Source organism: Erithacus rubecula (assembly GCF_903797595.1).
Source record: "Erithacus rubecula genome assembly, chromosome: 3".
Classification (NCBI taxonomy): Eukaryota; Metazoa; Chordata; class Aves; order Passeriformes; family Muscicapidae; genus Erithacus; species Erithacus rubecula.
In genome coordinates, this window is record NC_136689.1 from 42,181,981 (window position 1) to 42,451,879 (window position 269,899).

A 269,899-nucleotide genomic window follows, 5' to 3' on the forward strand; every position below is an offset into this window, starting at 1 on the left:
GTTTGATGGAGTTATTTTGTGAAAAGAAGGAGGGTTGAGTAGTTTGCCATAAGGAAGGCTGCTCTTACAGCCCACAACAGCAATTTCCTCAGGACTTGTCAAATATTCTGTCACAGTCAGGAAGGACACTATCTCTGAAAAGAAAAGAAATAACTTAGAAAAGAAAACTAGTTCAATTGTAGAACCAAATAAAGCAGATTTCAAAATATTATTGACGTGGATTTTTCAATATGGATGCAGTAGGAAATTTTAAAAATGTCATCCTAGTAGTAGTCTTCCATCCAAATACTGCAAGAAAATGTGGTTCTTCACTGTCTCCTCCCTCACAGTTTGTCTCATACCAGTCATTTATATTTCCTTCACTGTAACACAATTGTTAAGTGGCATCTCCATGTAAGAAATTAAAAACCTCTAATCAAATAACCACTGTTACATATTATACTACAAATACATACTTCTGCTGTCCTCTTCAAGTTTGCCCTAAAGGTACTTCTAGTTCATGCTGGCAAATTCAAAGGAAGATTTTCTCCTAAGGTAACCCTCATCATTTACATGCAGCACTTATTATGGACAAAACTGAAATCCTAATATTTTCCTCTAAAAATCATGAAGAGAAAATGACTGGATCAAAGAGTAGCACATGATATAATTTATCCAAATTACTTTAATCACTGAGGTCCACATATAATCTTTTATAAATTAATACAGAGTATTTAATGCAATTTAAACACTGACAGGAAATGTATATTTGCTTGCTCTTCATTATTTGAATGTTAATCCTGGAAAATAATTCTAAAAACATGAACAGTTTGTTGACTTTGCAGTATTTTTTAATGCAGCAAAGAGGAGACAACTACATGTAATTTAATGATGTAGAGCATAAAAGACCAAAAGGGTAAAAGCAGATGAACCAGACTAGATCTTTTTGTTAATGGGTTGCATTTATTTGCTCCTTAGGGCAGGAAATACACCTGTTATCATAATTGTATGCGTTCAGTGAAGATATTCTAGGCCTAAATATACCTTGAAGGCAGTACAGCAGAATATGCATGTTTTTCAGAACTTGAAAATTAATTCACTGAATTATGTATGCATTGGCTAATTAACTTGTGATTATTAAAAAAGACATAATAATAGAATAGAAAATTTTGTATTGCACATGGTAATCATCAAAAAGAGAGAAGATCCATGTTTGATATTGCACAGCCCCACTTTCACTGAAACAACACAAAGAACAAAACAAATTTGACCTGTCTTGTTTGCCCAGAAAGAGAACATTACAGGCAGTCTGATTTTTGCTGAGTGAGAAACCCAGCAGAAAGAAACATGTTTTACTGATCAGAGATGTCACAATCTGAAGCAAGATTAGATGTTTCTGTACAACACAGCAAAACTATTTACAATTTCTTGCAAAGCAGGTCACTGAAATTTTGGAGACAATGGTTCATGTGAGTATGTGTGTGTGGGCATGCACAGCACATATATATATAGACATTACAGCTGGGTCACAGATGGAATTAGAAATATACACTGAGAAAGAGACACAGTACAACAAATGGACTGTTTGCTGCAACAACAAATGCACTGTTTGCTGCAACAAGAATTTTTCTTGCCCAATTCCATGTTGTATTAGTTATCCGAAGAAGGTCCTTGGGTTTTGTAGGGAAGATTCCTGTCACAAACAGCAAAGTAGCCAAAACCAGTGTTTTTTGGGGTCAGTTTAATTTTACTACCAACTGCAAGTAGAAACACTTTTGGACTAGTTTTGTCAGATGCATCTAACTTTACTTCGGAATCAGTGAAAGGATTAGTAACAGAGATCAGACAAACTGTGAGATAGAACACTTGATTTATGAGTTACTCTCTAATCTAGCTTTAGTTAACAATTCCTTGATTAATATAAAGAGGAAGATCTCAAGCACTGCACAAACTCCCTATATGCAGCAACTTCAGAGCACACAAATCTCACCTGCTCTATCTCAGTATCCAAGACAAGTTTATAGCTGTCTTCACAGATAAATTAATACTTTTAGAAATTTATACTTCAAGGGCTCTGATTTTTATTTTTTTCATTTAGCTGGAGTTTTCCTATGAAAATGGAGTTACAGGAACTCAGTATTTTGTTAAACAGTTGCTATGATTTCCATTTAGTTGAGCCAGTCAAACCAAAATACACTCTTAGCCATTCATCTGACCAGAGCATTATGAAGACTAAGTGCTTAAAATGATCTTTCCTTAAGTCCCTGACTATTAAAATAGCCATTTATCTAATCATGTTTCTCTCCTTAGTAGATGGTACAGTTTTCCCAACAGCTTCACAGTTGGAGATATCACAGTTTCCAATGTACTTTCACACTGTTGATGTGACTGACATTCCTTCATGCAGCAGGACTATGTTCACATGGAGGAAATATTTTGGTCCTCAGAAATCAATATATTTATTAGCAACAAGACATCCCAGGTCTATACTTCATCTTTTAATCAATAGCAACGAACATAAAGGGTGTGTTTGTCCAAATATTTGACTATGTGAAGAAACAAACCAGCAAAGCTCCTAGCAGAAAGAGTACTGAGAAACAGCTGTGTATCTGTTCTTTTTCCCTCAGCAAAGTGTGTGATCCTAAGCTATTGTCCCTTCCCTCTGAAATATTCTCAGACCTCTCAGGTCTCTGAGATATGCATCTTCTGGCTCTCTGCCATAGGAAAATCTCAGTCTGTGGCTCACAGGGACTGGGAAGTTGCCCTGCTATCTCTTTTCTTACCTTACCTCTAGGAAAGCAGCAACAATCTCTGCCCACAGCTGACCAAAAAGGAAGTGGAAATTCAGTTATCCAATGCACAAAACAGCCAAGTCAAAATGCTTTGAAAGTACATTGCAATACTTGCATCACACTTCTGCGGTCTTCAACTGATTCCATAGTAGTGTAATTTTCTTTACAGAATACATCTGGAGCCATTATAGAACACAGGTATATCCCAGAACATTGTGATCATCTCATGGGTTTAGAGATGGATGGTAAATTAATTAGAAATGCATAATGATGTCTGCTGATGGTATCTCTCCTTATCCCATTTTTAAAAGGGAAATAATAAATATAATTTCCCAAACTGCATTTACTTGCAGTTTACCCAAAATTTCTAATATTGTCTTTGTCATTATCAAAACCTGATGCATGTAATACAGTGACTTCAATAAAATAAAGATTTTCTTGAACAGTTTAGAGATAAATCAAAGCCATATCAAGACTTACAATATGAGTTCCAAATGTTGTTTCCAGGAAAATAAAATTTAAACAGCAGGAGGGAGATTTAGATATTTGTAGCTTCACAAGGTGATAATGAAGGGGGAAAAGTAAAGAAACATCTTGGAAGTAATTTTCTTAGAGCATTATTGACAGGAGGTGGTGAAAGTGAAATCTGCCAGAAACTACAAACCTACCAATCAATGAATGTTGGTAATTTGAAAAAGAGTAAGGATCAGAGCTATGTATAGAAACACAAAAACAAGAAAATAGAATGTAGTAGTGTATGAGAAAAAAAATTCCATTGCAGCCATGATTTTTCAACAACAAAATTTAACGTGAAACCAAACCAGCTCCTTAAAGTGGTTTAGTCAAAATAGCAAGCACAAGAAAGGCTGCTATAGAGTTAACGATGCTTCTTCATTCCTCTTTCTCAGGTGAAAAGAAACCACCTGTATTAGCAGTCCAATAGTTAATGTATGCATACATAGTTAGGAAATGAATAAAAGCCTATATTTACTTTTACCTTTCCAAGGTGAGCAGATAACGAAATGTACAATAAACTTCTCCCTTTTCCTTTCCTTTGCCTACCTGACAATTTTTGGCAAATGGTTCCACGCAAATACATTAGTCTGAATGATTGAAAACTATTTCCTCCCATTAGCTGAAAAAACTATTTTAACAGAGAAGGCAGTGTTGCTGGATATAGTGGAGCTTTCTTTATAGGTTTCCAGATGAAAATGCTTTTTTAAAAAACATTGTACAGATAGGAAATTACAGCTTCAATCACTGAGGTACAGAGAAGTTTTATACAACTATAAAGCAGGATGCCATAGAGGTAAAAGTTCTTTTTAAAAGGAAGTGTTTCCAGCCAGCTAATAAAGTTCTAATCTTCAGCTCACTATCTGAAAGTCATTGCTATGAATCAAACGAGTTCAAATTAAAAATAAAACATGGAAAAAGATGTGAAAGTTTTGTCATCTTTGAATACCACCAATGATAAAACACACAGAATTTCTCTTTCACATTAAGTAAAACCAGGAACTAAGGAGCATAGAGGAGAAAAAAACTCCATCAAACTATGTGAAAAGAAGAAGAGAAGAAACTACATTACCCCAGCTTAATCCTTGTGACCACTCAAATTCTCTCATTTTGTAAAATTAATCCAAAAGCCTCTCTCTCTTGCCAAACACCTATAACAACACAGAAGAAAATACAGAAGGAGAAAATTATTTAAGAGTTAATAACACAAGTATATAAAAATCACTGCATTGTTTTTTCACTTCTCACAGTGTTGACAGAAGAACCAGACACTGGTTAGACTTAAACAAACTCTTAGCTTCTGGTAGGTACATTTATATTGCCAGTGACCCTGAACATGGGAGTAAAAAATGATTGAAATTAATTTTTATTTAAATTAGAAATGTGGCCTTGTATTCTTGATGCCTGATTGCAGTAATGCTGTTCCGCATTTCTCAGCACATTATGGGATTTTCAATGATTCTCAGAAAAGTGTCCATCAGGAGCCTACTGCACCTACAGTGGCCCAGGGTACAATGAATAGAAGAGTTTAACACTAGATGGCAATATGCTTTTGCAAAATATTTGTCTGAGGTGCCTGTAGATAAAGGCAAATATTCTTCAAGCTATTCTACTATTTCTTGGTTCTCATATATGTTTAGACATACAGTTTTTCTTTGGCTTGCACTAAAATCATCTCTCATTTCATGCTATTTTTTTTTCTCATTGTTTGCTTTAAGTTTAGACAATACTCTGACCCAGGCAGAAGAGATTCACAGTTTAACAGGAAATATGTTATGAATTATAATCTATTTAGTGTGTGTGGAAAACGAGTGAAAAATCACATGTGGAGTGTTGACCAAATTCCTCCTGCTTGTCAAACTGTAAATCAAAAGGAAGCTTGTTTTGTGGCCTACCATCTTCCTTCACTGATGTAAATCAGAACATGAACCTAACCTGTATCTTTTAAACTCAGGATTCCTTTGGGTAGCATTTTTCCCATTACCTGAATAATTCAATTTGCTTATCCACTTTTTGTTCTCACCTATCAAATAGCTTCCACTAAAGCCAAAGTCTGTTATGCCATTGGAATAACCTGAACTGTTCTACAGTTATCCAATGAACTTTGGGTTAAAAAAACAAAGTATCCTGTACTTTGTGTAGGGCTTTTCCCAATTCATTGGAAAGCTAAACATGTTATAAATCAAACCAATAAACCTACACTTTGTAAAACTAAACCTACATTATAATTATCAACTAAGTTGTTAAATAATGGGAAGCTTGGTTGTTTCCAAGAATTATCAATTATTATTGAAGGTAACATTAATCTGTCTCAGCAGTGGCAGCAGCTCAGAAAGGCCTTGATCAATTCCCTGTATGATTTTAGGTGCAAAAGTTTAAAATTTTTTATTACCCTGATATGCAATATTTATTTTAGTTTGATTCAAAGTGAGGGAAACTGGACATATGACCTAAAGGAAAAAAATACAGTTTGTTTCTAACAGTCATATTGACAGTCAATGCAAATTTCCTTGGAAATGCCAAGGTGAGCTTTGAAACACACCAGCACCAAGCAGTCTAGTCAGTATTAATAAACACAGTGCAGTGACATAAAAGTACATTCATCCATTTTAACAGTTCTGACAGTTTCATTCAGAAAACTTTTTGGCAATATTTAAATAAATAACCAGCCTCTCAAGAAAACATTTAATGAAAAAAATTTGAAATGTGCCATGAAAACATGCCTATGTCCTACCATGAAATGCTTTACTGATTTAAATTGAGAGGAGCAAATAGAACCAAAACCTCCAAGAATCCAAAGACTCTGAAAGATGATTAACAGTATAGGAACAGAACAGAAAGGAGTAGGGGGAGGAATTAGCTCTGAAGGAACAGCTAATTTATTAATTCTTCACTACTAATTCAGGATTTAAGTATCTAAAAGTAAATCACTCACAGAGGTCAGTGACACTGATTACCTGAAAGATACAATATTTATGAGAAATTGTTGGTTTATATTTTGCCACAACTGGTATTTTTATAAAGGACTTTTTGTTTTTTATTCCAATAGAACTGAAAAAGTTATTGAGAGAACATTTCTTCCCTCCCACATATTTGCATTTCAAATCTTGCAGCATTGTGCTAGGGCATGATCAGAAATCATTCCAGCTGAGCAGAACAATTGCTTTAATCATAGTTATCGTAGCCTATCTCAAAGTTAAATATAGTTATTAAAATTTAAAGAAAGCAGCAACCCAAACCCCTCAGGTATTCTAAGGTGCACAAGGACAATAGCTTGTTGCTTGATTACACACAGGGAGCTTGTTTGGACTGATGTCAGCACCTGCCTGAAACACTTCTGCTTTATGCCCAAGCCAGACAGCTGTGGAGATAGCTGGCTGGAAGAAAATGTTCTTTCGGTACAAGTAATATTTCATATCTCATTGTCAAAACAAGATGATCCTGTTGGTCCATACAACTCATCAGCAAGTCTAAACAACTAGGCTGTGTCAGTGGTGTAAAGGCCTCCATCTCCTAGCCATTGCTACTTCTTGCCTTACTTCTTTGCCTTACTTCTTTCCTGAAGTGGCCGTCTGGTTATGGGATACAGCCATCCATCACACTCAAGTAAGGGTACTTGAATTTGTCCACAGAATTTGATAAAATAAGCAATAATGGAATTTTGCATTGCACAAAATTCAGGTTTGTGACTCACTGATGGCTCAAGACCAAAACAAGTACCACCACTCTGTGGAGTACTGACAGCTAAAACCCTTTGTTCTGATAGTATAGAAATAATCTGTTAAAACACAACTACCAAACTGCATCTTAACTGGCAACTCCTCCATGTCAGTGTATTTTATGACCACAAAGTTGATGAGTCATACAGAACTGGAGAGAAAGTGTTCACGTTTGAGCGGAGGGAGTTTTACAGTCCAGCAAAACTCCAGGTTAAGGTGCTGTGCAAACCTAAAGGAAAATATATCCGCAATAAATTAATCAGCTTCTAAACAGTTACTCTGTATTTGCATCAGCATAATGGAGAAGAAGCTGGCCACTGTGCAAAAAACCACAACACTGAATGGCCTGAGAAGAACCACAACTTGTACTCCTTACAAGTCCTGCTGTCTCCTCTTTTCTGCAATTTAAGGAAGGATCAGAGAATATGGGGCAATAAGTGATGTATTCTGTCAGCAAGGACATCAAGCAGCTCTTAAGAGCCCCAGCTACCAGTGAAGATCACTTTATTTGCAGGACAAAGGTACTTCATTTGTTCATATTCATTACAAGCCTTAACCCAACTCCTCAAAGCAGCTGGACATGCTTCTAACTCAGCCTGAAAATGTGCAGAAAAGAGTTTTATTGAATGAGTATTCTTGCATGCCAGCACTGAAATCGTTAACAGAAAATATATATCTGATTGGGGCAAACTCATGTTGAGGCAGGGACAGTATGCCCCTGAGGCAAGGCATGGTGACAAGACATGCCTTTGTTTTCCTAGGCAAGGGACCAAAGAAGCCTATGTTAAGCATTAGCCAAAAAAAGGCAGCTGATTCCTATCTATTTACCTATTAAGCCAGTGGCTTGGAGTTGGATTTTTGTTGTTGTTGTTGTTCTGACTGTTAGTTTATTGCAGCTGAAGAAATGATACTATCACTTTTCTTCATCATTTAACCAAAGTATGTAAGCAGAAGACAAAGACATATACTGTAAACCAGAGCAAACCTTGAACTCTCTTAACACATATGGCCTTGATCTGACTGGAGCTGAGAAAAGAAGATGAGGAAAACTAATGGAAGCAGATGTGGGCATGAAAAGTGTGCAGAAGCCACAGAATCATGACTTCAACACCAGAGGCTGGAATAACAGTCCCACTAAGGAGTTGTTTCAGGCAAGGGTGAATGAGAAGGGGAAGCAGGGTGGACACGTTGAAATCCTCCTCCACCTGCCTCCTTTTCCCCACACTAATTCTACACTGGAGTCTTCTTCTAACACGCTTATAACTGTATCTTCAACCAGTTCTGAGCTTCCCCATTGTCAATGAAGAAGTAGCATCTAAAGCTGCATGTTTAATCCTACCCTGTGTCTACATACCAAGCAGATTTAAACCTACCTTAAAAGTGGAGGGAGGGGGTAAGTGCCACAGCATGGAAAGGATTCTTCATATTGTAATTTGGGGTTAGAGGGTCAGGTTTTTTCTTTGGATTAATAACCTTTCAAACACTATGCTAGCACTCAAACCATTAAACGATTTTAACACACTGGAGCATTGTTAATGAAAATTTGCATTCCCTCAACAATGTCAAAGATCCAGCAGCATCTCTTAACATAGGCTTCAGATACAACAGTACAGAACATAGCACAAAGCTGTACTTTTACTTGCTTACTAATATTACGTTTATCATGATCCCATAAATATTTCATCAAGTTTATTGGGAAGATAAAGGCATATGATCTACACCTCATATATTGCCCTTTGTACTCCCAAGGAAGTTAGAGAGGTACAGTTATTACCTTTATCATTATCTTCTCCTCTTCCATCTTTAGTTGTTGCTTTAACACAGGCTGCAAGCATATTAAAGAAGCAGTTACCTTGACTTTGAAATAGCTATAGTTTACATACCTCTCACCATGGCACAGCACTCTGTTTCATTCTCCCTCTGTGACCTTCAACAGGAACAGAATTAATCAGCATGGTCTACTTGAAAACAATTCCAACCCTTTACATGTCTCACAGAATTAGAAGCATCAAGATCAGATCAAAGGAAGGATCAGCTTTAGCACTAATTTTTTTCACATTTTGTCAATATTTTTACACCAATATTTACATTAATATTTTGACATCCTCAAAGTAATTCTTCCTAGTTACAGAAGTCTCAGATAAAGTGCAATACAATGGATGCTTGAAAATATGAAAGTTAAATCTTCCTGCTCTTGTTGTAATCTGCAGTCCCTCCTAGACATATCTACAGTATATGAAGAACCTGAATGGAGTCTTGCAATTCTGAGATCTTGCCTATTTTTTATGTGCTGGTCTATTTAAAAATCTTGTCTTGCAGAGCAGTGTATTTTAGGAATAGTGTCTAATACCATGTTCGCTAGAAACAGCAAAACACAGACTCCTCAGAGAAGTTTTTGAGGTATGACATGTACAGGGTGTGAATAGCTTTAATCAGGTGACCCATATTTGCCTCCAGGTGCTTCCAAATAAAAGAAAAAAAAATAAAAAGGCATTTTCTTTCTCAATAAATGTGAGTATCTCCCCATACTTTTCTATTTCTGAATCTATTAAAATTTTCAAAGATAAAAGCATAAATGAAAGTGTGACCTCAGGATGTTTCACAGAGGAATCTCTAGCTCTGACAGATGTGAAAGATATATCAATACCTCAGGAAGGAGAATTGATCTCCTTAGACAAGTCTATATCTAATAATCACATGAAAAGTTTTGTTTGTGTCTTAAATTAGCTTGAGATTATATAACCTTTTTGGGTAGCAACATGATAAATTTTTTTCAACTATTTCTTTTACATTCTTACAGATGAGCTTTTGATTAAGATATCACCCCCAACTTTAGCATATTAACAGGACTTTAATTAACACATGAATGGGACTAAACATAGATCAATTACTTGCAAGATCCATTCTGTCTCTCACAATGATGTCTCTGAGTTAGATTTTTTTCTTATTTAAAATGCACTGGAGAAATAACAAAAACAACTCCTGATATATATGCATGCTATAACAATGAGAGTGCAGCAAGAGAAATTTGAAAATTAAAAATTTAACTAACTGTATGAAATTCTGGGGGGAAATTATAGAAAACAGTGTCACATGCTTTTCCACTAGAGACAGAGTCAATCTACTGAAGATATTAAAAGTTCATTCATATATCTTTGTATTTTTTGCAATGAATGTAGGCTTATTCCTCTTGCTTTGCAAAAAAAACCTTCTGTTGCTTATTCCTCCTACAAATCACAGCCAAATCCAGGGAAAATCCAGAGATAGTTTAGAAAAGGACATTTGTTAGCACTGCTCCTTCTAGCCTTCTAGTACAAAGTGTTCAGAGAAGACTGTGAGCACTAGGAATGCAGATGATTTAGTAGGTTTTTGCATATAGTAGGATACCCCCAGTATTTTCATATTTGGGAAGGCTGACTGACCCATAATAAATCCTACTCAAATAATAGAAGGCAACCTCTAGCTCTTTACATTCACCTGCCTTGCCAGGGGGAGGAATTGGAGGGCTCAAAGATTTCACTCCATGCTATATATGGGACACAGAAATTGAGTACCAATGCAAAATACACTTTTCATTTCATGAGTTCCCTGAAAAGCAGGAAACATAGAAGGGCAAAGAGGCAGGAGGAGACAACTTCACAGCCCATTCCCAGATTTCACTAAGCACAAATGACTCCACCCCTCCTAGCCACATATCTACCACAACCAGCCAGGGACCTTGGTGTGCAAAACAGCTGAAAGCTACCCTCAGGATGAGAGCAAGACAGCTGGTCTGTGGAATTTGGAGCCTGTGTTTCATGTTCTGTCTTTTCTGCATCTTTCTTCACCAAACAACAGCTAAAAGAAAACTGAAGTTTGTGTCATTAGTAAGTATGGGCAAATGAAATTTCTTCAGAACCTGTTACTTAATACTTTTCTTGTACTCTAGGGTAGGGAGGAGGGGGCACCTTTTCAAATACCTAAATATTTCCTCTCTATTCAAAATTCAGTATTGCATTGTCCAAAAAAAAAAAAAAAAAAAAAAAAAATCTCAGTTTTAAATAAGATTTTTAAATTTTGTCTCCTTTGCAAAATCCTAGATGAAGTTACTTTCTGGAAGGATATAGAATGCTTATTTTATAGCACTGAGAGAAAAATAACACAGGATTCTGTTTTAAAATGTAAAAGAGGATTTCATAACTAAAGATCAGCTGTGCAAAAATTCTCTTTACTATGGAAGAGTTTCCACTTTTCCAGCGGTTTCAATGGATTAACATGCAAAGTAAATTTCAGTATGAGAAACTCAAACAAGTGTACAATGACATTGAACAAGCAACACAGAAACCAGCACTGTGAAACTAATACTATTTGCAGTGATTATGATGTACCATTTGTTTGCAGGAAGCCTGAATTTTATTCTGAACATCAAACACACATATAAATTATTTTGGTTTTGATTTATTTTCTCCCTGCTTGGATTAAGAAATTTTAAAAAAATTCTGGTGTTACAATTTTAGAGTCATATGGCACATATCTACAGGAATTATGCTGCAAAGCATACAAAGAAAAAAATTGAATAAATTGAATACAAAAATTCAATGTATCTGTATAAATACATCTTTTATCTGAAGTGAAATTGCAAAACAGGTTTAATTTTTCAGAGCAACAGTTTAGCCTGTATTTACATATTAAACAACATTTTTATGGCCTCTTGTCATGAAAAAGCCAACATATGACTTTTTAAGACTGATTTCTGCCATGTAAGAGAACTTCACAGTCAGCCACAGAACTGTTATCTCAAGTAATAGTTTGGGTTTTTCCCTTCTGAATTCCAACTTAGTCATACCAAAATACTAATATTCAAATATTTCTGCAAAATTATTTATATGCATCTGTTCATTTTCTGTTTATTGAATATTATGGTCTATACCTCCTAAAACACATAAAATATCTTTAAAATATAATAGGGTATCCTGTAGTTTTTATAACTTGCAAAAATTTATTTGAGCTAATTTATTCTCAAATGTCAAGAAAAAACCAGTTGTGTTTGTCTAAATAAATTAAACAACAAGAAATGTAGCTATCTATACTTAAGGCAGGCACTATTAATATACTTAGCATCTGTCAGATAGAGTATTCACTGTCATTGCATATTCCTTGTGACTACAATAAATAGTTATAATCACCACAAAAGAAGACCAGTAACACAAAAGCAATTTCATCTGTTTTATCAGGTATTTCGCCATGGTGATCATACTCCACAGGAGATTTTTCCAACTGATAAGCACAAAGAAATTGCAAGACAACAGGGATATGGCCAGCTTACAAAGGTGAGATTTTTTACCTGGGCCAAGAACTGAACTATTGGAAGATTGTGTGTTGATATTTGGTGGTTGGAACATTGCTTCCACAGCCCTTATTAAGTTGCCATTTAAGATCAGCCAAAGAACTTACTAGAAAAATATAGCAACAACACTGACTAATTTTAAATGAAACTGAGTCAGCCTGTTCTGGTCCAGTGTCAGCATATGTTGGGCTTATTGCTTGCAGACTAGGGTCTTCTGGGAGGAGCCAGGCACTGGTGACCATCTCAGCTTACCTGAGACCATGCAGGAAGCTTTAACCATCAGTAGCATAAGGTGATAGTAGTGCTTACAGACACAACCCTCCCTCAACTACTGCTTCCTAACTCATGAACTGTTAAGATCAGTCCTAGCAGTAACTTCTCTCATGCTATGCCCAAGAAAGTTGATTTATAACTGAGCTACTTTAGTGCAGTTGTTTGTGGAATCAGCTGTTGGTAGTAACCAGAAGCAGCTGAAGCTACCACAGGTACTGTGTCTGACAGGTGCTGTGCCTGCCTGGATGTCACTTCTATTAGCTGCCACCTCTTTCAGATGGAGCCAAGGGTGAACTGCACTATCAGACTGTAAGGCAGTACTTGGGCACTGAGTGGTTTTCACCCCACTTCTGCTCCCCTCCCACCAGAAGGACCCACTGTGTCTGCAGAAGCACTTCATTCCTTTTTCCCCAAGATATGTTATTTGGGTGGAAAAAGCTGCTAGTTATCTGCCCAGCACTCAGAACCAGGCAGTCTTCCTGAAGCAGTTTAGAAGTGGCAGAAGTCTGGTTCTCCCAGATAAATGGCTACACACCTCACAGTCTGTCTCCATGTACACCTTATGTCCAGTGGGTCTCTCTCTTAGGGGAAGTTGCCAGGTCTCCACCAAAATCAGAGTAGAACAAACTGCCTGAGGGGTTCCTCTTCCCCCCTGCTCTTAGGAGGCAAAACTGATCTCCAAAGCAAAATCAGGCCCGTTTCTGCTCATGTCAACTCTCTTGAAGAAGCAGGAGTAACAGACCAGATCCACAATCCAGCTGTGACTCAATCATTCCATGTAAACCCTATGCAAGTTCAGCAATCCATGCCAGCTTGCTCCAGGGCATAGAAGACTTCAAGACCCAGGAGTCAGGACTTAACTTGCATATTAGGCAAGTTGGGGCAGAAGCCTAAACCACACATATATCCCAGGAAACTGGATGCACAGCAAGAGAAAGAGGTGATCACATGCACACACAATGAATGTGTTCTGAGTAACTTGGTCTGACCTCATAGCTGACTTGGCTTTGAGCAGGAGGCTGGACTAGAGACTTCCTGAGGCCCCTTTCAGCCTGAATTATCCTCTGGTCCCACAACTTAGAAAATTGCTTTAGGAAGCAATGAGTAATTACTGTACGTAAGATCCCAGTGTACGTAATGATTACATGAGCTAAGTGGAATATATTTAAATTTAGGCCAGGAAACACCAGGTACAAGTAAAAAGATGGCAGTATAGAGACTATTACAGGGACACAGTAATAATGTGATTGTGGTGGAGTCACCATCCCTAGGAGTGTTTAAGGAAAGACTGGAAATGCAACTTATTGCCATGGTCTAGTTGACATGGTGGCATTAGGTAATAGGTTGGACTCAATGATCTCAAAGGTTATTTTCAGCCTAATTCCATGATTCTGTGATTCATATGTCACATGTTCACAAAATTATTTAGGTAAGTGTTCAGCTAAGAGCTACTAAAATGTTGGGACCAGAAAAGCTATTTTCTTATGAGGGTAGAGAATAGTCATCAGTTTAATTTAACACAGAGATAAAGTGACTTGATTCCATTTTATGGATCATTGTTTAACTATGAATAAGATCTGTGATGGTGAATGTTATATTCAAAAGTGTAACGAGATTCAGAGACAAAGTTGGGAACATAGACAAGAATCAAACTTCAAGAATCAAATTTCAGACTGTTGATACTAATTCACTATTGTAGCAAAATGCCTGAAGGCTTGGAGGACTTTTATGTCAAGTCTTCTACTCTGAAAAACTAGATCTTGCCCAGGCTAAAACTGTAGCCCTCACAAGGAATCACTGGTTATACTCTATGGGATTCATATCCTGGACATGCCTTCATGGACAGGTGGCTGCTCTGTCTGCAATCCCAGTTAATCAGCTCTGAGACAGCAATAGAGTAGAAATTAGACAGATGGTGTTGGAACATCTCTATGCCTGCTTTAAGTCTCACTAGCTCAGATAAACATACACATAGCTTTCAATAGAGCAAAATATAAAACTGCCTCCACCAGGACTCATATCTAACATTATCAAATACCACACATGCAGCAACTTTACCACTTTTTTTTCTCATGTTTTCCTTCCTACTTCATATTGAAAAGGAAAAAGGTCTTTATTAAAATAATATCAAATATTACTGCATTTTTTGGTTGTAGGAATGGATGTATAGCACATTTCTTTAGCCTCTTATGCTCTTGTGTTACTTTTACAGCTTGGCATACAACAACAGTATGAGCTTGGCCAGTACATGCGGAGGAGATACTCTCATTTCCTGAGCCTTGTATACAAGCAGTGTGAGGTAAGTACTGGATCTGGGCAGGAAGATGTTTTTCATGGTTGTTAATGGGACTTCCTGGATGCATTAGAGTCTAAACCTGGTGCAGTTGGAGAAAATTTAATACCAATTTAAGTCAATTCCAAAGTATCCCTGAAACTGTGATTCAGCTTTTATTCTGATGGTTAACTGAAAACCGCATGAAAGGTTTTTAGGCTGCACATCAGGTTCAGTTCCCTCACTGCTGTATGGGAGAGCATCTATGTCAAATGCCTCCAATGCTACACTTCCATGTGGAATGCAGGTACAACTCAGTTTTCATTTATGTTCCAGCTTTTCAGTGCACATATGATGTCCCAAAGCCTAGAGGGTCAAATAGAGTCAATCTCATGCTGTCTACTAGGATTCCTAAGATGTTCCTAAATGTTATCATGCTGCAGCTCAGTTGTCCAGAAAAATTTTCTTCCAGCTGCAGTCTTTCTCTCTCCCCCTTCTTTTTTGTAGCCCTCCTTCATGCCACTCTATTTTAATGACAACTTCCCCAGTACCAGCCCCCTTTTTTTCTACCAAGAATATAGTAAACCTAATGGAAGAAATTACCTTCCAAAATGTTTCTTCTTTTATTTTTCTTCCTTCAGATTTATGTTCAAAGCACTGATTGTGATCACACACTTATGAGCGCTCAGGCATGTCTTGCTGGACTTTATCCACCAACACAGGGTCAGATTTGGAACCCCAGAATTCTTTGGCAGCCAATTCCAGTTCATACAGTGCCACTGTCACAAGACAATGTGAGTATAACCTAGGGGCATCTGCTTTCCCTTAATCATCAGTGAAGTAAATAGAATATGAAATGAAGGTGCAGCTAACAGTGCATGGTAAATGCAATGAAGAGTACATCAGTACCAGCATTGTGCAGAAAGGCATAATAAGCTGAATAGAAGTATTGGCAAGAATTCTCACAGAAATGAACTTATATGTCAGAGACACAATCTTAACAAAAGAGGAAGATAAATGGGAGTACTGGGCATAGAGAAAAAGAGTTAATTTATAAGGTGAGTAAATTGCTATAGAAGCAGATTGATCCTAATTTTAACACAAACATTACTTTCTTTGTGTCATACTTAATCATATTAATCTCTCTAGTGCTTCAGTATCACTTAGTCCACAGCCAACAAGAAAAGACAAAAGAAGCATTCTAGGACTTATATTTTGGAGAGAATTGAGTTACAGGATTGTTTTTCATGCACTTCACAGGTCAGTGCATGCACTCAGAGGATTGGTGAAAAAAGCAAAAGGGAAAAGGAAGGAGGACTCAGAGCTTTAAGCATGAGTTCATAGGGCAGTGTATTTATTCATCTCCCTTCCTCAGCTTCTCGCTTTGGAGCTTTAAGGAATCCTGTGGATAGCAGCTCTGTAGCCTGCATATACTTGTCTGAGAAGGAAAAGTGATGCAGCTGACTGGAACTGGAATCTTCTGTGTGTAGAAAATCTATTATAAAAAGTTAAGAAGAAAGGGAGCGTGCAGTATGAGTCCCGGTTTGCATGAGCAAATTTGCACATGTGATGTAAGATAAACTGTGTGGGCTTTACGAGTCTATTCAACACAGTCTGTGGTGCTAAGGGAATCAGGTCTGATAGGTCATGGAGCAATGGTTCTCACCGTGGGGTGATGAGAGCATGAAGAGGGAAGGTATGGATACATGTCTTCCTCTTCACACACACAGCCAGGCACAGAGTCAGGAGCTGCTTCTGACACTGACACAGGTGGGGATATCCCAGCAGACAGTCAGGAATACCTGGCTAGTATCAACAGAGATGGCAAACTCAGCAAGCAGGTGCTGCACCTCACTCACATTTGTTATTCAAACAAATCATAAAGTCATGAACACATGCATAATTTTCATACTTTTTCAACTATTTGTGCTTTAACTTATACATCCTTACTACATATACAGGCTAAACTTGAGACCACATGATCCTACAACACAACTGTCCATCATTTATTGATGAAGTCATGCCTGTTCAGCTATAATTCACAAAACCTTCCTGTCTTGTGAAATACATAGATTGTATTTTTTGAAAGATTGAGGAACTGCTGTGAAGCATTCCAAGCTAATTGTTCCTTCAAAACTCTCAAGTTCTTTTCTAAGTTCTTTTAAAATTGGGACTATATAGATGGGGCTACATTACTGGGAAAAGGACAAAACAACACACTAGAGAAAAACACTAAAAATGTCTCCGTGTCAAATTTTAACTTCTGTTTAAAACTAACACAGAAAACAAGAATAAACTCAATTTAGCTTACATTTATAAATATATATAAATGAAATAAAAAGTTCTTAAGTTATTCCAGTCATATGTAACCTTAAACCTTCATATATCTTAGATTAATTAAAGACAAAACCGAGTTACAGAAAGTTCACAGATTTCTGCAATTTAGCTGAACTGTGCTACAATTTAGCTGAATTGTTTCTAAAATTTAAATGAAGCTGTATTAAATAGACTCAATACAGCTGAGTTTGCACAAAGACTCCTATTGCAGTCCAGCTGCTGCTTGGTAATTTGTTGTAAGAATGTGATGGTGTGTTTAAAGAAAGACTGAACAAAATGAATGAAATCATTCCTGGAGAAGCTAAGAACAAAGGAGTTCATGAGGGCTGGTCTTAGTCTTTTGTCAAAGGACAAATTTCATCTTGTATAAATGAATCCTTTAACTTTGAACTACTGCAACTATTACTCCTCTGAACATTTAAAGATTATTTTGTATGTAGTCATCAGTATGACTCCCAGAGTCCTGAAGATGAATATCCTTGAAACTACATTCCCAAATTATTTTTCAGCTTGTCCTAGCTAGTGCAGCCAATCAGAACAGCAGTCCTGCAAGGATATATTGAATTGCAGAACAAGATGCACCTTGCCTAACTAGGATTTTGCAATTTTCTTTCCAGTTGCTATACCTACCTTTCTCACACTGCCCAAAACACAAGGAGCTTCTGAGAGAAACCTTTGCAACAAGGGATTTCCAAAGGCAATTCAAGCATTATAAGGTGAAGTATTTTAAGTTCTGGAAATCTAGTTAAAGTGTATCGCTTCTTTAATATCATCTAACACATAGGTTTAAAAAATAGCAGTTAATATGCTCCTTTCAGATCTCTAATCTTCATAGTGGGCGTAGACAACATACCCAAAAAACAATTACAACATTACAGATCCAGCTGCACTGGGCTATTCTCAACAATTGAAAATGTCAAGTCATAGATAAGATAAATTATTGACCTATTTGCAAAAATTTAGTTTCTAGTAGACTAGACCAAAAAAAAAAACCAACAACCTGAGATAAAATCTGTGTCAATACCTCTCTCTGTTTACTCCCATGTAAAGCAACTCCTCTGACATCTCTGCCTATATATCTTTGTGAGTTCAGATTAATTTTCTCAGCTCAATTTCCCAGAATTTCTTTAGCAGTCTCAGTGTTTTCCTCAAGTACATATTCATGTTTCCCACCCAAAACCTTAATTTAGGTGTTCTCTTATGTTTTGTGCTTGTCTTCATATGGTATCCTTTACTTTCTTTCTTCACCATCAAAACCTTGTTTGACTATATAATCACGTTTGTTCTGCTGCAACCTTCTCCTTCACACATGTATTCAAAAGGACACTATGAACCTCACCTGTTATTCTATTATCTTTCACCACTGACCTCAATCATCCACCTGTGGATCTGCATCTGGGTATTATGTGCAAGTAAATCACAATTCCCATTTAATCAAATTTAAATCATACCTCTTCTTCCCCTGAGTACCAACATCAGAATAATTCTGTTTATCACAATTCTTTTAAGCCCTTTTTGGATTTCTGCCAGACTTCATCATATATCTGTGTTCCCTCTACTTCCTTCTAAACACTTCTACCAAGCATAAACTTCAAATCTGAACTAACATGACCAACCTTGTCTAAATGAATAGGCCAAATTCTCTTACATCTAGGCAATGGTTCATTGGTTAAGTGTGAAATGCAAAGACTGTCTTCTTTCTAAAAACTCCTATGTACTAGTATGGCAATGTGTAGAAATCACGTAAAAGAGCCGTCGCTACTACAAGTTTGGGGTTTTTTTGTATTCCAGCAATTCCTCAAGTTTTTAGCCACTCATACAGGATACCCATTGAAGAAGTTGACTTCTGAAAGGATATGGAAGCTCTCTGACACTTTACAATATGAGGTAAATAGAATCATGGAATCATTGAGGTTGGAAAAGATCTTTGAGTCCAATAGAAATTCTAACACTTCTTTCAACCTGGGATTTTTATTTGGTTTGTTTATTTATTTTAAGTCATAAAAAAAATTGTAGATCTGTGTTTCAGAATTTTTTTAAACACTGACTATTTTAAGTTTCTTTCCCAGAAACCCTCATTTAACATCAATTTACAGCTAAAAATCCTGTAAACACTCTGTGTGAGGTTGCTGTGGGTCATCCAGAACTATATGGAACACAAACTAATGGACTTTCATATTCATATTTCATATTCAAGATCCAGTCAGTGACTGCATATGGAGAATTAGGCAAAAGCATACATTTGGATAAAATTTTCTTGTAACTCCTCCAGCCCCCACTAGGAGATACACAGGGATAAAAATATGTTGCTGGCAAAGAAACATAAGCATCCTTCCATGATGATTTTATGCAAATTGTATAAGTAAGTCATTATTTGTACATGGCCAGTAGTGGACAGAGTATTTTCAGGAATTAAGCAGCCATTGGAATGACACAAATTGCTATTTGTGCAAGTCTGGGAGCTTGTACTAAGCAAAGGTACCAGATATATCACAAAAAAAACATGGTTTTTATAACAAAAGGGATATTGTGGTGCCAAATGGGCATGGTTGTCTGGGTTCCACAGTCTGGAAATGTCATGATTTGAAAAAATCCTGACTGCCTTTAATTTAGCAGGAAGTCCCACTTCAAAGTCTAGACTTACCTCATCTGACACAACTGAAAATTGCAGTCTTGTGTTAAAAAGTTATTTTTGAAGGCAGCTTTTGCTACACTTTCATGCATAACTATTTATAAATTTAAATATGAATGTTAAATTGGTCATCAGTACTGGGATATTAGGAAGGGAGTTTTAAGGTGGATTTCAGAAGCAACATGTAATATTTTTTTTTAGCGTATGATGCTAATGAGCTCACCTTCATTCCTGAAGTTTCTGCAAAAATCCAACTTTGATCAAAGCAGACTTGAATAGAATGTTAGCCAGGGCCTTAAGTCAAATGAAATGTTAACATGTTGGGACATCTCACTGTAATTTCAGTGAGGTCACCCTTCCATGTTTTCTAAATGCAGGATCACAACTTTCTATTTCAATAGTTTCTAATTCAGAGAACCTGTGTCACAAGACAAATATGCAAAACCCACTGCTCCCATCAAAAATCTAGCTAAACACTGGAATTTAAAAAAAAAAAAAAAAAAAAAAAAAAGTGTTTTTCCTTTTAGTGTCAAATTTTATGAGCCTTGGTCTCTGATACTACTGACTAAGGACTCTGAGGGTATCAATTAAGACATCTGCCATAAAACCCTCTCTCATTTTTTCAAGCATACAGGGAGAGTGTTCTTATATAGCTTTTTTTAATACAATTCATGAAACTACAGCAGCACACGTCTCTGTATTTTGTTACTTACAGCTAAGTTTTATCTGACTTTCAGATAACTTGGAGACTGAGGTGTTTGCTTGCCTACAGACTGTCTTAAATAGCATGCAACCAGCCAATTCTTTCCTCAAGACTTCTATCACATTTATCAAACAAGAAATGGAAAACATTGTGATCTGAGCTGGTTTAACCCAGCATGTTCTATTGTTTTCTTGTTTAAACAAAACCTTAAAGTAGTTGACATTTTCCTTTGAGCTCACTTGTTACAAGAACACTCCTTCTGGTGAGCTCAGTCCAAAGGTTACATTGCTCTAAAGGAAATTTACTGACCTTACTTAAACAGAAATTCAGAGTAGAGCATATCAGGAGTGTTGTGCATATCTTCCCTTCTCACAGTTGTGATCACTAATCTACCTTGGAGTGCATCCCTAAGGAAAGATTGATCCATTCCACTTTAGCTTCAGGTCTGTGATAGTATCTAACAGACCATAATAGGTACAAATTTCATTTATATCTCACCCTTATCTATCTACCCCATACTTGGGTACATCCATACTACAGCTACACATATTCCTATCTGATCCCTGTATTACTCTTACACCTGAGAGCTACCAAAATAAATAAATATTGATGTTTATATAGGATTTGTTTCAATAAAACTACATCCCAGCACATGACTGAAAAAGTCATATAGTGATTTTGTTTCTCACCTGACAACATTAAAAAATGGAATTTGATTTTTGCATAATTTTTAGTATTATATTTCCTCTTCTTGTTGAACACTGCCCTTCAAATTTCTTTTAAGCACTATGATGCTATAAATAGGAATGCTACAGCAATCTAAATGCAAAATACAGTCATCATTTTATTACAATGAGAAAATGTTACTGGAGTGAAATATTCAGAATTTGTTCTGAGAAGTATTTTGTGCCAGAATAAATAACAGCGAGAAGTAGGAATCAGTAAGAAAATCACTATTTTTTCTTTCTTTACTATAGGATACCAACAATTACACTTTACCTGTTTGGGCTACTCATGGTGTCAGGACCAAGCTGATAAAACTGTCAGAATTGTTATTGCAGGCGGAATTTGGGTTCCACAAACAAATGCAAAAATCACGTTTGCAGGGAGGTAAGATGAATTCTTACTCCATTTAAAAGCAGAAGTAGGATGGGGAAGAAGAAAGGGTATATGGCAAACATTGCTGCTGATTCCACAGTAGAATGGTGAAATATCCATTGTGGGGATATTGATGGGAAGCACTGAAAGATTTTGATCAATGGGGAGGGAGATGGTGAGCATATGAATCATGACTATCCTAATTAGCATTATCATCGAGGTATCATTTAGAGTACACTCTATAAGAAATTCAATATAACATACAAATTCTTATCAAATTGAATCAAGTCTGAACTTAGTGTAAGCATCCATGTGTAACTTACTTTAAAAATATATTATTTGTATTAATGTCTAGAATGGAGACTTTGCTGCCTAACAGTCTTCATATTCCACTACTGAGAGTCCTAAAATGAGATTATTAAATTGCTTCTAAACCTTACTCTGCTCAGAAAACAGTGGTTGAAATTTGAAAACATTTTGTACCTTTTTAATCACTCATTCTCCTCCATTCATCCACTGTCATCTTTTGAGCCTCCTTTTTGTTTTATATGGGTCAGGCAGGATCTGTGAGCTGGAAGACAAGTAAACATATAAGCATGAATCAATTTGTTGCATTTTTCAAAGCTCCAACTAGCAAAACTTGGCACAAAGTTCAAATCTCTGCTATTGCTTTACTAACAACTGCTATTAAAAATGTGCCAGAAGCTAAAGACTAATTCTGTCTAATTTGCTAGCTGGTACAATTCTACTTTTAGGATTTTAATTTGTCGACATGCCAACCTTATATTAACATACTAGCATAGCCATTGATTTAAATCATGTAGTTTGTCTTACAATTTTTAAGTAGTTAACATTAACGAAATACAGAGAACCACACAATTTATAAAGCCCCAGAGGCCAGAGGATATGCTCTTTCTTTTTTCTCTGGAAAGCAGGAAATCAATCAAGCTGCACACACAATGGGGATAGTATTCATTACTGTGCTCTTCTTGCACTGTTCTGCTGGCACAAAGTGACTGTGAGTGCTCTGTTTGAAGCTGTTGAGGCTATTATGGATCCCCAAAACATTTTACCCAGAAGTAAAATAGGCCCACTGTTCATTTGAAAGATACTGTCACTATTAATCAAGGTGCTCTGCACAAATTGCCAATTAAGTCAATTGAATAAATCTGGTGCATTTAGTGACGGATTGCTAAAATGGCAACAACAGATACAGATGTTAACACAAGCATCTCTTTCATTGTCCCTGCTTCCCCATCTTTTTCAGGTACTCTTTTAAAAACTATTCTAAAGCATATCTTAGATGCTAGAAAGCCTTCATACCATCAAAAAATGGTTATGTATTCCACGGTGAGTGCTTTCTGTTTCTCTTGTGTTTCCTTTCTACTGTTATTAAATGCAGTGAAAGCCATAAAAATATATTTCCCTCATAAAATACAGCTACAAGCTTTTTTTTTGTTTGGTTAACCTTAAATATATTCAGGGTTTAAAATTTTTTTAATGAACAGATACTACTTTAAAACCTGAAGCATTCAATTTTCCACTTCACATCGTGGTTTTTTCATTGTAATAATGTTTTGATTGAGCAGGGAACTGGAAACACCATGCCTCATGTTTTAGTAGACCTGGACCACAAAGTTAATTTAAAGTAAAATCTCCTTTTTCCTCTATCTTTTCAAGTGCAAATTGGAAAAATAAAATAATAAAAAAAAAAGTTACAGCTATTTTAGAAGGCCTTATGAAGACAGTTACTCAATTGTGATCTTATAGTTTTGTTTATAATGTGCAAATGTTGTCATTGGAGGAAGAAATTTTTGGATTGCTCTCACTAAAAAGTTTCTGCTTCTAAACTGCAGCTATATAATGACCTATTGGGTATATATCAGCTAAAGAGCTTACTGATCTGATCTCAAATACTGATTACTTAACAGGCAAAACTACTAGTTTTATTAAAAGTTTTAACAGCTCCTATTCATTTTGTAAGAGCTGCAAGTTACTAAGACTTCTTAAATATTTACATATATATATACTTTATACATGCAGCACTTCAGTTTATATAGCCATAAAGGGACAATATTTGCTCAGCAGTACAGAGGGCAAGTATTAATGAGGCCACACAAGTAATGTTACTGCTGAGTGGACAGATAATGTGCAGGAAATATTATTAAATAATAGGTTCATGCAATCTTTTTCAGTAGACCTTTAATTAAAGGTTTCCTCTGTTCACAGCATGCAGCAACCATTGCTGCCTTACAGATGGCACTCAATGTCTTCAATGGAAAATTGCCTCCCCATAGTGCCTGTCATTTTTTTGAACTTTACCAGGAAAAAAATGGGCAAGTATCTGCAAGCTATACTGCTAATATGTACTTTTCCTGAAAAGAAATTTTCTGATACCCAGGACTAATTAAACTGGATATATAAGGAAAACATTGCACATTGATTTAAATCACTATAATTGCATTCAGTTTAGTAGTCAGTAGCACAATAAGCTTGAAAAAACATTTATTTATTTGTTTGTTTGTTTATTTATTTATTTGTTACAGTTATGAGAGGTTGTACTCCGTCTTTTTATCTATATAACTCCTTAGCAAAGACAGCAAACTACATGCAAATTGTTGTTGACCCCTCATTGCTCAAAAAGTTCTCTTCAGAGTACTAATTATATTAGTAAATCATAAAGATATTAACATTAAACAACCTGGCTAAAAGTTTGTCCCAAGTACAATAACTGCAGCATGGGAAGGCTGTGTGGTTTTGCACACCTAACTTTGTTTTGACCCTTCTGTATTTTGAAACAGGCAATACACCATAGAGATGTACTACAGGAATAATTCTATGAGGGAGCCTCACCCCCTCACTCTCCCTGGCTGCAAATTTCGCTGTCCCCTGGAGAGATTTACTCATCTGGTCTCTCCCATCCTTGTACCCTATTGGACAAGAGAATGTAGAATGTAGGACATCAAAGGAGGTAAGCTAAGTGCTTTGGGCACATGTACCCAGAAGTAAAGTCAGGATTACATCTTAAGCCAGCAGCTCATTTGAAGTGACAATCATTTTCATAAGGGTCTGCTCTGAAATGAAAAATACGCAGATCCAGGAAAAGAGAATTGTACCCATGGCTGTCATTTCTACTTCATCAAAATATTAATCTGTTCCAGACCAACTTTCTGGTGAAAGGAAATCAATGGTGATCTGGCCTTACAATGCTGCTTTTCATGTGGGGTTTTTTGTCTTGATTTCATTTAGTACAGCAAAAAACACTTTCAGTTACTGAAGAAGTACATGTAAATGCACTGACCTACAGCAGACACCTTTTCTTCTCTAACTGCAGAGTATTTGCCCCAGCTGATTAACAACAGCCAACAATTATGCATTTTCTTAAGTTTAGAAGACATTCAGAGATCAAAACAGGTGAATGTTGAATTGTACCCTATATTGGTACTCATCAGAATGTCAAACATATACAGACACGCATGGTTAAACAAACTCATTCTCTCATAGGTTGTCTGTATTACCATATTGGGATGTTTAAATTTCCATTTTGACCACTTATGATATTCAGTTTTGCAGAATGAGGGAACAGGAAGGCAGAAAATGACATTGTTGGTTTTTTATCTTTCTCTATATTACTTAAGGGAAATGAAAAGCTAAGAAACCTCCCTTTTCTAATGTTCAAATACTGTACCCAACATTAAAAAATCCCATATGGCTTTCTGAATCACTGATCTCAAGAAGAAGTTGAATCGTCAGAGATTTTAAGAATACAGAGCAGCCAACTCATCTGGTTGAAAATAATTTCCTGTTAAATATCTTGAATCCATTAAAAGAGTGGAGATAGTCTGGCCAGAATAAATGAAAAATTAGCAAGTAATGATTCACTAAACAAAATTTCTTCACTGTAGTCATTGCTTACAAATTCTCAGGAAATATTTCAGGAAATTACCACATTTAATTGCAAAAGGTAATTTGGTAGAGGAAGGGGAGGTTGTTTGTGATGAGTTTTTTTTCAAGCCACACTACTAATACAGTCATGGAAGATATTAATAAATACTTCATGTTTATGCTGTGGTGCTTAATAACCTAAGATTTGTGGAAATTAATCCCCCTTCTTTACAAAGTAAACTGTGCAACTGATCAGATAAATAAATGAAAAAATCTATCATATGTCACAATTTTACAAAAATAAAGACACAAATTAAGCCTTTAAGTTTAACACAAAGGCTATACTTTGTTTCAATCCTCAAATTTAGCTGAAGTAGATGATGTTTTATACCAAATCCAGTGTCACTGCTTTCATTAGCAATCCTGAGTGCTGAAAACGCATATGGACCACAAAAGAGGTTACAAACAAACCTGATACTCCAATAAAAATATTTTCCATATTGTCATATCAAAATGTGACACTTTCTACTATTTTATCCTGGTTCAGAATGGATCTGTTGGGGTCATATCCTAATTTTTTTGACTATAGCAGGAAACATTAATTTCATTTTTCCTGCAGGCAGTTTTAAACTCTCTGTTTACATGAGTGGAACCTGGGAAAAGGCCAAGGCACACTGATCCACAGGCTGCACAGTGCAGCACGCTGACCTGTGCTAAACCACTGTGCACTACCAATTCTCAGAGAATGCAGACAGCCTGGAACAGCTGACTTTTAACACCAGGAAGCTAAATTAAGGAGAAGAGTGATGCAAAGGTCACAATTACACTTGACACAACTGCAAAATCCCTGATTTCAGCTGTTTCCAACCCTGTCAGAAATCATCTTAACTACTTTTCTTTGCTAATGCAAAGTAGTTATGTCATTAACTTGATTAAACATGTATGAGGGCATTTTATGAAGCTCACTCATAAATGTGATTTTTTTTTAAATCCAGGAGTGTGACTGAGCTCAAAAGTGTAATTTGTGTAGATAGCTATTCTACAGGGATACTCCAGTTTGCAAACACATAAATGTTTCTATAAAAATCTTAATTGAAGTTTTATAGAGAGGATTTATGTTCCCACTACAAGGAAATAAAGGGGTTAGGCAAGTATTGTTATTATAGGTCACACAATACAATAGCAGTGTTTCAAGGTGATTTAAATCAGAGTTGAGCTCCTCCATACCTCAATGACCATAGGCTAAAACACAGGAAATTAATAAAGCTCAGTACATTTGGGAAGGAGGTAAAACTATGAGCTGTCCCTGCGTCCTTTTTGCTGCTCAAGAAGATTTCATCATGGATTGACTCAACATTTCAACAGATTTTTCTAAGTCCCATCAAAACAGGAGCAAATGTGTTAACTCCTCTCCACTTAGTCTGAATTGCTTACTTGTTGAGGTACTTACTAACAAGTTTACCATGTTTTTGGAGAATGTCACATGCTAAGACTGCATCTCTCTTTTTGTCTTACCTTTAGGTGTTCCCTCCACTATCTTCAGCGTGGTTCATTTTACAAAAAAAACTCTTCCCCCACTGTGATATGACTGTGGTCCAATATTTCTCTTTAAATTCCATCAGCATGACCAACTGAATCTCCTGATCTCTATCAAAAGAAAACATTCCTTAATACTATAAATAAAAACCATAGAAAGCAGGGACTTATTCTTCATAAATATTTGCTTTACTTTATCACCTGGTAAAACCCAAGTGCAATATGAAACCAGTGGAATTTTTCAACACCTATTCTTTCCAGAGGGACTTTATCAGAACTAATTCAACTATGCAATTATAGTTAGAGTATTTTGAAGGGCTAGAGCCTTGCTTTACAGCAAAAATGGGAAACACCTCTGAAGCAGTATTGCCTTCTTTTGAAGAATGAAACAAGAACTTCCAGAACTGGTGATGGAAGCAGTGTTTCAAATGGATACCCCAAAAGAAGGAGTCATTCCACTGTCCTAAGACTTGGGTTTTTTTTAAGAAGTAATGAATCATTTTACACAAACAAATATCAGAAGCTACAAGAATTAGGATAATACCTGCTTACTTACCTAAAAGATGTCTTTCTTTTTTTTTTCTCTGCCTTTTACATGCACAAATATCCCATCTCTACAAAGAAGGAAGATGAGACTTAGGGAAAACTTGGACTGTGAATCTAGACATAAAAGGGGCCTAAAACCAGCCAGACTAGCTACCACGAAGACCTACCAACAACTGGTTGACCCAACAAGGCTTTCAGATATTTTGTCAAAAAAGGCAGCAAGACCAAGAAAAGAAGAAAAATAATTTTTCATTCCAAGCAGTTTTTTTTAACACTTTCCTTTTGTTATGTTACCTTGATTGTGTGTTCTGATCTGATCATATAAAATCTGTTCTCCTAGGAAATCTGTAACAGCATCTCTATTCTCGACATGAACAACAAAATGGCAATACAAAATAAAAAAATTCAGAGCTGCATGCTCATTAAAACATGCAAAACATTGGGTAATCCTTCACTAGTTACATTTTCTAATATCACTATTGCAAGAACAGCTTTTGGTATTACTACAAAAGCTACAAAAGCAAACAATCAGATGCAACTAAATTCTGAAAACGTGGACACGTCTTTGCTTGAAGAACTAGGATTTCTTTTTTTTTTTTTTTTGTTTTCTCACAGTGGATAGGAACTTTTGTCAACAGCCTTATGGCCCACAGGTAATTTCATAGAGAGCTGATGCAAAAAATTTCAACATTCTGGCTTCCTTTCCTCAGATCAGGCTTTTAAAATGGATGCTAAACCTATGAAAAGTATATTCCTTACAGCATAAACAGGTAACTGCCACTCTACTGTGGGAGTCCAGGGTTTTTCCCTGGCTCCTTTGAGGGTGCAAAAACCCCCCTGGCAGACCCCTCAGAGACCCCCGAGTGCTGCCCAGGAGCTGCAGGGGCTGGATTTGGCTCCTTGGGAGAATCTGCCCACATTGAGAGAAGAGACACAGAAAATAATGATGAGTAGAGTGTAAATTAGAATGTTAGAACGTAGATAAATAGGTTTTCTTGAATGTTTATGATAAGGGACACGTGGCCAAGATGGATAATTTGGGGGGTGGACACCTTTTCCTCCTTCTTCTCCATGTCATCCATGTTGGGTGACACGTTGGCACTCTTGGATTGGTTGGGGTCAGGGCTGGACCATTTAATAAAATTGTATTGTATTGTATTGGTAAAATTTTGTAAACATGTAATACGTAGTACTGACTATATAAGATAAGCCCTGCCTTCACCAGGCAGATTCCACCATGGATGCCAGGCTGAGCAGACCACTGCTGGCCAGGCAAAAGGTCCCAGAGATAAGAAATAATAAACAGTCCTTGGGAAAAGAGAAAACCGTCTCCTGCAGTTTCTCTTCAGCAGCTTCGGGGAAAACCAGGGTTTGAACCACCTTCGTGTCCCTCTGGGGTGATCTTGGGGCAGAGGAGGAAACCCAGACTGGGACACTCCACAAGCTAAAAATGAATAAAAATAATAAAAAGATCCCTTTTCCTTCCAAGAAGAATCTAAGTTTCAGAATTCTCACTGTAAATGTCTATTTTCAGCAGGTCCTAGTTTCTGTTCTTCTTAAGCCACCATAGGAAATACAGCTCGCCAGGAAAGCTGTAGTTAGATTTCCAGTCAAAACAAGAAACCTCTTTTACCATAGCATCCAAATAATGGCAAAAATGTTTTCTGACAACATGAGACAAACAATTCTACCTGTTTCTTAATGCAAAGAAGAGCAAGCATATTTATTCTGTATTACTTTAATGTCCTATAATGGGCACCAGAAGAAAGTCTGCCCAGGTCTGGCAGCCTTCACAGGAAAGCTTGTGCAAGCTCTTTAAATTATTCATCTCAAAACTGTGCTGATCATCACACCTCCCTTCTTAAGAAATAATTTTTAAAAAACCTGCTAGACGAAAGCAAATAGAAAGGAAAAGCCAAAACTCCATCTTTATTGCTGTTAGGCTTCTAACAGATTGCAGCCTTGGCTGTCAAAACCAAATTTCTAGGCACTTCCTCTTCTCAACCTCTTCCTGTTTCTTCTGTTTTTGAACTTGTGCCAAATTATGGTGCTTGAGTTGCTTTCAATGTTTCATTTGCCAGATGTTTAGAAGTGAAAGTTCAAGAGCTGTAAAGGGTAAGTTTCATGCTTCTCCCATCAAAGGTAAGGGTAAATTTTCTGTTGGGCTCCTGAATTGGACAATGCTCAGTTAGAAAATGTGGTAGAGACCTGAGACACTCTTCATTATTCTCTTTAGTCTCCAGGTCCCAGTTCCTCCCCTCCTTCCTAACCCAAACCCATATCTCAAAACTTCCAAAACCACATGAAAACTCTTAGTCTGGTATGGGGGATCATGGACCTGGATACACCCTGGCCTCAGCACTGCAGTTCAGTTATGGAAGTGCATCCTATGTGAGGTCACTTCTTACAGTACAGCAATATAATGTCCCCCTTTCCCATCATATGTTCAGACAATGTCTTCTTTCATGCTACATGCTCCAATGCATATATCTTGAATAATCTAATTTCTGATGAGAAAAATAAATTTCAAATTTAATTTAAAATGAAGACACTTCTAAATTATTTTATTCCCCATGTTCCTATTGAACAGAAACCCGGTCACACACATTCTTTGCAATATTTTTTGTTCTTAAGACTATCACTGTAGAAACACAGAAAGGAAGATTTCTTTATTCCTCGCTGACTCAAGAGGGAAAATAAGCATCAGTGTTTATAAAGGCTGGAACATAAAAAACAGAACTATGTTAGGAATATAAATTGGGATGTCAGTGAATGAATAACAAACTGCCCTAAATTATGTTTTCCTACAACTTCATCAGCTGACTTAATTTGAAAAATCTGTCTTACAGTCCTTTGCAGGCATGAAGTCATAAACAGGTTCATTTCAGTTCTTCTTAAAGAAGGAGGGAGTCAAAATGAGTTAAAAACCCATACAGTTTGGCTTTTGAATTATTTAGATTGTTTATTGTAAAAATATGTTGCAAAAGCAGGATCACCTGTATATGCAGCTCCCTTCACAAACAATGCCTAAACAGACCAGTCATACTTTAAAGAAGACTTGCTTCCATAACCTGAGTAGTCATAGATGCTGTAATATAGCTGGATATAACTTATGATCATTATTTTCCTTTCATATGCTGAAGCAGTGTCAGCAAAATGGAGAATAAACAACAGAAAAGCAACAGTAATTTTGTGCTGCCTGGATGCCTGGACTATCATTTTTGTTAATTTCATCACCTCCATTTCTCTTTGGGTTATTTACTGAGCTGGTTGACTATGAAAAATGAATGAAAAAACCCCAAACAACCCAAACTCTGATCAAATTAATTAACTAATTTAGATTTGTTTCATGGTAGTACTAGAAGGGGGTTTCCTTCTTTTTATTTAATGTTCATAGTACATACCTAAGATGTGGCAGGCACAAGTTCAAATCCCTCCTTTAACACCTCTTCCAGAAAATAAAATCGCTGCCAAACTGCAGAGCTTCAGAGGGGAAAGATAAGAGGAATAGTGTTTCCTGTCTCTTTCTTATTTGCTGTTCACTAATTTGCAAATACCTGCAAATTAGGTTTCCCTCATCTCAGGCAAACATCTTAAACTCATAAGATCAAGAAGAAATTATCTGAGTGTCCTGTAAACCGGTGCATATTACAAACTTGGGACAATGGAGACATTATTAGAAGACAGTGAATAGACAGTGAGTAGACACCTTCTTTCACCCCTCCCCCCCACCTCGACCTGCCTTAAATTAGTGACTTTGGGTTTATGTCATTTTTTCTGTAGTGTAAGATACAAGTTCATGTTCTGTGAGCAGTACAAATAAGTGAATTATTTCTGTCACAAATTAACTCCCTTGTTCCTTCCCATTCCCCACAATTTGGTGAAAACACCCCCACACAGGACTGTGAGACAGTCTTGTTTTCCTCATGTTTCAGAATGGTGCTTGGAAAATGTGTCACTTTGTTTACTGAAACAAAATCTTTTATTTTCTTTCAGTTTTTCAGCTTAAAAGAATAGCTTGGGAAAAAAAAAAAAAAAATATTGAAGATAAATCCAAACCATGCTAAATGCTGATCTGCGCATGCAGCCAGTAGCAGGATCTGAGCTGTTTCCCTGTGTGAGCAGCCTGGTACACCAGTGCTGTTTCATACCTGGTGCTTTGACTGCAGTGACTTCCACCCTTTCAGGTGTGAGGTTGTGCTCCACCAGCAGTGGTTACCTCAGGTAACCCTTGTGTACAATAAAGCACAGGTTCTTTTGCAACCAGCCACTTCAAAGCAAATCAAGGCTTCAGCAAGCCTTTAAGATAGGTACATGCACTTAAAATTTATAATTGTGTTTAATTCTACTTAATGCCATCGTGTCATAATTAGAACTTATCACAATAAGCCAAATTAACATAATCATGATTTAAATTGTTTAGGTTCACTTGCATTATAATGCTTCAACAACCATAAATAGATTAAGAAGGACCTTTTAAAATTATTATTTTGAAGCAACTTTTCCTGAAAAGTGCCAGGATTTAGTTGCTGCAGAATATGAGGAGTTTATACCTCCCAAATGCCCAGTAGAAAGGCAAAGAATTTTTTTTTAAAAGAAATGTGCTACCAACATACTTACAGTCTGCATACAGGATTCCTACATGACTCTGTCTTAGCCAGTATGGCACATAAATGGGGCACTTTTTTTTTTTTGGAATGTGCAGACATTTACTTAAGTTGTTGTGGTACCTATTCTTTTGAGCACAAAATATTCTCCCTAACAAAGTATACATGCCAAGAGAAGAGTGAAACAAAAAAAAATCACTACAACTTACCATATGCTTGGTCTTGTGTTGAAGTATCATTTTTAAGAGACATTAGCAGAGATTTTCTATAAAATGTCATTATCATATATTTTTAAACATTCTTGAATGACCCCATCCAGAATCACCCCCTCACCCCACCTCACCCCTCAAAAATTGAGATCAGGTCCTAAAGTGAAGTTATTAGAACGGTTTCACATTAGGGAGACTTCAGTGGTCACAGTCACTCATTAGTGAAACACAATGATCTTATAAAAACTAGTCAGTTATGAATTTCATGGTAAGGTCATAAGAAGGATAAGAAAAGGTTCCAACAGCCAACAGTGGTCCTTGATCAAAGAGCTCAATAACCACCCATTACATAGATTAAAAAATTAGGACATACATTCTTGAGTTTTCAGACATAGTAGTGTCTTCTAAGAGTCTATTTTATGACCTACACTCTTAAATAATGGAGGAAGATGATCAGCTGATGTTTGTTTTCAGAATGACAACATATTACATATTTATGAAGGATAGATTGCTCTCATACCCCTTCTGCATAGGCAAAAACCATTCCAGGAGAGATCAAAAGGAAGGGTGGGGACATAACAGTGCAGGAAGAAAGAAGTCCAACTGCTGAAAACTGGAAATGGACTGAGAAGACAGGCAGGAAAGTTTGGGATCTGCCATACTCCTCCCATCCACTCCCATCCATCAGGAAAAGTGGATACATAAGGAAATTCACAAAACTCAGAGGAGAGAATACCTGATGCTTAGTGAGCTTTAGGGCCCTAAAGATGGAATTTCTGGTAAGTAGTAAGACACCTACTGTAGAAAATACTGCTGCAGAGAGCTCAGCAGAAGACTCTGAGACAGGTTTGGATATGATAGGAATGGAATGACAATGCAAGAAGGACCTAAAGTTTAAGCATTTAAAGAACTCTACTTATAAATTTTTGCAAACTAATTCATTACTCAAAAATGGTTATGAAATCAAGTCTACAGGTATTGTTCTTATTTTATAGAGAGGAAGTCAGCAGAGAAAAGCTGAGCAACCTCCTCAAAGCCACTGAGCTAGCGTCAGAAAGAGTGCTTTTAATCAGTAACAATAAAAATGTGAGATCCGGGGCTTGTTCACAATAAATTTCTTAAAGATTTGAGGCCAAAAAAGATGTCAACAAGGAGTTCCAAAGGGGAAGTGTAGGAATACTCCAAGGGAAAAGAAAAATAACATAGACAAATTGAAGAGAAAATAACTGCCCAGCAAGGATCTTAAAGAACATACTTGTTACAAGATTTTTTCAAGTATTTTATCAGAGGGACTGGCAATTTTAACCTACATGAAATGTTTTAAATAAGGATTCTGGTTTCACAAGGATCATGTGGAAGAGGGGAAAAAAAGGGAGGGTGAGGAAGCTGAAAAGTGGACTACCTGAGCAGCAAAGAGAAACAGTATTGCCTGGCTCTTGGTTCTGAGCTCATCCTTGTGGCCATGTTATAGTTTGGAAAAATTCCAAGCACCGAGAAGTCGAAAGAGAGCAGGTAGGTAGAAACATTAGGAATACTTAGCAATTCCTTTGTATTTTAACTTCATCTTCACATTCTAAAAGAGAAAAGTATTACAGGAAAAAAAGGATCTGAATTATGATTTGATTAAAAAGAATGTAAACAGCAATTTGAAAACAAAGGGCGATGCAATTTGTTGCGTAGTCACACAACATTCCTCTTGGATTTGAAATGCACCAGAGGCAGTTCCACCCCTTCTGAAAGTGCAGCCTGACGTCTCGCAGTTCAGCCTGAGAAGCTGCTGGAGCTGCAAAGTCTTCTTTCATCTTCTGTCAGGATGGGTGTGATACAGCTTCCCAACTTGTCTAGGATCCTGTGTTTTTCTTTTCACATTATTCTCATTCTGCTTCAACAGACTGCTGCAGCACGAGAACTGAAGTTTGTGGTTGTAGTAAGTAGATTTGTTCTCTGTTTTGTTGTGGGGAGTACAGGGACAGAATTATGTGTATGTTGAATCAGACAAGGTGTACAGTTTCTTCGCCTGTCTTCAAAGTTAGAATTAAGTACTGCTGCTCTTTTGCTTACTGAGTTTAAGGATGTTACCTAAAGAAAGATGAAAATGTCTCTAGTTATTAGAATTTTCCTCTCCTAATCTCCAGATATTATTTCAAGATAAATGACTTTGTGGTAGATGCATAGTGCAGAGGAGTTAAGAGATGAAAAGTCCACATTTACCTATTCTTCCTCAGTTTAGCTGTCACTCCAATGCATAGTGTGAGAGCTGGTGATTATGGACTACCTCTTCTATGCTTGGAAGCTGAAGCTTATGATGTTACAGAAGTTACCACACATAAACACAAAAAAATATATATTTTCCATTTCACAATAACTGAATTGCCACAGCAGTACACTGAGAATATAGAAATGGACAGGCATTTTTGAGTAGAGATTTGAGAGACATGTTGCATTAATTTCAGTAAGGCTGAAAACAGACTGTAATAATTCTTCTGCTGGGCCACTTCTTATTTCAAAGTATCTAAACACTACTTCAGTCACTTTCTCAAATACCTCTAGAAAAAGAGACATTAATTCAATGTAATTCTTTCAATTATGAAGGTTGAACCATAGTCTTTTTCATTCTTATTTTTTTAAAAGGTATAATGATAAAGAATAGTTAGTTCAAAGGAGTATTTTCTACACACAATTGAGGGGATTGGAATGAACTTTTGAGAACAGGCAGTTTAAGATCTTCTCCTTCAGCCTTTCTCTGTTGGAGACAGTATGTGTGCATACAGGTACGAGGCAAAAGTACTGTGTCCAAAACATATCATCTGACTCTGGATAAAGCACTTCATGTGTAGCCATCTATGGGCTGCATTGTGCATGCTCAGCTTGGAAGAAAGCCAGAGTGCACAGGAAAAACCAGTTCCTATTCCTGCTGAGACAGCACAATAGCAGGGACCTGACACTAATTCCAGTAACATTCTGTGTACATAAATATATTTACATGTTTTTTCAATGATAGCAGGAAGAACTGGACACACAGATGAAAACAGGTAGACAGCAAGAATTGGAGCATTAACTCCTTGAAAATAATGAGTTTTTTATTGATTTGTAGCTGTTACTGTGTTTTGAGAAAAATGGTTTTCAGAAAGTTACTGGAAATATTTACCATTATGGAGATAGAGGCTTCTTATCCACAGTCATGTGCTTACCATAACTGTGCAGCCACCTAACAAAAAAAAAAAAGAAAACCAAAACAAAAAAACCAAACCCAAAAATATCCCCCAAACATTTTCTAAGGTAAGCATTAAATTAGTAGGTAAATTTCACTTAAGCTGTCTTTCTTTTAATCCTGTTACTTTTGCTTAGGCTGACCAATCACATAAAACATTACAATAGGTTTAATCTTATCACAAGACACATCGCTTTTCTCAAGGCATGGCTTTTTCTATGCTCTATTGAATTTTGCCTTCTGAACTCACTGATTGAATTTTCATAGAAACAGAATTGCTACTATAAGTAAATAGCATAGGAACTGGCCCCAGAATATATATCACTGATATAATGGGATATAATGAGGGTATTGCTACAGTGGAGGTAAGGCTAAAAGGCATCTCTCTGACATGCTTCAGTAGCCATTGTCCACCTGTAAGTTATTATGTTTTCACCTGGGAGTACTTATTGTGAAATTTGTCATAATGACTTTTTAAAACTTCCTTAGCAGAACAGCTCAATATAAAATACATCAGCAGGGGAGAAGAAACACATAGATGTTCACTTTTGCTCACTTCTAGAATTGTGCTGTGCCTGGGAAGGTGCCTCACTCTCTCCTCACTGGTTCCAATTTTGTGGTGATTCTGTGTGTTTTGATTATTGGCCAGAAGCCCTTTTCTCTGAAAAGCTTTAATTCAAGCTGATTTATCAAAACACTTTAAATTGCTTTGCTTACATGTCAACATTAGCTTTTACCGTAATACCTGTGCACTGAATTTAAGATTAAAGGCAGGATTTAAAGAACTTGGACTTTAAATATAAAGAAAGAAGAAAATAGGACATATGTAGGACAATCGGGCACCTAAGTATAAATGAAAGACTGATTTATTGCCTCTGTTTAAAGAAGTTCTGACCTGGCCCTTCTGCCTCTACACACAGACACACTCATTTCGCCTGTCATATATACAAAGACATTTCTGAGGCACTGTGGTTTCATCGTGTCTTTCTTGTTGTAACTCAGGATAGGAAGCATTGAGTGTGATTTGTCCCATCAAGCCAGGCCCTCTGAAACCTTGACTAAACACGCTCACTATTTCTACACCTCTGGTTTCCCTGAACTGGCAGCATGATGGTTTCACTTCACCATTGTTTCTTCATTCCTATTGCTGGCTTCAAAGTAAGGAATGTGTTTGAAGTTAAGTCAAAGAGGCTGCAAAAGGCTCACTATTACTCAGAGACAGATACTTCACCATAATTCATGGCATTTCTAAATGAAGATGTTATCTATACATGTGTATGCTAGACATGCCATATTCTCTGTGCACCCCCTCCCCTGCCCCAGTTTGTCTCCAATATGATTTTCCACCTGACAACAATGGAAGAAAATGCTGGCCAAAGCCAGAGTTCTGTGACCATTTTTACATGAAGTGATCATGCTAACAAAGTCACCAAGAGTGAACAGATGAAGCAAGACACCAAATCAGATTCACATTGTATCAGAGTGGGAGGAGAGGGTAATGGATTTGGTTATTATCCACCTACTGCTTTTGAGAACTGAGGTAAGCACTTCAAAAGGAGTGCCAAAATTAATATACTAAACTGATCTGCTTTGCTCTTCTTGTGTACATTTCCCTTACTATCCTTTCCTTCTTGATGTCTAGTTTCTTTTCACTTTTTATAATGCATCCTTGCTCCTCTTCTCTCACTCTGCCATGTTCTGTCTCCTGAAAGGTCAGGAAGGCAATCTGTAGGCCAGGAGTAATAAATGCTGCAGCACACATATTTCTAAATTAATTTGAAGGATCAACTAATTTTTAACAAAGTTGAAATTATGAGTGTTGAAAAACATATTGATGAGTAAGGCATGATTTGTAGGGATACACTTTATTTTCCTATCAGATGTTCTAAAAAAAATAAGATCTAGCTGAGAGTGAACAAGTTAGTCTTTCAGGTGAAGTGGTTGTTCATATAGTCATTGTTTCATTTGCAGATGAAGCACAATCATTTTCAGAAGTAGCAATGAGGTTTGAGCACATAGAAAAACCAGTTGGCTAAGAAGCTTTGTCCAACAATTCCTAAAAATGGGGTTCTGCTTTTTTAAGTGTTTGTTCCCTTCTTGCTGCTTCCAGCTTAGCGTTCATATCATATTTATGTGACTCTGTGCAATGAAGGTGCAGAAATACGAACAAGGAGCTGAATTATTTCCTATTTTGTGTGGACTTAAAGAAAATGTGCTTCTTTTTAGAAGAGCACACCCTCTACTCTTTCACTTTCTTAAGGTTACAAAGAAACAAAATATTTTTTATTTATATCTCCTGCTCATATATTCAATATATCTTCTGATCTTAATATTTTTGCACACTAATCAGATAAAATGCTACTGTGCTCTGGCTTATTGAAAGCTTTTAGCAGATATATTGTAATTGGGAGTTTAACCTTCTTTCTTGACACAGGTACCAGCTCATCCAGAAAAACAAATGAATCCTACCTGACACCTATGTACATCAGCATACAGAAATGAGCAGTAATACAAAAGTCCTTCTCACTCATTTTTCTTGCTCAACTGAATCAGCCACCAGAAAATGTAGCTCTTTATTTGTTCTCCTGCACACTACAGGTGCACCGAGAAATTGTTATAGAGAACAAACTGTGATTCCAAATTAGTAAGAAAAGAGATATAAAGAGGATTAAAAACTGCACAGAGAAAGAAAAAAACAAACAAATTTGATGATGAGGATGAAAATCCTCCTTGATTTGCTGCAAAATATTCATTTCAGGTTGGCCACATAGTGAAATTCAACTAGCAAAACAAAAAAACATAGTAAGCAGTCTTGTACATTTTCAAATAGTAGCTTACACCTTAGCAGACTTTGTTGTGTATTGTAGAAAATGAACAGAAGGAGAAATCCAATAACATTTGCCTTTAATGGACAATATTTTCCATCTCTGAAGTACCTGCTCTAGCACAAGTTTGCATGCATTAGTAGAGAAGGCTGATGGAAAGGGTGTGTGCTGTAATTAAAACATTAAGTCACACTGCTGATGTTTACTTTGAAAAATATAAACATGAAGCACCTCCCAGTGGGAGTGGCAAACTAACTAGTGTGTACATCTCTCTCTGATGTCTGGGCAAGAATGATGTGGCTTAATGAGGAAACAGAGAGTATTAATTATAAACAAGTTATATACCACTGAGGTATTAGGGCATAAATGTAATTTTATTAATAAATATACCATGCTGCTACATAGTAATTTTATTGTGCTAAATCAGGAATGAAGTTGGTGATGGGGACATTGATAAGCAAAGGTAACTTTTCCAATAATTTGGATCAGCATCCTGAAAGGTGGTCTGGAGCCCTGTGAATTTGTATTCTAGAATTTCCTTTCATGTGAAACTCCTGTGGATTTAAGTGTTTTAAGCCCAAGTAGCATGTGCTTAGAGGGGATAATTCAGTTTTTCAAAACCATTTAATCTAGGGCTGTGATTTCCTTTGTATGCTGGAATAAAAATACAAAGAAGTTCATTTAATTTTTCTGATTAAAAATCATATGATTGAATGTGTCACACTAATACTCACCATGCTGATGTGTCCAGGATAGCAAAGCAACAAAACTCTTTGCTCTCACTGAATTTGATAGAAATAAAATCCTACAGACTTTAAAAAATACTTTTATATATGCATATAAAAGTATTAAAAAATTAAGAATTAGTAAGCTAACAATGTAAATGTTTGCATTCTTTCATCTTTATATTTTAGGATGATTGAGAAATGGAGCATAAGATTCAGGTGTATATAGAATTACTTTCAAAGATACTGCTATGAAAAAACAGTTATGAAAAATGTCATGTATCTCTGACAAAATAATTAAATACTAATCTAAGTACAACAGTAATTGGTTTAATATTCAAAAGTGCTGAGTTTCCAAAATTCAATCATATTTCCTGTCTAGATGCCTAGCTGTGAATCCAATCCCAAAACTAACATCTTGGGTGATTAGTCCTATGTTCTAGGAGGAAGACTCTTCAGGCTTATCCCCACCTAATTCCTATATAACTATACATATTATTGATTGTAAAGAATATATTCATATCCTACTTGATCAGGTTTCTGCAGACTCTTCGATATTTTCATTTGAAAAGTTACACTGGAAGTATAATGTATGGTTGACTTTTAGTCAGATAAGAAGGGAGTGTTAACAGTAATGAACTCAAGGGGTTTTTGTTTTTTACATTTCCAGCTTTTCCGACACGGTGACCGAACACCAATTGTAAACTTTCCAACTGATCTACACAAAGAAAGCGAATGGCCCCAGGGATTTGGACAACTCACCAAGGTATGCTGACTTTCTTAGAAGAGCTTAAAAATGTTGCTGAAAGAGGAAGTGGGAAGATGTTTTTTGTATGTGTCTCAAAAGCATTAGCAAATCTCAGGTTGTGATGGTTACTATTGCCAAATACTAATACCAGGAATTCATAAACATTTTTGCAATGTTACTCATTAAGCAATTGTTAAATTGAAATCTTCTTCATCATAGCTTTATAATTACCTTCCTAAAAGCAACAGCTTCTTGATAGCATGCCTGCATTCAAATAAATGGCAAGTTTAAACACTGTACTGTTAACATTGAAAAAGTTCTAATGACCATTAAGTTCTGAGCCCTGTGACAGGGCAAAGGCAAAGACACCAGCCCACCAAGTCTAGTGAGGAGTCCACATCTCATCATTGGACTGACAACCAGCAAGTCACAAAGCAAGAGAAAACTTGCCTCAGAAAGTTGCTTCTGGGGACCACATGTCTTCTAACAAGGGCACCTGCAGTCCAGAGTTTCACTAGAATGCACTGAACCTACATGTTCTTCTGGCATTTCAACCTCAAGCCTTAGCCCTTTGACTGTGTTTGACATATGAAGCTCTGGCACAAAAAGAAGACAAAGCATTTCCTAATAACACTTTGTCATGGTACAGAAGTATGAAACAGTTCGGTGTTTAATGTTTGAAAGGGGGCTTTATAGATCTGTAAAATTCAGATGCTGAAACAATGCATTACTATTTTATCACTAGCTTGTGTATTAAGAAGATATTTCTGCTTTGCCATTTATGGAGAATTTTTTGCTATTTTGCTATCTTTTTAGCAATAGTATTAGGAATTTACTTCTCTGACAGGTAGAAATTAAAAAGTTCAGCTCAGGCTTCAGAAATTAGTAACAGAAAAGACAGTGTGCAACCTAAGACAACTGCAGGCACACCAAGGCAAAGATGAAAAAAAGCTGCTTAAGGCATGAAATATAAGCCATAAATTTATAAGGCTGAACAAATAACAGAGCAGTGACAATGATAAATACTAGGCTGTCAATCATCCTCTCAGCAGTCACTAAATGACATACATTGTAAAGGACAATGTTGATCAGTGTCTACAGATCTACAGCAATGTGGAAATAGTATTTATATAGAATCAGGGGAATTGCCTTTCTGCAGCAGATGTTGAAATCTTAGCATTTCAGGACATACAATTTCTTCATAGATATAAGTGAATATTTCTGTTAAAAATTCTAGATCACCTGCAACATACACAGTGGTTCTGGTTTTGGCTGAGAGAGAGCTGGTATAGGGCTCTGCTTTAGATTTGTGCTGAAAACAGTGCTGATAATGCAGAGGTATTTTTGTTACTGCTGATCAGGGTTTACACAGATTCAAGGGCTTTTCTGCTTCTTGTACCACCCCGAGTTTGTCTGGGGGTGCACAAGAAGTAGGGAGGGGATACAGCTGGGACAGGACATCTCCACTGACCAAAGAGATCTACTGTACCATATGATGCCATGCTTAGCATATAAAACTGAGTGAAGAAAGAGGAAGGGGCAGACATTCAACTTGATGTTGTTTGTTTTCCCAAGTAATTGGGATGGAACTTTCCTGGAGGCTTAATGCCTGCCTCTCCATGGGAAGTGGTGAATAAATTCCTTTTTCTGCATTGTTTGCACGTGTGGCTTTTGCTTTGCATATCAAATTGTCTTCAAACCCTTGAGTTTTCCCACTTTTACTCTCCCTGATTTCACCAGGAGGGAGTGAGTGAGTGAGTGAGTGAGTGAGTGAGTGAGTGAGTGAGTGAGTGAGTGAGTAGCTGGGGTTAAACCACGATAACAGTGTGTTATACAAATAGTTACTGATCACTTAAAAGTTGACCACTGAAGAAAAAAAAAATACAAAAGAAGATTATAGAAAAGATACTTCTGCATTCAAAGTCTCAAGTGACCTTAATATCATAGTCACCCATATGCTTTCCTTACAGACTGGAATGCAGCAGCTATTTGAACTTGGACAGTACATGAGGAAACGATATTCCAGCTTCTTGAACAGCACATACAACCGGCAAGAGGTACAGTGCAGATCTGTCTGCAGCACATTTCTCTGGCATAGCACAACTATGGACTTATAAAAGCACATTATCTTATTAATTTGATTAATGGAGAAATCAAGGTAATAGAAGAACATTTTTGCAAGGTAAAAACACAGAATGAAGTCTAATTTTCATCTCTTACATTCTGTTTGGGTCTTTCACAATCTAATTTTCCCAAACTGAACAGCTCCAGGATCAATGAGTTGGGAATTTATAGAGTGACCATTTTTGTTTTACCCTGTTGAAAGATAAATACCTATTCAGTCATGTGAAGGGCCATGCTTGCATACTTCCTCTTGAAACAGAGAGATCAGGCAGCTGCTTGGATGTGCTTATCCAGTATAGATCCATTGTGGGGAAGATACCTCTAACATTTTGTCTGTATAGGAGGCATGCATTATGGGAAGATATGAAAGACCTTTGCTATGCTGCCAAGAGAAGTTTATATTTTTGAGTGCTTTAACATTCCTGAGCTATCACTGATTAATCATAGAATAATTTAGATGGGAAAATACCTTTATGAATTTCAAGTCCAACTTTAACATGTCCACCACTAAATCACATCCCCATGTCTACATGTATCAAATTCCTCTGAATCTCAAAACATAGAGAACATCCTTCTTTTAAATCATGCTTTCTTATTCTTTCAGTTCAGTCTGAGGGTTAGATTACAAATTAAAAGATGTCTTGGCAATTCCATTTGTGAAACTGAAGTAGGGCCCTTGAAAGCTGAGTTACAGTATCATTCTTTTGACTTTATGCAAAAATATAAAACTAAAAACAAAAATCAGTATTGACAAGTTGGGTAAAATTTCCCTATTATTATATAGTTTTCATTCTATCTTTAATTCTTTGCCATTTTATTTCCAGTTTTACATCCAAAGTACAGATTATGATCGCACCATTATGAGTGCCCAGTCATATCTTTCTGGCCTCTTTCCACCAACTAGCAGCCAAATTTGGAACCCTGAGCTTCTCTGGCAACCCATTCCAGTTCATATTTTTCAAAAAACAACAGAGCAGGTGAGTATTGGCTAGAAGCATTCTATTAAGTCTTAATCTCTCACAGAAGCAAAAGAACAGAAAAAAGGAAAATAGCTAAAAACCATTTTTTAAGCTTATTGAATTCTATATAATAGAAAATATCCAATGCAGCTACTGGCTGACAAGTATGTCATAGGTCAACTGTAATAGCTACATAAAAATCCTCCTTCCATAGCTGCAGAATACCTGAATTGTCATACTAGCATACATACTCTACTATTTTCTCCAAGGTTATTTCTTCTGACCAGAACACTTTTGGACATTATTCTAGGGAATTTGCCCTAAATTTTTATAGGAAACTAGTGCTTTTCTAAACACCACTCAACTAGGCAGACATTGTCTCTTTGTCAAGTTTGTTCCATAGTTTATTCAAGGAATTGAATTTTCACCAGCCACTGTAATGACCTCAAAATTATTACCTTCCTTTTGTGGTAGCACTTGGGCATTCTAATTACAGGCAAGGGCTCTTTTATGCTCTGTGCTACAGAAACATTTAATGAAACCCTAGCACTTCTCTGGCAGATCATAGGAGTAGACCTACCTGAATAATAGGACCTGTAGAAATTTTACTGCATGTAGCTCTCTTTGGCTGACTCAGGTTTAGATTTTAATTTCACTTGCTCTTGTGACAAAGACCATGTAAGGAACAGTGTGGCCAACAAGAATAAAAAGCTATTGAGGGTAATAACAGAAAGCCTCATTTACTTTTGGCTATGAGGACAGAGGTTGACTTTAAGGAAACAAATAGGGTACAAACCCCCTATTACATAACTGCACATCACCAGCATCAGAGGATGGACTCACTCATTAGGGGGCTGCCACACCTGTCTCCCTTTGATGTTGCTCCACTCTTGGAGACCATGCTTGAAAACAGGTACAGAGAGAAAGGGTTCCCACAGACAGGATTAGGCAACCTGTGATTCAGCCAGAAACCCTGTTCCTAAACAGAAAAGAACCGTGTCACTGTTATTTAAAAGCAGGACACCAAAGGAAGTTCTTTCACTAGAAGACCAGAAGTGCATCAAAGTGGTCAGTGCTTTGGCCATATAATACCTCAAAGCCCTTAGGGGAACCACAGTGCAATGAAATAACCTGTTTGAGGAAGGCAAGCTCATTTGTAGGAGTCTCTAGTGCCTCATCACTTCTGTGGCTGCTTCAGAAGTGGGTATTAATGCTTCTCTCAAACACACCTCTGCAGCAACACAGAATGCCTTTACAATGCAAACCACCTGGAAAAAAACGTTCTCTTGGTAAACCAAGCAGATGTTTGAAGGTATTTTCTAGCCCCAAGCAACACAAAGTGGGAAACTGAAGCCAGGCACAGTCTTATAAAAAAACATAATCACAGTTTATTTTTAAGCCACTGAGATTTATCAAGATTTGACAGGCAACAGTACTGAGTACTGCTAAATGAAGCCAAAGGGAGTGGCTTAATTAATAACACCTAGAGAGGGATAATTAAGACGTACAGCAAGAGAAACATTTGTTATTGTGTAATTAAACAACATTCCTCAGTTTCATATTGCAACTTTGAGCTTTTGTCCTCCAGCATGCTGATGTTACAGAAAAATTGCACCCTTGGAAATTTATCCAAGTGAAAGTGAGCTAGGGTCAGTTGGTGGCTGCTGCCAGCTTCCCACTGGACACATGCTGGAAGTTCAGTCTATTAATGTTATAGGATAATATTAGTGCTGGGTTAAAAATATTCTAGTGATGTGATACAAAATGCTGAACCAGCACAAGTTTATTTTCTTCACCATGGCTTTTCACTGACATTTTATGCTGTATCAGGTATCATTTGTCTTCTGGCAATTGATATAAACAATACTTGCCACTGCTCAGTTTGAAGGAAGCATGTATTTACATGTTGTTCAGATCAAATATGTACTAGCATGTGACCTCATAATGCACACACTCAGAGTAATCAAAAGTACCTCTAAAGAAGAACAAAGCCCTTAGGCTCACAGCTTTTTGATATTTTAGGAGAACAATTTGTCAGTCTTGATTCAAGTTCTGTCTATTAAGTGGTACATAAAATGCTTACAATAATCCACTGATTATCTCCAAAGAGATGAGACCTGGGTGTGTAGATGGAGAAGCAATTCAGGTTCCAGTATCAGGAGGAGTTAAGTTACATCCAGGGGAATGCAAAAAAATAAGAGGGAAATTGTAGCTTTTTAAAATTTCTTATCATGGACCCTGACCCATTTCTCAAAGCAATCCCCTGACAGATATGTGCAATTTCCTTTTGCCAAAATCCGTTAAATTGAGAGAAATCAAGCTATCGGACACAAGTAGCCATTGAAAAGCCAAGTTACCATAGTATATCACCTATGTTAACTGAATTCATGATTAAGGTACCCAAACAAACAATTAATGAGTAGGTCTAGCACAGCCATGAATCTGTCTAAAAAATATTACACCATTAATCTCAGCAAGAGAAAAAACAGAGGGGTGTTGATAATTTTTGAACTATCCTAAGTTTTACTTTTCATGTTTCAGAGGCTGAATTTTCCTCTTCCCAACTGTCCCCGTTTTGATGAACTTCAGCATGAAACACAAACATCTAAAGAATTTCAAAATAGAATACAACCATACATGGTAAGAGGAAAAACAAACAAACAAAAAAGTGCCAAACTCAAGAAGTGAGTAAAAAGAAGGTAACTAAGTTATAGAAGTTATGGAATTACAATTTTTCCTTTTGTTTAAATGCAAAAAACAAATTGAAAAAAATTTAACCCCTGTTTAAATTCAATATTAGAGAAAGGTTTTTTGCTCAGAGGGTGGTCAGGCACTGAACAGGCTCCCCAGGGAAGTGGTCACAGCACCAAAGCTGACAGAGTTCAAGAAGCATTTGAACAATGCTCTTGGGCACATGGTGCAATTCTTAGTGATGTCATGTGCAGGGCCAGGAGCTGGACTGAATGATCCTTACTGCTCACTTCAAACTCAGATTATTCTGTGAATATTCTGTGTAAAGGCTAGGTGTTAGTGAATCTATCTCATGCATGTTCCATATGTGTTGAGCATTTGTGGTATACTCTTCACTTTTTTCCCCACAGGACTTTTTACAAACAATGGCAGTTAACACAGGATTTGAACTGAATCACCTTAAAATATTGGACAATTTCCAGCTCTGGAATACCTATGATACTCTACATTGTGAGGTAATAATAAATCAATAGATGCTGGGGAAGAATATAACTCCAACTTCAGATTTTAAGTAAACCATAGCAATGTGTTTTCACAGGAATGAGTTGTATTCCCTCCTACTTTTTTTTTTTTTTTTTAATATTTGAATTTAAGTTATATTTTACTGCTTTGGTAAAACATAACTGAAAAAAAATGGTCTACAGCTTGAGAGACTGTAATTTCCATTTCATGTTCTAAGAACTGTTGCCATTTCCATTATTCCCTTTTTCTCCTTCCCAACATGATGCTATAGAATTGTTCAGCATGATGGCTATAATATATTTGCGATTTTTAACAGAGAAATGAAATCATTAGCTTTAAACTATCAACAGGTAAACATCAAAATACTGAAGATTTTGAACTTGAGAGGTCATGAAAGATTTATCAGTTAAAAATTTTTGAGATGCTGATTGCTACCAGGTAAAAAAGCTCGAACTAGTCCCAAGCATTGGGTTAATACCATTTGGCCCCAGTCATTATCATCAGTGCATGAAGGATTTTGAACATATCCTCTACAAACTGAGGTATTTAAACATGATAAGACACTGTTACATGACTGGAGAGTGTCACTTGTCTCTAGCTGCCCAGTGATAGAACTGGTATGTGAACAACTGTATGGAAAGGCAATAAAAAATGAGATATTTATAACCTGAAGACACAGAGTAAGGAAGACATATATCTGCAATATTTCCCACCAAAAACATATCTCTATAGCAAGAGCACATTATACATACAAGGAATCTCCTTCACACAGGTGCTCCTGCTCAGCCCATTCACTCACTTCAGGCTGATCCTCATTCCCACAAAATGTGTTTCAGGGCATGCTCTGGAGTAAAACCACTGTGCAAGGAATTGTAGGACAGCCTCAGAAAGTCTAAACTAAGTAGTGTGAGGGTAGATGATAGGATGATGGAAAGCAGTGAATTATAAATATTCCTTTGTTTTCCTTTATCACTAGGGTATTCACAATTACACTCTCCCTGTATGGGCCACTGCAGATGTAATCAACAAGATGGAAAAACTGGCAGAATTGTCTTTACTGTCATTATTTGGGGTTTACAAAACAGAAGAGAAATCACGACTTCAAGGAGGTAAATCAAAAATTGAATAGCTCTAAGAAAAGAGGAGATAATGCAACATCCTGTCACTTCACTATTGCAAAATTATTCTAATCGTTGATTTGCAACTATGGACATTGGATGCTGTATTAAGTATTTAAATATGTAGTGAACACTGGCACTTGCATGGATAAAGTACTGCAACAAGGTGTAAAAATGGTTATGGTCATTACTTATAGTAGGTCAGATTAAATTGTTTCTCCAACATTTCTTCTAATTTGTTTCCTGTTCTTTGTTTTTTCTTTGATATACTGGTTATACATTGTGTCAAAACACTGGTAACACATTTATAGCTCTCTGAGTGATACAAAGCTGCTCCAAAACAGTCTGATCAGATTAGAAAATGGGAGATTCCAGTTACATCTATGCTACAAGAACTGGGAGCTACTGCTTAGCTCCAAAACTGGGGCACATAGACTGTGCTGCACATTCTGACACTACTTCAGGACACAACCCAGGAATTTATCCTATGATTCCCAGATATCCATGAGCAGGAAATCCAAACAAACGAGCTTGAATATTTGCAGGCTGGAACATCTGAGGCTAGGCTTTCTAATGCACCTACTCTGCAGCCTGGATCTGGGTAAAGAATTATCAGCAGATCCATCACCTAGGCATACACATAGCTGGATCACATATATAGTCATTCCAGGCTCCAATCTGCATTAAAGCCCAGAGCTGGATGATGACTATATCACACGGTCAGGACTATTCATCTACTGTTCACTGGCATACCAGTTACATCCTGTTTCCTTAGAATGATATAAACTGTACTTCACAGAATTCCTGTTGCCCTCACCCATTGGCTTCAGAATACCTTAGGGCTGGATAAGAAGTACAAAAGAGCTTTGGAGAAAACAAAGAATATATATTGTGTAACTTGTTGAAAGCAAATAGTTAAAATATTTCTTTGTCATGTAGAGGGGAAGAGACCAGCACAGTTGTCATTATTCCAACACTACAAACAAAGAAAACACGGATGGAGAGATCCCGGCATAACAGAACTGGAAGTGTCCCCAGTTCTCAGGATGATTTCCTGTAAATCCTGCTTCTTCACTTGACCTGGATGAATGAATCATATATTTCTCCTCTGTAATAGTTTCTCTGTAGTTAAAAAATTGTAGTAAACTAAAAAAATGAGAATGAGGCCTGGGTAGATGTCTTATATTTGATACTCAAAATATTTTGTCCCTTTTTTTCCATTCAAATGTTACACTTTCATTTTCCACTTCCTTTTTTTCCATCTTTTTAGGTGTCCTTGTGAATATTATTTTAAACAGTATTAAACAAGCTGTCAATTCTTCAACACCAAGAAAAATGGAGGTCTACTCTGCAGTGAGTATTTTCATCTTTCAAAAATCTTGCTTTGATTTAGCAGTAAATTAAGTTAAATGAAAGGATAATACAATACAGTTTAATTCTGTTGACAAGCTGAACATCAGCCAGCACAACAACACAGTATAGGCATGGGTCTCACTTCAGTTTTAGTTAAATTATATTTGGCAAAGGAAATTATATATTTTATCATTCATTATTCCTACAACCTAATGATGCAGCTTCTATGAGTTGCATCTTTCCTGAAGTGCTCCAAAGATACTGGCACACAGCAGAACTTCAGCTCTACCTCCAAACCTCTCCTCTGTGGGTTCTTTTCTATTACTACAATTATTATTTTATTTATTTTAGAGGGTGAAGAGGGCCACTTTCATTAGGCCAAAGTCTGTTTAGCTCATTCATTATTCTGTCTCTAGCAAGAAGGCAGGGATGAATGTGAGAATAAAACCAACAGAGAGTGACAAAATCTTCTAGAATCTGTCTTGGGGACTTCCTGAGAATTTGTCCCTGTGTTTAGTATCTCTTGTAAGACTGTCTTCCATCAACTTGCCTAATAACTTTTTAAATGCATTTATACTTTTGGACTGAAACATCCTGTGACACTGACTTGTGTGTTAAAGAAAAAAAAGTACTACCTCTTTTATTCACTTTTTCTGGATCGCTAATGAATTTACTATTTTCTGTCACTCCTCTTCCATATTTCCTTTTCCATAACAGAGTCCTACACTAATTAATCTTTTCTCCTACAGAAACTACTTCATACTTCAAAACTACTTGATACTTCAAATCTTTCTCACTGTCTTTACTACATGATTCTAGTACTATCATGTTCTTTTTGAAAAGGAAAGATCAGTACCTCCAGATTTTTAATTTCTGCTTTAATCTCCTGAGTTCAAGTATACTGTTATTTTTGAAACTGATCAGCCTAAAAATTTCCAGAACCTGAGTAATAATTAAACCATAGCTGCTAGACTACGTTATAAATAGGTCTAGCAGATATATATATGTGTATGTATATATGTATATATCTAAAGATGCTTGCAATTTATGCACCAAAATGTTTGGACTTCCTGCCTTCAGCTCCTCTTCCTATGATGCCCGCAAAAGCAGGGATAATGGGTAGGTAAAGAAACTGTATGTGGGTGGGTAACTGATCCCATAAAAATAGAAGCCAAACCGAGACTTCATTGTATGAATCCAAACAGAAGGAACAATTGGAAACATTCTGAAGTGGAAGCAAGGAGATTAGTCTTTGCACACAACTATTTGTCTGATATACTACCTGGAAAAAAAGGACTTATACCTTCACTTGAAATGGACTAGATTATTCTACTTTGCATTGCCTTAATCTGATCTTGGAGCAAAAACACTACCGAAGGAAGGAAAAGAGAAAATGGACTGAAAAGCTAGATTAATACTCAAACCACATCTTGCTTTTCCTCAATATGTCTCCAAAGTCCTGCCATATGGCATAAGACACATACTGCAGGAACTCTTTGGAAATGCCTCCTGCTGTCTGTAGTAATCAGTTAACATGTTTTACCCAATGGTGGATATACTGAACACATTTTATGGTCAAATATACATAGGTTTTCTTTTATCTTGATTTCTACTCCCTCTCTACTCTTGTCTCATAACTCTGGATGAATGATAATTGACTTAATTGACTGTAAAGGATGAATTTTTCTTTCTCCAATAGCATGATACCACAGTTGGGGCCCTCCAGATTGCTCTCAATATTTTCAATGGAAAACTGCCACCATATGCTGCATGTCAGTTTTTTGAACTCTACAAAGAAAGCAATGGGCAAGTATCTTCTTATCTATGCAAGAAAGAGCGTTTAGAATTTGTTACCCTCTTCCCCAAAACCATTTTTCTCTCAAATATTGTGAGAAGGTACGATTTTGATTTAAACAGATACATCACTGACCAGCCCATAGGCACAAAGTCATATTAAAAGTAGGAAAAATTGCATTTTATGGATGTGCATGTGTACTTTCAAAGACAGGAAGAAGAGGTAAAACAAGCCTTACAAGAGGGAAAAAAATTATGAAATACCTTTTCCTAATTCTTCAGATGATAGCAAGAACATTTCCAAGACATAATTCCCACAGTAAGCCAATTGGCTTAGAAGAACTCAGTGCTGGTTCCATTCAGGAAGCCTTCCGGACATTCTCAGCTGACTGTTGATCTGTGCAGTTAAATAACCAGGTTTGGCAAAGTGGGCATTGCAGATGATTTCCACAAAGCCTCCACTCTTGGAGAACAGGTTCTAGAGTAGGATGTTAGAGCCTATTTCAAATATGTTGTCTCACAGCAGGAAACCTTCTACTTAAGAACCATTCTTAAAAAACTTTTCAATGTTGTTAATCAGGCAATATAGCATCGAAATGCATTATCGGAACGACACTTCAAAGGATCCTTATCTCCTCACTTTGCCAGGGTGCACCTCTTCTTGCCCACTTGAGAAGTTTGCTGAACTAGTTTCTCCTGTGATTACAGAAAACTGGTCAAAAGAATGTGGGAAGAAAGACAAAATGAAAGGTAGTGTAACAGTTCCGTATTTTCCACATAATACATGGAGGCAGATATTTTATCAGTGGGTCTGAAATTTGTACCTTTCACACAATTAATAGATTTCCATTTCAGTGTGGGGCAGATTTACTATGGACAAGGAATGTCAGTTTAAATTAAATGAGCATATTCAAAAAGGAGTTGCCTAAAGGCTGTCATCAAAACTAAATCTCCACTTGTTGAAAGTATCTTAGAGAAGTACAGATGTGGGGTCTATATGAGGGTCCTGTTCATGTTCACACAAGACTTTCTGCAAATGCAAAGCAAAAATGGCTTGCAAATGCATGGTAAGATTTGTGCATCTGTATTTCTGCAGTTGTACTGAGTGCAGCTGATCTATGATCTACTAAGAGCTGAGAGCTGATAACCTCTTCCTACCAGAATATTATTTCTGGGACAGAGGAGAAGAGCAAGGCAATACATGTTATTTTTCAATAGTCCTGTTATTTCCTCTGTCCTGCCTAGATTGGCCATTTTGCTGATTCCAAATGAAACTATTTTTCTTTTTTCATTAACTACACACAGTCTCTTCTGCCGTATGGAAACCTGGGGATAAGACTTACCTATGCAATTTACAGCATAGGTAATTAATTTATAACTTTCTAGGATTGAAGAATATGTTCTTATGTCGCATATGTCAGTAAATGCGATCTTGCCAGAAACAATGTATATATATGTAATTAGACTGTTAGCTTTGCATATAAAATGGTATATATATATATATATATGTGTCTTTCATTAACTCCCTTTTAATTTATTTTTTGTTCTTCACAGATATTTTTATCGGATTTAATGTTGCTGTTGGCTTATTGTCCATTTTTAACCTTGTGCTGCTCTACCTCCTTTATCACTATGGTCTCTGCAGGCGCAGAAACAACTACCAAGACATTTAAAGTGGAGGTAATAAAAAGTAAGAAAGAGCAGCTAGACATCAAGGAATACTTGAAGTTGCTGATATCCATCAGTTTGCTCTGGTCAAAATAATCTCCAATGCATATTCAATAAACTTGAACAGCTCAGGTATCCGTGGCCTAGCTCCTAAAATCCTACACATCTGCAGTGAGAAATACTGTAGAAATACATTAGTCTAGGAACTACTGGATGAATGGAATTATTCCAATTTATGTCTTTATTCTTCTACTACTATTAATAAGCCTTACATCAACCAGTGGGGTAAAGGAATACTATTGACTATGTTTTTTTTATATTGCCTATTACCATCTAGCCCTCTGCTGCTCAACAAGTCTTTCTGCAAAACTGCATTCTGTAATATTTGCTTTACTTCCTATAAATGGCTATTTTGTTGATGCACAGGAAAATAGTTTTAGTGAGCAGAAGTTGCAATTACTGTATGAAAAAGACTCATACCAGCATTTGGACATACTGTTCCTGCATTTATTCATGCAAAATAAGTTTTAACCTAGGCCTTCAGCTAATGAAAGTCTTCAGCCTGCTTTTTAAAGGAGTTACACCTCTGTAGCTCTCTCTGAAACCAGTAGAACTGGGATAATCTCTGTCCCATATCCAGGCATCAGTCAAGAAGCTTAGTGCAACAGCATCTTGGTCAGTGTCTGCAACTTCAGTAATATGGATAAGTAAATATATTAAAATCTATTCTCTGTTACTTCACTGTTTTCTTATTTTTCTGACCTCCCAGTCATAAATGATCCTTTCCCCTGCATTTATTTGAGCCACTCTTAGAATAATTCCTCAAGCTATTACTCTCTTCATTATCTTTTATTTTAAATTACAATAACTCCTTTAACTCCTTGCTCTGTTCACAATCCTATATGTTTGAAAGATGTACACAAAAAGTAAGAAAAAAACGAATCTGCTTTTTGTATGTTGATATTTTCTGTGCAATATATTTTGTTTAGATTGTAAGCTTCTAATGCCAGGGAATGTGTTTCTGTAACTGCTCTTGAGTGCCACAAACTATATGCATAATAAGCACTGATATTGCTGTATAAAATCCTACTTACTGTTATATGTTTCAAGACTGAATCAATACTTTTTCATCCTGTAGTCCTGCAGATGATACTGTGAATTATAACACCATGGAGAAGACTCTTTAAAAATTAAGACAACCATACAAACAGGTGCCAGCAGCAGGGTCAGCCCAACAGATATAATGTGCTCAAGCTAATGTGTCCTGCTGAGATTCAGAAAGAGAGAAAACTGAGGGATGGAGCTGCTTAGCTAAGATATAACATCACAGCAATATGAATACATTGCTTCTGGACTGACTTCCACCCACATTCTGTGGGTAGCAACCTGGAGCCCAGGAGCCTCAGTAAGCTATCACTGAGATAGTGATCTAGAGATCAGCCTGCTCAGTATTACAGCTGAAATGTGATATCATAATATATAGTGATATTAAATACCATGTATTAAATAGCCTAAGTCAAAGTAACAAATGCTTGTGGGAATATCCACTTCCCAAACTTTGCATTTCTTGCAATAACTTCAGCTACTGAAGTGTCCACTTTTTGAAAATTATTTCTCACTCAGTAAAAAGTTTTAGTATCCATGACATTTCCATTTTATCTAGTTTAGAAAATATCATGATCAACTGGTGGAGTCTTATATGTTCAGGATTTCATTGTAAAACAAGGTGATGCAAAGCTGTCAAAAAGATGAAAGGCTGTCCCTAAATCAGATGGTGTAGATGTACAAGCTTCAGTTTGTAACTAGTCATTTTGATCCTAATGCAAGAACTTGAAGGAATATCTATATTGCAGTCAAATGTATTAAAGCAGCTCTAGGAAACAAGCCTGAGCTGGCTTGGTTACTATTAGAAGCATAGTCACAGTGGGAGAAGCTTCAGAATAAACTGCAAAACTCATTGTGGCTCGTGTATGTATATATAAATACATATATAAATATTATATATATATATATATATATATATATATATATATATATATATATATATATGTATGTATGTATATATACAGTCAGTGGTTACCTGATCCTGAGCCCTGCATTAGCACAGTGATAATGCTGCTGGTACCCACTTAAGGATAAATTGTGTTTTTTATTAGAGGAAGTCAGATGCTTGAGAAATGAAGATGTATTGACTGATAATGTGCAGTAAGAACCAATTTTGAAATATTAGAAAATCAGTCGATTGCACTCCTCAAGAAGCAGAATGGGATGTGCTTTTCAAAGATTACTTCTTACAAAAAGAAGCAGATTCAGACAGAAAGTAAAATGTGAAGTGTCTGAGATCTTGTCTGGTTTATACTGCTTAAGTCTAAGCTGTAACAAAGAATTTCAAAAGATAAGGCAATTCTTATTGAAACATGAGCTGTCAGGAAGGAGTTTTATTGTAGAGACACCTTTCTGCTAACAGATAGTCATACTTGAAATGCATATGCACTTTTAGAAAGGATCCAGTGAACATGAGTTACAGAGAATGTAATGACAGGTTCAGATGATGTAACTTCAGAATTAATGAGGGTACATTAGATGTAATATCTCAGTAAAGTAGGCCCTGAATCTCACTTGCAAGAAAGATGTTTTGTCTTGCTTTGTTTAAACCAAGTAAAATTTCCCAGTGGAGTAAAAGGTTGTACATGTAGACAAGTTCATAGCTTTTTTATTTTTTCAGCCATATTTGCAATTTGCTCAATATAATCTACAGACTGTTTGTGATTGGAAAATATCTTGTCTCCAAGCAACTTGTGGCACTGCAATAAAGTATTTTAAAGAAAAAATTCAACATTTGCCATTTATCTTATTGAAAAACAATGGAGCTTTCAGTACATCTAGAATTTCAAAACAAAAGTAAATATTTGGATTTTTTTACTTCTGTAACAACAAATTTTAAAGCACTTCTGCTTTGATATGAATAAAGTTGATGACATGAAGCTCTTCAATTTGCCCTCTAGCAGTGACACCATCTGTCTCTACAATAATTACAGTAGCAACTAGACGCTCTGCAGCAGGGTTTTCTGGTGCCTATGGTAGGCAGTAGTGCACATGCAGCACTTTTCACCTCAGTCAGCAATCTCTCACTGTATTGATTTTATTCAGGAACTTCTTTTTTCACAGGCCTGAATACTGCACACAGTGGGTCAGCACAGAATGGGCATCTGACTTCCAGAGTAATATTGGCTCAGACAGGAGAACTCATGTTCATTTGTACCAATAATGTAGAGATATTGGATCCAAATTACATTATTTCCTCTCACTGTAATGTATTTTCTTAGCTGTGGTAAGAAAGCTGAATGACAAATGCACTATATTTGAATTAAAAAAAAAAAAAATCTATTTAGTCCAAAAGTTTGTAAATCTGGATTAAACCCCAAAAGACAAGAGTTAGGTTTCTAAATTTTTCTTCCCTCCCACCCCCCACCAAAAAAAAAAAAAAAAAAAAAAAAAAGTCAAAGCTTCCACTCTGCAAAGAACATTAACGATTTAATGATCTACCATGCTGGAATTCAAGAGTGATGATGAGAGTAGAAACATGCTTATTCTTAGGCTCATAACTTTGACCCATAAAAATCCATGCCAAGGTGATGTCAGCAATACTGCATAGGATTGTATTCTTGGCATGGAATTCTTATTGCATTTCTTATAAAGATGAGGATGAAAGGTGGACATTTACCTATAAACAGCTAACTTTATTGATTTAGACACTAATGTTTCTTCATCAGAAATTGCCAAGTATTAATACTCAAATAGATAAACATGAGTTGCTATTGAAATAATAACTTGAACTATTACATTACATGGTCTCTTCTATGACTAGGCAACTTCATCTCCAAAGGGATTAGAGCACTGGAAAGACCTGCAAGATGATGTGTAGGAGATCGGGTACAGTTGGAAAGACAGCTAAAAAGACTAAATTCTGTTTTGCTAATTTCTGTAACTTCTCTTACTAGAATGACACTACCTTTTCTCCTGGGACTCAGTGCATTATCATTTTTTCCATCGTGCAGATAGAGCTTCCAGTGGTCTTTTAAAAAAAAATCTGTAGAGAGCAGAATAATGCCATTTATCAGTTCAAAGTAGGTAGAGGCAAAAGAAATTGTCCTGGCTTTGTCTCTGTGTATATTTAGCTGCAGTCATGTGCATGTCAAAAAAAGAGTTAATTTTGTGCTCTGTTTACAGCAGCTAAATCTCTTGCTCTCTTCCTACAGTGAGCCCTTGACTTCAGAGGACACAGCAATCCTCCTAGCTCATATACTCTATAAACTAAAACTATGGAAAGAAAAATTGTAAAAAGCAGTCTGATCATAAAGTCTTTTCTTTAGGAAGATGAGAATAAATGTGGACATAATTTAAGGCAGTCTGATCATAAAGTCTTTTCTTTAGGAAGATGAGAATAAATGTGGACATAATTTAAGAGGTAAGCTCTCCTCTAATATGCAAGTGTTGACAGCATTTAGATCAATAACTACAGGCAGACTAGCAAAATTCCATAATACCCACAACTATTGAGCTGTCTGAGGATAGTGCCAATACTTCTTGGAAGTGGAGCTCCTTCACTCTTTTCATTCTAAGGCACTCTTGAAGTTTCTCCTGGCTAGTCTTCAGGAAGCAGCAAGAGCTGAAGCAGAGTGCAATTGTTCACAACTTTTGAAATTTTTGAAATGTGCATCTAAGATTAAAATAGATGTGATTAGCAAATTATTGTTTTACTTGTTGCACAACGGTTTCTTCACTTGCTTTATTAGAATCCATATACAGAAATGTTGGAGTCAGTAAGTCAGTTTTACAGTACAGGCTGACTCCTTCAGGCCAGTTAAAGAACAATTCAGACATAGCATGTTACACTTGTATACAGACTAGACCATTTGCTACTGATACAAGCAGGTCTACAAGAATCTTCTGTATCCTCTGTAATGTGGTGGTGGAAGAGAGCTTTATCAATCCATTATCCACAACAAACAGACTCCTCTTCCCTTGGTAAAAGATGAGGATGAAAAAGCACAGTAATCCAGAATACTCTTCAAATAAACACACAGAAGTCTCCTTTTGCTAAATGAAGCCCTAATTTTCACTTCACTCAGTTAAATGTTTGGAAAGCAGGATCTAGAAAAGACAGACTAAACTAAACCATGCTATGCTGTGGCTAGCCCATCTCCAGCACAGTTATTGAGTTGTGTTCTCTTGTAAAGCCATTTGCTCTCACCTCTGAGTTACTGAAAGGATAAAGGTGAAGGACAACAATACAGTGAGTAGTGTCAGATTACTTTAACATATTTTAATGATCAAAATATTTGGACATGTATGTGAATCCATCAAGTAAGTAATTCTCTTGACTCCTCATCTAACCACCACACTGAACCTCAGTGTATGCACCAAGTATAGTCTCTGTTGATTTATCCCTCTCCCTTTCTCACTATACATTCAGTAATATCAATACTATAATAAAAAGACTTGCTGGACTGCTTGGTCTGGTTGTCTGGTTGAGGTTTCACTATGGTTTGAATACCAACCCCCTGTAAAGACCATTCTACACTATGAAGTGCTGTTGCCATTAATGACTGCCCGACTTAAGCCCCAAGAAGAATCCTATATCCAGCAGAATTGCAGGCCAGAGTACAATTACTTAATATTTATTCACCTGATGCTTTAAACAAGTTACTCTGAACAAAACATAAGGAGATTCTCATAACCAGAGCTTACATTTTCAAAGCAGACTGAGCACTCTAAACAAATTTTCTTATTTCAGTGAAGTAACAGCCACTTTGGAGAGTGCAGACATCCTCTGACTCTTCTTAAGTGCGTTATTTATAATTATGCATCTCTCTGGTTTAGGATCTATTTTTAGAATGTAGTCTATATTTGTCAACAAAGAAAACACCAAGTCTAATATGAGGCTCTTGACTATTCAAGAAAGAGCTGTGTATCCTAAAATAACAATGATATACTTTAAAAGAAGTGCATTGCAGAGCAGAAGGATGTACAGCCTCTTATGTGTTTCAAGTTAATTATAAGAAAACTGGAAATACTACAGGAATGGTCATAGGTATGGGTTTGGGAGGTTTTTAATAACAAAAAAATAAAAATTTTGAAAATCAGCTCTCTGTCAAGAAATGCTTGGGGTTGTCCTGAAGTTCCTCTTTCTGTTCTTCTCAGAAATAATTTTGTTTTCCACCATGTGCTTACATGTTCACTGAGCCCTTGTAAATGTTACTGTGTCAAGACCACTACTTATTTCCCCTGAAAGAGTGAATAGGAGGGAGGAAGGAGGGGAGCTGTGCATAGCTGGACAACACCCCATTCTCAAATCAATCTTTCATTTATACACTAAGAAACTGATGTAAAACTGATAGCAAGCTAACATGAAACATGGAAAGGAACTCAGAAAATCTGTGTGTTTCATCATACATGATTTCCAAAGTAACTGACTAAAACATGGCATCATGTTTTAAGGAAGAAAAAAGCAAGAGAAAACATCTTGAAGATGAATGGCATAATCTTAGCCTAGCCAAAGCATGCAGTAAAAATGTAACATAGCCTAAGCAGGAAAGCAAACCAAAAAAGAAGTGTGATTCTCTATATCCATGGGATGTCCCACTAACCATCAGCAGAGCATAAAAGATCAGTCCCAAGAGTTAGCTTAAATATAGAAGCAGCTAAAATTAGTATAATCTTAATAAAAATATAAATCCCTTTTTTTTTTTTGTCATTTTGGACTTTTATAATGCCTTTCCTAACATAAAAATCTATTTTTTTAAATTCTTTTACTTTCAAATCTTGTCTGGTGACAAAAGATGTTCTAAATAATCTGGTGAATGCTAGGCAAATCATTCCATAAATCAGATCCAACATCTTTGCATAGTGGTTGGGCAGCTCCCCCAAGTGTTTACCAGCCATTGGATTGTGTGGTTTCCAGCAGTCTGTGGACAGTCCTCTACTTTGATACAAGATCCTAGTTCTAGGAGGGTAATGAAATGTCTTGGTATACACTAGATAAAGTCTCTGACAGTCAGCAAAATAATGGCATGAGAAACAAGTCTGATGGGAAAGGCAGTCTGTGTAAGCACCACAGGCTTCTCTTGAAATGAAACATATGAGACAAAAGCCAAGGCATAAGGTGTATTCTTAAGTATATTAATTATTAGCAGCAGGGTATTGGGAAAACCCCTCAAGGTGAATTTAAATTCAAAATAATATTTTTTTCACCTTAACATCATTTAGGGAAGAGTAAGCACAAAAAAAAAAAAAAATTGTCAAAAAAGTGGATCCCAGCTTTTGGGATACTGTTCAGAAACTATTTTATGTATGTAGAGATCAGTAGAGGCAATGGTGTATCTATATACATCCTCAGACATATAATTCCATGTGTTAAACTCTTATTTGGTTAAAAAATTCCTTGGGGTCTCTGGATTTGAGAGGTATTTCCAAACAGTGACAAAACTACAGGCATACTGTTGAGCAGAGGTGTCAAAGCCATGACAGCACTAGCTTTCTGTCAACAGTGGCAAATCTTCCAAAACAAGATCAAGGTCACCCAGCTGCTGCAGGGCAGGGTAACCACCACAGTTACTTTAGGAACTGATAACACAGGGCGTGTAGGAACAACAGCCCCTCTCCTGGTAAGTGCAGACCCGAGTATCCCTGGCATGCTTTGTGAAATTAGGTAGACTGCTTGAACCCTAGGAATCTCCCCAGCTTTATGTCTCTCTTCTCATCACCTTTAGCTACAGCCCCGCGGGCATTAAGAAGGGCTGAGTCACAACTTCCAAAGGATTACTGGGAGCAGTCTGCCACCTACTGCTTAGACAAGATCTTGGTGTTTGCAGCTTCCCACTTATCATAAGAAATCCTGTTTTCATGATTATAAGAAATCATAAGAAAGTTTGTTTTAAATGGGACTCTGATGCTACTGAATCTGAAGCTAAAGTCATATTGGATGGTAAAAGATCAGCAACACCCTTCCAGAGCTAACTTTTGTTTTGAAAGAGAAGGAAACATATTATTAACAATTTTCTTTTAGATAACATGCAGAAAGTTGACAGGTAAGTTATTGTCAAATGAACAGATCTTGCTGCCTCAAAAAATATCAGACTCCAGTACTACACTTTGATCAGGGATTAATCCATGATCTTCTTTTTCAAAAACAAGAACTTCTATTCAGTCCTAATCAATGGCAACCTTCAGAATACACTTGTTTTTTCTGACCTCTGTTAGACTGTGTTCATGTTGATCTGTGCTTAATTCCCATAGCTAGCTAACACAACAGACACCTTTAATGGAAGAACAGAGGGAAAACATCTTTGTGCTGTTGATTACAGGCTTACCTGTGCCATATTATACTTTCATGCTGATCACAGAGTTTCCACCAGCATTTTCTTACCTCTTGTTGATTACAGTGATGAATCCAAACCATTGTATTTGGCCACTTCATCGAACACAGGGAATTTCAGCTGGGGATTTTTCAACACTTTGTTATCTGAAGTCCAATGCTGTCCAATGTTGCCACAAACAGATACAAGCTTTCTATGGAAATCAAGGAAAGACATACTTGTTCTGGAAAAACATGTTTAAGGCCTAGGAAGTTTGAAACTTTGTGCATTTTTAATTCTGGGAAAATCTACAACATAAAATTTTTTAAACCCCAAGCTATTAATGGATAAGACTGTAATAATTTAAGAAATAATTAATGGCAAGGAAATTCTCACTTCAAAATTCTTCTTCAAGACGTACTAAAGTAAGTACAAAAATAATGATACACTGAAAGCAAATTTATTGTTTCAACAGATTTATATTGCTTTTCATAGTAGTATTCCGATTTTTAAAAGGTACTTTGTGAGGTAGATTAAGTTAATGATCAGAAATTAATTATTAACTTTGTGTTGCCTCCTGCAGTACAGAGCAATGCTTCTTGAAGCACATGCAGACAAGACACGAAGAAGGGACACACAAGGGTACATATGAGATAAAAATAGCAAAGGAAATGTGAATATATTCAAAACACTTGCTTTGCAGCCACCTCCTGGAAATCCTCACCCAGAGATTTACTCATCACACATGCACAGTTCCCCTGACTGATCCCTCACACTGAGAGCACTCACCTATGAAAAGGCTGGAAGAGGGAGGACCTTCTAGATAGTAAGGGCAGGAGCAGCGAAACAAGGAACTATATGGTAAGCTGCAAATATCTCAGATTTTGGGCAGGGGTATTAAGCCTCTCTAGGAAATCGAGAGGAAGAAATAAATTCTCCTAGGGGGAAGAAAATACACAAACCCATAATGAAACAATAATATTCTGCAGAGGCATGCCGGAAGCCACAAAGTAAAAGGAAACAGAATCCCATGTGTTAAGCTGGTTACAAATTGGAACACTGTCAAATGCAGCTTCAGGCTTTTAAATTTTGCTTTTAATCAGCAAAGTCCAAACTGTGCCCCTGTTTACTGGTTGAATTAAAATAAATTTAGGGCCACAACTGAACAGTTTGTCCTTTGTCTGCCATTTGCTAAGTCATCACTTTGTGCTTCTTCAAAAGCTATATTAGTTTTCCTAAAAAAAACTGGGTGCACCAGCTCTCTAAAGAGAGAAAGCCAAATTTTATTAAAAGACATAAATGCTAGTCACTTTTACATAAAAAAGAACAGCAAGTAAATTAATTAAATTCTTTATTTTATCTTAAAGACTACCAAAATGTTAATTTATTCAAATATAATAAACTAACAATTCAGTTTTGGTCTAATTGTGTATAGAGTATTCTATACCTTACCTGACTTCAATCTTATTTGTGCAGAGAAAAGTTTTCTTGTAACAGTCAGGTTGCTTCAGATGACAAGAATAATCCTGAAATAATTAATCAGCATGTCTGGTGTTATGCAAGTAATTGCCTCTTCTTAAAAAGATTCAGTTTGAACATGATCAGCAGTAAAAAAAAAAGACTCAGCGCCTTTTTTGTTAACAAACCACCTGTTTTGCAGATTGTGGGTGAAAACCATCAGTAAAAAGCTAGAGCAATTATGAAATTGGCTTATATATTCATGAATTTTATTCTTGATTTTCCTGTAGTGGAAGATATTCCTCCTTTCAACGTGCAATTTGGACCAGAAGCAGAAACAAAGGAATTGTGTGATTTTATAATAGGGATCATGGTCCATTCTATGATTGTTATAACATCATCCCTATTGAGGGACAGGTCAAGCATTTTTAAACTTAGCCTACCCTCCTCTCAAGTGAATAGTACTTACTTGCTTACCAACTAATTCAATAAGCACACTAGCTAATTTCACTTTGCTGTTAGGTAATTTTTAAAAAAACTGATTAATTCATATAATCCAAAAGTAGTTTATTAGTATAGTACAATAAGAATTTGTATTTTCCACAAATGAAGATATATAAATAAGGATATATTCAAGCTTCTTTTATTACAAGCCTCTCTGCCATACACTAAAAATACGACAACAGAAGTTCAGGGGAATTTGGCCAAAAACAAACTAGCACTAAATAAGATTACATAACTGTCCATATGCTTATGCTTAAAAACAACAGCATATGCCTTATATACCACTTGATGGTCACGATCTGTGTCAAAGCAAAGCAAAAAGAGTGGGAAGATAATATGGATAATATACTGCTTGAAATGGATGTTAGAAGGGGTGTTAATTTACTGCATGCATTTCTCCCTTGCTGCTTGTGCTTTCTCACATTCATCTACTTCTGTTTCCATTTATTCAGCCAAATGACCCAGTGATCTGGATATTAAGGGTGAAATACTTTTTCATCACCAGAATCTGAAATACCAGTATCCCTGCAAGACTGAGAAATTGGTAAGGGACTCAATAATTTGGTCATAATGAGAAAAACGAAACCAGCAACAGCATGAGGGAAATGAAGGTGAAACTGTAACAATCTAAGAAAAAATATCTACCAACTCAAAAGGAAACAGAAATTTACTAAGTACTGCTTCTGCTTATTACAGGAAATGGGAAAGAGCCTTAAAATCATGCTGACTGATGCTAATTTTATGACTCACTGTGTCCGGCAATCTTACATTGTAGCTTGTCATTCAATAATGGGGAAAGGCAAAGTATCAGCTTCTCTATGTCCAATGTTTGCAATGCAGTTTAGCATGACTGCAGTATATGCTACATCCTCCTTCTGTAGTTAATGTGGATGTAATCTGATTATCACTCTAAATAGCTCATAATATGAGCTTTATAAGCACCTGTGCCTATCTCTTCTGAGCCTTCTTCCAAGGAGAGGGTGTGTTGCCTGGGAATATTCCCCACCCTCCTTCAGACCAGCACTAGCAATCACCGATCTTGCACAGAGCTTAAAATATTTCTCACATGAGTGATGAGACCTCTTGCCTGTGAACAATAAAGATGAGAATACGCCTATAGGGAATACCACACACCTCCAAGGATTCAATCACTTTACTTTTCTTCACGAGCTCCACAATGCTTTTTGGAGATTCAGAGTCAAGGACTCCAGGGTAATTGCACATGAGCTCTCAGATCTGAGATCTGTCTGCATCGAGGAGGAGGCACAGCTTCCAGGACCAAGGCTTTTCCTGGCTCCACCAGGAGTTTCAGGTTCAAATGTCAATTAAATCAGACGCAACCTGTCCCATCAGTGTGACACATAGGTGGTTTTGTGTGCCATTTTTTTCTGTGGGAAGTTACACCAAGATGTAAAGCTACACATAGGAATGCACCCTGAAATACCATCGCTGATGATTTTTAGGCATTCTGACTATAGTTAATTTCCAGTTTTTCACAGCAAAAAAGGGACAGGGGATGGGGAGAGAGCAGCTTAAGTAGCTTAGTAAGGTAAGTGTACTACGAACCACAAACACACAAAGCTACACTAACTTTTGAAATAGTTGTAAACAGTTTTTTGGAGAGCAAGATCAGATAGTGAGCAGCAGCATCCAAAATGCAGAAACCAGCAGGAGTTGGGCATTCCATTTTCTGTGCTATGGTGCTGGAGCTAGGGGTGCCTGGTGTAATCTTATAATGAAACTTCTGAGTGCCTTGAGAAACTGATCACAGCTCAATAAAACAGCTCTTGAACTAACGTGACATTTCTTGTGTTCCAGAAAAGAGATAATTGCATTCTATTGTACTTTAGAATGTTTATGAAACCAAAATACATTTTTGTAAAATCCACCATGAAAAAAAGTTCTAGTTGTGGATCATAGAGAATATAAGGCATTAAGGAGTTATTGGGGTGGGAGTCTCTAACAGATATACAGAAAATGCTTGAAATTAAATTGTTATAAAAGCAACACAGCTTTCACATATTATGCAACAAATCTTTCTCCAGCAATGAAGCCTTTTCATTGCTGCTGATGCTATTGGTAGTGATCTGTTCACAGATGAATTAAAGTTGAGGAATGTTATTAGGCAATAGAATGTTCTTTGTTTTTGTGACAAAACCTTGCAGCTGCTATCATTCATAAATGGTTAGTCTGCATTTCTCAGCTAGCAGTCATTCTAAATGGTAAAGAGCATACTACTGAACTATTGTTTTAAAAAAACAAAAAGGGAAAAATTAAATATTCTTTCTGAATTTTACATTCTTTCTCAGGCTTGACCTGCAAGTTATGAGATCATCATTTCCTCTATTCTTCTCTGTGCTTCATGACCAAATTTTGATGAAACTGGATATACACAAGAACATTCTTGCTCTCTAAAAATAGTAAGTCTTTAAGGATCATCTGAGACACAGTGGGCAAAGTTAATAATTCCTGTTTATTGTTTTGTCCACAATTATTTCCATTGGGCATTATAATCTGACTTGTTTCTACTTCTGGGATTTGACCCCTCTGATTCCCCAGGCTAGGGAATCAGAGAATTAGTACTTACCTCTACAGCCTGCAGTGAAGAGTCAAGAATATATGACTCCTTCATAACTCTTGCTGATGAAAACTACAGTGTGTAAGTAACAGGAAACTCTTGCTTGGTTTTCAAAGGCCCTTTTGGTTTGGATGACCAAATTTAAATACTTACAATGCAGGAATCTGTGATTCTGAGTAGTTCTACCCAAAAATTCCAATAATTGAATTTTCCACTAATTCACTGTGCTCCTGAAATACTTTAGTGCTCAAAATAACTTTTTAAAACTTTTTTTAAAATTTGTGTTTTGTTACCCTAATTGTTGAATATGTCTCAGCCACTCCATCAATGTTCAGTTTTCAAATTAACAGCATTCCTAATTCCGAACTAGGATTTAAATTTAACTTTCCACAAAAATCAACTTTCAATAAATAAACTGACAATGAAATTGACAATGCAATGTCTTAAGCACATGAATTTTATAAGATAGGAGTAAAATACATAAGACATGTAAAAGTTGACGTTACACTGTCATACAGATCAATACATTGAATAAGCCGGCAAGGTATACTGTCATGTTTTTGTTCTCATGTCATAAAAAGAGACAGGGAGAGATCAAAAAGCAGTTTTGATTTTTTAAAATAGGAGAAGTGTGCTTTTGCTAAAAAACACATGATCTTTAAAGGTTGTATTAGGATACTTGAAAATTACATACAGGAATATACAGAAAAAGAAACATTAATGTACTTTCAACTAGTCAAATATTAGAAGCAGAAAGATGCTGTGAAAATAAATTAATTCATATTCCTGGAGCACTCAGTGTACTGAACAATGTCACAGAAATGCCAATATGGAAATTAGTAAGATTGAATATTCTGAAGCTAGAATAATAGAGCTGGTATAGTGTACACTAAATAAATCTTGGGCCAGCAAACTGAGCAATGTGAATAGAACACAGCATAGGACCCATGTGGATTCAATGAGCCCTTTCATCTTGTGGAGTGAATAACACAAAGTTCCCATGGATAAAAATTATACACAAGCATGCAATTATTTGCAAAGGCAATCCTAATCTTGTGGAATTTTTTATCTCTAAAAGACTTTTTGGTTTACAATGCCAATACTGCATAGTTATTTATGTATGTAAATGCATAATTCTCTGGGTTTATTTAAAAAATCTACATAGTTATGATGTGGGATAATATCATATACAACGTCATGTACAACACCCAGATCTGGAAGACAGATCTTTAATTAGTATTAAGAATAACTAACAACAGAAGTAAGCTGAGATCCACTAGAGAGGATGTCAAATACCAATGGGCATTAGGTTTCCCAGCCTGAGTTATCCTGGAAAACCTGTGGTTTCTGGGTTCTGCCTCTTTTGTTGTCCTTTGCAGCCTGTTGCTCTGCTAAGCCCTTTCTCCCACTCCTTGCTTCTACATTGGAATCTTCCTATCATCCTATTCTATTCCTCAGATCAATCCCTGTCTCCTTTCTAGACATTCCCAGTCTTTGTTCTCTGCTATTTGTATCATTAACAGTGTTTTGCCAGGCCAGATCTATGTATTTCTTCTCCTTTTGCTTTCCCTTTTCTGTGAGGTGCCTGCATCCATTTTCTTGAAAAAAAGTCCTCTTCTCCCTACATAAGCACTTCTTCTGTTCACAATAAAATTTTCTAAAATCATAGCCACACAGCTCCTCCTGTCTTTCCAGTTCTCAGGTAAAGCCTGCAGAAGCTGATGGATTACTCTCCTCTCTCAGTTGTTCAAGATATTTTTCCATCCTATGAGTCCCACGTACAAAACCCACTCCTACCACACCCAGTTCTGCTCTTCCAGAATTCCAATTTCTTCTTTGCATAGGCCTTTGCCTTTCTCACAATCTGCTCCTTCTGCAATGCCTCTTTGTGTTTCAGGATGCTTCCCCCCTGTATGTCAGCAGTGGGAAGAAATATCACCTGGGACATCCGTACCTTTCATCACAAAATGGTCCCCAGGAGTCAGATATTTCAAAGAACAGTTTACATTAAGCAGGCTTGCAATGCTAAGGTGAAGCATTCCCAAGATGAACTAGGTATATGGGAATTTTCATTGTCATTTTATCAAGGTTTCCACTGAACATATGTGTACAGATTTTTTTTCAACGATCTGACTAAATACAGTCAAAAGAGAAGGTAGTTAAAGACTTCCTGTATGACTTGGTTGCTATTTCATTTTACATGTGATAAACAATGCATTTATCCTTGATGTTTTCCTTTGAAAAAATACAACCACACATTTTTTTAAACAGTGAAATTTCATTAGAACTGTAGCAAGGACCTGTTACATCATTGCACATTGCTATTTAGTTCCATGAAAAGATGTCATTCTTTCTACTATGAGTGACATTTGATATTTAAAGCAAATCTGTTATATTCACTTTTCTTACACCAGATGTACCCACATAAACCACTGAGACTGGATTGCAACTAATATTGGAACTTATCTATTGGAAGCTAAAAGAGTTACAAGACAATTTGTAGATTATCTTTAAAAGACACACCAAAAAGACCAGGTTATACAAGGGTATAGATGGATTAAGAGATCAAATGCTAATGTATTTACTGTACATAAGCTGATGCCAAAATGAAAGGATTATCCAAACAGAAGAAGAAGTTGGAGGAATGCTATGTGAATATGAATACAGATTGGCATGCATCACTGTATTGAAAATACTTATCAATAATTTACTAAAATTTATCACAAAGTTAATTAGCTCAGGCTACAGTTATTATCAAGCTATTAGCTAGGATAACAAACAAGTCATCATCTAACGAGTCTATCAGGAAATATAGAATTATTAATGGGGAGCAACCAAAAGTTACCTGTTAATTAATGTCACAGAGAAGATAAATTATCGTTATTATCTGCATTTATTTTTAGACAAAAATGTGTCAAGGTACATAAAAATTTCATGTGAGCTTTGAACAGCTGGCAGATTGTCAGCATAGTCTTAATGCATCTTTGGGATAACAAAGAATAGAACAAAGACTCATGCAGGAATGTGAGTCTGATTTCCAGAAGACCCTCTGTGTAACCTGCATTTTGCCATTTACAATTTTGCAGTGAAAGAGACAAGATCCAGGACAGAGGTTTCCAAAGGCATGTTACTTAATTAGATTTTTGTGGGACTTCTACATTTACTTCTCCCCTTTCAAAATCTTTCAGTCATCTCGTCTCAGTCAAGTACTATAATTAGTCATCAAAGGCTTACTGTTATTGTTATTTGGTAATGTAAAAATTACAATTATTAAGCATATTTTGTATTAGCTATCCTAAATTCACTTTAAGCTGTGGTGTACCTCTTAGGTCCAGTCTTCAAGAAGATTGAATAGATCCCCATTACTTCATGGCAGAAAAACAGTAGTTGACCTTAGAGTGGATAGTCCTGCACTCTCCAACACTGAAAGGTAAGTAAAAGAGTAAAGTAACTATTCCCAGTTGTAGCAGGAACCTATTTTCTTCTAAGATAAGGAAGGGTGGAAAAACCTCTAATTTGTCCAAACAGATGATCCAAAACTCTGCCCTACCATTAGAGACAGTACTAGGAAGGGAAGTTAATTTGTCCATTGTTTGCTGCTTGTAGGCTAGGTAGAAACTGGTTCTTTTTTTAATCCTATGAACCACAATATATCTGTGTTAAAAGTAATAAAATTTCTGCTATTATAGGTTGCATTTACAATCATAATATTTACTGCAGTTGCTGCAGAGAATCTTAGCATTAGCTCTACAGTACCTGTACTGTAGCTTGCTTGAAAATTCAGCCATCCTAAACCACAGTCTTGCAGAACAGGTGCTGATCACAGAAATAGCCAGTGGACTATTAATTATTTAGTGGTGGACTAGAACTCTTCAATCCTTTCAGATTTCAATAACTGGATGGGAAGGAGAGACCTTGCTCTCTAGACTGGAGATGGCCTGAACTGTTTTGCAAATGGAAGTATTTAAAGGAACAATGTCAGATTGACATTTGCAGTACTTCAGGTGAAAGATCTGGAAGAATTGAACTTGGGTTTGCTTCTCCAAAATGGATTGAAGTAGTTACACATTTTATCTTTCAAGAAAGCATCAAACCTGTGTTTTGCTATGGTTATTTTGATAGTGAGAATGGCTCTAATATGATTTCTGACTCTGTAAGTGACTGGAAAAACTAAGGGCAAAACACTACCTGTCAGACACAGGTAATAACAAAACTGCCATTAACATCAATGGAATGAGGATTTAGTTCACTTTCTTTTTAAATTAAAACAGCAAACTTCTAAATTTGAGGTGTTAAAATTGTAATTTTTGCATTTCAGCATTTCCACAAACCTTTAGTTAAACAGAAAAATGAGATCCTATCTCTAAAAATATCCAGTATCATTATCTCACAAGAAAAAATGACCGAGCAAACTAGATGTGTTTTTCTGCACACATGGTAACTTCATGCATACTTTACAGTTGGACACTAATGAAATCCTGGTCTACTTTAATTTCTGAAAGATATTGTATCATGTTGTACAATATAATTTTCCTAACTTCCTGTCAGAGCTGCTAAACACACCTTCCTTGTTCATTTTTTCTCTGAATAATTTCAATATCATTATTTCACTATCTCTCAAATGTTCTCTATCTGAATCTGTGGCCCCCTTTCCTTTTATCAGTTGTTTGCACTAGATACAAAGTTAATGCCACTACTTATGCAAAAGCATGTCCAAAAATACTGGAAAACACAGTTACTGAAATACTAGCTTGAGCTGAATGAATATACTGCAGTATAACCTGTGCTGCCCGATTAAAATCCATCCATGAAAACATTGATTACTATTTTGTTACATCAATTTTATTATGCAAGTGTCATTCTTTGTTCCTGAGTAATAAACAGCTAACAAGCTGTTGCCTATTTAACCTACCTATATTAACAATGCAAAAAAAGTATTCAGACAAAATCAACACCCCCTGAGACCAAAAACCCTCTGAGCCAACTAATCAATGAATCCAGAAATCACTCCAAACCTGTCCAAAAACTCCTCCATGCACCCAAAGAAAATATTCTGAATATGACCTCTCTCTGAAATTAGATTCCTACAATTCCTAGTACATTAATTAAACATTATATCTTTTTTTTCCTCTCCCTTGAAGTTCTGTAACCAAAAGCAATTTATCAGCTTCCCAAAAGTAATGTTATTTTCCCCTCAGCGCTATTTTATCACAGTGCCCTAGATTCAGAGGACTAGATTTATCAGAAGAACGACTGACTAGTATTTAAATATACTAAGCAAAATATAAGACAGATAGTTTATCATAGAATCACAGAATATCCTGAGTTGGAAGGGAACCACAAGGACCACTGACTCCAACTCCCAGCGCTGCCCAGGACATGCCAAGAGTCACACCCTTGTGTGACACACCCTTGTGCCCAAGGGCATTGCCCGAAAGCTTCTTGAATTCCAGCAGTGCTGTGACCACTTCCCTGGGGAGCCTGTTCCAGTGCCCAGCCACCCTCTGGGTGAGGAACCTTTTTCTAAATATCAGCCTAAACCTCCCCCGACTCAGCTTCATGCTGCTCTTAAGAGTCCGTATGATGATGAAACAAATATTAAAAAAATTTAACACCTGTGGTTTTAATACTTTTCCACCAAGACAGTTAGTTCCACTTAGTTTTTTCCTCATTTCTGTCTTCATTTGCAGCCTTTAATGGCACTGTTTTAAGGGAAAGACCATAGTATTCCAACGCAAGTCACACTAACAAATATTCAAAATATTTATGCCAATCAGTAGGCATTTTAAGAAGCTCGTATTATAATGCTGCCGTAATTTACAACACTTCTGGGAAGCCTTACATCTGGTACAGAATATGGGGAAGTTGCCGGGCAGCTCAAGAGTCCCGTAACAAATCTGAAGAGTGGTTAGCTAACCACATAAATCAGTGATTCAGTCTCCGCAGCCTTAATGTGGCATTTTAACGTCGCTTTTACAGTCACGTAAGTAATGCAGACAATTAAAGAGCGTGCTCTGGATTTTTAACTGTTCAACGCGCCTTTCACGGCCTGGAGACGCTCGGGCGGGAGCCCACCGGTCACCCACAGCCCTCAGGCGGAGCGCGGCACGGACTTTGCACCCCGGCGAGTACGCAGGCAGCCATGCCGGCTCCCGGCAGAATAAGGCAGGGCAGGGCAAGGGGCGAGGGCGGGAATGCAGGAAGGAAGCAAGGACGGAACGAGGGAGGCGGCGGGAAGGGGGAGGCAGCGCGGAGCACATCAGGTGACCGCGTCCCGTGACGGCCCCGGGCCGCACGGCGGCTGCGCCGAGGGGGCGGTCTCGCTGCCCGAGCTAAGATGGCGGCCTCCAGCGCCAGGCTCTGAGGCAGCGGGAGCGGTGTAGCGGCTGCCGCCCGCCCGGCCGGCCGGAGGGTGAGGGGTGAGAGCTCCGCTCCGTGCCCCTTCGCCCTTATCGCCGGGAAGGCGCATTGCTGGTGGGGGCAGGTCCGGGCAGCGCGGGCTCCCCGGCCAGGTAAATCCCAGCGGCGGGGGAGGTGAGGGGGCGGTGGCAGCCCCCGCCTGCTTCCGCCGTCCCGGGCGCTGCTCGGGGCCCGGGCGGGCGGGCGGGGGGCGCGCCCGGCCCGCGGGGCTGTGCGGGGAGCGGGGCCGCGGCAGCGCCGGCTCTGCCGCCCGGGGGCTGATGCTGCCCCGGCACCGCCCCGCCCCTGCCCCCGCCGCACCGTGAGGGGCCCGGGGCGGTGAGCTGGCGTCCCGCGTCCCCAGCGGGGCACCTGTCACCATCGACTCGCTGCCCTTCGTCGGGCAGCCCTGTCCTGTGTCTGAGCAGAGGAGTGGGCTGCGGTTGTTCACCCTCAGCCCGCCCGCTGCTTCCTTCGCTCGGCGTGCCCCGCACCTGATGCGGCTTCTGGAGCCTCCGGGCGGAATTCGTTCTCTTAAAAGAGTGCTTGCGTGTCCATTAATAAAAGGCACGTTATTTTCCTCCTCCTGCCTTCAGGTCAAAATATACCGTCAGGAGATGCTTTAGGAAATAATTTATGAAGGATGGGAGACATGTGGCGGAGATACGCTCTTAACAGAGATGAGATTTTATTTCTTTTTTTGAGTGCTAACAGTATGCCTGAGGAGCATGAGCAGAACTAGATGCATCTTCCAGAAAATCTACCCTTAATGGTTTTATTTTTCCAAGAGCGTTTGAATTTCTTCCATGCATGCTTTTAGCTTGCTTTTTATTTTCTGAAAGTCAAAACAAGTAGTCATATTGGATGGTTTTCTGTCTGCGGTGAGCTGCCAGCAGTCTTTGGGAGAGATTTTCCTGTCGAGTGATGTGGAGCTTGTTCCTATATATCTGTGTCTCTACTGGGGTCTGAGTTCTGGACCATGTTTAGTGTCTTATCACTTCAGTTTGGGAGGGAGAGGTCTTTTTTTCTCCTTCTGGCTTGGTGCCCTCAAGCTGAGGGAGTGTTTGAGAATTCTGCTTGGGGAGAAACATAGGTCTAGAAGTTTACTCAGAGACTTCCTGTGAATACATTTCATCTCTGCTCTGTGGCAGAAGTTAATGTAATCTGAAATGTGTTTTCCCTTTTTCTCCTGTGCTCTTTCACAAATAAGGTCTGTGATGGTTGGAATAGATGAAATTGAGTAGGTAACTGCTTTGTTTCAGTTACTTAGTGCTGGTTAGGGAAAACTGCATTTCAGAAAATACTCCTTGTTTTAGAATTTAAGTTCTCTGAAGCTGAAGTCTTTTTTTGTTGTTGTTGATTACTGGATTTGTCTGTGTAGGCTACTTACATGTAGGAAGATATGTTGAAGGAACTACTAGTGACTTGAGTTTCGTTTTAGGATTGAGTTAGGAAGATGCTCTACAAACAGTCTGATGCATAAAAATCAAAATAGCATAACTAATTTTGCAGATGTGAAAACTATGCTTGGCTCTAGCCTGCTTTAATTCATAGATATTCAGCTTGGTCTAATTTCTGCCTACTATAGGCAGCCAAATGCCAAACCACTTAACTAGTAGTTAGTGGCACCTTTCTATTATTACTGACAGTTTTGGGGTTTTTTTCCACTTGGAGCAAATATCTGAGTGTTTGGAGTCAGAGTTGCATTTCTGTCCCTGTGTTCTAGGAACTTTAACCTTGTATTTTAGCCTTGTTGGAACACATTTTTTGAAAGATTTATTTTGTATGTATTGCTTGCTCTTCTGGGTGTCATGTGGCATTTTTCATAGTTTCCAAACACGTATTTGTCCTGAGGGACTGAATCACTTTGTATTTCCAGATTTTAAGTGATATGCTGAGGCTTGGTCTTTAAAGCCAGATCTGTTTTTCATACTGTGGAGGTGACTTTGCTTTTGACTTGTTTGAAGCTCAGTAAATGACACTCACTGACTTAATAATTCTTCTGCTGGCATTCAACCATATCTTGAAGTGTTAACCTTCAACTGCTTAGCTTCTTCATTTGCTTCCAAAAAACTATTCTCATGTAAAAAAAAAAAAAATAAAATTAACAACTCTCTTGCCTCACTAATAAAACAGAACATTATTCTGAGGAAATATGACAGAATTGCTAAACTATCACTAAAAGGGACACTTTCTTTTTTTCTCCTTCCTTCCCTTAGTGAGTATATAGTTTTGTTCTGGTACTCTCCTGTCTAGCTGGTGAATCAGATTGGTTCACTGGTAAAGCAGAATGCTAATATAAATTTAAAAGAAGATCAGAATCTTCCACACTTTTTCTTATCCTCAACACTAGTCCCGAGGGAGGGAATGGGTCACCTGGAGGATGGAGTCTGATGTTGTCACCGTGGTAATGACAATTTATGGTAGTAGTAGGGCTGAAATTCTCAGCCTGTTTCTGTCCTGGGCTGCTGAATGTGGGGTTGGTACTATCAATGAGGCAGGTTGCATGTAGCTTCTTTTAAGGATCCTGGTGGATTTTATCTCCTTCCCCTCTTACAGAAAGGCCTGGGGGTTTCTACACTACAGATGAAATCAGTTTCCACAGCTAATTAGGCTGTAGTACTTTAGGAGAAGAGTACTGTTCATGGAAGAGAAAAAATTAATGCTTGTTGGAAAGAATCTGTCTGAAGCCAAAACTCTGCCAGTTAGTGACCACAGCAATGGGAGAGGAGACTGAGGCACAGACAGCTAAAACATTTCAGTGCAGGAAAGCTCACTTATTTAAATAATGGCTTTAAAGTTACAGAGGTGTAGATGATGAGAAATCAAGCTCCAGAACTTTAAGCTAGCAGGCAGATATGTAGAACCACAGAATAACAGAAACTTAGGAGTTATTTTAGTGCTTTGCTCTCATTTCTTTCCAGTTGGTTCCTGTTCTTCTGCTCATAGTATGTCTTCTGTCTTTCAGAAAATTCACATTTGAGCTTGCTGTATCTGTCCCTGTGTAGTAAAGACTTTCCAGGAACTCATAATCAGCCATGCTGAAATAAGTCTTTAAAACAAAATCACAGTTTCGTATCTTCTTTTGCCCAGGAAATCACAGTTTCTTATCAGTGTTTCTTTTACTCCTCCCTGCAGTGGAACAGAATAATAATCCTGTGTGAGGCTCTGAATCCTACCTTGTTAAATCTTCATTTAAGAAAGATACCGAGGCTTTGCAGTAACAGAAAGATAATATAATCAGGAAAAAACTCAATCTGAATTCTGTACTAAACTTTGAACCCATGTCCAAACTTCTGACTTTATTAAATTGAAGGAAACTTACATGTAATTACAGCTGTGCCTATTGCTTTGATGTCTGCAAGGTCACAGTTTTTCTTCTGACTCCACGAGTGCTGGTTTGAGACTGACTTGTCTCAGTTTCCTGAAATAGATTGTTTTCCCAGATGGTAGTTTTTGTCTAAAGAATGTGAAATCCTGGAAAAGTGGAAAGTGCAAGTTGAATATAGCTTGTGTAGTATACCTACTTGTATGAAAGGTCCGTTTTGACTCAAACTATTCTGTGATTCTTTGTCACTTAAACTGAGGCAGGGGGAGTCCTGGAAGCAGTTCAGGCCCTTTAGTTTAAGGAGTTGCTATTTCTGGTACACGAGACACGCAAAAGTGTGGTTTCAGCTCTTCCCCTAAAGCTGTTTCACTGCTATTTACAGTACTACAGGAACCAAATAGGAAAGTATTGTTGAACTTCAGTCCTGTGAAAAAACTGATTAAAATATCCAGGGGATATTTTGGAGAGTGCTTTATTTAGGCTCCCAAAAGAAGCTACAAGTTGTAGACAATACTTTGCCTGCAGAATCCTTGGACTTTTTGACTGCAGTCTGCATTCAGTATGCCCACTCTCAACCAAGCAAATAATGTTTATAAACTGGTACTTTCAAAGTAGTTTTTGCCTCTGCTCCAGTGGAAATAGTCCGAGTGTTTCTCTAGTATCAAACCTTAAAAAACCATCAGTATGGGATATGCAATAGCTGTGCTGTGAAGTATTCAAAATAACCTGTGAAGTTGTTGACTTCCCCACTCCTCGGTACTGCAGAACACTAAGATGATTGCTCGAGTTAGTGCCTTGTTGCCCTGGATGCTCTTATGAGTGAGATAACAAATATCACTCAATTTTTGTGTTAGGTCAGCCAACTTTTTAAAGGTCATTGAATGTGGGAAGAAGAGGTAGCAAGAATGTTGTCTTCTTTTAGGAAATTAATATATAACTAAGCAGGCCTCTATAGCTTGTACTGGTAATATGGCTAAACTTGAACAATGATGGAGCCTGGTGTGTTCTGCCAAGTCAGTGGTTGTACTGTCTTAGGTGCTAAAATTACAGTGTATTGCACTGTAGATAGTGCAAGACTACTAGTAAAAAAGGGATGCCACAATGGTTCTGAAATGAGTGAAGGAAGAGAGCGTATTGGTTTCTTCTGAAATATCTTTGTCTATGGTATGAACTATTTTTTTTCATCTTGTTATTACTGTGGAATCCAAGACAACTGGAAAATAATTGCTGGGCTTTACCACAGCAGCTCAGAACACTAGGCTATTGTCAGCCTTTTCTCTCTGTTAAACTGATGGAAAATGTGTACAAGAATTAATTGTTGCTAGATTTGGGCATATACTGCCCCTGTGGTAGTCTCCTCTGTGGAAGGGATAGTTGCAGTCACTGTCCAGAAGCACAGTGAGTAAAGCATCAAAGCTAAATTACATTAGTGGTTTTCATCTAAAGAAAAAATCAGTCTGGTGAATTTGTCACTTGCACTTGAAGTACAATAAATACTTCATCCATCATTATACTGATTCTAGTTAGATGCTGTTGTTAAATTTGCTGAAAGCTTCTGGTAGCTCAGAAATGAATGTTTCCTAGTTCTTTATTATTAGGAGTAGGTATTTGCAACCTTGAGAACATATTGCTTTAAATACTTTGGAGTAAGTGGTGTTCAGGTCTGGAAGACCTAATAGAGCTTGCTAGAGGAGTCTGGTATTGGTGAAACTGGAATTACAGATAAATAGATCCTTTAATCCTGTACTTAGTGGAGCTAGTCTTGTTACAAGCCTCTTATTTTATTTTTACTAATACTTCAGTCAATGTCAAGAAAATGGCTTTGAAAGAGTGGCATAAAGACTGAGTATATGGTATGTTGTTCTGAAAGATAACTTTAAAATAAAATTACCAGATATAAAGTGTGCTACTGTACAGTAAGTTCTGTGTAGTTTGGATTTAACATACTGTTCTGATTCTTATCCATGGGAATACTAATCATAGTTCTTAAGCCAAGCAAAATGGAGAACTTCAAGAGTAATCATAGAATTCTTTAGGTTGGAAAGGACCTTCAAGATCATCTAGTTCTAACCTTGCTGCCATGGGCAGGAACACTTTTGACTTGACCAAGTTGCTCAAGGTGCCTTCCAACCTGGCCTTGAGCATTTCCAGTGGTGTAATGGGTGTCGGGAACTTCTCTGGGCAGCCTGTTCCAAGCTCTCACCATCCTCGCGATGAAGAATTTAATCCTAACATCTAACCTAACCCTCCCCTCTCTCAGTTTGAAGGTGTCCTGTCACTACATGCCCAAACCCCCTCTATGGCTTTCTTGTTGGTCCCATTAGGTACTGGAAGGCTGCTCTAAGTTCTCCCTGGAGCTCATTTTCTCCAGGATGCACAACCCCAGGTCTCAGCCTGTCTCCATAGGAGAGGTGCTCCAGCTCCCTCCCTGGCCATCTTTGTGTCCCTCCTCTAGACTCACTCCACAAGGTGTGGACTAGGTTGTCCTTATGTTGGGACCCCCAGAGCTGGACACAGTACTGCAGGTGAGGTCCCACAAGAGCAGAGCAGAGTGGAAGAATTGCCTCCCTTGGCCTGCTGGACAGTTTTTGTTTCATGCAGCCTGGAATGTGGTTCTGGGCTGTGAGTGCACATTGCTAGATTGTGTCAAATTTCTCATCAACCAACACCCCCAAATCCTCCTCAGGACTGCTTTGAAGCCATTCTTCACCAGGCTTGTATTTGTGCTTGGGATGGCCCAGCCCAGGTGCCGGGTCTTGCGTGTGGCCTTGTTGAACTTTGTGAGGTTGGCACTGACCCACGTCTCACACCTGTCAGAGTCCCTTTAGATGTCATCCCTTCCCTCCTGCCTGTTGATTGCACCACACTGCTTGCTGTCAGCAGCAAACTTGCAGAGAGTCCACAGTCCATATCCCTGACAAAGGTGCCAGTCTCAATCTTGACCCCTGAGGAATGCCACTTGTTATCTCCACTTTAACATTGGGCCATTAACTGCAACTTCTTGAGTGCAAGCCTCCAGACACTTCCCTATCCACTGAGTGGTCTATCTGTCAAATGTGTGTTACTTCAGTTTAGAGGCAAGGATGTCAGGCAGGGGACAGTATCAAATGCACAGGTCCAGGTAGATGATGTCAGCGGTCAGTTGCAATAATGCTGTTGAATGTCCTGCCCCTCATAAAACTTTGTTTCCAAAAACTGGTTTTAGAGAATTTAACTTGCCACAAGTGGTTAGAGTATTAACTCAGAAAATTTGACTCAAAGACTGAGTCATTGAAACACATAAATATTGCTCTTCTCTCTTCCTCGAGGCAGTACCTCAAGTTTCATTCAGTAGGTAGTGATGGCTGTGCTGGTTCTTCACCTGAGGGAAAGAATTCTAGAGCTCATTTTGAGCAGGTTATCCATTCTTCATGCTTATGACTCCATAACTACTACAGCCTTTGCTCAGAAAGAAAATAACCTGAGGTTGTAGAGGGGAGAAGTTGGTGATGAGCTAATGTTACAGGTCATCCATCTCAAAAGAAGAAATCTCTCTTTGCAAAGTCAAGCAGAGTTAGCCGAATGTAAAAAGATAAGGGGTTATTATCTAACTTTCAGTGGGATACTGACTGGGATTGGGTTACTTGAGAGTTGCTTCAGGCAAGCTGTGTTCTTGCAGACCAGCATTAGTGTGATGTTTTGGGATACCAGCATGTTATTGGTGTGAACCTGAGAGTAGTAACAGGGAAGCCTGATTTAACACATTTGAAAAGCTAGTGCTGTAGCACTAAATAAAGAATGACAACTTCACTCTTGCACTTAATCAGGGAATGTCTGCTTATGTTCCTTGTATATGCAATAACAGCATAGTGAAGTAAGAGGGAGATTAATTTCCTAACTACTCAATATGCATTTGTTTCAGGCATTGAAAATAGTGTTTAGAAGCATTCCTTAGAACTTAGCAGCTCCTAAAGCAACGATCTACTCAAGCAGTTGTGGGCAAGATTCACTAAATTCCTCTGTGTGTGTGTTCAGGGAATAGATATTCCTGTGTTGAATAAGCATGTCAGAATGTTAGTGGTGAGATTGCTTAAACTTTTACAGCACAGGAATGCTTAGCTAGTAAGTAAGTTTCTTAACCTCAAGTTCTGTTTCAGACTGGAAAACAAACTGTTCTTTGTATGCAGGTATCTCCTTACTGTTTATTTCAGAATTGCAGTAGGACTTTGAGTTACTGGTAGAGGCTACTCAGTTTTGTATCATATGATTTTTGGGATTAAAGCATTTTGGAGATGACATAAAATATACTTGAATTTTAATGTGCAAAGGTGCAGTGGGAGTAGAGTGGTTGTAATATGGCAAATGGGGCATAACTTACCAGAACCTGGTACTGTTAAGAAGTAGCTAGTTTAGCAAATGCAGTGAAGACATTAAAAATGTTTGTGCAACTTGGTCCATTTATTGCTTGATAAACATAAGTTTAAAAACAAAGTATTTTTGTCTTGAAGCATATTGATGATTAGTGAACTTTGGTTTTAAATAAGAATCCTGAGTGCTAACAGGATGTCTCCTTTGTTTCCAGGTCTTGGCACAGAATGAATATAATTAGAGAAAACAGAGATCTTGCTTGTTTCTACACAACAAAACATTCATGGAGGGGAAAGTAAGTAGCTTGAAGTTTGTTAATTTATTTTTTTTTTTTGCTTTTAAAATTTTCTGTGATGTTTTTCCTCTTTCATTGGATTTAACTGCATAGTTTTAACTTCATCCAACTGATGAATGAAAATTGAAATAAAGGCTCCTGCTGCAGTGTCTGAACTAAATGCATCTTCACTAGAATTAGTTTGGATCTTAAACGTTGTGGTTTAGCCTTCCTCTGCTTATGCTCTACACTGCCTCCACTGCATTGTAGTCTGAAATGGACCTGGCCCCATCAGCTTCCAAGTCTCTTGAGGTGACTATATAAACCACTAAATTTAAAGTGGAAATGTTTCTTTTCTGAACAGGTTTATGGAGGAGTAGTATTTTATGTACTTTAATAGATGTGGATCACTTCTCCACACATACACTTAAGAAGTTGTGTAACAGATTATCTTTTAAACTACTAGCTTAGATAATTTGAAGAATTCTGCTAATAGAACTTAACCTGATCCTAATGGGCGTCTTGGATCTAAAGATGAATTTTTGATGATGTTTCTGTCTGCAAAGGCTTGGCAATGTGTAATAAAATTTTTCATTAAGTTGTCATAGCTGGTATCTGTTATGCTGTGTCTGAAGTCAGCTGTTATGACTTTATTTGGTATGCTTACCCACTGTTCCTTTTTACATGCATGGTATCTCTGTAGAATGGGATTTTTCCTTACTATCTAAACATCAATATAACAAAGAGAGTGGGTTATCTGCACTTTGGGAACATGAGAACTGCTTGTTTCTAATGGTTTTATGAAGAGGTATTGTCCAAATCTGTTGTTTGACCAGTAAATTGAAACTGGTTGATTTTTTTGTTTTGTTTTGTTTTGCCTGGGTGACACATTCATCCTATCAAAGACTGAGAATACTGAGAAGGAAAGGAGAATGGGCTTGCAGCAGTCATGGATCTTTCACAGCTGTGCTTTGAAGAACCGTGAGGTTGCTTCAATGTCTAATCGAAGAGCTCCCTGCTTTATTAAAAATTAAAACTCTGGGTAGTTCAGAGTCCAGACTAGACTGAGCAGCTCTCTGAGTGCAAAATCTTTACCAGAGTTGTGATTAACTTGAAGTTTTGATTGACTTGAAAGAAATTGTTTAATGTTTAGTTTTTTTCTCAGTAGAATTGTCTCTGGTACTTGTGTAAATTGAGTCTTACCTGAGTTATGATCCATGCATTTGGAATCTTGTGGGTGTGGATGAATAAACTACTTCCCTTAGTAACAATAAGATACTCCATTGCAATTGAATAATAGAACAGTTTGTCTCTCCTAATCTTTCTATTCCCCAATAGAAAATGTCTGGTCTCTTCCTCAGAATTTTCTGTGGTATATATGCAAGTTTAGTGTGCATGTGATTTGAGCCAGTTGGTGAAAATCAAATACATAAACTTCAGATTTCTTATTTTGCCCAACTCCTCTCATTAAAGAGCCTGAGGCAAGCTCTTGAAGTTATGATCTTATTACCTTGATGGTAACATTCTGGTACACTTACTGAAGTCTTACAGAACTAGTCTAAAGTCTAGAACAGATTTATTTTAAAAATACAATGGTGTGTTAGTTCTTTCCCCCTCCCTGTAAAAGAATTATTTAGTAAGTAGTTGCCTCTTGTTTGTTGCAGCAGAAGCTTATTTGACTCTTAGTAAATTTTCCATTTGAATTCTTTAGGCCACTCAGTTCATAGTTATACATTCTCAGTATAGTCTTATGTATAACACTAAAAAAAACCCTATAACTTAATGTGTGGTGCTAAATGAGCCTGAATCATTTTGACTACTCAGAGAATTTGTCACTTTGAATCTTTGAATATGGGCTCTGTGTGTCTATAGATTATTTTACAGTAGTGCAAATGATGATGCTCCAGTGTTAATCAGTAGATCTGTAAAATTAATGAAGATTGTTTTGGTTTGGTTTTTTTTGTTGGTTTTTTTTTTGGTTTTTTTGGTTTTTTTGGTTTTTTTTTTTGTTTTTTTTGTTGGGAGTGGTGGTGTGAAATTTATCTGCCAGGTTCATTCCAATTAAAAAGATCTCTCCAGTGCTTTAAAATAACTAGTGAACAGGTAATAGCCTTTTTACAGGGAAGAGGACATTTGCTTCAACTCTTCTAAAAACAGCCTGGTATTAGACAGCACTGCGAGTAGTTTGAGAGACAATTAGTAGCAAACTCTTCAAGTCCTGGAGGTATGAATACATTTCTTACATATTTATAGGTGAAGTTCTGAACAAAAGTAAGCCACATGTAAGAGCTGACTTCTGAATGTCCTCTGTTCGTGAAACAAGACTTGGGTCTTCTGAATTTACCTATGGAGAGGAAACAAGGGAAATGGCAGCTCAGCAAGACTGCTGTTTTGTCTTGTGTTCCTTGTCCCATCACATATTAAGAATGCTGGATAATAAATGCTTCCTGAATCTTGAAATGTAGGTTTGAGCATAAGAGTAGAAAAGGAAGGGACTATGATGTTTGGAAGCTGATATTCAGTTACGTGTAATGGTTGCAAATCCTTACTCTGCCACAAAGCACTGTGCAGCTCATAGGAGGCTAAGGAAGTAAATAAAACCTTGAGCAAGTAATACAGAGCTTCATTATATGTGACATGCTGTTCCAAAGAACTTTAAATGAACCTTACCTATGAGCCATATAAAAGACAGAATACCTACCTAAATTGTGCAACGAGAGGGAACAGTTGTTTTCTTTTTATGAACTAAGAACTGGAGCATTCTTTGTCAGGCTGAATATAGTGGAATTATTAGCAGCTAGAGTGGCTTCAAACATTCTGCTTCATTACTTCATGACTTCCTTGACCTGCATCTTAAATAAGGAAATTTCAACTATATGGAAAAACAAATAGGTTTTGCAAATATGTTAAACATCCTTAAGGTGACAGATCAGTTCAATACAGATGCTCCTAAGCTTTGAAGAAAATAAGCACTTGTTTTAATTATTAAGTAAATTCTGGGCCAGTAAAGGCAGCAATTCACACTGATTTATTTGAATAATAATGGAAAATGGAAGGATATTAAGTTTGTGAGATTGTGTAACTGTCAGATGGATGCTCTTGACCTTCCTGTTATGTAGGAGCTGCTCTGAATGTATTTGAAGCCCAGGCAAAGTTTGACTTTGACTAAATGATCGCTTGTGCTGCAGACCTGTCAAGTGAGAGAGGAGAAAGCACTGCGAAACAAGAATGCAGAGAAGGATAGATGATGTGACCTGCTGGTTCTCGATGCAGTCTAACATGGCACAGATTCAGATTAATTAAGCATCTGGTTGATAATATCTTTTCCAAGCAAATGCACAGTTTACCCAGAATTGCAACTTAAATTCCTACACTGAATCAGTTTTAATCTGGACAATTAGCCAAAGTATTTTTATTAGTTTCAAGTTCAAGAAAGGCATCCATGTTCAGATGCTGTTGCTTTAGTCAGAGGATACTTACTAGTATTGGCAGACTCTAGTTCAGGTTTGACTTTACTTTTTGGCTGGATGGTTTCCTGATGGAAGCACCCTAGAACATGGTTTGTGCAAGCAATAATGTATTATTAATGATCCGCTGTTTCAAACTCTGCTTAGTTATGTTTCAAAACTTGCAGATTCAGAAATATGTAAAGAGTCTTTATTCGCTCAGGGTATATTTTGAAGATTATCTAGGAAATGAAACCATGGTAAGGCTTTGATTTTGCACTTGATGCATCTAAATTCTGTATCTTTAGCTCACTGCTGCTTGTATCTGTTTCATCTGAAACCCAAGCAACTACCTTGCTATTCTTTAAGCCCTGTGACAGTTGATGTATCTGTGAAATCAATGCACAATGACTGTAACTGTGGTGATCTTGGTAGCTTTGGTTTACCTCAAGTTGAAGAAAATTAGGCTTGGCCATAGTAGTACTTTGACTTGACACAGTATTGTGAACAACTGTGTAAATTGGATTTCATGTTAAAACTTGGCTAAGGCAGCTTCAGACAGATGCTTTAGACTATGGCAGTAATGGTTGGGGGTTTTTTTTCCTACCTGTGTAGCCTTCTTAGAATTTATTCTGGTCTGGTAGTACCTTTCAGTGCAAGTTCCAAAGCCAGTCTTTGGTCCTGACTCAGCCACTAACTTAGGAAAAGGTAGGCATAAGTAAATCTATTTAGTAGTATTTAACTTGTATGTCCCCTTTACGGATATATAGAACAGGAGAGTTTAACATACGGTAAGGGTAAACTGCAAGCTAACAACAAAGAAAATTCCATATCCGTTTCCTAACAAAACCCTGTATATATCTTCTTAAGATCATTTTTGCAGTTCAGCATAGGTTTTCCTGTGAGTTCTGGAGAAACTTAACACTCTTTTGTATTCTAGATATAAGCGGGTCTTTTCAGTTGGAACCCATGCCATCACCACATACAACCCCAACACGTTGGAAGTTACAAATCAGGTAAATGTAATTTTTGAAGTTGATTTTTGACTTGCATTCATTATCCAGAGTGAATAGTGGCATCCAGGCTTAAGAAACCATCTAGTCTTACAAGATCTCAGAAAAGCCAGAATGTGTGGCAGCTGCATACAAAAGCACACATAATAGAAGGTCTGTGTTGCCTTCAGTAACTCTACAAATACCCACTAGGGTTTTGTACTTTTAGGTAATTTCTCTTTATTGGCCAGCAAGTAGTAGTTTGCCTTTGGCTGTGCTGTTCTGAAGGAACCAGGCTAAGTTTGATCACTGCTAAGTTGTGGCCCTGAAGGGAGTTGGGACACTTAGTTACTTTGCACAGTATCAAATAGGAAGCTCAAGCTTATGCTGTCACCTAGCATGCTAGCTGTCATCTTGTTACAGGGTTATTTATTATTGGTACTAAGGGGTTTTGAGGAGGAGAGATGTAGCTTCAAAATTACTGACCGTATAACCTAATTACTTTCAATTGTCTAGTGGCCTTATGGAGATATCTGTAGTATTTCTCCTGTTGGAAAAGGACAAGGAACAGAATTTAACCTCACTTTTCGCAAAGGGAGTGGAAAAAAATCTGAGACACTTAAGTTTTCCACAGAGCACAGAACAGAACTCCTTACAGAGGCACTGGTAAGATTTTTATTTTTATTTTCTTCAAGCGGTAAGTATTTGGTTACCACTGCCATCTGTGGTAGCTTATTATGCTTTCTTTCTCTGAATAAAAAGTAGGAAAGCAAGTTTTTTGAGCTTTTATGTTGATGATCTTGATCTAGTGTCAGTTGGAGCAAGTATGCATGATTTGTAAAGAGCAAGTAAAGCTATAAATATTGAATATATTAAACTGCAGTGGAATGGTGAGCCTTCTGAGAGGCTTAATATTTGAGTCCTGTAAAACAGAGTCTGCTTAAATGTAGACTTTCTGGATAGATGGGTTGTCATGTTTGCATTCATTCACTGTTTACTTTTGTCAAAACAGAGATTCAGGACAGACTTCTCGGAAGGAAAAATCACAGGACGGGTGAGTGTCTGGTTTATCTGCATCGTGTGGTTTAAGGAAATTATCTGAAGACTGAAACTTCTACTTTGTTCATGTATTTAATGCTTGTGCTATGTGTGCTACCTAAAACTAGTTTTGTGAATTTGGATCTCAAGACTGAGATGAGAAAATGGAGTTTGTTCAAAAGCAGTGGGAACCTCTTTTCTAGTAGAATATTTGAACTCTCTTTGGTTGGCCTGAGCCTTATACTTGTACATGGACTATGAATGTTACTGTTGAAATACAGGGCTGTGCTGTGTGGAGTTCTAATCTGGAGAGAAGAAAAACATTGACTCATTGGTCAATATTTGCTTTACTTTATAATTAAATATTTTCTGCATAACATCTGGAACATTTGATGCTCCCTAGAAGGATTTCTATAGGTCAGATTACAGACAAGATCAGGGTTTACTAAATTGAGGTAATACAGTAATAAGCAATGCAGTCTACAGAACTGGACTTTATATTTGTCTTTTTGTCATAGAATATAGCACTTCAAGTGCTTAAAGTTACTTTAAATAATTTGAAATCTTGCATAGGGTATGCTCTTGAGCCATGAGCATAGTAACATGGCTGGAATATGGGGATCCCCTTTGTCTTATTATGGTTTAGAACAGATCTCTTACTTTTGCTGGTTTAATTAAGTTAGCATTTGTAATGAAATGTGATTGCAGGAGATGAAAAATTTTCACTATAGTAACAAACTTACCTTAACTTTGATTTAATTAGCTGAATAACAGCATTTGGTGTAAATGCTGTTTCCTCATTTTACCACAGTGTTCGAAGTCTGAGTGGACCACCTTCTGCAACAAGTGAACTTACTTCCTTTAGGAGTGGCTCTTTTGGGATTCTGTTCTTGTTTCAAAATGCATTGTTTAAGCTGTGACCTCCTTGTCAGTTAACAGCTGCAGCTACTTTCCTTTGCTTCATAGTATCTTTAATATAGATAACATTAAGGGAAATTGCATGGTTTTTTTGAACTTACTAGCTAAGTAGAGAACTACTGCTGTGTAGTAAAGGAGTGTACATAAATGTCTAAAAGTACCTCTCTCATCAGAGGTATAACTGCTATAAGCATCACTGGAGTGATACAAGGAAACCTGTGATTCTGGAAGTGACTCCTGGAGGAATTGACCAAATTGATCCTGCTACAAATAAGGTCCTGTGCTCCTATGACTACAGAAATATTGAAGGCTTTGTTGATATTACTGGCTATCAGGGAGGCTTCTGCATCCTCTATGGAGGATTTAGTAGATTGGTGAGTATTATATCAAAATATTTTTGTATGATTCCTAGGATGTTTATAGCTGCATATTTAATAATGAAGTTTCAATATAGTTGGAGCATTTAAGTACGTACGTCTTTGGGACCCGGCTGTGGAACCTCAAGGCTTATAGGCAGATCCTAAAAGGAAAGAAAATAGGTTAAAATATTTGAGAGTTATGTATGGGTTTGGTTATGGTTTTGGTGGGGCGGGGGGGTAGGGTGTATTGCATCTTTAAGAACTAGAAAGGATAAAATATCTAGTTTTTTCAGGTAATGAATATGAACGTAATGTGGATGTGGAATTTCCTATCATTTCTCAAATTTACAGAAGTGACAGGTAGAGTGTTAACTAATCTACCTAACTGATGGAGGGATTCAATTCAGAAATAGATTGATCAGTGATGCCATTGCCTCTTGAGACCTGTGATCTGATTACTTGGCAGCTTTGCTTGGGAAATATTGCAGTGTAATGTTGATTCTACAATTATGACAGGGTTTCTGTGTACTGTACTTCAAACAGCTGAAAAGGATCTTTACATTATTAACCATAAATTAATTCCTAGGTATAGCTACCTCAGTCTCTACTAACAAAATAGGACTAGATGAGGGTTTCTATGTCTTTTGTACTGCAGCATGCATTTCTCTGGCATAAAACTAGCAATATATAATTGATCCTCTAGAGCTGCCCTAACCTTGAAGATCACCAGTGGTAATCCAATTGCTTTCTCTGGGTCCTCACTCCTGCCAGGCTGTCAGGGTCTGTTGCCAAGGGTGGACAGGCAAGTCATGGAGACCATAACTTTAATGGCACAGTAATGTGTAGCAGGGTATCCTTTAGAAATAGCTGCTATAGAACTTTGGGTTTTTTTATGCAAAAGTAACATTAATTGTGCATGTCTTGTGTAATAAATACCTGTCTATACTATGTACCTAGCAAAGGCTGGTCCAGCTGCTGTGACCATTCCCTACTGTTATGTATGTAGAGGAGGATTATTTATAGAACCGTGATTTTCTTTGGCATGCTGTATTTTTCACCTGTTAATTATTTTTTCTTGACAAAATTTGCAGCACCTGTTTGCCTCTGAGCAGAGGGAGGAAATTATCAAGAGTGCAATAGAACATGCTGGCAACTTCATAGGCATATCTCTGCGGATAAGGAAAGAATCCCTAGAATTTGAGCAATACTTGAATCTTCGCTTTGGAAAGTACAGCAATGATGAATCTATTACATCTTTAGCAGAGTTTGTTGTTCAAAAAATAACACCTAGGCACTTGGTAAGGCTGTCAGACTGAACATACTTGGTTCCTATTAAGTACTAAGTATTCCCTTTCCTAGCATGTTTCTCTCCTGTTTTACAAGGAACCTGTGAAAAGAGTACTAGCTCTTACAGAAGCTTGCTTAGTTGAGAGGGATCCAGCTACCTACAACATTACAACTTTGAAACCTTTAGGCGAGGTAAGGGGCATTCTTTCTCAGTACCACTTCTTCAAATAAAGGCTCTTAAAGGGAAGAATTGATTGTATATGTAAGCCTTAATTTGCAGAGTAGCTAAATAACTCTGCTTCGTGAATGTAATCCTCATCCCTTATTTTTAGGTATTTGCAATAGTGTGTGACTGTGAAAACCCCCAGCTTTTTACTATTGAATTCATCAAAGGACAAATTCGGAAATATTCTTCAACAGAAAGGTAACTGGAGCTTTTGTGCATTATAGATTCAAATGGAAGTTGGCACTGTAGTGCTTATAGTTCCTCAACTTCTATAAACTCTGATCATTGGAGGGGTTTACTTGAGAACTTGCTGTTTTAGCAGCCTGCCACTTACAAATCAAGATTTGCTACAGGAACTAAATTTACCTTCATCCCAACTTCGAGCAAATCTCTCCAGAAGTTTTCTGATTAACATGAAAGGGTGGTGGACAGTTAGATACAGCCTGTCTCTCCTAAGCAATATAGTTCTGTGTATGCAGTACTTGGTTAAATAGTATATCTGAGACATCGGAAGAAAGCACAGTCTAAGTAATATGGAAATGTGAAGGCTGTGAACCCTTTGAGCTCTCTGCTTGAGACAGTATTAGTTGATTCTATTTAAAATAACCAACAGAACAGTCCCTGGGTGCACTTGCAGCTGTAATACAGTCTAATCCTGCTAAGTGAGGTTTTGCAGAAAGCACAGGGATGAATTGGCTGACAACATGTGTCACTTGTTAACAGATAATCTAGAATTGATCCCATTAGTGAAAGGCTGCAGCTGGCTATACTGGATGTAAGTCAGTTCTCTCCTTACAGTGAATAAAGGAACACTGAAAGTTAGTGGTTTCTTCCAGAGGTGTAGCTGTGCAGTAGTGTTAATAAGAGATTCCAAATATTGGCGTCTTTTTGTTATGTGATTTCCACCCCCCTACCCCCCCCCCCCCCACCCTGTTTTCCTTGTAACTTGGTTCTTTGGCACCACTTCTCTGACATAAATTGTATTTGTGTGTCATTTTCCCAACCCAGAGATTCTCTCCTGGCTAGCTTGTTGGATGGAGTGAGAGCTTCTGGTAATAGAGATGTCTGTGTGAAAATGACCTCCACACACAAAGGCCAGCGTTGGGGATTACTCAGTATGCCTGTAGATGAAGAAGTTGAGAGCCTTCATCTGAAGTTTTTGGCTGCTCCTCCAAGTAAGCTAATGCTTCTTTGTGAATTTATAGTGCTCTTTAAAGCACACAGATATTGAGTCAGGTATTGTACACTTATCTTTTGATATGTCTTTTTTCAGATGGTAACTTTGCAGATGCTGTGTTCAGGTTCAATGCTAACATTTCCTACAGTGGAGTCCTACATGCAGTTACACAAGATGTAAGAATAGAGCCTTTACCCATCCTTTTAAGATGTTGCTAATGCATAAAGAAATTAATGATTGTTATTTTTTAACCAGGGTCTGTTCTCAGAAAACAAGGAGAAGCTCATTAATAATGCCATAACAGCATTGCTCTCCCAGGAGGGAGATATTGCAGCATCTAATGCAGAGCTTGAAAGTCAATTCCAAGCAGTTAGACGACTAGTGGCTTCAAAAGCAGGCTTCCTTGCCTTTACTCAGCTTCCAAAGTAAGTGCAAAGTCTCTTCAAGGTTGGAAGCACTAAATGAAAATAGCTCTTGAGTAACTTATGTCTAAAAGTGAGAAATGGAATTAGGACTCCCTTCTGAAAAGGACTATAAGACTCTGTATATTATTGTTTTCAGTAGTATAAGGCTGCCACCAAGCTTTCATGCAAATTGAGACACCCAGGTAATAATTTGCAAGTAAAGCTGATTCTTCCTGTGCTAAATACTCTACCTTGAGGCAAATACCGTTTAATGATTTTCCTAGTGGAAAAATTTTTAACATGTACTTTCATCTGTCCTTGAAGTAGGCAGTTCTTCATTCTCAAAGTGTGCTGATGTCATTGCTATCTTCAATGTAAGATTAAGTGATGTTAGGAGGTTATACTTCTGTAGTAAGTACAGACTTCTTGGAGTTTACATCTTAAATAACATAAGGAAAAAAGAAGAACTGTTGTTCTGGAAACAAAAAATTCTAATATTTCGACTAGGAAATACAGAGCAACTATAATATAGAAAATTATGAGAAGAGTAAAAAAAGCACTTTGAGACCTTTATAAACTTTTGTTTCTCTATAATTAGTATCCTGTTACTACACAGATACATCTTAATTTTGATTAATGTGCTTGGCATGTTGTTAGCAGTGAAGTCAATATTTTCCTTCCAAGAATCTCAAATTTATGAAAATGTCAAGTTACTGGCTTGCTAAGTGCAATGGGAGCAGACCCCTCTTGTCTGCTGACTAGATCAGATCCTAATTTTATGATTTTTAGTTTCTTCTCTGATTTTAGTGGTTTTGCTTCCCTTTCAAAAGATTTCGAGAACGATTGGGAGTGAAGGTTGTGAAAGCCCTCAAAAGGAACAATGATGGCGTAACCCATGCCTCTATTGACATGCTTTGTGCTCTTATGTGTGTAAGTATTAAATTTCAGGTTCTTTTACTTTGGAATATGTGAACTTCAGGCTACTGAGAGATGTGGAAATAGGGACTGCCATTCAATTTGCAGTGTGTTCAGACATGGAATAACTTGTTATACAGTGATTTCTTGCTGAACTTGAAGGAGAATATGCTTTTTGTGGGTAGAAAGAGTGGCTTTTGGATTACAGCTCTTAAGAACTGAGGGTTAAAATGTGGCTGTGTAGTGAATACTTCTTTTTTTATAGCCCATGCATGATGACTATGACTTGAGGCAGGAGCAGCTGAACAAAGCTTCCCTTCTTTCTTCAAAGAAGTTTCTAGAAAATTTACTAGAGAAATTCAATTCCCATGTGGTAAGTCAAATTTTGGAAACAGATTTAAGCTTCTTTAAGTGTCTTTCCTAGCTGCAATGAAAATGCTTTTGTCATACTTAGATGTACTTTTGAATGTATTTGCACCTGCAGTTGAAAATCCAGCCCTGTCTGGCACTGAAGTTTGTTCTATTTAAGTTTGGATCTTGACAGGTTAGGACATAGCTGTCAATACTGCATAATTTGAATGTCCTGCAATAAATGTTTGCATGTTTAATATGAAAACTGGATGTTTCTTTTAAGTAAAAGAATAGCATAAACTTGGATTTGTGGGATTAAACTAGATAAAAGTAGTTTGAGTCTCTGATATGCTTTAGAAACCAATTATTTACCTGAGTAGTGCCATACTCAGAATTATGGAGTATTCTAAACTTGTTTGCAGACTGTTTTAATGCTATGACAGCAAAAAGCACCTTCAGTATCAAGAATACTCTTGAACCACTGTATCTGAATTACATATCTCTCTTCCTAATTTCAGGATCATGGGACAGGTGCCCTAGTAATTAGTTCACTTCTGGACTTCCTGACATTTGCCCTATGTGCTCCATATAGTGAGACTACTGAGGGGCAGCAATTTGACATGTTGTTGGAAATGGTGGCATCTAATGGAAGAACGCTATTTAAGCTCTTTCAGGTAAGACTTACTTTTCACTATTATTAGAGGCTTCAGGTAATCATTGAACATTGACATTTTTCTTGTTTTCCTGAAAGACAGATTTGTCTTCAGCTGGTTAATGTGCCTTAATCTTTTCTATCTTGATGAATATTTTAGTGGCCTATTATTTTGCCTTCACTTATCAGATTGAGGTGATTATTGGTGAATGGTATGCCAAATCATTGTAGAATAGACTGCCTAAGACCCGTTTCCAGAAATACAGTAAAATACTACATGGACTGTAAGACAGATTCAACAGGTGCACGGATCTTCCACCAATTGGAAAGTCTTCTGCCTTTTTGTTTCTTTCTCAGGAAATTAGAGTTAAGAGTTAGAAAACAGGAGGAAAACATCCCCTTCAGTAGTAAACATGTAAGGATTGCAGCATTTTTTACCTAAAATGGCAGTGCCTTCTTACTGTAAAAAATACTATTTTCTTCTGCTTTGTGCTTAGTGTCAGCTTGTGTCAACCAGTTTCCTCAGCATTACTCCAGCTTCTCTGACAGGTACTGCTGTTCAGTGCCAGGAATTCTGTCTGGGAGTTGCATGAGAGATACTTGTTCCAAGATATAAGGCTAGCTTTCACAAAATTGAATTGGAGGTATAACAGCCACATACATTAGTTAAGGTAACTGAATTACAGATTATCTAATCTTCAGTTTTTGCACTTGGATAATTTTTTTGTTATCATTCTGTTCTAGCACCCTTCCATGGCAATTGTGAAAGGAGCAGGTTTGGTGATGAAGGCAATAATAGAGGTGAGATTTTTATCGATGCCTGGGATAGCATGCAAAATATGTATTGTCTGTTTTGGAAGTGCAATTGCTTACAAGGAGAAGTTTGTTATATTAGCTTCTCAAAGTGGGGAGGGGAAGTTGGAAGGGTGGGACAGAACACCTGCTTAGTTGTGAGTGGTTTAATATAGCAACTTGCTTTATCTTACACTTCGGGATTTGGAAAGCATGTGAATTGGGACGTTAGGTAGTGTCTTGCATGTCTTCATACTACAGTCAAGATTTGGCTGTAAATGTTATATGTAGCTCAGCCACATACCTCACAGCCACTAGACCTATGCATGTTAGAGGAGGAGAGGCCATATTTCTTGGGATGCATTGCCAGATGGAATGGATATGGGATTAGCAAGCAGTAGCAGTCCCAGAGCAGACTAGTGATGCCAGCCTCTGTTCTTGCTTTGGCTTTAAGTTTCCATACCACATAATGTATGGGCCAAGTCCATACTTCTCAAGGGTTGCTCATGATTGTTGCAGAATGACCTTGCTGATGGACTCTTGACACTTCCTGGGTTGAAATTCAGGGCTTAAGTTAGTGCCTCATTGTATCACAATGGCTTATGCATCTGAAATCCATCTAGTTATTTCTTGGAATGGAAGTGAATGAACACTTGAAATAGAGGTATTCCAAATCTTCAAGTTTCCAGTGATATACCTGATTATGTTAGCTAAAAGTTACTATGTTGTTTATTAAAAGTCCTATCATTTAGACAGTAAAAGTATTGCAAAAGCTTTTTCTTATTCATTGCAACTAATGTATCTTGACTGAGTGGCAGTCTTAGTCATGTAGCTGCTTAAACTGAACAGCAGCCATTAATCTTAAATGGTTACTGTCAGCAGAAGTCAAGCAACAAGCTATTGTGTGGCTGCTGTTCTTTGTTTAATCCTAATTTATAATTGCAGTGTGAAAATTCTACTACAACTTCCTGATGTATGATGGGAGACAGGCATCCTCTTCAGTTACTGTCCTTACAGATGTAGCTACTATCTGGTCCATGGCTTTACTACAGCATTGAACTATTGAGAACTTTCACTTAAAACCTATCATACTCTAGCTTCTGTTTTTTGAATATTAGTTGGCATAATTGATGGTCAAGATGGCCTTTGAACTGTAGACTGAGATAAAAGCAGCTTAATTAAGATTCTTTCTTTAGTAATCATCTTGCCCTGTTTCCAAAGGAAGGAGACAAAGAGATTGCTACCAAAATGCAAGATCTTGCCCTCAGTGAAGGTGCCTTACCTCGTCACTTGCACACTGCTATGTTTACAATAAGCACAGATCAGAGGATGCTTACAAATAGGTATGTCCATCTCATTTGATATATCATGTTTAAAAAAATCTAAGTAATGACCTAGTGAACACTGGGAGGTCAGAGAAGAAAAGTTGCAGTTCTTCAGGAGAATATTTTCTTTAGCAGCTGGTATGTTTTAGTAGAGCAAGCTTCAGATTGCAGCCACCTGATAAACCCTTGATTATTTTTTCTTAATGTGGGCTTGGGTTGGTTACTTGTTAATGGCTCAAGTTTTGATTTATATTTTTTATAATTCAGGGAAAGAAAAGTCAAGCAGAATGTTTGGAACTTTTAAAGAGTTTCAACTTTTCCTGTACAACTGTATAAAAATGGCTGTGCACATCTCAGACATCTCGCATGCAGCTAGGGTCACCCATCCTATCTGAGAGAGAAGTTTCCTCACAGAAATTTTTCCCTGATTCAACAGTCAGTAGGACCTGTGATCTCTGAGTGTATGTGGAGGATGAGTGGTGATTCAGTTATTTCCACCTAAATACAAGATTATAGAAGCTTTAGCTGTGAATTCCTGAAGAGCTTAGAGTTGCTAAGGAATTTAGGGACAGGTGGAGCTTATTACCACTTTGTGTCATCCAGGAGAGAGCTGGTATGAAACCATCTGTCTTGCTAGTTCTGTTTGGTGCTACTACTTACAATGTGCTTGTAGCAATGCTTCAGTTCAGTGCAGTAGAATTCTAGTGAAAAATGTTGGCAGAAAGCATCAGTTTGCATTGGAAAGCATAGAAGGCAGGCTCCCAGAAAGGCTTTTCTAGCCAATAACTGGTATTAAGAACTTGAAGTAGAGCATGTAGCAGTTCTTGATGGCTTCTAGCCTCTTAACTTTAGCTGTAACTTAATGTTGGCTGAATAAACTTACATTTGGTTATTAGATATTTCTGCTCTATTACTCAAGTGTTCTTTGAGGTCTAGATCAAAAAGCATGTGCTGCTACTGTTCCACTAACTTCACTGGAACTTCTTAAAGGCAACACTTTAAAGCATGCAGAGCATATCCTTGAACAATGTAATGCTTTGTGCTCTTACTCACTCAAGAGCACGAAACTCTTGCTCATCTTCATTTCATCAGCATGGTAAGGGTCACAGTTTAGTGGTTTAAAAATCTGTTTAAAGTACTAACTTGCAGTTTGTTAATTTCAATGGCTTTTTCAGGCAGTTAAGTAGACATTTGGTTGGCCTCTGGACAGCTGAGAACAAAACTGCTATGAATTTGTTGAAACGTATTTTGGTAAGTAAAAAATGGAATATGAAATAGTGAAAGAATAAAATATGAAAGCTTGCAGTATCAAAGTTGAGACAGTCTATATAGTAAGCATGTTCTCCTTTCAAGGGGAAGTTCTGGGAGGCCTGGGAGATCAGCAGTCTGGCATCTGCTAATTAAAGGATACTGATGTCTAGTTCAAAGGATCTCATACTCTAAAAATTTTCTGTTACTTCCCTGACACTTTTTAAAATACTTTGACATCAAACTTAAAAATAAGGTGTCTCCTTTTTCTTGATTAAAAGGACAAATATGTGAGAGACATTGTAAGCATGTCACTAATGCTTTCTTGTGCCAGTAAGAAATTAAGGTATTAAGAGTTCTGTCTGTGCTTTCATGCCTTGTCTGTCAAACTTTGTTTGCTTGTAACTTGGTTAAATCTGTGTGTTGTTAGTTTATATGCTGATTGTTCATATGTTCTTTCACCCTTACAGCCTCCTGAATGCTTCTTGCTTAAGTTACTTCAGTGAAGTTAATTCAATGAGTAGTGTTGTAAGAAATTATCTGGGAAATTACCAGCTTTTCATTTCAAAATAGCAGTTTCTTCATTTTTGGCAGAGTAAACTGTCCTGATCTTGGTCACTACCTTATGGAAAGCTTAGTCAAAAAAGACTATCTCATCTCTAATATCACATGTAACATTTAGTCCATATTAGAGGATATGGATGGATTCTAGTGTTATTCATCCCTCTCAGTACTGCCCTGGGATCTACTCTTTTCTTCCTGCGTTCTTTAGGCCGTTAAGTGCTGCTTTAAGAAATAGGATATAACCAAGAGTTCTGCTGCCAGTAATATGTCTCTGTTGAGCAATTCTGTTGAGGATGGTGGCATTTGGTAATCACAGCAAAAAATGCTGCTGCTTTACATAGTTAGAGTAAAATATAAATTCTGTTTTGAAATCTCTGATTTAATAAAATTATGTCAGTACCTAATGTGATGGTTTCTGTCCATTAGCCACATGTGTGCTTACACTGGTTTTAAATGTTTTTAGCCACCAGGTTTGCTGGCATACCTTGACAGTGCTGATCCTGTTCCTGAAAAAGATGCTGATAGAATGCATGTTAGAGATAACTTAAAAATTGCGACTGTAAGTAAAAGTAGTTGTCTTACCTATTCCATTATCTAGATGTACAATCTTAGTGACTTTTCTAATACAGACACTTGATTGCTGCATTGACCTGCAGCAAACACAGCTGTAAGTAATTGGTTTTATTCTGCAGGATCAGTATGGCAAGTTTAATAAAGTGCCAGAGTGGCAGAGACTGGCTGGAAAAGCTGCAAAGGAGGTTGAAAAATTTGCCAAAGAGAAAGTGGATCTAGTCTTGATGCACTGGAGAGATCGAATGGGCATAGCTCAAAAGGAGGTAAAAGTATTTCCAAGTCTTTGTTAGAGTAACTTGACTAAGTTGCAGTTGAGTGTCAGGACACATGTTCAAATAGTAAAGAAGCGTTGTGATGTGAGAGTTCTCCTTCCTTTTAGCAAACTCTCTACTTCTTACTATTCTTGGGTTAGAAACTAGTTCCAGGGAGAATGTAAAGCGGGCAAATTAATTCCTTCAGTGTATGTATTAAGCTTTAGCCAACCTTATCAAACTGCAGTGCAGCCTATAGGTGTTTCTTGTAAGATAATTACACAGGATAAAATTCTTTGAAATGTGGTAAAACCAGTTTTTGAAGTATACTTAAAAGAAAGTGTATTCTTCACATTCAAATTTATGTACTTCACACTAGTAATATTTTTGTTATGGAATCTGCTTGAAGAATCATAGAATAGCCTGGGTTGGAAGGGACCTTAAACATCATCTAGGACAGGGACACCACCTTAGGATTCACTTGAATATAGGTATCTCAGTGCTTAGAAGGCATAAGACTGGGTCTAAGGTCATGATTGAGACTGAAGTCATAAATAACTGTTTTGATCCAATATTATAAGAAGTGAGCTTAAGCAGTGCTTGAATTCTTACTGTTGGTCTCCTTTTAGTTTTATTGCCATGTTCTAGATGACAAACTTTAAGTTATGAGGTGTTTCCCTTAACTTTCTTTAGTGTATTGACTCATCTTGTTTTCATGCATTTTGGAATTGAAACAATCTGTTGTACATGCAAGGAAGGATGAAAAGCACAATGCAGAATATTGAAAATGCCTGTGTTTTTACTTGTGCTGATGTAGCAATAAGCTTTAATTTGGGAAAATCTAGCTCAAGTTTGATGTAGAATGTGTGCACTAGTTTGACAGTAATATTTCTGAAATAATGGTGAATTAGGTTCAAAACAGGAGAAATGAAGAAATGTGAAAAACAGTGGAAAGTCAAATTGCACTTTAAACAGCTTGTCCAGATACGGATTTTAAAGAGTCATTTTTCTATGTGGAGTTCTGAGCTGTAACATTTCACAGTAAAAGTATGCAAGAGTAGTTTGGAAGAAGTAGTAGCAAGTTTGGTGTTACCACTTTAAATTACTTCAGTGATTCTGGAGTGTTAAATGTATTTTTCTTTTTCTTCCAATTTTTCTTCATAATCAGGACAGAAACAATATGGTGAGTCTGTATATCTCTTGTCACTTGTGTGAACTCTGTTGCTCAGACTTGTGCTTGCATGTGATACCTCATGTCAATGATAACACTGATTTCATGCTGCATCAGAATAGGGAATCTTTCAGTGACCAAGTCAGGCTTGGTTTCATTTTTGTAGCTTCCTCTAGTTCTTTCCTTTTAAGAGGAAAACATTCTTCATGTGGATTTTCACCTCCATCAGCTTTGGAGCTGATGAATGCCTGTGGTGGTGGGAATTAAGCTTTTATCAGTGATAACTTGCTTCTAAACAAATGATTGGTCAAACAGCTGAAAGTTTCTCTGGCATGATTTAACTTGGTGCTAATAACACTTGTGAAAGTCTGTTGCTGGTACTCACTAGAAAAGAAGACATTATTAAAGAGGCTTAACTTGGTATGGTTTTTGAAGGAGTATAAAAAATCCAGACTTTTTATTTTAAAAGAGGAAAATGGGAGGTATCTGCCTCTACTAACTTGTGCAAATTTGGTTTTTTTGCAGAACATTATTCAGAAACCAGTGATATTAAGGAAACGGCGCCAAAGAATAAAAATAGAAGCAAACTGGGATCTCTTCTATTACAGGTGAAAATACTGAGGCTAATATGGTGGTCTCAGATGCAAGTTTTTATCTGGTTGGCTATTTTTGGTAATATCTTCTGAGTTTGAGACTTCCAGTTTCTGCCTGCCTTGAAACACAGTGCAAGTGTTTTGCAACAGCTACTTAGAAAAAACCCCCTATGCTATACTTAAGGATTTCATTTGTGTTTAGGAAAGGGAGGAATTTAGAAACATCTGAAATATTAGCAAACTACATAGTGTTTTCCTTTGAACTAAAAGGAAGAGTAAATAATTCTGGAAGAGTTAAACTGCAGGTGCAAATCTGCATGGTATTGGGAGGCCAAGTGAAGTAGCACTGGAAAGCATCGTGGTTTGATGGTACATCAACCTGTGTGCTTCTCAAGATGTTGTAACTTGAATTGGAACAAACATAGCTTAAAGCAGGGCAAGAGAAAGCACATGGATTTCAAATAGTGCCACAAGTCCTAAATGCAGCTTGCTTACCTGTGAGTTCTTACAGCTGTCAAAGTTTACAAGGGAGGGGCTTCCCTCTGAAAAAGATACATCACTTTGGCTAAGTGATATACTGAAAAAGCTTGGCTTGGCCAACAAACTGTGTAAGCAAGCTTGGGGAAATTCCATAAACTTAACTGCTTCATGTTTCTGAATGTCAAATACAGTTTCATGAAAGGAAGGATTGTGTGCTCCTAAACCTTTGGTATTTAAGTCCATTCTCAGTCTTTGGCTTCAAAGGCTGTGTTGATAACTGCTGCTGAAGAGTGTGCACTGACTGTTTTGTGACTCTTAAGACATCACCTTTTATTTTACTGCATGAGCTACTTTGTTATGTTGTTGTTGTTGGTTTAAAACACAGCTGGTATGTGCATGTCAGCTGCTCTATATTGTTTACCTGTAGCCCTTACTGGCTTACAGTGAATCACTGGCATGTCTCTTGGTCAGCTACATGCAGATGGCAAACTCAGCCCAAAGTCTAGGCTGGCCTCCATGGCTGTGAAAACAGTGTACAAGTGAACAACTGTAATTACTGTAACAAACTGGAGACCACTGCTCTCTGCCTTCTAATTAAGGTCTATTAATGTTAAAAATCTTCCCTAGCTTGCCAGCTGAATCTTGTCTGCTTTTCAGATAATGTTTTGTGGGGTTTAAACTATGTAACTTCTTTCTTAGATTTGTTCAGGATCATGCTAGATCAAACTTGATTTGGAACTTCAAAACACGGGAAGAACTGAGAGATACTCTTGAGTCTGAGATGAGAGCATTTAATATTGACAGAGAACTTGGTAGTGCTAATGTTATCTCATGGAACCACCAGGAGTTTGAGGTAAATAGATGAACTGCATCTGTAAAATATGTCTACATGAAATGTCACTTCTGTCCCTTATTCACAAGTGAGTCTTCTGTTGGTGATTCCTTAATACAAGCTAGAATTTTTTTGGGGTTATGGAATCTACTGCTAAGGCTTAAATCAGTGAACAGGTACTACTGTCCAGTGTCACTGTGCAAAGCATAAACCTCTTTAACCTAATAAATGATGCTGTAGAGATGAAACATTTATCAGAACCCATGGTATATTCTTGCATTAAGGCAAGAGTTGGTCCTTTCACTGTTGTCCAGACAAGTTGTACTTGTTTTTGAGAGTGTTCTATCCTAATTGTTTTGGGTAGTTTCTTCCTGATAACAAGTTTGGTTTTGTTTCCTTCATGTTTCAGTAATCCTGTGTCTTAAATACTAGTTTGCCAAATCATGAATAGGTCATGGGGCTAAAACATGCTGCATTGTAAATTACAGATAAAGTCACTGTCATCCTCATCTATGAACAGCAGTACCTAAAGTAAAAAGCCTGGATGCTTTAGCAAAGCAATCAGTATGGTCTTGATTGGCTTTCTCTAAACATCTTGCAAGATATTTTCAAGTAATGTGCCAATAAACGCTTCCTGTACTGTTCTCTTATCTTTTGTGGTTCCACACAAAACAATGTGGTTTTAATTAATGTGTAATGCTGAAGCAAAGCAAGGCCTTGAATTCAACTGCACGATATTCCTTAGATATTCCCATTGCCATCCTTGTTAGAATATGGCTTTCTAGTAGCATTTGAGCTGAGAGCTATTTGTGAAATGAGAACAAACTTGGTTTGGAGAATTTCTCAGCTGACTACTGTGCAAATCAGGAAGAACTGCGGGACATCAGGCTAATGCTTTGAGAGAACAATTTTTATGTATGCAGTTTATCCCTGTCACACAACTATAGGTTGCTTTTTACATTGATGCAATAAATAACTAAGACTGGGTTTAGATTAGTATTTCTTGCACTGGCATTTGTACTTCCAAGTTTCCTTCAGGTATAGGTCAGGCACAGGATTCTGGGTGTCACAGTGTCTGCTATTCCAACTTTTTAGCACTGAAAACTGGGACAGAATCAGAAATACAGTCTTGAAACTTAGTAATATAGACTTCCCCCATGGACTCCACACTCCGGTGTGGCTTTATGCTGCTGGAATGTGTCCGTATCATTCTTGCAGCTACAACCCTGGATACTTTGGGACTGGATTGAATAGCTGCTGTCTCACAGATTTGCTTTTAAATAGTAAAGAATATGTTATTGGACTATGCTTTAAGTGTTTGAACTAGATAGTGGCAACAAAGGCTTTTCTGTGAACTGTGGAACCTGTCATTTTGCCAAGGGGAATGTTGGCCTGAGACTCCTCTAAAAGCATACAAGTTAGTGGGATATCTTTGTATGATATGCTGAGATCAAATCTGTAGTTAACTTTGTGGCTTCTTTGCAATCTGCAAACTGTAGATAATAAAAACCACTGTAGAGTGGCTTTTGTATTTTGTTAGAGGTATCTCCAATTTAAGTGCTTGCCAAATGCTTGTTACCACTGAACATTGAGACATTTGTTAAATTTAATGTAGTTGCTCTGAAGTTAATGATGCCTTTTATTGTGCAATTTCACTTCAGCTTCTTGCTATGTGAACTGATGCCTCTAGGCTTTTATTATCCAGCACAACAGCAAGTATAACTAGTAATTAGGTCATGCTTGTGTTTCAGTCTTGCAGTAACATTAAGTGAAATACTTTGTAGTGCAGTAACTACTTATTAAAACTTGAGTCACTGAATGCATCTTGTGTTATCCAAGTTTAGTTAATAAAACCGACTGGTATTAGAAACAAGTTAGTTAAAGGCTGGAAATGGAGATTTCAGTAAGATGAGAAGCTTCATTTATTCAGGTGGGGCAGCAATAACCAGTGGCTTTTGTCTTGTAGATGTGTGTTTCTTTAACAGAAAACTTGCAGATTTCAGTTTTCCTACAACTTAAGAGAGTTTGCTAACCTTTTTTGAGTTTTTAGATGCAATTGAACCTATTATTGTTATGCAAGCAAAAACTTAGTGAAGGAGAAACAATATATATTGTTAAATAAGGTGTTCTGTGTTACAGGTGAAATATGAGTGCCTTTCTGAGGAAATAAAAATAGGGGATTATTATCTAAGATTGCTGCTGGAAGAAGATGAAACTGAAGCGAGTGGAGCAATCAAAAGATCGTGAGACATTATTAAAACCTTATCTCATTCCCAAGGTCATGTGTGTTTTCTTTACTAAAATCTCATTTCTTTTTTTAGATACGAATTCTTCAATGAACTCTACCATCGCTTCTTGCTTACCCCAAAAGTGAATATGAAATGCTTGTGTCTGCAAGCATTGGCCATTGTTTATGGAAGGTGTCATGAAGAAATAGGACCATTTTCTGATACTAAGTACATTGTGGGAATGTTAGAAAGGGTAATTATTTTAAATTGTTGGATATAGTAGCTAACATACTGCTAGTCCAACATATGTTCAGATCCTTCGAGTTACTGTGAAGCCCAAGTTTTGGATTTACAGAATGTGAATATTTTTTTAATGCTGTCAACAACTGTTCTTAGTATCTCCCTTTGTTTCATTTTCATTAAAGTTTAACTAAAAAGCATATTGATCATAGAGGTATTTCAAACTAGTCTCTTTGAAACCAACAAAATGCAGATACAGCTTCAGCTTGCTTTTAAAAAATGCAGAAGCTTTATGAGAGGAAAATCTTGTTCCATATCACTTTATTTCAAATTACTGACTTTGAGCTGCAGCCCCAGACCTAATGAATGCTTTAGATGAGCACATGTGATGGATTAGATTTATAGTAGTAGCTGCTTTGCCTATTAAGTGTCTGTTAAGTTATGTCTGACAAATGATTCAGCTTGCAAAAATAAATTTCCATGCAATCTGAAGGAGGAATTCTTTCCTTGCATCAGCATGGGTTTTGGCTGTTGCAAGTGAAACTGAACCAGTGTAGTCCCTTTTTATTCTGCCTTGAGCCTTGATAATCTCACCAGGGATGTAGTATCAAAGACCCTCTCTGCTGGCTAAAACCTTTCTTTTTTTTCTCTTTTGCTTGTTTCAACTGGTTCATTGCAAATCCAAACATAGTCCTGATAGAACAGTAGACTTTAGCAGAATATTGGGTTTGATCCAGAGCAGCAGAAGTGCTGGAGGGCAGCAAGGTCTTTGCTCCTCAGTGGCAGAAAACTACCTTTATTAGCTGTGCATGAAACTGAATCAGCAGCTTTTCTGGGCATGAAGAAACAATATGTGTTGATTTTTGAAGGGAACTTCTAGTATTTGCTGTGGAGTACTAACTTGTTCTTTTCTGCTGCAACAGTGCACTGACAGGCTTGAGCGGGACAGATTGATCCTGTTCCTCAACAAGCTGATCCTCAACAAGGTAAGGTGGACATGTACATTAACAGCAGTCTTTTGACTGTATAAAATAGTCTGAATTAGTGTTTCAGGGTTAACTTGAGTAAAAATTCAAGTTATAGGAGGAAGTTTTAGAACAATGTTTAATGAAACTTTCTGTAGTGTGATAGCTGTTACTTACTGGCGAGAAAGCTGAAGCAAACGTGGAGATATTGTGGTGATTGTACTATTCTAGTCACTTTAGAGAATGATTAGACTTTTTTGTGGTCACTTCTTACTTGAATAAAATTGTTCAATGCTTAATTGCAGCAGTGCTTATCTAGAAAATGCTTTTGGTAACTCAGTTCATTTGTTAACAGAGAAATGTGAAGGACCTTATGGATTCAAATGGTGTCAGAATCCTTGTAGATCTTCTTACTCTGGCACATCTTCACACGAGCAGAGCTACAGTCCCTTTGCAGGTACAGGGCCTTTGTTTCTTACTACTCATATGTTATTCTGTGAAAAGGACAATTATTTAAGAAATCAATGTACTTTTCACATTTCCTGTAGAAGTGTGATATTTGCACTGTGAAACTAAAGCTATTCTTGTAAACATCAACTTTTAGAGCAATGTGATTGAGGCAGCACCTGATGCAAAGAGGGAGAGCGAGAAAGAATGGTACTTCGGCAATGCTGACAAAGAGAGGAGTGGTCCTTACAGCTTTCAAGAGGTACCTGTCAGCTTCAGACTCATAACTTGACAAATTATTTATGTCCTGGTGACTGGGTGTGTTTCAAACAGTGAGAGGGACCATAAATAATGCTAAAGAATGTTCTCCAAGTAACTTTAATCCTTATTTAAAGCTAGGTAAGAGACTTGGTTTAGTGCCAAGAACTACAGACTATGGCCATTTTGGTAAGACTGCCTATCCCTTCATGCCTCAGTTGCAGCATAATCTGACACCTTCTACTTTGTGGTTCTATGACAGAGTTATAAACACATTGAAATTTCATGCAGCTGTAATAGTCTGCCATACAGCAGTTAAAAACTTGTCGTGAGTGTTTAGACGTAAAGATGGCTCTGAATGCTGAATAAACTAAATTAATCTCTAATTTTGCAATAGATGCAGGAACTATGGAACAGTGGAAAGCTGACTTCAAAAACTCGTTGCTGGGCTCAGGGTATGGATGGCTGGCGACCCTTACAGGTCATCCCTCAGCTAAAATGGTGCTTGCTTGCCAGTGGCCAGCCTGTTTTGAATGAGACTGACCTTGCCACACTTGTCCTCAACATGCTCATCACCATGTGTGGATATTTTCCCAGCAGGTAAACAGTGATTTTTAAGCAGAAAGGGTTAACTTTGGCAGATGCATGAATTCATAAATTCTTCTTAAAGCTTTTCTTAGAAAGTAGTACATTAAGGAACTTTATTAAAGAGCCTTTTACATAGTAGTAATCAATTCTGTGGTAAAATAGAGAGTTTGTAAATGAGACAATACTAGTATTGTGTCAAGAACTTGGAAAAATGAATGCACATGCTATGTGCATTTCTAATGTTATAGACAGGCTCTTGTTTAACTTAAACAAAACTGCTTTAATGCAGGACACTAAACCACACTTACCAAGTCAAACAACAGACTTTGAAGTTAACAAAATATAGCTTCAATAGTCTAATAGTTATGCTTAATAAAATTGTTCATTCTTGAAAGAGAAAAGGCACATGTGTGCTTACTGCTGTTCTACTTGATTTTTTTAGGGATCAAGATAATGCTATTATAAGACCTCTGCCTAGAGTGAAAAGGCTGTTGACAGATAGTACTTGCCTTCCTCATATCACTCAGGTAAATAACTCTTCAAAAATGTGCCTAAATGAGTAAAAGTTTACTGTCTTCCCCATGTGAGTACTTTAGGTGGAGCAGACACATCAAAGAACAATTATAACATCATGCAGATCTCTGACCAAGCAGTTGTTCACTTCACGGGGTGTTGTTGCAAATTCCGTGCTTTTCAGCCAATAGCTCATAAAGAAGTATTTCCATCCTTGGTGGTACTGAAGGTGTCTGGTACGGGACATGGGCTTTGTCAAACAGGTCTAGAAGACTGTGCTTTTAGCACAGAGGTTTGACAAGATGATCTCCAGAGATCCCTTTCGATATTAAATATTATTTGGTTGACACTTGCTCTTTTTAAGCTGAAGTATTCTTTAACTGTATTTCCTGTAAGTTTCTGGGTTGTCCCAATAATTAGCTAAAACTTCAGTTTTGGCTAGGCAACTTGCATACTTGCAGCTAATATAAATGCATGTGTTTGATTTCAGCTACTACTGACTTTTGATCCTATCCTTGTGGAAAAAGTTGCTGTATTGCTCTCTCATGTCATGCAAGACAACCCTCAGTTACCTCGTTTTTACCTGAGTGGAGTATTCTTCTTCATCATGATGTACACAGGTTCCAATGTACTTCCTATTGCAAGGTAAAGAAAAAGTACCTCTTGACCAGTCATCCTCAGGACTGCTCAACTACATCTCTACATGCTCTGGGAAGTGTGGCTTGCTAGAGCTAACATGAAGTTCTTCTTCTAGAATTGCCTCCATGTGATCTAGTCAATCACTAAAAAGTGAATTGCTTATGATCCTCTCAGAGAGGGAATGAGAATGTATGATTATACAGTTCTAACAGTACAACTGGGCATACCTTATTGTAGAATAAACCATTACAAGTACTAAAAAGCTACAGGCTACATATATGCTGATGTAGCTTTTGGTAGTAGGAAGCTATTGAAAAGGTTTAAAAAAATCTAATAGCCTCTTTCAATACTGAAGCCTAAAACAAGTTAAAGCAGTCTGTACTGCCTGATAATGCATTGCAAATGCAGCTGGCTATTGCAGTTCATTTCAGTACTTTTCTTCTGAATGCTTTAGTTCATAAAAAGCTGTCCTATGATTCCAGTTAAGTCTCTTGTACAGTGAAATGCATTGGGAAATGATTGCATGCTTCCATGGTGACTCTACTGTAATAGAACTATCAACAGTTAGTCTAAAATCACCTTGTTTTGTCCCTGCAGTGATGATCTAACAGCATAGAGCTTCTCTGTGTCTCTATCAGCATCTTTTTGTGTGTGTATATAAAACCAACTTGCATTAACAAGACTTTCAAACTGAAATTATGAACATAAGACATTTTTTAACATGGGAGTGCTTGGTTTGATGGAGTTTCCAAGGATTTAATGAACATAGTACAGAAATTCATACAACTGTGCCTTACTCTTTTATCTCAAAGTAAATGTGTAATACCTGCCAGCTGGAGTATGTTGGTCTGCTTATTATTCAAGGGTACCTAAGTATCAAACAAAGAAAATAACTGCTGTTTCTGTTCTAGGTTTTTGAAATACACACATACAAAACAAGCCTTCAAGTCTGAAGAAGTGAGTAGAGTGCAAGAGTAACTACCTCCATTTACAAATAATTTGCAGCCTACTTGTAGCTGTTTTAACTAGAATATAAGAACTATAAGGGAAAAGGGGGAGAATTTTTAGGTCTCAGTTAGAAAGACAGAATTCAATTACTTTTGAGATGACCATGTAATCTCTTCTGTAGACAAAAAGCCAAGATATAGTTCAAAGAAGTATACTTGGACATATTCTTCCTGAAGCAATGGTGTGTTATTTGGAAAACTATGAACCAGAAAAATTTTCTGAGATATTCCTTGGAGAATTTGACACTCCGGAAGCCATTTGGAGCAGTGAAATGAGGTAACTGGTTTCTGTCAGAGGGACAAATAAATCTGAACTGCAGGTTATATTGAAGAGGTATTTAAAATTCTTAAAGCTGAAAATACCTGGATTCTATGACTTTCTCCAGTTTGCCTTCTGCAAGGGCAACGTCCTGCACTGGGCTCTGCTTTAACCAAAAATAGCCAGGGCAGGGGAGAGCAGAATTGGCAGTGGAAAGGGCAATATTTCCCTGAACATCTTGCATAAGTTACTTTTGTGAATGGAGACTTGACTATGTATGTTAAGTGCTTTATACTTACTCATTAATATGTACTTTTTTGCTACCAGCACTTATCTCTGTGATATACCTCTAATATTTCAATACATATTAGGGTCTTCCAGAAAGTAAAGAGGTGTGGAGGAAAGCAAAATACCACTTTTAATTGTTTTTAATAAACTTCAGCTCTCTAATAGAATAGGAACAGAATCCAATTCTAAGTCCCTACTGAAATGTAGGAAACTTCTAAGGAAAACCTTTTCAGAAGAAGTCATTGAACATGCTTGTACAGTGAGGATTGAGGACTGCTGGGCAAGTGTTAAACTAAACTTTGTAACTTTTAGGCGTCTAATGATAGAGAAGATTGCTGCTCATCTGGCTGACTTCACCCCTCGTCTTCAAAGCAATACAAGAGCCCTCTACCAATACTGTCCCATCCCGGTTATCAACTATCCCCAACTGGAAAATGAGCTGTTCTGTAACATTTATTACCTCAAGCATCTTTGTGATACACTCAGATTTCCAGACTGGCCAATTAAAGATCCAGTAAGTAAGAAGTATTTTAGGATTCATTTAGTTCTTGACCTTCTAGTCCTAAAAGTTAACAAAAAATCCTAAAATATTAACATAATCAAATACTAGATTTGTTGCAAGTAACTCCTTTATTGTGAATTTTGATTCACAAGTAAATACATTAAACACTGCTTTATCTTGAAGCAGCATAGTGTTCTTTCCACATAGCAACCCCATAAGTGTATTCTCCATGTGGTGACTACTTAAATAGCAAATTCAAGCATCCAAGAAACTTCAGAGAGTGTTTCAGTGGATCGTTTTTTAGGGGTGGGGAGATGAAATGAAAGTCATGACTTTGGGGTTCTTATTTGTCCATGCTGCAGAAGAAACCAAGCTAATGTGTGAGTACATTAACTGAAGAGATCTTTTTGGTACAAGTCTGTGGACTAGATCTGTCTAAGCAGATTTATTTATTCATGCAGCTTTGCCGTTTTTGTACTATTATGATGTGAACTGTATCTTATTTAAATGATTCTCCATTGTCTCATTTGACTCTTACATAGTAATTTTAATCTCAAGGTGCTTTTATCTTGAATAAAATACAGGATTCATTAATAAAATAACATTTTTATTAAAAATTGTATATTGGTGTCAGCATAAATGAAACACTAATCAATTGTAATTCTTGAGGTTAAACTGTTGAAAGATACCCTAGAAGCTTGGAAGAAGGAGGTGGAGAAGAAGCCACCTACCATGTCAATAGATGATGCTTATGAAGTTCTTAACCTGCCCAGAGGACAAGGCCAGTAAGTTGTCTTGAGGATTTAAAGTTGTACAACTACTTCTATATAAGCTTCATGCACTGAGCAAACTGAAGTTTCTTACCTCTGTACTTGGAACAAGTTAGTGGTACCAGCTCAGTCACGTGTAGCATCTCCTTCTTTCACAGTGGATTTCACAAGGATTGCTTTGCTGAAAAGAAACAGAGCTTGGAAATGCAATTCCAGTGTTTGAGAAAACAATGGTTAAAGTGTTTAGATAAGCTGAACATGGGGAAAAGAATGCTTTGAGCTTTCCTTTTTTAAAGAACGAGCTTAAGACTCAACCATAGTGAGCAAAGAATGTATCAGAACTTGAATATGTTTAAAGGAGCTTTTTTGTGTAATTGTCCTTCTCCCTCCCCCATATTGTTATCCTTAGAATTTTTTGCATCGTGTTTGCCACTGGTCTCTGACTTCAGGTCTCTAGAAGTGAACCAGCAGCAGTTTGTTTATCCTTGATGAACAGTGCACTTATTGCAAATGATGAAATACTAGCTTTTAACACTTACAGCTCATTTAGAGTCTTCATTTAAAATATTGAGGAACTTTGAGCACCTTCTGGTTAATATATTAGCTACAAGTGTACCTAATATAGGTACCTTCAGTCTCTAAAATTTCTTCCTATTGTGACCGCATGATTACCTCCCATTCAATGTAAGGTGATGAAGCAGATTTTAAAAAGGAAATGGGAGAGCTTTGTAGTGTTCACTCAAAAGTGAAAGTTGCAGTTACAGTTAGTACTATTGTCAGAACCCCAGACTGGTTTTGCTGTGGTTGTTTTGGGGTTTTTTTTATTAAGTGTAATTGATAGAACTTGTTTTATTGTAGAAATGATGAAAGCAAGATCAGGAAAGCTTATTTCAGGCTGGCTCAAAAATACCACCCAGACAAGAATCCAGAAGGCAGGGTAAGTACAACAAATTTATGGTCTTGATAAAATGGGGACATATTCAGCTTTAATTAATTAATTCTTAATTTTAATTCAAAATTAAGAATTTTGAAATGCACACTTATATTGACTTTCTTCCTTTTAAAAGCTATGCCATAGATGAATGCTAAAATGCATATTAATGCTACAGATGAAAAATTTAACTAATCTCGTTCAGAGATTTAGCATTTCTGTAAACTGGTGTAGTGAGATCAGACTGGCATCTCAGAAATGGTCTTGTTTAGAGAGTTCACAGGACCTGAACAAGCTATTTGTTGCCTTTCAGACTGACTGCATCCTCTGCCCATTCCCACAATCCAGCTGTAATTACTGCTTTTGTCATAGTATGATTGACTTAAAGTCTCTTGCCTAAGGCAGACTTCAGGAGACAAAAGAAAACTAATACATGAACCAGTGTTATTTGCAGTATTTCCTGAAGTGCAGTGAGGCAACAAAGCTAGTTCTGTTGCTAATAACCTGAAGTGCTTCATTTTACTTGCACTTAAACTGATGTTCTAGTAACTTAGAGGGTTCTGGGTATTTCTCCTTCTTTGCAGGATATGTTTGAAAAAGTTAATAAAGCATATGAGTTTTTATGCACAAAGTCTGCCAAGGTGATAGATGGGCCAGATCCAGAAAACATAATTTTGATCTTGAAAACTCAAAGCATCCTCTTCAACAGGCATAAGGAAGGTAAGCATGCTGCCTCAGAGTTTTATGTTGAGTTCTTTAGTGGTCAATTTAGTTAGCTTTAATCTCCTCTCTTCTTGAGTCTGCTCTCTTGATCTGGTTTCTGACTTGCCACAACATTATGTACCTATGATATAGGGCTTCAAAACAGGACTTTTTCTTCCATGAAATAAATTAATCTGCAGTAAAACTTAATTCAAAACAGTGTGAATAGCTTTTTTAAGTGCTCTGCTCCAATACTAATCAGTTGGAACCTTCCTCCATATGGAAAATTCAGTCTATGCAGATAGATCATCACCCAGATGTTAGTTGTATATGAGACTACACTCATCTGGCTACTAACAATGAGTCATTCTTGCAGGAATTCTGACCAATGTTAGTGTCCTTGGGTGAGTGTACTGCAACATGACCTATCTTACTGAGAAAGAGGAATATCTAGAGCACCCTAAGATTTGGCTCCAGTTACAGTCCCAGGCTGGTAGCTGCTGCCATGTCCAAGTTTTGCAGAACCCACAGTGTTTTGCTGTGTGACTGTTACATTATAATGGTAAACTAAGAACCTCACATGCAGTCATAGTCCTGTCAGTTATGTGGAGCTAAGGACAATATTGGTATAGACTTAAATGTGTTGGCTCCATATGAAAAATGAAATTATTCTTTAGCACTGCTGAACTCTACAGAAGTGTAAAACATAATTTAAAATTTAGAATTATTGTGTAAAACTGGGCAAAATTCTTACAGGATTATTGTTAGTCAATCATGGCCTGATACACACCAAGCTATACTTGAGTTTCTCTGGAGAGAGACAAGTATCACTGAGAAGGCTCTGAGCTTGAGAGCTTACTGATCTGGAGACAAGCCTTTGTGATCTTAAACAAGTTCTTCTTGTGAAGCTCTGTTAGCTTCTAGAATGAACAGTTCTATTTGATGAGGAGTTGGATTGTGTGGACTACTCAGTCTTGTTTCAAATTACCCAGGTGCTGGCTTTCTTTCCTAGTTCTTACATATCTAATATATCTTCCCCCAATAATTTTGTGGTGGCTTAAATTGCTTAGACTCTGTGTATACATAAACTTGGACTTCATTTCCTCTTTCAGATTTGAAGCCTTACAAGTATGCAGGCTATCCTATGCTGATAAAGACCATTACCATTGAAACATCAGATGACCTTCTGTTTTCCAAAGAATCCCCACTGTTGCCTGCTGCTACAGAACTTGCTTTTCATACTGTCAGTTGTTCTGCATTAAATGCAGAAGAACTGAGGAGAGAAAGTGGAATTGAGGTAAATACAAAGAAATATGTTGAAATGCATGCTTTTAGTCTAACTTCTCTGTAGCTAGAAATCTTAGATCCTCAGTGCCTGGGAAATCAGATGTAATTGAGAATCACTTCTGGTATTGAGAAACATGGTATTCTTAACATCTCAGATATTCTGGATACAGTAGGAGAAACATCTTGCAGAGTTTACCCTTTTCTGGACCTTGGCTTGTCTGTTGAACTGTGGATAAGCAAGATACCTATGAAGTTTCTCTACTGCTTTACAGATCTGCTGCATTTTTTATGTGAAAGAATAGATGAATTTGAACAAGTCACTTAAGCAGAAGGCCTTTTCATTGCACATATTACACTATTAGAACCATCTAGTTTGGAAAAGGTATTGAATATCATTGAGTCTGACTGTTAATACCAACACTGACAAGTCCCACTAAATCATGTCTCCATGCCTTTTTAAATACCTTCAGGGATGGCAACTCAGCTACTTCACTTGGCAGCCTGTTCCAGTGCTTGACCACCCTTTTGGTGAAAAAATTCCTCCTAATATCCCTGGCACAGCATGATGCCATTTCCTCTTGTACTGTTTCTTGGGAGAAGAGACCAATCCTCTACCTTGCTGCAGCCTCCTTTCACATGCGAGTGTGATAAGAGAGTGATAAGGTCCTTCCTTAGCCTTCTTCTCTCAAGGCTATACCGTCCCTAGTGCCTCAGCTGCTATTTGTCAGATATTTTACTCCAGAGTCTTCCCCAGCTCTGTTGCCCGTCTTTGGACATGCTCCAGCATCTCAGTGTCTTTCTTGTAGAGAAGGAGGGTCCCAGAAATGAGTACAGCATTCAAGGTGCAGCCTCACCAGTGCTGAATACAGGGAGACAATCACAATGCCTGGTCCTGCTGGCCACATTATTGGTGTTCCAACCCAGAATGCCATTGCCTGGGCATACCCTGGCTTATGTTCAATGGCTGTTGACAGCACCCCCAGGTCCTTTTCTGCCAGGCAGCTTTCCAGCCACTCTGCCCCCAGACTGTAGTATTGCATGGGGTTGTTGTGACCCAAGTGCAGAACTTTGACTTTGTTGAACCTCTCACAGTTTGCCTTGGCTTATTGGTCCAGCCTGTCCACATCCCTCTGCAAAGCCTTCCTGCCCTCCAGCAGATCCACATTCCCACACAATTTAATGTCATCTGCACACTGACTGAGGTTATTAGTTCAGTGAGAAGACTGGCAGCTCTTAAAGCATCAAAGGTTATTACTAGCACTTACAAGGAGTTTTGCACTACAAACCGTATATGCAAGCAGCAGATTTTTGTCAAGTGTTTTGTTTCAACCATTAAAAATTACTTTACCAGCTAATGTTTTGGTTTTGCTGGCTTTTACCTCTTTTTGTTGTGGCTGAGCTTGTGTATCATCCAATCCTCACAGGTATTGCAAGAAGCATTTAATCGTTGTGTAGCAGTCTTGACTCGTTCTAGCAAGCCAGATGATATGTCTGTACAGGTGAGTTTAAAGCAGCAGCTTTAATTGAGTGTATTGTCTTCTCAGAAGACTACATGGTGTATATATATGTATAATATGATAATAAGCCAAATTTGTGTTTAAAATAAAATCAATAAAAACATTGATCCAGTATTGTATATATTAAAAATGCAATTATAAATATACATTTTTCCTTCACTTGGAGCCAATAAAATATTGTGATTTGTAGGTCTGTGGATACATTAGTAAATGCTACAGTGTAGCAGCTCAGTTTGAGGAATGCAGAGAGAAGATTACAGAAATGCCTAACATAATTAAGGACCTCTGTAGACTACTCTATTATGGCAAGGTGAGTGCTCCTTTTCTTTGTCCAAATGGATGTTTAACTGTTAAATGTTTTGGAGGATATTCTGCTTTTAGGACAGATAGGACAGTCATAGAATCATAGAATGGTTTGTGTTGGAAGAGACCTTAAGTTCATCTAATTCCAAACCCCCTGCCATGGGCACGGACACCTTTCACTAGACCAGGTTGCCTAGACCTGCATCCAACCTAGCCTTGAAGACTTACAGTGATGGGGCATCCACATTTTCCCTGGTCAACCTGCTTCAGTGCCTCACCACCCTCACAGTAAAGAATACTTCCTAATACCTAATCTAAACCTGTTCTCTCTGAAGCCTTTTCCCCTTGTGCTGTCACTCCATACAGTTGTAAATAGTCCCTCTCCTTTTTTGCAGGCTCATTCCAGGTACTTGAGGGCCACAATTTGGTCAACTTGAAGCCTTCTCTTTTCCAGGCTGAGCAAACCCAATTCTCTCAGTCTTTCCTCATAGTTGCAGTGACTGGTCAAACACTTCTGTAAGATCCCAGCAAATCATGAGATACAGAACTCAGTTGCCATGTTTCAACACTTGTGTTTGAATCCATTTAAACTGTAGATTTGAATTGCAGCCACTCTAAAGATTCAGCTACTTTTGCCTTTTAACTGACACATCAGGCAGCTTGGCTTACTGTACTAAATCAGCAAATAAAATAGACCTTGCATAGGCAGACTCTAAAGTCAGCATAAACTCTGGGAACAGTGTTCAAGAAGTTTTCTTGCCATTTAACTCTTTTGAACATGCCTCATGTTCTAAAAATGCTGAATTTTGTCTGAATTAAGGAAGGAAAGCTTGTCTTTAGCTTTTCATGTGGGGTGTGTGAAAACAGGGGACTAAAACCAGATTCTAGTAATTCACTGCATATGCTTGTGTGTTCTTTAGTCCCCACAGGACACATGTATTGCCATAAAAAAAACTCACCTGGGAATCTCTGCCTCAGTTTTGAATTGTTTTTCCACCAGTTCATCAATGCTGCCTTCTAATCATATGAAATAACTGTTCAAGTACACTTCCCTTTGAAAGATGCTGACTGATTATCCATGTTGTTGGTTACCAAATATTTCAGCTTCAGAAATTGTCTACTTCACTTTTCATCTCTGGGCTGCTTAGTACTGCAGAATTAGCAAGTTTTGGATTTTAAGTCTATGGAAGCCTGTTGGCTTGCTTTGGTTACAGGTATTAAGGCAAACTTCTTTTTTCTCCCCTCAGACCATACCACGAGTAGCTGCTTTAGGAGTGGAGTGTGTTAGTTCCTTTGCCTTAGATTACTGGCTACAAACACATTTGTTCCAAGCTGGAGTTCTGTGGTACTTACTGGGTTACCTCTTCAACTATGACTATACGCTGGAGGAGAGCGGGATTCAAAAAAGTGAAGATTCAAACCACCAGGTAATGTTGCCAAGGTGCTTTCAATAATTAGTGTCTGTTGCTTGCCATTTCTTACTCAGAGTCCAAGTGTTTTCAAATATTTGTTAGAATCATTGAACTGATGAAAAGTAACATAAACAGTTTTGGAAGGGAATTTTTGTATAGTGATGAATGCTCTTTGAGTTTGTTTTTTTAGGTTTTTTTAAAGCATTCAACTGTTAAAGCTGCCAAAAACCATGGTTTCTAATGGACTTTATGCAAGACACTCCTAATCTCTAGCAAACTGTAAAGTAAATTTTTGCTATCAGAAGAAAGCTCTGAGTTTTCTCAAACTGTCTCTGTGTTTTTCAGGAGGTAGCAAATAGCCTTGCTAAGCTCAGTCTCCTGGCCTTGAGTCGCCTTGGAGGGTATCTTTCTGACGAGCAAGCTACCCCTGAAAACCCAACAATCAGGAAAAGCTTGGCTGGAATGTTAACACCCTACATTGCAAGAAAACTTGCTGTGGTCACTCCTACTGAGGTAAGCATCTGTTAGCCAAAACTTTCTCTAGTGATTTATAAAAGGACTTGCTGGTCACTTCTAAAACACTGAACTCTCTTGATAGTGAGAACAGCAGCGTGATTTTTACTTACAGTTGAGGTAACTGCAGGGAAAAGAAACTGGTTCAGCCTCAAACACAATGGACAGCAGCAGAGCTTTCTAGAATAATATTTACAAAACAAATGCAGAAACAAAAAGGTGAAGTTAATTGTTCAAGGCTTAGGGATAAAATTATGATGGAGCGCAAAGGTTAAACTTAACTTCTTAAAGGTTCCTCAAGGAATCTTCCTCAAGGAAGTAATCTATAAAGAGATATTGCAGGTAGTTGCTGCTCACTCTCAAAAGTGGATGGCGAATCTGAAGTAAGTGTGTCTCAGAGCAGAAAAAAGAGAACTAAAATTTAGATTGTGCAAGTTAGGTGGTGAAATACATACTGTTTTTCCTGTATGTTTTTCCAATATGGAAAAAATTAGTGTAATTAGTCTAGCTGTTGGTGAGATTGAATTGACTGATACCATGAAACATGCTGATTACTTGTGCATAATGATCCAAAACTGTTGTAAATGTGTTCCATCATGTAAATTCCTTTTCTTAGACTCTGAAGATGCTGAACAGTAATACAGAGAACCCCTACTTGATCTGGAACAATGGGACACGAGCTGAATTACTTGAGTTTTTGGAATCTCAGCAAGAAAGCATGATTAAGAGAGTAAGATACTCTTTAAATCCCAGTACTGTTCTTTTAAAAACTGATTTGTGTTTTGCCGTTTCCTCTTGGGATGCAGTTGTATGGCTAATACAAGTATCCATTGTTGTCTACCCCAAAGTTACTTTCTTCATTCCGTAGTTTTTAAAAGAAAACAAAAACCCTAAGATTTTGCTAGTTCATTTTGTGTTAATGTTTCAGTCTGAGCTTCTGAAGTATTAAGTTTTCTGTTCAAATATTGCCTATTTTGTTATCGGATTATAGCTTTGCACTTTCTCCAAGATTATTTTCTGTCTGAGCCTGTGCTGCTTATCTCTGCTTAAAGGGTGATTGTGACAAGAGCTATGGATCTGACTTTGTCTTCAGTGACCATGCAAAGGAACTTATTGTGGGAGAGATTTTTGTTAGAGTCTATAATGAGGTCCCTACCTTCCAACTAGAGGTGAGATGTAGCTAAAAATCTTCCTGTTAAAACTGGTGTTTGGAATGCTATTTCTTCCTGTTTACGTATCTGTCAGTGCAAACAGAATGGACAAAATAGGAAATGTTATGGAAATTTCTTTCACTATCAGCATGTTATAAGAAATCCCTTTACTGGAGCCGAATTAAATTAAAAGAACAAGTTTGTCATAAGATGTGCTCTTCAGATGTCTTCATGACTTCTCTCTACGAGCTTGTGATGCAGACACTTGGGTTGATTCAGTAATTCCAGGAGGTGGTGATTCTGCCCATTAGCTTGGCAATCAATCTATATATATGGGCAAACACACCTGTTGGAGTAGTGGCAGTTTTTTGAGTGTGTGTTTAGATAGAAATATATTTAATGTGATCCAGATGTTATAGTGATGATAGAGAAGTGTTGCCTAGCTGGAAGAAGGAATATGTGAAATGTAGAAGTTATTTGGATACATTTTCTTCTGCTGTGGGTACTGTTGCATCACACAGCTAAAAATGCTATTATCTCTACTTCAAAGCTTCCTAAAGCATTTGCTGCAAGCCTCTTGGATTATGTAGGCTCACAAGCACAGTACCTTCATACACTCATGGCAATAACTCAGACTGGGAAAGTGGAGTCCAATCAACACGGAGATCGCTTACGGAGAGTGGAAATGGCCCTGGAGGCTCTGAGAAACGTTATCAAACACAACCCAGGTAGGCTTAAAACTGAATTTCCCCACTATACTCTTCTGTGGACAACCTTAAAAACTCTGAACCTCTGTAGTCTTTATCTTCCAGTGAGAAGGAAGCTTTTTTTGCTTGCTGACAGACTTTAACATTGTTCCTTCAAAGAATCTTCAACTGATTTTTTTAAACTTCCTTGCATCAAAAAATCCTCCTTGAACTCAGTACTGTGTGCTAGTGCACCTATATTTGGGCCATAGTAAATTAAGAGAGGATGCTTTTGAGAGTGGACAGCAAAGTTTAATGAACAGATATGAATGTACAGACTGGAAAAGGGTGAGACAAATGATTAGGATGTTTTCCTACTGTATTATATGCTACTTCTAAAAGAAAACTGTGTTATTATTGTGGCATCTAATAATAGCTGGTTAGGATGTTCTCTGTGTTTGCAATTATAAACTTGAAGGCAGCTGTTCCTGCTGGAGATAGCAACCCTGTTCTGAGCTGGGACATTCTGAAAGGACAAGTGTATTTGAAGACAATAGGTTTTGATGGTCAACGATAAATAAAATTATGGGATTTGTTTAGTTGTTTTGTAAGAATGCAAGTAAATAGGTAGTCAAAGAACTACATAAATTACTTGCTTTAGAGAGGGGAGTTGCCCTCTGTTTTTGAAATATTGTTGACTGGAAATTCTATAGAAGCTAGATTAATAGAGAGATGTTCATAATTTTCTAAGTCTGGAGCAGGTACTGTCCCGTATGAGCTGTTACAATTACTGTGGCAGACTACATACAGCTGTGTAGTCTTTAACACCTCTATATAGTGAAACATGGGCATGGGAATTGGCCTTCAGTGAATGCTTTGGCTAACATGGAGAGTAACTTACTTGGTCTCTTGCAGGTTCTGAGTGTGAATGCATAGGGCACTTTAAGTTGATATTCTCCCTTCTGCGTGTTCATGGAGCTGGCCTGGTGCAGCAGTTGGCTCTGGAGGTAAAAAACCCAATCAACCCAAAAACAAACCAACCCCCACATACTCCCAACCTCCCAGTCTGAGTGCTTTACATAATCACCACCTTCATCATCAAACCTTATTATGTAGCTGTTAGAGTAGCATCTAAAAAATACTAAGATTGGGATTCCAAGGTGTCAGTACCTCCTTGGAGGAACATATGGTATTTTGTGCTGCTGTCTTTGCATGCATCCTTCTTGCCTGAAGAGACAAAACAATTTGGTAGAAGGAATACATGTTGCAAATATAAGCTCTGTTGGCCAGTGAGTTGGCTGACTTCATGCACTGGGATTTCTGGAAAGTGTCTGAATAGCTGAAATATAATCAAGTGATGTTTCTGATCTTTTGCAGGTAGTCAACATAGTAACAAGTAATCAAGAATGTGTTAACAACATTGCTGAGGCAATGGTTCTTGCTAACTTACTGGCACTCCTGCATTCCTTACCTTCAAGTAGGTACCATAGAACTCTCCATCTTGCAAGGCAAAGGGTTTCTAACTCAGAAATTAAAATAATGCAACTGGCTGAAATTAGCACTGAGTTTAGGTTAGAATGGTCTTGTTAGCTTTTTAGGATAAAGAGCTGGGTTATGAAGAGAAACTACAGTAAGAACACCTATGTATTGGAACAAAGCTTTCCTCTGGCTTCCTAGCTGCATTCCAGTTACTCAGCTATTAATGAGAGCAGTAAAGACAGTACTGCAATACATCCTCAGTGAAACATGGTGTCTCTATGCCTGGTCCTAATAACATTCTTCAGCTATCAGTTATTCCCCTTCTAGATACGAAAGACAGAGCTACAAAACAGGAATCACCATTTTTTTAAAAAGATGATGACAGGAAGCAGGAATAGAAATAATTTAAATTTTGCATTTGTTTAAAAAAACTGTCTCGGTCATCACACAGGCCCTATGATATCCTGCTAAGTCAATTCTGTCTGCTGATTTAAATATTAGTGACTGTGATATCCAAACCTAGCAAGGATGGTTTACAAAAGTGTTGTGTGTGACCAACATTTATTGTCAATACATGTGTATCAGCTTTTTGTCTTAAATGTGTGACCTGAAACATATGAATTGCAGGTACTCTGATTACTTCTGTATTGTGAAGTGTTCCATTGGCAAATTATTCTTGGGAATTCAGCTAATTAGCATCTAATTAAGAAGTTATGCTGTATTAGGATGTGATTGATTTGACATTCTTTAACTAATGTGGTGTAGCTAGAAATTCCTAAGCTGGTAATTATATGAAGCTTTATTGCAATTTTGATACAGTTTTCTGTTAAGATTGGTTACATTTATCTTCGGTTTTTCATTTTCAGTGACACAAAGTTCTTAATGCTCTTTATTATGACAGGTCGGCAGCTTGTCCTTGAAACTCTGTATGCTTTGACATCTAGCACAAAAATAATTAAAGAGGCCATGGCAAAAGGTACAGTACTACACTGAAAGCAAATGTTTATGCATGAATTTAAAATGGACTTAAAATGTACAGAGTGGTGGCTCTTCCTTTTAAAATAATCAGTGTGGAACTGGAGAATTTCTACTACTTGTGAACAGGAAAAAAAAAATTGAATGCTCCCTATCTCTTTGTTACAGGTGCATTAATCTACTTACTAGATATGTTTTGCAACTCAACTCATCCACAGGTCCGAGCCCAAACAGCAGAGCTTTTTGCCAAAATGACTGCAGATAAGCTGGTGGGTCCAAAGGTAAGAATCTTAACAGCTCATGTTGGAACTCATTCTTGTTATTACTGGCATCTCTCTAAAGCTGAAAAAAAAATCCTCTTCTGTATCTGAAATACTCATGTAAGGAGTATATCAGGCTTTTTCAAAATCATTTAACTTTTAATCTGTGAGCAGACTTCTAGAAGCTGTTGTATGTACAATAACTTGTATAAGCAGTTTGGTTTCCATTTGGAATTACTTTAGCAATAGAGACCTAGATTTCAGTGTCGCTGGCTATTGCTATTTGAAGTGATGGCACTGTTTTATTTTGTACTGTTGTGGTCTAGCACTTGACAATTCTAGCATTAAAGACATTGTGGAGTTTTCTGTTAGTTTGTCCTGTCAGTTAGTTTGTCATATAATGCACTAAATGTCATTGATGTTCATCCCTTCTAGGTTAGAATCACACTAATGAAATTTTTACCTGGAGTCTTCATGGATGCCATGAGAGACAACCCTGAAGCTGCTGTTCATATCTTTGAGGGAACCCATGAAAATCCAGAACTAATTTGGAATGACAGCTCCAGGGAGAGAGTATCAACAACAGTTCGAGAAATGATGCTTGAGTATGTGGAAACTTTCTGACTCAGTTATCTTTAACTGAGACTCTCTTAGTGGCAGTAAACCAGCGTTGCTGTAGAAGAACTATGAGACAGAGGTCTGCCTGTGAAAAGTAGAATTCTTGCAAGCCAGACTTCAGTGAAAGAAATTTGTTCACTTTTTGTGTACTGTACATGTAAGTCAGTGATGCAGGTGCAATTTGTGCACAGTCCAGGTACTTGCTTACTGCTGTGGGATTTGGAGGGATTCAGTGGGGGTAGAATGGGGCTTAGAAACTGGAGCTGCTTGACAATGATGGAGGGAGACTGAGTTGTCACAGAGAGAAGACAGCTGTTTCTTTTACTGTTTTTAAAACTTACTTTCTTTTCAAAGGCACTTTAAACTTCAGAGGGACAACCCTGACAGTAACTGGAAGGTAAAAGTATATTGTTTCTGCTTTGAATGCTTTTGAGTCCAGGGAGGCTGTAAGCCACACGATAATAGATGCATGTATTGGACTCTAACAGGCTTTTCTCTTAAAGTACTAACAGGAATTCACTGCTGTGCTGTGAACATAACTGTTCCTAACTGAAAACATAACTGGTTTAATGTTGAATTGATGCTTTTGTTACTACTTGCACCTTGAAGTTAGACACTAACTGGTAAAACCACTGTCAGCATACTGTGAATGTTCTGATAGTTCAGGTCATTCTAAAACTCATCAAAAGTCAGCAACAAAGAAGAATACTGGTTTGCTGGGAAAAGTCCTGTCACTATGTAGCCATAGTAAACTTGCTCTTGGTAAATGTGAAGTAACTTTAATAAGTCACTGGGTCTCAAAAAAATATTTGAATCCTTAGCCATTCCCTTGCTCAGGGCCATTAATGAGGTATTTCAGTATGTAGTGATTCCCAGTATCTGTGAAAAGCTAGACATAACTTCTTCCCAACAGTCCTCTAGTTCAGCATTAAACCAGTTTCTAAACACATCAGTCACGTGTTTGATCCATCAACGCCTGTTTTGATCCAGATAAAAGCTGGAAACTTCCCTAGACTGAGAAACTTTTCCCTGAAGTGTGCAAAGGAAGCAAAGGGCTGTTGTATCATCAGCCTTGTTGCTGGTGCTTCCCTTGAGCTGGGTTTGTCACTGTTGCATTTGCGGGTTCAGTTACTTGTGTTCTTAGAAAGAAAAGTTCACAATAGTGGCATTGCCTGCACTGCACTGTTCCTTCTACTGTCACTTCTTACCTCATGTTCTTTCACAATGAAGGGTTTATTGGTCTTGCTCAGCTCTGTTTCAGAGAATACAGTTAGTGACCTTGACCATTTAGAGAAACAGTTCTAGATCTCTCAAATACCCTTGTAAATAACTTATACTTTACAATTCAACAGCTGCCTGAAGACTTTGCTGTGGTGTATGGTGAGGCAGAAGGTGAACTTTCAGTGGGGGGAGTCTTCCTCAGGATTTTTATTGCCCAGCCGGCCTGGGTTTTACGGAAACCAAGAGAATTTCTCATTGCACTGTTGGAAAAGTTTACTGAACTACTGGAGAAAAATAACCCCCATGTAAGATCATTTTTTTCTGGTTCTGTGCTTTGAATTTGTTTAGCATTCTTAAGTTTTCAGTCTTGCAGTTTCTGATTAACTTAGATTCTCACACTTTCTTCCCATCATAAATGGGGTTTTCTGTCTGCTTTCTGACTCTGTAATAAAAGTGTGTTGATATGTTTAGGCAACTTCTGAACATGAGTCAAGGTTTTTCAAGTCCCAGAAGCCATAGAATTAGCTTCAGTTAAGTCTTAGAGACTTGCTTTGTGCTAGATAAGGCCTAACAAATGAAGTCTTTTAATTATTCTATGATTGACCAACCCCCCAAAAATAGCACTTGTTCTATACCACCTAAAAATTTTCTGCTCTTGAGACTTCTGTTGTCCTCCTGCAACACTGAATTCCCACTCTGGTATAAATTATGTGACCTACAGAAGGCTGCCACCTCAGTTAGTGTAATGAGTGCAGCAAATGTTTTACAGTTTGAAAATTAATTTTTAAACAGTGTTCAGACAGATTCTGTGTAAGACTTGCAGGGTGGAAACTAATTAGCATGATAATAAAACAGGCATCTTTATTACAAAGATGTGATAGCAGTTTGTAGAGGCATGCAGAATACACAAGGCGTGACGAGTGCTTCTGCACAGACTGCAGAATCTTTTAGGAATTCAGGTGGTCAGCCAAACATCCATGCTGTCAATGCTTCCACCAAGCGTCTTAGACAGATATTGGATTCTCAAGTTACTGGAAACAGTACTTAGGAATTCTCGTGTGATCTGTCTTTGTGGAACTAGTGAATGTTTGCCACTGTTAGAGCTGGTAGTTATGTTCTTAACTTGTTGTTTTAACAGTTTGAGAGCAAAGTGATATAAAAGCACTAGGGAAAAAAAATCTATAATGCAAAGCAAGTGAGAAATATTATGGTGATACATAAGGCTTTACTGAGTTATACTTTCTGTTGATTTTCATTTTTCTGCAGGGGGAAACTTTAGAAACCATTACCACAGCAACTGTGTGCCTGTTCAGTGCCCAGCCTCAGCTAGCTGATCAAGTTCCTCCTCTTGGTCATCTTCACAAGATAATCCAGGCTATGAATCACAAGAACAATGCCATTCCTAAAAGTGCGATTCGTGTCATGCACATATTGTCAGACAATGAGGTACTAAATCATTCAAGTGCTTGAGGGGAGAAAAGCATAGCTGGAGTTACTTGTACTGTTTTAGTAGTGTTCCTAAAAGGGCATTATTCTGTGTATTCTGTGTAGAAAATGAGGAGGGATCTATAGTTAGTTAATGGAAAACTGCTTGAATAAACACTGAGAAATGTATGGTGTTTGCTGACCATATCTGCAATAACCAATTAATCTTGGCATAAAATGAAGTCCTCAGGATATTTCTCTCTCTACAGCTTTGTGTTAGAGCAATGGCATCACTGGAGACCATTGGCCCTCTTATGAATGGAATGAAAAAGAGATCAGACGTTATTGGGATAGCCTGTGAAACACTGAATCGAATGTTTCAGAAGGAGCAAACTGACTTAGTAGCCCAAGTAAGTAGTACATTCTCAGACTGTAAAAGTGTGGTATGTCTAAGCTGTTCAACTTAAATGGCATCTGGAAAGTCTCCTAGACACTTAAAGCACTTAATGTGCTTTTCTTGTTGAAAAAGTTTTTTGTCTAAAATGCCGACATGTTCAAGGATGTTACCTGAGCATTGAAGCTTAATGCACAAGGTAGTGTTGTGTCTACTGAGAAAGTGTAGTGGAATGCCAACTAATCCAACACCTAGATAGAACAGAATTGCTGTACAGTATCTTTGCTTTCTCTTGTTTGTATTCATACAGCTCAGGAAAATAGACTCATCATTTGTAGTAACAGCTGTTGGCACTTTTGGTTCACACTAAATGCTGGTGACAAAAAATCTGTATGGAACTTTTTGATCCGTGTGAAGACAACTCATTTGGGTATGTTTGCAGGCTTTGAAAGCAGATTTGGTCCCTTATCTTCTAAAGCTGCTTGAAGGTGTTGGTCTTGAGAGCCTGGAAAGCCCATCTGCAACAAAAGCACAGATTGTTAAGGCTCTGAAATCCATGTCTCGCAGCCTGCAGTACGGGGAACAGGTGAGTACTCACAAGTCCTTACCTGAGCTTTGACACTTGGTATGTCAAACTCTGAACATCCCTTGTTTAATCTTCTGGCTGTCATGTGGATCATTCCACCTAAAATGTTAACATTCTGCAACTGCAGAATGATTATGGTTTGGAATTTTTTCATCTCTTGCTTGTAGAAGAAGTTATTGGTTCAATGCATGTGAAAACCACTAATAAAAAAGGTAAATCCCAAGATTTGCAGGAATGTTCTATGAGCTGGTTAGCTTTAACTTGCAACTCTTCAGAACTTGTGTTATAGATAAAAATTTCTCTTCTGCTTTCTGAATAAATACATAATTGCAGCAGCTTTATGGATGTATATCTAAGTAAATTTGTCCCAGTAGCTGCACTAGTTCTTAATGCTTTTCTCTTACCCTTTTGTTGAGAGCTTTTTCAAGGGGAGACTTGGGATATGTCTTTATTGCAAGTAGTCCCTGTCTTGCTTTAGTACAGGAAAAGTACTATTCTCCCTCAGCTGTCTGTGAGTGGCAAGGGCTGCTTCTAGGGTTGCTTTTCCTTGTCACCTTTCTGGGGAACATGGATAAAGTCAAGCTACTAAATAACTTCTTTTGAGCATGGTTTCAGCTGCACAATTCACATGGAAAAGTAAGTCTTCTTGGAAATGTGCACAAATTCCTTGTCACAGCCTGAACTACTGCCATGTTCTTTGGTAGTAGAATAGTTTCAGAATAGTTTGGCAGTAGAAAATGGATTTACTTGCCTAGAACATGACAAATGGCACTTGTTAACTCTGTGTTATCTCTTCAAATACTGTAGGTAAATGAAATTCTGTCCCGTTCCTCTGTGTGGAGTGCCTTCAAGGATCAGAAACACGACTTGTTCATTTCTGATACACAAACATCAGGATACCTCACAGGTTAGCAACACTTTCCTGTTAATGTCCTGAATTGTACTGAACTGTTACTTGATTGTCACTTTGGACTCTAGAGTTACTGTTTATCCCCAGGATCTAGTGCCTTCACATGGTCTGAACATATAGTGCTGTAAAAATACAGTAAGTTTCTAAAACACTTTTATTTAAAGGTAAACTTCTTGCTGATTGACAATGTATAGTCTTTGCTGTACATACTTGGCAACAGAATCTGGACACTGGCAAGACTTGCATGTACTCAATGACAAAGCAGAGACATAATTGAAATTGATGAATGACAATAGCTTTCCACGCTTTCTCAGGATCAGTCTGCTTCAGTCCTAGAACACAAGTTTGTCCACAGTTGAAGGGATGTGTAAACTGTCTTCAGAATCATTCAGACTGTCTGTATTAGTTGGCTGTGTGGATTGACACAACTTTAGTGTTATGCATGTAGTTGTACTGTTGGAAGAGTTGGAATGCTAATAGGTTGGAGTATGAGGCCGTGTTCCAGCCAGAATCAGTGGCCTGCCAAGGTGGCCTTGTGCCTGTATGTGGAGCTTGCAGCATATACTTCACTGCAGCAGTGGTGCATCCTGGGTGGGTCCCCTGCTGGTGCCACCAAGATTGAAATGGCACCCCAGTCCCACTGGTAGTTAAGAAGAGCATTTTAGGATGTGTGCTGTGCCCTGTGTGCACACGAAGGTTAGTGACTGATGGGAGCTTCCTGGCATGGTGCAGACATAATCCTGGATCAGTTATGTCACTGCAAATCAAGACCTGCTGTTCCTTCACTTGAGCAGCACTTGACAGACAGTGTCACAGTCCAAAACATCACTATCACATAGAATATTTTCAGATGTAGCAAATAATGACATTGCAGCAAACACATGATGCAAACTTCTGACTCCCCAGTAGCCATCAGCTGAACAAACACTAGGTCGTAAAAGCTTTACCTCACAGGTGGGGTTTTAAAGTTCTTTGTGACAAACCAGTGTGGCATAGCCATGTGCCACATGGAACTTTCACATCTAACCCAGTATAGGAATCTTGGTAAAGCATTTGAGCATAACTGAACTAGTGAAGTATAAATCAGATGGCCAAAGTTTTTCTTGCCAGCTACTAACATGTATTTTGAGAAAATGAAGCAAGAGCCTTTCAAGTCAGGAGCTGTACCTTCTAGAAGCAGTTGCTTGTATTTTGAGGGTAGGTATTGTAACACTTGATGCATTTTTTTACACAGGACTCTGTGCTTTAGCTCTGAACAGGAGTTTTCTGGTTTTGTACTGTTCAATGCCAGTTTGACAAAGAACAATGGAACTGATGCAGTTTGTACTGAATTTCCTTATTATTTCATAAGTATTATAAATTTAGAAATAGGAAGAGAATGATGACTGATTATTGGCCAAGAATTGAAACTATACCAGATGTGGTCAGGCTTGAGACTGGGGGCAATACAGTTTTCCAATTGCCTTAAGGCTCGTGCTGCTTTTAATTGCCTAATGTTTAAGTGCTTGCCAACGTAGAATGAAGGTGCTGTACAAATGCAAAGTGTAGATGGAAACCAAGCTTTATTTTTAACCTCTCTTAACTTGTATTCTGCCTTATGTCTTGCTTCAAATTGCTTTGCTATTTGCACTTCCCTTGAAACTTCCCTTGCTTATTTCTCTTCCCTCAGGTGTCTCTTCTCCTTCCCTTCTAACTGGCAGCAGTCCCCTTCACCTGAGAAGTGGGCTTTAGATCTGCTGTGTCAGGCAGCTTGCTAACTTCTGTGTAGCTCTCTAAAGCAGGTAGATACCACTCGCAGAACGCACGCTGCGCTCGCTGCATTCCGAGTAACAGATGCATGTCCTAGAGCTGTACGAGTGCGCGGTCCCAAACTGCCCCACACGACAGGAGAACTGCCCTGGCACCTGCCCCAGCTGGTGCTATACAGGAATTCAGCTGTGGAACTCTGTTAGGAATCCTCCATAAAGGAAAAGCTTAAGGCACAAGATAACTATGGGGAACTTCTGCACTAGGATGGGTAACAGTGGGTGTGATGCTTGGCAGCTTCCACTGATGGGCTGGCAAAGAGAGATCCCCTCCTGCAGTCAGAACTTTTTATTGCTAGAGGCACTGCTTACTTTGCTCTCTGCCTCACAGTAGTAGTGTGGGACTGTTTGCAGGGAGACAAACCACATTCTGATGTCCTGGTCCTGGGCTGAAGTGTGAAAAAGGAGGGTGCGGCAGGAAGGAATAGTAAATTTGGGAGAACTCAGTGAGGATGGCTTAAAGGGGAAGAGTACAAGACTTGGCAGAATTTAGTATGTTGAATATTGGCAGTGTAGGTGGAGGTCTAAAACCAAGTCGATTGCTATATTGGTGCAGGAACGTGTTGTGAGTGATCAGTTTTCTAGTCACTAATGTGATAAAAATTACTATTGAAACACCTCATGCTGCAACCTAAGTTTTTATTGCATTTCCTGAAAGTTTCTGCATGACTAAATTTTTAATTCCAGGCTTTGAGGGGGAGGTGCTTTGCCTTCAGTGCAAAAGTGATTGCCCCTATAGTAATCAACATGGAAACCTTATAATGGTGTGAGCCCTGCATCTCTAGTATAGCATTTTTGTATCCCAAAAATGCTGTCACTTTGTTCCAGCTGAAGGCACAAAATGCTGGCTAAACAAGCTTTAGGCAGTTCTGCTTCTTCATGGGGCAGCCTATTGTGCTTCCTGGAACTATGCAGCTGGGAAAAACTTTTAAAACACTGAAAAGATACATAAGGAGCCCCACAGTGGAACACATGCCTGAACTCACTTTTGATTCCATGGCAGGGCCTCTCTTTAGCAAAGGAGGGCCATCCCTGCTTTACTGCTGCTTCTGTGATGGAAGGTGAGATGAGAAATGCAAGTGGTTGGGGTTCTTTCTAACTTACTTGGCATATTAGAATTCAAAAAAAAACCAACAAACCCGAGCAAGCTCAAAAATTACTCCCACAAGCTATTTCACTTGGTAGACTAAGAAGTCTTAGTTTCTAGTGTTCCTAGATTTTAAAGAATCTGAAGAAAAACTCTTAAATGTTTGTGTAAGGTGTTTGGTTGACTTAGATGACGTATCTGAGTGTTAACAGAGTGAATAAAGCTGTTCAGTCACCCAGCAGAAGGAGAACTAATCCCCAGTGTTTGCTTTCCTCCCACAGGCCCTGGAGTTGCTGGTTACCTCACTGCAGGGACGACGTCATCCGTAATGCCCAACGTACCACCCCCGGTAGACAACGAAGTGGGAGATGTCAGCTAAGGACTGGAAATCCTTGTGGAAGAGACTAAGGCAGACTGGCCAGTGATGAGGAACAGCACTTTCCTCCAATATATTGAAGTGAACTTACTGCCTTGCCAGGTGTTTATGACAGTGTTATTCCTTTTTTCTATGACTTTTTTTTTCTAGGAAAAGTCAGTGATTCTAACTACCACACTGTAACACAAGAAAGCACTCTGTGGATCAGCTGAAATGGGTACACAAGAATTTTTTTCTTGTTGTACATAAGCACATTTTGTTCCTTTATATTTGTTTACAAGACTGTGAATCAAACTTTCCTAGTTTTTATATTTTATGGATTAGCATGACTGGAGTTGAGCTACAGTCTAGAGGAATTGGGCTAAAATAACTTGGACCTCACCAACCCCACTAAAAGGGCATCCCTTCATTTCTCAATCTGATGTGATCACTTCCATTGAACATGACCTGAAAGGGTTTGTCTGCACCAGTTCACTCATGTCCTTAATCATTAACATTATCTTCTTCCTCAGATCAAACAGCATTAGACACTTGTATGTATAACTGGCTTGACCAAATTGATGAAGCTTCAGCAAAAAATCCTTAAAAAGTTGACATGTTATGTAAGAAATTAGTGTAATTGTGAAATGTTCTATACATTATCCAGTATATAAAAACTTTCTATATTGAGTGTACATTATACAGATCATTCATATGTACATAGAATTTTAAAATAAAGGGAATTAAGAGCCTTGTTAATGAGATAAAGGTGTTCTTGTCTAGCTGTTCTTTGAAAGTGTGAGAAATGAGGGTAGAGAACCTAATTGAAATGTGGCTAAATATGATCCTGGCATTCTTGGTTGGCAAAAATATTTTGTGCAGGTTTTTTGTACAGCCTGGACCAGAACTCCTGAACCACATGTAGTAGTACAGATGCTTTTGTATCTGAAGTGCATTTCAGCCACTGACCTGCTGACACTCTCAGCTTCCTAGAAAACATTCTTGGCAGGAAGCAAGAGGAAACTAAGGTGGATGAAAATGTAAACAAGAATTACTGTTTTCTTGAAAGAGGTTATAATCTTGGTTTTAAGTATAATGAGGTGAGGAACTTCATGGAATGCTTCCAGTTCTATGTACTCTGTCACTGTACCCCCCAAGTGACCAGTGCAGCTGTAGCTGGACACCCTTCAAGTGACCACTCAGCCCTGGGCTCAAGGACAGAACTGGCACAGCCTTGTCCTGAAGACTGAGCCAAGCAGAGTGTGTCCTCCCCAGGCTCCAACGGGAAGGAGCTTGGAGGGGGAGCTTGTTTGTATATGCTGACTGTAAACCCTTCTGTCCTTAATTTCATTGTCCTTAAGTTACCAGCCCTGTGTAAATTGAAAAGTGATTATCCTAACTCCAGGAAGCAGAGCTACCAATGGTGCAGTGTGCTGTGATGTGCCTGGTTCTGTTCCTGCATGGGCAACTTATCTTGAAGTAGCTCAGGTCAAAGGAGATTGGTACAGGAGCAGAACAAAGCAACTCGGACCTTTGAGAATTTCATACAGGTGTATTGGGCATAAATACCAGAGGCTGTTTTGGTAGCAGCAGAATGAACTGCACTCTGACACTGCTGCCAGCCAAAACATCAGCTCCTTAGGAACTAAGGTGCCACCTGAGCTTAGGCATATTTAAGAAAGGGTGGGAGCAGCTGGAACCAAAAGGGGAGGGTTGTGAGGGTGCACAAAAGGAGACAAGAAGAAGGATGCAAGGGAAGACAAAAGGGAATAGCTATTAGGGAAAAGGCGGGGGAGATCCATTTGGAGAAGCACTGCAGAGTAGTAAGCAAGCAGTAGCAGACAAACTGCTGCATGTGACCCCAGCCTGGTGTTCTGCCCTAAGCCTCACTTTAGAGGAGCTGGGGGCAGGACTGAGTGTAGTCTCAGTGACAAGGAATGCAGCTGAGAGCGGGAACTGGGGAGCAGAGAGAGTAGGACTGCAGCTGAGCTTTGGAAAAGAAAAAACAAGGTACTACCTCCAGTATTTGTCATTTAACAAAATTAAAAGTTTAGCCTAGCTTGCAATAAATTAAATTGTGTGGGACTTCTGACTCAAAACTGCTTTCTCTATAATAAAAGGATAAAGGGATTGATTCAGAACAAAGAAAGCACTTTAGGCATGTTAGAAAACAGATTTTATTTAATGTTATAAAGAACCCAGATAAATTATTTATGTGGTGTTCTGCAAATTCTTAAAACAAGCCCATAATTATTAAGAGTAATAAGTGAAAACTGTGAGAGAATTGCTTCCAGTTAGAATCAAGTTTTTGTATTCATTCAGTTTTACCTTAAGATACCATTATTACACTTTTGCAACTTTTCCTAAATCTTCCCTCCATTAGAGAAGGCTTTGTGCTGACATTAGATTTTTGCAGTGAGCTTCTTTGACTGATCAAGGAGTTCCCACCTTGCAATTGTTGAGAGATGAACTTCATCAGGCCCGTCTGCCAGGCGCAAGGTGCGTATGTACGCGAACCTGTGGGGGGAGGGCTGAGTTAGGGGTGGGTTCCTGACCCGCCACAGCAGCCACACAGGCTCCCACGGGAGCTCCCAGCACTGGTTTTGCTGTCCTTCTGACACTCCTTGCTCTGAAAAGTGCTATCATGTGGGAGATACTGCAGCAAAATCTTCCTGGCAGGGTTGAGATGGGTGGGCTGGGATTTCAGAAGTTTTGCTTCTCCCACAGGCCGTAAAGGATTACATTAAGTTTTAGGGAGCACTTCCTCTTTACTGCTGATAAGAACTATTTTAGGTCCAGTGTCAGTTTTTATTTTTTGTAAGGCTAATTGCACTATAAAAACAATTGTTTCAAATTTTGTGGCTTAAAGGGACATGCACTATTATTTCATGCTGAGGTGAAACAGCGTGTACTGGTGTTATAAATTATTGTAAAATAGAAGCTACAGGAAATCTCCCTTTACTCACATGAATGCCAAAGGAAAATCCTGAGAAACTCCAGCTCCACCACACACTTGAACTGCACAGTCAATCACTTTAAGCACAGCTCTTGGAACAACCACTTTGGTCATGGCTACCTGTGGTTACAAGAACTCGCATTGTCAGTAATAGTTTCATAAGCATGTGAAAATATTTACTCAACACTTACGCTGAATCTTGATTTCTCTCATACATTCCTTTCTCTGCTGAGGAAGAGCTCTGCTGTTCCCGTTCCCTGGGTATGATAAAACTGTTTCCCGTCACCCAAAACTCTCTTACTGTGTTGAGACAAGCAAGCAGTGCTTGAACAGATTCATCTCAGTTTCTGACTGAGATCAGCCCCAATCTTCTGACAACTAAAAGCATATCTTAAGGCCTTTTTCAACATGGAGTTAGACTCTACTCTTAGAATAATAATGTTTAACAATATGTTTTGCCTTGTCTTTTAACCAGCTGAATACATAGGCATTGCATCCACCAACTCTTAATTACCAAAAATTGAAATTTACCTCTTTCCTTGCTCTTCTGTTTCCCAACATGTCTATCTTGCGGGCAGTTTGAAGTGTGAGCAGGCGAGCCTGTTGTATGCTAAGGCGGCATTCTGCAATCCAGTGGGCAACAACTTCCTGCAGAGCCCAAAGCCAAGATCAGGACATCAGTTAATGTTTCTGAGCACACATGGAGCTGCCTCTCTTCTCAGCATGTGCACATTCACTCAACTTACAGCCAGTCGTGTGCAAATTAAAGCATATCTGATATGAAGCATAATAAAGGAAACACTTGACTAACAAAAATATTAAAGATAGAGAAATTCCTCACCTGTCAGGAACCAAGGGCAAACCTATGGATTCTGGCACCTGATCAGACCCCACTGCATGCTGGCCATTTTCCTAAAGCTCTTCCATGCCTGCTTTTTCCTCCCTGCTTTCCTTTACCTCTTCCCATCCCTCAGAGCCTTCTCTCCATCTGATAAGCCCCAGTATAAAAAAAGACGGTGAAAGGGGAGAGGAATTCCTTGTTTTGCCAGAACTGGTGGGGGTTGGTGGTGTGTGACACACATTGGCAAACAGCTGCAGGGTGGTGCCTGTTGCTTCTGACAGATGACAAATTAGTAACTCTGGATCCAAAATGAAGTTATTCTCTTGGCAGTCCTTCCCTGCTCTTCTCAGCTAATTCACCCCTGCAGCAAACATACCACAGGAGAAACAAATGTGTGATGCCTGTCAGTGCAAAACCTGTTTGGAGCCTGGCCCAGCCTCAGGGACACACTTGTAGGGCTGTGGATTTTGTAGGACACACAAGCAAACGTGCAGAGCTTGCTTCAGTGCTGGCTAGTGCCAGCAAAGGTGATCTGAGGTTCAGTTCTCTTCTGTCACCAGCTCCTGGGGTCATAAATGATGGGAACAGGCACACTGCTACTCAAGGAAGCTGCCAGCCTCACCTTGTCCTTAGCCATCCTTACAGTGAAGAACCTGCATGGGCTCTGCAGCTGCCCCCAGGTCAGGCCTGTGGCTTCATCAAACATCACTGTTACTTCAACAAGCTTCTGAGAACCAGAGTGTGCCTCAAGCACCTCTTAGTCATTCTAGGTTATGGAAGGGAAGTTGGGCAATTGAATGACTGGAAAACAGATATGTAAAGTTGCTCCCTCTGGATCTGTACAAAAAACTGCTACAATCTGTGCCAGATGCTAATTTAGTTTACTCTTTCCATTGCTTTTACTTGTTTTTTTCCAATAAAGCCAGGGAAGCTGTTGGATAATATTAAGGAACACTTGAAATGTGACAGGCCAATGACCAAAGTGTGATGGTTCCTATAAAAAGCAAGCTGTCATATTTTTATTATTTTAGCAATCTCTTGCTCATGAAACAATATTTCAATCCTGAGCAAGATAAGAGCAAAGATATCCAATTTGCCCTTGATGTGCTCTGTACTTTCATAAGCAGCTACAAATATTTGATCAAAGAAGTAAAATATACAGTGAAATTTAGACCCTCAAGTGTCTCCAGTGATTGTGAATGGAGACAGCCAGGATGACAGAATGGATACACAAAAATAGTGAATCGTGACTACGGAAACATAATTTGCATGCGTGAAATAATACCTGTTCAAATTGATCAGGAAAAGCAGAGAACAGACAGTAACAAAATCCATATTCAAATCCAGCAAGGGATATCCAATTCACTGCACATTGCAAGGGGAAAAAAAAAAAATATGCTGTAGATTATGGTGAAAAATGGGAGCCTTGCAATATGGTTTGTTTTTTTTCCCTTTGCCACCCAAAGCTTTATGCATGGGCATTCAAGGTTAGGGCACAGCCGTTGCCATGTCCACTATCAGAGCCAGAAGGCTTTGCGTGGGCAAAACAAAGGTCAAGGTGAGGAGTGTGTGAAGGGAGCTGGAAAGGGAAGGCGCTCACATGCTGGTAGAGTTTCCTGCCGAAGGTCTCGCGCTGAGCCGCGCGCTGGCACAGGATCTCCAGAGCGGCCTCGGCCGCACCCAGGGAACGCATGCAGTGATGGATCCGGCCCGGCCCCAGCCGGCCTTGGGCTATCTCAAACCCCCTGCCCTCACCTGCGCGGAAAGAAAAACAGGCACTGCAGACTCTGTGACGCCCTCCTGGAAGGGTCCAAGGCAGAAATGCCCCATAGCAAAATAAAAGAAGCAGTGGGGAAATAGAATAAATCAGGATCTGTACTAAGTGAGAGAAGTAGAGCAGAGTTCTCCCTGCAGGAGGTCACACTGCTGGCCTGCTTGTTAATGCTTTTTCAGTTCTGCCAAGTACCAGCCATGGAATGCGGCAGAGCATTCTTTCTAAAAGTCTGTAAAGTCTACAAGAGTTGGGTTTTGGGGGAAGAACACCGCTTACAGAATTAGCTTTGCTGTACTTCAGGGCAATGATAGTTGCATGACAGCCAGAACTGCCCTGCTTCTTTCTGCTCTAAATAAGGTACATTCAAGCAGCACGTAGGCTGTGAAAGGAAAAGTGGGCTCCCTCAATTGACCAGAGCTGTTTAAAATAACTTATGGTGATTTGTGACATAAATTGCTGTCTCATAAAGCTTGGTTCATTGCTGTATGTATTAAAAAGAAATCAGTGCTGGAACTCACCCAGTATTATATTGGAGACAGGTACTCGCACGTCATTGAAGTGTACCTCAAAATGTCCTCCATGGATCTCATCTACAGAGACAGAAAACACAACAGCAGGGTAATACAAAGGAGGATAAAAATTCAGGCCTCCAGTTCCTAACCCTCCTTCTATATATCCATTTTACTGATTTATTTCAGACACAATATTTATTAGTGTAACTGCAGCTTCTGAGTCTGCTAATAAATCAATACACATAGCTGATAAATATGATCACCTACCCATGTAGCCAAACACTGAGAGAGGTCTTATTAACTTCAGCCCTGGGGTGTCCATGGGAACAATAATCATACTGTGCTGCTTGTACCTGATCAAGACAAAAAGCACAGTTAAATCTGAGCCTCTCTTCTGTCTGCCCCTTCTGCTTTTTTATTTTCCATCCTCAATTTAGGACTTGCACAAGGCCAGTGCTGAAATTTATCTGTACCACCTGCACCATCCTGCCCATACAGCGTGGGCTTCAACACTTCTTGACCTACCAGTAAACAAGTGAAAATGTATTAGTGGCACCTAATGCACTGATAAACTCCTGCTGCTGTCACTTTTGTGCACACAGTTTGTATCACCCAGTCTGTTCCTCCCCTTCTACTTTTCTGTTTTGTTCTCAAAACCATTTTATCAGAACCATCATCTTGGCTTGCCTACAGTTTAGGCAAAGAGAAATCCAACCCCATGTTTACATTCCTTCCAAGTATTTAAGGTCAGTTGTTAGTCACACAGAATTGGAGGTGGGGCCCCAGGTCTCTGAACTCAGTCTCCAGTTCTAGCATATGGAGTGTCACCTAATCCCCTTTGTTCATTAGTTGTATAAGTTTTTGCAAAAATTTGCAATTTTGGTTTGGTAACAAGTATTGAACATGTTCATGTCAAAGAAGAAGAGGTATGGATTGTATTTGTACATATAGGAATGGAATTAATAGGTCTGATTTAAGATGTGCAGTGCTCTCTGCTTATACAGCTTCACCTTATCAACACCCCATGTTTCAGCCTTAGCTTTCTGTATCTACAGATAATTTTATGGAAAACTTAATCAGTAACTTCAGGTCTCTGATATGACACTTGTACCCATTCTGTTCAGGGAAACTCTGAAAAGTTTTGGTTTTATTATTTAAGAATTAATATTTATTAATAAATTCTTCCTGGTTTTAATTGTTTATATACTACACTTACCAAATAAATTGTAAGCCAGAGTTGTTGGTTGTTGAGGCAGACTAAACAACTGATGCAGACTAAAATTTATGTGACCAAGAAAAAGCTAGTGAAGCCCCCAAATTTCCTGATCCAGTTCATCACACAGCTGCACAAACACTAGAGGTGGTGCAATGAGAGAGGTGGGAAGCATGCCAATGAAAGATGGCAACAGTGGAAAGGCTGGAAGGACTCAGTCAACAGCATCTGACAGCAAAACAGAGGAACTCAGGCTACAACAGACAGGTGCTGAGGTTGAAAATATCCCTCTAATATAGGAGCACATCCAACTGGTCAAGGCAGTTAATGGCATTCACTGAACAAAATTTTTGCAAGCAGTGACTCTTCCAGGGAACAAGTTTTAGGGAATTCTGAGTATCTGAGGAATTCTTACCTGGATGCTGATGAGTTTTTGGTTTTGCCCATTACAATTGCAACTTTGCAATTTGGGTTCCCAGCACCTTAAAAAAAGTGACAAATACAAAAATTGTTTTTAGTATAAAATCTCAGTGTCAAATCAAATTAAGTTTTACAACAAGAAACCCTACTCCCTCCCTTTTGTGATGCCATCTACCCCTGTGTTTATATTCTGAATATCACACTGAAAAGAAATGCATAGTAGTACTTTACATGTAAAAGGGAGCTGACTTGGGGGAAGAGGAACATGAAAAGCCAAACATCCAAGCCCTCCAGCTCCATCACCTATTCCTATGAAAAGGGAACAAGAAGGTACTTGAAATGGAATCTGATTACTTCTGTCTCTATTATAGCTGAGCAAATAAGTCTGAGACATCTATCTCATCTATCAAGGTGAGATACTGCCATTTCAAAAGTAAAACTTTTAAAAAAACTTCTTCAACCTATAAAGACTGGAAGGTCTGTGAGGGAATGAAGCACCAACCACATTATAACCAAATTATGCAGATAAGGCTATCAAAGGGTTACCATGATAACTTTGCTACTACTTCAGCATAACTTCTCTGGAATGCAGGACTTCTCCCCCTTTACACAAACGATTTTAGACCACATTGACAAAAGATCTGAGTGAAAACTGTTACCTGAAAATAGCTTGCTAGTATTTCAAGCCATTGATAACATTATTTGAGATGTTTTTTATATGGACATATTTATTAAGCCTTTGTAGCATAAAGAAAGCACTTTAATGTACTAGTCCTAAAGAAGATTCTAGCATCAATTTAAAAAAACCCAAACATTTCTATGACCCTTCCTCCTCCCTGTATTTTTCTTTAAAGGTTTCTTAGTACCAAAGCATGCCCTCATTCCTTTCAAAGCCTCCCACAAACAATAAAGCTAGGGAAAATACTGGATGGATGTAGCAATCAGTGATTTTTTACTGCTATCTCAGTGCAGATGACAAGCTTTGTAGAGATTCAGTTCAAGGCTAGATCTGTAACAGCTTGGTTTTGTTCTGAGGTTAGAAGCAAATGCAACTCTATAACTTCTCTGGCAGCTGTTCTCACAAGGCTTGGTCTGGACAATACAACCACCTGGCTCTGAGCTGAGCCACTTCCTCCTACAAACAGCCACTGTGATGGCCAGGAAGTGGGAGAGAGATTTGTTTAATTGTGATAAATACTGCCTGTTTGGAGGCCCAGACTGCCAGCTGTTTACTTTCCTCTTTTGCAATATGGTATTCAGCCATTGTTTCCATTGCTTACAGAGTGGCCCATGAGCTGTACAGTGCTAACAAGCTAAAAATTGCAGTGAAAAGCTTTGGGCAGGGGCATAAATCAACTTGGTAAAAAAAAAAAAAAGCAACAAACAAAAACAACAACAACAACAACAACTGGATCCCAAACACTTGGCTCATTTGGGCAACTGCAACAAGCAGGCAGCCAATCCCAAATGACCCAACATATGCTTTGTGGGGTACTATCCTGGGTAGGGAAATGTCACCCCTGCATAAGGGATATTTGACTCTTCTCCTTTTCCACAGAAAGTAAAGAATTGCACAAGTGCTATTTTCTAAACCAGTCCTATTTTCAAGTGAGGTTTAAAGCAAAAGATATTTTGACCTTCTGCAATCTCCTGAAAAACTGTTTTGTAAATAACCCTCAAGTTACATCCCTGCTTCAAAACAAAGGGGAAATTTAACCATGTTGCATTTAAAAAAACAAAAAACTCAGAAGAAGCTTTCATGTTGAACTTAGTGAGGAGTTCACTGAGAGCTGGACATCTGCTTAGATGTTCTAAATCACTCACATGCATTTCTGGAAGGCAAATTAATACCTCCATCTCATTTGTGCTTGTTCCTATCTAATATCTAAGCACAGCAAAGGATGGCAGATTCCTGGCCCTTCCACTCCTTAGAGTCTAAATTACTGAAAAACTAAAACAAATTTTATGTCACTTTGACCCATAAAAGACAGAAAAACGTTGTGGTCTAATGCAAGACTCTGAAAAACTCCAGTGCTTTGGATGGAATGAAAACAGCCTGGACAGAATAAACATCTCATTTGTAAATGACATTTTCACATCACTTACAGAATTCAAAGATGTTGCTGGAGGATGGAGGGGAAGAGCCACAGCCCATTATTTTGGTAGGAGTTAGAAGCAGTTTTGCAAGAAAACTCACTATTGAAGAAACTCTAGACATTTTTAGGTCAATTTTAACTACATTTCCATACTGATAAGCTTTCAATTAATGAGATTTTCAATGAATATGGCACAACTTGTCCAAAACTTTTGGACCACCATGCTGCTACACTGGCAAACATCTTCAGTTTAACTACTTCTCATACTTTTGAACTCTTCATGGTACTCACTCACATAGGAAAAGACAGTACTTTAAAATGTGCTTAGAGTGCTGATCACAATCCATTTAGAAGCCTAATGTTTCCTATCAGGGGTATAGCATTCTTAAGTTTACTGATCTTCATACAATCAACTTATGCAGGCTCTTTCTGGTGGAGAGACTACTAAATGTGGCAACCTTTCAGTACCACCTGTACTTGAGGAAGCTGCCATTAAGACTGTCTTCAGAAGCCAGCAGCTCCTCTTAATTCTTGCAATCTATTTATTTTTCAGTGTTCAGTCTTCAATTTCCTGTCTAAGATGATTAAGGCCAGAATGCTGAATACCTATGATTTTTGCATTGGCTGCTGCACCTCTCAGCCCAGCAGGTTACTTCTCTCTGCTAAAGGTCAGGGGTCTGTGGTGGCTTACAGACCTGGCAGCTTCCTAGACAGGCACTGACAGACCAGTGCTCTGGACTATCCTACAAGAAAAAACTGGTCTTGCTAGGGTGGATGGCAGCATGGTACCAATTGTTGGAATGAGGGAGTCTCCTAATGGAGAAAAGGGACACACACAGGCACATCCCACCAAGAGCCTGCAGTAATTTCTGTCCACCAGCATATTGTATTCCACAGTTTAATCTCATCTTCTGCAGATAGCACTGCAGGCAGCTGGCTCACAGAGGGCAAAGAGTACACTGTAGCTGCAAGCAAGCAGGCAATGCTGGGGCTGTGCAGCTGCAAGGGCTTTGCAGTCCTGCCACTGAATGCGGCTGCTGGTCATTCCCAGCTGGAGCTCACAGGATCTGATGGTGCCAGTGAGAGCAGCTGCTCAGCTTAGGAATGGTTTTTTTTTCCTTACCTTCATGCCCCTTTCACACAGCCACAAGTGTTTTTACTTAAGATCCGTTTTGTATTCACTCTTACTTACTAAATAATTTTTGTTATTTTTGATCCCACTGAAATACATACATGACAATACCATTTCTTTACTCTGACTGGAAGGATCTGTCCTCCCTGCACCCCTAGAAAGTTACAAGGAGCTGAGGAACTGATATGCAAGGCAGGATTCACATAACCTCTTGTTCTACAGCCTGCCCAAAAAACCTCTTAGGCGCTTCTGCAGGCAACACACAATTCCTTGGGAGCATTCTCAGCTGTATTCTGTTTATTCTGTCTTGTTGGAGACCCTATTGAGACAAAGCCTATCCAAAAATGAAAGTTTCATTTGTTTTGAAGAGATATGGCTCAGGCCTCGAAGCCATGATACGACCCATGAGGAGATGGCTCGGAAGGAGCCCAAACATCTTATCTGTCAAGAGCACCACTGAAGTACTGAGTTAACTCAAGATGAAAGCATTGCAGAAATATGCAAAAATAATGTCTAGACTGCAATTCCTCTCCAAGACTATTTTAGGTTGTCATTCTGAAACAAAATATAGCATATGGGAAACATCTGCCCATTATATTCTTAGCTGTCCACTTCTAAGAATCTTTCCTTTAACATATTTCAAAATAATTGAAGCACAGACAGAAGGTTAATTCAGCCCTGGCAGGTGCATCAGAGTGCCCAAACCCCCCAAAATCTGACTCTGGTCTGCTCAATATCTCCCTGTGCTGTTTGGCTTCAATATTGCATTTACTGCAGCTCATTAGATTGCTATCTGATCCAAGATAATTCAAACAGGTCACTAATTTGATTATGAATTTGACTGGCAACATTCAAGCTCCTGAGAACTCTCCCCCAGCATGCAGGACTATCACTTGTACTCTGGTTGACAATTTGCCACTTTCCTTCACATATTTTCCTTAACTATCTTTCTGGTTTCACACACTGAAAGAACTGCTTTCCCCACCTCACCCAAAGCAACTCATCTTTTTATTGTATCCCCTAAAAAGTTACGTAAGCAGGGGATGTAAGGATCCTTCAAAACCTTATACAGCCAGCCATCAAAAGCACAGTAGTGCCCTGAGGAAAGAATGGAGAGGCTCCCCATGGTGTCTGGGGCAGTAACTGAGCCCCAGCTGGACCTCCTTTCTATCTTTTCCATCTTTTCAATGTGTCGTTTGATAAAAGCCTCTTGATAATGTATAAAACATTTGGGCTTCCAGGAATAAAACCACAAACAAAGAGAAGCAGTAAGAGTGTCCTGACCTTCCAAAGAGAAGTCACAATCTGGTTGGAACAGGAAGGAATGTAGGAAGTGTACACATTCAACACAAGAAAAGTCTCCAGGAAAGCACAATTTTTTAAAGTTTTTTTTAACTGTCAAGTCAAAATGAAAGTGCAACAGACTTCCACATGAGGGTGTGGTGTGTGAAGACAAAATGCAATGTGTCAGAGCAAGTGAGATCACTTCACTGAGGCACATCTCAATTGCAGTACCTGCTACTCATCTGCTGACAAAGAAGGTTAGTTTTGTTTTAATCCTTACTGCTCTCTATATTGCATGATATCTTCTTTGCATACATTTACTCTTAGTTAAGTTGGCTTTACAGAGAGATATCATCAGTAGCAGGACAGAACACTGCTTAATTTAGCAGAGGGAAAAAAATCTGTCTGTTTAAACTAGGAATATTAACATAATTCACCAGCATTCATACAATCCCACATCAAGTTTAAACAGAGACACTGAATTTATATGACTGGAAGGCTGAAATAATTCTGCAAGGAAAACACGCACTTGTAGATTTAATATATTCATTAGTATGCATACCTCCTAGAAAACACTATTTGAAAAACCAGCTTTTGAGCTGTCTAGGTACTTGTGGGCAGTTTATATGTGATAAAATTCCTTTCTGCCATACCATCCTGAGAAGCTCCAGCTGGAAGATGCAGTGTACCCACAGCAATCTGCTTCTGTAAGACAGTGCACATGGGCATGGCTCCCTGTGTGGGATGGAGACTGAACTCAGCTTTTCCACCCCTCTTCAGTGCCCAACTCCCATGGGACTGCTGGGCTGTTTGCAATGAGCACATGCACACGTGCCTGACAAACAGCCTGACCAGGAAAGACAATGTGAACAGGTCTGGGAGACAAAACATAACTGTGCTTTAAGGGAGAAAAGTCAACTGTTGCATTTTAGGTAACTTTGTTCCTGTCACAAACTCAGGGCAGGCAAAAGCTTATCAGGCAGTGGAGCGTAGAGTCACAGCCAAACTGCCTTGTCATGCACAAACTTTTAAAGTTTGGCCTGAAATGTTTACTGGTTTGCTTTCAAGTGAATTTGCCAGTGAATACAATTTGATTAAATGTTCCTTGATGGGTTCTGTATTAAGTGTTTAAAGCCCACAATCAAATCTCTTAACTTCTAATTTTTCCAAATCTCAGTAAGTGGATTAAACTCTTCTTGCTGCACTTTCTCTTCTACTAAAAAAAAAAATAAAAAGAAATAAAAGTTCTTTTACTGCTGATAACAAAATCTCTCCTCAAAGTACTATAAAGCTGCGAAAGTTTCCTGCTGCTGGAGAATCCTGCTAATGCAGCTTGTTAGGCATAGAACAGACATCCCTTTGCCAAAGCATTAAATAGAGTGACTGTACTTTTCCATTCTGCACATTTCATTAAAGCAACAATAAAAAACAAATTGCAAGATTTAAAATAAGAGTAATAATTTTTTTAAGTTTGAGGGGGAATGTTTTGAAATGTTAACAGAATGTTAACAATGAAATCATTAAAGATGGAGCCAAACCAGATAGTTAATTTGAAACTAATATGCTTTTTTACTAATATGCTTTTTAAAAAAATTGACTGGGTGAATCACTGAAAAAAAAATTACAAATTTCTCTGTATTTAATTGGTTTGCATCCCTTATTATGAGATCAATCAGTAACATATTTTTTCCTAGTAAACAGATATATTTTAAAAACTTTAAGAGACACTTGGCAACCCTTCATTTAAACAATTGCCTAAGAAACAGAAATGGCATTTGCATTTTTATTTCAGGCTTGAAAAAGCCAAACTGTAGTTCTGGGACAGAATATCAGATAACAATCTGCTTTCAGCAACATTGACCTCAAATTCTGAACACTGGATATGATGGCAAAAGGGGGATATGTTTTTCATTCTCAGTTGATTTTTGCTGGTGCTGCAAAGAAAACTTAATCTCATTTATTTTAAGAAAACAGGGTATTGCAGGACTGTATTTTATGACAGACAGAATTTCAGCATATTAGTCAATGAACACAGTTACAGAAAAAGAAGAAAATAATGCAGAACACAAGCTTGCTTAAGACATAGTCTGAAGATACAAATATTTAAACTTCAACTCTAAGCTGGCAGTGAGATGCCAGCCTCAGTATTTACAGAGCAAATCTGTCATGAGATTCTATTTGAAAAACCAGCAGAGTCTCTGAGCTGTTTGCGTACTTGTGGGTAGTTTATATGTGATAAAATTCCTTTCTGTCATAACATCCTGAGAAGCCTCCAGCTGTAAGTGTACCCACAGCAATCTGCTTCTGTAAGAAATTTCACATGGGCATGGCTCACTGTGTGGGATGGAGACTAAACTAAGCTTGTTCTGCTGCTGCTCAGCAACTGACCCCCCTGCTGTGCTTCTTGTAGGGGCATATACAGTGTGCCTGAGAAACAAACAAAAACACTCTCCTTGTACTACACTCATATCCAAAATTTTTTACAATTTGTAACAGCAGGCACTGAATATTTTTAACAGCAGGCAGATGCTTGCCTCAGCTGTAGTCTGCTTGTATTCCTTATACAACTGATTGTAAGAGCATTTACAGCTTCTAACTGGTATTCCTTTGCTTTGCAGAGGCTGGAGAGGGGAAGGTGTAATTCCAACCCTATAAAGGTACAGAAACAGTTATGTGCAATGGAATATTGTCAAATATAACACAGTCAGAGCAATTAAAGCAATGATGGCTCCTCATCTCAAATGCAGAAATCAGTGAGGGGCACTCCAAACATTTTACAATCTCAAATGCTAAGGGTAAGGAAAGTTCTTCAATTGAATCTATTTTACATGTATTGCCCACACAGATGCTGTCAGTTACCGTACTTCACATGAGAACTCAAGATGATATGCTTTGCCTCTGTTACTGTCTTCACTCTGATTATTCACAAATGCATTCTGAACATCCAAGTTCTTTAAATTTGAGATGCATAAGCAGCCCTGAAGAAGCATTTTAGGTTTCAACAGAAATTTTAGAACTTAAATCCACTATTATTCCTTTGGTGTTCCCTTCTCCCCACTTTTTTGTGTCTTGCAGCTTTGCCACGGTCTTAGATATGAATAACTCAACAGATTACTGGATTGAGGATGAGGAAGATAATCTCAACCCTCTTATAGATTACAATAGCTATGAGCTTCTCTGTGAAAAAAGCGATGTGAGAAATTTCAGAAAATTATTCCTCCCAGCGTTCTATGCACTGGCTTTCATGGTTGGAGTGGCTGGAAACTCATTAGTGGTTGCAATTTACGCCTACTGCAAGAAACCCAAGACCAAGACAGACGTGTACATCATGCACCTTGCCATTGCTGATCTGCTCCTGCTCTTCACCCTCCCTTTCTGGGCTGCAAATGCAGTGCAGGGATGGGAACTTGGAAACTCGATGTGCAAGCTCGCTTCTTCTCTGTACACCATGAATTTTAGCTCCAGCATGCTGTTCCTGGCCTGTATCAGTGTGGATAGATACAGGGCCACTTCTGAATCCCAAGTCTCTAGAAGAGTTGGCAAACACTGCAGTGTTACCTGTATCTGTGTCTGGCTGGCTGCCATTTTCCTCAGTATCCCTGAGCTGCTTTTTAATCAAGTCAAGAAACACAATGAGAGGAATGAATGCCTTCCTGTATTTCCTATGAACATGGAAACACTCTTAAAATCAACCATCCAAATCCTGGAAATTATCCTGGAATTTCTGCTTCCTTTCCTAGTCATGCTGATCTGCTATTCTGCTACAGCTCGGGCAATCTTTAGGTCAGCAAATGTCAAGAAGTCCAGGCCCTTCATGGTTCTGCTGGCAGTAGTGGCTACTTTTGTTGTCACCCAGCTGCCCTACAACATAGTGAAGCTGTGGTGGGCCATAGACATCATCTACATGCTGGTTACAGACTGCAGTGCCAGTAAAACCATGGACGTGGCGCTCCAGGTCACCAAGAGTGTGGCTTTGTTCCACGCCTGCCTCAACCCTCTCCTCTACGCCTTTCTGGGCGCCTCCTTCAAAATGCACGTCATGAAAATCGCAAAAAAATATGGGTACTGGAGAAGACAACAGCAGAATGGAAGAGCTGAAGAAATTTCCATGAATTATGAAGACCCTACTGAAGAAACAGTCAGTTTCACTATATAGGGTTCCAGTGCATCCATCATCTTACATAACAAGGGAATTGTTTGCTAATTCCAGAGGGTATTGTTTCTGCAGCTGTTTCCCTTCAACTCAACTTTCAGATGAATTTCTGAACCTGCCAAGACACTACAGAGCACTTCAAAGTGGAATGTGTTTATTGGAATCAAGCAAGAACTATAATACTGAAACCCCTAGAAACAACATCAAAGAACACAAACAAAAAAATAAAACCCACCACAACAAAACCCAAACACCTAAAAACACCCCCAAGATTAAAATTTTGAGGTGTCACAGTACTAGGCAATTAAGTAACTGTGCAATGAACAACCTGTACACATCTAAGCATGTAATTAAAATGAAGGAAAAAACCATCACCAATCAAACAGAAGTACCAGAAGTTAATAATCTTGTTTCTCCAACTATTTTGTAAAACTTTAGAACGTTTGTCTAACAGTTCAGTTCCATTTCTCAATTCAACTATCATTCCATAGATATCCTTGCAGATTGAGATGAAGTATAAGTTTATGGCTGAGAATTGAGAGGGAGAAAGAGGGGGGGAAAGCCATTATTTCTGTGTTTCTACAAATGTATAGCAGCAACATCCTCCACAAAAACACCCCAGCAACTTATTTTTTATAACTACAGAAAAAATGACTTTTCATCTCTTCTTTTCTGCTCACCCTAAACTTCAACAAGACCAGTACTCTAAGGATGACACATTCTAGATTTTTGTAAATGTAATAAAATGTTCAGTTAATCTTCATATACAAGACTTGGATTATTCTATTCAGAATTATTACAGTTAATCAAGCATTGCAATAACTGTATCTGCTAAAATATGTGAAGATAGAATAAAATCAAAGAATAGAAAAGGTGCACTGGCTTTTTTCTTTTTCTTATATTTATTTTTGTTTTGTTTTAGTAGGTACTGACATCTCTCATCATAGGCAATTACCAACTAGTAAATGGGAGAGGCCTTGCTTAACAAAACAGAGATGTTCCCATTCCATATGGAACTCATGGATTTACAGTTTTTACACAGAGAGCCATCCTCTGCCACAGTGTTGGCAGGGGTTCCAGGAAAACAGCAGTTTTCCATGAATCACTGGAAGCATTTCAAACATACTGATATACTAGCTTAGCTTTCAAAATGAAGAAGTGGTGTTACAGGATACTGTCCTTGTCTTCAAACTCCCTGTGGGCTCTGACAAAATGTCTCATCTACAGATTAGGAAAGCCAACAAGAATCTCATTTTTAGATACCATTCCTAGTTACACAATTATGGACTGGAACAAAAAGCTCTAAAATGACAGACAAGAAACAACAGTAGCATAAATCAGACATGAGCCTCTTCTCCGTGCTTGGATGACAAAAGCTTATGGAATGTCTGCTCAGTGTTTTGAGAAATACTAGGGTGTGAACAGATAAGTCAGAAGTGCTTGACTGGCTTTCTACACATAGACCATAAATCTGACATATTTATGCCATACTGGATTTACTGTACACAAGAAACCCCACTTCTTCCATGAGGTAGCTGACTCCTTGCATGTGTGATTTATGACTTGTCTTCACAAATACAGAGTGACATTCTGACCAGGCTGTCAGGCTTCTGGAATTCCCACACATCCAAGGTTTTAATGCCCTAAAAGTTAAAAAACCCCAACCAAAACCAAAACAAACAAAAACAAAACCACCTTCCCAGCCTGGCAGAAAGAGAGACTGACTAATGCAGAGCTGAAGGAACACGTTTCTCAAACTTCTTGCAATTGCAGTGCCTTTTATGTATCTGTCTTTATGTAAATCTCATTGCCCTAATTGTATTTAACAGAAATAAAACAAACCAAACCATGCTGCCTTTTGTTTACTCTCCTTTTTATAATTCACATAACTAATTTTATGAATAGTATTTTGTGTCTGTGACCCTCTAAAACTTTCTCATTACTTCCTCAGGAACTGCAATGCACAGCTGGGAGACACTAACCCAGAGCAAAGGCTAAACAGCCAGCAGTTAAGCAACACTCTTGGGTCAGGAGACAAGACTGCATGCCTTCTTTTTGCTGACAGTTTTACAGGAGTAGAACAGAGAGAGAGAGATCTATCTTCTGGTGACTCCAGGTATTGCACAAGCATGTATCAGCAGGTAGCTGTCTCAATCGTGTATGTTAATGAAACATTCAAGTTTTAACAACTCTGCTTATTTACTTGGACTTCAAACTTGCAGGGAATGAAAACTTTCAAGTTGTGGTCACACATTTTGGGAAAAAAATAACAGTACTACAATATTAGGGACAGCTGTCACTTAGAGTACAATGCATTGATTTTAGTGGGAATTATAACAAGAAAATCTCCTGTAATAGTCCAACAGCATCACAGGCTACTTTAAAAGCAGCCACATTTTACTGTGGCTACATGGTATTCTCAAACCTCTCACACAAGCTTCCATAGACAGCTTCATAAAAACAAAGCCATAAATGTGTAAGTTAACTGATAGGAAGAGAATGTTTAAAGAAAATAGCAGCATTCACCCTGTGAACAAAATTCAGAGGTTCCAAAAAGGGCCCGAATCCCCAAATTGTATTTGAATTTTGAACTTTGGTTCATAGAACAAAATCTCAATTCTGTTGTTTTACATTTTTTACTCAAGACAAGACAAATTTTCATCTCAGAAATGGAGCACAAATACTTTTATTTTAATAGTTTTTGGAACAAATTCTAGCCTTAGCCATTCTTAGTTAGGTTTCCACACTCACCACTGCTCCACCACTTCTTGCCGTTGATCACGTAGCTGTTCCCGTCTCGCTCAATGGTGCACTGCATATTGGTGGCATCACTTGAAGCCACATCAGGTTCTGTGTTAAAGGAAAAAACCAAACCACCAGATTTAATATAAAGGCAATACAACCTCCACAAGTATAGGGCTCTAGATATACTCTATTAAAAGTACACTGCTTTGCTATCAGGAAAAAATTTCTTTGAAGAATCTCACTGCTGGTGGTCAAAATATTTCTGTTTTCCAACAATCTGTTATTCACAGACAGTTTAAATGTACTTATCATTGGACCACCCTTTGCAAATCAGCCTTCTTCTTGTCCTTCTGTTTTTAAATCCTTTATCCTTCCAATGTACTTACAGCTAACAGTCATATTTCTCCTCAGCCTGTTTTCTCCCCTTGGGTTCTTCTCAAGTGAAAATAGAGATTGAAAATAATGTTGTGGCTGTATATGAAATAGACTACATGAAGTTGTCAGCAAAATGTCATCAATTATTTTTTTGGAACAGGAAAGATTCTTCCTCTCTCCTTTCAACATTGTCTCTTTTTATAGGCCATCTACTTTAAAATAGAAGTATCTATTTCCTCTTGGGAAACAGAATTTGCAAAGTAAGTGTCTGCAAGGCTGAATTTCTGACACAGAAAGATTTTGACATCATGTGCTCCAAAAGCAACCTCCCTAGAGCATGAGCCAGACTTTCCAGAGATGTTGAATGCCACAGGTTTTCAGGAGCAAAACTAAATACAATGCTGAGCTATGGACATAATGTAAGTTATTTCTGAGTTGTATCTTAAAAAAATCTATGACACTGCAAAACCACACGACTTTAGTGACAATAATCATACTTGGACCCAATTGTGCATGTCAAGAGAACTCCACAGCACACTACAAAGGGTAAGCTCTATTGTAAACCTACTTGGTACTATGAACTGTACTTTACTAGTACAAAAACTAAACTAAAATATATATAGAAAGCAAATACTCATTACTGTAACCATGAAAATTGGCAACTACCAGGAAAGGCAGCAAGGCTGCTCCAGTTTGCATTCACAACTCGTACATGATTTTTTTATTCAAACATATTCACTGAATTAGTACAGAAATGTCCACTGCAACACACAACTTGCTGTTTTCTTTTCTGTGCATACACCATGTGAAGTTTCAACCAATTGGCTCTAACTTTCTTCTGGAGAAAAATTTACCTGTCATGCAGAAGCATGAACTAATCTTCCCTTCTAGGAGAGGCTCCAGCCATTCTTTCTTTTGCTCTTCAGTGCCATACATGTGGAGGACCTCCATGTTTCCCGTGTCTGTAAGAAATCAGCACAGCTTGAGACACACAGCCTGTAAGGTGTTAGATGTCCAGCTTTCCAATGCTCTCTGTGCCACAGTTTTGGGACAGGGTTGCTAACCTGGTGCGTGACAGTTGAAAACCTCAGGAGCAAAAACACATCTCCCTGTCTCCTCAGCTATTAGGGCATAGTCAAGCTGGCTGAGACCACTGACATCTGGGAGGAAAAGGTTCCACAGACCTTCTGCTTTGGCCAATTCCTACCATGAGAATCAACAGAAAAATTAACAGAAATAAGTCTTTAAAAAAAAAATTAAATTCTGGCTTGCTCCTGCCTACCCTACTGCCCAATATATCTGATGCTTTTTTCAATAGTTATTCTGAAATTATAGGTCTGGTCTTTGACTTAAAGTTCAAATATACCCCTCTCAGACTTCGTTTGGTTTTTCTTCTCTCTTATTTGTTTTCTCACTTTTTCCATACTTCCCTCTTCCTTTTTTTTTTCCACTGTTCCTCACATTGTTTCTTTCCATGTAGTGTAACTTCTCTGGCAGGATACATCCACCACTCTTATCTTCTGTGTCTGTGCTCTTTTACTGCTAGAGGGTTAAAAATATTTGTTATCCCATACCTTCAGTTTCTCCAGCAGTGGTGGTTTCTTCCATATGTCCTCAGTATTTCTGTGTTCAGTATAATATTTCACAATTTCCTTAGAGAAACAATATAAGAGGTGCTGTTTAAATTAAGAACACATGTAACACACAAATAATAATACATCTCTTCCAGATCTATGACCCAAGGAACCAAGAAAAAAATATTCAACACAGGTTCACCTTATATAGTTGGCTGCATTACAAAATCAAATATATAATTGAAAGTTCAACTGCAATCCATTCTGCAAGACTTTAAATATCAGATGACCCTAATCAGTACCTTAACTACTATTTGGCATGGTTTAATGTATGTGATAATGGTACTAGGAGGTCAGTATTTTTGGAGATAAAGCAGTATAGATAAGAGGCACAAACCCAAAAGCAAAACAACAAATAAAAGCCTGATGTACTGACACTTAAGATTCAGCTAATCTTTTGTTAACTGTGAGGGAAAAAAACACCACCAAAAATACATTTTCTCTTCCTGTCAAAATAATTCCTTAACAGATAATGTAAGCAGTCATTCCAAGCACCAGCCAATAGTTTTAAGTGAACCTCTACATTTAATAATATTAGTATCTTTAAAGCATGCTTTAGTGAGGCATGGAACTTCAAATCTGGTCCAGACCTATAAAATGAGGTTATAAAATAAATAAAAGTAGGACCCAATTCTGAAAATGACACAATGAAGACAAATGCCCGAGTAGGATTTACAAGTCCTGATTCACAATCCCTGTCACCAGAAATAACTTTCAAGCACAACATGACTCATCTGAAAAACTTGCATGGTTATTTGTGATTTGTTTGTTTTTTAAAGCAAATACTTTAATTATTGCAAGGCTTTCTTGGACAATCCAAAACTACAAACCAAACTTAGTCACAGGCATATTTTCTAAGAAACTTTGCATGTCAAGAGTTACTGTCCTTGAACCCTCCTTGTGATAGATAGATGCATTCATAAACCTTTTAGATTAAGATATTCTCTGCATTTCTGCCTGACTTGTAAAAAAAAAATTAATTCAGAAACCCAAAACAACAAATTCTGCAACAAAAGCCATCTGCACTTCCAGGAGGTTAAAAGCTCAAATAACTTCCTAAGTGGAAATTCCTAACCTTCCTAGGATAAGAAGTAAACCACTTAATCTAATTTTCCTTTCCACTAACTATGGACTTTGTGTCTATTTCATTATCTGATTTCAAATCTTCATTGGTATTAGATTCAGGAATGAAGCTACTCTGATACATTATGCAATCCCATTTTTTGTCACACCCTAAAAAGCAAGAAACAGAAACATTCAGCTTCATACAATTAAATTCAGCAGTTTCTATTTTTAAATAGGTGTTTTTTGGTTCAGTACCTAAGAGTTCTAGATTGTTGCTAGTCTAACAAGTATTTTGGCAACTTCCTTTAAAAAAGTAACTTTTTTTAGAAAAAGAGAAATTTTTACACTTAAAATGTTTAAAAATAACTCTTTTATTAACAATGCAAACAACATTTTAATCCTGAAAAGAAATAACGTACTCTACAATGACTTCTGCTAATATTTTGTAATGCCACAACCATTACTGCATGAAAATAAGGCTGTTTTTGGAAAAAACCCCAGGAAGACATGACTTCTATATGTACTTTAACATTTTTTATAAAGTCTAGTCAGAAAATGTTCCTTTATAAACAGGTTAATGAAATGCTTTTACCTTCTCAGCTGGATAAATGTGCTGCTTCATGAACTGCTTAACCTTCAGCAAAATTTCTTGGCCTTTCCTACTTTGATGGAAGAGTTCTCCAGAAATGCTGTGCTGTGTGCTGCTGAAGGATGACCTAGGGAAGAACATTCAATGCAGTAACAAGACCAGATTTTCCCTCATAATAACATAAACTACCTTAGGCAGGCATTTAAATAAATAAAGATGTTGGAAAAGCTTTGCCTTGCCTTTGACCAGTAGTTTAGACCACTCTTACCCTTTTGAGAGCTCTAATCCTCTTTCTGCCAGAGGCTTCACAAGCTTTGCAAATTCATGACTATTCTCTGCAGAAGCATTTCCAATGAGATACCTGGCATATACACCCTAAAATCAAAAGAAAGCCATATATGGTATAATTATACACTTAAAATTGTCTCTTTAACACACTGGTGATTTCTTCAAATATAAAAGTAACACTTAAATGCACATAGGCTTAAAAGGAAAAAAACTTACTGGGATATGCTAATATGTGTTTTGGTACCTTACTGATACAATGGAAATGTTTGCTGCAAGAGTTAAAACTATATCCCAGCTAAAACACACAAAAGGCAAATCACAAAAAGTGGTAGTGGAAAAGGAAAAATTAAAAAAGAAAAGACAAATGTCTGCACGTGATATAGCAAATGAGCCCAGCCTGTCCCTCAAGCCAACTGAAAACAGCATGGACATATGATTATTACCAATGACTAAATGAACCACCCACAAACACACAAAGATATGTGACATTTCAGCAAATGTGAGGGTGAGCTATTACCTGGGCTATTGCTGCCACTTTAAAAAAGGACAAAGCAAGAAAGAAGTTAAAGTTGGATAAAGTAGTGGAAATACGCCGGCAGCGACAGTAAATGGAAACCAGTTCTTCAAAGGAAGGCGTTTCTACAACAAAATAGAACAGATTTGTTCAGAATACTCAAAATTTTCTATTATTTTTCCACCTTATTCTTCAAACATTTGAACAGTTTTCAAACTTAATGAGGTTTTTCTTTTACATAGTAAACACTATGATTTCTCATTTATGATGACATAATTGTGATATGGAGAGACCAAAGTAGGAGTTGCCAGAATTTCAGAAAACCATGACACTTCCTGCTGCCCTTTGTCTCCACCCCAGTCAGGCAAATCATTTCACTTGGGAGAGAAAAGGCTTTTTTTAAAAAAGACAAATTATATATTTAGATTTATATATTTTTTTTCTTCCATTATCTCTTAGAAAGGTTCAAAATAAGATTTTACAGAAGTAGCACATTGTAGCTAAGACAAAGCTTGATAGAATAGAACAATTCAAAGCCTCACTATCAGCATGTTTTCCACAGCAAAAAAATTACAGAAAGGTTCTTTATAAATGCAAAACCATTTGCTTGTAAATTTACCATTTAATTTTTATAACATTTCAAACAGAAATCAAGCCTAGGATTTGTTTCAAGAAAAAGATTGTAATTTCATACCTATGGTGTCTTTGAAACCCAAGACAGAGCCTTGACCTAAGTCCTTAATAGATGTAGGCCAAAAGTAGAATTGAGTGACATATGCTAAATCTGCTAAAGGATGACCAGTAGTTGAAAGTTCCCAGTCCAGCACTGCCAAAACACGAGCCTTAAATAAAAATAAAAACCTCAAGTGAGTGCTAGAAGACATGCTCTCTCCATCACAAATGCACAACCCACTCAATACCCAAGTGTTTTATTTGGCTACTATAAGTTTAAAATTAAAAACACACAGTGTAGCTGTCTACAGAGTTCCTTTTGGCACTATCTAAAGATCTGCAGAAAATTAACATTCAAATAGGGACAGATAGGCATTTTTCCAAAGAAAATCTGATTTAAATCTATATTTTTGAGTAATGTTCTTCCTGTCAGAAACTTCCAAACTCTTCTAGTAGAAAAGATGATTGCATTAAAACACCCTAAAGAATAGTAGTTCTGAGAGTTGTGTTTATTTTCCAGTCCTGTTGCACAGTCCTTTAGTAATTCTTTAGAAATTCACACAGACCATGCACCAGAAAACCTAATTTATCACAACACTGCCCATAGATGTGGGGAACTGAATTTCTTAAACAGGAAGCCAACCACTGCTCAGAGTGAACCTCTGCTGAAAGCATCTTGGTGTGTTCAGCTGGGTGGCCTGAGACTCCACACAGTGTCATTCTGACAAATTCTTATAATCCAGCTGTCCTGTTAACCTGAATGGCCTCTCCAGCCTCCTCATGATCCATGGCTGCTTCAAATATGCAAAAAAGTCTTTCCTACATGGTCAGTCCTGCACATTCAGGAATGGTTTCTACAGATTACTTAAAATTGCCTATGCACAACTTGGTCAATTACTTCAGTTGCATCAGGAACAGCTGGGAGGGGCCCCAGCACTGTCAAATTCCCTGCTCAGGGAATGAATCAGCACATTTAAGACTACAAATCATGTATATCATCTATCTATGCACAAAATTTCTAGAAATCTCTGGGATATGTTGCTTTCATGACCACTGCAGTCATGGTCACAAGTTCCAGGCATGTCTTCTGGTCACAACACAGCAGACAGCACAGAAAAAACTAATGAAAATGTAACTGTGTTGGTAGATAGGTAGCACATATTTTATACCATAAATTAGAAACAAAAAAGCAAACAAAAATCTCTTATTTTCCCTAAAGATGAATGGGGAACTTTCAGGGTCTCTGTGATCTCCATGTGCTCCATAACTAAACAACTGTGCCAGATTTTCCTTTGCTTCCACTAGTGTCATGTATCATACATTGAGCTCTGGCTCCAAAAGTCCTTGTTGTTAACTGAAACCACAAAGCAGAAGTCAGTGGGCTTTGGATCAGATGCTTATGTAGTTGAATGAACTGAGCCTTCAGCACCACTGAATCCAATAGGATCTATGCATATAAAATCTTGCTCCTGTACTTTGAAGCAGGGACTAGAACTAATGAATAAATAGAGTATCTCTCAAGGCCAGGTTGGATGGGGTCCTGAGCATCCTGGTCTAGTAAAAGGTATCCCTGCCCATGACCAAGGAGTTAGAAACAGATGATCTTTAAAGTCTCTTCCAATCTAAACAATCCTATGATCCTGTGATTATGTTGATTCTATCTAGCTCCTGCAATGAAAGCCAGGACTGTATTAGGTACCTAAACACCTTATACAGAGTATAGGGAAAAGTTCAGTCTTCTACTATTTCTTTCAAACATGCTTCATGCACTAAAATAATCCACAAGTAAGTGCACCATTACATGACAGGAGTACAAACAAATGGAGGGCCAAAACCTACTAAATGTACAAATACATTGCAAATACCTCTGTTGGGTGGAAGATGATGTTATCTATTCTGAAGTCCCCATGAATCAACCTTTCTTCATTATCATTAGGCGGCAAGTTATTTGCTAACCACTCAGCCAGCTTGTTCATGGCAGGAATATCTGTATGAGCAGCTGCATCATACTGTTTTTTCCAAGTTGATACCTAAAAAATACAAACACCCAGACAGATTTTTCAGTTGATTCACAAGTTTTCCAAGAGTATAAAATTTTGAAGCAATGCTTCTGGGCTTTGGCTATCACCATGTGGCTTGAAAATTCAGTAAAACCCAGTACCTCTGCACTTGCAAATGTGAACTGACATATCAAAAGATGAAATTAAGACCACATCTATTTCAATCCTATTTCCACAGCCCAGATCTAGTGTTATTCCAAAAGCAAATGCGTATCATTCCCTAAGGACAGCATTACATAATCAATCTGAAAGTAGCAGTGGCTTCAGATTGCGCACAATTAATTGAACTAAGTGAAGGTTTAATAGCTAAAATAGGATAATCAATAATTAACAATTTAGCTTGCAAATCAAACAAACAAAGAATGTTCGTTTTCAAGAGAATTTTAAGAGCTGTACCTGTCTTTTGCAGTATCCTGGTCCTCTACCATATCCTTGGAGACCCAATGACTGTAAATCAAAGGAGTGCAACAGGGCCAGAGTTTCTATCATTGCAAGATACAGAGCAGAACGCTCTGCTGGGCCCACCTCAGGCAGAGAGCTGTCTCGGAAAATGCGACCCTAAAATACCATAAATCAGGTATTTGGTGGGACATACACATCAGATGAAAAGAAGTAAAGTTATACATTCCACAACCAAAAACAAATGTAGTGAACCAACACTCCCTATGCAATCAAAAACTTCTTCCTCAATTATTTCATTCCTCACCCAGGGCCAATGAAGGGATTCACCGTAAACACAGGTCATTAGTATATGGTGTATCTGTGTATGAAATTCTGAATTACTACACTCAATCCAGGTATCCTCAAACTTGAAAGTTCTAAGAAAAACAATGTTACTATATTGTCTCTAAAAACTAAATTGCAGAAAAAATGCCAATAAAGACTCCAGGGGAAAGGAGAGGCAGGCAGGGGAATGGGTGGGTTGTGGGTACAAAGCCTTAAACACTTCAAAGAAATTAACTTATTTTTCTCCTTAAAACCAGTTGAATACATTTACAAGATGGGCTTGTTGTTCCATTTTTATAATTGTTAAAAAGACAACAGTGCTGACCATGGCAGAATGGACAGACATGTATATTTACATACTTGGAAAAGTAAAAAGATTTCTTTTTAAAGAATCACTTTGTTCTAATCAAAACCAGTAAAATTCTCCACCTTTGATGTAAGAAATCTGTTTCAAATTTTTCACAGCCCTTACCTTCTATTACCCTTAATATTCAGTTTTTGTAGGATGGCTAACCTAATCTTAGAAACTGGCCCAAAAAACTTACATTTCTTATTTCCCAGTGAACCTGATGATAGAATGGGATGCAATGAAAAGGGAAAGGCCTGAGTTCAACTCCTCCTCCCACAAGGTAGGAAAAAAAAGAAGGACACAGCACAGCAATTTTCTGCTCAAAATCACCAAAATCTAACAAAAAGCACATGAACTCAGGTACAGCACCCCCAGAGTGGTGGACCACAGACTGATACATGCTGTGTTCTTTCTGAAACTACTGTTTGAACTTGAATCCTGCTTTGTTTTCAAGAAAAGGTGATTGTATGTCAGCTCCTATCTTCACAAGCTCCAGAATGTCCAAAGATTCAGTTTACAGCCTGATTTTTTTTTCCCTGACTTGTGTATGCTTTTCACACAGGCAACACTGCCTCGTTTCAAGGCATCCTTCCAAGAGCTCAAATGAGAACAAGAGGTTAAATACTGAGTTAAAAAATGCAACAAAGTGTGAAATAAGCCCTGCAGAAGCTCAAACCTGTGAAAATCACTGATAGCTACCATTTCTTTAAAATATCAGAAGATTATTTATGCTCATATCAGAAAACTGTGCTGAGTAAGGCTCTAACAGAAAGCTTTGAAACAATTTAAAAGCAGCTTGTAGTAGGGTAAAAGAAATAATCCCTCACATTGGAGGACCAACCTGAACATGTTGCATTACATAAAACTCTGTTCCAATGATAGAAACGTCACTGCAATACAACAGGGGCTCAGGCACTGGAAACCCAGCTGAAAATAAGGCTTTCTGCACATGATATTCTCTGTCAACCTGAGGAAGAGAAAGAAATTTAGGTTCAGTTAAAACATCCCTAACACAAATAAGCACAGTGAATCCTCTTGAATGTTTAATTATATGGAGAGCACAGAACTTGGGAAATAATCCAGCATCATCACTGCATTTCTGGACAGATTCATCAATGTGCTGGACCATCATGCATAGACCCTGGTCACTTGCAAAACAAAATGTTTGGAGCTCAGTGAAGAATGTTACTTACATTGTGTGCTCCAGGTAAAAGGGGACCATGGGGCTTTTTCCTGAGCACAAAAGCCTGCCCACCCTTCTGAAGGTAAAAGGTTGGGTTTGACTGGCCTGAGCTGCAAAGAGAAACATTATAATTACTCAAAAATTCAAGTACTTACAAATTTGTAAACGTCTAACAGAAATGATACTTGCAAAATGTATTGTGACTTGATCTGAATAAAACGTCAGGATGGTGGAAATCATCTCCAGAGCTGTTTTGTGTTTTTTCAAATCTGGACTGGAACAGGTTGCCCAGAGAAGTTGTGGATGCCTCATCTCTGAAAGTGTTCAAGCTCAGGCTAGATGGGGCTCTGAACAACCTGATCTAGAAAACGGTGTCCCTGCCCAAGGCAAGGGGATTAGAACTAGATGATCTTTAAGGTTCCTTCCAGCCCAAATCACTATATGATTCTAGTCTATGATTAAATTACTGATGACTCTAGCACCAATCCCACGGTTTGCCAGCCTGATTATCATGTCCATAAATTATGCTTAAGGAACAGCCTATAGGAACTGTAAAATTCTAAAGCATGCATGCTGGAGTCACAAAGAAAATGAGACATTTCAATCACACACATGTAAAAGAGAAGGACAACCCAGTTAAACCCTTCATAACACCTTGTCTATAATATTTCAATCAAACCATTGATCCTTATTTTCCTCAAGGCTCTGTGTTAATCTGCATGCATTTCTCTCTTTATCGGGTTCATTATTAAGATGTATTCTGACCTAGTCCAATAAATGATTAGACAACTATTGGGAAATCAAATTAACTTTTGTCCTCATTCCTCCCACTATATTTCCATTCTCCCCAAAGCAGTTAGGGCACAGTTTGTAACAGTTTAAGAAGTTGAACTGACAAATACTCTGCCTGGAACAAAACAAATTTAGGCCAGCTGAAGCCTTGAACTGTAATTACAAGACAAAGAAGTAAAAGCATAAATACTAACAATATTTTAGCAGACTTTACTATCAGTTACTCTCCTAAGGTCTTCACAGCTGAGGTACATAGGAAGATTAGGGCAGATTTAATGAATTAATATTTTATATTTAGGTCAGAAGACAATGAAAAATTGTTCACTGTTTCTTAGCGAGAGCTGCAGATAAGTTAGTAAAGGTCATGCCTACAAAGGAACTAATCCTTATTTTTAAAATCACTATTTCTAATAGTTCCTGACACGAAGTCGTGCAGCCACACCACTGGTTTGCTGAATGCAGAATGAGTGCTCTGTGGACCAGAGGCTTTGGAGCTCGGGTGTAGCACCTCCCTGGCTCAGCGCACAATGCTCTCCGGCAGCACCGGGAATCTCGGCACATCCTTACTCTCTTCTCGTGGATTCGCTCACCTGGCGACAGCCTAACGCTTCCAATTGACTTCTTAGGCCATGTATGTGCTTCTGAACATTACTATTTGCTGTGCATTAAAGATAGAGCAGATCAATTGCGATTTATGCGTAGGCAATGAAACAACCGTGGGTGTCCTCTGAGGACAGCGGGAAGTCCACCCAACACACAGCCCGCCCACAGCCAGCCACAGACTGAGTGCGACAAAGGTCACTTTGGCCGCCACCGCAAACTTTGCCTTCTCCAGCAGCTCAAGGGACGAGCCGGGACGTGCTTTAACTGGACCAAGTCGGAGTTCATCTTAAACACCCATCTTAAAAACGTCTGACCGCTTCCCCTGGCAGGCGGCAGCGAGCGGCTCCCGGGCGCTGCGGGGCAGGGGAGCGGCGGCGCCGCCACCTGTGTCAGTCACCTGCCACCAGCGCCACCGTGTTACCTGTACTGCCTGACAGCCAGCGCGCCCGCGGGCTGCCCGGGGAAGCCGGGCAAGCGGCCGCTCAGGTACCGCTCCAGGCTGCCCTGGTCGAAGCGGTGCTGCCGCCGCACCTCGCTAGTGCCCGGCTCCGCCGCCATCCTCGGAGGCCGCGCCGAGCCCGGGTCACCCGGAGCCGCCTCGGTCCAGCCAAAGAAAGCGCTTCGCAGCCCCCTGGCTGTCGGACCCGGCGCCTTCTCCCGGAACACGACGATTCCCGGGAGGCGGACGCGATCCCTCAGTCCCCGCCCGCTGCCCGGCGTGAGGAGGCGGCCCCGGGAAGGGCCCGCCCCGGAATGGAAGGCCCCGCCCCGGGAAGGGAAGGCCAGGGAAGGGAAGGCGTCGGCCCGGGAAGAGAAAGCCCCGCCCCGGGAAGGGAAGGCCCCGCCCCGGCGCTTCCCGGAAGCTGCCGGGGCCGGGCACAGACGTGTCGCTGCCATGGCGGATCCCGGGCGGCTGGAGCGGCTGGAGCGGCGTGTGCGGGAGCTGGAGGAGGAGCTGGGCCGGGAGCGGCGCGGGCGGGGAGCGGCGCGGGCCCGCATCGACACCATGAGCGCCGAGGTGACCGACTCCAACCCCTACAGGTGCGAGGAGGGTCGGGCAGCAGGGTGGGCAGCGGGGACCGTGCGGTGGAGCGGTGGGTGCGGGTGAAGCGGGGCAGGCGCACGGAGCTGGAGGAGAATCCACGGGTGGGAATGTCGGGGATGGGGCTGGGTGTGCCCAGGAGGGTGTGGGGCAGCGCAGGAGGCAGGTGCTCCGTGCGGAGCAGGGAGAGATGCTCTTGCATTTCCCGCCTGGCTTGGCTGGATGTCAGGGTTACTTTGTATTATCTTGCTTTACAACACATGGAGGGGGAAAGAGAGGGAGGAAACAGTGAGTTTTTCAGCCAGGTTGCTAGTAAATGACAGATGTTAGTATTACATGAGGTTTTATTCTCATTCCTCCAAATTGCCTAATTTAGAAGTTGGTTTGTAGAATTCTTGATGTTTAGAGACACCTTTCCTTCTAGAAATCTGATGATTTTTTTTTTTTTTTTTTTTTTTTTTTTTTTTTGTTTTGTTTTGGGTTTGGTTTTATTTTTCCTTAATACGAGTTGATACTTGTACTTTCATGAAAAATGCAATAGAGGGATAAAAAATTACTTTAAAATCCTTCCTGTTATCCTTAAAACCTGATATTGTCTGTTTATCTTTTTAAATGTTATGTTAATCTAATCAAATTGATCAGAACACAGTGCAAGTCTTCACTAGTTCGCTGCCATATGGTTCATTACGACAAAAAAAGTGTCACCTTTCATTCTGCAAATCAGGGGTTCATCTACAAAAATAGCTGATAGTCCTCCCGATTTCATTAATATTACACATACCAGAGGAATAGGTGCATGAGTTTGTGCAGGGTTAGGACTGGTGCAAATAGAGAAGCATCTACTCTGAGTTACTCTGTACTCTGTTACTCAGACTGTGCTTAGCTGGCAATCACAACTGCAGTGGAAACAGCAGGCTTGAGTTTATTGCTTGCTGAGGTTATTTCTAAAGCAAAAGTCATTTTAAATACCAGAAAAGAAAAATTGTTGTTAGAAACCTAAAGAACATTTTCTGTGTAACGTTGCATTTTTTTCTTTGCAGTCGCTTGATGGCATTAAAAAGAATGGGAATTGTCCAAGACTATGAGGTAGGATTCTGTCTGTAATGAAACACTGCTTGCATTTTTTCCCTGGGAGGGCCACTTTTGGGATACTGATCTGTGCATTATTTCTTTCTACAGAAAATCCGTACCTTCACAGTTGCAGTAGTGGGTGTAGGGGGTGTTGGCAGTGTGACTGCTGAAATGTTGACAAGGTGTGGCATTGGTAAGGTAATGAGAGTTTTTTTAATTCTTCTGTGTCTTTATAGTAGATGGACCAGTCCCCTTTTGTAAAGAATTTGATTTGATTCCACTCTCAAGAACAGCACTTGTGTAAACATCACACGTGAAGAGTCTGTATTTTTGTTATACTGGCAAAATTGATTTATTTAGGGCTTAATCCTGTACCATCTGGATGATTCTCGTTTGGATGTTTGTCATCTCCATATTCTTATAGAACCCATCTCTTTAATCTTCATGCTGGATTACTGCAAAAGGAAAACAAAATAAAGAAAAAGGAGGGGGTATTTCACATAAAAGATCTTTTAAGAACCAAGTTTGTATCACGCAATTGAAATGTAGTAGATGACAAGCAGATATCTTTTTCACAAACATTAGTTTGTCACATGGCAGCAAGTAGGAATGTGATAATAGAGGTGATACTGTTCATGTAGATAATCTGTTGAATATTCTTAGTCAAGGTCAAATAAGGAGTTAACTTTTTATTAACTAATTTTAATGAGTTAACAGATTGGTTCAGTTTTTCACGTCCTTGTGATGTTGGTACCTCTTGTGTGTGAACTGAATGGGCCTCTGAGGGAGGGAGTTTGGTTGGGGGAGTTTTCTATGGTTTTGCTTTTAGAATTAGTTTTGTTGTTCAAAATGCCTTGTCACAATGCTCTGTTTGCAGAATTTCACACATGTTAAAACAATCTTTATTATAGCTGCTTCTGTTTGATTATGACAAAGTGGAACTGGCAAACATGAACAGACTCTTCTTCCAACCTCATCAAGCTGGATTAAGTAAAGTGGAAGCGGCAGAACATACTTTGAGGTATAACTTGGAGAAGTGGGTATCAAAATGTATTTAGCCAGAATGCTGCTCCAGAAAACTAATGTTTCAATCTTAATCATTTGCAAAGGAGCATGATCAATTTGGGAATTTTAGTATAAAATATTTGTGGGGATAATTGATACTTCAAAGATATTTTTGGACTGGGCAAAACCATAATGTGAGTTTACTCTTTAAGTATAGCTAGTTTTGCTCAAGAGTTTGGTATAAACTATGCCACTTCTGTATGCTGAGGGTTTTTTTCTTATCTAATCTGAATTTCTGACTAATATGGGTGAATTCTAGAGTTCAGACTGGAAACTTAAGACTGTAGCAACACTCATGAGGTTAAAGAATAGAGTGCAAATTATCATTGTATTCTTTCTTTGCTACTGACTCCTATTATTTCCTCCATAAGGGAAATTAATCCTGATGTTCAGTTTGAAGTACATAACTACAACATTACAACACTGGACAACTTTGAGCACTTCATGGATAGAATAAGGTAAAATCCCTCAACTTTAGCATATTGCTAACTTCTACTGATGTGTGGTTCTACACAGCCTCACATTTTCTTGTTGGGGCTCTTTTTCAATTTAATGACTTCCAATTGAAAACCTCTGGGAAATACATCTATATGAAGGCATTCCTGCCTTCTGTATAGCTGGCATTTATTTCTACTGTTATGTAGTTATTTTTTGTATGAGTACATCTTTAGATTTCCAACCAGAACTCTAGGTTTTCCATTATGGAAAACAGATCAGATCATATTTTGAGTGCTCTGTAGTAGTTTCAGGTATGATTTATAGAATGAAGAAGAAAGTAGGTATTAGTGGATCTCACAGAAATCTGAAATAACTTTGACCCTTTGCAGTTCTGTTGTACAAAGATACAATTCTCCAATACTTTGTACTGTGAGTGCATACTATATAAAACAATCTAAAATGCTCATATTTTTAAATCTCAGCTTCAGCATAGTTTTATTTCTACTGCAGATCTAAGATGTTTGTTGTATCCTATACTGCATTTGCACAAGTTTTGTTAGCAAATTTACTTTTCTCGGGCTTTTGCACTCTAAAGCAGCATGTTGGTTGCTGTGTTGGTGTTTTGTTCTGCCAGCAGTTTCATGTAAACCTCTGATGCTTGTTTCAGTAATGGTGCACTGGAGGAAGGGAAGCCTGTGGATCTGGTTCTAAGCTGTGTGGACAACTTTGAAGCTCGCATGGCAATTAACACGGTAAGGCACCAAAGGCTTGTGGAGGTCTGTTGTCACTTACAAATAATGTTAGGAATTATGGAACTATAGAAAAGACAATCTCCTAAGAAATGTGCCACTTGACATGAGGAATCTGGGCTTTTACCTAGTTCTTGTAAACCCATTTTATGTGTATAAATATGACTGAAGACTTTAAAGTTACTATCAGCTAATTGCTAGTAAAAGATCAAAGTATCATAAACTCTGTCATTTCAAATTGCTGTGTTTATATAATGGTATTTTCAAAGGCTGGTGTGTTAAATCTTGCAAACTTTTAAAGATTTTCTATAGCTAATTGTATAATTCACATGACTTTTTGTATACTAAAAATGCTGTTTATTTAATCAAACTGCTTTTATTTATAGTAGCAGCCAGTGTAGGGTATATGCCAAATGTATGTTTTCTGTTACCTTCAGCTGGCTCGATCCGTAACTTGCAAGAGAAGGCACACACATACACTGTACTCAAGCTTCTAAAAACAGTTTGTGGAATTATATTCTGTAGTCCTGTGACTGGGTCACTGATGTCTGTATTTATTGAAACATCTCAGGTCCTCAGGAAAGCACAAAAGGCTGGCTTCATGAGGGCAACTTTAATTTGCTGTTTGATTTGTCCTTTGATAAATAATTTGTCTTCTACCTCTCCATGTCCCTTTTTCTGACCATGGCCTTTTTGCCTGAAAGCAGGGAGATGAATGTGTTTCATTACTCTAAATCATTGTTTGGGTTCCTTTTCTTTCCATTAAACCTCTGCAGTGCTGATGTGTGTGTTTGTGTTTATAAGGCCTGCAATGAACTTGGGCAAATCTGGATGGAGTCTGGAGTGAGTGAAAATGCAGTGTCAGGACACATCCAGCTGATCATACCCGGTGAATCCGCTTGTTTTGCGGTACGTGGTGCTCTGCTGAATTGCTCACTTGCCTTTTTGAGTGGGACTGAGAATGTATAGATTAGCTGGCCTAGTGAGTGTGATATTGACATATCTGATGCAGTATCTTAAATTCTATAATTTCTCTACTGCCCCTCAGTGTGCTCCTCCACTGGTAGTAGCTGCAAATATAGATGAGAAGACATTGAAACGAGAAGGAGTCTGTGCAGCCAGTCTTCCTACAACCATGGGTGTTGTGGCAGGAATGCTTGTACAAAATGTTCTCAAGTAAGTGACTGAGTCGTTGCTATTTGATGTGTACAGCAAAATATAAGAAAAAAAGTGCTGGCAACATTGAACAGGGCTGAAATACACATTGCTTTTAACTAGAACTTTTCAGGGGTAAGAAACAGTTTCAGTGTTTTCCAAAGTATTTCTGTTACTGCATACACACATGCACATTTTCTTCTTAGTTCTGCATTTAAACATGCTCTGATTTGACATTATTAATTTATACATTAAAAAATGCTACAGTGCTGACTTGTCTTTGAAATTTTGTACATGGACAAAGAATAAATTACTTCTCTTGCCTGTAGCTAAGTTATTCTCACACACCACAAGAAAATGGGGTTATATATTGATCCAGTTATTCTGTTGCCAGCTGACTACAGCATAACTGTGTTTAAGGCAATTGCAGTAACTCTACAACTCCATGAGTCTTAAAGTGTATTCTTAAAGTTCTTTGAGGAAAAATTATTCTCTGAGAAACTGAAGTTTTAGGTTTGCACCTATATTACAAACTCCTTTCTCTGTGTTTCTAGATACCTGTTAAATTTTGGTACTGTGAGTTATTATCTTGGTTACAATGCGATGCAGGATTTCTTCCCAACTATGTCTATGAAGCCAAACCCCCAATGTAGTGACCACAATTGCAGAAAACAGCAAGAAAATTATAAGGTAAAAACAGTTTGGGTTTGTGGGTCCATTTTTTAATTCAATTTTCTTAGAGAACAAAGCAAGCTGCAAATCTGTAATAAAATAAAATGTTTGTTGCTTCTCCATTTTGCAGCAATTATCTTCAGATGATTGTGCATGTTTCTAAATATACAGTACTTACAGTTGCCTTGAAGTAAAGGGTAGGAAGAAAGGTTGAGCAGTTATGTAGAAGAAATTATTACTTAACTGAATGCAAACTTTTCTGGCAGTCATATCTTTGAGTGTTAATGGGTTTGGTGCTTTTTTGAACTTGCCTTTTTGCTCCTAAGCAGTTGCATTTAGAACATTTTATCTTGCATATTGAAAGAAATGTGAATATTAGGCTTGAATTTCTTCACTGTTCTTGGAAATGGGACTGGTAAATGTTGGCTATTGAGAGGTTTTTTGGGGTTTTTTGTGTTTTCCCTCCAGAAAAAAGAAGCTGCAAGACCAAAAGAAGAAATAATTGAAAAGGAAGATGAAATAGTACACGAAGACAATGACTGGGGTAAGTCATCAACTGGAGACTAAATGATATTCCCAGTACTGACATTCAGTTTGGGTGAGAACAGTTTAGGGTACATAGAATTCTTATAATTTCTACTTTTTGTAATTTACACTGTGTAATTACTGTTGGCTTCTCACAGGTTTTGAAAGTAATTTTACTACAATTTGATGATATGTTTGTAGTGCAATGTACAAGTTTTAGGCTCAAAATGTAACTGCTGTTTGGATAAAAAAATTCTCATTAGATGGTCTGAAGATGAGAGAGATATGAGAAGATATATTAACTGCATATTGCTTTTAAATATACTAAACAGCAGTTTTCATTTCCATAACCACGGTGCTTAGGCATCCCATGGATTTTTGCATTCCTCTGAGGGTTTTAAATTCGAAGGAATTATCTTAAGGAATGGTAAATATGTTTTACATAATCATTTTAAGAATGGAGATATATGTTCTGTTTATTACATGCTATAGAAAATAGTCTTATCTTACAACTGGGAGAAGTGTATTTTATGGTAAAGTTTGAATGCTAAGGACAACTTAGAAATGCCATTCTGGTTCCTAAGTTGCCTATATAGAATTATTTCATGCATTGTAAAGTGAAAATATTTTGTATTGATAATGGAATGAAGTTGTTGAAATCCAAGGTTTAGTTTTATTCTGTTTTGGGAAAGCAGCTGCAGCTTTCCTCTTACTGTAATAACTTGGTGATTGAAGAACTTTTTCTTCTAATTTTTAATGGAGTTCTTGTTTACTTTTAATGCAAAGGCATTGAATTAGTATCAGAAATTTCAGAAGATGAGCTGAAGGCTGCATCTGGCCCAGTACCTGAGCTTCCTGAGGGAATTAGTGTAGCTTACACTATCCCAGACAAGGTAATGTATTTATTCTTTATGAAATTTTGAAATCCACATGGTAGAGTAAATTTATCATACCAGGCAGTTTGGTTATCCTTTAAACCTAAACCAGAATTTCATCTTGGAACAATTCCAGTGAAACTTGACCTCAGTTCATTTGATTATTCCTTTTCATGGTCCAGTTTTGTGTTCCTAGGAAAGATACTTCTTTAAGTGTAGATGCTAATGTGAATGTACTGCTAAGATGATAGGAATGAATGCATTTGGGGGCAGCAAATGTGAATTTCTCAGTTGATATTTTGGTGACCAATTAGTTTTTACCATACATATCTTGTAAAAGCTGTATGTAGTCAAAGAGCAATGAGTATACCTGAGGAACATAAGAGTCTGAATGTATTGCAGTAAGAACATTCTAACTACTAATCAAAATAGTTTACAATTGAAGTTTATAATCATTTAGGCCTAATCTCACAGCTGAGTGCCTAGTTCTGGGAAAATGGTGTGGTGTAACAGCAGTAAAGCTGATCTGTGGGGTTTTTTTGTTTACTTGTTTCTTGACAACTTTTTCTTCCTGTTCCTAACAGGAAGAGAATTTAATAACTGGGGAGACAGTAGCAGAATCTGAAGAAAGCCTAGAAGAACTCATGGCCAAAATGAGAAACATGTAGACAAACAACTTTCATCAGTTTGGATGGACATTGGATTTTTAGAAGACCAGGCTTCTTATTTTTTCTTTTTTTTTACTTCCATTGAAGCTCACCTTTACTTTTCTGATGAAACAACTGTTACAGGGGCAGGAAGGACACAGACTTATATTGTTTATATTCTGTCTTCTCATCATGTCTTTATTAACAGATAGAGTTGTGCTATTGTAAATTTTAGTTTCTCAGCATTGCTAGTGTCCAGATATTCAGTGGCAAATAAAAGCACCTGGATAAACTGAAAAAGCAGGCCCAGCACATTTTATACCCTATCATGTGATGAGCATAGCTCATAGAACAGGCTGAGGGAAAGATGAAATCTGCTGGAGTGGACTGAGTAGGTGAAGGGCAAATCATAATGCCTCTCTCATGTTGCTGCTCCTGATTTTCCAGGCACTTGTACTTGGTTGTCATTCACTGGTCTGAAGTCTTGGCATGGATCATGCTGTAGCTACTTTTTCTGTGTAATGAGAACATCTAAGCCTTTTCATCTGCCTTAATTCCTGGGAGGGAATTTTCTTTATCAATGTCTTACTACTGCTTTTTCTTAAACAGCTGCCCATGTTTTGTATGTGAAGTTTTGAGAATACTGTAAGAAGGTGAAATCTTTTGTTAGTATTACATTAGCATGCATATCAGCATGCCACTATTTTGTTTGGCAGAGCTTTTCAGACAAAATTACGAGCAACATTGGAAAAAAATGTAGATTTTGTCTGCCTTTTCAGAGGTCTAAATACTGTATTTTTATTGGTTACTGAAAGTTTAGCTGTAATGCTGATCACTACCAATCACATGGGCTATAATAAGGAATATGTGTGAGTTTAATTAAAAAGTCTTCTAAAATTAGATGCTGTAAACTTTTAGTTTTTCAAGTATCGTAATTGGAGTAGCTCACTTATTCTCTTTGTCTTGCAAATGACATTAGTGCAGTCTATAACCTTTTAAACAGCCACATGTTAAACTGACCTGTAAAGGTTTGCATCTTGGAGTGCCAGTACCCTGCAGAACTGGAAAAATCAGTTTCAAATATTTTAACTGCTGTGGGCATTTGATCAGAACTTGGTAATTATTTCAACTTTAGCAGTGTAATACAAGTATTTCCAAGCTGGGTTCTTTACAAATCTTTTCCACAATGTGAGGCAGCCAACACAGAGCCAGCTAGTAATGGCAGAAGTAGTATCCCACTAAAATGTAAAGAGACAGCAATACCATGGTGGTGCTTCTGCTTCTTAGGGCAGCTGAATGAATACCTGTTAGAGTAATAAATAGTTTAAAAAATGTTCAATTTCTAAGGAATGGTTACAAAATTCAAAAATCAGTTTCCCCCACAGCTGACATCAAATTATATTATACACAGAAAAATAATTTCTGAAACCAGTGAGAGAGATTTTGGGTGCATATTAAATGTGGGGCATTATACTGTAAAACTGAAGTGACTTTTTTGGGCTGAGTTCTGTTTTGGAGAAACCAGGTTTTAGAAATTAACTGTAAAGAAAGAAAGGAAATAGAATAATGAGACCATTAGAAAGGTAGCTACTTGAATATGTGTCACTAAGTTTACCTTAGCTTGATCCAGTGTCAATTTATGCACAACTTACATTCCTCTGTGACTTTCACCTTTCTGTTGGGAACAATAAAAGTCAGGCACAAAGCTGGCTCTGGAGAGACAAATGGCTGACCTATTTCTGTAACAGCTCAGTTCATCCTGACTTTTTAACAATTTGGCTGCAATGGTTGCTATCACAGGATTGACAGCTTTACAAGAAGCAACTTCAGGTACACTTTTATGAAGGAATTAACACACTTTTGTATGCCCTGTTAGAGAGTGCACAGAACGGTTCCTGTGTTTCTTTTAGACTTTCAACTTGTATATATAAGAATTTGAAATAATCAGAAAATATATAAAGGTTGATTGTATGTGTCAGTGTTAAAATTATTTAAAAATAAATAGCATCCAAGAAAGCAGTGTTAAGGATTTTTTTTTAATTAAAAACATATTTACAAGTATAATGTAGTCTAACTATAAAACATAATAGAATATTTATTGCTTCCTTAGTTATGGACTAACAAATCAAAGTGCATTGCTGTGATTAAGTCCAGCTTTGTTTATTTGGTAATCTTATAAAAGTGTTCAGGTTTTACATGTCTCATGAACATTATTAAGATGTTGATATTCTGAGTGTAATTAAATCTCCATTGAAACTGGTGACCCTCTGTTGTGAGGTGGAGCTCTCTTACACAGAATTATTATCTGGCATATCCCATATATAGAAATGACTTTTCCTTGCTGTCTGTGAGGCACAGCTCCATGGAAGCTGTCTCATAATCTTTCTTTGGGTTCACAGGATAGGCATGTGGATTCCTCGCCCTCTTTGCTAAAGGATGATGGATGGTTGGGATCTGGTACCTTGTAGGGACCAATTTTTTATTATAATTTTTTTATTGTTCCAAAACCAGCCCTGCAACCTATGAGGAAGTTGGAGAGAAGTTGCTCAATGGAAGAATAGTAACAGTTCAGCAATAATAACACTGAGGATCTAGAAAGTAACTTCTTATTTAAACTAGCAACAGCAATAAGGGACACTATTTAGGAGAGGAAGATACACCACTGTACATGTTAAAAACAGAACAGACAAGACAAGCTAGACCAGACATCTGGTAATTCTTTGGACGAGAGAATTACCAGGTCTAAGAACATTAGGCAACATAAACACACACAAGCTGAGTAGGTTGAGATTTTTTGGGAGGGTAGAGGGGTGGTATATTTGGGGTTTTTAGTGTGTGTATTTGTCTGGTTTTCCTTTTGCTGGTCTTCTTAGCTGGTGACAATCCTGCAAAGAACTTTACAATTTTCAAAACTTTTCAATGTGGCTGAAATAGAGTGGTAATGCAGTATTTGTAAGCAAGGGTTTTATTTTCTGAATAAGAGGAAAATATCCAGAGAGCTATTACAAAGTGTCAACTCTTACCGCACTACTGTAACCCCTTCAAGAACTATTTTTGATTTTTTGTTTTCAACTGAACCTTCATCTTAAAAATCAAATTTGGGTTGTATATTTGTGCTGTCAGTTTTATATACCTTATCTTTTGCCAAGTTACTGCATTACCAAAATACTACATTCCTCCTAATCAGGACAAGGGCTGAAATTAGGAATATTGAATTCTACTATAAAAGAGAAAAAACACTGTGGAAGGCAAGTACTTCTTTGAAGTGAAGGCCATTTGTATTTTTGAAACTGGATCAAGTTAATCTTAACATTCGTTGCCTCAGAAATATTATAGTAGAGTTTCAATTTTCCACTTACATTCCCTTTTTTATAGAAAGTTTTTTTAGTATGTATTTAAATTGATGTATGCATTTATGGACTGAGTGAGAATAGAACTCAGGCTGAGTCTTTCAATGACTCAGGTATTAAAAAATACAACAGGCATGTAGATTTGATTAAAATTTCTTTATCTGATGGCAAACTACTTTGCATTGCTAGGTTTTCCCAGCTAATACAAGCATTCTTGTATTTTAAGGGATTCAGTAAGATTAAACAGTGAAAGTATTGCTGAAGGTTTAAGAATAGGAAATCTGGCCATAATCATCTTCATTCTGATTGGCCACTGGAAGTATTTTTATTGAACAGAGTGGAACCTAACAACAGCTTTAACTGTAGATGATGATATATTTAGATACCTTAGCTTCCCAAGGAAACCAATTGATTTTGCACAAGTCCCTTGAATGAAAGTTTGCCTAAGGCTTAAGTAACCCTGGTTAAACAGTATTTTCAAAAATTTTTCAAAATTACCGTTTCTTCAGAAACAACTTTAAAGGCTTAAAAAAAGGCAGGAAGGATTGATGATACAAAAATACACAAATCCTCTAAGCCATGCTATTACAACACAGAAATAAGAACTGCCCCTTGGAGTTTATATAAGTGGTTCAGCTTAATTTGTTATAGTCCTGGCACTTATGCTAAGAGGCATCAAGTCCATGCATTTGGCATTAGCTACAACTTGAGCTAGTAACTAATGTGTGTACCCATATACAATGAAAAAAAGCTCACTTTGTACCATACAGTCTGCAAAGTTAAGACAGAATTCATGAAGACAGCTGTCAGTCCCAAAACAGTACATAATCCTTGGAAAAATGGATTTGTCTTAGTAATTTTCTGTCTTCTTGAAAATATCAATGGAGACTGCCTTTTCTTGGAGCAGGTTGGTATCACCTTTGTCCATGTTCCAGCAAAGTGTTTGGTGATAATGCACTTTTTAAGCTGAATGTGTCTCCACTTGATGAGTGTCGAGAAGTTGCTTTTCCACCTATCAACAAAGTCTCTGCTTCTTTTATTTCCATAGCTCTCTTGTAAAGTTCAGCTGCCTTCTCAAAGTCTCCCCTTTCATAGCTTTGGAAAAAAGCAAAACAAAAATGAAAGAAGAAAATAAAACAATTACTTTAAACTGAAATATACACCGTACTATCAACTTACTTAGTGTATTTAAAATTCCTTTCCTAGAGATTACACAAGCCCAGATGTTCTGTTTCATGCAGTAATTTGGATTTATAATGTTGAAACACATAATCTTACCTTAGCACAGCCAAGTTTTTCAGTGTTTCCCCCACGCGAGGATGCATGTGGCCAAAGCTGTCTTCATAAATCTTCAGTGCTCGTTCATAGAGAGGCAAAGCTTCAATCTGCTTTTTCTTTGGGTGGCAGAAAGTTTCTTTGTTACAGATGTGTATTTCTTTGATACAGATGTGTGTATTTTTTTCCTTGCCAACATAGTATCAATGCATCCTAGGTGCAATGTGGTGCCTATCAGTCACAGCAATTATCTATTCCCTGCCGTACATTTTCCTTGCCAGATATGCTTTCAACATTTAAAATGGAACCCAAGAATCTGCAAATACTATAAGGAATTTACCTTTTAAATACGGTCAAGTTTCTTTCATTTCATTTAGATACAAACCATAAAAAAGCCTAAGACAAGAAAAATAAACATTAGGCATGACAAACTTACCATCTGACAGTAAAGGACAGCCAGGTTTACCAGAGCAGTTGCTACACTGGGGTGTTTTGGGCCAAATGACTTCTGTCGAATTTCAACTGCCAGCTCATACAGAGGAACAGCCTTGTCCAACTTGCCCTAGAAATAACAGGGAAAAATATTATTTGGTTCTCTTGTATCAAGATGGTAACAGTAAAAGGTATTTTAAACAAAAGCTTAGAGAAGATCTAACTGTTTCTAGAATAAGTGGTTAACTTTGGTTAATTAATAGGTATTTTCTGCACAAATTGTTTACAATGAATATTTATTAGAACCTAATTTTCCAAAATACTGGGCATACTCTGCTCCTAGCTAATGTGTTTCTCAGCTAGGTCTATTTCTTCCCTTTCTTTTTACCCACAAGTGTCTCATTGAGAAGGATGTAAAAAGAATTTTCGGTTGTACTTCTATTGAAATAGCTTTCTCTGGTGATTTTTAATTTGTGCTCCTTCAAACTAGCAAAGAGGTTTTTGATGCAAATATTGAGTGGTTTTGCAGCTTCTAGCAGCATGAAAATTAGAAGCTAAAGTGAGCAGAAAATATTGTGACCCAAAACCATTTAATGCATACAATAGCAGGTAATAATTAGCAAAAACATGAGCAAATTTGATCCAAGAGATTTTCATGAAGGTCTTTTTTCTCTTTGAAGAACAGTAAAATGTGAAAATATAAAATACACAGAATTCTTATAATCTTATATAATCTTATAATCTTGTAATTCTTATAATCCACTGAACTTTCACTAATAATAGCAAATGTTTAGAACGTCTACAAACAAAAATATTCATAATAAATTTTGAGATTATGAAATGGAGAAGTTTCATTCATACTTCTCCGGTATGAATGGCTGGAGAAGCTAATTTTACTCCTCACAGTGCATATTGTATAGGAGTAATGCTCATCTTTCACTGACTCAAAATAAGATGAAAGTGGCTCAGCCAGACGGTTTATTTGTGAACTGCTATCTCCATTGTAATTCTAAAAGTTGCCCTTAAATTGACTGTAAAGTTCAAGGTCATTGTGTCAAGGTCAAGCTCAACAGAGCTATCCCTATCTCTAAAACATTATTTCTTCCATTAAGACAAAGACATTACAGGTAATTTAGGTGTTCAGAAGAGGTACCAGGTGTGTGCTCACCATCTTTTTGTACAGCACTGCCAGGTGTTTCACAGTGTAAGCCAAGGAGGGGTGATCTGGAGCCAAGGCTCTCCTCCTGATGTCCAAAGCTTTCTCATAGAGCTCCTCAGCTTTGTCATAGTGCTTCTTCTCATTGTACAGGGCTGCCAGGTTGTTCAGAGACTGGGCGCAGTCCGGGTGCTCGGATCCCAGGACTCGCTCCCGCATTTCCAAGGAGCGCTTCAGGAAAAGCTCTGCTGTCCTACACAACATACTTGCTTATCAGTATTTTAAAGCTGGTAACATCTGTACAGGCTGAAATGCCTGTTTGAAACAACAAACCCACAGTAGAATCTGTTTGGAACTGACAAAGTGGAAAAGACTCTGTAATGTCACCACTGAAGCAAAGGGCACGTTTTATCTCACTGCAGTAGGATTACATTGGAATTACATAGGAATACATGTATTCCATTACAGCTTTACAGCAGCTCCTCTAACAAAACTACAGATGATCCCTCCATAGCCCTTGTAGCATCCATTAGTACTAGGGACCTCCTCATCCTGACATCCACACAAACTCTATAATGCTTTTCTCAAGAAGTCAGTTTAGCAAACTGGAAAAATCCATTTTTAGGAAAAAAACATTAGAGAAAACAAAGGCCATTTATACAAAGAACTGTACATTCAGTTCTGTAGCTCTAAGACAAGTGTCAAAAGATGTTCACTCTATGCAAGGGCTGGAGGATGATGTGACAAGCTATTCATTAAGTGACATATCGTTCTGCCAATGATTTCATTTTAACTACATGAAGTCTTGCTGGTTCAGAGCAGAGATATCCATTTCTAAATGTTCCCTAAACCTTCACTAGAACCAACTTTATAGTTTTTCTGCCTTATGAAATAGTGGAGATGCAGCTACTCTTGAAGTAGATTGCATTTAACAGGAGCTACATATGAATATTAAACAATCATATATGAGATTAGACAAAATATTGTTCCTCTGTAATCAGTCACTTCACAAGGGTAAACTGATGAAAACCCCACATGTCCAACTGTTAAAAATCAATTCCTTCACTGCAGAGATTGTGATTCTATATGCAGATCCTAAATAATTATATACTTTTGTAATTATCCAAAAGCTACAGGTGCCTTAAACATCAGGTACAGCAAGAACTGGAAGTAAAAATACTTCCAGAACTCACTCTCTGCTTTTTTGCTGGGCACTTTTGTTCTTCTCTGAAAATATTCAGTTCAGTAGAGTGGGATTTAGGTGACCTTACAATTCCCTCACAACACACAGTTTAGATTCCTCTGTCAGCTAAAGGAGTTGATACGAAGAGTGGCTAAACATACAATCAGAACTATCTTGCACCTTTTATTCCCCTTCTTCAACACCCCTGCTTATCTCTGTCTGCTTTTAGAACACCTTTGGGCTGTTCTGGCCCTTTCTGGCTTTAAACAGGACATCAGGGTAAAACCTGAAGGATTATAAGCACAATGAATATTTAAGTAATGACTTCTTGTTAATACTGTCATAGAAAAAAGCCAATTCTGCTGTCCAAAGATGAGCACTGCAAAGGAGAGAGTCACAAAATAATGAAGCTGAGTAGAGGAGGCACAAATTTGAGAGAACTGATATTTGCAACAAAGGCTAACTGTGGAACATCAATTCTGAATGCAGGAAGTGCACTGGCTTGGTAAATACCCACATATCAACAGCACCAAATAGAAAATAGAAGTGAATTTCACAGTGAACAAAACCCAGTAGAATGAATAAAGGACAGTACTACAACAAGCATTTGATCATGTGTCTGCATTTCATGCTAGATCTCCATGCTCTGCCTCCATTCAGACATCTGAGAACACTCAGAGGATGTCCAATCAGTACAACTCACTCAAGATTATTCTGCAGGTAGTAGAGGACTCCAAGCTCATTGAGGGTTCGAGCATTATCTGGTGTATCCTTGCCTAACGTGAGCTCCTCCAGTTGCAGCGCTCGTTGCCGCAGGAGAGCAAAGCCACGCTACAGCAGAGAGAAGGAAATGTAAGCCACTCACCAGTACTTTTAAAGTTTAACACTAAAGACAGAAAAAACAAAAGGCTTAGTTTGGTGCCAAAGTAGCAACAGTAGCTTTTACTTACAATCTATCAGCAAATTGCATTAAAAAAGTGAAATTTTGGTGAAAACTTCTAGGTAAACTTTGGTGAAAACTTCCAGTTACTGTGCTGTCACACTGCTCTCCCTATATCAGACATGCTAATTTGCTTAAACTTCACAGTTCAAATAACCAGTTCAGATCAAATTCTTAGGTTTATAAGCTCAACACTTAAAATCAATATAGTCTCCAAACCCAAACACCACATCAAATGCATATAAAATACTACTCAATCATCAATCACATCAATCTTTTTAAAATGAGCAGACAAGTTAATGCTTACAAACAAAATAAATCAAAGTAAAAAGTGCAGCTATTTTTACACACTCTGCCTATTTTTGATCTTCGCAGTCTTGATAAAAATATTTTTGCAGAACTCATTACAGAAATAGACCAAATCTTCATGAACCAAATTCATTCTTATCTAATCACTGTGGAAATAGCAACATGTTTGTTGGCTTTTTACTACTTTTATTGGAGCTACAACTTGAGCTCTGGAGTTATTAGCTGGACTCTTACAGTACAGGCATTACATGATAAACCCTTAGGTCAAAAATGGCAACAGAAACCCCATAGCTGAAAAACAACACAGAAGAAGAAAATAGGGGAAAAACTCTGTATGTCACCTAATATTTTTACTGGCATTTTCCATTGCAGTAAGCACTGTATTCACTAGTAGGATAAATGCCTCAGCTATTCTGGAGAATGCCTTTTTCCATTGACACTTTGACACACAGTCGTATCAGCTGTAATTCCACACCTCTGAAACATATATAGCCACTTCTTTCTTTTCCACTTTTCTCAACTGCATTCCAGTTGTACTGATACATCTCCACTTCCAGCAGAGTTGAAAGGGCAGTTACCAAAGCTGAGGTACTTCACTACCTATGCCCACAATTATCATAAGCCCTGGAGATTGTCAGCTCTGTAGACACAAATTATCATCTGTTTAGCACAGCTGCAACATTCCCTGCACCTCTTTTTAAATACTAAGCATTTCCTTACCAGACTGCCTTTCTGCCTTGCTGCTTTTTGGCGTATTTTGAAGGACTTTTTCCTCAGTTGCTCAGCCTGTTCATATCTGAAAATAGTTATTTGTAGTGTGAGAAGAATGTCAAATCTAGCATCAGTAAGTATGCTGATAAGATTCTAAGTTACTTAAGTGTACAGATTTGAAAATTCAAGATTCTTGAGAATAATCCCACTTTTTTCAAATACAAAATTCACAGAATTATTAGGGACAGACAATGTTTCTCTGTTATTTCTACAAGTTTTTTGTTAAATTAAGCACAAAAGTTGGCCCCTCCTATGTGACCTGCTACAAGAATACAGAGGGGATGTTCATGGTTGCATCTGAACATATGAAACTCAAAAAAAGAACCAAAGAAAAATTCTGGCTTCAGGAAGAAAACTTCTGCTGGTTTTTGGTGGTTTTTTTTTTGTACTGCCTTCACATAAAACAAAACCAGCAGTGTAATTAAGCTTACTTGTTCTGCTTTTGGTACAAGGTTGCAAGGGCATCAAGTTCGCGGGCCACCCGAGGGTGTTCTGCTCCATAGGCATTTTCAGAGATTTCCAGTGCCTGTTTATATAGCTGTTCAGCATTCCCAAACTTCTTCCACTGAACATACACTCCTGCCAGCTGGTGGAGTGACTGTGCCACCCTCGGGTGGTCTGGATCCAGCGCAGTCTCTCGAATCTCCAGAGAGCGCTGCAGAGGAGCTACAGCCTGTAACAGCCAAGTCCAGAGCAGTGAGGGCAGCAGGCAGCATTCTTTATGCTGCAATAACTTAACTACTGCCACAGAAAGCACACACTGAGCTCTGCTTCCTTTGCCTTTTTGCTGTTGTAACAATCTCTAAATGTACTTACCTGACTGAGAAGACCTAGGTCCTTAAGAAACCGTCCCAGGGTCTCATAAAGATCAGCCAGGCAGATCATACTTTCCTCTCCCTCACTGCTTTTTTCATATTCTTTCAGAGAGTCAAAATACTCAGCTGCCATAGAGCTCTTATCTTTCCCAACCAGCTGCCAGTAACTCAGCAATTCTGCAAAATGTCCCCTGTTTTAACAAGGAAAAGAATCTTATCTCTGATACCCCTCTATTCAGACCGATGCTAGCTTAGGAATAAAGGCCTACATGCACAAATTGTTCTTATGCTACAGCATCTACAGAGACAATCCACGGAGACCAACACTATTCAACAGCAATATTTATTCCTTTACCACCCCCAGGGTGTAAGAATAGAAAAAATATATTATTTATATGGAAACAGCACTTAGCACTTCAGCCTCTACTATATCAGTATTTGAATCTGTTGATTTTTAGATTTATACTGACAAAAAATCACTATGAAGTATTTATAACAGCCAAAGCAGTTGCTACCTTTGTACCTTTTGTAAAGGTTTTGGGACACAAAGAGATTCAAAAGACACTTGTGTAGCTTTTGCTTATCACCCTGCTGTTGGAAGAGCCAGGGAAGTTCATCTGCACTTCTCCAAGTCACTCGGTCTTGACTATTGAAAGAAAAAAAAATCAAAATTAAAACTCTGACAGGCCTAACATCTTGTCAATTTGATGTGAAAACCAGGCAAGCATAAAATTTCCATACCTGAATGTCTGAGACCTATGTACTCTATTTTCTTATATGTTCATTTTAATTTCACCTCAGAAGGCACTGGACCCCCCCACACTCCACAGAAAGCTGCTTCTCCATCCCATATGGGCTAATCTGTGCCTCCAGAAGGACTGCACCCTGCAGCAGCCCACTGTGCCCTTGTGCCTCCTTTGTCTGACACACTGTGGCCCTCTTGGCTTCCTGCTACCCAACAGTGGATGCTTGGAGGAGCAATAAACAGCAGCCCACAGCTGGGACACAGTAATACAGGATGTAAATGTGAATCAGTTTTCAAGCTGGATATGAACTTGCAGATGTTCAGCTGTCCTACTGGACTTCCTTTTATCTATGTGCTAATTGCTTGCTGAACACAAGTGGTTTTCCAAGAAAGCTCAAATTTCTTAGCATTTACTGGGAGTTAAAAATCCATGGGAGGGTTGGAGACCAAAAAATAACTGATATGGTATAAATTCATGCCCATGGTCACTTTATCATATGCCTGTTCTGCCCATTCTGCTTCACAGATCTCCTTCTTTTCCAAGATTAAAAAGCAACATATCAATAAATAAACTTCTAAACTGACAATTTTGCATAGCTATTTTGCCACAATAATTTACTAAACTCAAAGAAGGTATATGAAAACAAAAATATCTATGAGGCATGAAATCTGCAGTTTAGCATTTCTACAAGAATTTTGACCTACCTTAACTGCATGGTGAAATATTCCACTAGTTTTTGTCTACAGGCAGAAATAACATTTTCACCAGCTTCCATATACTCTAGCTTTACCATCTCCCAAGCCTGAGAGTATAATTAAAAGAAAGAGAAAGCATTTAATTTAAGTGCTGAGGATACACAGGGTGATGAAATACATCTCATGCTGTAGAACTGAACATCTTTCAAAGACAAAGGCACTAAAAACAAATTATCTTACATTAGACCACAGCTCTGATTATTCAGGCAATATTCCTTTCTCTTACAATTTTTCTTGGTTTTTTTGGGAAGCCAATGTTTTTTAGGATACATGGACTTAACAATTAATAGATTAGAAATTTATGAAGGTTTGAAAGGCCAGATTTTCAGCAATACTGGCTTATGCCAGCTCTGGTAGTTTTCAAGGTGTTTCTAAATCAGACCAGATGTTAAGGAGAATGGATGAGCAAATATCAACATTTCAGGGCCTACCTAGCTAACAAAAGAACTTATCTAAAAAACAGGTGTTGGAGTTAGGAGTTGGAGTTTCACTTGCATATGCTTAGAATTACAAACTTGACCTGGAGGTGCTGGAACTTCAGCAAACCACAGCCATATGTCAGCAGACACATTTTGTGCAGACTGTGAAGGAGTGAGGCCAGCACTGCAGAAGTCAGCTCAGGAAAAAGCTCCATCAGCTCTGACTCACTCACCCCATTGTGGCTGACACCAATGACACACAGTATCTGCATGAAGCAAAAAACAAGATTTCACACAGTTAGCAATATTTCCTGGAGAGCTTAGTTACACTGAAATCTCAAGAAAAACACTGTTTATCACTGTGACAACTTTATAGCCAAAGGAAAGCACCCTGCCTATACAAGCCCTTTCCCTCTTCTCAAAGAAGGTATCTCGGTGTTAATGGTTTAGTATTCTAAAAGATAAAGCACCAAATGAGACACTCTGAGACAAACAAATGGCTCCTTAGACTTTCCTCTAAAACACTGGGAGAGAGTAACTCCATCATCATGAGGAACTTTCATCTTAGTAAAACATGCTGAGGGTCTTTATGATGCCAGAACCAAAGAAGCAGCAAGTAGGAGTATTGTGCCCTAAATAAAAAAATGTTTTGCACAAGAGGGAAATGCTGCAAAGGTAGGAAGAGGAGTCAGAAATGTAATAAGCAATGCCTGTATTCACAAGACACCATATTTTGATTTACTATGCTCAATGTAGTTAATCACTAGATCATAGTAGTTATCAGCAAGGAAGTGCTAATTCTGTATCACAGTGAAAAAGCCCTGCTTTATTCTGTGAGACAGCAGCTCAGTGGATACTTAACACAAAGCAGTCATACATTCTATAGTTATGCAACAGATGTAATTACATAAATTAAATTGTCCCTTCTATACAAATAATACACATTAATATCTGAATAATACATATGAACTATTATAAATTTGTATTTACTTTTAAGTTAAGAAAAACTCTTTACAGGGAGGAGTATTCATTATGTCATGTAGACATAGTGATGCATTCTCTGCTTACCTCTCTCAAAAGACCTCTCTCTTTATCACTCTGCAATGATTCCTGAATTGATCTCAGAACAAGCCTGTACAGTGACACTGTGTCTTGACACTGGCAACACTGCTGAAGAATCTCATCAATATTTCCTGTATTTCCAACACTGAGCAGAAGGACAAAAAGGGTAAGATTTAGCATACTGAATTTGGCTGAGTAAGACTGATTTGAAACTACAGAAGAGATCTATCTCAAATATTCTCTAGACTCTTACTGGGTTCAAAAAGTTCACAGCATCTGGTGAGATTTAAACAAAGAAGAGGTGAGTTCTTCCAAGCCAATTTCTATCATATTGTCTATGCTGCAGTGTTTTTTCTCCAGTAGGAGTAAAAGTAAGAACATCAGGATGGATAAAGATAATACCACATGCTGCTATTTCATTTAATGAATTTTCAAGGCAAGTTTTCAGGAACAATTAAGTCTTCTAGAACATAAAATGTGAACAAAAATAATGAAATCAGTCACCCAGAGTAAATTACCAATTAGTGTATCATCTTCTGGGAGTCTCTTAACTGAAAATGCATCTTTCTCAACAAGATGAAGTCTAGGTTAATAAGAAGCCAATGCACTTATTAGGTATTCTCTTGCACAACAGGGAAGATTAATTTTCTCCACAGCAGGAATTACAAGGATAAGGACCATATGCAGGATGTTAAACTAAACAGTTGTTCAACTTCCCTGTAGCCTTAAAAATCTATGGGGCAAACACTCTGTTACATCAGTAAATACAACACACCTGAATTTAACTGTTTAACAACACAATACCAACATTCTTCAAATACCTTTAAAAACCACTGAAGCAATTGATACACCCATAAAGAAGAACAAATGAAAATAAAATACAAACAGAAGATCTTAAAACAAATAGATACAACTATTTGGATTCACTTGGTATCAAACTGGTGACTGTACACTCTCTGATTTCTATTCCTATTGTGCTCAGAGTCAGTGAAGCGTTAAACTTCTCCATCACGTTTTCTTAACAAGATTCATTCTGTGTTAAATGAAAGTATTTCAAAAGGCTAACCTACCTGAGGTCTTCTAATCTAGTGAAGACCATAGTAATTTCCAAAACAACTTACCAAGCAATGGTTTTGCCCAAGAGAGTGACATACAAAGCATTGCAAGTTGTGGCAGAACGACAATGTCTCTCAAGCTTCTTCTCCTACAACATTTTAAATAAAATCTGTGAACTGAGATGAAGCTAACCATACAAATAAAACATTCACTGTTTAATAAGAAAACAGAAGTTCTAGATACTCTTCTATCTGTAACATCTGAAGACTATAACATGGTAAGTAGTGTACAAAATTCTGCATACATTTCCAGCTATAGGAGCATGAGTGAAATTCCCATTTGAATTTAAGATGAAGAGTTAGGATCTAACATTAATCTCAACATGAAGGTTATCTTACATAATCAGTCTCCAGGGAAAATTTTTTTCCCACTCTGTTAATCATTGTTACAGTATTATGCAACAATAATTAATCAAAACATAATTAAACCTCCTGGTATTCTAAAATAGAATAACACATTTACAGCAGTACGTGCAACTGCACAGTTTTTCTGTTAAAAATTTATGTTGTTCCATCTGTGTTTCAGTGCTATGAGCCATGGGGTAAAAATACTCAAACTTCATGCTATCTTGAGCAATTGTATTTAGTTAGCTAAATATAATTCTTTATTTTGGCAAATGGGTTTATTTCATCTTTCCATGTTTTCATTAAAAGTTATACTAGAGTAAGATATTTTAGAAAAACTGCAACAGACATACCTGCTCTTTAGTCAATTTAACATTTGCAGAGTTACATTCTGCACTAATGAGAGATTTAACATCTTTGGAATTCAGTGGATCAAGATGAAGAGTGGGCCATAACCTTTGGTAATAGAGAACAAAGTCATATTTGAACCTTATTAAATAGCACACAAAAGGAAAAAAAAATACGTCAGAGTTCCAGGGCTTTTTCAAGATTTACATCAAAGCAGTAATTGAAGCTGTTCCCCACTACTATGAAATTCTAATCATTTGAAGTAAAATTTCCACTTTTAGCCTTATCCTGAATCTACATCATAGTACTGCAGTTCTTGATGTGCATCTGACTGCATTTAATTTCATCTTTCTATGGTCAATCATGTGGACAGATCCATCACAGTAAAACAAGAATCTGGTTTTCCAATAGCTAAAATCTATCATTGCAGCTACAACAGAGAAGCTTTCATTTTCCTCATAGGTTGCAAAATCTTATCCTATTAAATCTCCACTTCTTGATAAATCTGTCTGCTCTTCAGTGAGTAACTGCAATTTAAAATAATAATTCTAAGCCAGGATACTCTGACACATCACAGAAATATAACCTACCTCCATGCCTGCGGACATGTTTCTACATTCACTGATACAATCACTCTCACGTTCACTGGCAGTGGATCTATCAACCACTTCATATGCTTCTCAGCTTGCTTAAAAACAAATTTTAATTTCTTAGCACAGAGGTTGTTCAAAACAATGCCAGAAGTTGCTATGTTTCATTAACTGTACAACCCAATGAAAGGAGTCTTAAATTCTTCAGTATCCTTTAAAATCTTTCATGATCTGATCCTCTAGACAGTACTAAATGACCCATTTGTATGTATCAGCACAACTGAACACTAAATGAAGCAGATAGAATACTATTGTTGAAATGTTCACCTCATTAAAAACAGTCTATTTACATACCCAATAAGTCAGCTTGCAGCCTTGAATATTTGGAAAAGTAATGTAACCAGACTGCTCAAAAATTAAGGTGCAAAGATAAAATTTAGCAGGGAAAAAACCAAAACAAGCCCCCAAAATTTATCTACATAAATAACTCAACCACACTTTTTACAAAACTATTATCTATATGTTCTCTTCAGAGCAAAGCAAATACTAATATATTTGTTACATAGCTATGGCTGCACCTATTACAATAGCCAAGATTCCTCTTAGACTGAGAAATGGCACAGATTTTAAAAACATACCTGTATTTGGTCAATAGAGTCAATAATTATAATAATGCTGCCTTGATGGCGTGCAGAAAGTTTTTCCAGCCAACGGGGAAACTCTTCCAGAAGTTTAGCTGGATCGAAAGTCAGAGGTGATACTAACCAAGAGTGTTGCATAAGCTGCAGAATTATAAACGTGTATAAGAAATTCTACCTTAAAAATCAGCTGGGATAGTTGAAAGAAATCCTATAGACACAAAAGAGGGGGAAAAAACCACTCCTCCCCCTGCCTCACCCTCTCCCCCAAAAAACCTCCATGTGATTTGGGGCAATTTTTCTAGTCAAGTTCACACAGAGTTCTTTCCTTCTAGTATATGCAGAAAGTTGGCATATGCAGAACAAAGAATATGTCTTGAAGTCACAGACTAAACATCTAAGATAGATGAGAAAATTGCAAGGATAGCACAACTGAATTAATTTTTCTACAGGTTTTAGTACTGTAAGGCCCTTAGTGCCACTCTGTGATGGAAAAAGCAAGTTCAGATCCCAGCAGAAAAATTACTCTTATTCTCATGTATTGAGTGCCCGATTAAAAATAAATTAATACAGGAGAGAGTCTAGTCTAGGAATGAGATGGTGCCAAGTGGCCAATACAGCCTCAAGTTTCTAAGCACACAGACACAAGAGGTACCACCTGCCTCTTTCATTGGCCAGATGGCAGGAAATTTTGGAAGGAGTTTATATGGTTTTTTAAGTCATCAGTATAGGTCACTGGAAACATAACTGCTAATGCTGATCTAGAACATCCCAGAAATGGTATTTAATTGAGCTGCATTAAGTGTATAGGATCAGATTCCCCTCAGCCTATAATGCCTTACATTTCATAAACTCACAGAAAGGTTTGGATTGGAAGGAGCTTTAAAGGCCACCTAGTCAAACTCCCTGCAATGAGCAGGGACATCTTCAACCAGACCAGGTTGCCTAGAGCCCTGACCAACATGAACCTGAATATTTTTCTACTACACTTGTATTACTTTTCACTAACGCTGAAAAATGTATAGAAAATGTTATTTTTGCACACACATAGACACACAAAGAAAGATGCAATGCAGGGCATGTAATACAGCATTACCTTTAGAGTAAGGCGCTTGATTATCAACGCAGATTCTGAACTAGTAGACATGGGCCTCCCAACAAAGTGATAAAGAATTAGAGTGTTTGGTGAATGCTTCTGCTGTAACTGAATCCTAATGAAAGAAGAGAAGAAAAAGAAAAAGACTCAACAGATTGTAATTTTACAAATAGATCTTAAACAAAAAGCATTAGTTTTGCCAAAGGAGATAGGATATCTTAGCTAGATGTGGTCCATATTTATCTTACAAAACAGGATAGACATTTCCTGAGCTATAACTGAACTTTTAATGTCAGATTCCATTTTTGCTCTCACCATTACTGATAGCAATGAGCAAATACCCTTCCTGGTACTGAATAGTCATGTGCCACTAAGCTTGTAAAAAGCAATGACACCATCAATTTATTTTTATGACAGCAAATTTTGTCATAGCATACAAGTGACCATACAATTCTACAGTCTATGATAAATTATGAGGATTCTTTCTTCATTTCATACTCTTCTTGTGTATCAGAGAAGGGCAACACTACTGAGCTATCAAAACCACATTGTAATGCTGTGCAAAGACAGATATGTAAGTGATGCCTTATCATAAAGTGTTGCAGCTGGAGTCAGGGAACAGTTAGAGGCAGATGAAATTAGCTACTCAAATATCACAAATCTTTCCAGGATGGTTCAATAACTTCAGTGCTTTGTAAATGCCCTCATTTCACCTCTTATTACTGATACAGTGCTTGAAATATAATGGAAACTTTTTTCTTAAATTTCATTCATGTATTAAAAAAAAAAAAATTAAACTACCATTTTGACAGAAGGAGAGATTTCCCAGAGCCTGGTCCTCCTGATACTAGCAATGGTGGAATTGGTGCTGGTGCTGCTACTAGGTCATTGAGACGTTCAAAATACTATAAAAAAGAAGCAAGCATTATAAATATTCCAGTGATTAAGGAAGAAATACAGTGCCTGATATTGTAAACCATTTAGACCAAAAATGCATTACTGATTTATTACAGCAAAGGAGTAACTACTGAAATGCAATACAAGTGTAAAGAGATGTTGCAAGGAAACACTTAAATCACAGAATTTATTATCTCTTTTTTAGAAAGTGTAAAATTAATTAACACTTTCTTCAAAACTCTATTTAGAATGGAATCTTCAGTGCTAATAAACTGAATTAGCATTATTATAGTAAATCAACTGCATTTTTTATTTGTTCAGGCTTCCTTGCCTGCTCTTTGCCCAAACTACACCACTATAGTGGATATGGTTGCCTGGAAAGGTTGGCATCTGCCATGGATGACTATTTTGAGCACACAAAAGCATACAAAAGAAGGCTTTCTTTCAGCATATGAATGTCCAAAAATGTTGCAGCAAATGACCTAAGCAAAACACTCTTCACCTGTTTGGGAGAAATATTTTATCTTCAAAATAAGAGGTGCATTTAAATATACTGGTATATATTGGTATTGTTTCTTTAGTATTCTATTATTCTATTGCTCTAGAATGTAGCAGAGATGGCACAATCCTCCAAACCCTTACCAATATAGGAGTGGTGAAGTAAAAGAATATATTGTGCTAGTAAAATAGGGGTACTAAGAATTTAAATACAGAAACTGCATGCTTATGTTACATTGCCCAAATGAACCATTGCACCACATTCTGTGATGACTTCAATGTTTACCATTCTACATTCATTATATCTTCCCACCATGTAACTGTTCTTGATACTCACAACTTGAAATGTTTTAAAATAATTATTTCCAGTAATGAGTAAGTACTGAGCTATTCTGCAGCTTTCCACTATAAAGTTTCCTTTGTTCATCTTTTACAGCTGCCTGATGAGATGAAATCTTTTCATTATCCATCTCCTAAAGACCTCACTCCAGGTGTCAAGAAAGAGATTGGATTTCCTTGGGGGAAAATAAAAGAGAAATAAAAAAATAGAAGAAAAGATAGATACTCAGAGTGTTTTCTATTGATGACCAGCGTCTAAGAGGACGCTCTGCTTCTGGCATACTGTTATAGTGCTTTTCTCCAGTGCAGGCACAACAACTACTTCTTCATCAATGTCATTCAACAACACACCAACTGGCATCTCTCCCAGAAAAGAAATATGCTATCTATAGCAGACATATGGCTTCTTCCAGAGTAAGGAGTGACAGCCTTAAGGATGCTCTCAGACAGAGCTTCTTCTATTGAAATGCATCTTGCCCAACAAGGGATGGAAGTGAGTGATGACTTTCTCTTCATCTATGTACCTTTTATAATGTACTCACTTTCTCAAATCCCAGCTCACATGTTGAATTAGAGGCATGCTGAAAAGCTTCCATCTGTTCTTGCTCATCATGTGCATCCCACAATACATCACCAAAAACTTCTTCTTCAGGAGCACTAGTGTCTTCCTTATTACCCAAATCCTTGCCTTCTAGGTCTGTTATTTCACACCCCAATATGTCCTAAGGCAAAAAACATTACATGGAGAAAACTGCCACTATAGTGCAAGCACATTTGCTGTTAGTGTCAATGTGAGTGTGGCTCTACTAACACCAATATGCTCATTTCCTTGTAGGGTAGCAGAGAACAAAAATAAATAAGCAATTAAACAAACTAAGCTAACTCTGAATGCATAGGTCACAAGACATTAATTATAAATATCTCATAGTGGAAATAACTCACCACAAGATTAAGGAGAGGACATATCTATGATATGGATAATGAGAAATTAAAAGCTAATTTAGGTCCATAAAGAGAACCCTCTTCTGTGGTCCTGTGCTTCTGTCCAGAAAAGTGCTGCTCAGTTTGGCGTTTTATTTTCCACTTGCACATTTCCTTGCTTGCCAGATATTAATGATAAAACAAACTTTGAATCACATCTAAGTATCACATAGTAATCACACTGACATCATTTAACATCACAAATCAGTGTAGAAATAAAAAGCTAAAATGCACAACATACTTTACCTGTTTAATTATTTTTTCCACACAATTATAGATTTCATATGCTCCTTCCTCCACACCTCCAACATGGTCAATCATCTGAAAAAGTAAACGGCAAAGCATTACACAACTCTGAATCCAACTGAAAGCAGTATTTGAGACTTTCAAGAAAAATATTCTGGAATACATTTGAATTCCATTCTGTTGCTTTCCTTAGGTAAGATTCACTTTGCCTAAGAACTTCAAAAGCTGGGCATCTAGTTTCAGCTGTTCTCAACTGTTGTCTCTGTAGAGGAAAATAAATCATAATTGATTGATTTTTAGGCAGCTGAAATCCCTCTAGAAGTACATTCCATACTCCTTCAGTGGCTGCAGGGGGACCTCAGATAAATAACTTTGCCATTTAAATGCCTAAACATAACTAAGAAATTCTAACCTTATAGCATAGCTTTTTTTTTTTTTTTCAGTGAAAATGCAGTGGATTTTTTTTCTCCCCTCCTAATGAAAATTTCATAACATTCATACATTTCAGCTTCATCAATCTGCTCACAGAATGAGCAGCCAGAGCAATGAGTACAATTAAATTTTTTTTCTAAAATGTGGGAATATTAGCATGCAGTGTTGCTTATAGCAATTTTTAAATGCCATACCTTTGCTTTGTTCATGCAAGAAACTTGCTCAATTAACTGTTGCACTGCGACTGAACTGACTCTGCCATCCTCCCTTCTGTGGTAAATTAACCGGGGCTTTTCTTCTGGGTTTCTCAAGAAGGCTTCTTCACAGTCCTCCAACAAACAACTAGATTGGAAATCAGCATTCTTGTGCTATATTACACTGCTGCAGTAAACAGTTCAATCAACACAAGCTCCAAAGATGGGTTTCACTGCAAAATCTAATTCAAAAGTCGTATCTATTTATAGCAAAAAGCAATCAAATACTTCTACAGAGAATTTGAGAAAATATCTGAAGCAAGAAAAAGCTAAGAGAGAGATTTATGCTACTTGTATCAAAACCAATAAACCCATTTATTAATGTTTATGATTACTGATTTGCAAAATTTAAAGCTGTTCTTCCCATCATACCAATATGCAGAATGAAATTGGAAAGAATATGGTTTCACATATAATTAATAAGCATCATATATATGCTTTGCTATCAGTTATCTGAAGATTCTGTTCTATCTGTGATCTTTTTAGGAAGATACTTAGTATTTATTAGATATTATATATTAGTATTTAGTATTTAGTGTAAGATATTAGTATTTAGTTAAGTATTTGTGAGATGTCAGATGTCTTGGGGGACAGTCTTTCAATTTATAGTATTTAAAAAGGATAATTTGACACCTCCAAATTCAAAAGCACTTTGCATTTATATATGTGAATGATATCCAAGGGTATCTATTGTCATTCCACAGAAGAAACTATACTACTTGAGGATGCTGACAATAGCAGACAGGATTGCTCAAATATTACCATCTTTACACAAGCACTGCAGTTTTCATCAGAGTTTTTCTAAGAGAAATTCTCTAAATTAATACTTTTGATGTTTCTTTTTGCATATTTTGTTCTTACACATTTGTGCTCCATATACATAAAATTGGGTTATTTGGCAACAGCATATAAAGCATAACAGTAATATTCCTAACGCAATTTAAAAAGTATCCCTCCTTTGCTGTATTTTTTTAGTGAATCATGCTTCTTCTAGAAGGTTAAGAAATTACTCACTGAACAAACAGACCACATTCCATCACTATTTGTCACATGAAATATCATAACTTCAGTAAATCAAAGCTGTCAAAAGCTAGCATAAGGTAAGACACAGGAGAGCCATGAAATTAGTCTGAAAGACAGCCAAAACCAGGAACTAATATGTGATACAATAAACCCCAGATACTACGGACAGGTGTAAGACTAGATAAGCAAATGAAAAACACTGATGACATTCACATCAACCATCTTGAATTCCTCAGACACAGCCGTATGCACAAAACAGAACTGCTCTTGGAAAGCAAAACATTTCTGTACGTTATTAAAACATCACTCAAGCTGTATCTTAAGAGAATTTGTAGCTACAAGAAAAAGAAAATAGTACAAAGCTGATACATTCTTTTAAGCGTCTGCACTAGCAAACCTAAAGTTTGAAGGAGTATCACTTTGAAGTTACTAGCTTAGGAAATATACTGAGCAAAACATCCCATACATTTTAATAAGCTATGCTCTCTGCATAAATTACCAGTTGCCATTTGTTTCACCAGCTTGGAAAATACTCACCTTGGCAAAGTTAAATGCAGGAGCAAAATGACTAATGAACTTTTTTCAATTTCCCATTTTCTTACATCCTTAACAGGCCTTTCATTTTCTGTTGAAAAATTAACAACTTGAAAGAAGTACCCCATTGTTTCACAGATTCTCTGAAGTTTTGGAGAGTAGTTCTGAAAGCAAATGTGAGCAACAGTGCTTTATTATTAAACATGTATAGAGCACTAAGGACCTTCTTTTCTCTAAGCAGTTTGTTCCCCTGAAGCCCTTGACAATACTTTTGCTGATTTCATTGAAATCAGATTACAGCAACTAAAGCTTTCAAGAAGTATTAAACAAATTTCTGAACCAGCATCACATTGGAAATAAGACAGCATGTAAGTGAGCATAGGTTTGAGAGGTACTCACTCTAATGAAGATGGTCACGTCTGGCTGAGTCTCATCAGTACTGATAATATAACATCTCACTGTGTTACTCCACAGAGAGTGGGAAAACAGAGGAGTAACCTGCAATAAACTGGCAACAGCAGCATCCCAGTCATCTGCCAATGGAAAAAAACTCCAAAATGAAGTCTTAGAGGTCTTCATATATCATTACACTGCATAACAGGTAAGTCATCACCTCTTAATATCTTGAATACTACATTTTTTATTTAAAATATTAGCAGTGTTTTTTACTCAATTATTTAAATTCTACAAATTTTGAGAACTCATACCATTTGATAATGTCATACAATTTGACAATGTGGCAAAATAAAAGTGTTAAATATATTTATATTATCATCATAATGGTATTTCCTTCAAAAAGGATTGATGAAATATTTCCACGGAATCAAGCTCGTAGTTGTAAAATAAGTAACAATATGCAGGAGCAATAAATTCATGCATAACCACATTTTTTCCTGGAGATCTACATGTGTTTCAATTAGACCATGTGAATAAATGACAGCAAAACACTGCAGGACCTTCCTCTTCTGGAGAAAAAAATCCATTGCTTTCTGTAGCACTGTATGTTTACTCCCTACAGAAGCAATGAGTTTTTAAACTTTCTTAGACTCTTCATTTTGTGGCTGGTCATTCTTTCAAGATAGGAATAGGCTCTCTTCTCAGGACCTCAGTTTGATGGAAGGCTTAGTGTATGAAGCTGCAGCCATCACAGGGAAGACCCATCCCTTCCACTTTGCAAGCACAGACTTCTGAATCAGAGAGAGCCTGAAGGATTCAACTAAAAAGGGAGAAACTGCCAGCAAAGTTCAAGTATATGCAAGAGAGATTCCAGAGCCAGGACAACCAGAGGAACCAGTGAAGGAAACCAGAGTATTAGAAGCCAATTTCTAAGAAACCACTCGGGAAGCAAAGTTCAAAAGCAGTAATTATTGACAAGAAAAAATGAAGCCCTGATTTATATAACAACACTACATCCTGGTCCTGCAATCACATTTCCATAAGTGGCCCCCCAGGCAGAGTCAAAACCCATGCAAAATCAATGAATAAAACGGGTATAATTTATTCTAATACAAATGTTATGTTCATATTCAGGAAGTAGAGAATCTGAATACAAGTGGAAACAAATAATATCAGTAGATATTGAAAGAAGGAGCCACTATCTTCCATTGTCAATATAAGGAACAGACTCACAACAAAGCACTGGTAACTGCTGTTTGCTAAAATCACTGCTGCACATATCATAGTCATCACATATATTAAACATAACTTAGCTACATTTCCTTTTATTTTTACAAAGAATTCCAAATATTCCTTTCGTTAAATTACTCAAGAGTGGACAGAAAAGGATCTAGGAAGAAACAGAGTTACTTAACCATAGTTGGAAAAATTCCATAGGCACCTACAATCCCAGCAAATTGAATTACCCTTACTTACCTCTGTTTATATTTGCAAATGGTCCCTCAACATCTATGGAACTATGAGCAAATTCAGGCCCTCTGAAAGACTGCTGAAGTTGCATCATACTACCCATGGATGGCTCACTTCCCAACACTCCTCCATTCCAGTATTCAGACTGTGCCCCAGCAGCTAAGAATTGAAAACAAAAAACCCATCTTCATTGTCACTACAAGGTAAATTATCAATCCCAAATACTCTAGCTGAAACCTACAGCCACATGCCACTAACCATAATTTTTTCTCCTTCAGCAGATTTCCTCACACCTTTGTGTGCTGTACTTCTAAGTGGTTGCTTGTCCCCAAGTTAATGACAATCCATGACACCAAAGGCTGAGGGTATTTCCTAATATTTGCTATTACTCAGATTGCTCACACACCCATCTGAATCCTTTCCATGTTATTAAATTCCTCATACAGCATATACAAGCTTTTGTACCTACTTCTTGTATGTTAAAGATCTAACTTTGCTGTTCTGGAACACACAGCAGCTGACACTGACATATGTCATCACCCAAACTCTATCTAAGACTCCCTCTAGTTTCAGGTGTGACTTTTGGATACTCTGGAGCACCATCTCTCAGATCTAGACTAAAACAACCCAGAACAGTTCACAGAACAAATTTTTAAAAGTGTTGAAGCAACTGTGTCAGTTAACTCTGACTCCAGACAGTACTCTGTCTCCATTTATTCATCTGTAACACCAGAAATTTGAGGCTCCCACAATCTAAATCAAATTTGCAAGGTTTGTTGCTTTTACCCTTCAAACTATTTTGAGTTGCTTTTCATCTGGATTAATAAAACTTTTTTTTTTTCAAAACAATATAAATATCTGTCTTCTGCTTTACTATTTGGAGACCTCAGTCATGCTCCAACATAAAGTGCTGGGGATGAAATTCTCACCTGTAACATCTGTACAATTATCATCAGAATCAGACTCTTCAGGATCAAACACTTGGATTCCCTGGGCCTGGAGTCTCTGGAGTTTTGCTTCTAGCTCTCGTTTGGCCCTCAGTAAGTCCTGAATCTCATTTTCTTTGGTTTCTCTAAAAATCTATCAGCAGAAAGAGAAAAGAAAATATTTTAAAATTCAGTATCTGCTTCTGAGATCCTGTTACCAACTTTCAATTGGAAAAGTAAGTTTCTAGCATTCTGTTAATAGACAAGTGAAAATGTTAACCTAAGACATCATGAACAAGAAATGAGCAGGAAACCATAGTTTAAAATTTTCTATTTTAAAATTTTTACCATTATAAACCTTAGCATACCATTTTGAAAGAAGCCTGCATTAGCACGTTCATTAAAAATTAAAACAACTCTTTTTACTTTTAAACTTTATTGTCTTCTAAAATTGCTACATGTAACAATTTTTTCAAAGGCTCCCTTTTATTCTTTCATGTATTTAGTTACATATAATCTTGTATTTATGTTTTACTGTTGCAGAAATTTAACTTTACTACGACAGAAATTGATCTAGCATCTCCAGTTGTCCTATTTGTAACTTATCATGTGGGAAGGAAAACCCAAATCTAATTTTAAATTCAGAGAAAGAAAGTTGTCTTCAAGTCTCATTTAATTAAATAAGGTCAGAATCAATTCTCTTTTCATATATCTGCCAAATATGAACTACATACAGCTACAGACAATTAAAATTATGGACATGAAGAATCTTCAGAATAGTGAAAAATTAGGACCTACTGCCCTGTTTCGGGTGGCAAAAGTATCATCTGCAGCAAAGGAAAAGCAGAAACATCTGCCTGGCCTTTCAAGTCATCCCTCCAGAGAACACAAACTGTCTCTAACTGACTATCATATTTTTGCAGTCCAAAGAGATGAACCGACACAGACTTTTTTAAAAAATGTAAGCTAGAGGTGTTACACTTTACAACACAATATATAAAATTTATTCAGAAATAATCGAACTCTGTGTTTATACATTCCTTCAGCATGTGCCAATTTGCAGCTCATGTTTTCTTGTCACTCTGAAATATTAACATACTCCTGTGCTCAAATTCAATGCAGGAATTTAGTTTATGATGTACCACTTCATGTTCTCCTTTTATTATTTATAAAGTTATTTCAGATTTTTTTTCCTCTTAGTCTTACAGAGAAGTTCTGGTAGGATTATATTAATGTAAATAGGCAGCTACAGCTATGACACTCTAAGGTGTCTTTAAGGAGAGGCCCTCATGAAAGCTACTGGAGAAGGGTTCATTTGGGGAATGTAAACAAGTTGCATCCATCTTTTTTGGTCATTTTCCTAGGAATAGAAAAGTCAAACCATACCTTGAATTGCCTTTTGACCTTGTCTCGATCATGTTCAAAAGTAGCAGCTCTCTCCATGGCTTGGTACTTAGCTTCCAATGCACTTTCTTTCTCTCTAAGTATTTTCTGGTATGTTTTCTGAAGGGCCTGAAAACATTTAATTTTTTTTCAGTTTTATTGCCGATAAGAGGTTTTAGGTTACTTTTCAGGTCTGACTACAGTATTATCTGAGAATCCTACATCCCTCCTTTCTGTAGGGCGGGCAGAATCAGAGAATATTCTGAGCTGGAAGGGAACCACAAGGACCAACTCCTGGTCCCGCGCAGGACACCCCTAGAGTCACACCATGTGCCCGACAACATTGTGGAAACGCTTCTTGAACTCTGTCAGGCTTGGTGCTGTGACCACTTCCCCGGGGAGCCTGTTCCAGAGCCCAAGACCCTCTGGGTGAGGAACTTTTTCCTAATATCCTGCCTAAGCCTCCCCTGGCATATCTTCAGGCCGTTCCCTGTCACTGGTCGCCACAGCCGCGCAGGGTGCGGTCCCCATCCCCAGACGTGCTCTTTGACAGCATCCCCACGGCTCAGCAGGAGAGCACCATTTCCCCAGCACCTTGCCTTCCCTTCCTCGCACCCGTGACCTTCCTGCCACAGCTTTCCCCAGGAAGCGGGACGAGTCCTTGGCAGCCTCAGCTTCGCTGCCCAGTGCCCTCACTCCGTGGGCGCTACCTGCAGCTCGGCGCGCAGCCGCTTGTTCTCCCTGTCCAGCTTCGCCTCCTTCTTCACCATGGAGGCCACCTCGTTGTTCTTGCTGACGCGGAAGATCTCGTACTCCTTCCTCAGGCGCTCGTACTCGGCCACGCACTCCAGCTCCTGCACCGAGGCCGTGGACTTGAAGCTGGCCCCGATGAGGCCGCCGGGCCGGGAGCCGCCGACGCGCCGCAGGGACCCGCGCAGCAGCCGCGCCTTGGGCTTCACCTCCACCGGGATCTCGCAGGCCTCGCCGCCGCCGCCGCCGTACGCGTCCTCGATCACCTCCCCGACCGCGCCCGCCGGGCTCACCAGCGACGACGCCGTGCCCATGGCCCCCGGCGAGGCTCTAACCCCGAGCCCAGGGCCCGGCGCCCCTGGCAGGACCTGGCGGCGGGGCCGTGCCCGGCGCGGAGCCCTCCCGGCGGCGGCTGCGGGCCATGGTGCGCTCTTTGCGGCCGCCGGACGAGGAAGGGAGAGCGGGAGGAAGCTGCCTGAGGGCTGCCTCTCCCCCTCCCTCTCTCCGCCGCTCCCGCCCCGTCCCGTCCCGTCCCGCGGCTCGGGAACCCGCTGGAGCAGACCGGGAAGGGGGAGCCAGCCGCCCCACAGGCTGGGGAAAGGCGGAGGGGAGAGCTGGAGGGGCTGGTGGCGGGATTCTGCTGCTCCCAGCTAAAAGTTTTAGAGGTTTGCTGCTGAATACGAGCTAGTGTGAGGTCACGGCAAACTTTCCCATTCCCGCTGCCACCATCTCAGCCTGACCGGGGATGCTTCAGCAAAAAGAAAAACGTGCCCATTTTCTCCTCACCGCGTCTTTTTCTCCTCAAGTGTCCATTTCTACTCTCTCCGTCACCTGCCCCGGACCCTTCAGGTTGTGCCGCATCCCGGGCTGATCTACACGATCATATCTCACTATTTTCCTTGGCCAAACAGGAACATGCAGGTTGTGCCTCAAGCTTTGGTGTTGAGGGGGAATTACCCCTCACCTCTCAGAAATTGCGCCCTCTGAGAGCAGCTGGCACTCCCCGAGGAAGGAGAACTGGGAAGAGCTGGCAGCGGCACCAGCAAGCATTGGATGCTGGGCAGTGGTGCCGTGTCCTGCCCGAGGTCAGTGCTTGCACTCTCTGTGCCTCACATGAAATTTATGAACTCCCTCTTCGAAAATCTTCCCTGTGAAAATGAGGAAGCCGTGGATTATCAGCCCCATAAAATATCCTGATGACGTTTCCTTCTCTGTCTTTTTAAAAAAACCTGTTTGGTTCCTTCACCTGTCATAGGGAATTCTCTGTAACAGATCCCCATGAGGAGAACATCCATTTATTCCCAAATCTCAGAATCTGCCCTGCCTTTGGCATGAATGACAAAAATGTCACTACTTCAAAACAGATTTTGCTTCATGTGTGTGCCAGGTTTGTTAGCCATGACTAAGGCAGCCATTTCCTCTTAACAATGAGGAAAAAATAATCTTAGAAATGTCTTTCCAATGAGACACTCCTGAGTTTCAAAATCTACTGGAGGGGGAAGTTACTTTTGTGTACAGTGGTAGGAATGGAACAAAAGATGTTGCTTTATTTCCCTGGGTAGAAACTTTGGGTTTGGAGAATATGTGCTTCTCCCCTCTCTCTGCTAATTTTACCCCATTATTTTCCTGAGGAAAAAACAATTCCTTGTCTGAATATAATTTACTGATAAATCACATTGGTGATCTATTCCACTTAAACCTTTACTGAAAAAGGCAGATACAGAATATGTGACAATTGAGGGAAGAGGAAGGGTGCTGCTATGTTTTCCCTACTATTGACATTAACATAGCTTGCACAGTATTAGGTGATTCAGCAAGTAATCCTGTAGTTCTGTAACAAAGCAAGGCTCTTGGTTTCATTTGTGTGTTGATATCAGGCAATTTCTCCACTTCACTGCTGTCTGAGCTCTGGGAACAATTAACAATACATTCATGCTGGTGCTTCAACTGAATTATTTTCATATTCCGAGTTTCTGAATATCAAAATCTATAAGCTTGAAATAAAAAGTGTAATATTTTAAGAGCTCTTGGATTCCTTCTAATAATCCACTTGACATTAACAAATAGATTGGAAGAACTGTAAATGCTGTTTCTCTAATGCTGCCCCGGGTGCATTATGGAATTTTTATGGATAATAAAGACCATATTAACACAACCCTTTCTAAACAGAAAAATTACACTGCTTCCCTATTGCTTCATGGATTGATTTTCCTAATGTTTAGAGATTAGAACATTTTACTTCAATATCTAATTTGTAAACAAACAAAGTTTTCTTAAAATCACTGATTAGGACAATTGAGAAAGCAATCCAGGTGTTGGGAAATATTTGAAACAGTCTGAAGATGCACTGTCTTAACTTTCAGAAATTAATTGACCCACAAAATCATTTGCTGGAGAAAACACCTTATCAAGTTCTTTAAAAATTTCTCTTCATATTATGCTACTTTTTAACATGTCAATTGGAGCAACCCAATCCTTAGTCCTTTGAGGATAGTGATGCTTAGTGTATTGTGTCATAAAGTTTTGGGTAGTTGAACAGCTTCCTATTTACTATTTCCATTATTTCCATAGTTTAGACAGTTTATTAAACCATTCTGGGGGTGAAATGTGCTGGGTTAACCTCGGCCAGCTCTTATTACTACATGATCTGTTGTTGAAGTTTCTTACTCCTGAATTTATTCCATTTTAGGAGTTGTTGGTGACTGTTGACAAACAAGTTCTAAGAATCTAAGGATCTGTCCCATAGAGAAAAGTACAACTGCAGGAATTAGATCTTTGCAAAAGAGTTGGGGTTTTACATGTGTTATTAAGTTCAGCTCTGAGTTAGAAGATGTTCCTTTCATAAAATGTATCTGATAACTATGCATTTCAGTAAAATTTAGTGTACAAGGTCAAGATATGGCAAGATAAGAGGAAGCTTAGGAGGGCTGAAGGTGATAAGGGGCCGCAGATTGATTGGGCAGTAAAAATGAGAGTTGCTTTGTTTAGAATGAATAGTGATAATGATCTGAAAACAGAAGGTGCTTTAAATGAAAGACAAGTGACCAAATGTCTGCATAGCATCCAGAGGCTGGAGTGACTTTAAGGCTCTAGACTACAGACATGAGCAAAGTGTGTTAAAAATCCTTCACAAATCAGTATTACATTGTTTTTGCCTACACTGAAGGGAGTTGAAAACATTTCATTATCTCATTCATTATTCAAAAATGTTTGTGTCTGATGGAACTTGATAAGGGAATTCTAGTGAGGACATAGAGTTAAAAGATGTAGAATGTAATTCTTGAAGATTTGCCTTTGTCCTGGATTGTACAGGCTTTTTACAAGGCATGGAGAGATAGCACCATGGGTAATAACTTTAAACTGAACGAGGGTATATTTGGATTAGATATTATGAAGTTCTTTACTGTGAGGATGGTGGTGAGGCACTGGAACAGATGCCCAGGGAGGTTGTGGATGGCCCATCCCTGGCAGTGTTCAAGGCCAGGTTGGATGGGGCTTTTAGCAACCAGATCTAATGGGAGGTGTCCCTGTTCATGGCAGAGGGGTTGGAACTAGATAATTTTAAGGTCCCTTCCAACCCACACCCTTTCATGAGTCTATGGTTCTATGGTATAATTTCTAAAAGGAGACTTGCTATTGGGCTGTTCTTTATTAACTTGTTGTCTTTCCCCAGTACTGTACATTTAGCACAGAGTGCAAGTGTGAATAAGCCAAATGGCTGATCTACATACTCAGCTACTTTGTTTTATATAACAAGACCTGATGATTTTCAATTGAGAAGATTTGTTTTGAATCTGGTACACTAGTTGTTCCATAAAAGCCTGAAACTGCCAAATCTTAGAATTACTTTGTTGTTTTTTGCCCTGTTGTGACATCTGCATTTTGTTCATCTGTGTAAAAGAAATCTGGACATCTGCCTCTGTCCTCCTCAGAGACCTTCCTGCTAAACATCTGCAGTTCCATGACTTGCCAGCCACTCTGGCTGGTATGTAGGCTTCTGGAGAGATGTGTAGCTGAGGTGATGGCATCTGGATGGTGGAGAGGTAGATGTCTTCCTTTTTTGTCTCTAATAATCTGCTTTTTCTTTTCAAGCTAAAAATAATTAAATACCTGTGGTTAATTATAGACTGCTTAACAAATTCAACCTTGGGGCATAGTTCTAAGTTCAAGTAGCTACTGAACTTGATGTATTTCACTCAGTAACTTTGCTACAGTCTGACAAGCTGAAATCATCAGCTTCTTTCAAGAATACATTTGCTGAGATGTCTGAAAGCTACCTAGAGCAGAGATGATGAAAATCATAATGAAGGAGAGGACATCTGCTTTCAGATGCTCCCACAACTTTACATGTCATAGCCCTTTGCCACTAGAGGACAGCAAGACCTCAGGAAAATGGGGTTGTGTGAGGAGGTGAGAGAAAAGGGGAGAAATTGCTTACACAAGAATTAAGAAAGCCTTCGTTCAAAAATGACATGCTTCTAGGCATAATCAATCTTCTTGAAGGTTTTGGAAGATATTTCAAGACAAAATACAGAGGAGGCAGATAAATAATAGCTGAAGTTTTAACAGTGCTTCGTTGATCAGTTATAGATAATGCTATTTGAAAAGTACAATACTAATTAGTTTTGAGAGCTGTTTGCTGCTTCCATTTAATTAATATATAGTTTTGTATTTATTTCAGCCAGAATAGAGCTTTTCTTTGAAATCTTAAATAACTCATAGGTTTTCTGATTTTTGATGAACAAATTAGATACCCTTATGTAGAAAGGTTCTTACAAGTCTGTTATTTAGAATGGAAATAATAGACTGAACATACTGAAAAGGAGTCTTCTGCCTCTACACCTATTACTTAAATCATATAAATGTCTGTAACTTTTAATGCAGGGTCTCATTAAAGATTTCAACATCAGCTATAGGAAATGCATTCAGAACAGTGCAAGTCATAACCAAAATCAAACTTTTCACCTTCCTAGCTTTAGTATGTCAGACAAGAAAAACTTATTTAACCTTTATGTTAAGTCACTTGGGGATGTTTCTCCATTAAGAGATCAAAAGCCTCTTTGAAGTGACCTTCATTTGTCATAAATCTGAATTGAGTTTAACCAAAAAATTACACAATGAGTTATAATCCTAGAAAGAAGAGCTCTTCAACATCCATTTTATCATCACTGAATCATCACTGAACTGAGAAGGACATACCAGATTTTGCAGTGTCATGGTCATTTTATTCCAGGCTAGTTGGATTAATGTATATGATCACAAGGCTGAGGAACAACTAATCTTGTTCACCAGAAAGGGAGGGCGAAAGTGAAGGAAATATCCAAACAAACAGCAAAACAGAGACACAATAATGACAAGCGATTGCTGTTGCCATGCTTTTTATTGCTTCAGCCTAGAGCAGAAAACAACAGTGGTGCACAGCAAAGGATGAATATAGAGAAATATGCTGAAACTTGCACCTAATAATTTTGACAATCACTTATGAGTGATCTTTACAAAATCTTCTTGTGTTAGTGGGAATGTGAAATTCAATAGGACCCAAGTGAAATTTCACGAGTACATTCATGCTGCACTGTTCATCCTCAGAACATCTGCCTTCTTGGCAGAGCTGAGTGTCCCAATAACTTACCCTGTTTGGGATTTGCAGATTAGACATCCTAAATCTGAACAAAATTTTCTTTGAAAACACATGGAAATGGCACTGCCAATATGACAGTTCAGTACCTGAGTAAGCTCTTTAGCCAGTGCTTTTTTAGTCTGGAGCAATTAGATCCTGCATCTTTTGTTTCCCAGAAAGTTGCCTTGACCAAGGGGCTATGGGCAGGACTGGGTTCAGACTTTCTGCAGCTGTCTGGGGAGAATTATTATGTCATATAACAGAGAGTGCATGTTTCATGGGACCATTCTGAGTAATAGGAGTCATGATTCTCTAAATCAGTGATTATGATTCCTCTTCTCTTTCAGCAAGCTAAAAAAAAATGTATTCAGTCTCCAGATGTACTCAGCTATACCAAGATGAGGATGAAATGAGCTCTTACTTCATTTCAGATGACTGATTCTGGGAAGCACCAGAGATCTCAGGAGTGATCAGGTATAAACCATAGTCATTCTTCATCATTCCTTTAGGTAATTGTCTCCGTCATTCTGTATTCTGTTTGTGGCCAAGTGTGACTCTGTCCTTGTAGTCTCTTGAGAAGTCAGAGTGCACTGTCAGGGCAAGAGGCTTAAAATTTGGTGTGACAGTGCTAGAAGATGTCATATTTAACTGTGTTTTTAGAATAGTCATTGTTCAGTGATGCAAATGGTTGCAGTTCACTAAGGTACCAATTTAGCAGTGTCCTTAATCATGCCTAATCTGTAATCATGTCAGTATTTACTTTGAAATCCAAGGAGTTAATTCCTTCCTGACATTTTTTCTTGCAGTTGGTGTAATCATTATCTTCAAGCACAAGCAATTTTGGTTTTAGGAGTCATACTGTCAGCCACACAGATTTTTTTTTTCTGACTTGATAAAATGCATAAGAAATTATGTTGAAATCCTGTGAGAAGTTTTTTCAGAAATTCCTGCATTGTTAGGGTAGGGTAGAAGTGCCAGCAGAGGCATGGCGTGTGGGATGTTGAATCTCATGTTTAAGAAAATAAATACTAGAAAGCTTCCCAGAAGTTCTTAGTGCATTTAAAACTCTGATTTCAGATCTGAATGAGTCCCATCAAAGGATTATATGCTCTGAATTTCCAGAGTCAGGCCCTTTTCATCTAGCTGGAAACTAAATACTAAGGTCCTTTATTTTTTATTTGATCCATCCCCAGTTTTAATTATGTAACTTTAAGTGCTTATTATAGGGATGCTGCTATATTTTATTATGTGTACTGCTAAACAGGATATAATTTCAATAAATTAATTGGATAGTGTGGAAATTGCTGAAATGAATTAGGAATGTTAGGTATTTTCCATGGAGTTCATGTTATTAGATAGAAAATGTAGTTACTTTTGTGCTACATTAGTTCTGCATTTATGAGCTGAAACTTGCAATCACATGATGTAGAATTCTATGCCTAAACCATTATGAGGCATATTTTTGAGTCAGTTTATGCAGTTTCCTTAAAAATTTCTCAAGCTACTGGGGTAGCAGTTCTTTTTAGTACTTCATTTTCTGTTGTGTTTAAATTCTCCATATGAGACATGTATTGAAACCAAATTACATTTCTCTTTTTATAACTGCAGATTCTGAATATCCTGAGGCTATACCTGACTGGCATACAGAAAGATTAGATAACCATTGCATAATAGGAGTATCTGGAGAACACTGGAGCTGCAAATTCTCTTTTAAACATATGTAATTTTAAAAATGTGGCTCAAATGAAGAAGAATTTTAAGTTACAGCTTATGCCTTGAAGTCTTTAAAAGAAAGAACATACCACATAATTATTATTTCATTGCTGAAAATTATTTGTCCAGTTGTCCTCTTCAAACTTATTTTTTTCTCCCTTCCAGTGTTCATTCCCATGTCACCTTTCACCATATTTCAGTACATGCCAAAGGAATAGTCAGACAACCAGACAGCCACTGGCAGGGCCTCTTCACACCTGATACTCAAGCACAAGTGCTACAGTGGCCAGACATTTCACTCTCTTAGGTATTGCTCTGCACCACAAGTCTGACTTCATGCCCTCAGATCCTAATTTAGTCTTCTGTCTCTTTAAAGAAAAAAAAAAAAAACAAAGCACCAACAAAAAACTCTCCAACCACTGTTGTTTGAAGAGGCATCACATATAGAAAGGGAAAAATATGAGAGGTACCTTTTCAGCTTAGGGTCAACACAGATGAAAGTATGTTCTGGCAACCAGAGGACTGCAGTCTCTCTCATCAATATCTCTGTGCTAGCAAGCAGAGCACAGGTGTTTCAAATCATGGAGAAAAAAACAAGGCAAAGTGCTTAGTGTGAGGTACAATCTTTAATACCTGCTGGTATCTCAAATGCATTAGAAAACAGTCTTTGCAGTCATGAGGGCTAAACTTCTTTTTGAAAGTTTCTGCTTCTGCACAAAGAAAGCAAGTGGTAATGAGCAGAGCAAGTGGTAATAAAACTCCCCAGGGCAGTTTCTAAGGATAAACAAAGAAGATTTTTTTCTACCTGTTTTAAAGACCTTTTAAGGTCCTTTTAAAGACCTTTAAAGACCATAATGAATTGAAAGGGAAAGCAGGCTATAATACGTCTTTTCAACATACTTATAAACAGAAAAATATCACTTTATTCTCAAGCAAGCTAGATAAAGCCATGAAATACATGGCTCAGACCTGTCAAAAACATACTGCCTTTGAATCAGAAGAAATATTTCTTACAACATCTTCAAAACAGTTTTAAAATTCTGTCTGGCAATGAGACTAGTCTTCAAAACAGTAACCCTACCTAGCTTTAAACTGTTAAATGTCAGAACTGGGCTTATGTTCACAATGGAATTAAATGATGAACAGCACCAATTGAATGACCTTTATTGAGTAAACAATTTGTTGCAGTCTCTGGTGAAGCCTTTCCATTGACAGACATGCCTTTACATTAGAGGATGTGTTAGAATAAACAGTACTGATAGTTAACAGTAAAGGAAGCATTCAAAATACTACATTATTTCCCCATCCTCCCTAAAGCCTGTCAATTCATTCTCATGTAGCTCCTAGAGAAATGCCCAAGGCTGCTTGAAACATTCAGAGATTTCTTTGAAAATTAATCTGCATGGAAAATAAATTGAGAGCAAGGGCAGTCTTCTTCCTGCTACACAGGTGATGGAAGAAAATAACTGTAATTTTTGGGTTAAGGGCCATCTTGTGTCAGGGAGTCAGGTAACAATGACCTTTCCTTTCTTCTACAACACTTGAATAGCTTGGAAATTAACTGGGCCCCAGTGAAATACCTTTGCTTTGAGTTTTTGTGGCAGTGCTTCCTCAGGGAATCGGAGTACCAAGGTGGGGCATTCATATCCAGTACATAGCAAACTCATGTTCTTGGTTTCAGAACCAAATATCTCCAAATTCCTTCTGCTGGCAATGCCTTTTTTGGAATTGCATTCCAGGGTCCATTCCATGCAGAATGTGCTATGGGAATAAGGCCATGCCTCTGTTCTCTTCTTGTTGCAGTTTAGTTAACGCAGAGTAATGTCACAGAATTACAGGATATGCTGAGTCGGAAGGAAACCATAAGAATCCTTGAGTCCAAATCTTGGCTCTGCACAGGACACTCCAAGAGTCACACCATGTGCCCGAGATCATTGTCCAAACACCTCTTGAACTCTGTCTGGTTTGTGCTGTGACCACTTTCCTGGGGAGCCTGTTCCAGTGCCCAACCACCCTCTGGGTGAGGAACATTTTCTAATGTTTAACTTAAACCTCCTCTGACTCAGCTTCAGGCCATTCCCTCAGGTCCTGTCCCTGCTTGACAGAGAGAAGATATCAGTGCCTGACCCTCCTCCTTCCTTCAGGAGGAAGTTGTAACTGCACTGAGGTCTCCCCTCAGTGTTCTCCAGGCTGAACAAATCAAGTGACCTCAGCCACTCCTCACCAGGCTTCCCTTCCAGACCCTTCACCATCCTTTTTTCCCTCCTTTACACACTCTTTAATTATGTCTTCTTTACATTGTGGCTCCTAAATCTATCCCCAGCACTCTGTCCCAGTGCAGAGCAGAGCAGGACAATCCCCTCCCTTGCCCAGCTGGTGATGCTGTCCCTGATGCCCTCCAGGACAGAGTTGGCCCTCCTGGCTGCCAGGGCACTGCTGACTCACTTGCCATCAACCAGGACCTACCCTGGAGGATACTGCAGGTTTGGATACATTTTTTCAAAGGCCAATGTGTGCCTTTGGTTAGCCTGAAATATAGAATGCTGCTTAAGTGGTTATGGTTTGTTTTTCTGAGCATAGGAAAATACATGTTCCATATGAAGTGTCTCCTTAGGCACCAGTCACTTTTAGAAGGGTGTGAAAGCAGAATACCAGCCTAAGAACACAGCTCACAGACAAATGTTGAGAGCACAGATGGGTTGCAGTGACTGAAGCCCACAGGGAATGAGCAACAGAGTTGAGCATGTGTTTTCTTCAATGATGGTTGGGTAGAGACTATGTTTGGTAGTGGGTTCTGATTTTGTACTTCAGTGCAGTCATGAATTTTCATGAGATTCAAGAAGATACCTTTAGATTTAGTTAGTCACACTTTAGGAAAATTTTGCTGAATGTGTGAGTATCTTGGTCTCTTCTAGCATGTTGTCATTGAGGGAGAAGAATGGGAGTCTTCTTTTGTCAGTTATTTAAACAAATTGGTGAGAAACAAGTGTGGTAAGAAATCATGTCTGTGCTAAAAAGTTCCCTCCCCAGTTCTGTGCTAATTAATGAGGAATAAAGTTAAATCTGTGACAAATTCAACTAAGAAAGTAGTCAGTCTTTCTGTGTGGCAAATAAATTCTTTGTTAACTTAAAACCCATCCGTAAGTTTATCAGGTAAAGACAATTAATTTATGTATGTTCATGCTTCTGATATTAATTCAGCTGTTTATCTCCTTTTATATGTTTTCTCCTCATTAGTTGTCACATGCATAATTTATAATCTAGTTTTTGAAAGCATAGATTTCTGTACATTGGTTCCTGTATATCTTCTTGTAAAGTTTGCTGTAGAAAACTTAAAAACTAAGAGGATCATATCATAATAATGGATGAATCTGTTCAGAGTGACTGAATGAAGCAGCATATATCCCCTACAAACTGATATTGTCTCTTTGCAGCACTCCAGCTACATGGAAAGGACATGAAATTGATTGATTTTTCTAGTAAGTAATGCATGTATATTTGGTTACCTGAGACATGTAGAGTTCATCTAAAGCAAGCTGTGCAAGATTTGGTAGGGTGCTTGTCAGTGTTCAAGGTCATGTGGCTGGGTGACCTGCAGGAGCTCTAGGAACAGCTGAGCTATTCCATGAGGACAAAAGCACAGGAAGAGTAGGAGGCTGCAGGGAGCAAAAGTGGAAGTAGGAGCCTGCCCCAGGGCAACACGTTTGGATGTAAGTGGGAAGGTGAGAAGTGGATATTAACAGAGCTTCAAGCAGCTACACTTCCATATGGTTAAACAGCTGTCTGCTTGCTGCTCTCAGAAATATGTTTTCCTATTACAGCTTGGAGCTGATTCATTCAGAGACGCACTGCAGACCATAGCATAATGAAACAGAGCCATGCTTTCTATCTGGGTTATGATATTTTAATTAAATACCAGGTAAAATATTAAAAAGACCTCTAGATAACTTAGAAGTCTGACTTACTTTTTAATCAGATTTCTTAGAACAATGTTGAATTGGTCTTAAATTCTGTTTTGTTTGAACCACTGTAAAAATGGGGTCTAAATACCACGTGTACCAAGTGTTTAATGTGCAGCCATGATAATTTATTTTAAATAATCTTAGTATTTGTTAGGAAATTTGGAAAATGAGAAATATTATTGTTGCATTTTTTTCTTTAAATCACTTAGGCTGGATTATGAGAACGAAGAGTAAGCAGTGGTATTGGCAGAACAAAGTAGGAGTTTTGCCAAAAATGGAAAGGAGAAACCAAAGGTGAAAGAAATTGAATGCCCTGAAAAATTATTTTTCTTATTACATGATTCTTTCTTAGACCCATAACAGTTCTTAATTTTTGTATCTTAAAGTCTACACTATAATTTACTCAGTGTGGATCCTTGCATTTTAAATCTTTATTAATGTCTGTTGTAAATACCATGTTTGCATTGATGAAAGAATTTTTTGTGGTGGGGGGGATTAATCTTTTTATTCAGTCTCTCTTGCTTAACTTGCTTATCTTTTAGATAAGGATTTAAAAATAATGCATATTAAAGTGAATTGAAATATGGAATAAATGTGGAAGATTTTAGGAAGGTAACAAAATCTTAAATGTAATTGAGATGTTTGCTGACACGTCTTTACTGGGTGACAAAATATACTGTATAACAAAGCTATAAGAATGGTGAGATTGCAATAATAATATTATATAATACATTGAACAATATAATACATTTAATAATAATAATACATTATAAAATACAATTATAATATTTTTATTTGAGTCATTCTCTGGGCTTTTGGTCCTGAGATAAAATACATCCACTTCAGATGTAATTTCAACAGCTCTTGCTTTTCTCCATTTGTAAGTGGTGCAAATATTACTGAAACATCTGTGTACAGACGTAGGTAAGAGTCACTCATCCATGTCTTTTCTGCAAAACTGGTTCAGTTAACGGGGCTGGGAATCCACAGCCTTCATTCCTTAAACCTTCCTACTTCTTCCTGTAGGAGTAATTCCTGCAGACCTAGATTAGCCCAAAATCAGTGAAGAGAGAACAGAACCCAAACAGTTCCAAAAATAATATCTCAGCAAAGGATTTTATGCTTCTATTTCTGCAGAGAAAAAGCTTGGCCCCGATGCAAATAACTCTTACATATTCTGTGGGATGGATAAAAATTGCAGCATAGTATCACACTTAGCACCATTTTCATAATATTCCATAATTTTGTAGAAAACTGCCTACTTTATTTGTCCTCTTCTTTCAAGAAAAGCTGTGTTAAAATACTTGAATTGTGATAGATCAATGTCCATATTGCTTATTCATACTTTGACTCAAACCCCCTGAACTTTATGGAAAAATATGTGCTGCATTCCATTTTTAAACCACCTATTCATGCTGTCCCATATCCAGAAGTCAGCTCTTGAAGAAGTGACTCCTAAATGTTCCACTAAAATACATACCCACTTTGCAAGCAAATGTGTGTTTCTTAACAAAGCAGATTAAAAAGCTTAAAGGTGCTTGGGAAAAACTCTAGAACTTTTCAAAAAACATGAAGAATCACTAGCAACATCAGTGAACATTGTAAAAGGTGTAAACAGAGAACTGTGTTTCCTTAAAAACAGAAATAAAAAATTCCCTGCTAAGAAAACCATCAAAAAGAAAAAGTAGGATTATTTCAATTGCTGTTCATGTCGTAAATTTTCTGAAGAAAGTGTAATCTTGTGTTAATGTAGCTTCTTTAACTTGACTGTACAATGTTGGGTTTTAACCCAAGAACCTCTTTAGGAATTTTAATATCTCTCTGAATACTCTGGAAAAAGAGTGAGTTTCTACTATCTAGGGGAATTACTTTTAAAAAAATCTTGGTGACAGTTGACATGATTGTAAATTCTTTTCTCTTCATAGATACTGGATCTTGAAAATGGGGGAGGGGATTGGGAAGGTGGCGTGGGCATCAGAGTTAGAAACCACTAAATGAAGGCAGAGGACTCAATGGCATGAAAGGAGAAAAGTATAAAATAATTGAGATAAAGAAGGGTGTAGATCAGCGTTCAGTTTCAGAAAGTCAGAAGAACGTATCTGACAGACCACAAAAGCAAGTGCAAGGGGCAGAGTTGAGTGAAAAAGAATTTGCTGCTTTGCACATTTTCATCAGAACCAAGCTTTGCACTTAGTTGCCCAATCCTTCAACTTCTCAGGTACACTGGTTCCATGAAATGGAGCTGAATTGATCCCATCTTTCTTTTGTCTGATACCAATCAAAAGACAAGAAAATGAAGAAATTCCTAGGGCCCAGCATGCTATGACATGCATTCTGAAGAGTGCAGCTACTTTTACAATACCAAATGAAATTTATCAGCTTAGTTACTCCGCCAATTAGCTATAAATAGATCTTGTCATTAGATAACACAACAGCTGTATGTTTGATATGATTTACTTTACATCTTCTGGTGGCAAACACAGCTACACTGTAGTGCCAGATTGATTTTTATAAAGGGATTTCTAGCTAATATAAAATACCATAATTCCACTGACTTAAATCCATCCAAGTCTCAGTTTAGGTTGGGTGTTTGGCCACAGTGTTTGATAGCCAATGCCAAGAAGGGTAACAGTAATGCAGCAGAAAAAAACATGCGTGTGATGAGAGATCTTTATTTTACAAAACACTTATCTGATTTCTGGGTGAAAAAGTTATGAAATTATAGGTGCAAGCTCCTGTCTTACTGAGCAGTTCATTTACTTTTATGTATGTTGATGTGTTGGGCTGCAATACAGGATGTAGCCAGAAATGTGTATTCTATCTCCACCTGCTGAAGCTGGGTGGGACAGTGATCCTTATCTCCATAGCACTTATTATCTGCTAATGGGCCATCTTTAAGACCAAGTGGGGCAATCATCTTTATCTTTTCCACAACCCATCCTCAATCCAGGAAGATATCATCTGCTGCTGGACCATTAAGTCCCACTGTATGACTGAAAAAATTACACCATCCTATTGGGAGATGCTCCAGCCAGGGGGAGGAACCAAGCCTTTCCTACCTAGATAAAAACTCAGATTTTGAACATCAAAGCACCCTTCTTTCTATTGGATTCTAGAGGAAAGCCAGATCTTTCCACATCATCCCTGGACTTTCAGAGGAAAACTGCACCCTTCTACAGGAGCACTCTTCAGCTGAACCACATCTGCCACTGCAGGAGGACTGTAGCCACCATTTAATGGGACTGCTACCAACACCCTGACTGACGAGTAATACTTTGGAATACTGTATTTCTATTTTAATTTTCCTAGTAAAGACATGTTATTCCTAATTCCCATATCTGCCTGAGAGCCCCTTAATTTCAAAATTATAATAATTTGGAGGGAGGGGGTTTACATTCTCCATTTCAACAAGAAGTTCTTGCCTTTATTGGCAGACACTTGTCCTCTAAACCAGGAGAGTTGACCACTGAGTCCTGTAAACAGAACACATGACTGCATACCTTAATTCTACCAAAGGAAAAAAACTTTAACATAGTCATTTGCTTTGCTCTACATCAAGGAATGGCAATGAATTTAGTTGTCCAGTGACAACTACAAAACAAGCATTTGTTTTGTAGTTTTGATAATTTCACAATGTTCAGTTACTCCGTTTCCCATTCTATAGTAAAAGAGATGTATTTATTTAATAGAGATATATTATTTGAACTTATTATTTTGGATCCATAACAACTCGATAGAAACATATAATTTTTTTCCCAGTTTATAGTAAATTGGAATCTGGTGTTTGTATGATTTCTAGATAGTATCGAAAGGGTTTTGGTAATTTGTGCAGCAGTTGGCTATGAATTTCTCCAGACATTTCTGAGGTTTGAATCAAATCCTCCTCAGATAGGACTTATGAACTGTCATTGATTGTACAGGAATTAACAGACTGAAATAAGTTCAACTACAGCAAAGTGTATCAGATTTGAAATGAGTGTCCTGTGTTACTACATTGGCTAAGAGGAATGGTTCAAAGTCCTCAAATTGCATGAATAGTTAGAGCTTCTCTTCATTGATGAAGTAGGTAAAAACGCAGTTTCCTGATTTGTGATGATTTTTAAAATTAATGGTAGTCCTACAGAGCCAAGCACTAGCATTTAAAAAAAGAAAACCCAAGCCCAAACCCCGCATATATTTGAGGTTACCTCTTTACAAATTTAAGATTAATTTTGTTTGACCACACAGTGTGATTTTAAACCTTTCTAATTTTACTTAAAGGAATATTGAAATACCTTCGTAGGTTCTAGTTTCTATTTCTAGTTAACCATTTCAGAGTTTTGACAGTTGCATTGTTCCCCTGCTGATTTTATGCCTTTTGAAAACTGTTTCCCTCTATCATTTGGATGGAACAAAAGTAATCTTTGGGGCTGATTGTCATAGTATTTTATTTCCATATTTTTAAACTGTGTGAAAAGAAAGAATCCAGCTACACAAAGCTTTCCAGAGCAAAGTCACTTAGTGAACATATTCACTGGTAAGCATTTAACAGAAGGTACAAGGGCACTGTTATACTTTAGGCTAATATAGGCTCATAACTCCCCAGCAGGCAGGAATTGTTGAAGTATAGAACTGTTAGTATTGTCTAAAATAAAACACATGCAGCAAGTCTTTGAAGGAAAAAGGTCTAATTTTACTGGTTTTTAATGCCAGCAAAGAAGAACCCAACCTAATGTTTCAGACAGCTGTCACCTCCTTAAATGGCATACAACAGTGGATAATGCAAAACTAAAAGCAGCTTTATTTAAAGGCAAAATCAAAGAAAGCTGTGCCCTATGAACTATTCTGAGGCCCTCTGTGTGTTCTAAGGTGAAATGATTTTTGCTGATGCTATCTTCAAATGGAAAAGTAATTTGAGTAGTTCACAGAACATCTGTGTACAAATTTGTAGTGTTGTTTATCAGAAGATGTTGAAAGACTTTGGAGAATGTTCACAACTCTTACAATGAAGCATCTTCTGTTTGAATACTTTGCTGTGGAAGTTGTGGCACTGTACAGTGAGAAATATGTGAATGCAAAATAACTTCTACTGAAATAAAAATTCTTAAGTGTTCCATCATGATACATCTTTTTGCACATGTTAAAATTATTATGCTGCATGTACTGAAGCAGTGTGTTTAATTATGATAGCTGTAATATTTCACTATGCATTATTTTGGTTAATATAGTATAATCTAATACTTAATATTTTCTAAATATGGAAAAGGCCACCATGTTATATATGTCTCCTTGATATATTTATTAAAATACTTTATAAAGTACCTTTTTAATTAAACAAAGGAGAAATATCAACTTTAAAATATTTTAAAATTTGGAGTCCTTTTCACTAGTGGTATAAATTAGATGGAGTGGCAACCATTTTGTTGTAGTGACTTCAGTTTTCTTAAAAATAATTTGACTTTGGGAGGGAGCCTCAATACACGTAGAGCACAGGAGAGAGGAATGAAACCCTTTTCAGTGCCTTTCCAGTAAGTTAAGTGCTGCTAATGTAAAGTTTGTTCAGCATCCCTATGGAATTCTAACAGTGAGGCCTTGACCCTTGACTGGGATATGATAGCTCAGATTTCTGCATCTATGAAGAATCCTTCTTAAGTCATTGGTGTACACCTGAGTGCTTTTCTATCACAGTTTACCATCTGTTCTATTTGTTTTAGATGACCGCAAGTATTTAGTTATATCAAACTAGGCTTAATATGATTCACACAGATAGGGCAAGCTAAAGAAAAGGTTGACACCACAAAAATTGCTCTTTTAACAAAACAAGGTCAGTGTCAAACAGAGATTTTAATCTTATTTCAGGACATAATGAAGTGAAAATAATGCTGTTCTTGATTTCAGGCTCACCATTCATAACATTGCTTTTTCTCCTTGCAGAGAGAGAGGGGGAAGAAATCATTCTTATCATACTCTCTCTTCATCATGATAAGTAGGCAATTGCACTTGCAAGCAGATGAAATCTACCAGCTGGAACTAAGACCAGAGTTGCACATCTCTTCTTTGAAGGAAGACATTTAGCACTTTGCTGTATGTCTACAAAAATGGTTTCTTTTGGCCCTTTTTTGTGCTCTGGCAGTTCAACCAGATGTCTTGCTTATCTATACTTGCTTTTTATGTTCTTATGAAAAAGATTTTCATATAGTGTAAGTAATGTGTATTAATGAGTAACTTACAATACCTAAGCTTAAAGAAACTTGAATTACCTTGGTTTGACACCACAGCTTGTACAGAAGATTTTAATTATTTGCAAAGGAGAGATGAAGAGTCCATAGCTTCTCCATTTAGAAAGGAGCATTTAAGAAATCACTTGCCTTGTATTTATTGTGTGACATTAAATGCTAGGAAAAGCAACTATAGATTTATCAGATCCATATCCTCAGGCAGAATAATGTTTGAGAAACCAGGTTCTGATAGCAAGAGTGTTGCTATGCTATGGGTCTCATTTTGTTGGGAACTGTGCACATAGAAAGGAAAAATTGTGCTTTTAGCCTATAAATTAAATCTTAAATACAGTTCTATGTATTATAAAATGGGTGTAAATGAAAACCAAAAAGGGAGGGCAAGGATTCAGTGGGCCGGTTTTGCACAATCTGATAGCCCATTGTGTTAGCACACCAGTACAGCAAAGAGATCTGCAAGGAGAATAACAGGGCACTATGCAGATATTAAGGTTAACATATGCCCAAAATATCATAGACAAAAGGAAGGAAAACCTAAATTATGTTGCCATTTGTTTGCTTGCCTGTTCATTTAGTAAGTCTAAAATGAATTTGGCGTTGCTAGATCACCGTGTTAGTAAAATTTCTTTGATAGATAGAGATACATGTACACATTCTGAAAATGCATACCAGCCTTTTCTGATTTTGTGCAATAAGAGAGGGCAGCCAGTGAAAGGATGCAAAGAAATGGCAGTTAAAATATGAACCTGGAAAATTACTTTTTCAGCAGCTTTCTGGTTATGTATAACCAGAGGCAGCTTGCACTGATCAGGACTAACAGAAAGGAGGCTGCAGTATTGCAGGGTAATGAGATGCAGATCCCATGGTTTGACAGCATGCACAGAATCTTAGAGGTGGAGTGGAAGTTTCTAACTTGATTGAGATTCAGATGCAATGTGGATGTGAGGATTTCAGAGGCGAGACTAACTCCAAAGTAGTGATCAGCTGCTGTAATGAATACTGATGAGAGAGATTTGGTGATTGGCAAAGGAAACAGAAGGGAGAGATTAAAAGAAAATGTAAGAAAGTCTTAGTTTTACTCATGTTGATGAGTGAGACAGAAGGAGACAGTTGAATCATTCAGTTTAAAACTCATATAAGTGAATCTTACTGGGTGTATACATGGTTGTCCAATGTATTCTTAAACAAACTCCAAAACTGCAGCTCCTGCAACTTACCTACTTCTGCAACTTACCTATCTTTTATTGATTCACTACTTTTATCACTCAAATATTTTTTCTAATGCCTAATCTGAATTGATTTTGTTGCAGGTTGTGTGTCTCCCTCAGCCCTTTTTGCCATATTAGCTGTCTTTCATACTTCTCATGCAAAAATAGCATAGTCACTTCACTTAATTGTTCAGTCACTGATGGAGAATTGAGTTTGGTATATATTGAATCCAGTAGTGGCTCTCTAAGCTACTGAGGTTCAGTTTCATTGTATATTCACATTTCTTCTTTCCCTTCTGAGGGCTGAGAACACTGCCATTTCCTTTAGGATCACAGAACCAAGGAAATTATAACACTTGTATGGAACTTTTGGATGACTGCCCTGGTTCAAGACCCAGTTCAAAACAATGCCAACCAAGATCAGGTTGCTAGCAGCTTAGGCCAGTCTTTAATTGCTTAAAGAATGGAAATGTTACAGCCTCTTTGAACATCTTTTAGTATTTGGCTGCCTTCATGGGAGCAATTTTTTTCTCTATATGCTCCTATGAAGTCATTGAAAACCAAGATGTGTCTACTACAGTGTTCTCCAGTAGTTCTCTATTATTAGAAACAAATTTTGAGGAATATTTGTGCATAATTTTTTTTGACCAATGCATTTCAAGAGCTGACTAGACAAAACATGTTCCTTCCCCAAGAGATATCTGAACAAGCTAACATCCCTCATTTCCACCACTCAAGATTGTTTTGAATTATTTTGCAAAAGGCATGCAGAAATCTTGATTTATCTGATTTTGATGATTTGGCTTCATAAGTAACCTTTCCAGAACAGAACCCCTTTTTTTCCCTTTTTTCTATTTGTTCTTAGCTTTCATGATGAGTTCATCCACATTCCAGGCTTCAGAACAAATTCTTCATGTGCAAGCTAATGCCACCTTCTCTCTTTGCTCTCTTCTATCTTCCTGAAACAAACTGGGTTAAATGTGGGGCAACTGAGTTACACATTTGCATCTCTTATTTAACACCACTGGTCATGTGCCACCTGATTTCTACCACCCCATATTTTTTCTTTAATATACTGACATCTAAGTTAATCAGTGATTTGCAACAGTTCTTCCTTTTGTCCTTTTCATTTCATCTTCAGCCATTTGCTCAGACAATATTTCTTTGTCCCATAATATTGGATCACTATTAGTAAAGTTAGATTACAATAGAATTTTTAAAATTGAAAGAAAGCAACACTTTTCTCACAGTAATGTGTAGAAAACAGTTTCCAATGAGTGGGATTTTTTTCTGAAATGACATGTAACCACTTCAAGTGCTGACTCTGTAATGTAAAGAAAGATTACAAAAGAAGTTAAATGTTAGTGCATGGAAAGTCATGATGAGAACTGATATCTCATGTTCTGAAAGAATGATCACAAAGAATACAGCACTTTCAAGAATTTATTACTCTATAAACTATACCCAGAATTTTAGATGAAGGCCTATAATCCTGTGAGATTGCAACATATAGAATGGATAATATTTATATTTATTTATTTATTTCCAAACATAACATAAGCAATAAAAAGGTTAATATGCACTACGTAGTAAGAATTGAACTAGCATTTTTATAACATAGTTAAGGGCAAAAAACATGCCAAAGGAAGGAAAACAGCATAATTCTTAAGTTTAAAATTAATTCTAGCAGGAGGGGAAGTAGTTTAAACCAAAAAATGCTGACTTTACTAAGTATTCTTTTCTATGAATGCTAAATGTGAAGGTCAATTGACCTTATGGCCTCATCTTTTGTTTTGTGGTGTAAACATGGGCTTTGTTGGCTCTGATACACAAGGTTCCTGTAATCAGAAAACATAATTATTGAAAAAACATAATTTGAGTATTGAAGGTTAATGATCTTAGTGTATTCAATTTCACGCTATCCAAAGACAATTACACTGAGTTTGTTATAAGGCTATTTTAGTAGCAGCTGGACAATTTCCATTTAAGAGAGCACTTCCTGTAATTACAGAGCATCAGAAACCTAAATAACTTTAAGAAATTTAACCCCTTTTATTGTATCTGGGTTCATTGCTGATTAAATCATCTGATTCCTAGCTGTCAAAGTGTCATGGTGTGACTGGGGTTTTGCCAATTTTAATATATTTAATTTCTTTTAGAGATAGGATTTAGGACCAAAGGCAAGGCAGGCTTAAAACTTAAAAGAGTATAAAAAGAAATTTATTAATAACACAAAAAGAATTCAGAATAAAATTTCTAGATTATTCCCTCCTCCCTTCATTCCACATTTGTTAACAACAACATACAGAAAACACTTCAGTCAATTATCTACTTAAATAATAATTTCAGTTCACTCCAGAGAGAAAAGTTCCTTTTTTGGCTTAGGCTTAGGGGGTGTCTCACTTTCACAATCTACATCCACCTGGGAAATATTTGCAGATTATGACTCTCCTCTCATCTCCACAGTCCTTCCAGAGCTGTGCTATGGGTTATGTTACACACTTGGGGTACCACTTTTAAAGGCAAGTTGCTGAAAAACAAAATTCTCTTCATCTCTTTTTCTATTAAATGTCTCTGTCCATATTTCCAGTCCCAAAACAGAGAGCTCCATTTCCTCAAGGCAAAAAGGTCTTCTTTTCAAGCACTTTAGCCTCCCCAAGTATATTTCACAGTTTAAAGGAACTCTAGTAAAGTCACAGTCCCCTTATAGCCCCACAAAAAAGGTTTTCAGCTACTCATCAGTTGCATCTTTTCAATCCCTTCCCATCAGGAACTTTATCTTCATTCTACTGACTTTTGTATACTCCATGCTTTATTTTTTCTCATTCGGGGAGCTCAGGAGATCGAGAATCTTATCCAGGCATTAAAAGGGTTAAAGTTGCATCCAGGACGTGAAGAAGCCTGAGGCTGAGCCCGGGGCTGGGGCCCTGGCCAGAGCTACCTTACCTCTGCAGAGACTGGAAGCCAAAAGAGAGCGGCCCACCCCATCCCAATGTGATTTATGGAAATGAACCAACTCTCTCATTGGCCACCTGGGATGCCAACCCACAAATCAGCTCCTGACTGGTCCCCGCATCCCACACGGGAAGCTCCCAGAGAGGGGACAGCACTCCTGTTCCCCCAGGCAGCTCCACCCCCTACCCTTCCATGTGGAACCAGCACACAAAGTTACATGGAGCTTGTCAGGAAGCAAGTCCCTGTGGGTGCCGTGAACAGGGTGCTGAGCTGTCTCTCATTGAAGTCCAGTAGGAGCAAAAAGATTGGACAGCCCAGATTAATCTATTTCAGACTTTGTTCTCATTTTGGCTAAGAAACTCTGGACAAAGTATTTAGTGAGTGGTTTTAGGCCATTACAACACAAGGTGTCTGCTTTCTGAATCACCTTTGCTTCTGCAAAGAGTGTGTTCTTCAGACAAGATTTTAAATTAACCTTTATTTTTGCTTTAATTCGGAACTATAATAACAGTATTTTAGATAAATTATGCCCTTGTAGCTAATGTTATTGAGTATATTCAGGAACCTTGGTGATGCTAATTGAATGACTCAAAGCAACTGTCAAAGAAAATTCCATCCTTGTCAGTCCTCTTGATCTTCACATTCTTAGTGCTTTTCCTGATGGTCTTCTACTGAGTTTGACTATCCTATATTCCTTTACAGGGCAACGTATGTATATATCTATATCTATATCTATATATATATATACACACACACATATATACACACACACATGTATATGTATATGTATATGTATATGTATATGTATATGTATATGTATATGTATATGTATATGTATATGTATATGTATATGTGTGTATATATAAACATATATATATATACACACCCCTAATTAGGCTTCACAATGGAAAAGCACTTTCTTCTATTAATAGTTTAAGAAAGACAATTTATTCTCCTTTAACTGCAGCAGTAGTCTTTTTACTTCTAGCTTCTTATTTGACTTTCCAGAAATAATTTCTCAGCTGTTCAAGATTAGTCACAAATCTTTCTTTCAGGTACCAATACCCATTAATCACAGATTTATGAGTCTTCTAATTTAGGTATGGAGAACACAGTTGTGGCTTGTTGTCCATCTGTGCAGAGTACATGTTTTGTGAGAGCATTGCTTCCTTACAGTCAGTCCTTCAGGCTCTCTGATGTTGCCTTTCCTCAAGTTTAGTGATGAAAAGAATTCTGTAGCAGCAGCAAACTATTTTCTGAAGAATTCAGTGAATTACTAGAATCAGATAATAATATTTTAATATTTCCTATAAAGAAATGGTCTATGTCTTTCAATATTTACAACACCTACCAAATATTCTTTTTGTTGTATCTTATATATCATACCTCTTTTGATCTGACATCCTGATTGCTTATTTAACTGTAACCAACAGTAAATTTGAACTGATATATAGAAGTATCATACTTGTTCTGTAATTGCTATTCCATTACCTTTTTTGTGTGCAACAAATCACCTTTCAGATATTAGTTATATATATTCTTTTTTTCCCCATATATTTATAGATATGGAAATGTAGTTCGGATATTTTAGGGAAAAAGCAAATGGATTAGAAATTTAATGTGATGTAGCTGTGTCATAAAAGGAGTTTATTGACTTTTGGCAAATACTTATTTATTTTCTGTCATTCCAGTTTATTCTTACACAATAACTAATTGAATAAAGGAAATACCAGGTTTGCATCACTGCTTGGATTTTTGGAGTGGTTTATAATTCAGCTTTACTTCTGTTCTCTCTCTTTCCATCTCTTCTTTCCAGATTGGGGCAATATTTTGTCTTTGTGGCCTAAGACAGTATATTGTCTTGAAAGACTGAACCTATAAGGCAGTGGCTTGGAAGGATGTAGTTCCTCACACAGCTATCCATTTTTCAAACATGTATTAATATATGCGACCCCTTTATGTTTCCTGCAAGTAAGGGACTGAATTGCTTTGTTCCTAGTTGAGAAGTAATATTGGTAAAAGATAGGAGTGTTTTCCTTTTTTTTGTAAATTTTCAGTTAATAATTTGTATGGTCAAATGAATAATTTGATTTAAGATGCTTCAATCTTCTTATAGATTACTATAATTGTATGTAAGTAAGAGACTGTAACTGCATTGGCTTGGGAAGTTGCAATGCTACTGAAACTGATCCCATGTCTGACAGTGATCCATAACTGCTGTATGCTTGATTATTCATAGAAAATTTTCTGTGTTAGGTCAGTTTATTCCTCAGTTTAATTTCAGTCCTTCCAAGGGCAATTTAAAAAATTACAGTGTTTACAGGCAGAATCCTGTGTTCTGGTTTCTGGTACAAGTGCAGGCTTGATTTAATTGCCTCATGGAATGGCAGTTTTCACTTACACAGTAATTGTGTTCAGGCAGTCTGCAGCTTTACAAATGCAGGGGATTCAAGGCCTTATTTTTCAAGGAGTGTGGCAAATCATCATTGGATTGTAAATTTATGGTGGGTGCAGCCATCAACATCTTAGCTGCTTCACTGGCTGCCAATCTACAGCAAAAATGAAAAGGAGAAAATTAGACCTTAATGACAACAGTTATATTAAAGTAGTCTATTAATTACAATGGAAAACCCCCTCAACTTTGTTAGTTTTCTCTTGTGGAGTAGAGGAGTTAATGCCATTTGTCATTTATGAGACTTCTTACAAGCTGGAAAAATGAATCCTCTAGGTCTTTGGTTTATATTATATTTCTAGGCTGACTGCTGTTTGCCCCTTTAAATATTGTGAGAGCAAACCTGCTACTGCTTTGTTTCTGCAACTATGTTCATCACCATTTTGTTTCTTGAAAGGAAGACACAAAAGTAATTTTCCAGAAGCTTATGACTTTCTAATTATAACACTGAGATTTAAAATTCAAATGTCTCTGAAAAAAAACACAAAAAGAAAATTTGTTTTCTACTTTCCTTCAATGAGTGCTTTAAAACAGACTTCATTACTGAGTACTAAAATACAAATTGTCTGAATAAACAAGCTATTTTTCTAAGCAAGAATATATTTTGGAAGTCAGTGCAACTTCGAAGACAATGGAGAAAAATTCAGTAAAACAAATTATGATCATCTGCAGGTGAGATGAGAAAAACAATCATGCATGTTTCACAGTGACCTTAGAAATACAGTGGTCTGGATATGGACTACAGCTATGGCTCAAGTATTGCATTGCAAAATTTAAGACATTAACATGAACTAAAACTTTAATTTTGAATTCCTATTTCACTCATTATATACTTTATGGCTGCAGTAGTTCAATTACAGAATAAATTAAATCTGTAATTTTTCTAACCATCTTCAGATGAGTCTTTGCAATTCCACCAGTTTATGGAAATAAATTATTTATGACAGACTGTGGGATGAAATATAAAATTCTTTTTCCCTTCTCATTTGTAGATAGATTTTGGGCAGGACAACTACAGCTAATAACCTTATTTTTGGCAATATTTTGACTCATATAATTTTTGAAAAGTGAGTTAAAAGCCTAAACTCTGCATGGATCTAAGGAGCAATTATTTTTAACATAGAATGATTTAATATTAATAGTAAGATGTTTCTTTGCTTGAAGAAAAGCTAATGCAAGAAGAAACTGCCATCAGTAAAATTAGATGGTATAAAGGACCATTTGTTTCCTTATTTTTAAATCAATTGGCACACCTGGGGGCTTCCACAATGCAAATAATGGGGAATGTAGGAATTATTACTTCTCTTGTTTTTAACTGAAAAATTTATTTGATTCATATTCAGAAATGTTTTTGCAATATTTTTATTAATTAATGACCGTTAAGAACTCATAGACTTAAAAGTATGAGATAAATCTAGTCACCATGTAATTACTTTAAAATTAGATTAGCAATAAAGACTTCATTAAAATTTTTGTAATATAAACCGACACAAAATATTTAGATATTTAAGAGCTCAGTCTCTAAAATTATTTAGATCTCACTTATAAGATTAGAGCCTTTAGCTTCTCTCTCTTTGAGATAAACTCTTCTTCAATCTACTGTGAAATAAATCCCTGTAAATTGGAAATCTTGAAATTATTCTATTGGAACTTGCTTCAATGCCATTAAAATATGTAAAGGATAATTTTCTTTGTATTCCACTCACTTTTACCAGCAGCTGTAATTTTAAATTGTAATTCCCTCTGTCTCCTAGAATGGGCATCTCTTTTGTGTGAAACATTATTCTGCATACTTATTCTACTTATTCTGTGTACTCAGTTTAATACAGGAAATAGCGTTAACAGAGGAAATTAGTGTGCATTAGCTATTGAATTTCAAATTCACCTGTTAACTTCCTCATCTAAACAGGGCTATAGAGGAACAAAACACCTATAGTCAGGCTCATTTTAAAATAGAATTTACTAGTCGGTAGAGTCTTGCATATCCTTCCTGTAATTCCATGAATTTTCACATAAATAAAGGCAAGGGTGGATACTCCTATCAAATCACCTCTGTTCATGCAAATGCCATTATTAGAAAAATTCTGACCATTTTCACATACTTTACATACTGTATACACCAACACCATATTTATGGGGCATATAAATATGCATCTGCATGTGCATTTATATGTACCTAAGATAGTATCTATAACAAGAACCAATTGAAAACTTGCTATTTGCTCCTGAATCTCAAGATGTAAAGAGACCTCCTGCCTACTCATTGTTATGAAATCAATTTTACTCTACATGCATACATATCTGCTACTGAATTTTAGTGATGTTTTAATTTCAAAACTAACTTCACTTTTCTTCATTCTCTCATAAAGATGGTTACAAGAACAAGCTGGTTTAAACTATTATCCATGTCCAGCTCTTTTAAAAATCCAGTAAGATTTTAAAATTAATCATGCATCTTCAATCTAATCTCATTTCTGGTGTGATCTGGATTACAGTTTTCAGTAATCCATAATAAATTCTTCATCAGGAATGTTTATTCAGTTGACAATAGACAAATGGGAAGTCTCTCATAAATGTATGGGTCTCTTGTACTCACCTGAAATTATTATTGAAAGAATTTTGAATTTTGAAGAAAAAGCTGTAGGTTTTAAGGTCTTGTCTTTAGTGATATACTGAACATATAGAGCATAAGAAGGATGATATCTGCTATGTAGATTCCACACAATATAGAAGTTCTATTTTTTCATCTTGCACCCATATCTTGATTCTTTATTTTATGTGAACAATCAAGTGTGACTGTGCTATGTAATGGTATAAAACACTGGAGTCCATTCATCACTCTTAATGTTTTGATTTTGATAATTCCTGTACTCTTTCAGAAAAAAAATACAAAAGGCAAGAATAAAGCTTTTTGCTTTGTGTTTTTTTAGGAAAGAGAATGTTTTTATCTGTTTGCAACAAAGACAGAGAATGGAGGATCCACTGCTTCCTGCAGCCCCCTGCAGCTGCTTCATGGTGAGGTAACAGGACAGCTCACAGAGAAGAGTGATGGTGACATGAAGTTTAATGGAATTTTGCATTGCTGTTTCAGAGGGGAAGCAGTAGGCCACACTGAGACAATGTGTGCCATATGCACTCATGAATACCCAAAGTGAAATGCAGCAGGGTGTGGCAAGCTCTTGAACCTATAGCATCTTCTATTCATCCAGCCCATTACTTTAATTTATAAAACTGGCTGAAGGCCTATGTCAGGAGTTAACAAATACAGAAAAGGAAGTGCAGTTTTAGCTGTGTTTACAGAAGCACAATGGTAATCTTGTAGGAAGATCTGCAAAAGGAGCTGTTGGTTGTACACTAAATTAGGCAGATCATGGCATACAAAGCTGCTTTGCTTCAAAGTGATACAATAAAAGCTCTGCCTGTGTTTATGTTGCCTTTATGGATGTTACCACTTCTGAGCTGTTTTTTATTCATTCCCTTTTAATTCAGAGGAGATACTAAAATATAAAAGGATTGCTCAGGAAAGGAGAAGATGGTCTAAACACAGTTATAACAGGAGGAATCCTGGTGCATAAATCCAAGTAATTAATAGAAAATAATCAGTAAATTACTTAGGCAAGGAGATATCCTGAATTCCTCCTGGAAAAGAAGAAAATTATGTTATTCTGTTGTATTTCACTCTTCTGAAACCTCTGTAGAACTTGAGAGATCTCCTGAAATTAATATGCATCAGTCAGAATCCAAATGCTTCAATATTAAGCTTAAGCACTATAAGTCTGTGTGGTCCTTAGAGAATATCAATAGGTATAGATACAATTAGAAAATATAATACTCAAAGCATACAAATAATATAATATATAGCTCACCAATCTTTAATTGTAAACATGGAATTATCTGAACACACCAGTGCGATTTTATCTCACAGCTGAGTTCTCTTCATTCAAAGAAAAAGAAAACTTGTAAGATTGGGAAGGGGGTGAGATACACCTCTTTCTGGGTATCTGTGGAAACAATACACTCACTTCAGGCAAGAGTCATTTGTACTAATTTCTGTGCCTCTGTTCATTGAGGAATGTCTTCCTTTCTGTCATGCCTTTTTCCCATGACTCCATGAAAACTTTGCTCCCTGTTTGCATGGATCTTGTAGCTGCATGGGAACAGGACCTGGATGGAAGAACTACACCTGTATTGAAAATAGACATCATCACATTCCAGCTTTCATAGAGCTCATGCCCATCCTTAAAGGGCCTGGACCCTGGCACTGTGGTCAGTACCTCAGGCAGGGCCACTCTAGGATCATGGTTGTTGCCAGCTGCTCTTCAAAATTGTCAGAGCATTTGCATGTTCTGGTGTTAGGCTGGAAGGGCAGAGTTGGACCTGTGTTCTGTGGCAGTTAGGCTTGAGTATTAAAAGTGTAAGTCACAAAGTTCATAGTTTGGATCAGAAACTGTTAAGAATTTCCTTAGTATGTATCAAAGTATTTAAAAGGATTAGCTAATTTTGCGTCAAGATTGTAAGCAAAATGCCAGGTAAAGCACAAAAAAAACTGTTTTGAGAGTTGTAGACCAAACTGTATTATCAAATAGGAGATTTGACCCAGGAAGAACTATGATTCTGTGCCCCAGCACTTAAAAAAATCAATTGTTTTTTTTGTATTTCCTTTGGTGTTGGAGTTTTAATACACAGAAAAGGCCAGTGTAATGCTTTTGAAAGTAAATTTTTTGCTGTGGTATTTTGGTCCCTTTGAGGAATATTACACTGAAAAGCTGAGAATTAAAACAACGTAATGAAGAACAATCTAGGTCTACTGGTGGGTGATGGGTAAGGGGAGAATATTTTGCAATTTTTTTCCTTGCCTGGAATGATGAAGGGCTGATAAACACAACAGTGAAGAGGGAATGATAGAAGGAAGTACCAATATATATAATCTAACATGCTTGAGTGGAAACATAAAACTTAGGAGAGTGAAGAAATAGTGCTGAAGATGTTCTGTTTGTTTTCAAAACAAGAGGATAAGAAGAGTGTCAAGGGAGTAGAGGAGACTGTGTGTGGCCCATGAATCCAGAAGCCTTAAAAAATTAGTAAAATTAACCAATTAAAAAATGTTATCTAAAAAATAAGTAATATACATTGAGTATCCTCTGGTGGGAAGATGGATGCATTACTCTCAGGGGATATAATAAATCAAATGTTGTCCATGAAACCGATTGTTGCATCTGGGTTCCAGTCTGACTGACATATATGTAAAATCTCATGAAGACAGACAGCTCCCCACTGGCTCTGCATCTGAGGAAGGTTCCTGTGCAGTGTTCTAATTAAGGTTATTTATTTCTTTATTATGATGATTGCATTTTAATTGCTCATGAAGCACCCCAGGGGTGGAGGTGGAGGTGCCTTATAAATATTATATGACAGCATGTAAGGGAAAGTCTTGTAGTTTTAGAAAATATTTCTAAGAATGAAAGCAGAAATGCTTCTTTAAACCCTCCTTTGCTTTCAAAGAAATAACATTATCTTATTAGCCTTCTCCATTTAACATAGAGGACTGGCAATGTCACTCATAGCTGGGTCCAAGTCATAGCTATGTGAAAGATCTCTGATGTACATCTCCTCTTCCAGAACTCAGTGGGACCTTTTGGACGGTGGGTCCTATTTTGGACCTTTTAAATATAAACACTTATACTGCCAGTGAAAGCACTGCTTGAATAAATCTCTACTGAGGAAGTAGAATGAGAAAAATAGAAAAATAAGGAAAAAATTCTGGTTTATGACTAGTCTTGCAGTTGTTTCTTCTTTAAGTGTTGCTTAGGTCTGTGTTTCACAGATGGACAAGGTGGGGGTGAGGTATGCTGTGCTTGTATGGGTTTATAAAAGCCTTAGGATTTCTCTGTCTCATCCAAGGAATGGTTTTGAGACCAGGAATTAAAGCTCCTTTTTAATATTTCTACATACTGCTCTTTGCATTTATAGATTCTTGCAGTTACAAATTCTGGTTTATGGTAGAAAACTGTGTTATGATGCATTGCAAAATATTTGCATCCATCTGAAGTTGGGTGCTCTTTTTCTGTTAGCTATTTTCCCTAATTAATTCTTGAATCCTAAAAGTGCTTATGCATGGACAAAGGTATCTTTTTCCTACTACCCCATATTTATTTTCAATGCTTAATTTATGAATTCAGAAAGTGGCATTTTTCAAGGTGTTTTTTATCCAGCCAAACTGGGCTCTTTCTTTTGCCTTCTTTCAACAGTGAAAATTGTTCCTTACAGAAAAAAGTAAACTGAAGCATTTCATTAATCTTGAAATATTTGATGTTGTACAACAATTTGGAATTTATTTGAGCATTTCATGTTCAAATATGCACTTTAATTAGGAAGAGATTGGCATTTTTTCACACAGACACTGGAAGAGATATCTCATTGGGTTTATAAACAAGAACTTTAGTACTATCTATCAGACTATACTTTTATTCAGCAGTAAACATAAGTTCATATCTTTCATTTTCCCCATCTTATTATTTAAAGATTGTCACATACAATAAAGCACAGGAGCCTGATGTACTGTTCAAATTGAAGTTTGTGCTCTGTGACAGTAGAGCCTAAAGAGTTCTGGTGCTTTTCACACCTCTTCAGCCACCTAAAAAGTTGATTTAAACAATGATTATCTTCAGGAATAAGGTACCCCGATTTGTGGCAGGATGGTTCCATGTAGTTTCGGTATGTACCAGTATTCTCTGGGTTGATATTAATCCCCTTAGAAACTTGCTGCTTTATAACTGTTAATTTTTCAGAGTGTATTCCCTTATCTCATATCAAATAGAATTTTGCATGTGAGGACATCCTGTTGTATCCTTGCTGCTAAAAATAGTATCACTATTAATATGGCTACAGCTTGCTGTATGTATGTGTGTAGCTTTCATGTGCAGAAATCAAAACTACAACTTCCAAAGCATTCTTTAGATCTGCTCTGTCTTTATTTTATCTGCCTCTGCTTTATTTTGCTGGCAGTGTGTCAGAAAGGATGTTCTGCTGGTCCTTTGACAGTAAAGAAACTTTTCAGTCTCTAAAGAAAATAAAAAACATAGTGGTGAGGGATACTTTATGTGCCAAATACACCTGCTAATGATTCAGTTGCCAGAAATGCATACACTGATGTCTCTTCCTTAACCACTCACTATTCCATGAAGTTGTGATAGAGCCAGCTCTTCACCATTCTGTGTAGGTTCTGCTCTTTGAGGGTTACAGGTGCAGGGTAGCAGAGCCTTTGTAAATAATTTTTCCATCACACCGTGCTTATTCCATCACTGCACACAAATAATTTGCATATGAAATCTGACAAAAATTTTTCAATTGCTCTCTCTTTCCTTTCTTTGATCTCTGTTACCTGCTTCCCTCTTTGTCTTTATAGCCCCTTAATTTATTTCTGCCTCTTCCTCTGGTCTCTCTTCATCTTCCATTTCCTCCTATCTGTTCCATTTAAATCCCAAACTATGCTGTCTGATGCAGTGCCTGCAGTACTCAGACAGCTACAGCACACAGAGGTACATTTGATCTAACGTTGTACTTACTCATTTTGATATTGATAGCACCGTTTCTATTTTTGTTTAAAAGTCCAAATATATACCTCTGCACATGCAGCCATTGTTGGTGTCTGAGTTAGCTCCCAAATGAGCAGGGAATTTTAGTGACAGTGACAGCATTTTAGGTACACCCTGAGAGTAATGCAGCCAAGGTTCAGTGCATTCACTGCTTCTAGTTTTCAGATGCCTAGTTATTGTTTAGAGTAAAAAAGGCATCTATCTTATTAAGGAGCTACTGGCTTTAATCAGTTACTTATATGCAAGACTTGTTTACTCTGCAGGAAGCTGGTCTTAAGCTCTGTAGGAATCATGGCATCTGCAAGGTCCTGACTATGCTTTCCTTGATTGTCTGAATGATTTTAAAGTGTGTTGGAAGCATCAAAAAGGGTACAGCTAGAGAAAATTTTTAAGGAGATTTTAGGTTTTTTATTGATTGATAATTTATGGAAATGGTTTCTGAGCCTGAAAAAAATTAATTCACTAATTATTTTAGATTTATCAGAGATTCAATTTTTTTTTTTTCATTATCACCTCCCTTGAATCTTAAACTGAGTTTAATATTAAAGCATCTTTATTTCATGCATTGGTTTGTGCACCTGCTTCATCAAAAGTTTCAACATCTCTTTGAGAAGAGTGTTCAGTGTTTGCTGAATACACAGGGAGAAGGCATTGCTTAGGTGAAATCTACAGCAGACTGCATTTTAATGGAGTGGACGACATGAGTGAAAAAGTCAACCACTTTACAGATCTGGAATAAACTGACTCAAAGCAGTCAAGGACAGAGCTGGTGCCTAAATGAATTTATGCAATTATTTTACATAATGATGATGTGGACACAATATCCAGAGCAGTGGCTTACTCCTGACTCTAGACAAAGAGTGCAAGATGCTCAGAGAAAAAAAGCCTCTGAAAAAGTGTTGTGGTAGATCAGGATATTTCCCTTCCCTTTTGTTTGCTAGGTGGCATTTGTACCTGTCTCTTCTTAGATGGAAGTGCTCTCTCTGTTATGTCTTAGCCACTATCCCACTCATGTTTTCAGGATTTTATACAACTGTATTTTTGTTAACTGCTGTAATGATTTCATTGCATTGGTAATAGATCTACTTCATACTGGAATTCAAGTCACATGTCTTATAATATATTAGAAATGCCAAGGTAAGTTATATTAACTCCAAGTGCATTTAGCAAATGATGGTATAATCTGACTTTTATTAGAAAGACCTTGAAGGGTCAGATGCATACAACATATATGCTCAAGGTGGAAATTCTTTTTAAAAAGCATATTTAATCTAGTTTAGCAGCAGTTCAACTCAAAAAAAAAAAAAAAAAAGAATAGGCATATTCTGTATGTAGAATGAGTATAGAATATATCTGATTCTTTATTATCATTCTAGGTTTTTTGTAATATTCTTCTACAGCCATCCATGGAGTACTCTGGACACTCTATATGATGGAATAAGAATTACAATATGAGCTTTGATAAAACTTGTTACAGTTGTATCTCCATTTTCTGAAAACTTCCTCAAAAGCCATAGAAAAGAAGGAGAAAAATAGGGACTGGGAGAAAATTAGTCCATTTGGTGTCCAGGAAGTGACTAACACCTCAGAGTTACCATGATACTGTTGAAATAGTGCCATTATAACTGAAATACTCAATCAATACTGAAATAGAGGGAAGGTCATGGCCTGTGTATGTTTTGAGGGAAGAAGCTTGTGAACAATTTAAATAGCATAAAAAAATGTCAAAAAAATGCTTGGTATAATATGTTCAATCTGTCTGAAGGACTTTCAATAAAAGATCTTCTGAGGCCTGATTGGATATAAAGGTTTAAGTTTTTCCATAATCTATACATTACCTACTCCAGTTGAGAATCTGAAGATTCTTCTGCAGAGACACAGGCAGCTGGAAACCTCTGTTTTAAGTGTGTATTTAAGCAGAAAAACCTTTGTTAGTGCTTTTCAATGATAATACTTGAATCATGAAGAAATACTTTAAATCATTATGGATACAAATACTTCTTCAGCTTTATACTTCAATCATAGTATGACTGTTAATAGAAACAAATTTTGCAAATGTCAAAACAGCTTTATTTCTTGGACACACATTTCACTTTCTTCTTGCTAAGTGCTGCATTTAAATCCTCTAAAGTCCACTTTCATCCATTTTCTTAGCATATGAATATGATTATTTAAAGAATAAACAGAATCTATTTTAGTTCAATGCATTTACTTCAATATATTTAGTTCAAGATTATTTTGGGCTAGCATTCTTTTTACTTGTTTTTTTTTTTTGTGCCATTGTCCTGTTCTAGTAATGTCTTCACAAAAGATACTATTCTGTTTATACAGTTCTTTAAGTATCTGCACTGATATAACTGACTATTTTAAATGCAAGGCAACAAGAAAGCCTTCTCTTACTTAGATATCAGCTTCCAAAGCTAAACCATTTTCCTTCTTTGTTTCTCAAGCAAAAAGACTTTCCCTCTTTGTATGTTTTGTGCTGAAAGTTCAGCCTATGGATATTGGAGAGAGATGGGGGCAAGGAAGATTTCATAATCACTGACAGTGGTACTTGATGATTTTTAAGGTCTTTTCCAGTCTAAATGATTCTATGATACTACTTGGAACTTTTTATCTCAAGGTGCAGGAGATCTATTTCTAATTTCGTTCTAATATCCCCAGTCACGGACTGTTTATGATAGATACAACTCACATTACACAAAAACATAAAAGTCTTTCAGGGTCCACAGATGTTCCTTTCTAAACATTTGATAAGTAGGTTCAGCACATACCCAAGTCATAATGAAAACATGTCAACTGTGGGGATGAACAGTGACTGAAGGATGTCAGCTACTCATTAATTCTCAAGGATTCTGATTCATGAAACCAGTCATGAATGTGTTGCCATCATGGTGTTCATTTTCATTTCTGTGCTTTGTTTCTCCAAGTAGTTCCTTGGCTGGAAAACCAAGATAATTTTGAGTTTCCACAGTCTTCTTTCCAGAGAAGTCAGATACTTAAAATATCTTGTGCATCGTCTCGTCGTTGATATTTTCATAAGCCTGAAGGTATAATTTTATTTCTAGATGAATTTGGGTGTAATTATTTTTCAGTGGCTCACAAGCTTTTTATTTAGCAGACTTTGCTGAAGAACATTGTCAGTGGAAAAAACCTTTCTATCTTTTTATTTAGCCTTTGTATAGGTGAAACCACTTTGACTGATTAAACTAAAGACTCTGCCAGGTGAAGATGTAGTTGAGATTTCTTGGAAGGTATGACAATGAAGGTTGTTTGAGGTTTTGTCTTTTCCAGCTCTCCTTGCTTGTCTTTTACTTTGAGGATATCAGATTTCTATGAGCCAGGCAAGTTGTTTTTAGTTCTTCTGCAATTGGCTTGAGGGTATTTTCAGTTTCTGTCTGCTGTGTGAGACTCTCATTTTCATTTTCTGATGTTGGACTAATCTGGAGGTGTTTTGCTTTTTATGGTTTCTGTTGTATCCTCCTAGTATCTGTTTTCCAAGAATAAAATTTATGAATGTAAATTTATGATTGCTATATACTTAGAGTTGCTGTAATAGACTGCTGAAGTTCTTTACCTGATTTCTTTTGTACCTGCTTACCTTCAAATACAGAGATGTTTTCCAAAATACTGAAAATTATTGTAACTGTTGTAGCTGAGATATATGGTCATTCTTTGTCATGATCAAGTGGTAGAAGTATACTTAAAGTTATTGATTTGTATTATCCATATTGGCCATATTAGCCATCACTGAACTGGTATTCAGTAAGAAAACTGCATCTCCTTGAATACTGAAAACCTTAGCTATATTTTAATCGTGAAACATTCAATATTTGCATGCTTTTCCAATTCGGGGTAACTTGTCCAGCTGGTTATGTATTCTTCCCAAAATCAAAGATATAGCTATTGATAAATGCCTTTATGAATGTTTAGAAACCTAGCCCTATGTATGACACAGTAAGTGTTATCAGTTTTTTAAAATTACTGCAGGGGTTCTGAAGATTTAGGCCTATATTTTCTATTACTTTTATTGATGTCACCATTTAAAAAATAGCAACTATATGACTATATTCAGAACATAATCTTTTTCTGTGAATGGTTTTGTAATGGGGAAAGTACAATCTATGTACCTGAAATAACAGCAGATTTGCCTCCTGTGACTATTGGGTAAGAAGATGACACTAAAGATTGTAATAATTTTAGCAGAAGTTATTCTGTTGAGAAACATCACAGTGTATGGAAATGCTACATGCTGTTATGTAGTGGTGTTAATTTGCATTAACAGTGAATGCATTACAAACCTCTTACAGTCTTTTTAAGTACAGTCATGCTACGTGTTTGGTGGTGGATGTATTTAGAAGTTTTAATAGGCAAGCTTTGAAGAACTTCAAAGTGCTTTTGGTTTGAACCCCATCTAACAATGATGTATAACTTGCCTGAATTAAATTAGCAACCAAGAAAATAGTTTTTCATCCTGCCTTCATTGAAAAGTGCTATTAGAATTATTCTTGAAGTTATGTTTGCCCATGATTGTCTTGGGAGAAAGAGGGAAACATACCAGCTAATAAGGAGGATAATTTTCTTCGTCATTTCTACAAACCACTATTTAGAGTCATATGGTGTTGATAGTTTTCATTCTGCCTGGCTCTTCTGCCATGATCTTTGGTGAAATCCATATTGTGCAGAATGGATCACACAGTGTAAGTTCATACTTGCATGTTGCTCTGTACATTTCATAACTCTGCTTCTTAATGGAGAAAAATATCGTTAGCAGAAGTCATGTGTCCTACATGGCTAAAGTGTTATGCAGCATCCTAATGGTAGAAGCAAGGCTTTGATGGAATTATTATAAATAAGACCATATGCATATACAAACTGTGACAATGGTGGCTGCTTGATTCCACTAGTCATCAATCAATTCCAAAATATAGTATCTGCAAAATATATGTTTTAAAGGTTTTTAAAAGGGAAAACTTTAAAGAAAACGTGTGTGTAAAAACATAACTCTTACTACATTTTGAGTTGAAGGTGTTACACAAAGCAGCTTCCTTTTAATTCAGTGCATATGAAGGAACAGTTAATTCACTTTTGTTCAGCCATAGCAAAAACATAAAAAGCAGAGCACAAGCCTGGATAAAAATGAGCAGAAACCATTTTGGCTAATATCTTTCCTTGGGAAATTATAAAACATGCAGGAACTAGGATTGACTGGAGAAAGAGGAGAAGGAAAAGGAAATGCAGACAAATTAAAGGTAAGAACCTAAAATCATAATATCCTTTAAAATATTAAGGGAGATGCAGTCTTGGGCTAAGTACTGACTGCAGTAAGGCATGGAATTACTCACCAGGGTTCAGGGAAACAGGAGTTTACACTCCTTTGGATACAAATAAGGATACCACTAAAGCTTCCATTATCAGTTGTTCCACCCCAAGGAACTAATTTAAAGTCTGCCAAATTCTGGTGACCAAGTAGATATTCCAAGACAGTCTTCTATAAATAGCTCAGCTGATCTGTTCATCAAGAATAGTAAAGCATAAGAAGACATTTGAAAATTACATGCAAGGATGTATTGGAAATGTGTAACTACTTGTTGGCTTGCTTCCAGGATTAGCTGCTTAGACTGTGAAATCAAAATGAGCATTTGGATGATCTAATAGTTCCTACTGCAGAGCAGAGATAATAAATCTGCAATTAGTAATTTGCTCACTAAATGCATTTAGGAGGCCAGATATTTTGCAGTTAAAACTTGTAATGGCAGAGAACTTCCCATCTCTCTAGGCTTCTCTGCATTTATTCAGCCAGCTAGGGGTGGGAAAATCAACCCAGTCTTGATTTTCTAGCCTTGTTTTTCAGCTTTCAGAAAAAGTTACAGTTTTCTCCTATAAACTGAAAAATGCAGACAATAGAAATGGATGTATCAGATCTGGTATTCTTGCAAGTGGGTACAATTCCATTGTAATTGATAAAGTGCCATTGAATTTGCCTGAAGGTATCATTATACTCCTAAGATTTTGATATGCACTTCAGAAATATGATATTACCATTTGGTTCATGTGCATGATCAATTTTATTTGCATCTCTTCCAGCTTTTTGCCACCTCATTCCTGTAACTGCAAGCGAATCTATCTATAAAAATATTTGCATGGTTAAGTTGGTAATTTACCACCTTGAGGAAAGCTTATTGTAGCAAAACTAGCTAAAGTTGAGTGAAGTTTTTACTTTTTATCCTATGCTAGCCAACATTCAGAATTTTAATACCTTGAAAAATAATGATACTAAAAGATTGAGGCAATCATTGATTGATGGTAATAACATGGTTGCAATAGTATCAGTTTCCCACAGAATCAAAGAGAGAGAGGTTTTGAAAATATGTTCCAGCCTGGCCTTTCAAGTCAGCTTTCCTGTCAACACAGATGACTGTCTGCTTTCTGAGCTAATCCTGACATTTCTTTCCCTGGTCAGCCAAGTAGTGGAGCTACTGAAAGTCCTCTTTGGTTCACACAGATCAAATGTACTCTGTAAGTTTTGACATAATAGAAGTTGAGGAGAGCATTCTCTGTCAGCATTATACTAGCCTAGAGGCAAGCACAAATGATTTGCTAGCCAGGTTGCCAGCAAAGTAAGCAAGAATTAAGATACTTTTACTGGGAAATATTGAAAGCTGTAGTATTAAATGCCAAGAGGTTGATTTGTCAAAATAAGTGAGATATATAAACCAAAATTCAAACTTCAGTGATGTTGTTTTCATGTCTCCATAAACTACTACTTTACTTTCTTTACCTCTTCAAATTACAATTTTAGAAAAACTTGAGAGAAAGTAACTTGACAAAAGATTACCAAAATTAAATATTTGCAAAGTAGAAAGAAATCAACAGGTGTTATCTATGTGGCATCTATGTCTTTCAGAAGCAGCTTCCCCAAGACGTTGTTTCTGCCCTGGCAATAGAATAAGGACAGTGCCACCACAGTTAATGTCTTCTTTGTTTATGGTCTCTTTAGCTTGTATGAACCTCAGTTCTTATGGTTCTTCTTTTGTTCATATTTACTTCAGGGAAGAGAATCCTTTTGAACATGAAACCTGCAAACAAAGGAAAGGAGAGAATGGAAAAAGCATTATAAAGTAGTAGTGATGGTGGTGGTGGTAGTAGTAGTAGTAGTAGAAGTATAAAAGTGACTGGAGCCCCAAGCTGCAATTCTCAGAAATCCATTGATGCAAGATCATAATTGCAACAGAGGAGAATTTGTATGTAATTTCCCAGCACTTTTCTTATTGTGTTTGTTGTGTTTAGAGTTTTTAAAATCCAATATTGATAAAATTTGCATGAGTCTGACTTTTGCTGCTTATTTTTCCTTATAAAACAGATCAACTACCCATCTGGCTACATAGGAAAGAAATATTGTACCAACTGTAAGTCTGTATCCAGACAGGAACATAATCACATCCTTTCATCTTCAGTGTATGCAGAGATGTCTGGAGTTGAAACAGACACAGAAGAAAACAGAAGAAATGACTAAGTAATTCCTGCCTTTTTATTGTTAGGACTCAGACAGCTTGGTCAGCAGTCAACACAAATAAATTCCAGAGGGGAATTACAATTAAGACACTGATGTTTTCCCATCCAGCCTAAAATAACATGGAACACTGTTACTTCCAAGATGTAACTCCAGAAATGACAGGTAATAGAAAACAAGAACCCTATATATGTAAGTATTTAAAATATTAAGTGTTTTATTATTTATATTATTTATATTTACATTTATTTATATTTAAAATAGTAAGTGTATGCTATTTATTTGGACATTGTGTAGTGTACTAACTGGATATTTTTGAAGATTTGATAATTTATTATACTGCCTGTGGTCAAATTTTATCTGAATGTCATGGGTTTTGAATGTCCAAACTATGGCCTTCTCCAAAGGTGCTAGATTCTGCAGAATTAGGAGCAATGGAATCTTCTCTCTTTGTTGACTTTGGTGGGAGGGTTGAACATCTCTGGCCTAAACCATCACTGGCATCATGTTAATGCCCCTGGGATGGCTGTTCAGTACAAGCCACGGGCAAGGATGAAATGTAGACCTTCATTTTAGGGGCTGAGGAAGGGACTCAGTAATTTTTGATGTCTAAGATCTGAGAGATAGTCTAGAAGGTCAGATGGTGTTCCTTCATATCTCCTTTATTTTCTTTTCTTTTTTTTTTCTTTTCCTCCTTCACACACAGGTTCTTTACACACAATGAAAATCTCTTTGACTTTTTGTTGTGTGTCAGGAATGTCCCCAGTTCAGTGCCCCCATCAAGACTTTTCAAAAGCACATTGCTCCTTTCTCTCACTCCCTTGTTTCTTGCCCCTTTCCCACTGCAGTGGGATGGAGTTGAGAACTGGAGGCACAAAAGGCAAAGATCACAGGCTGAGATAAGAACAGTTTACTGGAAATGGCAACGAGATAAGAAAATGAACAGTAAGCACCACAACATTAATAAAAGTGGAGAAAGTGGTTCACATCCAAATTGCTCCTTGAGCCCAACCTGACCCAGCTGCACCCAGAGCCACTCCACTGCTCTCTCTGGCTTGGGACTGGCACACTGCTAACCCCATCTATCCATGATTTTCTCAACTGGAAAGAACCCCTTCCCCCACCCTGGCAATGACATGAGATGGCATAGAAAAGTCTCAGTGTCCTAGTCATGGCCCAGTCCTGGCTACTGCAAAAATTAACCCTGTCCTGGCCAGAACCAGACACTTCCATTCAAATATTCCTATAAACGGTGAGAAACACTTTGGAGTCTTGTTTTTCTCTATCTCTACTTTAATTTTCTTTTGAGGTTCTAATTGTTGAGAAAGGTCCTGCAACAAGCTTTACCTGTTTATGAGGCATAGTAATTTTTTTAAAGTTATCTTTCTACTTTGTTGGGGTTTTCATGGATGAAATTCTACACCTGCATGTAATATTGGAAGTGAGGATACACCAGTGATTTTGATACTAACCTTATATCTTTAAAATTTTATTTCCTTCCTAATGAAACCTAATGTGTTAACATGATTTTTAGGTACTGGCTGAATACTGAACAAATGTCTTTATTCAGTTTCCCTTGATGACTCCTTTTTTTTTTTTTTCCACTGGAATCTTATAACTAATTCAAAAGTTATCAGTGCATATGAGTAGCTTAAATTGTTCTTTCCAAGGTGCACTGCCTTGCACTTTTCTACCTTCAATTTAATACGACCATCATAACATCCAATTCCTTTGTTATAATAGGTCCTGGTGGAGCTCTTCAGAATTGCTCACTCACAGGTTCCTGAGCATTTTATCCTGCTGCCTTCTTTGTCATGCAGCTCTTTGGCAGGAGCTAGGAGATCAATACAATTTCCCCAATGGGAAAGCCTTGTCCAAGCTAACAGAAATAAAACCTCCACATACATTAAATGTTAAAACCATGTTTCTCTTATTTAAAATCACCTTTTGTTCCCATGGGCTTTTAAATTATGCCTAATGTAACCCTTTATTTTTAGATGAACTTCAGTTGGCAATTCAAAAGGGTAAGACACCATGGAAAATTGATGTTTTCCTAAATGGCTTTGTGAAAATGTCTTCCATAAGGGGAAGCACTAAAATATAATGATGTATTTGAGTAACAAAATGTACTTTCAAGGAGAAAATAAATGAGAAAATGTTCATAAATTTTAGAAAGCCCCTTTAAATAGACCCTATAAATACAGAGAAACAGATACAAAACATTCCTAAAATGTGATAATATTGCAAGATTTCTGGCTTAGTGGATGCCATTTCAATATTGAGTCATTTGCATTATATGCCTACCCTTACATTTGGAATACCTTTAGTACAGCATCAAATCCTTTATTGGTCTTGGCATTTGATGGTTTTCTAACCAGAATTAGAAAACTAAAGTTAGAAAACTTGACATTTAAAGATTTCACTTATTTGCACTTACTTGGCAGAGCTTTTGCTCTCACTAAGCTTTTAATTAAAATGATACAAAAATATTCTATTTTGAAGTTTTGAATAGAACATTTTTCCAAGGTACTGAGTTTTTTTCCTCAGGCAAATGTTTGGTTTTCATTATAAATTGAATCTGGTCCCCTTTTTTGTTCTTGCTTAGAACATGTTTAGATCTGTTTGTTGATTGATTTAGGGGGATCTTGAAAACTTTTTAAGCAATTCATTGAAGTAATACATGGTAAATTATTCTGACATGAAGAAAAATTCACACAAACTAAAGGCTATATGAAATACTGGTTTTAAGATTCTGGTAAATTTGCTTCTTCCCATGAGCCATCTATAGTTTAATAAAATTATCACCTAGTAAACTGGTTGGTAATAATGAACTTCCTGGGATTTTTGTGGTCACAGGGACCTCTATGAGTCAATAAAGCTATTGTTACTCTTTCCCTTCTTGTGCATCTAACATTAGATTAGTAATGAAATTTTATGCTTGATTTTAGTAATATTTTCATTACCTAATTATACATAAAATCAAATCTCAGAGGATTTTTGTCTATGGAGTCATGGACCTCCCATCACATCCATATTTATCACTCACACAAGAAGATTAAGTTCAAATGCATGTGTGGTACATGTTGCATACGTAAGAAGGAATAGAAGAAGGTGGGAATTAAATCAAAATGGTATTAATTGCTAATAAATGCAGGATGCACAGCTGGAATGAAATTTTGTAGTAGGTAGAGTCAAGATTCATGTTATTTAGATGTTTAGCAATATCTGCAAACTTGGTCTCTTTTATATATTTCTCTCTATTTTCAGTGTTTCAAAATGTGGACTTGTAAAATGAGAAATCCACACTCGTGCCCAGAGTTCCCTATCCTCCCTCTGGAGATAGCAATAACATAAACCTATGGGAGAACACTGCATTTGACAGACTATTGCTATTTATATAAGCTATTCATTTGCTTCCAATACCTGTGAGGAATATTATATGGAAAGGTTCTTTCTTCCTCCAAATACTCAATATTCCCTTACAAATAATATCAAGATATAGACTCAGAACAATATCATTTTTCAGATTATCATAAATATGAGGATTTCTCCAGGCACGAATACACTCCCTCTCAAAAATCTATGCAAGATGCCAGTCAATTCTTTCAATAAAATAAACATCTGCTTGCCTGTTGTAAACATACCACCAAGCCATATTTCACAATTGCATAATAGATGGAAATATTTTTCTTTAGTATTTTAAATAACAGCCCCACGAGAACTCCATTCTGTCTTTCATGATTAAAACATTTCTACAGAGGGAGTTAGAGATTAAAATCTATTCATTATGGAAACTATTTTCATGTCGTTGGAGCTTTTATGAAAGATTCCAAGTTTCCACACCATTTATTAGGCAATAACATCACAAGAGAGAACCCCCAGGAATATTTTAGATTGGAGGAAATCTAATAAGGACTTTCAGAACTGGGGTGAACGTGATTTGAAAATATTTCAAAGAAATCTTATTATTGCTTTAGAGATAGGGAACAAACTCCCTGCCCCACCCTCCCATACTATCCATTTGGACCAAAGTCATATCTTTGCAATTAAATCCAAGTTATTATGAGTCATATGGTGACTTTCCATTTGGTAATGGCAAACAAGAGTGCTGGAGCAATAGCCATCAAAAGGATTCACTGAACTGGAAAATGCAGTTTTGACGATAAACTCCAAATAATTTAAAACCTATGGAGATGTGATGATGGGCTTTGCTGGCTTTTTATGGAGAGAAATTTAAAACTGTCATCTGTTTAACAGTAATTTTGCTGGAAGATACAGCAACTTAAAAGTGTAAAATGTCCAAGGGGAAAAAGAGATAAAAGTGTGCTTTATTTTGTTTGATTGCCCTGTAAAAAGGTCACATGTAGATCTGTGACCCATTGGGTGAGAAGCCCACCTCTTTTTCCAGTTGAAAGTGATGGATTTTTCTTTCTCTTGCTAACATGCCAAAATCCAGAAAGATAGCTGTGCTTTTATTTTTTTTCTTTTTATCTGGAAGTTTCTCAGGTTTATTGTGGATTTTGGATTTTTTGTCTTATACTGCAACCTTAGAGCTTAGAGAAGAAAAGAACTTGAAATCTTTTATGCCCAGAACAAATGCAGGGTAGGACTGCTGTTTGGGCCATTATGATGCACTTTGGGTTGAGTCTCAGTATGCTTGTGAAACCTGCCAGATATAAGGGATTTTCTGATGGTAGAGATCTGTCTATGCAGAGCCAGTGAAAGACAATGAATTCCCTGAAACTGCCTAATATACTAAAAGAGGTACTAATGTAACCTTAGTACATGGTAAATAAATCATCCTTAGCTGTGTTACTACACCTGCCTTGTCCAAGCAGGCACTTGGTTTTATTTGTTCTATTATTTGTTTTCTTTGTTCTATTTTAATCTATTTCTTTAAAATACCATCCAACCCTGGCCGTGCACAGGACACCCCAAGGATCACACCATGTTCCCAACAGCATTGTCCAAATGCTGCTTGAGCTTTGTTGGTTTTGGTGCTGTAACCACTTCCCTGGGGAGCCTGTTCCAGTGCCCAGCCACCCTCTGAGTGAGGAACCTTTTCCTGATATTCCAACTAAACATCCCCCGACTCAGCTTTACTTTTACAAGGAAGCTGTAACTGCAATGAGGTCTCCCCTCATTCTCCTCCAGGCTGAACAAACCAAGTGACCTCAGCAGCTCTTTGTTCAGCTCCTCAAGGCACTTCACCATCTTTGTAGCCCTCCTTTGGACACTTAAAAAAAAAAAAAATATATATATATATATATTTCAATGCTACTTTTAAGCAGTTACTGTTTGAAGGCTTCAGAATTTCAAGGATGCAATAAGAGAGCACCAGAACTTCTTTAATCTATTTGGCTTTACCTCCTAGAGCTGCTAATCTATATTTATTTGCTTTGATTTTTAGCATGTGGTCAGAAAGACCTCTGCAAAATTACTTTGAAAAGCTTTTCATGTGTGAGTGTGTATATGCCTTGGTGCATATGTTTATATAGGGGAGCATATGATGGATCATTATTAATCCACACATTACAATTACATTTCTCTTCTGTGGTATTTTTCAAAGCCTTTACAGACAGGAGCATCTTTTCTTCTAGTATCCATCTCTCCTGCTCTGGATGCTTTTGTCCTTATTACAGTCTCACATATGTAATAAATTACAGAATCATCTGAAAACTGCAGTGTGTGATCAAAATTATCAGCATTTGTCCGGGCCAGAAGGCTGCAGCTATACAGCATAAAGCAACACTGTGCAGGGATATCTGCACTAGAACACTAGAAACTGTATAGCTGTGTTCATCTGAAGAAGAGCTGTGCTAATTGCCATTGCTGAGAACACATCTCTAGCATGAGGCCAATAAAAATGTCAATAGAAACTTCTGCCAAATTAATCCAGTCAGGAACCTGCCATTAGCAGCCAGAGTCCCCGTCTTAAGGTAACAGGTAAATTCCTGGAATTAATCAGTAATTACAGAAATTGGCAATCTGTTTCTTCATAAGACAAAACAGTGCAAGACAGTCTGAAAGATAAGAAAGAGGTCTATTCTTCCACTGTGAATAATTTTGCACTGTAGAAATCATGCTTCTTACTTCAGTATTTCCTAGCACTTTATTTTATATCATTGTTAATTTTCATTTCACCATGCTTTTTGATTCTTTCTCAAATAATATAAATTATACTTCAGAACAGGAGAATAATTTACTTGGAGTATTCTCTGACATGAGTCAGGGGTGGAAATACCTTATTGGATGGATGAATCAGTTCACTCCTTTCTAGACACAACAATTCCTTAAAATATACAATGGCTACAACCAGTATTTGAATTTGAATTACTTATTACTTTTATCTTTTTGCTGGATAAACTATTCCATGCTCTGGAAGGGCCCATTAACTAAAGGTATGTTCACTGCACGACAGACAAACCTGGACACACAGCAGGATGGTCAATAATTTAAAATTGTATCAAAGTAAGATTTGTGAGGGTATGATTTTTAAAAAAAAATTAAAAATTATTTTGGAAAAATTTAAGTTCACTGAAATGAATGAAGTTACTAGGTACTCACGACAATGAAGAAGAGAAAAAAACCCCAGGAAAATAAAGGGAAAACAGAGAATTAAAAGATAACAAAGGAAAAAAAGAGTAAGGTAAGAGGATTTTAAAACAGAGTTTGAAATTGTTAATGTCTGGGCCCAGGTAGGGATCATATACAGGCAAATTAGAAAGAGGAGGACATTAAACCCAGTAAACTTCTAGGAGTTTGTAGATGCAGAAATAAAAATCAAGGTCAATTGTAGAATGTGTAATGAGTTTCACAGTGCTCCTTACTATCATGGCTTTTGAGCATAGGACAGAGCTACTCAGTGCCTGACAGTCCAGAATATTCTTCAAGAGTTTTGTAATAAAACTGTAGAAAACATGGTCATAAATAAATGGAAATAAAAGCCAGAGCATAAAAAGAACATTTTCTTGCAAATCCCCTTAATTCTGAAGCCAGAGAAGAGGCTGAGCTGGAAATATGACAGAAAGCTCAAAACAACATAAGTTATGATCTTCATAATTTAGAATTAAAACTCTGCAGCTCCTTTTTCTAGGAAGAGACCAAATGGTTCTAAATAGGTAATTTTATTCCACATTAATTCAGCAAATACCCTTCTGATTAGTGTTGTCCCCACTGACAACAGTGAGTGTAGAAGCCAGGAGCTCTGATTGTAACTCCTTTGTAGTTCCTGAGCTGCTTCTGTAGTAACTTTCTCTGAATGCTCTAGGTCAGAGACTGCTTTCATCTTGAACCCCTAATTCTGATGTAGCTCTTCCCAGAGGTGCACAAAAAAGAGTTTGGGAAAGTCACAATGAGTTTTCTAACCAGAACCAAATTCATAGCTCAGAGTGCAGTGCTTAAAAGGATGGAATATTTCATTTTTAGAATAGTGTGTTATGGCACAATAGCCTTAACTGGGAACATCTATATTACACTTTTAAAGTCTCTATCTTCCTAAGTCCTTCTGAAATGGGAACAATCTGTTTATAAAATGCAGGCTTCATTTAGAGAAATGACTCTTTGTGAAGTTGTTTCCTATACATCAGCAACTTCTCTGTGGCAGTTTAATTATGGAATAGCATTCTTTATATATTCTAGTTATAACTAATTTCTGATGTAAGAATGAGGTCAGAGAATAAAGTCACAATAAAATAAGAATAACCTGAAGCTGGCTCTTTTTGTTCTCAAGGGATGAAAATTCACAGTCTAACTAATAAATTTTATTAGAATTTCCCATTTCATTGCTAGAAAAGGGAAAGTACTGCAAATAACTAGCTGGAAAGAAGCATGTTGAGTTATTTGTCTTCATAGCTCATATCACACTTAAATATGCAGTCTTTCAGCAAAGCCCTCAATGAACTAAATTATAATGCCTTATGCTGTAGATGGACAGAAAAACCAGAAATTAACTTAGGGTTTTCTCATGGAAGAGCAGAATTTGCTAATATGCTCAGTGCCCTCATCCCCTAAACTCAAAACAGGTGAATATATTCATGTCTTCCTGGAGAGCTAGTCTGCACTCTGAGCTATGAAATCAATTCCAGTTAGAAAATTCAAAGTGATTTTCCAAAAGTCTTTGTGTGCCCTACTGGGAAGAGCAAGGGCAGAACAAGGAATTCAAGATGGAAGCAGTCTCCAACCTAGAACATTCACAGAAAGTTACCACAGAAGTAGTTGAGGATGTACAAAGTATTTACATCCAGGTCTCCTGGTTTTTAAAATATGTACATCCCATCACTGGTTTCTGCTCTTTGGTAGGGTTAGTCAGAGTCAGGTGTAACTTTCCACTGTCATCTCTGAGTCTTCCCAGGCACATCAATTAATAGGCTTTGTCCTGTTGATCATAATGGGTTTAAAGGCAGGTACTTTGTTTTTCTGAATTTATGTTTTCAAGCAGGAGCCGGAGAGACAGATCTGTCATCATTAATCCACAGAATGCAAAAATCTATGAAGAGCTTTTTAATTCCCTTTTGGGTGGTACCTTGTAGTCATGGGTGATGCAGTTCTCAGAACACTATGATGATAATTGATGCTCTAAGTTTTAGTTGCATAGTAGACACAGATATACAGAGAACTGACAGCTAAGTGAAATTGGGTCCAAAATGCCAGTGGAAAATAAATGTAGACCACCAGTTTCAAAGTGATTATTTGTGATTAGACATATAGATTTTCTTTCTTTAAATTATATAATTCTGAAATTCGAGTATGTCCAAATGAGTTCCAAATGTAGACTTTTAATTGCAGACACTTAGGAATTCTGTATCTGAATTTTGCAGTTAGCCCATTGCTGGTACAGACCCTGATCACCTCTCAGTTGCCTAAGACTTAGAAACTTACCTTCCAGGCATTAATTGCTGATATCCTGGAATTCTTTAATGTGCCACTGTATCTAAGGATATGCTGTTCTCTGTCAGAACTTGGCTGGCCTTAAAATAAAATCCTAAAATACTTAATGTTAGAAGACTCTGGGAGGGTATCTGGTCCAACACATTCCAGACCAACAGCTTTCTTAAAGCTGGGGTGACTTGCTAACAGAAAAGACCTTGGGTGGAAAACAGTTTATATACACGATTTTTGGGAAAAAAAAAAATTCGGGTAGAGCCCTCAAGAAAAAATGGTGCTCAGCATTTTATAACTTTGGATCTAGAGCTGCTACAGAATGTGAAGTTTATTTCACATGTTCATATTCTTTATCATAAGAAAAGTGAATTTGCACTCACATTCAAAATTTCATTGTTTTCTGTCAATGTACGGTGCTGGATTTCAAATAAGTATTATTCAAATGAACCAGTAAGCCTGGCAGTCAAGCACATCTTGTGAGTATACATGAAAGAGATCCCTAATTTTTTAACCTGTCATGATACATTTAAAAAATGGTGTATCTGCAAGTTTCTGATAAATAAGATATAAATATGAACAAGAACAATTATCCAGCATCAAAAATATTAGCTATTTCATTTTCTCCCTTTGATATGTTTATTAAAATTATCCAAGATGCAGAAATTGCTGCTGTGTAACACTGCAGTTCTCAGCAAGATATCTTTATTTTGTTATTAGTTCATTAAATCTTTATGCTGTTCATTTTTTAAATGTTTTAAAATGGAATACAAATAAACCCTGACTCCGGTTCCCATTTCTAGAATTTCAGAAAACTCGATCATGACCCCAAACCAACAAGTTGATAAAAACAGAATGCAAAAACTATTCATGGCATTATCACACGAGCAGAATGGGAGCTCTGGGTCTTCACATTTTCATTAGAACTGGAAGAGAGTGAGTTATTTAAAAATCATAAACCTGTTTATAAGAAAAAGTTGTACAAGATCTACTTTACCCTCAGATTATATCTTAAATTAGGAAGCCAAGTGTAAAACAATTCCCCTCCCCGTTTCTGCACCAGCATGAATTTTGGGATAGCTTAAATACCTAAGATGAAGTTAAAATCTTGGCTGTAGAAATAGTTGGCCCCCTAGAAGTGGATGCTTGCTCAGACATGGATTTCTTACCAGCATAAAACTTTGCTAAATGCACAAAGAATTTGCAGTGTCCATACCAGTCTGCTTGCCAGGTCAAGTGGACATTTGTCATGTCCAGCAGTTGTGTGGGTTGCAGCAGTGATGGTCTTGTGAATACAATGAAATTAGTTGTAAATTAGATAGTTTAGGTATTGCTTCCAGGCTCAACACAGAATGGCCCTTTGGGTTTATTTCATATCCTGGGTGCTCCTTGCGGTACAAACCCAGCTCCATGTCATTACAGCTTTGCATTTTGTAATTTCCTATCCATCTTAAAGTTAAAAAGCTGATTAAACTATAATTTAATTACATACCTAAGCTGTCATCATTGTCATTGCAGTGCAGACATGTTCTTCTGCTTTGCACAGAGCACATTTCTGTGGATTGCTGAGATGGTGCAGAGACCTTGATATAACCCAGAATCACACCATAAGGAATTGTTTGCCCCAACAATTGGCTCATTCTGTACTGCAGAGGGGACTGGCTTTGGGGTAGGCAGAGCTGAACACAGGCCTTTCATTTTGAGGGTACTTACATATTTTGATTAATGATGCTGTGGATCTATGTCCCTTTCTGGGAGCCATAGGCAGGAACATGTTCTTCCCTGAATAGATCTTATCCAGCAGAGTGAAATTGAGAAATAAGTCTTCTGTAAAGATGCAGATATCTCACCTTTTGGTACTGTTTTGCAGATCTAAAGATCACCTGGGGATATTACATTTTATTCTAGGTGGGTTATGAGATTTTCACCTTGTGTGCGATCCTGCTTGTCTAAACAACATATTCAGATAAGAAAGAAATTATCTTTCTTTTCTCCTTGGTAAAAACTATCATAAAATGGGGTTTGGATGTAGGAAATGTTCTCACATGAATATTTTAAGCCCAAGAAAATTACTGCAAAACATTGGTTAAGCAATAGGGATTCAAAACATGCTTGGCTGCAACTCTAAGTGATTAATTCACAGAAAAATAGACAGATGTTTTTGAAAATTCCAGAGTTGCCCTTATGTTGATAATCTGTCTGAATTTTCAAAGTTTAATTTCTTTCAAAGTCTTTACATAGAGAATGAAAAGTGATTTCTGATACAGTTTTAAGGGAATTATATCAGAAAGTCATTAACTAGCATTTAAAACCGATAGTTCAGGCTACCACTTCATACATCTCAAAATTTAATATGGTTCTAATTAGGGTTTTATTTTCAGAACATACATAATTCCTTCTTGCAAATTAGCTATTATTAGTGAATCATTCTCGACATGGTATGCATTATAAATCCTGTTTTTTGAGAATGGGTGATCTTGACTTTCTTTCTGCATCCTTTTCACCTTCCACTGCGTTTGCTAATTCCTGTGGGATGCTGAGAACTCTCAGCTCTCTCTGTCTTTCAGACAACCAAGCTCTGAGCCTACTTAGATTCTTTGATTAAAAGTTTGTTCCTTCGTTTGCTTTGTGCTCCCAAAGGCTTTCCTTCCAGGCAGCCCACATTCATTAAAGACTTTGTGGAAAGCACATGGGACAAACTCAATTGAGCAGTGCCAGTCCAGAATAGCAATTCATGCTCAGTGAAAACAAGGTGCAAGCCCAATGGCTTCTTGGGAATTGTAAACCATCACCAAGGTCTTCAGAGACAAGTGCATTTGCTGGAGACAGCACAGTGTGTCAGGGGATATTGCATCTTCTTCTGTAGAAACAGGGATTTTAAAGGTTATTGCATATCTTTCCCCATTCAGTATATATATTCAGAGTATCAGACTACTCTTGAACTATACATTGTATACACTGTAGTCCTCATTCCATTGCTTATTCCAAATAGTTTAGGGTCTTTTTTATTGTATTTTCATCCTGTTTCTGCATTTACTGAGATACATGAAGTGTGCCATCACTAAAGCAAAGGGCAGATTGAACAAAAAAACCCCCAACACTTGGTGTATTGAGTAGTGTATGTACTACCTAGAGTAAGAGATACCTCATTGGTAGCTAGGAAGTATTTTTACATGTAAACTAGGAATGAAGCATAATGCAAATTATTAATCTCAGATCTAAAATATTTACATTCCTAATTGAAATACAAATACAAGTGTGATTTGCGAAATTGCCATAAATACTACTTAATTTAAAAAAAAAAAACATACTACCAAGTAGATGTGATTTCCCAATAAGGTGATTCAGCAAAGAATATTTGATCTTGATAAAACAAATTTTGCATCTATTTCCCAAGTGGCTTTAAGGAACTACAGAATTAGGATATTTATTTTTAAGTGTAAATGTTATTAAAGTTCTGGATTTCCCCCTAAGAATTAGAATTTCTTCTCACTGGCAAAAAGTCATAGAACATGATATATTTTATAAAAATGGTGTTCTAAGTAGTTAGAAACTGCAAAGCTATTTTTGATCAACATACATATATCTTGAAAATATACACAATATACATAAAAAGGGATACTAGACATCTATATGCAGATATAACAGTTCTTGATGCAGCTTTTCCATGTTTCCAAATAAAGAGATTTTTGCAGTTTGTGTAGCAGTCCAGACTCATAAGACAACAGTCAGCAAATAGAACCCCAAGTAAAACAAAAGATTCAAGCATCCTGAATGCAAAATTATCACCTGACTGGTGATGCAATTAGGTCACTGTTTTATTTCCCAGATAATTTTTTACCTATTTTTTGAAGAAAGGTGAATTGAGAGACTGCTTTTCCTTTTTCCCCACAAAAAGGAGAGGTGATGGAAGCTGTTTTTCAAAGAGAAGGAAATAAGATTTGATGTGTTTTAGAACCTAAATGAATGAAGTATGAAGCTAAGACCCTTATGGAGTCAAAAAGATCTTGTTTAATTTTTCATCTTATGATATGTGTTCAACATTTTAAAAAAATCTATTAGAGAGCACTAATAAGCACATCTCTGGAAATTCCAGCATCTACACAAGAATTAAAACGAAAAATTAAAAGCACAAGTATAACATAATCTCTACTTTGTAAATCTTTTCAGTATCAGTAGGAACCACCTCTCCTCCTGAAATTATTGCATCAGCCACTGATATTTGGTGGCTTAGGCATATGCTGATGCTTTTTCCTGCTGCTTTACTTGTAGAACTAGGACCTGTTTCTAAGTCTATTCTATTTTTAACTGGATTTCAGAGTCATTAAAGCAATTTTGTTGTATTTAACTGGAAGTTGTATCACTGTCCTGGCGGTTTTAAAGAACAGAAATAGCAAAAGTTTGGTTGGATGACTGTGCTTGAGAAGGATCCAAACACAATCTGCTGTGAAGGCAATGCTGGATGAGTTTGGTTACATGTAAAGGATGAATATGCCATCGAGCCTTTCACTTACAACTCCTTACTCTGCTACCATGAGGCCAAAAACTCATAAATAGGCCACAGAAATCTTTTATATGTTGTCAGTTAAACTGAAACAGTGCTGCCTTGCAGAAGTTATTGATATGGCCAGTTAAATCATAGCATGTTATATGCAGCTAGTATTTTTGAAATATTTCTCTGCAGTCCCACACTTCTCCCGTTCTCAAGAACCAACTTATAATTCCCATGCCCTTGGACATGATATAAATAAAGAAGAGAGTGAGATTGTAGAGGGAGTTGAAAATAAGCCAAATAAGTTTAGAAAGTATCCTACACAGAAAAATTACACAGAATTTAGGACAGGTGAAGACATTAATATTCTTAGTGTTTAATTGTTTCATTCAGTTCTGAGTAGTGAGTGACAGCCTTTGAATAAATGACCAGCAAATCTTTTTCTTGGATGAAAAGCAAGAATATGATTTTTCGCTAGAGAAATGTCAGAACCTTCAGAATTTACAGTTTCTTTGATCAACACATGTACAATTCAAGAATATATTTTCATCAAAAGTACTCTTAGTGGCAAGGCAGAATAAGATTTATGTGCCATACAGCTCAATCATTTAATGGCCTTCTCAGAGCTATGATTTAACATAGAATAGAGTACATCAGGCGTCCTAAAAGCCTGCTTTTAACAATTTGTTGTTTTCTACATAATTTATTTATTTCAGAAATTACACATGGTTTTGCCATTCAATTGTATTTGAAGATGAGAATTTACTGTGTTCTATGGGCATAACTTGCCTAAGTGAAAGGTCTTTATTCCATGCCAATAACCTGGTTCTTAATCATAGAATCTTAGAACAGTTTGAGTTGGAAGTTAAGATCATCTCTGGTTTTGCTGAGTCCCAGTGTCAGGATATACCAGAGGTCAGTAGCCCAATGGATATGTCCTGATGCAGTGTACAGATTATAAAGCAATGCACAGAAACATTTCTGCAGTACAAGTGTGTTGTTGGATACTCCATGACCACACCAAAGATTCACTCTGCTGAAAGATTCCAAATGCAGTTGGATTGCAATTGCCACACACATTTGCTATTTCCTCATCTTACAACATCTTGCTCAGCTAGAAAAGCACTGTCTTCTCTGAAAGCATTGACTTCAGTCTCCCATGGCTGGCCATTTGGTGAAACAGGTTTATTATGTGGGTTTCTGAGGGAGAAAACAAAAACAGCAATAAAAAGGAAGCAGATTGGCAGTTGCTATGGCAATTCCATCCTTTGCTAGGGTTTGATATAAGTCTTAGGAGCTAGGGGAAATGCTTGGAAATGGTAATTATTCTTTTTTCAAGGGAATGTAATTTTCTATTGTGAACAGAGATTATAAAGTCAACAATTTAACTGATGCAACTGGAATCTAAATTTTATATTATCAATTTCTTAAGGAGGGGCAAGGGACATTTTCTGTAAAATAGTTGTATTGTTACCTGCATTTCCAATTATGTACTGTCAAATCTATTTCAGATTATTGGCTTTTCTTACAAGTGTGTATTGGTGACAATGGTTAATAATATGTGAGCAAACACAAACCCAGTAAAGTGTGATATTTGTTGCAAAGAGATTAATTAATTTCAATATAAAACATGGTGCTAAAATAACTTAGTTTTTTCCCAGAACCTGAGAGGAAATCATTAAGTGAGTTTTGGGACACATTTTGAGGGATGACCTGTGTGGATTTCCTGAAGATGATATAAAGTTGCAATTATGTGGAATGTGTCCATACTGTAGGTTTAGTAGGCAAAAAAAGACTTCCAGATTAGAAGTTTGATACCAACACACATTCTTGTGGCAAAGAAAATTCTAGTGACAATGTACATATTACTGCTGCTAAACCTGTGAAGTAACTCTAGGTAAGGGTAGACTAAAGGAATATGCAATAGTACTCTTCCTCACTTATTACTGCAGTTCTACAGACATCTAAAGGCTCTTATATTAGTAGTTATTAAATATTTTTGCAGTGATGGATATTTTTATATTTCTAAGGATGGATGTTGAATAGGTTTAGTGGTTATTTTGGAAGTGCAATTCTTGAAATTCTCTGTAGAAGCTGCAACACAACCACAGGACATCAGTTATGTATCAGTTGATATTTGTTTCCAATAGAGAGGAATTTTTAAGAGATAATATTTGTTGTCACAAAGAACAATTGATTCATACCCTCCCTTTTGAAATCCGTGTACATCTAAGAAAAATTAAATTTTTACCATTTGGGAATAGTTGCATCCAATACCCTGTATTTTCTAACACAGATGTAAGACTGGAGAACATACAATTAAATGGTCTCACTGTTGTATCTGGAAAGACAAAGGAGACCTTCTGGGAAAATGAGCTAAGAATGGAGAAGTCATTCAAAATAACAACAGATGAAAATATGGAGTCTAGCTAACAGCTGAGTCACTGTATATGCTGAAATAAGCCTGCAAATTTAACCAAATAATTGTGGGGCTTTCCTTTTCCTTGGGTTTTCTGCAAGAAGATTTTTCCTCAAAGTACATTGATGAGGCAAGATAATAGTAATTTTCAGAGCCTCATTTTATTAAATTTTCATTGCGCTTTAAAATATATTTTTAAAAGTATATGACAGCAGAACACAGTCAAATTTTGAATTATGGTTTTGTTTCCCACCAGAGTTGTATTCTAAAAAGAACTTCAAAGGAGAGGGATATTGTAAGTCATTATTTTCCTAATTTGATCCAAGAAATAATGATTTACAAAACAAAACCAACAATCAAACCACAACACAAAAGGGAAGAAGTTAATTAATTGCACGGAGGAACACTTCAAAGGCTGAACACGATGTCTTTCTCTCTGGTTAGTACTAGCTGCTTCTGATTCACACAAATGAGAGAAAAAGCAACATTCTTGTGTGCTTCAGCTCTGAGGGACACAGGAGTATTGGATATGCCTTGGATGCATTCTGCCTGTAAGGACATCTGCTCCTCACTCTCACCAAATGTATAAGGAACCTTTAATTGAAATTATTAAAAAAAAACCAGGGTAAATAACCTCTGTGTACGTCAGAAAGGTGCATTTCAGAAATTAAGGGATATTATCCTAAAATCCTCATATACTTTTGGTATTCTGGGAGGCTTTCAGGGCTGACTAAATAACATCCTTGGAACCACTAGTACTCATTTTTTATTTCCTGTGGAACATTAATTTGCCTTGGAGATGACCCAAAATTGTGCATAACCTACCTGCAAAATTTTTTATACCCTGGTGTGCTCTGTAGGGAATGCCCAGGCATGACTGAGGGCTGCACTGTCCAGTAAGTGACCCCAAATATAAAAGATCAGATGAATCCTCTTCTAGGGACCGTGGGCTGGCAGCAGCAAAGGTGTTACATAACACTTCACATCTCTGAGAACCCATTAGGAGATCTCACAAAGAATATTTCTGCAAGAGAGATCACCTGATCAGAGCCCTGCAGCAGAGCTCTTAGAGCTTCCAGGGAATTTCTTTGCATGCTAGAATGTCTAGGCCTTTTGAATAATTTGTGTTGTAGAGAGATGCTCCAAAAAGAGTCCAGAAAAGTATTTTCTCAGGATTCTGAGGAGGGAAGTATCTATTAAATTGTGCTGATTAGCATTTTATAACATTTTTCTTTGTAACATTTTCTTTCATCCAGGCAGTAATTTCCTATTGATTACATGCCATAGTCCAGTATAATAGTTTAATAGAGTGGAGTACACAAGTGCCAGTGCTGGTGAGAGCACTTTGTCCTCTGGCTGTCTGCATTACAGATTCCTCAACAATGGGAATACACATACCAAAATGTAGATTTTTTTCTTTTCCTGTAATGGTGCTGAACAGAATTGGAAAAGGTCTGCAATATTCAAGAAAGACACAGAAGGGCATCTCTAAGTCTATACAGTTGTATCAGTGCTCTTTGCCATCTGTATCACCTGGAGGTGCAGAGGTGAAGGAGGCTGCACTGATCTAACAAGAAGATTATAGAAGTAATGGTGAAGGGTGAGATTTCATCTCTGCAGGCTCTGGCTCTACACAGAAATTACCTTGAGCAGCCTAAATATACTGCTCTTCAGAGATACTCTAACTAAGGTCTTAAGAAAGTGTTGAGTCTTCTCAGTCAATTGCAATCATTCCAATCAGAAGTACAACACACACATTGTCTTCTTCCCTGGCATCCTAAAATCTGGCAGAGCAAGGCTTGGATTCATTGAGCTTGACCCTGTGTGCCATGGTTAGGGATGGCATTTTGAGCTGCAGCCTGCATAAGCAAAGAGGCTCAAATCCTTCTGCACCCTCTGTAATGAAGAAAGAGAGGTAACAGAGGGGGAATTAAAAAGGCCAATAAGTGGAAGAAAACAAAGCAGCAGGTGTTCTGGAGCATCTAAATATCTGGGTGCAAGAGCACCAGCTCAATGACATTATCTTTCCTGCCTTGGGTAATGCAGTTTGCCAAAGGGAGACGTGGATTCTAGAACCTTTGGGAGAAACAAAACAGGAATAGGCAAGATTTGCACACAGGGAGATACTTGCTGAGCAATTAAACCTTTTTAGTTCTGCGGGTTTCTCTGTGACAAGGTAATTCTGACACAGTTTTACAATGTGATAAGCTTGAAGAGAACAGGGATTTCATGGAGGTACAGTGAAAGTGTCTTGTAAGGTTCACACCCCATATATCAATGTATCTAAAAACCCAAGTAATTTTGTATGATATCTTACATTTTAATATATTAGTAAAATATGGTTCATGGTCTAAAATTAAACAGCCTAGGGTGATCATATGGTAGAGGATAAAATATTCATCTCATTATAATTACAGAACTTAAATATAAAAGATTTAAACCTAGTAATGTTGCATTTGGAAAAAAACATTGTATTGTAATTCTGGGGAGGTTAAGTGAGCAATATCCTCTCTAGGATTTTAAAATATTATTTCCTGGCCTTAATAAATGCATTTTCTGTTGGATTCAACTTCTTCTTTCCTCTGTAAAATAAGCAAACTAACAGTGTCCTTTTCACTGAGTGGCACAGAGAATCATGGTGCAGAGAATTTCCATATTAAAATGTACATTTGCAGTAATACCACATGAGTAATGGAAGAAACTGCTTCCCTCCCTCCAAAAATATACACACAGCAGAAAAATCCCTTTGAAGTCTACACAAGGAGGATGTGAAAAATGCCTGGAGAAGAGTAATCACAGGCAAGGCAATACCAGTTTTTAAAAAAGGAAAAAGGTTTGAGAAGAGATATTCTGGGTCCATCCTCTCTGTTACTCTAAATGTAGCACCTCAGAGGACACAAAATGCCAGTAATTTGTAGCAAGAAACAGCAATCCACCTTCATTATGTGCTCCTTCCCCTGCTTATTGCACATCTCAGACACAGCAATTATGGCAAGGCTACATGGCTGGGAGCTGTCATGGAAAAAACATTGTTACCTGCTTAACCTGAAAGGAGGACAGCTCCCATTCCAGCTGTGATTTACTGAAATGACACCCAAGTTTCCTGACTCAACAGCTCTTGAAGCACAAGTTTCTGGCCTCTCTATGGCCATAAAAAGCCATAATAATGTTATAATAAGGTTTTATATTGGAGAAAGGAATAGTGGATGCAAATTCAAATACCACTGGGCAGGTTTGTCATAAGAATATATGGCTATAGACAAAATATCAACAAATGAAAATATTTGTAGGTATAAACTTGACTCAGACTTCAAAAAATGCTTGTAAAGGGCAGGATATAGTCAGATACACATGAAGAAAGATACTGCCAAACACCTCAGCCCTTCACTACCTCTTCAAAGTCCATAAGGAATGACTTAAGCAACAGCTCTAGTAAATAAATGAAAATTATATGGGGTATTAGAAGTAGATCCTTTTCCTCATTTTATCTTTTGATTATTGCAGGCAGATGCTACTCACCTGGAACATGTTTTTTTTTAATTGTGTAGCATTTCTGATGTTTCCTTTGATTTTTTTTTTTTTTTTTTTTTTTGACATGTGAGTAACTTCTTCAGTAAGAACATAAGCTTCTGGATCTCTTTTATACTCTAAATTTCATTAAGCAAGTGACACATAGCTATCTGGGAGGTCCAGATCAGTGCCCACTCATTAAAGTCTCATCATTTTAATGGTTCTTTCACTTTTCAGTATTATTATTTCATGGTTATAACATCCAGCAGTGCTAAAGAGCAGCAAAAGAGAAGGCCCTGTCAGGGAGAGGTCTCTTTTTTTAAAAATGAGAGTAAAATGGGTACACTTTTTTTTCAGTTTCTTTGAGTATTTGGTATTGGCTGTCAATCAAATTGTCATCAAATTGTCAATCAGGTTGTCATCAAATATTGTTCAACATGATGATCGCCCTTTCAGTCTTGTCAACAAAGGAAATGCCATTCTGCTCTTCATTGTTTCCCTAGTTTTCTGTTTGAAATGCTGTACATTTCATGAAATTGAACATATTTCTTGTATCAAGATTGATTTTTCTATTTTTGCAATTAGATACTTGATATGCCCCCAGCCACTTTGACTCTATTCTCCTTTTCCTCCTGTATAAATCAGCAAAATTAAATGGAAACCTACACTTGTGTGGTATTGAAGTTTCTGAGCTGTGCTTTCTGGTGTCATGAAGAATGCGACAGTTTGAGCAACCCTTTCCTAAAAGAAATAATAATTCCTCTGGCAATAAATTCCTTGTTAGATGAGGTGAAGTGAGCTGCTCTCACCTGACTATCAGATCATTTTGTGCAAAAGATTTGAACTATTTGCATTTTTTGAAATCAGAAAGAAGTATCAGTAGCACAGGGTAAATTGTGTACAATTTGTGAAGGAGATGTGCAGGTGTGTCAATATTCCTGCTTCACTGCCTCCTCCACAACAGTTGAGGTAAAACTCAATCTTCTCTCCAAAGACATTTTAACTAACAAATAGCATTTTCAAGGCTGCATCCAAAGCAGTAGCAGCAGCAGAAAGAAGAGGGGAAAGACTGCATAATCTCTACTTAGGAGAAGTCCTTTGGCATTTCTCCCATCCACACACCAGAGAGAGTAAAGCACTGTTAAATCTTAAAATCAGCAATCTGAACCGGAAATTAGACTCTGTCCATTATTTATGAGGAGGGGTGGAAAGTAAATAATCTTTTTTAGCATTAAATTGCAAATTTGGAGAGAGATATACAGGTTTTGGGTGATATGACACAGAGAAATAAATCTTACTGGTCTCCTGATTTGACACATCAGGTTCTAAAGACATAAAAGTGGTTTTATTTGCTGCATCCCATTTGATTACTTCCCTCTTTTGATCCTACATCTTAATGTATTTACTCTCTATTGTTTTGCAAGAGGCCAAAGTAAAGCTTGAGTATACTATTGAGATGAAATAAGTAAAGTATGGGCCCTAAACCTCCTTTCAATTGCACCAATGTAAAGGAAAAATTTAATTGAAATCACATTTCTGTGGTGCAAGACCTGCTGACATATTCCCTCTACTATGAATCTAGTAAAGTAAAGGATACTGTCCTAAATTGGCAAACCTAAATTATAACAGATAGCTAATGGATTTGTTGTGCACTGTGGGCAATGGCAGCACCTGCTTTTCTATTGACCACACCTGAACATCAGGCTACAATAAAATTTTGCTGCTTGTTTGTCTGTCATTGTAAATCTGGTGCTTTGATATAAAGGAGAAAACAAAATACTACAATAAAGTTGTTGTTTGCCATTGGCAAGTTTTAAGGATTTCTTGTTTAACAGGAAGAGACATTCTTTCCCCATTCCTTCATCGTGTTTTTTTCCCCTCCTTCACCCAGTGTAACTCTTAAAGTCTCTTCTTGAGTGATGGTGGAAAAATAAATCCTTTTGTAAAGAAATAAGGACAACTTCTTCTAACTCTGCTCCAGGCTGCTTTCTTTGCTGCTGTCACTCTGCAGCCCCTTGGGATGAAACAGTCTGTATGTACAATCCAGAAGGACAACTTTTGGAATGTGTTGGAGGCTATTGACCCTAGAAAAATAAGCTAGCATTTCCATTTAACTTCTACCCTGGAGGCTTCTCACTTGCATGTTAGGATTCATTATCTACACAGAAAATCAAACTTAAAAAAACAGGCAAAAAGACTGGATACACAAGTGTAGAGCAAGAGTTTCTTGCATAACACAGCATTTTTTGCATATTTCAAAGTGCTTTTTGGGGGTGCTGATGTAAATTCAAACAGAAAGTGCAGTTTTCTTAATGTCACGGATATAGCACACTCCCAGCTATGCCTTCATTTTTTCTAAGTAATGCTGTTTTTCTTCTCTTTCTACCATCCTCTTCCTACTGCTATCCCTCTCACCACCTTGCCTTTTTCTGCCCTGCTTTTGATTCATTTGCTTTGTGTTCTCCCTTTTTACTTTCCTAAAGGAAGCTACACTCAAGAGCTTAGCATGGAGTCATTTAGTTATTCTTTGCAAGATGTTCCCTGTAAGAGTATATTACTATCAGGCAGATATTTTTCTACACCATTGAGTGCTTTTCCCTATGCACTCCTTGCATTATGGAAGAATTCATTAGCTGATTTCTCCTATCTTTTTCCCCTCAGTGGCTGGTAATATTATCTATAAGCATTCAATTTAAATCCCAGTCCAATTTGATGTTGTATGGTCATGAGAGAGCAGGCTGAGGCTGTGTCTTTACTGAAGGCTAGTGAGATCAAGCAGGAGAAAACTGGGTCTTTGTTCAGAAACTACAAGCTCCTTATGTGCAGCACGTGTCCTTTTGAGAAAAGAAGTTTACAGCTTCCTCACACACAGTAGGGCTTGTCTTCTGGTAATGACAATGGACATTGATTCACTGACATTACTGGAGAATTTGGATCAAAACCAGTTAAGGACTTGACCCTCTAATCCTGCTTTCCTATTCTTTTTCTCAAGGAGAGGCTTCTGTCAGAACACACCAGCAGCAGAGATGGTTTATCATCACTGTTCAAAAGAGAGACATTTCTGTGAGGAGCACTAAAGAGATCAGGGCACACCTGAGCTGCAAAGACCATTGATAGGGGCTTGAGCAACCTTGCTGCACACGTGCATCAGCTCAGACATAGCACAGTGCCAGGTTATGTGTGTTTCCAAAAGTCAGTTGCTATCTCCACATGAGACTGGGGCATATGGAACTGCCATCCCAGCTGGAGTTGTTGTGGGAAGCAGTGAAAATAGGGGTTTACATGGCTGAGATGTATTCTGCTGCTCTCTAGAATTTAAGTGTGGTGGAGCATATCAGGGAGGGAGCTGTCTTTGCTGGTGTCATCTGTCTGCTGCTCTGAATCAGCAATGAAAAAATACCTGCTAAGAGGTTTTTTTTTTAGGAAAACTGCATAAAGTTTTCTCATATACAAGAACAGTGATTTCATTAGTCCTTCAAAGACACGAGGATCAAAGGACAGATTAAAAGTAAATAATGCAGATTTCTTAACACTAAACTCTTTCTGCATCCTTTGCAGTGTTGTGCCCTCTAAAGACAACTTGGATTGCCATACAGAAGGGAAGGGAAGGTTCAGTTGCTTTCTCAGCAGGAACATTTGTTTGACTCCATTCTAGTGGAATTTTTTTGCCCCATGGCTTGGGGCTCTTCACCAATAAAGTCACTGAAGTCCCAGAAATATAATCACCACATTAATCTTCTATCCAGTCTTTCAGGATCAATAAAAGATTTGTATTTGAAATGTTAGTAAATTCACAGTCCATCTGCATAATTTTAGACTGGCTGCAAGGTTAATGGAATAATTGGTTAAAGGTTAATTGGTCCAATGGTACCTTTGGTATGCACTTGGGCATCAGACCTATGTTGTCAGTGTCATTCCTTCTCCAGACCTATGCAAGTTACTTTACTTAACTAGTTCCATCAATTTAATAGCAAAAAATGGTTTTATGTGACTATCATAGATTTTCAGATGATGACACAGAGGATATTAGCTGAACTCTTGCTTATATTTACTGCTTAGCGAATATATTTTGCTGTAAATTTGAAATGTTCTTCTCCAACCAGAACAGATGTCAGGAGATAAACGTAAAAGGCAGGCTGCAGGATGTTAAAAGATCTTGAAATAAATTTGGACACATAAAATTATGTCACAACTAACACAAAAAAGGTGCCATGTGTCCATTTTTTACAAAACTAGCATAAGTTTCATACTTATAAATTTGTGTAGATAGAAGTTTTGAAAGCAAAAGCCTAAAATCTGACACGTACAGCTGTATTCAGACACAGAAATAGAAGTGCATGACTAAACGGTGAATAAAGGTACTTGGCTTGCTATTTTTTTTAGATTCACAGCTTACATGATGACTGGTGATTTTGTAAACAGCATTTCTTACACAGAAGAGCTACAGCAGGTCAGACAAGAAGGTGACATTCCCTGGCATCTTTGGCAAAGTCCAATAGCAGATGCTTTAGAGAGAATACTGAAAAATACAGTGACACTACTATCAGTACATCCAGCTTCTGTTTGTTTAAACCATTAGAGGCATTTTTTAGATTGGAGTTTGCATCCATAATTGCAATCTATAAAACTATTTGATTCCTATTTAATGATTGTTCTTGCATGAGTTTAACTAGCAATCTTTTAAATCTCTTCATACATATTTTCTACTTGTGGCCATCAGTTCCACTGCAGAATTATTTTATTTTGTTAAACTGTTCTTTTTTGTTTGTTTGTTTGTTTGTTATTTATATCCTTGCATTTAAAAATAGTTTGGCAAGCTTAATCTCTCCTGGTCTCTAATTATTGCTTCGATATTCTAAGAATTATATAAGAGTGCAATTTTCACTTGGGAAAAAATACGGTTCTCTTATTTCTAGTGTTCTTTGGTACTAACTAGGTTAACTTTTCTCTCACATAGATACTTTCATTTAGCTTTCAGGAGGCAGACAATGACAGTACCATATGTCAGTTTGTGATGTTCCCAGGTGGTAGGTAAGTGATTTCCAAACATAGGAACAGATTGGTGATGTTTTAGACTCCTCTCTCTCTAAGGAAAAACACTCCAATATATCTCACTGTTGTAAAAGCAAATAAATTTCTTCAAATATTTTTAAAAAACCCCTAAAATTAGGACACACCTGAACATTTCAGATAAATCAGAATAAAGAGATTAATTCCCAGTAGGAGAACGTGTTGTAGAACCTCATAGATCTCTTCCATTTCTGACTTGTACTATACTGTCATTCACGTTTTTTAAAATTTATGTTTCTGACAAACAGGAACCCTCTGGAACCTATTAGAGAGATGTAAGCAGCCTCTTCAAATGAGGGTGATGTTTTTTAATAGTACACCAGTACCTCTGAAAGTTTGCAAATATTACCTGTCCAATCTGCCCAGAAAATCTGAGCACTAGGTGAGAAATAATTTGCTGCTGGCCTTAGGGTGTCAAACCTACTATTTATTCCTCCCTAATGCATCCCCTTCACATTTCTGCTACTATTTCAAACTGCTTGTTAAGGAAAAGATGGCGCAAGTATGACCTCAAATTCTGACTTTTTGAGAAAGAAACAGTGAAATAGAAACATACCAAATTTAATGAAAAAATATAAGAAGCTTTTTGGATTCAGGATACAGACTGCTGCAAAAGGGCCATATGAGGAAAAGAAATATCCCCAGAGCAGCTAATAGCCACTAACCAAGACATTCATTTGGGTTAAAAATAGATCTGGTCAAATCAGTATGTTGAATATGGAGCAAGGGCTCAAGCAAGTACCATTGTATCTGATGAATGCCTTACACTGAAATTATTGGCTTTTCCAGGATGGAAGTCTCTTAGGCTTTTTGGATTCAGTTCCTGTGCTTTGTGTAAGAACTCCACCTCTCCTGGCAGCAGAGAAATTAACCCTTGTGATGGATGGTTAGATCTCTCTTCTCTCTAGAATATGCAAGATTCAGGAAAGGCAGGACAGTGGACCTGTGCCTCTCACATGTAAGGAGTTGGTTGCCTTGGTTTAAATAATCTCTGTTCAGCATGTCAGTCATTATTTCTGAGAAAATACTGGCAATTCTTTATAAAAAGACCTGCCAATGACTGAAATCTCAGAATTTTTTAAGCATTCTCATTTTCCGACCAGTTGTACGAAAACATTAATCAGAGGTCCTAAATTAAAATTCCTTTGAAAGGGCAGTAGGTTTTAATTATACATTACTTTTAAGAATGTGAAAAACACTGCAGTTTGTTGGAGAATAAGACTTGAGCATTGTCCTTACATCTACTGCTCCATCTAGGTAGAAATGCTTTAGTCCCTAAAAGGTTTCTAAAGAATGCAATGAACATATAGAAATATTTTCTGTAGATTATGTGGCATATGCAATATCCAGCATGGCATAGATGTTCAAGTGGTTGAATATGGGATGATCCTCATTACTTCAGCATTCCAAGGTAATTAATCTTTCCACTTCCTTCTGCTTCTTGTCTCATTGCCAAACACATCTTCTTTCTTCAGTGAGGGCAGTACAATAAGACTTTTTATCTTTTTCTATAATTCTTCTTCAAACAGAATACAAACTCAAGGCAGTTAGTCACATTTTCAATCAATTTTATTATTGGGTTACAATTGCTCAGCACAGACTCTACTCCTTTCTCCATAAATGAAAATAATCCTTATGGGAGATCCAGAATAAATTTGTATCTTCTGTAGACTTGCCAGTCTTGTCTTCACAATGATACAACAAGGAATTAAAAAAAAAAAAGTACAAAATCATCTTCTAAAAACAACATCTAGCATTGCTCAAAATTAACTACTGACTGTTCAGATCTTGTAACTTTTAGTGGCTACAGTAGTGTAAGTCATTGCATTTTTCACTAGTGTCTGCATGACCATGAGATGAGAGATGCTTAATTTAGCATCATTTCATCAGAAGGATGTCTGTTCTGGTTTACAGCTATTATTTCTGTGATATATTTTTGGGCTTTAAGGTAATCAGATTTTACTCGCCATGTAGACTAAGGGAAAACTGGCAATCTGTAGACAGTATATGAAACACTTTCCATGCACTGAGAAAGAAGTAAAAATAAATCTCTTTTTCACCGCTAGTCTGCAGATGGAACATTTCTTTTAGAAAGTACTTCTATGTAATAAAATTCTGAGATTCTATTTGATTGTTTATCTTTCTTATTTTACTTATAATGTATGTGGGACTTAGTCTGTATAGATAGTTAAAATAGACAGGTAAAATGAATGAAATTTTTACTAGCCATGCACTATGGTTTGGGCTTAGTAGAAAAATCTGAATCTGGTTTCACTTTTAATTCTCCTTATGAGTCAAAGACATACAATGGGACTGGAATCATGAATTCTGGAACAGCAAACTCTGTAAATAAAAGACAAGTATGGATGTGAGGAAAAATGTCAAATTCAGATTCAGAGTTCAGATCTGATATTTTAAGTTAAACTCCCTTTATCTCTTTTGGCTCTCAATTCAAAAAGGTAGGTATTGTGTACCCTGTTGTTTGATTCCCAGAAACTAGGCAGTTCCTGCCAGCTGTGTTCCATTTTTTCATGCTGTGCTTCCCATCATCATTTTCAATAAATCTGCTATGCAAACTGACCTTGATATTTAATGTAGGGATAAACTTGTCTATTGCTACAGAGATATTGAATTTAAAGCATGGGAAATTTCAGTCCATTTTACCATTGATGGTACCACTCAGTTTACACCTTAAACTCTGGTGGTTCCTAAAAACTGGATCAGAACATCAAGACACTTCCCATTTTTCACCCTTACCTAGGCAATGTTTTCTGGAAATCAATTTCATTGAAAGAAGCAGGAATTTAAGCAATACTTCATATTTAAATCTGTTGAAAAAAGGGGTGGTGTGTAGTACCAAAAGGCAATGCTGGTTTCTCTTGGCTGCTCCTGGGAAAGCTACTCCAAGGGATGACACATCTTTGCTAGTCTCATTCTCATGCAAAGCCAATGGAAATGCTGTATGTTAGATAAAGCAATGAAGATAGAGATGATAATAGAACTGCAAAATAAAGCAGAAGGCCAGGTGCTGGGAAAATAATCTGGTTTTGTTCCACTCATAGACAAAGCTGTGACTGAGTTTAATCATTTCACTGGTACTAGGAAACAATTAGAACCTTAAGACTTGACCAATAAAGAATAACCACTCTCATAATATACCATGTGCAATCTATTTATGCCATGGAAAGGGCAGGGATAATTGCAGGTTATAAATAACTTGGTAGACAAATCATGAAGACAGAGACCTCTCATTGTGTTTTTATATTAAATCAGTACTTTGTCATTCCTTTCGCCTTTGATTTCTTATTGAAGAAAAGATACTAATCACACATTAATATTCTACTTTTCACCTCAAAGCACATCAAAAAGGTATACACACATAGTAGCATCCATGTGTAATGTCTACATAAATATGAGACCTTCTGTTTGATAGGAAATACTAAGGAGATGAAGGCTGAGAAGACAGTGGAAATATACCCCAAATAGCTATTTTAAATTCCTTGGGCATTTAAATCTCCAGAACAAAATTATCCAGGTAAGTCTGGCTCTGGGAAAGGGATTCCTGAACTTTTTAGGCAGTGTACCATCCAGCATTTCAGGTTTATTAATGTACAAAGACACCAGCTTCATGACAATATGGGTGCACAAATTTAGCACAAATCATTGACCTCCATGACAATGAAAGTGTTGCACAGAAAAATCTTATGAAATAAGGACCTTTTTACCCTTGTAAAATTGTGACTCAGGCCTGCTGCTTCAGCAAGGGCTATGGCAAAGTGACTCAGCTGAATTAGAGGCAGAAAAACAAGTTAAATAGCCATTACTTGTTTACATCGTGGTGTATGGTGGTTGTTCGAATTAAGTTTGTTATGATTTAAAACTACATAACTGAAAAAGGCCTAACTGCTTTAAAAGGCCTGGTTTTTGCAATAAAACAATTGCACCTGCCCAGGGACTCTGCATCACTACAGATCCTCACCCACATGAAAGCAATATCATCAAAGCAGTTGAGAATTTCAGTGATTTGCGAAGGCCAAGAGGATTAGTTTTGTTTCCCCATCTGGATGACAATCACGCCCCTTGCTCCAGGGATGGGGACCTGTGCAGGTGCTGATTTGGTGCAGTAGGTATTGATGCTCCTGTGGCTTTGGGATGGTGCTTCCACTGTCAAGCATGGGGCTGGCCTGATCCTCAACTCCTGAAATGAAAGCCAGGATTTCCAGGAAATTGAGCTAGGAAACAAAGGAGCAATAGTCCCTCCCTAGAGCTCGTTGCTGTGAGGCAGAGGACATAGCATTTAGGAACAATTTTGTCATTCCTTGTCTGCAATAAGCACTACATGGGCCAATCAAAGTAGAGGAGGATCAGACAGCTCAGAATGAGTGCTCTGATAAGCACAGGCTAATGAACAGCAAAAAGCCAACAGTGGTGCTCCTCATGGTCAGCAACAGTGCATGATCACTCCAATAAACACATAAGAATACAGAAACTTTGTGCCATGTATATTAGGTTTCATTCTAAATTTTCTTTGTGTATTAGAAACACATGGAAAAGAGGCAGCTGTGTGGGAATGATATATGGAGTACTTTGCAAATGTTGCCAATGCATAGTGTCAGCAAATAAATTCAGTAATGGAAAATCATGGAGTCATAAACTGGGTTGTGATTTAGGATTGGGTTGCAAAGGGACCTTAAAGATTATCTAGATCCAACTCTCCCCACCATGGGCTGGGACACTTTTACTAGACCACGTTGCTTAGTGCCTCATTCAGCCTGGCCTTGAACACTTCCAGGAATGGGAAATTCACATCTTCTCTGGGCAACCTGTGCCAGTGTCTCACCACCGCGACAGCAAAGAATTTCTTCATAGATTAATATCTAATCTGAACCTGCCTTCTTTCACTTTAAACCATCACCCTTTGTCCTATCACTGCATGTCTGTGTAAAAAGCTCTCTAGCTCTCCTGTAAGCTTCTTCAGGTACCAAATGATGCAATAAGGTCACCCTGGAGCTTTGTCTTCTCCAGGCTGATCAACCCCACCCCCAGCTCTCTCATCCCTTCCTCATGGGGCCATAATGATGTAGCACAATCTTAGCCAAAAGGAGGAAGGCAAAATCTGAGTATGCTTTGGAAACAATGGAAGAAACACCTTTTAGGCCATGCTCAGAACCTTGCAGGAGTGATCTGAAAGCACCACTGGCATGTATGGAAACATAGGCAGGAAGTTTACATTTTGGTGAAATCTGTCCAAGCCTTTCTTCCCCCTCAAAAAAAACCATTCTAATGAATAAATGGGCCAGAAACTTGAGCAGTAAATAGCATTTTCTATTGTCCCATCAAGTAAATAATGCTTTAAATATCCTTTTAATCTTGGCTTTGCATTATTGTGGTTGATACGGTATAAGTCCTGCTAATGTTAGCCTCGGTTACAAAAAGCTTTGAATTTCTCAGAAGTGCTATTTCCTTTTGGAACAGCAGCAGTTGAAACAGATTGGTTTCCCCAGAGCCCAGGGTAACTGTTTTCTTTGAAGTACTTTTTCCAGTTGATAATTTGGCCTGATCCTATGATCATAATAGCCAAGTTGTTTGGTGGTTTTTCATTGTTGTTTTGCTTTCCTTTTCACATTGGCAGCATGAGCATCTCCCTCTGTTCTATAATACCATTACCCTGAGACCTACTTTGCAATCACCAGTTCAGTGGTTCCAGGTCATTCATAGTCTGTTGTATATCAAGTATTTTCTTCTCCTTTTGGTAGAAGAGCTTTAATCTCCATGGTAGACATAATATTGATGGAGCACACACTCTGCCTCAGACTGGCACACAGAAAATCCCACTTCACTGTCTTGTCACTTACCTGGACAAGAATTTCTTGATTTCACAAAGAAAAATCATTATCAGAAGCAATGAGTCTTTAGTGGTGACAACTTCTGTGATGACTGTCAGGGTAAGGACATAATAAACAAATTTCTTGAATTTTTTTCTAGCCAGATTCAGAAATAGTGTGTAGTCTTAGTTATGAGTTAGTAAAAAGGTGTTTTAAATCTTGTCCATTGATGATAAAATAGCAGATGGATGCAGCCTAGGGACACTGCTATACATGGGGATTGAGATCCTAGTCAGGGGCAAAAACTGAGGAAATGTCTGCGGAGTGCATCTGTAGCACTTACTTTTATACTGTGTTCCCAAATACTTGTGTGATTTCATACAGATGTGATACACTGCATTGAATTTTGCCTTTGCATAGTTTATATTGTTTCTTGGCTGGTTTCTCCAATGCAACACTTTTCTTTGTCAAAAAGAACCTTGGATTTTGTCCTCTTCTCACAGGTGTTTCCTTTTCCCAGACTAGTTTCTTAACATTTCCAACACTTTTCATTTATTTCCCCCCAGCCGTCACACTATACCAATAAATTCATGCAGTAAACATTTCAACAACAGAATAATCTGAGAGAATGTAAATCAGCACAGAGCAGCTCAAAATCTGTCATGATAGGAATTTATGAAGCCCAGAGGTCTATAGATTTGAACTTCAATCACAGCCATATCACAAAGAAATTTGCAGCCAGTTGTGTGCACCAATACCTACTCTATAATAATCTTCATAAACAACAAAATCTATTGTTCAGTTCCAGGGAAGTTCAGTCTTCTCTCTAACAGTTTATCTTACCTATTTTCCTCCCCTCCTTTTTCTTGACAAAACCAGGAAATCAGGCCTTACCAATAAACCCTCCTCTGAAATTAATGTGCAAGGCACAAGTAAGTAGTCTGTGTGTTTGATGTTTGTGTGTGTGTGCATGACAGAGAGACAAAGCTTCTGAAGAATGGCTTTAAACCAGCTGATACAGTTGGGACACACAATTAGGCTCCAGATGCTTGTGCCTGGAAAGAAGTCCATTTTCCCTGACTGAATAATTTGAACTAGCAAGAGGATGTGCCCATCCTACAGACCTTGCTCTATTAGAACTGCAACAATAATTTTATATGCATCATAGTTTCCTCAACTTAAGACTTGCTAGCAAAGCAAAGCTATACAGAGTAATTAATTTGGCACTGCAATGCTGTCAGCACAGGGTAAATATGAGTGACATGAAGGAATGGATGTGAGGGATCAAACACTGAAATATCCAAATGAAGATTTAAGAATACACCTGTTCATCAACCCTCAGACAGCAGTGAATAGATGTGTTTCAGCAATGATCCAAAGAAACAGGCATAGCCCTCTATTACAGGAACTGACAGGAATAAGAGCATGGGAAAAAATTAATTGCTTGCTGCCTATATTGGATTAAGAAGTGAGTTATCCAAACAAAGATGGAGAACATAAAGTGAACCGATACTTCTTTTTATGCTTGATGGGGTAAAATCTGTATGCTTGACATGCTGAGCACAACCTATTTTTAACCATGTTCCTGCAGACTTAGTGGAATTTTTTCTGTAATCAGATGTTCATTGCAGCATCAATGAACCTTCAGTCAGGACCATGCCTTTCTATTCTTCAGCAGAGCAGCACCTGCAGATGGTTACTCGCAATCTGAATAAATGTGTCAGAATCGTCATCTTTTATTTTTAGCAAAGTGGACAAAAAATTAGGAATTGATCTATAGCAATGTCTCTCTCTGAAATATTTTGTGCAGTTGGAGGTCATTAGAGTTGATCTCTGGTTTTATAGAGGTTTATGTAAATTAAATTAGGATTACATAATTCTATGCACTGAAATTCACTACTGTTGTTTTCATGCTGGATAGATAGCAAATTGATAATAGCACTGTGTATGCAGTAATTAATTCAGAGTTATTATCACAAGCAATGACTGATACAACTATCCTCTCCCCAACACAAATTCCTGCAATTTATTTCCCTTGAAAGAAAAAAATCCATTTTTTTTTTTGGCAGAATAACTTGTTCCCAATTCTCTATATTATTATATTCTCTATATTATTATATTTTCCTCCAGACCCTTTAAAGATATGACAAATAGGCAACATTCTCAGAAGCAAAACATTGAAACATTTAAATCATGGCAAATTATTTCTGAGGAACAGTTCTCAAAACAATATAAACAAGGCAGAATAGAGGGGCAGAATTGTGCTTTAACAACCAGGATATAGAGGCTGAAAAAGTTAAAATGAGAGAGATGGAATTTAACTGCTTCTGGTTAGTGTAGTGAATGGTAACTTACCTGTACTTTTCTGTTAAAGAAATGCATGAAGAATGCCTCACCTTATCAGCACGTTTCCAGTGGCATTCACTGCACATTCAATTAGGCAGAACCTCACAAAGAAACTCTGATCTTCTAGACTCCCCTGTGTTGTCTTATTGTACTACACACAAACTTCAAAATGTACCTTCATTCATATCAAATCTGTAAATATGTCTCCATGCTTTGAACAACCTTAGGTCTGTTTTTCAATTGTGTCTTCCCCCACATTATCCATTCAAACAAGAGTAGTGTGCAGAAAATTACAAGTGTACTCATTTACATTTAAGTGAACTTGGGCAGCTCTTTCAATAGGAAGAAGCAGAATCTCCAGCTTGTTAAACAGGAAACCCCTCCCAGGTCATCCCCTTGAATCATCCCAGTTGCTAAAATGAGGAGTGATAAGATCAGGAAACTTAGTATGACTTCTGCCTTATCTACTTTATTTCGTAATCAAGGGTGTCTGATGAAAATGAATAAGCATTGCTAGACCATGCTCTAGCTATGTGTTCTTAAGCAACTCCTTTTTCATTAAAATTGCCTATACACAAAGATTCATGTCTTTAATATTTCACAATCATTTGCTGCTTTAGAAAACACTCTTGAAAGTAAAATTTCATTTTAAGCGAAATGCAAGGAAAATTAATTCTTCAAGAGGAAACTGCTTCAAAGACAGTACCAAACACACGGGTTTTTTTTTTTGCAAGGGCATAATGTCCTTCTAGACAAAAAAAAAGGCTGATACGTTACAAAACATTTGGGAATTTGCATCTTCTAAAGGAATTATTTCTTACTCTTTCTGCACAACATTTGGCACTGTTATTGATCCCATGACTGACTGGCTCAGTTTTCTTCTATTTTTAATATTTCCTTAGACCTTCATTGCTCTGTTCTCTTTAATTTTTTCACGTTATGAACAAAAATATCTCCTGACTATTTGTATGTCTGCTATAAAGTTATTAACCAAGACTGTTTGTGTCAGGCAAACAGATTTCATTTCAAAGTGAGATGTAGGTTATTTCCCTTCCTTTTAATTCTTATGTCTTTCCTAATCTTCAGTAGCAACGTTGACCAATTACAGTTACACTCCAGAGGAGATTATCCTGAACAGTCTTTAACCGAATTCAAAAGATGTCTCCATTTTCTTTTCATTTCCCCTTGTATTCAGGGGCATTAGTTATTTATAACCTGGTAATTATTTTTAGTCATTCAACTGAATGAGATAGGAAGAAAGCAACAGGTAAAGAGAAGGCAAAACCACTTTTGAAGCTAACAAAAATTACATTTTTTCAAAAGCCAAATCCTGACTTGCATCTAAAATAAAGTTTTTGATCCTTGGAGTCAACAGCAGGGCTTGTTATTGACGTCAGCTGGGCAGTACCACTGCCAGAGGTCTTGTGATGCTGCTGCAAATGTGCAAAGGGATGAGAGAGCCAGTAGCAGCAATTGAAGTACAAAAACATTGGTAGGTCAGCATTATGTAAACCATGACTGCGTATTTAATTTTTCAATGTTTTAAAAAGAATTTCTGGTGTTATTCAGGCAGACTTTTAACCAAGTTTGTCTCTTTAGACTATATTTTCTTTTGCCTGGGTGTATTGTGTTCCCCATGTGATGTTTCTTGCCATTGCCACGGACAAAAAGGAAATAAAAATCAAGAGGAAAGATGAGAATTAATTCTAGTTTCCTCTAATAGTGATGGAGCCAACGCTGATATTAATATAGATGATGTAAGAACACAAACTTTTCCTGACAGACAAAAAATCTTTTGTGATTGAAAAACCTGTAGTTAGCAATGAAAATATATATATCTGCATATAACCATGTGAATGCAGCTGACAAAGAGAAACAGGTTCCTTCACTGCTTTCTTTGAGAAATGGATAATTATAACCCTGCATTAGATAAAGCATTTGTTGGAGGAGATAAACAAGCAAGTACCTAGCAAGACATTGGCAAAGGTTGAATAGCGCTGAGATGAGGCAGATGCCACACTGAACAGCATTATAAATCAAAAGGCACCCAATAAATAAAAAACACTGGTTGGATGAAGTTGATTATGGATTGGTTAAAGCTTGACTTGAGTCTGTGATGAGGCTGGAGGGGTAGAGGAAGAATGAGTTTAGAGATTTCTCATTGAAGGAGGATAACTCTGAAGATTTAACTGTCTGACACAAGTACTAAATAATGAAAGCTGTAAGTTGTCTAGGGTAAAAATGGTTACATCAAAGCTGAAATGTGGTCAGTGTCTCCTGTCCAAAAAAAAATTCAGAAAGAGAAAGAGAAATTTAAATGTTTGCTTGAATTCAAACATGTTTTGAGTGAGTGCTAAAATTCCATGGGCAAATTATATGAGTTTTACAAATGCCCTTTGTTTTCTGTTCATTTCTTCATTTTTTCCTTTCATCCATCCAAACAATAACTGTAGTGGGAAAAAGCTACTCATGGTCCTCCTCTAAGACAAAATAATTGAAAAAAGAACAGCACTAAAACATACTCATTCATTGTGACTGAATACAGTGTTGCCTTTACATTTCCTCTAATAAATTCTATTTTTGAATGGCAGGTTAGAAAAAATAAATTATACACAAAGTACTACTCTCACAAATGCAAAATTCAGTAAACTGTTAATATTGTAAATTTGTTACAATTTTCTCTGCTCCATTACATGCACATGACTTAAGTTGAAGCTCAGCACATTTAAAAACTCGGACGTAATTTTGAGTCCTGAGGGACCAAGGCTTAATAAGTACTCACACTTCTTCCCACTTCATTATTACTAGATTATTGCTTTCTTATTCCACTATCTTAACTTGTATAACTTGACTGTTCAAATAGAAACTCATTGACTTGAAAATGAGCCCCGTTCAGTTGGCTCTACAACTTTTGCCTTAGAGAAGAATTTTTAATGATGTAAACCTTGTGAAACTGCAGATACTTGCATAGGAAGAGAAAAGAATGAGGCAAATATTTCCACTTTATCTTCCAGAGAAAAAGGGGCATGCAGGGAACATTGTATTTTTTTTCCTGTGTCTGCAGTTCTTAACCAAAAGCTTTAACATTTCTGAACTCCTTATTCAAGAAAAATTATTTACTTTAAAGTCTCAGAATATGGCCACAGGCCTGTAAAATCATTAGGATCACATTGGTCGATGTGTGTTGGAATGTCAGTTGCTAGAGGGTTAATAACAAGGTTGAATTAAGCAAGTAGAACCAGATACAGAGATTGGAAACCTCCATTTTCCATGTACAGTAAGGAAGTTAGAGGACAGATGGAAAAAAATGTAAGTTCTTCAATGACTTAAGAAAACTCCTTTGCTTTTGAACTGAAAAGCTTGATGCTAATGCTGACAAAATACTTTATTTGGGAACACTGATGAAAGAGCACATGGATACTGTGTTGGAATTGAGCTGCAAATCACATTTATTTACTACTGTGCATATATGCATGTTCACACTCAGACATAGTTTGCTGTCTATTCTATGAATTCAAGGCATGGCATGACACCCCTAGTGAGGGATTCCCAAGTCCCCCTGGGTTGGTTGTTTCAGGTGAAAGAAGCCTTGCTACTATCAGTACAAGCTCAGCAGCTACCAGCCTGATTCCTTACACTGCTACCACAGGGCTGGGTGGATTACTACAAATTTCACAGCCTAAATACACTTATTTTCTTTCCAAGGATTAGCCTATTGGCATGCCAATGCATTGGATAATGTTCATTTCAGAGTGTGACCAATGTTTAGCCAAACACCTGGAAGCATGACATGTTTCGAAGAAAGTCACCCATATTTGGGACCCTCATTTTCACTGAATGTGAGTAAGAAGCCAAAACATTTTCTAACCCATCCTTTCCAGGGAAATCCCTACATGATTCATGCAAATATGAGCAACTGTGCTACCTGCACTAACTTGTAATTGCTTTAGAATCTAGACAAAGTGGATGGTGTGCTTGCTTTATTGGATGTTCAGAGGTGACTGAGGTTGCCAGTAGACTAACAGACAGACATCTGCAGACCTGTCAGTCTGTGGCTGCATCTGGTTGACAGTGGGGGGTTTATTAGGGGTCCCTGAGGAATGTCTGACAGTGCATCACCTGAGCCCAGCACTCCCCCCAACAGGAAACCAGGGAATGGCACTCTTTAACACTCACCTCTCCGATCCTAGTGCTGTGTCTGATAATTAATGTCAAAGTTGATTTATATAGCTAATTCATACACAGTATGAGATAAATATCCAGATAATATCATCAGAACTGATGTGGCAAATGCAGAATTCGAAGTTTTGCATTGCAAAGCTAATTCTGGCCTTTCCAGAGTTTTGGAAGAGTCCAGCACCTGAACCCACACAAAGCTGATGGGCAGAGATTGTTTAGAAGGTTGGCCCTGTGAAAATGGCTGAGAACCTTTTGCAAGCAGAGATGAAAGCAAAAAATGATAGAAATGGCAGGCAAAAGGAGGATGGAAAGGTGGGTGGAAAACAGAAAAGGTTTTTTTTTTGCCCTGGAATATATTAAAAGAAAGGAGTGCACTCTCTGAAAAGGATTTTATTTTTCCTGCCTATGGAGTAAACAAAAATATCACACTCTGAATAAAAACAATCAAAAGAAATCAATATGCTAGAACAGAATTCACCTTCCAGGTTTCCATGGTTTCCAGGTTTACATATTTTTACTCTTTTTTTTTCCCATAGAAAACAGCCATATTATATTTGTTTTGTCAATGCTTCAAATTTATTTTCATAATAAACAAAAGGCAGATACCTTGGCCATATCTTATATTTGGCTGAAATACTTTCACACTTTCATTGGAAGTCATATTTAGACAAAATACTCTCTTTTTCTTTTTCTCAAAAAAGTGATAAAAAGTACTGTTGTCAGAACATGGAAACTGTTGTGGAACTTTTCTGGAAAGCTGCACTGACTGGGACATTTCCAGGAGTCACACCACCAGACAAGTTATGCACAACTGAATCAAAATCCAGCATAGGTTTTGTAACCAAATGCACTTAAAAATCTCTAAAAAATGCTAATGTTTACATGGCTGATTTAATAGCCCCTGAAAAAGACTTAAAAAACTGCTTTAGTAATG

General features: G+C 37.6%; 6 protein-coding genes and 1 long non-coding RNA gene across 9 annotated transcripts; 4 read left to right on the top strand and 3 right to left on the bottom strand.

Moving 5' to 3' along the window:
- Positions 1 to 10,723: 10,723 nt before the first annotated feature.
- ACP3 (acid phosphatase 3) lies at positions 10,724 to 52,170 on the top strand (the record flags this gene model as incomplete). The annotated part of the gene is made up of 21 exons (XM_079301886.1): positions 10,724 to 10,869; positions 12,217 to 12,312; positions 14,815 to 14,901; positions 15,516 to 15,668; positions 17,829 to 17,927; positions 19,003 to 19,098; positions 21,524 to 21,656; positions 22,912 to 22,994; positions 23,874 to 23,980; positions 24,446 to 24,591; positions 34,188 to 34,354; positions 39,859 to 39,954; positions 41,907 to 41,993; positions 42,885 to 43,037; positions 45,561 to 45,659; positions 46,121 to 46,225; positions 47,209 to 47,341; positions 48,621 to 48,703; positions 50,403 to 50,509; positions 51,078 to 51,247; positions 52,052 to 52,170. Exons 1-21 carry the CDS (start codon positions 10,756 to 10,758, stop codon positions 52,168 to 52,170), a joined length of 2,433 nt encoding a protein of 810 aa, XP_079158012.1. The 5' UTR covers positions 10,724 to 10,755.
- A 19,141-nt stretch (positions 52,171 to 71,311) lies between these two features.
- On the top strand, positions 71,312 to 128,089 carry DNAJC13 (DnaJ heat shock protein family (Hsp40) member C13). Of its 2 annotated transcripts, XM_079302021.1 has the most exons (57): positions 71,312 to 71,574; positions 79,351 to 79,431; positions 83,797 to 83,872; positions 84,365 to 84,514; positions 84,861 to 84,902; positions 85,978 to 86,178; positions 87,255 to 87,461; positions 87,547 to 87,642; positions 87,783 to 87,874; positions 88,685 to 88,851; positions 88,950 to 89,029; positions 89,109 to 89,278; positions 90,088 to 90,187; positions 90,438 to 90,545; positions 91,042 to 91,197; positions 91,920 to 91,976; positions 93,189 to 93,310; positions 94,468 to 94,543; positions 95,568 to 95,663; positions 95,797 to 95,940; positions 97,097 to 97,111; positions 97,625 to 97,707; positions 98,872 to 99,025; positions 101,144 to 101,247; positions 101,326 to 101,485; positions 102,396 to 102,458; positions 102,793 to 102,894; positions 103,042 to 103,146; positions 103,540 to 103,742; positions 104,173 to 104,257; positions 104,734 to 104,888; positions 105,794 to 105,839; positions 106,012 to 106,166; positions 106,749 to 106,950; positions 107,608 to 107,723; positions 108,567 to 108,645; positions 109,224 to 109,359; positions 110,454 to 110,638; positions 112,053 to 112,127; positions 112,336 to 112,455; positions 113,696 to 113,875; positions 114,206 to 114,373; positions 114,990 to 115,103; positions 115,426 to 115,542; positions 116,075 to 116,252; positions 117,126 to 117,217; positions 117,588 to 117,687; positions 118,591 to 118,665; positions 118,833 to 118,945; positions 119,360 to 119,529; positions 119,897 to 119,939; positions 120,895 to 121,068; positions 122,030 to 122,209; positions 122,458 to 122,598; positions 123,025 to 123,168; positions 123,976 to 124,075; positions 127,252 to 128,089. In XM_079302021.1, exons 2-57 carry the CDS (start codon positions 79,364 to 79,366, stop codon positions 127,347 to 127,349), a joined length of 6,738 nt encoding a protein of 2,245 aa, XP_079158147.1. In that variant the 5' UTR covers positions 71,312 to 71,574; positions 79,351 to 79,363; the 3' UTR covers positions 127,350 to 128,089. The 2 variants fall into 2 exon arrangements, with proteins under 2 accessions (XP_079158147.1, XP_079158148.1); XM_079302022.1 differs by lacking the exon at positions 97,097 to 97,111.
- Positions 122,611 to 125,271, bottom strand: LOC306800173. Its single transcript, XR_013773767.1, has 3 exons — positions 124,914 to 125,271; positions 123,191 to 123,722; positions 122,611 to 123,100 (listed from the first exon to the last, which is right to left on the bottom strand). It is a non-coding gene; the product is annotated as an uncharacterized lncRNA (long non-coding RNA).
- A 1,395-nt stretch (positions 128,090 to 129,484) lies between the features above and the next one.
- ACAD11 (acyl-CoA dehydrogenase family member 11) lies at positions 129,485 to 158,073 on the bottom strand. The gene is made up of 20 exons (XM_079302035.1): positions 157,723 to 158,073; positions 155,917 to 156,016; positions 155,565 to 155,690; positions 154,045 to 154,206; positions 153,454 to 153,618; positions 151,611 to 151,758; positions 150,920 to 151,041; positions 150,383 to 150,489; positions 150,118 to 150,241; positions 148,401 to 148,478; positions 147,891 to 148,029; positions 147,681 to 147,788; positions 146,458 to 146,556; positions 135,037 to 135,103; positions 133,676 to 133,761; positions 133,415 to 133,486; positions 132,723 to 132,877; positions 130,813 to 130,929; positions 130,292 to 130,401; positions 129,485 to 129,842 (listed from the first exon to the last, which is right to left on the bottom strand). Exons 1-20 carry the CDS (start codon positions 157,857 to 157,859, stop codon positions 129,728 to 129,730), a joined length of 2,337 nt encoding a protein of 778 aa, XP_079158161.1. The 5' UTR covers positions 157,860 to 158,073; the 3' UTR covers positions 129,485 to 129,727.
- ACKR4 (atypical chemokine receptor 4) lies at positions 138,544 to 145,210 on the top strand. The gene is made up of 2 exons (XM_079302043.1): positions 138,544 to 139,810; positions 142,629 to 145,210. The coding sequence occupies exon 2, from the start codon at positions 142,648 to 142,650 to the stop codon at positions 143,707 to 143,709; it is 1,062 nt and encodes a 353-aa protein (XP_079158169.1). The 5' UTR covers positions 138,544 to 139,810; positions 142,629 to 142,647; the 3' UTR covers positions 143,710 to 145,210.
- Positions 158,074 to 158,127: 54 nt separating the features above from the next.
- On the top strand, positions 158,128 to 166,094 carry UBA5 (ubiquitin like modifier activating enzyme 5). 2 transcript variants are annotated; one of them, XM_079302041.1, is made up of 12 exons: positions 158,128 to 158,342; positions 159,384 to 159,429; positions 159,523 to 159,612; positions 160,326 to 160,435; positions 160,851 to 160,937; positions 161,585 to 161,669; positions 162,471 to 162,575; positions 162,715 to 162,842; positions 163,376 to 163,511; positions 163,962 to 164,037; positions 164,805 to 164,911; positions 165,478 to 166,094. In XM_079302041.1, exons 1-12 carry the CDS (start codon positions 158,197 to 158,199, stop codon positions 165,559 to 165,561), a joined length of 1,200 nt encoding a protein of 399 aa, XP_079158167.1. In that variant the 5' UTR covers positions 158,128 to 158,196; the 3' UTR covers positions 165,562 to 166,094. The 2 variants fall into 2 exon arrangements, with proteins under 2 accessions (XP_079158167.1, XP_079158168.1); XM_079302042.1 differs by lacking the exons at positions 158,128 to 158,342; positions 159,384 to 159,429 and having other exon boundaries at positions 159,521 to 159,607.
- A 2,264-nt stretch (positions 166,095 to 168,358) lies between these two features.
- On the bottom strand, positions 168,359 to 195,099 carry NPHP3 (nephrocystin 3). Its single transcript, XM_079302024.1, has 27 exons — positions 192,975 to 195,099; positions 192,268 to 192,393; positions 190,885 to 191,035; positions 189,962 to 190,114; positions 188,489 to 188,622; positions 188,093 to 188,253; positions 186,473 to 186,620; positions 185,847 to 185,921; positions 185,162 to 185,341; positions 183,687 to 183,790; positions 182,886 to 183,000; positions 181,790 to 181,933; positions 181,152 to 181,249; positions 180,567 to 180,669; positions 179,875 to 179,957; positions 178,760 to 178,898; positions 177,793 to 177,957; positions 177,222 to 177,319; positions 176,295 to 176,417; positions 175,773 to 175,962; positions 175,388 to 175,629; positions 174,906 to 174,981; positions 173,640 to 173,767; positions 171,766 to 172,006; positions 170,602 to 170,727; positions 170,169 to 170,284; positions 168,359 to 169,985 (listed from the first exon to the last, which is right to left on the bottom strand). Exons 1-27 carry the CDS (start codon positions 193,326 to 193,328, stop codon positions 169,805 to 169,807), a joined length of 3,954 nt encoding a protein of 1,317 aa, XP_079158150.1. The 5' UTR covers positions 193,329 to 195,099; the 3' UTR covers positions 168,359 to 169,804.
- Between the last annotated feature and the right edge of the window lie 74,800 nt (positions 195,100 to 269,899).

What these genes read in the sequence shown, in the direction of transcription:
- DNAJC13 (XM_079302021.1), top strand. Translation starts at nt 79,364, where the DNA reads ATGAATATAATTAGAGAAAACAGAGATCTTGCTTGTTTCTACACAACA. An exon ending in TGTGGATATTTTCCCAGCAG is followed by an intron (nt 103,743 to 104,172) that starts GTAAACAGTGAT and finishes TGATTTTTTTAG; the next exon opens with GGATCAAGATAATGCTATTA. An exon ending in CTGCCCAGAGGACAAGGCCA is followed by an intron (nt 107,724 to 108,566) that starts GTAAGTTGTCTT and finishes GTTTTATTGTAG; the next exon opens with AAATGATGAAAGCAAGATCA.
- ACKR4 (XM_079302043.1), top strand. Translation starts at nt 142,648, where the DNA reads ATGAATAACTCAACAGATTACTGGATTGAGGATGAGGAAGATAATCTC.
- ACAD11 (XM_079302035.1), bottom strand. Translation starts at nt 157,859, where the DNA reads ATGGCGGCGGAGCCGGGCACTAGCGAGGTGCGGCGGCAGCACCGCTTC. An exon ending in GGATTAGAGCTCTCAAAAGG is followed by an intron (nt 150,242 to 150,382) that starts GTAAGAGTGGTC and finishes GTTCTTCCCTAG; the next exon opens with GTCATCCTTCAGCAGCACAC. An exon ending in CTCAGTGTTTGGCTACATGG is followed by an intron (nt 133,487 to 133,675) that starts GTAGGTGATCAT and finishes CTGTCTCTGTAG; the next exon opens with ATGAGATCCATGGAGGACAT.
- UBA5 (XM_079302041.1), top strand. Translation starts at nt 158,197, where the DNA reads ATGGCGGATCCCGGGCGGCTGGAGCGGCTGGAGCGGCGTGTGCGGGAG. An exon ending in CTTGTACAAAATGTTCTCAA is followed by an intron (nt 162,843 to 163,375) that starts GTAAGTGACTGA and finishes CTGTGTTTCTAG; the next exon opens with ATACCTGTTAAATTTTGGTA. An exon ending in ACACGAAGACAATGACTGGG is followed by an intron (nt 164,038 to 164,804) that starts GTAAGTCATCAA and finishes TTTAATGCAAAG; the next exon opens with GCATTGAATTAGTATCAGAA.
- NPHP3 (XM_079302024.1), bottom strand. Translation starts at nt 193,328, where the DNA reads ATGGGCACGGCGTCGTCGCTGGTGAGCCCGGCGGGCGCGGTCGGGGAG. An exon ending in TTGGGCAAAACCATTGCTTG is followed by an intron (nt 178,899 to 179,874) that starts GTAAGTTGTTTT and finishes CCTTCTGCTCAG; the next exon opens with TGTTGGAAATACAGGAAATA. An exon ending in TGAAGTTCCAGCACCTCCAG is followed by an intron (nt 177,320 to 177,792) that starts GTCAAGTTTGTA and finishes TTATACTCTCAG; the next exon opens with GCTTGGGAGATGGTAAAGCT.